Here is a 288,358-nt window from a genome sequence, read left to right as displayed (position 1 = left end):
AAAAAAAAAAAACCTGAGATACTTTCAAATTCATTACATGCAATCTAACTACTGGGATCATTCAAGGTAGTCATTTTCATTATCATAGAAATCATTTTTTGTTTCATTTGGTTTGGTGAGATATTCAGAGATATCAAAAGGTTCAAAACGTTTAGATTGATCACTATTAATCTGTCCAGTGAAACTTGTTTCAATTTCTTTTCCCTTTTCCTTGTTAGATGACTGGTAAAGTTCCACCAAATGCCTTGATGTACAATAGGTACGTGACCAATGCCCTTTTACTCCACATCTGTAGCAAGAGTCATCATAATCTTTGCGAGGCTTATTTTTCAAGCTCTTCCCCTTTTCTTTAGACACTCTTGGTCTAATCCACTTATTCCACTTCTGGGGAAAATATGGTTTCTTGCTTAATTTTTGAATATATCCTCCACGGACTTGGTGATTATGGCTACCACGCACACACCCATGTCCATGACTACGGTCTCGTCCCTGACTTGAAAAGTGGGCTCTATTCACTTCTGGGAATGGTGGACGAGACTTGTGATTTCTCATTACTATTCTGTTCAGGAACCAGCATACAGAAAATTAAATATGAGTAGATATGAATGCTCTTTCTATTACTGTTGAAGGAACATATTTGAGGCGTGAAAACTTTAAGGAAATAAGATAATAATTTCAAAATAAGCTAACTTTTGTTCGTAAAAGAAACATAAAAGTCAAGTTCAAGCCATAAATATTTCTGAGGAAATTGAATCCTTATTAGTAAATTATTTGTCCTCACCAACTGGTAGAATTTAATCTTCTTTGATAAAAATAAATAACAATAGTAGTATTTAATACAATCTAGTCAATATTCTAATGTGAAGTAACAAACGGTAGAAATAAATAGTGTTGAACAGTATTTTCCAAATTGATTGCTTTGGTAATTGGAAATTAAATAAGTCTAAAGCTATTTTTCTATTTAACTATTAAATGGACCAACCTTACTAAATGAATGTCGACAATCATGGAACAAGTTACATGAACTGATTTCTATCTATACATGCATGACGTCATTCTTTTGAGTATGCACAAAAAATAAGCTGAACATAAAAAGGTCTTAGGATGTGAGTTAGTTCTAATTCTTTGTGTATTGACATATAAACATCTATAAATATTTCATATCTTTAACTAACTGGAAAAAATAAAATTATAAAGGAGATGCTATAAATGTAAAAATATGTAATCATATATCTAACCACTGGGTTAGCTCAGTGGCCAAACTCGTGATTTTCCCTCAAGGAGGTTTATGGGTTCGAAGCGGTGTGGCGGATTCAATATTGAAGACCCACCCACTTTGTTGCAAAAAATACTTCGGATCTTCTCAATTTTTTTTCATACCGTGTAAAATACTTGAGGTATTCTCCCCCCCTTTTTTTCCCATATATATAAGTATTTACAAGTAGAATACTTTAGGTATTCCTTTTCTTTTATTGTAAATAGAATTCTTTAGGATTCATAATTGGTAAGTAATTCATTTACCCCTTTTTTTTAGCATATACTACTTACGTATATTATGCAGGAGAAAGATATAGTAAGCAAAGCATATGAACAAGTGAGTTACAGGAAATGTAAACCATTTACCTTTCTCAGAAGGGTAGAGACTCGTGTTGATAACGTGTTATAAAATTAGAGCAAAATAAATAAGATTGCAAATATATATATATATATATATATATATATATATATATATATATATATATATATATATAAAAGGATAGTTTCTCTAGGAACTATCAAGAGCAAAGTAGATCTTCAGGACCTATTATATTATACTCGGTGTGTAGGGAGGTAATCCCGAACAGGTCCAAAGAGGGTCCGAACACGTTGTGAAGGAAAGTCATCGTGCTATGGACCAGTGACATGGGAAGTCATTGGTCCGGAAAAGTTGTATGAGTCTTGGTTCAGTAAACATGAGAAGTTACTGGACCAAATAAAAGGAAAGTGACATGTGAAGCCACTATTCAAGTAATTTGTTCGGCAATGAGAAAGCCGAACAGGAGGAGAGCTCCTAAGAAGGCAATGGTCCAAATAATTGATAAAGGACCAGTTACATGTGAAGTGACTGATCCAAGCCGTCTGTTCGGCCATGAGATGGCCGAACAAGGAGAGGAGTCCAATCAGATGTTGAAGTAGAGGGAACACTGTGGAAGGGTCCAGAAACAGTGGTATTCCGTTAAAGAGTGAGATCCCAAGAAAGTAGGATTTGGAAAAGATACCCAACGGGAATGGAAAGTTTGGCTTGTTATGAAAAAGAGTCCTACAAGGATTAAGGTAGTGAACTGATAAGGGAACGAGAATCCAAGATATCCTAGATTTCCTATACGAGGTAGGAAACCTAGGGCAACATGGATACTTGGGCAGCAAGCATCCATGAATCTATAAATATAAGGTAAGACCTAGAGTTGAAAGGTACGCAATACATTGCACTCATACGTGACTTCCTATTGATATTTAGGGTTTATTACCAGTACGTGATATTAACTAAGGCATCGGAGGGCCTTTGCCACGAGAGGCAAAGGTGCACTCACTCCTTGTCTGCTTTGCAGATCAGGGGTTCCGACGACGAATTAGGGTTCCGATCAAGAGGCACGAGAAGCCGTTACAATCTAGTGCTGATCAAAGCTCTATTTGAATTTGTCCACCTACACGGTGTTTCTCTTTTCTGCTCTCTGCCTTTTCCTTCTCATTGATATTCATACTCTTCATATCTCTCCAATTACATCTACATTTATAGGAAAATGGGGGAGAGGATGATTAAGGAGAGAGACCCTATAGAATTAACTTTGTTCCCTAATTAACAACATGTACTACTATTCCACCCATTTCCTTTAATGTGATCAGCCAACTTAGCAAGACTTTTCTAACAAATACATATATTATTCTTACTACTTTTTGATTGGGTATCTGCTGAGTGAACTCGTGACTTCAGCGAGTCACATGTGCAAAAAAATTCTAGTCATAATGAGATTAGAACAGATTTTAATGCCCTCTTATTGAAGGAGGGATGGTCTATCTGTTGCCTTTTGAGTCTAACGGTTATGACCATGACGTAATCTTAGGAAACCCATGGGCCCAATTAAGATCTCTGTGATGGAGATCTAAGTGGGCCCTTCTTTGTCCATCAATGTAGTCAAGGTTTTAATTAGCGTTAATGGTTTGGGTAACCGTAACAGTGTAGCGATAGTGCGGCTATTGAAAGATACGTAGCAAAAATCAAGTGTAGTAATCATGTCCTTTTTTTTTTCATATAAAAAACATTGAGGCTTGAGCACGTGTAGTAGCCGTAGCCGTCACGTGACGGCCATGAAGGGATAAAAATATTGAACTCAAAGCGGTTTATATCGGGAATCAATCGTACGGGCGTGAATTTTGAATAGCAACAACACTATACCGAAGTGTAACACCATCAAAGGGCTTAAAAACCGCTACGTAGTGGCCGATATTGAAATCTATTGGATGGAGGTTATCATTTCTCTGGGGCTTCTACTCAATTGCATGATATCCAAGCTAGTTTCCCAAGTTCTAGAGGGTTGGTTGTATTACGTGGTATGCAAGTACTGTTGGGTCGAGACCCCGACCCCCAAATTTGCACCCCAAGCACAAGCATGCAACCAAACTAAGCACAAAATGAGAGATATTCGAGGAAAATTTTTGTAATTGTATTATTCACAAAACAAATACAATTAATTTACATGAAAAAACCCCTCCGGCATGCCACAACCCGGCTGCCATCACTCCTTTCTCTCACCCTCACTCTGGTGGCTCTCTGACAGTCTCTCCGGGCATCTCCGAGGAGCCCCGCTCCCCCCGTTGGGAGAGCCTCAACCAACTCACAATCTCCCTCACCCTCTCTCTGTCTCAGCCCAGACCACACACTGTGCACACACAGCACATACGTATCAAGGGGAATAATCCCCTACAACACATCCACTCCACTTGGGTGTACCCAACAAGTACTAGCTAATCAAATTAAGTAACTGTAGGCATGTAAAATTTCTAACCTATCACAAATTGCCACGTGTTGCTAAGGCATACAAATTGGCCAATCAAATGTCGCCAAGTGCCTTTAAGTCAAAGTCAAAGTTTCAAGGACGAGCCAATCAAGTGATGCCAAGTGCCCGTGGTCAAAAGTCAGAGACATGTAAATGGACCAATCAAATGGAGCCACGTGTCAAAATGACACAGATATTATTTTATCAAGTCCGACCAATCAAATTAGGCTAATTGGTGAATAATTATTATTATTTCTTTTAAATTCAATAAAGGAAATAATTAAAGAGATCAATATGGAAGGTTAGGGTTGGAATTTCCACCCAAATCCTTATAAATAGAGGTGTTCCCTCTCATATTTTTTCCATCTGCACATTGAAGCATACAAGCTCCAGAGCTCTGGAGATCAAAGCCCTCTAGCCCTTCAGAATTCTTCAAGTCTGCATCCACCAAGAAGTTCTTCGAATCGAAGCTTCAAAGCCTTGAAGAACATTCAACCCAAGTCATCCACTTCTTTGCAAATCATAAAGAAGATTCCGCTGTTCAATTTGAGATCAAGCACCAAGCCCTCGTTTCAACAACCGAAGAGAAGAATCAGAAGACTTATTTTCTTTGATTAGAAAATACATCAGAGATTGTAAACCCTAATTTCATACATCAATAAAATTGACCATTGTTCAACATTTTTTTGTCTTTTTCGCAGACTCAAAATTTGTGTTCAACAGATTTTGGCACGCTCGGTGGGACCATCTCTGTTTCTCATCTCATCTCTTCTCTTCAACAAATCAAGCAAACTCTCAATGGCCGCTAAGAAGAATAGTTCAATGGCTTCAAAGGCTCCTAAGAACAACAGTTCAAAGGCTCTTCAAGCTAAGGTTGCATGCTTCAAGTCTTCAACCATTGTAAATCCTGGCTCTGGATCTCATGCTAGAAGTGGTGGTCCAATAACTCGAAGCAAGTCAAAGGCTGCAGCTCAAGCATATGCATAAGCCTCGCTTCTGCCTAAACCAAACCCCGCTTTTGGTGTTGATCTACTGAAAGTATTGCCAAACTTCACAAGCTCACCAAAAGGGAAAGAAGGTGTCTCTACCATAGAGGCAGCAAAAGACATGGCAACCATCATTGAGAATCCCTTTATTTATCCTCCCATGCTTCATGAGTCTACTTCAGAAATTCAGAAGAACACGGAAGAAGGCTATTCAAGCAGTTCTGATTCTACCACTTCTCGAAGCACTCTTCTGTCAAACCTCAATGCCTTCACCAAGCCTGGCAATTCTTCAGTCATAGATGTTATGATGATAAATGCGGTCAGTCTAGAAGAGCAAATTTCTTCCTTGGCAAAAACAATTGAAGGATTGTCAAAAACCGTAGAAGAGCGCAACTTTGAAATTGCCTCCCTCAAGAACAAAATAGAAACTAGGGGGGATTCAAGTCAAGTTAGGTCTTCAAACAAACGAAAAGAGGTACCGAAAGAGTTTTCACTTTCTGGTGATGGTTCGATTCCCATGGACCCGCTGAAGGATTTCATTCTAGGCACTATCAAGCAAAAGTATGAGGAGGCACTAAAGTCTTCTTCTACTTATGCTAAGCCTTATACTCGAAGGATCGACCTTTTAAGGATGCCTATTGGTTACCAGCCACCAAAGTTTCAAAAATTCGAGGGCAAAGGCAATCCGAAGCAGCACATTGCTCACTTTGTGGAAACATGTAGCGATGCAGGAACTGAAGGTGATCTTGTTGTCACGCAGTTTATTCGAACGCTCAAAGGCAATGCTTTCGACTGGTATTGCGACCTTGAGCCTAGCACGATTGATAATTGGGAGCAGCTGGAACAAGAATTTCTTAACCGTTTCTGCAGCACTCGCTGTATTGTTAGTATGTTCGAGCTTGCGAATGCTCGCCAATGGAAGGATGAACCTGTCATTGATTACATCAATAGATGGCGGCATTTAAGTCTAAACTACAAGGATAGGCTGTCTGAAACTTCTGAAATCGAGAAGTGCATCAAAGGCATGCAATTGGACCTACAATACATTCTTCAAGGAATCCAACCTAAAACCTTCGAAGAATTGGCTACTCGAGCTCATGACATGGAGCTCACCATTACAGCAAATGGAATGCAAGGTCTACCGATGCAAGACTATCGCAAAGTGCAAGATTATCGCACCATAGGAAGCAAGCCAGATATTAGAAAAGGGGGCAAATTTCTAGGCAAAGAAGGAAAGAAGGAATCCATGGCTGTGAATGTTGCACCATTCAACAAAAACAAGTAGAGAGGTCCACTCTGCCACAAATGAAGGAGCAGAAAAGACTCACGTTGAAGGAGATGTAAGAAAAGGTGTATCTTTTCCCCGATTCAGAGGTCCCTTCAATGTTTGATCAACTGTTAGATCTGAAACTCATTGAGCTCCCGGAGATGAAGCGACCCGAGGAAGCTAACAAAGTTAATGATCCAAACTACTGCAAATACCATCGTTTGGTTAGTCACCCAACCCAACGATTCTTCGTCTTCAAAGAGAAGATAGTAAAGCTCGTTAGCCAAGGAAAGATCGTCTTGGAGGAAGAAAAAGAAACCGTACCTACAAATCAAATTGTGGCTACTCTACAAGATGAAACTCAACAGCCTGAAGCGCCACAAAGTGTGAAGATTCAATTTGGGTCGTTCGATCCAATTGAAGTAGTGCGATGTCATTCTGTTCAACAGCATAGGGGCAGCATCTGTGTCAAGGCAAAAGTAGATGACTTGGATGATGAAGGATGGACCCTTGTTACTCGTAGAAAGAAGAAGCGCGAGCCAAGTGTAAAGCATCCTCAATCTGTGGCCCAAAGCCTAGTCCTAGAAAGAGGCATACAAGAAGGCAACAAAGAAGGAAGAAGTTGAAGAAAATAGCTTCAAACTTGCCAAAAGGCATCCCTGTCCGAAGACTACGCACTCTAATTACTTTATGGGACTTCTTATCCGAGTCAATTCACAACACTGGTCTTTTTGAAGCTTCAAGCAATACTGTGAGTTATGAAGAAACTGAAGAGACGAAACTAGAGTCGCCTCCTGCATATAAACACTTTCCAATCCATCTTGACTCTATCATTTGTGTCAAAGATTGCTCTGCTTGCGTTGGAGCCATTACGCTCTCCGATGAAGATTTATTGATTGGTGCAACTCCACATTATTGTCCACTTTTTGTTTCTGGATACATGTGTGAACAAAGAGTCAATAGGATGCTCCTGGATGGCAGATCTATGGTCAACATCTTGCCTCTCGTACCCTAAAGGAACTCGGTATCTCTATGGAAGAACTAGCACTTAGCCGTCTCATAATTCAAGGATTTAATCAAGGGGGCAAAGAGCTGTTGGCATCATTCATTTGGACTTACTCATCGATGATATGACTTCAAGCGCACTGCTCCATGTCATTGATGCCAACACTTCTTATAATGTATTGCTAGGGCGGCCATGGCTCCATAAGAATGGTGTTGTCCCATCAACCCTCCATCAATGCTTCAAGTACTGCAAAGATGGTGTGACAAAGAAGGTGGTAGCCGATGACAAACCCTTTAGCGAAGCTGAATCCTATTTTGCTGATGCTAAATTATACTTGGCAAACATGGTGTTAATAGAATTAGTGCCAACTGCCTCTTCGTCATGTTATAAACCCTCCGAGGCCAACAACCTTCAAATTGGTAAAACCAACATCCTTACTAAGGCGAAGAAGGAAAATGGTCAAGGTGGCAAGCATCACATGGATGATCCATCAAAGAAGAAAGGCACGCCAATACTTCATTATGTACCAAAGTTGCAAAAAAATGAAGAGTCGGCCTTGAAAGGATTAACACTCCCAGTCATTGACCTTAATGAAGCAAAGGTTTTTCCACCCTTGAAAGGATTCGTTCGAGCCACACATGGCCCTTAAGTGGAGGATGAATACCTGCCTTCACAATGGACAAATGGCTTCGATCCCAATGTCTACAAGCTGTTAGCAAAGGCTGGGCATAATTCAAAAGGTTCAACCACTCTAGGGAGACTCTTGCCTGAAGTGACTGGCGAAAAGATACACGGCTTGAACCAGACTCAGAAAATGCTCAAGCAAAAGGGATATTCTATCAAGGAGTCCCAATCAGGCCTTGGATACACCGCATCTGCTCTTGCTGGCATCTTCATAAAGAAGTCAAGCAACAACCACATTACGGTAGAAGAATGTACTTCATCACCCAAGGCATCGGTCTTCGATCGCTTGAGTGCTCCAAAATCTAAAAGGTCAGTCTTTGACAGATTGACTTCTCAAGAAGAAGTTGTCTCACTAACCTCCACGAGAGGACCCATTCAAGACAGGTTAGGGCCACAAAGCAAGAGCTCCACACATTTTGTCTCGTGCAAGCTTATCCAAAGTAGATTGAGTCTACAAATGAGATATCTTTAACAAACGCTCCACGAAAGTCTATCCAAAGTCGATTGGGTGTTTCAAGCAGTGCCATCGAGAAGGCTTCAAAATAGAGGACTGCTCTTTTGTCAAAAGATGACAAGAAATTGAAGAGTAAAATACTTTCTCGCATGAAGCGCCAAACTGCTCTCATTGTGGCAACTGATGATGCATTACTAAGAGTAAGGTGACAAATTGTGGTGCTGACCAAAGTGCCTTCTAAGGAATTGGATCATTGTCTCGATGAAGAGTCTGCCACTTCCTCTTTCCATCTCACGGCAACTTGTAATGAAATTCAAGTAGAAGAAGATGCTCTACCAGAGTTAGAAGAAGGAGTGAGGTCCACTATCGACGATCTAAAGGAGATCAATTTAGGGACTGAAGATGACTCGCGACCAACTTACATCAGCACTTTGCTCACCCTTGAAGAAGAAATTGCCTACACCAAACTTGTACGCGAGTATAGGGATGTCTTCGCTTGGAGTTATAAGGAGATGCCTGGTTTAGACCCAAGAGTCGCAGTCCATCATCTAGCGGTAAAGCATGGTGTCCGACCTATCAAGTAATCTCAAAGACGCTTCCGACTAGACTTGGTTCCCAAAATCGAAGCAGAGATCAATAAACTCATTAAAGCTGGTTTCATTCGAGAAGTCAAATACCCCACTTGGATTTCAAGCATCGTCCTAGTGAAGAAGAAAAATGGGCAAATCCGAGTGTGTGATGACTTTCGTGATTTGAACAACGCATGTCCGAAAGATGACTTTACACTCCCTATACCCGAGCTCATGGTTGATGCCACTGCTAGACATGAGGTCTTATCATTCATGGATGGTTCATTTGGATACAATCAAATCCACGTGGCTCTACAAGCTTCAGCTTATAGCTTTTCGTGCACCAAAAGGCATCTACTGTTACAAAGTTATGCCTTTTGGCTTGAAGAACACAGGTGCCACATACCAAAGGGCAATGCAAAAGATCTTCGATGACGTGCTTCACAAAAATGTGGAGTGTTATGTTAATGACTTAGTCGTGAAGACCAAGAAACGAGCCGACCATCTTCATGATCTGAGGCAAGTGTTTGAGCGGCTGCGAAGGTACCAACTTAGGATGAATCCCTTGAAGTGCGCTTTTGGGGTTATGCCTAGAAAGTTTCTTGGGTTCATTGTGCGCCACCGCGGCATAGAGTTTGAACAAGCTAAAATTGACGCTATCTTGAAAATGCCTGAACCTCAGAATATTCGCGAGTTGAAGAGTCTTCAAGGACGATTGGCTTACCTTCGTCGCTTTATATCAAATTTGGCTGGGCGATGTCAACCATTTAGCCGCCTCATGAAGAAAGGGACTCCTTTTGAGTGGGATAAAGCATGCAAAAATGCCTTCAAGAGCATTAAATCATATTTGACGAGACCTCTCGTTCTCATCGCCCCTAAACATGGACGACCTTTAATCTTGTATGTTGCAGCCCAAGAGCATTCAGTGGGGGCCTTCCTTGCCCAAGAGAATGATGAAGGGAAAGAAGGCGCCTTGTACTACTTAAGTAGAATGATGCTGCCTGATGAATTGAACTATTCTACAATTGAGAAGATGTGCCTGTAGGGGGATGAAAACAATTGATGCTTCGAATCACCTTGGATTGCAACGGCTTATTCGTGCCTTTTCACCGGAACCCTAATTCATCGTCGGAACCCTAATCTGCAAAATAGACAGGGGGTGAGTGCACCTTTGTCTCTCGTGGCAAAGGCCCTCCGATGGCAAAGTTAGTATCACGTACTTGTCAATAAACCCTAATTATCAGTAGGAGAATATAAGAATGCAACATATTGCGTACCTTTCACCTCTAGGTTTACCTCATATTTATAGATTTGCGTATGCTTATTGCCCAAGCATTCCTGTCGCCCTAGGATTCCTATTTCGTATAGGAAACCCTGGATATCAAGGATTCTCGTTTTCCTTATCAATTCATTATCAAAGAGTCCTTTTAGGATTCTTTTCCATTAAAAGCTGAACATCCCATTCTCATTGTGTATCTTTCTCAGATCCTATATTCTTGGGATCTCATCCATGACTACTCTAGAATCTTCCAGAGTATTTCCTCTGCTCTTGCTCTTGATTAGAGCTCTTTCCTTGTTTGGCTGTATCGTAGCCGAACAGTCTTCCTGGACCAGCTACTTCACATGTAACTTGGTCCAAATGTAATTAGAATGTCTCTATCTGCCGAACAGTTAGTTTACACCAATGACTTCTCATGTTACTGGCCTTTATCGCCATTCAACGCACTGATCGGTGATCAGTCCTGTTCAATGTTTCACGTGTTCTTATACATCACGTGTTCGGCAACTAGATGTATCTATTCGGGAATACCTCCCTACAATTGCTCCCCAGCTTTACCTATTTTCCACTGTTCGGGGGTAATGGGTGAAGCTTTTAGAGACAAACGTTTAGACCTGAATTTCCTCTGATACCGAGCAATCATAGTATTTAATACTTATTGATGCTCTTTGGCGCCTTTGTCATTAAACCATTTCGGGGTAGTGACTCCACGTGGCATGTTTCGTATGCATTTCATTAATTTTGAACTGACGTTTTATCAAACGTCATCAGAACGGCACCTGCTTTCCGTTACTTTAATTTGTAACGGTGTAAGACGAGACGCTTCATCTTCGTTTCTTTCACTTAAATCCCTAAGAGGGATTTTCTTTTGATTTTTATCCAAAACTCAGAGCCTTGTCTTGTCTTCTTCAAAAGTCAGGCGAAAAACTCCCTTTCTACCGCCATAGCTGCCGCCTGCAACTCGCTCGTGTCACAGGGACCTTTTCATTTAAACTCGTAAGATCTCTATTTCTTCTGCTTAAGTTTCCCACTAAGATTTCTCACTTGTTCCATTAGTTTCCATCTGAGATCTCATTCTCAGATTTTGGGTCATTTCTAGGGTTTCAGTCGCACCCATTTCCAGTTTTACTTTTTCTTCGAGTATATTCATGGCGGATGAACATAATCCAAAACCTGGTAAATTTAGGAAGCTCTGCGACACCCCTGCTGCCATGGCGGCATTTAGAACAGAGTATAACATTCCTGATAATGTAGGACTCGAACTCGCCCCTCTAGGAGCAGATAGGGATGGTGGCTCACGGGATAGAATGTGTATCCCTATTGTGGCCATTGTCGAAGGTGGAGTCCTATTTTCCCTTCACCCATTACTCCGCCAGATCCTAAACTGGTACCGTCTCACCCCCATGCAAGTATCAACAAATGTTTTTAGGCTGATAATGGGAGTAGTAGCTTTGAATAGGATTCTGGGGACCCAGCTAGGAATTTGGGACATTCAGTGGTGGTACAGCATTGTACTAAACCCTCAATACAATACTTACTATTTCAAAGTTAGAAGGGCAGAAAAGCGTCTCGTGCTAAACCTGCCAGACTCTGCTCGGGATCATGAAATCAATTTCCTCTACGTCACTGGAGGCTTTGAGCCACTAGGAGAGGATGGTCAGGTGGTGGGCCTCCATTGCCCCCACATATGGGGATACCCACGTATGCTCCTCATTTTCCATTTACGCAATTTGCATTTTCCCTTGTTTTTGTACTTCTGCTTATTTTAACCTCTGTTTATGCTTTGACTTGCAGCGGAGAATGCTAACAGGCGTCCAAGACGTGAACCAAGCTACGTCCAAACAGCTGAGATTAACAGGGTTTTGAAGTATTCAGGTGAACCCGGCACCTCAACAGCTGGTCGGGGCCGAAACGCTGACGTGCTTTTGGGATACGATCCCTCTTACAGAGGTGTTATAGACAAAAGACTTGCCCACCCCAGCATCAGTGCTGCCTCCACATCAATTGCTCCCCAGCCGAGGAGCACAAGAGCTAACGCTCGAGTGACAGTAGCCGGGCAGTTGGGTGAAGTCCCTATTTCAGAAGGCGTTCCGTTACCTCGGGTGAGAGTTTGAAGACCCTTATTGAGACAGGCTGCCTCTCAACCATAGTCCGAACAGCCAGCTCCCAGCCGTGTAACCAGCCAATCCTCCTCTTCAGGGTATTCTCCATCTCCTCCAAAACTCTAGTACTATGACTCGTCAACCACTAAATCTCAGCACCCTTCTCACCGTCTCTTCTCGGGGACGTGGGACTGGTCGGGTGGCCTCTACTTGGAACGCTCCTCCTGCACCCCGTCGCAACAGAGGAGGTTCTACCCTCTCCCCTTCAACTTCTTGAGGAGCGGATTCTGCTTTCAATGCTGGTGACGCCCATCGAGATAAACGGCCTAGATCTGAAGACCCAGCTGGCATTACTTCTCAGGCTGATACAGAAACCCATCACCCTACGTCGCCAACTACTCAAATACTTCCCCAGACATGGACTCCTCCATTCACTAGGGGAGACCGTCCCGTTCACGTTGGGGACAGTGCTAGTTCATCAGAAACAGCACTTGCCCTGGCTCAAGGGTTGCTGCTCCCAGTTGATATGCAGAAAGAATCCGGATCCCCACCTGATCGTCTCGTAGCCACTGGTCTTGTTAGTGGTATTAAGGTAATAACAAAAACTTTTCCTTAAACAAGTTTCAAACCTGGTATTATACTTGATTATTAACTCTTTCGGTATTCCATAGTTCATTCAAAAAATGGTTGTATTGGGTCAAAAACTTCAAGAGATCGAACAAGAGCACAACAGGCTTTTGAGAGATAACACAAGGCAGCTTCAAACAATGACAAGGCTGGAGAGAGAGAGAGAGAGACAAGGCAAAACTGAAAGCAACAGGAACCAAGGAAAAGCTTGAAACTGCCGAGGAGAGTCTCAGCCAAGCACTGTCCGAAATTGATAGTACAAAAAAGGCAGCCTATGAAGATGGATACCAGAAGGGCTTTGATGCTGCCACTTCCAGTTATGTCGATCAAATGCCTGTGATTCAAGATCAAATATGGGCTGCGAGTTGGGAAGCGTGCTTGACAAAAATGGGGGTTGCAGAAGATTCTCCCCTCTAGGAAGATAACGACTTGCCGAGCACCCGTGCCCAGGGCATTCAGGAACCAGCGGAGCATTCAGAGGATGACATTGAACAACAGATCGAAGAATTTGCTAATGCTGAGGAAGACACGCTTACCGATGTGCATCCTGTTCAATCACCTGCTCGGGATTCAACCCTTGAGCCTATTAACTTGGAGGAGAATGCAACCGAAGGTGATACCACTGTGGAGGTACCAGACAGAACACATTTAGATGTCCAGAACCTGGATTAACTTTGGTAAGGTGGCTTGAAAACTCCTTTAAAACAATTTGGCTGGTCCTACGTGACCATGATATTCGAGCCCTGTGTGGCATCAGTACTTTCTCTATTTTGGTAATACAGGTATTCGGCCCTTTGTGGCATAAACTATACAATTTTCTCGGCTTCTCTCGTGTTTTGCATGTATTCGGATGCAAATAGTTTTACCTAAGTATTCATACTTTGATCCGTTAATCACATGTTTGCTTGTGCATAAGTGTTCAGTACTTCTAGCAAATCCTGTACTTGTAAACCTCTTTCTGAGTTTCACGTACTTAAATATTTTCTAAGTCTCTCGTACTTACAAACCATACAAGTATTTCATACTTGTGTTTGTTAACTTTTAAGTTTCACGTACTTAAAAAACATACAAGTGTTTTCATACTTATTAAGTTTCACGTACTTAAAAAAACATACAAGTGCATTCATACTTGTTAAGTTTCACGTACTTTAAAAAACATACAAGTGTATTCATACTTGTTAAGTTTCACGTACTTAAAAAACATACAAGAGTATTCACACTTGTTAAGTTTCACGTACTTTAAAAAACATACAAGTGTATTCATACTTGTTAAGTTTCACATACTTAAAAAAAACATACAAGTGTTTTCATACTTGTTAAGTTTCACGTACTTACATGTATAAGTGCCTGTTCCCTGCTCCCCAATACGAATGAGGGAAACCAAGCCCGTAGTTCGTATTTTTAGGACAAATACCAAGAACGCAATATGTATACTTGCGAAAAGTGATTTTATTCATAATCTATGAAACTCAAGAGGGCGTTTATTCGTACCCCTTGCAACTAAAATAATAAAACTAGAACAAGGGAATTATATTCGTAATTCTCACACAATCACGTAGTGCAATCTAAAACAGAACTCAATGCTTCTAAACAAAGAATTTTCGTAGATTATGGACATTCCAAGGCCTCGGAATTGGATTACCATCCAGATCTGCCAATCTATAGGCCCCTATGCCTACAATCTCGGTTACTCGATACGAGCCTTCCCAGTTGGCCCCCAGCTTGCCTTCGTTGGCCACCTTGGTGTTGCCGAGCACCTTCCGTAATACGAGGTCTCCAACACCAAATTCTCGAGGATGAACGTGCCTATTATAGCTCTTCATCAACTGTTCCTGGTAAGAAGCCTGATGGATCAAGGCTCTTTCCCGCCTCTCCTCGGTGAGATCAAGCTCAATTTCAAGGGCCCTGTCATTGCCCCCACTTTCGACTAGTGCGGTCCTATTGGTCGGAAGACCAACTTCCAGTGGTATGACAGCTTCTGTTCCATATGCCAATGAATAGGGGGTCTCTCCCGTAGACCTCCTAGGCATTGTTCGGTGAGCCCATAGCACTAATGGTAACTCGTCAGGCCACTTCCCTTTGGCTTTGTCCAGCCTTTTCTTGATCCCGTCAAGGATAGTTTTATTAGATGCTTCTGCCTGCCCATTACTTTGAGGGTAGGCTGGGGTTGAACAATAATTTTGTATTCCATACTGGACACAAAAAGCCTTGAACTTCTTCTGAAATTGGGATCCATTGTCTATTGTCAATGAGTAAGGGACCCCAAAGCGAGTGATGATGCTCTTCCAAACGAACCTTTCTATCATAGGCTCAGTGATTTTGGCCAACGGTTCTGCCTCAATCCACTTAGTGAAGTAGTCTGTTGCAACGAGCAGGAATTTTCGATTCCCAGTTGCTTTGTGTAGTGGACCCACGATGTCCATTCCCCATTGAGCAAACGGCAAAGGACTCGTCAAAGGCACCAGATCCTCGGCTGGTGTTCGAATCATTGGTGAGAATTTTTGACATTTCTCACAAATCTTTACATACACCTTTGCATCTTCCTGCATGTGTGGCCACCAGTAGCCTTGGGTAATTGCTTGGTGGGCAATGGATCTGCCTCCAGCATGGCTCCCACATGTTCCCTTGTGGATTTCATGAAGAAATTTCTGCACCATCTCAGGATGTACGCATAGTAAATACGGGCCTGTGAAGGATTTTCTATATAACTTACCCTCTGGGGACAGCCAAAACCTAGCAGATTTGATCCTTATCTTATGAGCCTCCTTTTTGTCGGAAGGGAGTATCTCGTCTCGTAAGAACTCCACGATTGGGTCCATCCAACTTGGTCCTTGGTTCACGTCCAAGACCAAGTCCACACTTCTCCCAATGCTCGGCTCACTCAGATATTCTACTGCCACCTTCCTTTTGAACTCAGTTGGTACAGCTGCAGCCAACCAAGCTAATGAATCTGCATGAGCATTCTGTCCAAAATTTATCTGTTCAATATATACCCTTTCGAAGGTATCAAGCAGGTCTTTGGTTGCCTGTACGTAGGCTACCATCTTTTCGCTTCGGGTTTCATATTCCCCGGACAGTTGATTGACCACAAGTTGTGAATCACAATACACCCTAACCCGTTCTGCTTTTAGGGTTTTTGCACTTCTTAATCTAGCCAAGAGTGCCTCATACTCAGCCACGTTATTCGATGCACTAAAACCCAACCGAACAGATAGTTCGATGAGTACTCCTTCAGGAGGAAAAAGGACAACCCCAATTCCTGAACCAGTATTACATGCTGATCCATCAACGAATAACTTCCATTCTATAGGGTCCTGTTCGGCTGAGGATTAATTCTTCATGGGTGATGTCTTAGTCGCCTGTTCCTTTCTCGTAGGAGGTAGGGGAGCCACCGTAGGAGAAAACTCTGCCAATACTTGGCCTTTGATTGCCGTGCGTGGCTGATAATCGAGATCGTACTGACTTAACTCGATGGACCACGTCGAGATCCTTCCTGAGAAGTCTGTTTTTCGTAGCAGTGATTTCAATGGAAACTCAGTATAACCCACAACCTTGTGGCTTTGGAAGTAGTGTGGCAGTTTCCTTGTGGCTGTCCTAAGTGCCAGGACAAGTTTTTCTAAGGGCAGATATCTCATCTCTGCATCCAGTAGCCTCTTGCTAACATAATAAATAGGGATTTGTTCGATTCCCAAATCCCTCAACAGGACTGCACTTACTGCATGCTTAGAAACAGCTAAGTACAAAACTAAAGACTCACCTGGCTGTGGAGTTAACAAAAGTGGGGGCTCGGCCAGATACTTCTTTAGGTCCTGGAAGGCCTGTTCGCACTTTGCTCCCCATTCGAACCCCTCTCTCTTTTTCAATAATTGAAAGAAGGGTCTGCACTTGTCACTTGACCTGCTAATAAATCTATTAAGTGCTGCAGCCATTCCAGTCAACCTCTGGACCTCCTTAGTGGTTTTGGGACTTTGAAGCCTTTGTAGGGCTGCAATTTGATCGGGGTAAGCCTCAATCCCTCTCATGGTCACCAAATGGCCAGGAACTTTCCTGAACCAACTCCAAACGCACATTTTGAGGCGTTGAGTTTCAGTTTGTACTCCCTCAGGATTTCGAAAGCTTCTTTTAAATCAGCTATATGCCCCTGTTTATCTTGACTTTTCACCACCATATCATCTATGTAAACTTCCATAGTCTTTCCAATGAGCTTTTTGAACATGATGGTTGCAAGTCTTTGGTATGTTGCCCCAGCATCCTTTAGCCCAAACGGCATAACACTATAGCAGTACAACCCTCGTGGCGTGATAAATGAAGTCTTCTCTTGATCAGGCCCAAACATAGCAATCTGATGATATCCTCGATATGCATCGAGAAAACTCATTCGCTTATAACCAGCGGTTGCGTCAACCAACTGGTCAATCCTTGGAAGAGGAAAACTATCTTTTAGACATGCCTTGTTTAGGTCTGTGAAGTCTACGCGGACACGCCACTTCCCATTCTTTTTCTTCACCATAACGGTGTTGGATAACCACTCTGGGTAGTAGACTTCACGTATTGCTTTGGCCTCCAGTAAACGATCGACCTCTTCAATTACTGCATCCACATGCTGCACGGTTGCCCTCCGTTTTTTCTGAATGATCGGCTTATGCTGAGGATCAACGTTTAAATGATGACAAATCACACCTGCATCTACTCCGGGCATTTCCTCTGGTACCCATGCAAATACATCAACATATTCCTTCAGAAATCTTATTGATTCAGCCTTTTCGTCCGCTGGTAATGATTCTCCGATTAAGAAATATCTTTCAGGGTCAGTCTCGTTGATCTGAATTTTCTCCAAGCCTTCAACCACCTTTTCAGCCGGACTTCTTCCAACATCCTTGATAGTTGGTTGATCTGGTACTTCTAATGTATGAACGTGGGGGGCCTTTGGGGCTCTTTTAATGATGGAAATCAAACATTGTTGTGCCACTTTCTGCTTTACTCATCTTGTGCAACCATGTCCTCCCTATAATCGCGTTATAGGAAGAAGGAACGTCGACAACTAAAAAATCTGTCCCCAATACCACTGATCCAGCCCGAACAGGTAGTGTTACCTTTCCAAGAGGCCAGACTGCTCCTGCACCGAACCCAATCAGAGGTGTTGTAGATTTCTCTAAGTTTGTTTGGGCTAGCCCCAGCTTTTTGAACGCATCGTAATACATCACCTCTGTACAACTTCCTGAGTCCACTAGAATCCTCTCAATGTCATATTCCCCAACTCGTAGGGTTATGACCAAAGCATCGTTGTGGGGTCTTTGGACTTCTCCTAGGTCATCATCTGTGAATGCTATGCTTTCATTGCACACATCATTCTCTCGCCCTCTCTTGTTTCCCAGTCGCATTACATGTTGGTCGTGCTTGACTTGCCTTTGTAACAGCCTAACCTCATTTCTCGTATAAGGTGTGGCCAACCCATGTATCATGTGGATTACTCCTTTAGGATTTTGCTCGTAACCCAGTTCCATGGCTTTCCCTTTATCCTTTGGATCCTCTTGGATAAATTCCTTGAGATAGCCCCGAGAGACCAAATCATCAAGGTGTCTCTTGTACATCTCACAATCCTCAGTCATATGGCCCAAATCTTTATGGTAACTGCAGTGCTGATTCGTAGCACGTTTTGCATCCTTGTCTCCGCCTAGACTCGGGAGCTATTTAAAATATGGCTGATTCTTTATTCGATAAAGAATCCTATAAATTGGTTCCTTCCAAACCGTAGTGATAGAAAAGAAAGATTTGGGGTCAGGAGCTTGCTTATCCTTGTACGGCTCTTTCTTAGCCTACCCATACTCCCTTCTTTCTCTAAAAGTTTTGGGCTCTGGCTTATCCACCTTTTTGACAGGTGCCTTCGGCTGTTCGGCAACAGTCCTGCCATCCTCACAGAGTATGTCATCCTCCATTCTGGCGTGTTGCTCTATCTGTTCCATCAATTTAGCCAATGTGGCTACCGGATGTTTATTCAATGAGCGACGTAGCTCTCCCCGAACAGGCAAACCAGTCTTGAAGGTGGCAATTGCATACTCCTCACTGCAGCTTTCAATCTCGTTGAAAGTTTCCTAGTACTTCTTTGCATAATCCCTGATTTGTTCGTTTTCCTCCTGTTTCATGGTGGAAAGACTTTCAAAAGTCTTTGGGGCTTTTCTGCTTGTCAAAAACCGAGCAGTGAATTCCTCAGCCAACTACCTCCATCCTCGTATGGATCGTGGGGCCAGTTTATGAAACCAAGCTAAAGCCACCTTGCCAAGACTGGAGGGGAACATTTTGCATAAGATGGCATCATCCCCCTCGTGCATGAACATAGCCTGTTGATAGTGTTGTATGTGAGCTACGGGATCCGTATTTGTCTCGTAAAGTACGAACGTACCGTGCTTCACTATGCTCGGCAACCTAGCCTCTTGTAGCCTCTTTGCAAAGGGGGAGGCTGCAATATTACTTAGGGCCTTGCGTGCTGCTTCTCGTGCAGTCACTGTCCCATCCTCGAGCTCCTTCGATTTGTGAGCCGTAGCCTTGACCCAATCAGCATCAGGCCTCTCGTACCTGTCTCGATGATGCTTCCTTGTTTCCTCCTCTTCTGGGGTGGAACTTCGGTCTCTGCTCCTCCTTTTTCCTGAAGAGGCCCTTCTTTCCAGTGTTCGGCTTTTACTTCTGCTTCTCCTCTTTCATGGAGAAGCTTCGTATTGTCCAATGATAGGACTCCTGCTCTTTCTCCCTCGTGAATGAGCCTGCTTATGGACTACCAGAGTCTGTCTGTCCTTCTGGGAATTCCTTCGAGAAAGTCCAAAATCTTTTGGGTACTCTCGTACCTGCTGCAACTCTTGTATCTCGTACTTTCGTTTTCTAATCAAACGAGCGTACTCCTCGATTTCCCTTCTCTTTTTATCAAGGACATCGTTATCATTGTGTATGCTTCTTGAATGGGTGACTGATTCTTCTCTTCGATGAGACTTACTCCTTCTCATGGAGCCAGTGGCAGTTTTGTTTCCTTTTTCTTTGGAGTTATCTCTGTCATGTCTACTAGTGGGCTTTCTCGGAGCACCTGGTGAGGATTTATCTTTTCCCCCACCCAACTGGTCCTTTGGACTAAACGGCGTAACTGGATCTTCTTCCATCATGATTATTTTTCAGAAAAATTTGGTTCCCTTTCCCACAGACGGCGCCAATTGTAGGGGGATGAAAACAATTGATGCTTCGAATCACCTTGGATTGCAACGGCTTATTCGTGCCTTTTCACCGGAACCCTAATTCGTCGTCGGAACCCTAATCTGCAAAATAGACAAGGGGTGAGTGCACATTTGCCTCTCGTGGCAAAGGCCCTCCAATGGCAAAGTTAGTATCACGTGCTTGTCAATAAACCCTAATTATCAGTAGGAGAATATAAGAATGCAACATATTGCGTACCTTTCACCTCTAGGTTTACCTCATATTTATAGATTTGCTTATGCTTGTTGCCCAAGCATTCCTGTCACCCTAGGATTCCTATTTCGTATAGGAAACCCTGGATATCAAGGATTCTCGTTTTCCTTATCAATTCATTATCAAAGAGTCCTTTTAGGATTCTTTTCCATTAAAAGCCGAACATCCCATTCTCATTGGATATCTTTCTCAGATCCTATATTCTTGGGATCTCATCCATGACTACTCTAGAATCTTCCAGAGTATTTCCTCTGCTTTTGCTCTTGATTAGAGCTCTTTCCTTGTTTGGCTGTATCGTAGCCGAATAGTCTTCCTGGACCAGCTACTTCACATGTAACTTGGTCCAAATGTAATCAGAATGTCTCTATCTGCCGAACAGTTAGTTTACACCAATGACTTCTCATGTTACTGGCCTTTATCGCCATTCAACGCACTGATCGGCGATCAGTCCTGTTCAATCTTTCACGTGTTCTTATACACCACGTGTTCGGCAACTAGATGTATCTATTCAGGAATACCTCCCTACAGTGCCTAGCTCTAGTGTTCGCGATTGAAAAGATGCAACATTATTTTCAAGCTCACACTGTGCATCTCATCTCCAAGGCTAACCCAATCAAATACGTCATGACAAAGCCGGTCCTCACTGATCGATTGGCAAGATGGTCGCTTCTCTTTCAACAATACGAGATCATCTATATACCTCAAAAGGCCATTAAGGGGCAAGCTCTAGCTAACTTCTTGGCAGATCATCCTATACCAGCCGAGTGGGAATTATCTGAGGAATTGCCAGATGAAGACGTCATGGTGGTAGAAGTTCGTCCCCCGTGGACAATGTACTTCGATGGGCGTCACATCGAATTGGCGCAGGCGCAAGCGTAGTGTTTGTTTCCCCAGAAGGAGATGTCTTACCTTATGCTTTCACCCTCACACAAAACTGTTCAAACAATGAGGCTGAGTATCAAGCTCTCATTCTCGAACTAGTGATGGCAGTTGAAGTAAAGCATTTGCAACTCAAGGTATATGGAGATTCAATGTTGATCATCAACCAACTCCTCGACATCTATAAAGTGAGGAAGCCTGAACTCATGCCTTTCAACAACTATGTGTGTCGCTTGATCGTGTCGCTTGGTGATGTCACTTTGGAGCATGTACCACAAGGCAAAAATAGGTAGGCAGACGCACTTGCAAAGCTTGCTTCTACGCTTGTTTTTCCTGGCCAAGAGACGCATGTTCAAATATGTCGAAGTTGGGTCATACCTCCAATCTTTGATGATGAAGGCAATAGTGAAAAGGAAATGAATATTGTCTCAGTGCTTGAAATTGAAATAAAAGATTGGCGCCAACCCCTTATTGATTATCTGCAACATGGAAAACTGTCTGATGATCCACATAAGAGAGCAGACGTGAAGCGTCGAGCCCCTCGATTCATTTACTATAAAGACACGCTCTACTGCTAATCTTTTGAATGGTTATTCCTCCGTTGCCTTGAAGAAAATGAGGCCAAGAAAGCTCTGGAAGAAGCTCATTCAGGAATATGCAGCGCTCATCAATCTGGCCCCAACCTTAATTTTCGAATCAAAAGAATAGGACTATTGGCTAACCATGGTCAAGGATTGCATGGAGTACACCAAGAGATGTCATGCTTGCCAAGTCCACGCCAATTTTATACATCAACCGCCAGAACTGCTCCATCTAACGGTCACCTCTTAGCCTTTTGATGCATGGGGGATGGATGTCGTGGGGCCCTTGCCGAAGTCTTCTGATGGTCACTTGTACATCTTGGCTGCAACTGACTACTTCTCCAAATGGGCAGAGGTAATCGCACTGAAAGAGGTAAAGAAGGAAAATGACATCAACTTCATCCGTACTCACCTCATCTTTAGATATGGCGTACCGCGTTGCATCATCACAGACAACGGAAAGAATTTCTACAATAGTGCCATGACCAGACTTTGCCAAAAATTTGGCTTTAAGCAACATACCTCCACTATGTACAACCTGCCTGCAAATGGTCTTGCGGAAGCATTCAATAAGACTCTTGGGAACTTATTGAAGAAAGTGGTTGCCAAATCAAATAGGGATTGGCCTGAGAGAATTGAAGAAGCTCTTTGGGCATATCGAACAACATATCGAACACCTACTCAAGCCACTCCATATGCGCTAGTGTATGGTGTGGAAGCTGTTTTGCCGCTCGAACGTCAAATTCCATCTTTAAGGATGTCTATTCAAGAAGGTCTCACTCATGAAGACAATTCTCATTTGCGACTTGAAGAACTAGAAGCACTTGATGAAAAAAGACTTGAGGCACAGCAACATCATGAATGTTATCAAGCTCGCATGTCGAAATCATTCAACAAAAAGGTTCGTCTTCGTTCTTTTCAGAAAGGAGACTTGGTTCTTGCTGTGAGAAGGCCCATTAATACCACCCATAAAATCGGTGGCAAATTCATCTTCAAGTGGGATGGACCATATGTGGTACAAGAAGTTTACTTAAGTGGCACCTACAAATTGGTTGCTGAAGATGGCTTAAGAGTTGGCCCCATAAACGGCAAATTCTTGAAGCGTTGATAGGTGGATGGCCGGGTATAACGAGGCGATGCTCGATCCCTTGGATGGAATCTCTTTATACATGCTCTTCCTGCAGCCCGAGCCTTTAGCCCCAGAAGAGGAATACTATTGGGACCCTGAGCCAACTTGGCAAGTTGCCATGGATTTGAATCTTAATATTCTCCAAAGCTATCACGAACAGGATTATTTGGCATATTGCACGAAGGAAGACCTTGTTCAAAAGGATCCCCGTGTTCTGGGAGATTCCATTTCTACTTTCAACTCGATTCTCAATTCAGTCTGTGATACTGAGCACAACCCATGTTCTTACATTATCAATGAGGACCTTCCGCGCCCTGATGCTCCTTATCCTAATAATAGGGATTGCAGTGTCATGGTCATGGACCTCATTCAGCCTTCCAATATTTGGGGAGTTGATGTTAAAGTTGCAGCCGAGGTTTGGGCTGTTAACCGTTCTTTGTTGGATAATGGACTTTGGGATGTTCCTATCATTGCGAATCTGGCCCCTGTTATAGAAAAAGCTACAATCGAGGATCTCAGCTTCTGGGACTCGCTACTCATGCAAGACCTAGCCAAAGATTTGGGTTTGGATGGAGAAGTGCCTGTTGCAGCTTCGATCAATGATAAAGGAAAGTGCAAACTGGGGTAAGTTCCAGCCAACCTCTGCGATGTGTGCGAAGAACCTTAGGTGGTGCCTACCTCTGGGAATGTTCATAACGTTACGAGGAGTGGACGAATCTTCCAACCTGCTAATCTGCAAGCTGGAGGCTTGTCCAACCCTTATAACCAAAAGAGTGAACCTCTTGTTTTCCCAAGGAATGCACCGCTTGAGGCATCAATTGGTCCTCCTGACGCAGATCTGATTTAGAAGAAACTTCAGCGGATCCCCGTTGCTCTATCTATTTGGGGACTAATTTGTTCTTCTCGTGAGCATCGCCAAAAGTTATGCCACACACTCTCTCGCTTGGAGGTGCCAACTGATGTCACTCCCAAAGGCCATTGTGTCGCTTATTCTGCCTCCTACTTCAAAGCATAGAGTTGTCTTCATTGACAAGGACTTGGCAGTTGAAGGTTTTGATCACAACCGTCCATTGCATATCACTGTCAAATGTCGAGGACTTTGGGTTCCGACTGTTCTTATCGACAATGGCTCAGCAATCAAAGTATGCCCTCTTAGGGTGGCTTATCGCTTGGGACTTACCAAAAAAGACCTTGTGCCTTCAAACCTAGCGGTCAAGGCGTACGATAGCACTCGTCGTATTGTCAAGGGGACTTTGTTCCTCAAGCTAGATGCTGAGGGGTTCAAGATGGACGTTGATTTCCATGTTGTTGACATCCTTGCTACATTCAATTTGCTGCTAGGCAGGCTATGGCTCCATAGGTCGGACATCATAGCAATACCTTCTACTCTCCATCAGAAGGTCATGCTGGGACTTCCTACTGACACTCTTACTATTTGCGGGGACTTTGGCATTCGCCCGCACAAGGAGGATAGGTCTCCTGTTTTGGGGATCAACCACGGTGACAAAGACGTCGACCTCGGAGGTTTCTTTTTTGATACATCTGGCTCAGTATTTGCCATCAACGTGGATGACCACTTCATTATAAGCTTTGCTGCTTTGGACATAATGAAAAGGATGTCATACATGCCTGGTTTGGGACTGGGAATCAATCAACAAGGGATCCCTGAGTTCCCTACTTTTCCCTTCAATAATGGCACTTTTGGCTTGGGGTATGTTACCCCTACCAAGAATACCAAAAAGAGGAAAAGTATGGGAAAACCTCGAACCCTTTATGGTGATCCTGATAGCTACTTCGTGCATGGAGGAGGAAAAACTGCTTACAAGGGATAGGCTAAACCTTTTGTGGATCCAGAAACCGGGGAAGTGCTTCCTAGTTATGAGGTTTTCGCTGCTGACACCTGGTCAAATAGTGATGAAGAGCCAGCAAGGGCAGAATTCGAAAGGAAGCTTAGCCAGGCTAATGTTAAGACTGACTGGCTAGGATCATTTGATCAAGGGGGTTTGGAGCTGCTATTCTAGGAGTTCTCCCAAGTGGATTTTTCCAAAGGAGCTGAAGAGGTCGAAGTGCTCATGCTCGTGCCCTCGAGGAACCTACCTCTCGTATTGTGGAAGCCAAGGGTAGCCTTAAAAACTATATTTTCAAATCACGTTTAACTTGCATTGACGACACATCTAAGTCTAAGTCTGACACAGAGTCTGTTGAGTCATCTGAGACCTAAGTCTAGCTCTGAGTAGAAGTTTGTGCCTCCTAGCCCTCCATGTCATAGCTTTTATTTCAAGTTTGAGTCTGCTGTACTTGGTGACCTTGCAGGGTCTTATGAAATGAAGGAATCCTCTTCTAACTACTTAGCTGATCTATACATAAACTGTGTCGACCCCGACGATGAAGGGATAGATTTTGATGGGGATATTCCCAAGGAAATCCATGCCCTCATCGAGAGGGAAGATGAAAGACATCCTCAGCCATTAAAAGAAGAAGTAATTTCTATTAACTTGAAAGATGAGGGCAATCCCCAAATGGTTCAAGTGGGCTCCACGTTATCCCCTGAGGAGCATCGAGACTTTAAAGAATTGCTTACGAAATTCAATGACATATTCGCATGGTCTCATCAAGACATGCCCGAGATCAACCCTGAAATAGTGGAGCATCGAATCCCCCTGCTGCTGGATGCCAAACCTGTGAAACAGAAGCTGAGGCGGATGAGGCCGGATTGGGTGCAGAAAATCAAAGATGAGGTGACCAAGTAGATCGACGCAGGTTTTCTCATGGTTTCTCAATATCCTACTTGGGTTGCCAATATCGTTCCTGTTCCTAAAAAGAACGGACAAATCCGAATGTGTGTCGACTTCAAGGATTTGAACAAAGTAAGCCCCAAAGATGATTTTCCCTTGCCTCACATTGACGTCCTTGTGGATAATACGGCGGGACATGCAATGCTCTCATTCATGGATGGTTTCTCGGGTTCCAATCAGATTCTCATGGCACCAGAGGACCGTGAGAAGACAACTTTCATCACCAAGTGAGGGACTTATTGTTATTTGGTCATGCTGTATGGGTTAAAGAATGCCGGTCCTACTTATCAGCGGGCTGTCACAACCATCTTGCATGATATGATCCACAAGGAAGTTGAGGTCTACGTGGATGATAAGATTGCCAAGTCAAAAACTCGAGAAGGCCACATTCCTGTTCTTAGGAAGTTCTTCGAGAGGCTCCGTAAGTTTCGCATGCGTCTCAATCCACAGAAATGCACATTCGGGGTCACGACAGGCAAATGATTGGCTTCATGATCACTTCTAGAGGAATAGAAGTTGACCTGTCAAATATCAAGGCAGGTCTTGAGATGAAGCCACTTGAGTCTGAAAAGGGAGTGCGGAGCTTTTTGGGGAAGGTCCAGTTCATCAGCAGATTCATCGCCAAGTTAACTTTAACTTGCGAACCGATGTTTCGCTTACTCAGAAGGATGTCCCATTCACATGGACGGATAAGTGTTAGGCTGCATTCCTTTCTATTCAGACTTACTTGCAGAACCCGCTGGTTTTGATGCCGCCTATGCCTAGGAAGCCCTTGATTCTCTACCTGTCTGTTGTAGGGGGATGAAATCAATTGATGCTTCAGATCACCTTGGATTGCAACGGCTAATTCGTGCCTTTTCATCGGAACCCTAATTTGTCGTCGGAACCTTAATATGCAAAATAGACAGGGGGTGAGAGCACCTTTGCCCCTCGTGGCAAAGGCCCTCTGATGGCAAAGTTAGTATCACGTACTAAAGAAAACCTAATTATTAGTAGGAAAATATCGAATAATGTAATGTATTGCGTACCTTTTTCCTCTAGGTTTACTTCATATTTATAGATTTACGTATGCTTGCTGGCCAAGCATCCCTGTTGCCCTAGGATTCCTTTCTCGTATAGGAAACCCTGGATATCAAGGATTCTCGTTTTCCTTATCAATTCATTAGAAAAGAGTCCTTTTAGGATTCTTTTCCATTAAAAGCCGAACATCCCATTCTCGTTGGATATCTTTCTCAGATCCTATATTCTTGGGATCTCATTCCTTTACGGAACATGTCTTCTCTGGAATCTTCTCGAGTATTCCCTCTGCTCTCACTCTTTAATTGGAGCTCTTTCTTTGTTCGGCTATCTCGTTGCTGAACAGTCTGGCTGGACCAGCTACTTCACATGTAACTTGGCCCAATGTAATCAGAATGTCTCTATCTGCCAAACAGTTAGTTTTACACCCAAACAGTTAGTTTTACACCAATGTCTTCTTATGTTACTGGGCTTTGTCGCCTTTCAACATACTGATCGACGGTCAATCCTGTTCAATCTTTCACGTGTTTTTATACACCATCTGTTCGGCAACTAGATGTATCTGTTCGGGAATACCTCCCTACAATTGCTCCCCAGCTTTACCTGTTTTCCACTATTCGGGTGTAATGGGTGAAGCTTTTAGAGACAAACGTTTAGACCTGAACTTCCTCTGATACCGAGCAGTCATAGTTTTTAATACTTATTGATGCTCTTTGGCGCCTTTGTCATTATACCATTTCGAGGTATAAACTCCACGTGGCATGTTTCGTATGCCTATCATTAATTTCGAACTAACGTTCTATGAAACGGCGTCAGAACGGTATTTGCTTTCCGTTACTTTAACTTGTAACGGCGTGAGACGAGACGTTTCGTCTCCGTCTCTTTCATTTAAATCCCAAAGAGGGATTTTCTTTGGAATTTCTTATTCCAAAACACTGTGTCCCGTCTTTATCTTCCTCAAAAGTTAGGCGAGAAAAAACTCCCTTTCTACCGCCATAGCCGCCACCTGCAACTTGCTTGTGGCACAGGGACCTTTTTATTAAACTCGTAAGATCTCTATTTCTTCTGTTTAGGTTTCCCATTAAGATTTCTCTCCTATTCCATTTGTTTCCATCTGAGATCTCATTTCTCAGATTTTGGATCACTTCTAGGGTTTCGATTCGTACCCATTTCCAGTTTTTCTTTTTCTTTGAATATACTCATGGCCGATGCACATGATCCCAAGCCCAGCAAATTTAGGAAACTCTATGACTCCCCTGCTGCCATGGCGGCATTTAGAGCAAATTATAACATTCCTGAAAATGTAGGAATTGAACTTGCTCCATTAGGAGCGGATAGAGATGCTGGCTTTTGGGACAGGATGTGTATCCCAATTGTAGCTATCGTTGAGGGCGGAGTCCATTTCCCCCTACATCCATTACTCCGCCAGATTCTGAACTGGTATCGTCTTACTCCCATGCAAGTTTTAACCAATGTTTTCAGGCTGATAATGGGGATTATAGCCCTAAATGGGGTTCTAGGGACCCAATTAGGAATCTAGGATATTCAATGGTGGTATAGTATAGTACTAAACCCCGAGTACAATACTTACTACTTCAAGGTTAGGAGGGCAGACAAACGCCTCGTACTTAATCTGCCAGATTCTGCTCGTGACCACGAGATCGACTTCCTCTATGTAACTGGAGCATTCGAGCCTCTAGGGGAAGATGGCCAAGTGGTGGGGCTCCATTGCCCCCACATATGGGGCTACCCACGTATGCTCTTGCTTTTAACTTTTGCAATTCTTCGTTTCCTGCTTTCTCGTAGCTTTTCTAAGTGTCTAATTTTGGTTGTTCAATTTCGATCTTGCAGCTGAAAACGCTAACAGGCATCCTAGACGTATACCGAGCTACGTCTGAATAGAGGACATCAACAAGATTTTAAAGTATACAGGCGAGCCTGGTACCCGAACAGCAGGTCGGGGCCGGAACGCTGATGTGCTTTTGGGATATGACCCCTCTTACAGAGGTGTTATAGACAGAAGACTTGCTCATCCCAGCACCAGTGCTGCCTCCACATCAACTACTCCCCAACCACGTAATTCAAGACTGTAAGCTGGTGTTACCCTTGCCGGACAGCCGGGTGAAGTTGCTATCCCTGAAGGCGTTCCTCAAACACGTGTGGTACTCAGAAGATCTGAACGCAAGCAAGTCGTCCCCGTACAACAACCCGTTCTTCTTTGCATTACCAGTCAGTCATCCTCCTTCGGCTACTCACGCTCTCCCCCAACACCAGGTACGATGACTCGTCAACCAGTTGATCTTAGCACTCTTCTCACTGTGTGGTGCTGCCAACCGGGCGGCATCAACTGCCCCACCCCACCCCCCGCCCCCCCCCCCCCCCACGATCACGTCGCAATAGGGGGGGATCTGCACGATCATCATCTTCTCCTCGGGACCACGATAGTTCCCTTGAGGCTGCCGATGCTCATCGGGATAAACGCCCTAGGAATCAAGAAGGTGGGAATCTTGATGCTCAAGCTGCTGCATCAGTCTCAGAAACTCCCCCTTCAACTATCCAAACATCTCATGAAACCTGGACTCATCAACTCATAAGGGGCGACCGTCCAGTCAATGTTGGAGATAGTGCTAGTTCCTCGGAGACTGCACTGGCCCTAGCACAGGGCTTACTATTGCCCGTTGACATGCAAAAAGAGTCCACAACTCCTTCTGATCGGCTAGTGTCCACTGGTCTCGTCAGTGGAATTAAGGTGAGTTAGTGTTATTTTCACGAATTTTAGGCTTTGACCCCCTTTCCTATGGAATTTGTGGATCTAAACTATAATTAATATTTCTCAATTCATTCAAAAGATGGTCACACTGGGCCAAAAATGTCAAGAGGCTGATACTGAAAGAATCAAGCTGATGAATGACAACACTCGGTTGCCTCGGACAATCTCTAGGCTGGAAAGGGAAAGAGACAAAGCCAAGTCTGACTTCGATGAAGCTAAAGGCAAACTTGAAATTGCCGAAGAGAGCCTTAATCAGGCTTTGTCAGAAATTGATAGCACCAAAAAAGCTTCCTATGAAGAGGGCTATCAGAAAGGCTTTGACGCCACAACGGCAAGTTATGTTGAACAAATGCCGGCTATTCAAGATCAAATCTGGATCGCCAGCTGGGAGGCCTGCTGACCAAACTAGGGGTTGCCGAGGACTCACCTTTCTGGGTTGACAATGATCTGCCAAGCACTCGTGCTCAAAGCATTCAGGATCCAGCGGAGTGTTTTCATACTTGTTAAGTGTCACGTACTTAAAAAACAAGCATACAAGTGTTTGTTAAGTTTCACGTACTTAAGAACAAACATACAAGTGTTTTCATACTTGTTAAGTGTCACGTACTTACATGTATAAGTGCTCGTTCCCTGCTCCCCAATACGAATGAGGGAAACCAAGCCCATAATTCGTATTCTTAAGACAAATACCAAGAACGCAATAGTTATACTGCTAAAAGTGATTGTATTCATAATCTGTGAAACTCAAGAGGGCGTTATTTGTACCCCTTGCAACTAAAATAACAAAACTAGAACAAGGGAATTACATTCGTAATTCCCACATAAGTACGTAGTGCCATCTAAAACAGAATTTTAACGCTTCTAAACAAAGAATTTTCGTAGATTATGGACATTCCAAGGCCTCGGAACTGGATTACCATCCAAATCTGCCAATTTATAGGCCCCTATGCCTACAATCTCGGTTACTCGATACGGGCCTTCCCAATTGGCCCCCAGCTTGCCTTCTTTGGCCACCTTGGTATTGCCGAGCACCTTCCGTAGCACTAGGTCCCCCACACCAAATTCTCAAGGATGAACATGCTTATTATAGCTCTTCATCAACTGTTCCTGGTAGGAAGCCAGATGGATTAAGGCCCTTTCTCTCCTCTCCTCGGCGAGATCAAGCTCAATTTCAAGGGCCCTATCATTGCCCCCACTTTCGACTAGTGCAGTCCTATTGGTCGGAAGACCAACTTTAAGAGGTATAACAGCCTCTGTTCCATAGGCCAATGAATAGGGGGTCTCTCCCGTAGACCTCCTAGGCGTTGTTCGGTGAACCTACAGCACTAATGGTAACTCGTCAGGCCACTTCCCTTTAGCTTTATCCAGCTTTTTTTTGATCCCGTCAAGGATAGTTTTATTAGACGCCTCTGCCTGCCCATTACTCTGAGGGTAGGCTGGGGTGGAATAATAATTTCGTATTCCATACTGGACACAAAAAGCCTTGAATTTCTTCTTAAATTGGGACCCATTGTCTGTTACCAATGAGTAAGGGACCCCAAAGCGAGTGATAATGCTTTTCCATACGAACCTTTCTATCATAGGTTCGGTGATTTTGGCCAATGGTTCTACCTCAATCCACTTAGTGAAATAGTCTGTTGCAACTAGCAGGAATTTTCGATTCCCAGTTGCTTTGTGTAGTGGACCCACGATGTCCATTCCCCATTGAGCAAACGGCCAGGGACTCGTCAAAGGCACCAGTTCCTCGGCGGGTGTTCGAATCATTGGTGAGAATTTTTGACACTTCTCACAAATCTTCACATACACCTTTGCATCTTCCTGCATGTGTGGCCACCAGTAGCCTTGGGTGATTTCTCGGTGGGCAATGGATCTGCCTCCAGCATGGCTCCCACATGTTCCCTCATGGATTTCATGAAGAAACTTCTGCACCATCTCAGGATGTACGCATAGTAAATACGGTCCTGTGAAGGATTTTCTGTATAACTTACCATTTGGGGACAGCCAAAACCTAGCAGATTTAATCCTTATCTTATGAGCCTCCTTTTTGTCAGAAGGGAGTTTCTCGTCTTGTAAGAACTCCATGATTGGGTCCATCCAACTTGGTCTTTGGTTCACGTCCAAGACCAAGTCTATACTCCTCCCAATGCTCGGCTCATTCAAATATTCTACTGCCACCTTCCTTTTGAACTCAGTTGGTACAGCTGCAGCCAACCAAGCTAATGAATCTGCATGAGCATTCTGTCCAGAACTTATTTGTTCAATATATACTCTTTCGAAGGTATCAAGCAGGTCCTTGGCTGCCTGTACGTAGGCCACCATCTTTTCACTTTGAGTTTCATATTCCCCGAACAGTTGATTGACCACAAGCTATGAATCACAGTACACCCTAACCCGTTCTGCTTTTAGGGTCTTTGCACTCTTTAATCCAGCCAAGAGTGCCTCATACTCAGCCACATTATTTGATGCACTAAATCTGAGCCGAACAGATAGTTCAATCAGTACTCCATCAGGAGGAAAAAGGACAACCCCAATTCCTGAACCAGTATTACATGCTGATCCATCGATGAATAACTTCCATTCTATAGGATCCTGTTCGACTGAGGACTGAATCTTCTCAGGTGATGTCTTAGTCACCTGTTCCTTTCTCGTAGGAGGTAGGGGAGCCACTGTAGGAGAAAACTCTGCCACAAAATTTGCCAATACTTGGCCTTTGATTGCCGTGCGTGGCTGATAATCGAGTTCGTACTGACTTAACTCGACGGACCACGTCGAGATCCTTCCCGAGAAGTCTGCTTTTCGTAGCAGTGATTTCAATGGAAACTCTATGTAAACCACAACCCTATGGCTTTGGAAGTAGTGTGGCAGTTTCCTTGTGGCTGTCCTAAGTGCCAGGACAAGTTTTTCCAAGGGCAGATATCTCGTCTCTGCATCCAGTAGCGTCTTGCTAACATAATAAATAGGGATTTGTTCGATCCCCAAATCCCTCAACAGGACTGCACTTACTGCATGCTCGAAAATAGCTAAGTACAAAATTAAAGACTCACCTGGCTGTGGGGTTGACAAAAGTTGGGGCTCGGCCAGATACTTCTTCAGGTCCTGGAAGCTTGTTCACACTCTGCTCCCCATTCGAATCCCTCCCTCTTTTTCAATAATTGAAATAAGGGTCTGCACTTGTCACTTGACCTGCTAATAAATCTATTAAGTGTTGCAGCCATTCCAATCAACCTTTGGACTTCCTTAGTGGTTTTGGGACTCTGAAGCCTTTGAAGGGCAGCAATTTGATCGGGGTTAGCCTCAATCCCTCTCATGGTTACCAAATGGCCCAGGAACTTTCTTGAACCAACTCCAAACACACATTTTGAGGCGTTGAGTTTTAGTTTGTACTCCCTCAGGATTTCGAAAGCTTCTTTTAAATCAGCTATATGCCCCCGTTTATCTTGGCTTTTCACCACCATATCATCTATGTAAACTTCCATAGTCTTTCCAAGGAGCTTTTTGAACATGATGGTTGTAAGTCTTTGGTATGTTGCCCCAGCATTCTTTAGCCCAAACGGCATAACACTATAGCAGTACAACCCTCGTGGTGTGATAAACGAAGTCTTCTTTTGATCAGGCCCAAACATAGCAATCTAATGATATCCTGGATATGCGTCGAGAAAACTCATTCGCTCGTAACCAGCGGTTGCGTCAACCAACTGGTCAATCCTTGGAAGAGAAAAACTATCTTTTGGACACGCTTTGTTTAGGTCGGTGAAGTCTACGCAGACACGCCACTTCCCATTCTTTTTCTTCACCACAACGGTGTTGGATAACCACTCGGGGTAGTAGACTTCACGTATTGCTTTGGCCTCCAGTAAATGATCAACCTCTTCAATTATTACATCCACATGCTGCACGGCTGCCCTTCGTTTTTTCTGAATGATCGGCTTATGCTGAGGATCATCGTTTAAATGATGACAGTTCCCACCTGCATCCACTCCGGGCATTTCCTCTGGCACCCATGCAAATACATCAACATATTCCTTCAGAAGTCTTATCGATTCAGCCTTTTCGTTTGCTGGTAATGATTCCCCGATTAAGAAATATCTTTCAGGATCAGTCTCGTTGATCTGAATTTTCTCCAAGCCTTCAACCACCTTTTCAGCCGGACTTCTTCCAACATCCTCGATAATTGGTTGATCTGGTACTTCTAATATATGAACGTGGTGGGCCTTTGGGGCTCTTTTAATGATAGAAATCAGACATTGTTGTGCCACTTTCTGATTGCCTCTAAGTACCTCAACCCTATTCGATCCTGGGAACATCACCATCTGGTGATAAGTCGAGGAGACTGCTCTCATCTTGTGCAGCCATGTCCTCCCTATAATGGCGTTATAGGAAGAAGGAACATCGACAACCAAAAAATCTGTCCTCAACACCACTGATCTAGCCCGAACAGGTAGTGTTACCTTTCCAAGAGGCCAGACTACTCTTGCTCCGAACCCAATCAGAGGTGTTGTAGATTGCTGTAAGTCTGTTTGGGCCAGCCCCAGCTTCTTGAACGCATCGTAGTACATCACCTCTGTACAACTTCCAGAGTCCACTAAAATCCTCTCAATGTCATATTCCCCAACTCGTAGGGTTATGACCAAAGCATCGTTGTGAGGTATTTGGACATCTCCCAAGTCATCATCTGTGAATGTTATGCGTTCATCGCTCACATCATTCTCTCGCCCTCTCTTGTTTCCCAATCGCATTACATGCTGATCGTGCTTGACTTGTCTTTGTAACAGCCTGACCTCATTTCTCATATAAGGTGTGGCCAACCCATGTATCATATGGATTACTCCATTAGGGTTTTGCTCGTAACCCAGTTCCATGGCTTTCCCTTTCTCCTTTGGATCCTCCTGGAGAAATTCCTTGAGATAGCCCCGAGAGACCAAATCATCAAGGTGTCTCTTGTACATCTCACAATCCTCAGTCATATAACCCCAATCTTTATGGTAACTGTAGTGCTGATTCGTAGCACGTTTTGCGTCCTTGTCTCCGCCTAGACTTGGGGGCCATTTAAAATATGACTGATTCTTTATTCGATAAAGAATCCTATAGATTGGTTCCTTCCATACTGTAGTGATAGAAAAGAAAGATTTGGGATCAGGAGCTTGCTTATCTTTATACGGCTCTTTCTTACCCTGCCCATACTCCCTTCTTTCTCTATAAGTTTTGGGCTCTGGCTTATCCACCTTTTTGACAGGTGCCTTCGGCTGCTCGGCAATAGTCCTGCCATCCTCACGGAGTATGTCATCCTCCATTCTGGCGTGTTGCTCTATCCGTTCCATCAGTTTGGCCAACGTGGCTACTGGATGTTTATTCAATGAGCGACGCAGCTCTCCCCGAACTGGCAAACCAGTCTTGAAGGTGGCAATTGTGTACTCCTCACTGCAGTTTTCAATCTCGTTGAAAGTTTCCCAGTACTTCTTTGCATAATCCCTGATCTGCTCGTTCTCCTCCTATTTCATGGTGGAAAGACTTTCAAACGTCTTTGGAGCTTTTCTGCTTGTCAAGAACCGAGCAGTGAATTCCTCGGCCAACTGCCTCCATCCTCGTATGGATCGTGGGGCCAGTTTATGAAACCAAGCCAAAGCCACTTTGCCAAGACTGGAGGGGAACATCTTGCATAAGATGGCATCATCCCCCTCGTGCATAAACATAGCCTGTTGATAATGCTGTATGTGAGCCATGGGATCCGTATTTGTCTCGTAAAGTACGAACGTATCGTGCTTCACTCTGCTCGGCAACCTAGCCTCTTGTAGCCTCTTTGCAAAGGGGGAGGCTGTAATATTACTTAGGGCCTTGCATGCTGCTTCTCGTGCAGTCACTGTTCCATCCTCGATCTCCTTAGATTTGTGAGCCGTAGCTTTGGCCCAATCAGCATCTGGTCTTTCGTACCTATCTCGATGATGTTTCCTTGTCTCCTCCTCCTCTGGGGTGGAACTTCGGTCTCTGCTCCTCCTTTTTCGTGAAGAAGCCCTTCTCTCCGGTGTTCGGCTTTTACTTCTACTTCTCCTTTTTCATGGAGAAGCTTCGTATCGCCCTTTATTAGGACTCCTGCTCCTTCTACCATGTGAATGAGCCTGCTTATGGACTACCAGAGTCCGTCTGTCCTTCTGGGAATTCCTTCGAGAAAGTCCAGAATCTTCTGGGTGCTCTCGTACCCGCTGCAATTCCTGTATCTCGTACTCTCATTTTCTAATCAAACGAGCATACTCCTCGATTTCCCTTCTCTTTTTATCGAGGACATCGTTATCATTGTGTATACTTCTTGAATGGGTGACTGACTCTTCTCTTCGATGAGACTTACTCCTTCTCGTGGAGCCAGTAGCTGTTTTGTCTCCTTTTTCTCTGGAGTTATCTCCGTTATGTCTACCAGTGGGCTTTCTCGGAGCACCTGGTGGGGATTTATCTCTTCCCCTACCTAACTGGTCCTTCGGACTAAACGGAGCAATTGGATCTTCTTCCATCATGATTATTATTCTGAAAAATTGTTCAATTCCCACAGACGGCGCCAATTGTAGAGGGATGAAATCAATTGATGGTTCAGATCACCTTGGATTGCAATGGCTAATTTGTGCCTTTTCACTGGAACCCTAATTTGTCGTCGGAACCCTAATCTGCAAAATAGACAAGGGGTGAGAGCACCTTTGCCCCTCGTGGCAAAGGCCCTCCGATGGCAAAGTTAGTATCATGTACTAAAGAAACCCTAATTATCTGTAGGAAAATATCGAATAATGCAATGTATTGCGTACCTTTTTCCTCTATGTTTACCTCATATTTATAGATTTGCGTATGCTTGCTGGCCAAGCATCCCTGTTGCCCTAGGATTCCTTTCTCATATAAGAAACCCTGGATATCAAGGATTCTCGTTTTTCTTATCAATTCATTAGAAAAGAGTCCTTTTAGGATTCTTTTCCATTAAAAGCCGAACATCCCATTCTCGTTGGATATCTTTCTCAGATCCTTTATTCTTGGGATCTCATTCCTTTACGGAACATGTCTTCTCTGGAATCTTCTCGAGTATTCCTTCTGCTCTCACTCTTTAATTGGAGCTCTTTCTTTGTTCGGCTATCTCGTTGCCGAACAGTCTGGCTGGACCAGCTACTTCACATGTAACTTGGCCCAATGTAATCAGAATGTCTCTATCTGTCGAACAGTTAGTTTTACACCAATGTCTTCTTATGTTACTGGGCTTTGTCGCCTTTCAACATACTAATCGGCGGTCAATCCTGTTCAATCTTTCACGTGTTTTTATACACCATCTGTTCGGCAACTAGATGTATCTATTCGGGAATACCTCCCTACATCTGTAACCTCATCATCCATGGGATGTTTCTTAGCCCATGGGATGTTTCTTAGCTCAAGAGGGCGACAAAGGAATCGAGAAAGCTATCTATTACTTGAGCAAGAAGATGGTCGGATGTGAAGAGCGCTACACTCCTTTGGAAATGACGTGTTGGGCTCTTGTATGGGCCTCCAAAAAGCTTAGACACTATATGTTGGCTTATCTAGTGAAGCTGATTTGTAGAATGGATCTTCTCAAGTATCTATTTGAGAAGCCTGTGCTCACTCGTAAGTTAGCACGCTGGTTGCTTTTACTGGTGGAGTTCAATCTTGAGTACGTCGCAAGGAAATCACTCAAAGGGCATGCAGTTGCAGAGTTTTTGGCTGATCACCCAGTTGATGGACTAGAGGATGCTGACTTTGTGTTTCCAGGTGAAGAGGTTCTGACAGTTGTTGAAGACGTGTGGACGCTCTACTTTGATGGGGCAGCCAACTAGAAAGGATTTGGGATCGAGGTATTACTGATTACACCTAATGGTTCTCATATTCTGCTTGCGTTCAAACTCAATTTTGATGTCACAAACAACCAAGCTGAGTATGAGGCCTGTATTGTTGGCATGGAAGCCGCTCTTACGCTTGGTGTCGAAAAGCTCGAGGTCATCGGAGATTCCAATCTTGTAGTCTCTCAAGCTAACGAGGACTGGAAAGTTCATGAGGAGAAGTTGAAAACTTATCATCAAGTCTTGGAAGAGTGTAGACACCCCAATTTGGAAATCCCGGGCACCTTTTTAAGTCCCCAATGATGATAAACAAAGAATGATTTAAACTTTTGGATTGATATAAACCTTTTGGAGCGCTACCTTTCGAAAACCATAGACAAGTGGCCGATAAACTTCCCAATGATGAAAACGTGCCTTGAAAAGGTTTAAACAATGCTCTTTGTACTCAAAAGAGTGAGGAAACACCTTAGAACTTGGTATGAGAGTGCCAAGTAACACTTAGAATGAGTGAGTACGTGTTTTGGCCATCACGGCACTATCGGTCTTCGGTTTAGTTTGCTTTCAGCCCATTTTTCATAAGTCAAACTTCCTTATTTTTATGTTTGAAGTCCACTAACTTTTAGTAAACTCAAAACCCTTTTTATCGATGTATAATTAGCCTTAATCCGATTTGAAATGAGGGAGATACAAGGATTTTGACTAAACGACTTCTTTTTCGACCACCTGAGGGTAAAATCATCATATCTTTTGATGTACAAAATACTTTTGATCCAAATTACTTGGGTTAGAAAGTAGACTTAACGAGCTTTCCAACGGTCCAAAGAACACCCAAAACCAAGTTCGAAAGTGTCCGGGGCAGCCTTGCGAAGTTCAGCCTGTTGAGTAGTCACCTGTACCTTACGGCGGTCAACTATGCCGTACGGTGGACATATTTCTACTGTACGGTAGAGTTTTTAACCACCTTAACTTAAGTCGGTTGGGATGTGCCGTATGGTGGAACTCTAGTGCCATACGGTAGAGTTTAAGTGCCGTACGGTGGACACAATGTCGGTTAAAAATGTGTGCAGACCACGTTTGCTTGATTCCTAAGCCATTTTCACCCTATAAATACCTCCCCCATATCATTAGACAAGATACACAATTTTTTGGAAGAAAAAGAAAGAGTGAGATATACAACATTTTTGAAGAGAGAGAGAGAGAGAGAGGGAGGGGGGGGGGGGGCATTTTTCTTTGGAGAAGAAGAGAAAAAAAAAATCAATTTTATCAATCAAAAACAGTTCCAAAATGCTTTGAAAAATTCATACTCCTTTTCATACCTCTTTCAAACACCAAAAGCATCATCCTCTTTCAAAAGCTAAGTAAAAAACCCGTTCTTCGAAGGTAACTCACGGTTTAGGTCTCACACCTTGTCATCACAACATACTAAAGTCCACAAATTTGTTCAAGCGAGTGCCATAAGACTTTGCAATTGTCACAATTTTCCAAAGGAAGGTTTCACTCCAAGAGGTATAAATCTTTTATCCACTATTTGTCTTTGTAATCTGAGGGGAAGCCACTAAACTCAAACTGATTTCTCATACCAATTCTGGGTTCAAATGGCTTAAACATTTTCAAAGAAATCAAAACTAATGCCTCACAATCTCTACCGTGCAGCACATGCCATTGTCGTACACAGAGGTTCTCTAGGGGACATGTTTTGTTAAAACCTCTTTTTCCTGCTTTTGTTTCGTTGAAATCACATGCGTAGAGTACCTATTTTTGTTACATAAATCAAAACTGTTTTATGCCATGCTAGATTATTCTGTTAAAATTGATGAAGCATATCAGTCTCGCATTATGTTGTTCATATAACATGTAAGCATGCATACCATCTTCAGATTGTCATATGATGGGTAAACATGGTGCAAAACTGCTAACCACGAAAAACAGTGCCGTATGGGACAAACATCTACCGTACGGTAGTGTTTGCATGTAACAAATTAAGTGTTTATTATTTTCTGTCGATATTCAAGCATGCCTATTGTAGGGGGATGAAAACAATTGATGCTTCGGATCAACTGGATTGCAACGGCTTACTCGTGCCTCTTCACCGGAACCCTAATTCGTCGTTTGAACCCTAATCTGCAAAATAGATAGGGGGTGAGCGCACCTCTGCCTCTCGTGGCAAAGGCCCTCCGATGCCAAAGTTAGTATCACGTACTAGCAATCAAACCCTAATTATCAGTAGGAAAGCAATCTAAAAGCAATGTATTGCGTACCTCTTGCGTCAAGGTTTACCTCATATTTATAGATTTTTCGTATGCTTGTTGCCCAAGCATCTCTGTTGCCATAGGATTCCTATCTCGTATAGGAAAACCAGGATATCAAGGATTCTTGTTTCCTTTATCAGTTTATGGAAAAGAGTCCTTTTAGGATTCTTTTCCATTACGAGCCGAACATCCCATTCTCATTGGGTATCTTAACCTGATCCTATATTCCCGGGATCTTATTCCTTTACGGGATATGACCATTCTGGAATCTTCCAGAGTATTCCTTCTGCTCGTACACTTGATAGGAGTTCTTTCCTCGTTCGGCCATCTCGTTGCCGAACAGACTGCCTGGTTCAATGACTTCTCATGTCACTGGTCCATATCGCCGGACACCGACTTGCACGATGATTGTCTTGTCTATGTTCAAACTATGGTCCCACGTACCATTTGTTCGGATATCAATTGCATTGCTTTCAACCCGTCAACCCTCATATCACGTACTCGGTTCTTACTTTATCTGTTTGGCTGTATCATAACCGAACAGTTCTGTTTGGACCAGCTACTTCACATGCAACTTGGTCCGAGGTTATCGGAATGTCTCTAACTGCCGATCAGTCAGTTTATAGCCATGATTTCTCATATCATTGGCCCTTATTCTGCCGAACAGACTGCATGGATCAATGACTTCTCATATCATTGGTTCATATTGCTGTTCACCGAACTACCCGGCGATAAGTCCTGTCGTACTTACCACATGCTCCCGAACATCACGTGTTCGACAACTAAATGTATGTGCTTGGGAATACCTCCCTACAATTGCTCCCCAGCTTCATCTTGTTACCACTGTTCGGGGGAAATATATGAAGCTTTTTTAGAAACAAAATTTTATTTAGACCAGACTCTTCTGATCCCGTGCAGTCATAATTTCAACATTTCATTAATGCCTTTTGGCGCCTCTGTCATTATACCATTTCGGGGTAAATGACTCCACGTGGCATGTTTCGTATGCCTATCATTAATTTCGAACTGACGTTCTACGAAACGGCGTCAGAACGATTTTTGCTTTCCGTTACTTTAACTCGTAACGGCGTAACAAGAGACATTTCGTCTCTGTCTCTTGCCTTTTAAACCCCTAAAAGCGCTTCTTTTTGGGTTTCTTACCCAAAAAACTTCAAGCTTTTAGTCGTTCCTCTCTCTAAGCTTTCCGTCATCGCCACCGTCTGCAAACTTGATTGCATTTCAGGGAATCGTCACAGTATTCTTGTAAGATCCTCATTCTTACTTCATTTCTTCTTCTTAGATCTTCATCTGAGATAATTATTCTCGATTTTGTGGGTCGTTTCTAGGGTTCCAGTCGCACCTATTTCCAGGTTTACTTTCTTCTCGAATATATCCATGGCAGATGATAACCCTCCTAGACCCAGTAAGTTTAGGAAGCTTTGTGATACCCTACTGCTATGGCGGCATGTAGGACTAAGTATAACGTCCCTGAGAATGTAGGTTTTGAACTCGCCCCTTTAGGTGCAGACAGGGATGGCGGTTCATAGGATAGGATGTGTATCCCAATTGTAGCCATTGTCGAAGGCGGGGTTCGTTTTCCCCTTCACCCACTACTCCGCCAGATCTTAAGCTGGTACCGTCTTACACCCATGCAAGTTTCAACCAACGTTTTCAGACTGATAATGGGGACTATAGCCCTAAACGGGATTCTAGAGACCCAATTAGGAATCTGGGACATCCAGTGGTGGTACATTATAGTACTAAACCCCGAGTACAATACTTACTACTTCAAAGTTAGGAGGGCAGAGAAACGCTTCGTGCTCAATCCGCCAGATTCTGCTCGTGACCACGAGATCGACTTCCTCTATGTGACTGGAGCATTCGAGCCTTTAGGGGAAGATGGCCAAGTGCTGGGGCTCCATTGCCCCCACATATGGGGCTATCCACGTATGCTCTTGTTTTTATCTTTTGTAATTTCTTCATTTACTGCTTTCTCATAGCCTTTATATATGTCTAACTTTGGTTTTTCAATTTGGATCTCGCAGCTGAAAATGCTAACCATCGTCCCAGACGTATACCGAGCAACATCCGAACAGAGGACATTAACAGAGTCCTAAAATATACAGGCGTGCCTAGTACCCAAACAGCAGGTCGGGGTCGTGACGCTGACGTACTTCTGGGATACGATCCTGCGTACAGAGGTGTCATCGACAGGAGGCTTGCCCACCCCAGCATAAGTGCTGCTTCAACCTCCACATCCACTGCTTCCCAACCACGTATTTCAAGACTTCAAGCTGGTGTTACCGTTGCTGGTCAACTTGGAGAAATTCCTATTTCAGAAGGAGTGCCGCTTCCTCGTTTGAGACTTCGATGACCATCTCAAAGACAGGTCATTCCTCTTCAACCCGAACAGCCAGTATTGAATCTTGATACCAGCCAATCGTCCTCTTCAGGTTATTCTCAATCTCCTCCAAATTCAAGCACTATGACACGTCAGCCTTTAAACCTCAGCTCCCTCCTCACCGTCTCTTCTCGGGGACGGGGATCTGGCCAGGTAGCTTCCACAGGGAACGCTCCTCCTGTACCCCGTCGTAACAGAGGAGGTTCTACTCGCTCCACTTCATCTTGTGAAGTGGAGACTACCGTAGAGGCCGATGATGCCCATAGAGACAAATGGCCTAGATTAGAAGACCCAACTGGTACTGCTTCTCAAGCAGATACTGAAACACATCACCCCGTTTCACCAATTGCCCAAGTACTTCCTCAAACATGGACTCCTCCATTCACTAGAGGAGACCGTCCCGTTCACGTCGGGGACAGTGCTAGTTCATCAGAAACAGCACTTGCTTTGGCTCAAGGGTTGCTGCTCCCTGTTGACTTACAGAAGGAGTCTTCGTCTCCCCCTGATCGACTTGTGTCCACTGGTCTCGTCAGTGGGATCAAGGTAACAAAAACTTCTCTTTTGGTTTTAAAGCCCCATCTTTGTAATATTTTAAGAGAAATGTTACTTACGTTTGGTATTGCTATAGTTTATCCAAAAAATGGTCGTATTGGGCCAAAAATTCCAAGAAGCTGAAGCCGAGAGGATCAGGCTTTTAAATGACAATACTAGGCTGATCCGAACAGTCACAAGATTAGAGAGGGAGAGAGATAAAGCTAAAGCTGATCTCTCCGAGACAAAAGGCAAGCTTGAGACCACGGAGGAAAGCCTTCATCAAGTTTTGGCCGAGATGGACAGCACCAAAAAGGCATCCTTTGAAGATGGTTATCAGAAGGGTTTTGACGCCATAACGGCTAGCTATGTAAAGCAGATGCCGATCATTCAGGATGAGATCTGGGTTGCTTGCTGGGAGGCTTGCCTTACAAAGGTAGGAGTTGCTGAGGATTCTCCCCTATGGGTTGAGAATGATCTACCAAGTCGCCAAGTTACAGCTCCAACAGATGATGTTGATCAACAGATTGACGACTTTACAGACGTTGATGAAGAAATACAGGTAGAATCACAAGATGATGTTGATCAATCATCTGTTCGGGAAGTGACCACTGAGATTGTTATCCCAGAGGTACAAACTGCTGCTGCTGTTGTTGCTGGGGCTGATGTCCCTTCAGAGATTCAGAACCTGGATTGAAAAAGTAGCAGGTATTTGTTTGTTTGATTTAAATTACCTGGCTGGTCCTGCATGACCATAGCTTCTTTACCCTGCGTGGTACCAGTACTGTCTCTATTTTGATAACACAGGTATTCGGCCTTTCGTGGCATAACTATACTTTTGCTCGGCTTCCCTCGCTTTGTTTGCATTTTTGGATGCAAATCAGTTTTGTAGGGGGATGAAAACAATTGGTACTTCGGATCAACTGGATCGCAACGGCTTATTCGTGCCTCTTCACCGGAACCCTAACTCGTCGTCTGAACCCTAATCTGCAAAATAGACAGGGGGTGAGTGCACCTTTGCCTCTCGTGGCAAAGGCCCTCCGATGCCTTTGTTAGTATCACGTACTAGAAGTCGAACCCTAATTCTCAGTAGGAAAGCAATAAGAATACAGTATATTGCGTACCTTTTACCTTTAGGTTTACCTCTTATTTATAGATTTGCGTATGCTTGCTGGCCAAGCATCCGTGTTGCCCTAGGATTCCTAATTCGTATAGGAATCTTAAGATATCAAGGATTCTCGTTTCCTTTATCAGTTCATTACCTTAATCCTTGTAGGACTCTTTTCCATAACAAGCCGAACATCCCATACTCATTGGGTATCTTTATTAGATCCTATATTCTCGGGATCTTATTCCTTAACGGAATACTATTGTTTCTGGACTCTTCCAGAATGTTCCTTATGCTCCAATACTTGACTGAAGGTCTTTCTTTTGTTCGGCCATCTCGTTGCCGAACAGACTTCCTGGACCAGTTACTTCACATGTAACTTGGTCCTAACATAATCAGAATGTCTCTTATCTGCCGAACAGATAGTTTACACCAGTGAGTTGTCATGTCATTCGCCTTTATTTAGCCGAACAGATTGCATGGACCAAGGACTTCCCATATCGTTGATCCATATCGCTGTTCTTCATACTGCCCGGCGATAAGTCCGGTCGAATTCACCACGTGCTCCCAAACATCACGTATTCGGCAACTAAATGTATGTGCTCGGGAATACCTCCCTACAATTGCTCCCCAGCTTCATCTATTTACCACTGTTCGGGGGCAATATATGATGCTTTAGAAACAGAATTTTATTTAGACCAGACTCCTCCGATCCCGTGTAGTCATAATTTCAATATGTCATTGATGCCTTTTGGGGCCTCTGTTATTATACCATTTCGAGGTAATGACTCCACATGGCACGTATCGTATGCCTATCATTAATTTCGAACTGACGTTCTATGAAACGGCGTCAGAACGAACTCTGCTTTCCGTTACTTTATCCTGTAATGGTGTAAGAGGAGACGTTTCGTCTCCGTTTCTCACCCTTAAACCCCAAAAAAGGGCTTATTTTGGGTTTCTCACCCAAAACTTCATACTCGTTCCTTCTCTCTCTAGAAACCAGGTAAAAACATCCCGCCATCCGCCATCGCCGCCGTCTGCAAATTCGATTGCATTCCAGGGAATCGTCACAGTATTCTCGTAAGATTCTCGTTCTCACTCCCTTTCTTCTTCTTGGGTTTCCATCTGAGATCTCATTCTCAGATTTTGTGGGTCGTTTCTAGGGTTTCAATTCGTACCCATTTCCAGCTTTTCTTCTTTTCTGAATATACTCATGGCGGATGACAACCCTCCTAGACCCAGTAAGTTTAGGAAGCTTTGTGATACCCCTGCTGCCATGGCGGCATTTAGAGAAAAATACAATATTCCTGAAAACGTAGGGCTTGAACTCGCCCCATTAGGAGCGGATAGGGATGCTGGATCGTGGGATAGAATGTGTATCCCAATCGTGTCCATTGTCGAAGGCGGGGTCTGTTTCCCCCTTCATCCATTACTTCGCCAGATTTTAAGCTGGTACCGTCTTACACCCATGCAAGTTTCTACGAACGTTTTCAGACTGATAATGGGGACTATAGCCCTAAATGGGATTCTAGAGACCAATTTAGGAATCTGGGACATCCAGTGGTGGTATAGTGTAGTACTAAACTTTAAGTACAATACTTACTACTTCAAAGTTAGGAGGGCAGAGAAGCGCTTCGTGCTCAATCTGCCAGATTCTGCTCGTGACCACGAGATCGACTTCCTCTATGTGACTGGAGCATTCGAGCCTTTAGGGGAAGATGGCCAAGTGCTGGGGCTCCATTGCCCCCACATATGGGGCTATCCACGTATGCTCTTGATTTTACCCTTTTACAATTCTTCATTTACTGCTTTCTCGTAGCTTTTTCATGTACTAAATTTGGTTTTTCGATTTGAATTTTGCAGCCGAAAACGTTAATCATCGTCCCAGACGTACACCAAGCAACATCCGAACAGAGGACATTAACAAAGTCCTAAAATATACAGGCGTGCCTGGTACCCGAACAGCTGGTCGGGGTCGTGACGTTGACGTGCTTCTGGGATACGATCCTGCGTACAGAGGTGTCATCGACAGGAGGCTTGCTCACCCCAGCACCAGTGCTGCCTCTACATCAACTGCTCCTCAGCCTAGGAGCACAAGAGCTAACGCAGGAGTAACTGTAGCTGGTCAACTGGGTGAAATCCCTATTTCCGAAGGAGTTCCGTTACCTCGAGTTAGAGTTCGAAGATCCAGACAGGTTATTCCTCTTCAACCCGAACAGCCAGTATTGAATCTTGACACCAGTCAATCATCCTCTTCAGGTTACTCTCAATCTCCTCCTAACTCAAGCACCATGACACGCCAGCCTTTAAACCTCAGCTCTCTCCTCACCGTCTCTTCTCGGGGACGGGGATCTGGTCGGGTAGCTTCCACAGGGAACGCCCCTCCTGCACCCCGTCGTAACAGAGGAGGTTCAAACCGCTCCACTTCATCTCGTGAAGTGGATACTACCATAGAGGCCAGTGATGCTCACAGAGACAAGCGGCCTAGATCAGAAGACCCAGCTGGTACTGCTTCTCAAGCAGATACCGAAACACATCACCCTGTTTCACCAACTACCCAAGTACTTCCTCAAACATGGACTCCTCTATTCACTAGAGGAGACCGTCCCGTTCACGTCGGGGACAGTGCTAGTTCGTCGGAAACAGCACTTGCTCTGGCCCAAGGGTTGCTACTCCCTGTTGACTTACAGAAAGAGTCTTCGTCTCTCCCTGATCGGCTTGTGTCCACTGGTCTCGTCGGTGGAATCAAGGTAACAAAAACTTCTCTTTTTAAAGCTCCATCTTTGTAATATTTAAGAGAAAAGTTACTCACGTTTTGGTATTTGCTATAGTTTATCCAAAAAATGGTCGTACTGGGCCAAAAATTCCAGGAAGCTGAAGCCGAGAGGATCAGGCTTTTAAATGACAACACCAGGCTGATCCGAACAGTCACGAGATTAGAGAGGGAGAGAGATAAAGCTAAAGCTGATTTGTTTGAGACAAAGGGCAAGCTTGAGACCACGGAGGAGAGCCTTCATCAAGTTTTGGCCAAGATGGACGGCACCAAAAAGGCATCCTTTGAAGATGGTTATCAGAAGGGTTTTGACGCCACAACATCAAGTTATGTCGAACAGATGCCTGATATTCAAGATCAAATCTGGATCGCATGCTGGGAGGCATGCCTTACAAAGGCAGGAGTTGCTGAGGATTCTCCCCTATGGGTTGAGAATGATCTACCTAGTCGCCAAGTTGCAGCTCCAGCAGATGATGTTGATCAACAGATTGACGACTTTGCAGATGTTGATGAAGAAATACAAGTTGAATCACAAAATGAAGTTGTGCAATCATTTGTTCTGGAAGTGACCAATGAGATTGTTATCCCAAAGGTACAAACTGCTGCTGCTGTTGCTGAGGCTGATGTCCCTCCTGAGGTTCAGAACCTGGATTAAGATAGTAAACAGGTAGTTTTTTTTAAAAATCATCCGGCTGGTCTTGCATGACCATAGCTTTCTTTGCCCTGCGTGGTACCAGTACTATCAATACTTTATTTTAAAATAGGTATTTGGCCCTTCGTGGCATAACTTTTATGTTTTGTTCGGCTTCCATGTTTGCTGCATCTGTTCGTATGCAATTTCAATCTAAGTATTTCGTACTGTTAATCATCATTTGTTTGCATAAGTATTGCGTACTTTAGCAAATCTTTCACGCATGATTTCCTGTTCTGAATTTTAAGTTTCACGTACTTAAAAGCGTTCCACCTTAAATGGTTCTCATACTTGAATGTTCCTAAGTTTCTCGTACTCAACTGTTGTAAGTTTCACGTACTTTAAACAAAACAAGACATGTTTTAAGTTTCACATACTTAAACAAATTCTAAGTGTTTCGTACTTTAAAGAATAGTTGCAACAAACTGTTTTCAAACAATCATATAGGCGTTAAGTTTCACGTACTTGAATTAGTGTGGCTTAACATATATTCGTTTATGCTTTAAGCAAGTTAATAAACTTTGTACAAGTGTCTCGTATTTTAAAGTCCATACAAGTGTTTTCATACTTGTATTCGTTAAGTTTCACGTACTTAAAGAATCATACACTTGTTTAAGTTTCACGTACTTTAAACAAGGCATACAAGTGTGCTCATACTTAATCACACAAGTGTTTCATACTTGTGTTTAAGTGTCACGTACTTAACTGTTTGAAAATCACACAAGTGTTTCATACTTGTGTTTAAGTGTCACGTACTTAACTGTTTGAAAATCACACAAGTGTTTCATACTTGTGTTTAAGTGTCACGTACTTAACTGTATACCCTGCTCCCCAATACGAATGAGGGAAACCAAACTCGTAGTTCGTATTTTAAAACAAATACCAACAGTTATACTAGAACAGGACTTTATTCAGAATCTATAAAACTCAAGAGGGTTGTATTCGTACCCCTTGTGATGAGAATAATCAAAACTAGAACAAAGGAATTATATTCGTAATTCCCACACAATCACGTAGTGCAAATCTAAGACAGATTTTAATACTTCTAAACAAAGAACTTTCGTAGATTATGAACATTCCAAGGCCTTGGGATTGGGTCACCATCCAAATTTGCCAATCGATAGGCTCATATGCCTACAATCTCAGTTACTCTATACGGGCCTTCCCAGTTGGCCCCCAATTTCCCTTCGTTAGCCACCTTGGTGTTGCCGAGCACTTTTCGTAGCACGAGATCCCCAACACCAAATTCTCGAGGATGGACATGCTTATTGTAGCTTTTCATCAGCTGCTCCTGATAAGAAGCAAGATGCGCCAAGGCTTTTTCTCTCCTCTCCTCGGCGAGGTCAAGCTCGATTTGAAGGGCCCTGTCATTGCCTCCACTTTCAACCAAAACGATCCTGTTGGTCGGCAAACCCACCTCCAAAGGTATGACAGCCTCTGTTCCATAGGCCAATGAATAGGGGGTCTCTCCCGTAGACCTCCTAGGCGTTGTTCGGTGAGCCCACAGAACTAATGGTAACTCGTCAGGCCACTTACCCTTTGCTTTGTCCAGTCTTTTCTTGATTCCATCAAGGATAGTTTTATTAGACGTCTCTGCTTGCCCATTACTCTGAGGGTAGGCTGGGGTGGAATAATAGTTTCTTATTCCATACTGGGCAAAAAAAGCCTTAAATTTCTTCTGAAATTGGGATCCATTGTCTGTGATCAATGAATAAGGGACCCCAAAGCGAGTGATGATGCTTTTCCACACGAACCTTTCTATCATAGGTTCAGTGATTTTGGCCAGTGGTTCTGCCTCAATCCACTTTGTAAAATAGTCAATTGCTACAAGCAGGAATTTTCGATTCCCAGTTGCTTTATGTAGTGGACCCACGATATCCATCCCCCATTGGGCAAACGGCCAGGGACTTGTCAAAGGCACGAGATCCTCGGCGGGTGTTCGAATCACTGGTGAGAATTTTTGACACTTCTCACAAATCTTCACATACACCTTTGCATCTTCTTGCATGTGTGGCCACCAGTAGCCTTGAGTAATTGCTCGGTGGGCAATGGATCTGCCTCCAGCATGGCTCCCACATGTTCCCTCGTGGATTTCATGAAGGAACTTTTGTACCATCTCAGGATGTACACATAGTAAATATGGGCCTGTAAAGGATTTTCTGTATAACTTACCCTCTGGGGATAGCCAAAACCTAGCAGATTTGACCCTTATTTTGTGGGCCTCTTTTTTGTCAGATGGTAGTATCTCATCTCGTAAGAACTCCATGATTGGGTCCATCCAACTTGGTCCTTAGTTCACGTCCAAGACCAAGTCTACATTCCTCCCAATGCTCGGCTCATTCAGATATTCGACTGCTACCTTCCTTTTGAACTCAGTAGGAACAGCCGCAGCCAACCAAGCTAATGAATCTACATGAGCATTCTATCCAGAACTTATTTGTTCAATATATACCCTCTCGAAGGTATCAAGTAAGTCCTTGGCTGCCTGCACATAGGTCACCATCTTTTCATTTCGAGTTTCATACTCGCCGGACAGCTGATTCACCACAAGCTGGGAATCACAATATACCCTAACCCGTTCTGCTTTAAGGGTTTTTGCACTCCTCAATCCAGCTAGGAGTGCCTCATATTCAGCTACATTATTCGTTGCACTGAATCCAAGCCGAACAGATAGTTCAATCAGAACTCCTTGAGGAGGAAACAGGACTACCCCAATTCCTGAACCAGTATTACATGCTGATCCGTCAACGAATAGCTTCCACTCCGTGGGATCCTGTTCGGCTGAAGGTTGATCCTTCATGGATGATGTCTCAGTCACCTGTTCCTTTCTCGTAGGAGGTAGGGGAGCCACAGTGGGTGAAAATTCTGCCACAAAATCAGCCAACACTTGGCCTTTGATTGCTGTGCGTGGCTGATATTCGAGATCGTACTGGCTTAACTCCACGGACCATGTCGAGATCCTTCCCGAAAAGTCTGCCTTTCGTAGCAACGATTTTAATGGAAACTCAGTATAAACCACAACCTTATGGCTTTGGAAGTAGTGTGGCAATTTCCTTGTGGCTGTCCTAAGTGCCAGGACAAGTTTTTCTAAAGGCAGATATCTCGTTTCTGCATCCAACAATGTCTTGCTAACATAATAAATTGGGATTTGTTCGATCCCCAAATCCCTCAACAGGACTGCACTTACTGCATGCTCGGAAATAGCTAAGTACAGAATTAAAGACTCACCTAGCTGTGGAGTTGACAATAGTGGGGGTTCGGCCAGGTACTTCTTCAGGTCCTGGAAAGCTTGCTCACATTCTGCTCCCCATTCAAATCCCTCCCTCTTTTTCAGCAATTGAAAAAAGGGTCTACACTTATCACTTGACCTGCTGATGAATCTGTTAAGTGCTGCAGCCATTCCAGTCAGCCTCTGGACTTCCTTGGTAGTTTTGGGACTCTGTAGTCTCTGCAAGGCATCAATCTGATCGGGATTTGCCTTTATCCCTCTCATGGTTACCAAATGGCCCAGGAACTTTCCTGAACCAACTCCAAACGCACACTTCGAGGCGTTGAGTTTTAGTTTATACTTCCTTAAGATTTCGAATACTTCTTTTAAGTCAGTAATATGCCCTCCTTTTTCTCGACTCTTTACCACCATATCATCTATGTAAACTTCCAAAGTCTTCCCAATGAGCTTCTTGAACATAATGGTTGCAAGTCTTTGGTATGTAGCCCCAGCATTCTTCAGCCCAAACGGCATGACACTGTAGCAGTATAACCCTCGTTGTGTGATGAACGAAGTCTTCTCTTGATCAGGTTCAAACATAGCAATCTGGTGATATCCTCGATATGCATCGAGAAAACTCATTCGCTCGTAACCAGAGGTTGCATCAACCAATTGGTCAATCCTGGGCAAAGGAAAACTGTCCTTAGGACACGCTTTGTTTAGGTCTGTGAAGTCCACACAGACACGCCACTTCCCATTCTTCTTCTTTACCACAACAGTGTTGGATAACCACTCTGGGTAATAGACTTCACGTATTGCCTTGGCCTCCAGTAAACGATCGACCTCCTCAATCACTGCATCTACATGCTGCACGGCTGCCCTTCGTTTTTTCTGAATGATCGGCTTGTGCTGAGGGTCAATGTTTAAATGGTGACAGATCACATCTGCATCCACTCCGGGCATTTCCTTTGGCACCCATGCAAAAACATCAATATACTCCTTTAGAAATCTTATCGACTCAGCCTTTTCGTTTGCTGGTAGTGATTCCCCAATTAAAAAATATCTTTCAGGATCAGTCTCGTTGATCTGAATCTTCTCCAATCCTTCAACCACTTTTTCAGCCGGGCTTCTTCCAACATCCTCGATGGTTGGTTGATCTGGTACTTCTAATGTATGAACATGGAGGGCCTTTGGAGCTGTTTTGATGATGGAAATCAAACATTGTTGTGCCACCTTCTGGTTGCCTTTAAGGACTTCAATCCCATTTGAACCTGGGAATTTCACCATCTGGTGATAAGTCGAGGAGACTGCTCTCATCTTGTGCAACCACGTCCTCCCTATAATCGCGTTATAGGAAGATGGGACATCGACCACCAGAAAGTCTGTTCTCAACACCACTGATCCAGTCCGAACAGGTAACGTTACCTTTCCAAGGGGCCAGACTGCTCCTGCACCGAACCCAATAAGAGGTGTTGTTGACTGTTCTAGGTCTGTTTGGGTCAGGCCCAGCTTCTTGAATGCATCATAGTACAATACCTCTGTACAACTCCCCGAGTCCACTAGAATTCTTTCGATGTCATATTCCCCAACTCGTAGGGTTACGACCAATGCATCGTTGTGGGGTATTTGGACCTCCCCCAAGTCATCATCACTGAATGCCAAGCTCTCGTTGCATACATTAGTCTCTCGCCCTCTCTTGTTTCCCAATCGCATCACGTGCTGATCGTGTTTGACCTGTCTTTGCAACAGCCTCACCTCACTCCTCGTATAAGGTGCAGCCAACCCATGTATCATATGGATCACGCCTTTAGGGTTTTGCTCGTAACCCAGCTCCATAGCCTTCCCTTTCTCTTTAGGGTCCTCCTGGATAAACTCCTTGAGATAGCCCCGAGAGACCAAATCATCAAGGTGCCTCTTGTATATCTCACAGTCCTCGGTCATGTGGCCCCAATCTTTGTGGTAACTGCAGTGCTGATTCGTAGCACGTTTTGCATCCTTGTCTCCGCCTAGACTCGGGGGCCACTTGAAATATGGCTGATTCTTTATTCGATAAAGAATCCTGTATATTGGTTCCTTCCAAACCGTAGTGATAGAAAAGAAAGCTTTTGGATCAGGAGCTTGATTATCTTTGTACGGCTCTTTCTTAGCCTGCCCATATTCCCTTCTCTCTTTATAAGTCTTGGGCTCTGACTTATCTACTTTTTTGGCAAGTGCCTTTGGCTGTTCGGCAACCGTCCTGCCATCTTCACGGAGCATGTCATCCTCCATTCTGGCGTGTTGCTCTATCCGTTCCATCAATTTAGCCAGTGTGGCTACCGGATGTTTATTCAATGAACGACGCAACTCTCCCTGAACAGGCAGACCAGTCTTGAAAGTAGCAATTGCGTACTCCTCACTTCAACTTTCAATCTCGTTGAAAGTCTCCCAGTACTTCTTTGCATAATCCCTGATCTGCTCGTTCTCCTCCTGTTTCATGGTGGAAAGACTCTCAAAAGTCTTTGGGGCTTTTCTGCTTGTCAAGAACCGAGCAGTGAATTCCTCGGCCAACTGCCTCCATCCTCGTATGGATCGTGGGGCCAGTTTATGAAACCAGGATAGCGCCACCTTGCCAAGACTGGAGGGAAACATCTTGCACAAGATGGAATCATCCCCTTCATGCATAAACATGGCCTGTTGATAATGCTGTATGTGAGCCACGGGATCCGTATTTGTCTCGTAAAGTACGAACGCACCGTGCTTCACTCTGCTCGGCAATCTCGCTTCTTGTAGCCTCTTTGTAAAGGGGGAGGCTGCAATATTACTCAGGGCCTTGCGTGCTGCTTCTCATGCAGTCACTGTCCCATCCTCTTGCTCCTTTGACTTGTGGGACGAAGCCTTAACCCAATCAGCATCAGGTCTCTCGTACCTGTCTCGATGATGCTTTCTCGTGTCCTCTCCCTCGGGGGTAGAACTTCGGTCTCTGCTCCTCATTTTTCGTGAAGAAGTCCTTCTTTCTGGTGTTCGGCTTCTACTTCTTCTTCCCCTTTTTCGTGGAGAAGCCTCATGACGCCCTATAACAGGACTTCTGCTCCCCCTTCTACGTGAATGAGTCTGTTTATGAACCACCAGAGCCCGTCTGTCTCTTTGGGAATTCCTTCGTGAGAGTCCAGAATCTTCTGGGTGCTTTCGTACCCTCTGCAGCTCCCGTATCTCGTACTCTCATTTTCTTATTAAACGAGCATACTCCTCGATTTCTTTTCTTTTTTTATCAAGGACGTCATCATCATTGTGTATACTCTTTGAACGAGTAACTGACTCCTCTCTTCGATGAAACTTACTCCTTCTTGTGGAACCAGTAGCAGTCTTGTCTCCTTTTTCTTTGGAGTTATCTCTGTCATGTCTACCAGTGGGCTTTCTCGGAGCGCCTGGTGGGGATTTATCCCTTCCCCCACCCAACTGGCCCTTTGGACTGAACGGAGTGACTGGATTTTCTTCTGTCATGATTACTTTCTCGGAAAAATTTGTTCGTTTCCCACAGACAGCGCCAATTGTAGGGGGATGAAAACAATTGGTACTTCGGATCAACTGGATCGCAACGGCTTATTCGCGCCTCTTCACCAGAACCCTAACTCGTCGTCTGAACCCTAATCTGCAAAATAGACAGGGGGCGAGTGCACCTTTGCCTCTCGTGGCAAAGGCCCTCCGATGCCTTTGTTAGTATCACGTACTAGAAGTCGAACCCTAATTCTCAGTAGGAAAGCAATAAGAATATAGTATATTGCGTACCTTTTACCTCTAGGTTTACCTTTTATTTATAGATTTGTGTATGCTTGCTGGCCAAGCATCCGTGTTGCCCTAGGATTCCTAATTCGTATAGGAATCTTAGGATATCAAGGATTCTCGTTTCCTTTATCAGTTCATTACCTTAATCCTTGTAGGACTCTTTTCCATAACAAGCCGAACATCCCATACTCATTGGGTATCTTTATTAGATCCTATATTCTCGGGATCTTATTCCTTAACGGAATACTATTGTTTCTGGACTCTTCCAGAATGTTTCTTATGCTCTAATACTTGACTGAAGTTCTTTCTTTTGTTCGGCCATCTCGTTGCCGAACAGACTTCCTGGACCAGTTACTTCACATGTAACTTGGTCCTAACATAATCAGAATGTCTCTTATCTGCCGAACAGATAGTTTACACCAGTGAGTTGTCATGTCATTGGCCTTTATTTAGCCGAACAGATTGCATGGACCAAGGACTTCCCATATCGTTGATCCATATCGCTGTTCTTCATACTGCCCGGCGATAAGTCCGGTCGAATTCACCACGTGCTCCTAAACATCACGTATTCGGCAACTAAATGTATGTGCTCGGGAATACCTCCCTACAAGTTTTATCTGAGTAGTTCGTACTGTTGATCATTTTAAGCATATATGTTTTGTTTGCATAAGTATTTCGTACTTTAGCAAATCCTACAAACATGATTACTTGTTCTGATTCTAAATCTCTCGTACTTAAACTTATTTGTGTCGCAGTTCTTCGTACTGTTAACAAGTTTTATTTCATACTTGTATTTTTCACATAAACACATACAAGTGTATTCAGACTTGTTAAGTGTCTCATACTAAAAATTGTTGCAACAGATTGTTAAGTTTCACGTACTCAACAAAATTTAAGTTTCACGTACTTGAATTAGTGTGGCTTAACATATATTCGTTATGCTTTAAGCCACACCAATAAAAATTTTACAAGTGTCTCGTACTGTAAATTCCATACAAGTGTTTTCATACTCGTATTCGGTAAGATTCCCGTACTTAAAGAATCATATGTGCGTTTAAGTTTCACGTACTTAAACAAGGCATACAAGTGGGCTCACACAAGTGTTTCATACTTGTGTTTAAGTTTCACGTACTTAACCAAATTTAAGTTTCACGTACTTAAATATATAAATATATACCCTGCTCCCCAATACGAATGAGGGAAACTAATCTCGTAGGTCGTCTTTAAAACAAATACCAATAGAACACAACAGTTATACTAAAAAGTGATTTTATTCATAATCGGTAAAACTCAAGAGGGCGTTATTCGTACCCCTTGTAAATAGAATAATCAAAACTAGAACAAAGGAATTATATTCGTAATTCCCACACAATCACGTAGTGCAAATTTTAAAACAAAACCTAAGGCTTCTTTTAAACAAAGAATTTTCGTAGATTATGGACATTCCAAGGCCTCGAAAGTGGATTACCGTCCAAATCTGTCAATCTGTAGGCCCCTATACCCACAACCTCAGTTATTCGATACGGGCCTTCCTAATTGGCCCCCAGCTTGCCCTCGTTGGCCACCTTGGTGTTGCCGAGCACTTTTCGTAGTACGAAGTCCCCAACACAAAACTCTCGTGGGTGAACGTGTTTGTTATAACTCTTCATTAGCTGCTCCTGGTAGGAAGCCAGATGGACCAATGCCCTTTCTCTCCTCTCCTCGGCGAGATCAAGCTCGATTTCAAGAGCCCTGTCATTACCTCCACTTTCAACCAACACAGTTCTGTTGGTCGGCAGACCAACTTCCAGAGGTATAACAGCCTCTGTTCCATAGGCCAATGAATAGGGGGTCTCTCCCGTAGACCTCCTAGGCGTTGTTCGGTGAGCCCACAACAGTAAGGGTAACTCGTCTGGCCACTTCCCCTTGGCTTTGTCCAACCTCTTCTTGATCCCATCAAGGATAGTTTTATTAGACGCCTCTGCTTGCCCATTACTTTGAGGGTAGGCAGGGGTGGAATAATAATTTCGTATTCCATACTGAGCACAAAAAGCCTTGAATTTCTTCTGAAATTGTGATCCATTGTCTATGATCAAAGAGTAAGGGACCCCAAAGCAAGTGATAATGTTTTTCCACACGAACCTTTCTATCATAGGTTCAGTGATTTTGGCCAGTGGTTCTGCCTCAATCCACTTAGTAAAATAGTCAGTTGCCACAAGCAGGAATTTTCGATTCCCAGTCGCTTTGTGTAGTGGACCCACGATGTCCATCCCCCATTGGGCAAACGGCCAGGGACTTGTCAAAGGCACCAGATCCTCGGCGGGTGTTCGAATCATTGGTGAGAATTTTTGACACTTCTCACAAATCTTCACATACACCTTTGTATCTTCCTACATGTGTGGCCACCAGTAGCCTTGGGTAATTACTCGGTGGGCAATGGATCTGCCTTCAGCATGGCTCCCACACGTTCCCTCGTGGATTTCATGAAAATTTTTTTGCACCATCTCAGGATGCACACATAGCAAATATGGGCCTGTAAAGGATTTTCTGTATAACTTATCCTCTGGGGACAGCCAGAACCGAGCAGATTTGATTCTTATCTTGTGAGCCTCCTTTTTGTCAGAAGGGAGTATCTCGTCTCGTAAGAACTCCATGATTGGGTCCATCCAACTTGGTCCTTGGTTCACGTCCAAGACCAAGTCTACGTTCCTCCCAATGCTCGGCACATTCAGATATTCTACTGCCACCTTCCTTTTGAACTCAGTTGGGACAGTTGCAGCCAACCAAGCTAATGAATCTGCATGAGCATTCTGTCCAGAGCTTATCTGTTCAATATACACCCTCTCGAAGGTATCAAGCAAGTCCTTGGCTGCCTGCACGTAGGCCACCATCTTTTCATTTCGAGTTTCATACTCCCCGGACAGCTGTTCACCACAAGCTGTGAATCACAATACACCCTTACCCGTCTTGCTTTTAGGGTTTTTGCACTCCTCAAGCCAGCTAAGAGTGCCTCGTACTCTGCCACATTATTTGACGCACTAAAGCCTAGCCGAACAGATAGCTCCAACATCACTCCATCAGGGGGAAAAAGCACAATCCCAATCCCTGACCCTGTGTTACATGCTGATCCGTCAACATACAGTTTCCATTCCAGGGGATCCTGTTCGGCTGGGGGCTGATTCTTTATGGGCGATGTCTCTATTGCCTGCTCCTTTCTCGTAGGAGGTTGGGGAGCCACCGTGGGAGAAAACTCTGCCACAAAATCAGCCAATACTTGGCCCTTGATTGCCGTTTGTGGCTGATAATCGATATCATACTGGCTCAATTCGACAGACCATGTCGAGATTCTTCCCGAGAAGTCTGCTTTCCGTAGCAGTGATTTTAATGGAAACTCTGTGTAAATCACAACTTTGTGACTTTGGAAGTAGTGTGGCAGTTTCCTTGTAGCTGTCTTAAGTGCCAGGACAAGATTTTCTAACGGCAGATATCTCGTTTCTGCATCTAGCAATGTCTTGCTAACATAATAAATATGGATTTGTTCCATCCCTAAGACCCTCAACAGAACTGCACTTACTGCATGCTCGGAAACAGCTAAATACAGAATTAAAGACTCACCTTGTTGCGGTGTTGACTAAAGTGGGGGCTCTGCCAGATACTTCTTCAGGTTCTGAAAGGCTTGTTCACACTCTGCTCCCTATTCAAATACCTCCCTCTTTTTCAGCAATTGAAAAAAGGGTCTGCACTTATCACTTGACCTGCTGATGAATCTGTTAAGTGCTGCTGCCATTCCAGTCAGTCTCTGGACTTCCTTTGTGGTTTTAGGACTTTGTAGCCTCTGTAGGGCAGCAATTTGATCGAGATTAGCCTCTATCCCTCTCATGGTTACCAAATGACCCAGGAACTTTCCTGAACCAACTCCAAACGCACATTTCGAGGCGTTGAGTTTTAGTTTGTACTTCCTCAATATTTCGAAAGCTTCTTTTAAATCAGCTATATGCCCCTCTTTATCTTGACTCTTCACCACCATATCATCTATGTAAACTTCCATAGTCTTTCCAAGCAATTTCTTGAACATGATGGTTGCAAGTCTTTGGTATGTTGCCCCAGCATTTTTTAGCCCAAACGGCATAACACTATAGCAGTACAACCCTCGTGGTGTAATAAACGAAGTCTTTTCTTGATCAGGGCCGAACATAGCAATTTGATGATACCCAGCGGTTGCATCTACCAACTGATCAATTCTTGGAAGAGGAAAACTATCCTTTGGGCACGCTTTGTTTAGGTCTGTGAAGTCTACGCAGACACGCCACTTCCCATTCTTTTTCTTCACCACAACGGTGTTGGATAACCATTATGGGTAGTAGACCTCGCATATCGCTTTAGCCTCCAGTAAACGATCGACCTCTTCTATTACTGCATCTACATGCTGCACGGCTGCCCTCCTCTTTTTCTGAATGACTGGCTTATGTTGAGGATCAATGTTTAAATGGTGACAGATCACATCCGCATCCACCCCGGGCATCTCCTCTGGTATCCATGCAAATACATCAATATATTCCTTCAGAAATCTTATTAATTCAGCCTTTTCCTCTGCTGGTAATGATTCCCCAATTAAAAAATATTTCTCAGGATCAGTCTCGTTGATCTGAATCTTCGATAGTTGGCTGATCCGGTACTTCTAACGTATGAACATGGTGGACCTTTGGGGCTGTTTTAATGATGGAGATCAAACACTGTTGAGCCACTTTCTGATTGCCTCTGAGCACTTCAACCCCATTCGATCCTGGGAATTTTACCATCTGGTGATAAGTCGAGGAAACTGCCCTCATCTTGTGCAACCATGTCCTTCCTATAATCGCGTTATAGGAAGAGGGAACATCGACTACTAAGAAATCCGTCCTCAACACCACTGTCCCAGCCCGAACAGGTAGTGTTACTTTTCCAAGTGGCCAAACTACTCCTGCACCGAAGCTGATCAGGGGTGTTGTAGATTGCTCTAAATCTGTTTGGGCCAATCCCAGCTTCTTGAACGCATCGTAGTACAACACCTCTATACAACTTCCTGAGTCCACTAGAATTCTCTCAATGTCATATTCCCCAACTCGTAGGGTTACAACCAAAGCATCGTTGTGGGGTATTTGGACCTCTCCCAGGTCATCATCACAGAATGCCAAGCTCTCATTGCATACATCAGTCTCTCGCCCTCTCTTGTTTCCCAATCGCATCACGTGCTGATTGTGCTTAACTTGCCTTTGTAACAGCCTAACCTCATTTCTCATATAAGGTGTGGCCAACCCATGTATCATATGGATTATTCCTTTAGGGTTTTGCTCGTAACCCAGCTCCATAGCCTTCCCTTTCTCCTTAGGATCCTCCTGGATAAATTCCTTGAGATAGTCCCGAGAGACCAAATCATCAAGGTGCTTCTTGTACATCTCACAATCCTCGGTCATGTGGCCCCAATCTTTGTGGCAACTGTAGTGCTGATTTGTAGTACGTTTTGCATCCTTGTCTCCGCCTAGACTCGGGGGCCACTTGAAATATGGCTGATTCTTTATTCGATAAAGAATCCTGTAAATTGGTTCCTTCCACACCGTAGTGATAGAAAAGAAAGCTTTTGGGTCAGGAGCTTGCTTATCTTTGTACGGCTCTTTCTTAGCCTGCCCATATTCCCTTCTCTCTCTATAAGTCTTGGGTTCTGGCTTATCCACCTTTTTGGCAGATGCTTTCGGCTGTTCGGCAACTGTCCTGCTATCCTCACGGAGTATGTCATCCTCCATTCTAGCATGTTGCTCTATTCGTTCCATCAATTTAGCCAAAGTGGCTGCTGGATGTTTATTCAATGACCGGCGTAGCTCCCCCCGAACAGGCAAACCAGTCTTGAAGGTGGCTATTGCGTATTCCTCACTGCAACTTTCAATCTCGTTGAAAGTTTCCCAGTACTTCTTTGCGTAATCCCTGATTTGCTCGTTCTCCTCCTGTTTCATAGTGGAAAGACTCTCAAAGGTCTTTAGGGCTTTTCGGCTTGTCAAGAACCGAGCAGTGAATTCCTCGGCCAACTGCCTCCATCCTCGTATGGATCGTGGGGCCAGTTTATGAAACCAGGATAAAGCCACTTTGCCAAGACTGGAGGGAAACATCTTGCACAAGATGGAATCATCCCCTTCATGCATAAACATAGCCTGTTGATAATGTTGTATGTGAGCCACGGGATCCGTATTTGTTTCGTAAAGTACGAACGCACCGTGCTTCACTCTGCTCGGCAACCTCGCCTCTTGTAGCCTCTTTGTAAATGGGGAGGCCACAATATTACTTAATGCCTTTCGTGTTGCTTCTCGTGCAGTCACTGTCCCATCCTCGAACTCCTTGGATTTGTGAGCCGCGGCTTTGGCCCAATCAGCATCAGGTTTCTCGTACCTGTCTCGATGGTGTTTCCTTGTTCCCTCCTCTTCGGGGGTGGAACTTCTGTCTCTGCTCCTCCCTTTTCGTGAAGAAACCCTTCTCTCTGGTGTTCGGGTCTTGCTCATCTCTTTACATGGAGAAGCCGTACGTCGCTTTGGGGTTGGACTTCTGCTTCTGCTCCTTCTTCTTCGTGAAGGAGCTTTTCTGTATTGTACCACAGCATACCCACTGCCTCTAGAATTTCTTCTAGATAGTTCGGAATCCGCCGGATGCTCCCTAATTCTTTCCAATTCTCTGATCTCATGCTCTCATTTTTTAATCAGTCGAGCATACTCCTCGACTTCTTGCCTCTTTTTATCAAGAACGTCGTCGCTACGGTGCACACTCCTGGAGTGCGCGATCGATTCATCCCTTCGATGGGATTTACTCCTTCTCGTGGATCTCGAAGCCGTCTCTCCATCTCCTCTATTTTTGGAGTTATGATGGACGGTAAGGGGGCGGTCCTTACTCGTGGTCCTCCTGTGCCCACCCTGGGGCTTTCTCGGAGCCCCAGGTGGTGATTTGTCCCTTCCTTCATCTAACACATCTTTTGGGTCATGCGGTGTTGCTGGAGTTACTTCCACCATGGTCGTATTTCAAAAGGGAACTCTTTCGTTTCCCACAGACGGCGCCAATTGTAGGGGGATGAAAACAATTGATGCTTCGGATCAACTGGATTGCAACGGCTTACTCGTGCCTCTTCACCGGAATCCTAATTCGTCGTCTGAACCCTAATCTGCAAAATAGACAGGGGGTGAGCACACCTCTGCCTCTCGTGGCAAAGGCCCTCCGATGCCAAAGTTAGTATCACATACTAGCAATCAAACCCTAATTATCAGTAGAAAAGCAATCTGAAAGCAATGTATTGCGTACCTCTTGCCTCAAGGTTTACCTCATATTTATAGATTTTTTGTATGCTTGTTGCCCAAGCATCTCTGTTGCCATAGGATTCCTATCTCGTATAGGAAAACCAGGATATTAAGGATTCTCGTTTCCTTTATCAGTTTATGGAAAAGTGTCATTTTAGGATTCTTTTCCATTACGGGCCGAACATCCCATTCTCATTGGGTATCTTAACCTGATCCTATATTCCCGGGATCTTATTCCTTTACGGGATATGACCATTCTGGAATCTTCCAGAGTATTCCCTCTGCTCTTACACTTGATTGGAGTTCTTTCCTCGTTCGGCCATCTCGTTGCCGAACAGACTGCTTGGTTCAATGACTTCTCATGTCACTGGTCCATATCGCCGGACACCGACTTACACGACGATTGTCCTATCTATGTTCAAACTATGGTCCCACGTACCATTTGTTCGGATATCAATTGCATTGCTTTCAACCCGTCAACCCTCATATCACGTACTCGGTTCTTACTTTATCTGTTTGGCTGTATCATAACCGAACAGTTCTGTTTGGACCAGCTACTTCACATGCAACTTGGTCCGAGGTTATCGGAATGTCTAACTGCCGATCAGTCAGTTTATAGCCATGATTTCTCATATCATTGGCCCTTATTCTGCCGAACAGACTGCATGGATCAATGACTTCTCATATCATTGGTTCATATTGCTGTTCACCGAACTGCCCGGCGATAAGTCCTGTCATACTTACCACATGCTCCCGAACATCACGTGTTCGACAACTAAATGTATGTGCTCGGGAATACCTTCCTACACCTATATCTTCTGCAATTAAATGTTTACGTGCTATAAATTGTTTATGTGACATAAAAGCTAAGTAATAAAATAATTTTCAAAATCCCACAAATATTAATAGAGATCAATTTTATCGGGCGAGGGGGGTGCTTTTCCAAACAAAACCTTCCCCTCTTGTAACCTGGCTCCCGAACTCAAAACTCTCTGTTTACAATAGATCAAAACCTTTTTAAAAGGGCAAAAGAGTAACAATTTTCAAATAAACGGTTTCTCAGGGTTAATCCTTTTCAAAACCTGGGTGGCAACTCTCAAACGAACCAACCATTTCCCCTTTTTGTGACACTAAAAATACAAAAAGAGAGATGGGGAATTTTTTCGGGCATATAACCCACAAAGAGCTAATTCCTCGTTTTAACAAGGTTACCTTCACACATATTCGCCGCTTAAAAAATTAGTTTGCCGATGCCTTGGCAACTTTGGCTTCCATGGTCGAGCTTCCTCTTGGTGTCAAGCTATACCCTATCTTGATTAAACAGAAGGATTTTCCTACTTATTAGTACGTCAATGCCATCGATGATGTTGATGATGGCCTGCCCTGGTACCATGACATATGGAATTTTGTTGAGAGTGGTGTGTATCCGGCTGAGGCCACTAAGAAGGATCAAACTACATTGCGAAGGTTGGCTGCCCAATACATCATTTATGGAGGGAAGTTGTACAGGAGATCACAGTGTGGAATGCACAAGCTCTGTGTCAATGGAGCTGAGGCCACAAGGGTAATAGAGGAAGTTCATGAGGGAATCTGCGGTCCTCACATGAGTGGTGTCATGCTCGCTAGGAAGATTTTACGGCAGGGGTACTTTTGGTCCACTATGGAAGCACAGTGTGTGGATTATATGCGTCGTTGTTACAAGTGCCAGATCCATGCTAATCTTATGCATGTCCCTCCATCTAATTTGTTTGGCATGACTTCACCTTGGCCTTTCTCTGTGTGGGGCATCGATGTTATTGGCATGATCAGACCATCTACTTCAAATGGCCACAGGTTCATTTTGGTGGTGATAGATTACTTTACCAAGTGGATGGAAGTTGAGTCTTACAAGACTCTGACTGCGGTTCAAGTTGCTCATTTTATCAGAAAGAACGTTATCTATCGATACAGTGTCCCACAAGCATTTGTGTCAGATAATGGGACTCATTTCAAAGGTAGGGTTTTGGAACTCTTCAATGAATTCAAGATTCAGATCCATCATTCAACAGTCTATCGTCCACAAACGAATGGAGCCGTCGAAGCAGCAAACAAGAATGTCGAGACAATTATCAAAAAGTCTGCTGAATCTACCAGGGATTGGCACGAGCAACCACCGCTAGCGCTTTGGGGTATCGAATGTCAATTCGAACATTAACAGGGGCAACTCCTTTCTCCCTAGTTTATGGGATGGAAGCAGTACTCCCAATCAAGCTCGAGGTACCGCCATTGAGGGTCATGGCAGAATGTGGACTCACAGAATCCGAATGGCTCAGCGAGAGATTTGTCAAACTCATGCTCTTTGATGAGAGGAGACTCCGTGCCTTGTATCATGTTCAGGGGTATCAGCGAAGGATCGCCCGCGCGTTCAACAAGAAGGTGAAGGCAAGGGACTTGGCTGAGGGGGATATGGTTACGAAGGAGATCCGGGCACCTGTGTTCGATCCTCGTGGCAAGTTCCGACCAAAGCGTTTTGCGCCTTACATTATCAAGACTATCCTGTCTGGGGGAGCGGCTCAGCTCATTGACCTCGATGGCAATGAATTCACCACCCTGGTTAATCTGGATAAACTCAAGTGTTATTATACCTGAGAAAAGCTCTTTGGACCGAAAACCACAAGGGTGGGCGATTCCAAGCAAAAATTAGAGCAAGCCTGCTAGATCGAAAACCTAAGGTGGCAGTCTAGGCAAAAATAAATAGGCAATAATCAAAAGCTCGTTAGACCGAAAACCCGACTGGGCGGTGCTAGGCAAAATTTAGAGTGTAAAAGGTGAGGTAAAATACTCGAGTGAACCTTGGCTTGAACTACGTGCGACCTGATTCCTTGAAAAGAGATTCGTAGGCAATCTCTCCGTGAGATTCGGTCACAATCAATCAACTTGATCCATGGTTTCCTATTCTGGGGTGAATCTCAACAATCGAAGTGGCGCGGCATTCAACATTTGAATCAAAAAGGGAAAACCCTTTATCTTTCAATTTTATTGAAAAACTACTACTTCTATTACACAGCTGAGCAAGGTCTTAAAAACAGTTCAGCATAACATCAGAATAAAATGCTAGTGGCCTTAACAGGCTCACAGTTTATTCTAGGTCAGCAGGGCATTGTCGGGAGTCAGTCTATATTTTGTCTTCTTGCAATTTCTTTCCTTAGCCATGCTTTGTTGCAATGCTTAAGCTATATGCTGAAATCTGGATCCGCTCCACCGAGTTGCCTCAGGCCCCAATTATGTTCGTACTCGGTCAAATTTTGGGCAGTAAACGCAGGAATGTGAAAGGTTTCTGCCCCAGCTCAGTGTAACCCTTGGCTCATGCCTAGTTTTCAGAGAATATGGCCTGGAATGTAGAATGTGAAACTGGACAGCCCAGTAATCACCATTCTCTTGAAGCCTGCAGAGTTGGTAGCCATGTCCGGGATATTCAGCGCTTCGTACCTCCAGATGATTTCATTCGGTGATCTCTTTCATGAATGTGCGAAGCCTCACGTTTCGGAGAAAACAAAAGGCGGCCAGCCCGTGGGACCGGAAGGATAGCCAATCTCCAGCGACAAAGGCTGTTGGCCATGGGCCAATCAATGTTGGAAGGTTGTTTGCCATTGTGAGTGCTGTGAGGATTTTTGCTTTTGGAGGTATGTTTTGCCCTTGCAAGGGCCTTTCCTTTTATAGTCAAGCACATGGGAAATATCCTTTCAAAGCAAAATATCCAAGCCAAAGGTGGCACGGGCACTTCAATACAAGGGTACACCTATGAAATTGTCCCAGAGGTGTTCTGAACAGCCAAAGGCTATGACAAGGCATGTAGCACTTCAATTGCAAGATGGGTCAAAGTTGGCAACTGTAACAGGGTTGATCCGCACATGCCAGTATGGCATAGGCGCACGCCGGTATGCTACACGCACGTCTGTTTCACTTCAACGCGCGCCGATCCAATCTGAATCTACCAGGAAGACAACCTATTGCCTTTTTTGGGGTGGTTTTTCACTTTTTATTCTGGGCTTGATTTCAAACTTTTAACACTTCTAGCAGGTCATTATGGGTATATATGACTGTGTCGAAGTGTTGGTTCTGTGGTTTAGTCCTTATTGAAGAATTCGGGCCCTCAGTGGGTATTTTCAGAGTCTTTTGTGCTATACGAGTCGTTCATTTATTGGACATGCCAGGCTTAAAGGCCATACAGCAGAACAAAACAAGTACAAAAAGCAAAAATGCTTGAGTAGCCCAACGGCTCTCAGCTTATTCTTATACAACCCGAGTATTGAGATATCAGTATTGTTCTCCTGATCTTGCCATGACTTCTCCCTAAAGCCATTTGACGTAATGACTGTCCAACTAGTCCATAAAATTTGGGTTGGGGCCCTCAAGCACCCTGTTGTCCTAGCTGCTCTGGTAGTTGCTCAATGTCTAAATGTCAAAGTCAGGTAGTTGGAAATTCTCAATTCCCGACTTCTGTAGGCCTTGGCTCATACCCAGTTGACGAAGGATACGGCCCGGGATGTAAAAGTTAAAGCTGGACAGCCCAGCAATCACCATCCTTTCGAAGCCGGCGGAGTCGACAGACATCTCAGGCATGTTCAACTAGGGACACCTCCAAACAATATCGTCAAACTGCATATCATGCAGGAAAACATACCACTCCAGCATTTCCCTTTAAGGATACAGCATGGATCTTTCAAGCATCTGCCTTGGAGAGTGGTTCCAGCCCGCCTGAGGTGCCTCGAGCAAGCCCACCTTGTCAGAAAGCCATATCTGTATGAGTGAAAAAACAAGTCAAAAACCAGATAAAGCCTGAGCGAAAAAAAAGAAAAGAGCGAAAAAAGAAAAGAAAAAATAAGGTTCTAAAGTGATCCTTACCAGAGCGTCGAGGTAAAATGAGAAAGTGTGCAAATCAGTAAAAGGTGAGCTGAGTGAGTGTTTACCTGAAGCAAGCGCGGGCTGCCACTGAATGTGTTACTCTGACCGCTTTTGAACAGATCTAATCCCATTATTGTTTTAGCTAGGACTGTGGGAATGATGTTCTTTTGGGCCCCCATCTGTGAAGCCATGCTTACCAAGCTAAGGCTGGCTTTTTCGTCAGCAAGAGCCAACATGTAAGCTGCCAGCGCGCAAATTGAAAAGGCAAAACATCGGTGTGCCTGCTCGACATAGTCCTCCAAAATCTCGTCAAGGCCATACAGCTCAATCAGGCGCGGAATGTCCAGTTCACCGTCATGGATTGTGCTTGCCATTAGTTCTTCGGAAATGTTCAGTATCATCCGCAGCAGATGATTCATGTTTTCTTGAACAGGTGAGACAACGAGTATGTGGGAGTTCTTGAAGCCATGGAGATAGGTCTGAAATTCCTCTACTGTGGGACACAGCTCATTGTTGTAGTACCAGAACACATGCATAATTGGATCCCAATGAACAAGTGCAGCTTCAAGTAGCTCGGGGCATGGCCCTACATATCGGAATCACAGATCGAGGCCAAGCCTCGTGACCGAGGGCTCGCCTTATTGGTTTCAAACCTTGTTAGCCAAGGATCGAGCAATGCGGGCAAAGGGCTTGCCATTGTTAATAATGGAGGTGTTTTATGCTTAAAGGGGGGGGGAAGTGTGCTTACAATGTGCTAGCACTCTTCTTTTACAAACAAAATTCTTGAAAATAACAACCTCGGTTCCTGTGTCGAGGGATAAGCTCCATGCATAGGTGTCCTAACACCTTGCATGCAAGGACACCCCTTTCTAGCTTCAAAACTGTCTACAGAACGTTTGGAGGTATAGAAGGTTAAAAGTTTGGTCTAGTCAAACAAAGGCACCTATGCAGAACCTAACCTTCGCGCGCCTATCCTGGTCCCGCGTGTGTGAGTTGCTCTAATGCGCGCTTGACCCAGTTTGACGCGCGTGTATGCAATAAACCATTTGACAGATTTCAGCAGCTATTGTCTTCCTTTGGTCATTTTTGATTCTCGAGGTCTTTTTGCACTTTTGATGGCTCAAGCAAGTTTCAATGGGTATATATGACTGTATCCAAATATTGGATTCAAAATATCGTGCCTAACAAAAATTTTGGACCCTCGACGGCCCATTTCAAGTTCAAATTAAGGTTTCAAAGGGTCTAAATCCGAGGGCTTTGTCAAGTTCTATCATACTGTACAGGTCATATGGACATAATGTGACTGTGCGGGAGTGTCAGTTTCAATTTGGGACATATTCGAGTCATCTTTTGCATCTTATGTCCATTTTTGTGACATTTTTAGCATTATTAGGTCTATTTCTTTTACCGGGGTGTTTTTCTCGGTTTTTTCAATTTGTATAGGTCATTATACATCCTTTTGGCTTACGGAAGTGTCGATTTCACCTGAAATGGTATATTTTGAGTTTTTGGCCCATTAATGCCCAAAATTTCACTATTTATCAGGTATCTGTGTCCCCATCGTATCCGAGGACACATTTCCCTTTTTCTTAAAGCTAGTCAAGTCTGTATATACATGTGAGTCTATGTGTTGATTCAGTATGCATTGTCAATGCAAGCGAGGTATTAGTGGTTGGTTTACACTCTCTCTTATCAATTTTCCTTAGCGAGAATTAATAAACCAGAAAATGCAGATTTGATAACTACCAAGCAAATATCCATAGCAAGTTGTGGAATATCAAGTCAAAAGAAGCACGTCGGCCAATCAAAAGTATCATATCTACCAGGGCATATCTGCTCGCAGGTCAAAAGGGGCACGTAGGCCCAATACTACTCATGATGATGTCAGTTAGAGCACGTCGGCCCGCTGAAAAACTATCTACGTGGGCACGCAGGCCCAAAACAAAAACCAAGTGTAGAAAGTAAAATGAGGCTCAATAGTAGCCCTCAGTTTTCTCCGAGCCAGTCGGTGTCTTGGTCTTCCTCTTCGTCATCGTCGTCCTCTTCTTCTCTTGGGTCCCCCTTATACGCAGGATCGTCTGTAGAGTCGCTATTGGCGAACGAGCGCTCCTCGTCCTCTTCCTCCTCTCCCTCTTCTTCTTTTTCCTCTTCCTCTTCCTCAGAGGTCTCAGTATCTATTCTCTTTCTTTTCTTCGCCTACTCTTGCTGAGTTGGCCTCTCTCACATCTGCATCCTGTATCTTTCCTCTACATGGGCTACACCCTCTTGAGGTGTCCGAAAGTCTGCCACTGTAAGGCGCCGGCCGCTCACCTGTCTTTAAGTAGTAGCTGTAGCACTAGAACCTGCTCATGCCGCCACTTTCTTCTGTGGTGGAGGCCGTGTGCTCTTTCTCCTGGGAGCCGCTCTACCCAGTGCCTGCATTGTAAATTCAAGTAAGCATCAGTATACATTGTGCGTTGTATATATCAATGCTGAAAGTAGGTACAATCTATCAACTATTCCAAAACAAGGGCTATCAAGCGTATTATGTATCAGAAGTAAGTGCATATATCAAGTATTGAAAGCAAAAGTGTATCATTTTCTGGCATGCCGCTTGATGCTCTTCTGATTATGTTCTCCATCGCAAGTCTGCGACAAACAACCTCATTCACCCACTCAACTACCACATGTACGGACGCCTTTGGAGTGAAAATCACTATGCTTTATCACACATCAATTCAAGAAATCCGAGTAAACATGTATACGTGCTCATAACCATCTAAAAATCAAAATACAAATACTTTTGATCAAGTTTATACTTTCAAAATCTGTTCTTTCTTCCTCTTAGAGAAGCTCAAAACAACATATATATTTTCAAAAAATAAAGTCGATTTATTGAACGTCATCGCATTTCCTTTCAAGCCTTTAACAAAACCCTTTTCAAACTTCATGCAATTCAGACAATACAAGCAATAAACATTTTTACTTTTATACTTAGAGACAGGGGATAAGAATATTCTACCATTCTTCGTGGCGGTAGGGCGGCTACGGAAAAAGTAAGTACGTTGGACAGTGTGACTTCCTACGGTGAGCTTCCGGTAGTTTCGAAAGATAAAGGTTTCTCTCGAAACTAGTTCTTGGCTAAACTACTAAACTTTTTGGATCGAGAGGGTGGTCGAGTGGTGGTTTGGTGGCAGCCTAGGATGAGTTTCTTGAAGAACTTAGGAGGAACTCAAGAACAAGAAGAACAAAGTACGAACACTATGATTTCTTTGAAAGATGGAAGGTGTGAGTTGAATGGTAAGAATGGGGTGCTATTCATAGCAAAGTTGTGGGCTCTCCCTCTCTCTCTCTCTCTAGCCGACTTCTCTCTCTCTCTCTTTCCCATGGATTTGCTCCATTGTGTAGTCAAATCACATCTTTAGGCATGCCATGACTTGTCATCCAATTTTGGTTCAAAATCTAGGTGATTATGAAGGGTTTTTGGCTTGTCTTGTCCTAGGAAAGCTTGCTTGCAAGAAAGAACATAATATTTGGCTAGGATTGTGTTTAAAGAAGCCTAAGAATGGGTTGTCAAATCGTACTTAGGTTGAGTGTGAGGTTGGCTAAAAGATGTAGCTTGATTGAGTGTACAAAATCACATGCACACACACACCACTCTTTCCCTCTCTCCTCTCTCTCTCTTGGGCTTTCTCCTTCCCCTCTCTCTCTCTCTCTCTTGGGCTTTCTCCCTCTCTCTCTCTCTTGGGCTTTCTCCCTCTCTCTCTCTAGTAGTAAGTATATATACATATATATATATGCCTATGTATATAAGTATACTAAAGTACTAAGTAGTCCTATTAGGTCTATGGAAAAGGAGATGGTGAGTGGTAATGCTTCCAATGACAAGAACATTGTCCTTTGGGTAATATTTTCCTAGAAAGTGCATATATGTATATATAGACATATATAGGCATGCTTAAAATAGCCTAGAGGTACATATGTACCTATATTCATGTATATATAAGTACATAGGAAATCTAGGAAAGTGACTTTGGTGAGTAACTTAGATTTAGGCCTATTAGTCATAGGGTGGTGTGCATGACAAGGCTAAGTTTGCTTCTTTTGGAAGCAAACTTACCGAACACGTGATGTATAAGAACACGTGAAAACTTGAATGTAACTGATCGCCGGTCAGTGCTTTGAACAGCGATAAGGGCCAATGACATGAGAAGTCATGAGTATAAACTGATTGCTCGGCGGATAGAGATATTCCAACTACATTGGACCAAGTTACATGTGAAGTAGCTGGTCCAAGCAGACTGTTCGGTTATGATACAACCGAACAGATGAAGTAAGAACCAAGCACGTGATATGAGGGATCACGGGTTAGAAGTAATGCAAATGGTACGTGGGACCATAGTTTGAATATTGACAGGACAATCATCGTGCTAAACAATGTTCGGCAATATGGACCAGTGACATGAGAAGTCAATAGTCCAGGAAGGTTGTACGGGCTCAAGAACCAGTTACATGTGAAGTAACTGGTCCAAGCCGTCTGTTCGGCCATGAGACGGCCGAACAAAGAAAGAGCTCCAATCAAGAGTAGGAGCAGAGGGAATACTCTGGAAGGGTCTAGAAATAGTGGTATTCCGTTAAGGGATGAGATCCCAAGAACATAGGATCTGAGAAAGATATCCAACGAGTATGGGATGTTCGGCTCTTTATGGAAAAGAATCCGAAGAGGACTCTTTTCTAATAAACTGATAAAGGAAACGAGAATCCTTGATATCCTAGGTTTCCTATACGAGATGGGAATCCTATGGCAACAGAGATGCTTGGGCAACAAGCATACACAAATCTATAAATATGAGGTAAACCTAGAGGCAAAAGGTACGCAATACATTGCATTCTAATTGCTTTCCTACTGAGAATTAGGGTAGAATTTCTAGTACGTGATACTAACAAAGGCATCGGAGGGCCTTTGCCACGAGAGGCAAAGGTGCACTCACCCCCTGTCTATTTTGCAGATTAGGGTTCAAACGTCGAGTTAGGTTCCGGTGAAGAGGCACGAATAAGCCGTTGCAATCCAGTTGATCAGAAGAACCAATTGTTTTCATCCCCCTACAGCAAGGTGATGGGATTTGGTTTTGACTTGTCTAGTCATATTTAGGTACTCATTGGATAAAGGCTAACCTTACTTCTATTACTCAAAGGATAAAGATTTCCCTACGAAATATTACCCAATAGGTAAGGAGGAAATGATGAGAAAAGATACACTTGAAAGAAGTAATGATGAGTAATAAAGTCTTGAAGTGACTAGACATGAAAGTGAAATGATTACTTCCTTTGGTTTAAAAGGTTCAAGTAGGGTTGAAAAGGTTCATAAGGTTAGGAGAATGTAACTAGGTTGAATTGGTAATTAGGTTTCTCTAACCAATTGGTTGGATGCTAATTCCACTTGCCATGTAGGATTTCTAGCCAAGAAATATAATTTTAAGACCTTATTTCATTTATTAGGAAAATATACAAGTGTTTTTATAAGCATACTTGTCTTTAGAAAATGACTAAATTGTCCGGTGTGAAAAGATATAATTTTATGAGTCTCAAATCTAATTATGACGGATTAATAGAAATTAAAAAGAATTTTTAAAAGCAATCTACGTAATTAAAATAAAATTCAAATATTTAACAAAAAAATTTTTTACCAAAAATCAGGGTCATTACAGACTATCCCCCTTAAAATAATTCCGTCCCCGAAATTAGCGTGTGACTACGAATTAGACCTAGTCTCTATACTGGTCTTTGAATCATCGTTTATCCCCCTTAAAATAGAAGTAGGTCACCATCAATTACTAGCGATCTAAACAAGATTCAATACTTAGCAACTTACAAAATGATTTGGTACCACACGACCATAGTCTAAAGGCTCCGGCAGGTCTAGAAGCATTTCGACAACGTTTCAGGCATCTCCCACAATCGAATTAAGCCTCATCACTTGCTTAACAAGATGGGGTTTAAAGTTGCTTCAGCCGTTGAGCAATTTGCCTCATTGTACGCCTTTGATAGAGTTTCCCCCATAAACGCCACCGTCAAATGCGAAACTTCTTCCAAATCATCATGCAGACTCGTATCCCACAAACGTTTCCTTAGCTGATGATAGCCTGATCAAAAATCGATCTTAGAGTAGCAAATTGCTCCTTTAATTCCATAGGGGCCATTCGGTATGGCGCCATAGAGATTGGTGTCGTTACCGGTTGGAGTTCCATAAAGAAGTTTATCTCTCTTTGGGGTGGTAAGCTAGGAAGTTCTTATTGGAAAACATCGGCATACTTGCAAACGATGTGTGGTAATCCCACTTCCATTCTATTGGCTTCTTCCAATTGGAGGCTAGTTAGCCATCCAAACAGTTGTTTCTGCCACTTTGATCTTTTTTGTTGTCGAACTTGCCGTTTGTCTATCCCCCTTAAAATGGAAACGAGTCCCTTCTGGGGCATAAGCTGTCACTATCTTCTAATGGCAGTTGATGACCGCTCGATGTGCTGATAGCCAGTCCATCCCTGGGATTATGTCAAAATTCGCCATGTCGCTCACTCTAAGGTCACAGGTTATGCGCAGGTTGGCTACTTCCAACTCGCACCCTTTACACACTAGACTAACAGCTATACTCCCCCCCAACGGTGATGTTACTTTCATACTCGTACCTAGGGGTTCTGTTTCTAGTGCTAGTGCAGTTATGTTGGCAGTAGATACAAATGAGTGAGATGCTCCAGATTCAAACAAGGCTTTGTACGCAGCTACTATAGTAGCGTGCCTTAGATCATAGCAAGATCCTGCTATTGTTCCTCAGTCTGCAGCCCAAAGATACGCCCTTCAGTGCCTTGTTGGGTTCCCATGGGCTGCTTTCCCTTGTTTTGCTGCTATGATGGGCCTCTAGAGTTTTGTTTCACAAAACTTGTCTGTCCAAAGCTCCCATGCCCCTCCCTCTGAGGTTGCGGGCATTGGTGCCTGTAGTGGCCCATAGCCTGACAGTTGTAGCACTGAATTGTCGTTATGTCTCGACCACCTCTCTGTGGTTCGCCACGTCCTGGTGCAGAAGTTTTCCAGGGTTGGTTGCCTTGAGACGGGTTAGAGGGTTTGGTGGGGTAGGGTCCACAGTTGTTGCCGAGTGGTTGGGTTCGGATTCGTCCACCGATACTATTATTTGCCTTCTTCCATCGAGTTTTGAAGTCAGTTTTCTCTCTCTAGTCGGAGAGCACACTTCACAACTTCGGCATAGATGGTAAAGGCTTGAGCCACCACGGCTCTTTGAGCAGTTGTTAGCTCCCACTTAAATCTCCTTGCCTTCTTGTCTTTGGTTATGCAGGTTAGGGCATAACGGGACAGTTCCTCGTATTTGGCCCCGTATTGGGTAACGGTCAGCGTTCCTTGCTTCAGATTCAGGAACTCCTGTTCCTTGGCTAGGCGAAGGGGCGTGGGAAAGTACTTGTCGAGAAACAGAATTTCGAATTGGACAAATGCCATGGTGGCTATGGCATGGGTTGCCTCCATTAGGTCCCACCAATAGCGGGCCTCTCCTTTCAACTAGTAAGTGGCCAGTGCCACTCGGTCTTCATCCAGGTTAATTCCTAAGGTTCCAAGAGTCACCTTGACTTCCTTCAGCCATGTCTCGGCCATGATGGGCTTGGTATCTCCGTGAAAGGTCGGGGGTCAACGTTTGTAGAATTCGTTCATCGCTCGAGTTCAAGTCATTGGTCCGTCGTTGTGGTTTTGGTTTTGGCAGCTAGCGTTCAAGGCAGTTATGAACGCTTGCATGATTTGGGTTAGGTCGGGGTTGGTGTTAGAGGATTCTCCAGTTTCGCGGCACGTATTTACCATCTATGAGGGGAAATCGAAAGGGGGAAATTTTAGCCTACTTAAACAATTTTCCTTTTGCAAATGGTGTTTTCCTTCTAAAGTCAAAAGCAGTTTATAAAGTAGTATGCAACAGTACTCTTTTAAATAAAGAAAGCTTTCATAGATAAAATAGAAATACAATCATAAGCATAGAGTTCTACTACAAGACAAGTAGGGATAAAAGATAGATTTTCTAGTACAAGTTGAAACGATCCTACATACTACTAGTACAATGTTCCTTTTTGTCTAGTGTTACAAGGACAAATATGGCTCGGGATCTTATCCTAAGACGACTACTATTCTATTGGCGGGTTGGGAATTGCATACGAATAGGTACAAGGATTAAGATGCAAGTACGCACGTGAATAGTGATCAAGTACTAAAAGCAGCATATAAGGACGAGTGATAAACGAAATAAGGTCTTTATTATCAAACATAGGAAGAGTACAACTTAGGGAATTCTTAAATAGACAGCGGTGATCCTAATTTCCAACATCCTACATCCCGAATGGTTACAATTGTTACTAAATTTATCTAAGATACGCCTAATTGGCATCCTCCGCCTTTGGGGTCTCGCCCTCCTTGAAATTCTCTTCACTTAACAGGTTTTCCTCCTTGGTCGCCTCATTGGCATCCCCTTCATCACCGTTTTCTTCCTCATCATCACCAACCTCAAAGTTTTCCATTGGGGGTAGGACACCGAAGAACCCATAGAAGGCATACGGGATTGGAAACATTTCAGGGAACCAAGGGTCCTCTTCAACGGGGATAGGGGTATTCTGCTCTACTCTCGTGAAATCTCATTTTTCTGCAAGTACAGCAACAACGAAGTCGGGATTTTCCACTAGTTGAGTTGTCATAGTTTCTATGGCGAATTTGAGTTGACGAGCTTCCGCCAATAGGTCGACTTGGTGATCAAGGTGGTTCATCTACAATGAAAGAGTTTTAAATCTCAATTAGTAATGTTTTAAGACAGAGTTTTATCATTACCTAAACTTCCAAATTCCACATTCGACTCTTGATTTAAGTCATCATCCAATTGTTCGGGAATTCCCAGCTTGGTGGTACTGCCAATTTCCACACCTTGTTTCAATCCGGAGATTGTTCTGCCAGAATTCCACCCAATTTGGGATGGTAAACTTAAACTCATTTCACGTTTGTGCAACGGTTGAACTATCTTATGGTCTACCCATTCTACCCATGGCCGAGGTTTTGAACCTAAAGCTTTGATACCATGTTGTAATGCCCCTAATTTTGGGAACATTAAATTGACAATTATATTAAAAACTAAATGGCGTCTGGCTTATTATTACATCATAACTCCCATGAGAGTACTTTTTATTAGAACACGGAAGGAAAAACTAGGGTTCCTATCTACTACTCCACCTGCTCCTCCATCCTAGCTAGCTCCTCGGCTCTGAAAGCTTCCAAGGTGTAGAATTCACCCTGTTCATCTACAAGGTCTGACACATTATACCAACGTCGTCACCAATATAATATGTCAGGGTCACCAAAGGTAACACCATGAGCCACAAAAGCTCAATAGAATAACCTATACCCACTAACCCTTAACTTACAAAAAGAAGATCATAGAAATTAACGATTTCCGCATAGTACGTGCATATTTAACAAAATAGTTAACAATTACACATTCACATTCACTATTCAACTAATGTTGGTGTCCATGATTTTTTGTATTTCTCCTACACGACTCGTCGTAGACCGTGTCACCATTTTAATTTACCAAATTAACATTTCCAAAATCATCATTTTACACACCCAACCTCGATTCCGCCGCGCCGGTCTCCCGAGTATCCTCACAATGGTTCCGCCGAGCCGGGTTCCCATTGGCACACAAAACTTTGCTTGGCTCCTCTCCGCAGATAACCAAGCCATATTACCAATGAGGCTACCACGTCCGGCCACATTGGCAATCTTCACAATGGGCTACCAAGTCCGGCCACATTGCGGTTTTCTCAATCCACACAATGGGCTACCAAGTCTGGCCACATTGTCAGTTTTTATTCACACAACGAGCTACTAAGTTCGGCCACGTTTCAGTTTTTGCAAATCCACACAATGGACTACCAAGTCCGGCCACATTGTGGGTTTCATACACACGATGGCCTACCACTTTCGGCCACATCACGGTTTCAAAACACATCTTTTCACTATCCACACCCTAGGTGTCATGTTTCTAACTTTTTCAATCTCCGTGTTACGTTTCATGCATAGACTCCGCGATACTTTTCACAATAGTACACATAAATCATTCAGTGAAATCTTGAAACTAAACTAGCAAGATCATCCAACTCTATATTATCTAATCATGCTCAAATCACCACTTAAAGCATAACGCCACATGTATGGACGCCTTTGGAGTGAAAATCATTTATGCTTTATAACACATCAAATCAAGAAATCCGAGTAAACATGTATACGTGCTCATAACCATCTAAAGATCAAAATACAAATACTTTCGATCAAGTTTATACTTTTGAAATCTATTCTTGCTTCCTCTTAAAGAAGTTCAAAACAACATACGTTTTTCTGGAAAATAAAGTCGATTTATTCAACGTCATCGCATTTCTTTTCAAGCCTTTAACAAAACCCTTTTCAAACTTCATGTAATTCAGACAATACAAGCAATAAACATTTTTACTTTTATACTTAGAGATAGGGGATAAGAATATTCTACCGTTCTTCTTGGCAGTAGGGCGGCTACGGAAAAAGTAAGTACGTCGGACGGTGTGACTTCCTACGGTGAGCTTCCGATAGTTTCGAAAGAGAAATGTTTCCCTTGAAACTAGTTCTTGGCTAAACTACTAAACTTTTTGGATCGAGAGGGTGGTCGAGTGGTGGTTTGGTGGCGGCCTAGGATGAGTTTCTTGAAGAACTTAGGAGGAACTCAAGAACAACTCAACAACAAGAAGAACAAAGTAAGAACACTAGGATTTCTTCGAAAGATGGAAGGTGTGAGTTGAATGGTAAGAATGGGGTGCTATTTATAGCAAAATTGTGGGCTCTCTCCCTCTCTCTCTCTCTCTCTTTAGCCGAATTCTCTCTCTCTCTCTCTCTTTCCCATGAATTTGCTCCATTGTGTAGTCATATCACATCTTTAGCCATGCCATGACTTGTCATCCAATTTTTGGTTCAAAATCTAGGTGATTATGAAGGGTTTTTGGCTTGTCTTGTCCTAGGAAAGCTTGCTTGCAAGAAAGAACATAATATTTGGCTAGGATTGTGTTTAAAGAAGCCGAAGAATGGGTTGCCAAATCGTACTTAGGTTGACTGTGAGGTTGGCTAAAAGATGTAGCTTGATTGAGTGTACAAAATCTCATGCACACACACACCACTCTTTCCCTCTCTCCTCTCTCTCTCTCGGCTTCCCTCCTCTCTCTCTCTCTCTCAGCCTCTCTCTCCCTCCCTCCCTCTCTCTCTCTCTCTCTAGTACTAAGCATATATACATATATATATATGCCTATGTATATAAGTATACTAAAGTACTAAGTAGTCCTATTAGGTCTATGGAAATGAAGATGGTGAGCGGTAATTGTAGGGGGATGAAAACAATTGGTGTTTAGAACTGGACCAGATTGCAACGGCTACTCTTGCCTCTGCACTGGAATCCTATTTCATCGTCGAAACCCTAATCTGCAAAACAGACAATGGGTGAGCGCACCTTTGCCTCTCATGACAAAGGCCCTCCGACGCCTAAGTTAGTATCACGTACTAGCAATAGAACCCTAATTATCAGTAGGAAAATAATATGAATGCGACGTATTGCGTACCTTTTACCTCTAGGTTTACCTCATATTTATAGATTCTTGGATACTTGTTGCTCAATTATCCGTATTGCCCTAGGTTTCCTACCTCGTATAGGAAATCGGAATAACTTGGATTCTCGTTCCCTTATCAGTTCATTACCTTAGTCCATTTAGGACTCTTTTCCATAGCTGGCCGAACCTCCCACTCTCATTGGGTATCTATTCTAGATCCTATATTCTCGAGATCCCATTTCTTAACAGAATACCACTGTTTCTGGACCTTTTCAGAGTGTTCCCTTCACTCCAACATTTGATTGGATTTCTTTCCATGTTCGGCTATCTCATCGCCGAACAGACTATTTTGGACCAGTCACTTCGCATGCAACTGGTCCTTTATCAATTACTTGGACCAAAGTCTTCTTAGGAGCTCTCCTTCTGTTCGGCCTTCTCATTGCCGAACAAGCTACTTGGACTAGTGAGTTCTCATGTCACTATTCCTTTATTAGTCTCTTGGTCCAATAACTTCTTCTCATGTTAACTAGACCTAGACCCCGTACAAGCTTCTTGGACCAATGACCTCTCATGTCACTGGTCCATTTTTGCCGAACACCGTCATGCACGGCGACCGTCCCTATTATTCTTATACCATGATCCTTCTTACCGTGTGTCTAATTCTATCTATTCGGGAATACCTCCCTACAATTGCTCCCCAGTTTTGCCTATTGTCGCTGTTCGGGGGCGATTGGTAAAACTTAGAAACAGACTTTTTGAGCCGAGCTTCGACTTTTTAGATCCCACAGAGCTGTGTCATTAATGCTCTTGGCGCCTAAATCATTATGCCATCTCGAGGCAAGAACTCCACGTGGCGTATTTCGTACGCTTGCATTTAATTTCAACTGACGTTATGGCGAAACGGCGTCTAAACAGTACTACCTTCCGTTTTTTTTCACGTAACGGTGTGAGAGGAGACGTTTCATCTCTGTCTCTCACCTTAAAACCCCAAAAAAGGACGCTTTGGGCTTTTCACCCCAAACTCATATCCATCCTTCTCTCTTTATACCCAGGCGAGAACTTCCCTCCCTTTCTACTGCCATCGCCGCCGTCTGCAACTCGATTGCGTTTTAGGCAACTGCTGCAACAACTTTGTAAGACTCTTATTCTCACTCCCTCTTTTGTCTTATTCCGAGATTCGTTCCAGATTTTACCATTTTTAGGGTTTCGATCGCACCTAGTTTCTGACTTCGTCCCCGTTCATTCCTTCTGTATCCATGGCGGACGATAGTGTAAATCTTCCAAAACCCAATAAGTTTAGGAAACTCTGTGAAACACCTGTTGCCATGGCGACATTTAGGGCTGAATACAGCATCCCTGATAATGTGGGGCTCGAACTCGCCCCTTTAGGTGCAGACAGGGATGGTGGTTCATGGGATAGAATGTGTATCCCCATTGTCGCCATTGTCGAGGGTGGAGTTCGTTTCCCCCTCCATCCATTACTTCGCCAGGTCCTGAACTGGTATCGTCTTACCCCTATGCAAGTCTCGACCAATGTCTTTAGGCTGGTAATGGGAGTTGTAGCCCTGAATAGAATTCTAGGGACCCAACTGGGAATTCGGGACATTTAGTGGTGGTATAGCATCGTGCTAAACCCTAACTACAACACCTATTACTTCAAGGTAAGGAAAGCAGAAAAGCGTCTCATGCTTAACTTGCCAGATTCTCCTCGTGATCACGAGATTGACTTTCTCTATATTACCGGAGCATTCGAGCCAATGGGGGAAGATGGCCAAGTGGTGGGCCTCCATTGCCCCCATGTTTGGGGCTACCCACGTATGCTCCTGATTTTCTTTGCTTTTTTGGTAATTTCCCTCCACTGCTTTCCTTTGCATTTGCTAACCTTTACTTGTTTTATTGTTTTGCAGCGGATAACGCCAACAAGCGCCCCAGGTGAGAGCCAAGTTACGTTCGAACAGTAGAGATTAATAGGATCCTGAGATATACAGGTGAGCCTGGTACCTCAACAGCTGGTCGGGGTCGTAACGCAGACGTACTTCTGGGATACGATCCTGCTTACAGAGGCATTATTGACAGAAGGCTTGCCAACCCTAGTACCAGTGCTGCCTCAACTTCAACTGCTCCTCAACCACGGAATTTGAGATCTTGTGCTGGAGTTATTGTTGCCGGGCAACCAGGTGAAATACCCATCTCTGAGGGCGTCCCACTACCTCGTTTAATTCTTAGAAGGACATTCCAACGACAAGCCGAACAGACAGCTTCCGAGCGTGACGCCAGCCAGTCCTCCTCATCTGGATATTCACCTTCACCTCCTCCACCAGGTACGATGACTCACCAACCCATGAACTTGAGTTCTCTCCTTACGGTCTGCATCAATAGGGCACGCCCCGCCACCACCCTGCCGTAACAGGCGTGGTGCTATCCGCTCTTCCTCATCCCCTCGAGGGTCCAACTTATTAGGGGTGATAGGCCCGTTCACGTCGGGGATAGCGCTAGCTCTTCAGAAATGGCACTCGCACTTGCTCAAGGTTTGCTGCTTCCCGTTGATATGCAGAAAGAGTCCGAGACTCCACCTGATCGGCTCATTTCCACTGGTCTTGTCAGTGGGATCAAGGTATAGTATTCTCATTACTTTAAGCACGCTCCAGGTTTCTTTTGTTCTCTAGTGTAATATTGCCACTATTCTTGGACATTTCTTAGTTCATTCAAAAGATGATTACACTGGGCCAAAAGTTCCAAGACACAGACACTAAAAGGATCACGTTGTTGAACAATAACACTAGGCTGCATCGTACAATCTCAAGACTGGAGAGAGAAAGAGACAAAGCCAAGGCTGATTTTGAAGAGATAAAGGACAAGCTTGGGACAGCAGAAGACAGCCTTAGTCAAGCTTTGTCAGAAATGGAAAGGACCAAAAAAGCTGTTTATGAAGAAGGCTACCAGAAGGGGTTTGATGCTGCTACAGCCAGCTATGTGAAGCAGATGCCAGCCATACAAGACCAGATCTGGGTTGCTAGCTGGGAGGCATGTTTGACAAAAATTGGTACTGCTGAAGACTCAGTCCTCTGGGTGGAAAATGACCTACCGAGCAGGCATTCTGCAGCCTCTTAGGAACATGAGGAGTCCCCAAAGGATGATGTCGAGTAACAGATTGAAGATTTTGCTAATGTAGGAGAGGATACGCCAACTGATACTCACCTTGTGCAATCACCTGTTCGAGATTCAACCCTTGAACCCATTAACCTGGAGGAGAATGCAACTGAAGGTGATACTACCGCGGGAGTCAATGGAGAGGTCCCAAATGAAACTCCTTCAGATGTCCAGGACTTGGATTGATTTGGTAAGGTTGCATAAAACACTTTTAAAACATTTTGGCCGGTCCTTTGTGACCGCGATATTCGAGCCCTGCGTGGCACCAGTACTTTCTATACCTTGGTAATATTTTGGTAACACAGGTATTCGGCCCCTTGCGGCATGATAATAAATTTTTGCTCAGCCCCGTTTGGCCAAAAACTTCTTGTCTCGAAATGTTTGGATGCAAACAGGCTTTTCTAAGTATTTCAAACTTAGTTGAATATATGTTTGACTCAAGCTTTTCATACTTGTGTAATACATAATGCATGTTCTCGTATGCTCCCCAAATTCCTCATATTTGGACACTACTTCTAAGTGTATTCATACTTAGCAATTTCATACTTAGATTACTTTAAGTTTCTCGTACTTATATGTACTGCAAATGTTCAAGCACGCTCTCGTATGCAAACCAAGTTTTTTCGTACTTGTATATATTAAGTTTCACGTACTTAAATATTTCTAAGTTTCTCGTACTTAGATATTTTTAAGTTCCTCATACTTGAAATGAATTGCAAACCATACAAGTGTTTCATACTTGTACTCGTTAAGTTTCACATACTCAAACAGTTTTAAGTTTCTCATACTTAGTGTATAGGTGCCTGTTCCCTGCTCCCCAATACGAATGGGGGAAACCAAGCCCGTAGTTCGTATCTTTAAAGAAAAAACCAAGAATGTAACAAACTACAAAAAGGGATTTTATTCATAATCTTTGGAAACCCAAGGGGGCGTTGGTCATACCCTTTGCAACTAACAAGTAAAAAACAAAAGAGTTTTATTCGTAACTCCCACATAATTACGATGTGCAGCTTTAAATAAACTGAAACAAAAGCTGGAGTCTTCTTAAACTAAAAACTTCCTCAAACTATGGACATTCCAAGGCCTTGGCACCAGGTTCCCATCTAGGTCTGCCAAACGATAAGCTCCAATGCCCACAATCTCAGTTACTCGATATGGGCCTTCCCAGTTGGCTCCAAGCTTACCCTCGTTGGCCACCTTGGTGTTGCCGAGCACTTTTCGAAGCACAAGGTCTCCAACACCAAATGCTTGTGGGTGGACATTCTTATTGTAGCCCTTTATCAGGTGCTCTTGGTAAGAAGCTAGATGCACCAGGGCCCTTTCCCTCCTTTCCTCGGCAACGTCAAGTTCAATCTCAAGTGCCTGCGGGCAGCGTGCCCTTCGGAATTTCTGGATTCCAAAACGCAAGGGGCCCGGATCGGGGGAGCGCGCGAGCGGGGAGGCAAGCGCTCGCAAAAATACAGAGTCGCCACTCGGGTTTGAAGGTCCGACACCCAAGGAACCGTATTTCGAAGCACTTGTCGCGCTATTTGATTTGAAAAAGTTAAGGAACCAGTCCGTCATAACCATATCTGGGTTCGGGAGCCAGGTTACGAGAGGGGAAGGGTTTTATTGCACCCCTCTCGCCCAATCCGGAGATCGGTCTCTACTTAGGCATTTGCGAAAGATGTTTGTTTGCGATTCTGTTTGATTAATCAATTTTTTAGCCAATTAGGGTGGGGGAACAGTTAATCGGGGATTAATACTGTAACATGTTTGCAGGATGTGATAGATAGCATGGATGAGCAGTTAGTATAGGATGAGAACAGACTGCTGTGGGAGTTTAAACAAACTGGGAGGCCCCTCTTTTGGAGTGACGTGCGTAGGAAGAAACCAGCATGCACTGAATGCATGCTGTTTACTCATGCGCGCACAAATCCAAGACACGCGCGCGCCGGTGAGCTCAAACCCACAGCTCTTATTCTCAAACCATCTGGGCTCTGGAAGGACCAGTGCACACCCAGGGCAAACCACGCAGTTTATAGGCAGCATAATATACAGTTTAAAGGCTGTAAAGCCTTACAAATTAATAAAACACCCCATAAACAGTGTGGGGACAAAATAATGACCTAAAACTAAGCTACCCGTGCAAGGCCACTCATTGGTCAGAGGCATACTATTGCGCGACGGAGTCAGTCTGGCGCCCGAGGATGCGCCCTGGTGCTCTGTCGCGCGACGGAGCGAGTCTGGCGCGCGATGGTGCGCCCTGGCGCGGACCAGTGTTTGGTTTAAACATTTTTGGGTTCTGGGATAGGTCCAGAATGATCCCAAGGGTACTCCAAAACAACAGATAAGCATATTGAACTACCGCTAACAATTTCTAACAAAGGAAAGCAGTAAACTGGTTTTTAACATGCTTAACAGTGATCTATATACAAAATAAAGCATGAAACAACAGGACACCAATCCCCACGCGGTCCATCGCATGCAGAACCGAAGTGTCGCGCGAGAGAGTGGGACCATCGCGCGCTGGTTCCTACCATGACGATTTTGAAACCTTGCCAGCTTTAGGACCAGAACTGGTATTGATTACCAGCCTTGGCCCTGCCAGCCCCCCTCAGGATCAGAACAGAAAACAGAACAAAGGTAAGCTATACCTTCGGTTTTGAGTTTGAAAGGTGTTTGAACTTTGATGTTTGAAGGCTTGATTGAGGAGTTTGAGTGGTAGAAGCAAAGAACAAGCTTTGTTCTTGGATGGTTGAAGTGTGAAAATGGAGGGTTGTGAGTTTGGAAGAAAAGCACTAGAGCTTGTGCTTAGCCTTTCAATTTTTGGAACCCAAGGTGTATGGATCTTCTAGCCCTTCATGTATCAACTTTTTTTGAACCCTTTTAATGGAAGAAGAATGGGAGTATTTATAGGGATAGATGGTGATAAATCTGGTTGGTGCAAGGAGAGGAGCTCAGCCAGTCCACGAGGCTGGCTGAGGTTTGCTTGGTGGCTAAGCATCCTAGCTGATAAATGTGATGGGGACAACTTTGACCATCGCGCGATGGAGTCAGTCTGGCGCGCGATGGTCAACGATCAAGCTTTGACTGTTGACCACCACCTGGTAGTTTGACCATCGCGCGATGGTTTCAGTCCGTCGCGCAATGGTGCACTCCGGCGCGCGATGGTTGCGCCCTGGCGCGCATCAATAGAGTTTTTGGTTTTTTTTGAAGTGGCTTAGGCTAGGTTAGGTTCAAGGGTTTTGCAAACACTTAAAGCTCAAACACTCGACATTCCCGGGGTGTTCTTGATCCGTTTCATCATCGGGAAATCAAATACCGTAAGTAAACTAATCTGGAAGCCCAGATTGGGGTGTCTACAGTAGCCTCCCTTTGACGGCACTTGAAGCACCATTGACTTGGTACAAGTAACGTCAAAGGTTTCTAGACACCCCTCAAGGCAATCCAGAGCAGAACATACTAGCAAAGTGGACAAGCATACTTACAGAACCTGATCGGTGGAATGGACTGGCTGTCCATTGCCGGGGATGGAAGTAGAAGTGGACGAGCGAATCGCCGCTTGTTGATCGAATTTGGACAGGACAGGCTGTTGTTGCAGATTTGGACGGGACAGGCCGTCGTTGCTGGGGATCAAGCTATCCTCGGCACAAAGTATTCCAACAAACACGGGTAGGTCGTGTCAGGCAGGTTGAATTCCATCTGTTAGGGAATCAGAGCCAATCTCCTTATCAAAGACCATCCGAGACCGAGCAATAAGCCTGCTGGAAGATGCACTTGCGGCTAGACTGAGGGTGATTGTCGTTCGGGACAGGCCAAGACGGACTCTCCTGGGGAACAATCAGTTGCGGATGAACGGACCATCGAATGATGTTCTGGTCGTTGTTTATGGATTTGACAGGACCGGCTGTCGTGAAGGTGAACGGGGAGATCAATGTGCCGAATGATCAAACCGTTGGGGAATTGTGACAAGAGATGGGCTGATCAGTGTACCGAAAGATCAAGCCGTTGGGGGATTTGACAAGAAGGATCATCAGTATAAATGATCGAACCGTTGAAGTCTGGATGGGAGGATCATCAGTATAAATGATCGAACCGTTGAAGTCTGGATGGGAGGATCATCAGTATAAATGATCAAACCGTTGAAGTCCAGATGGGAGGATCATCAGTATAAATGATCAAACCGTTGCAGACATGACAAGAGACAGGCTGATCAGTGTGCAGAATGATCAAGCCGTTGATTTGGTGGAGATAGACGATATGGCTGACCGTCATGGATGATATGGCTGACCATCGTTGAATGACTGATATGGCCGACCGTCATGGATGATATGGCTTACCATCGTTGAATGACTGATATGGCTGACCGTCATGGATGATATGGTTTACCATCGTTGAATGACTGATATGGCTGACCGTCATTGATGATATGGCTGACCATCGTTGAATGACTGATATGGCTGACCGTCATTGATGATATGGCTGACCATCGTTGAATGACTGATATGGCTGACCGTCATGGATGATATGGCTGACCATCGGGTTGATTGAGTCGGACGTTATGGCTGACCGCCGTTGATGATATGGCTGACCATCAGGTTGATTGAGTCGGACGATATGGCTGACCATCGTTGATTTGGATGGGCGGGAAGATCACTGTGCAGAATGATTAAGCCATTGGAAATTGGACAAGACTGGCTGTTGTTGATTTGAACTGGGCAGATCTGTGTGCTGAAAGATCAAGCCGTTGAGAAATTTGACAGAACCGGCTGTCATTGGATTGTTCTGCAGAAGATCGCATCGCAACCCTTGGCAAACAAATGATATGACGGCAACCATGCTGGCCATCTTCCTGCTCTCAACATTTAATACACACAATATGCAAGGGTATGTATAATATACTGAAAATGTAGATGCAAGCTAAGGGCGGCTCCTAGGAGGACAATGACACCTAAGGACTACCACTGAGCCCCATTACTATACTGTCTGTTACTTCTGAGATGCGCACCCAGATTGATAGACGCTGAACGAGCTGGCGTGCCCCAGTTGACGGAATTGGGCTTGCGTGCCTTTTCTTCGATGCTTGGGCAGATGTGCCCCAGAGATGCTTTGCTTGGCATTGGGCTGACGCGCCCTTGCTGCTTCAAGAGATTCTGTTGCTTGCGGATTACTGATACTAGGGTAGCAATGTAACAATTGCGTTTTCCAGTTTATTGAGAATGCAAAAACTAACCACTAATATCTAATTTGCATTAACAAGTGATTTGAATCGACACACAGACGTGCGCACATAAACAGACTCGCCTAGCTCGAATGAAAAGGGAAAAAGAGCCCCAGGGTATAATGCAAACCCTTAGACACACGGAACATAATGAAATTTTTGGGTATTAATAAGCCAAAAACTCACAACATTCCTTAGACAGGTGAAACTGACACTTGCGAAAGACGCAAAAAGGCACAAAGACCTGTACAAACAAAATCGAGAAAAGCATCTCAAAACGATAATTGATTGAAAAGCTTGAAAAATGTCGCAAAAACGGACATAAGACGCAGATAATGACTCGTATAGGCCCGGACTGAAATCGACACCCCCGTGCAGTCACATTAAGTCCATATGACTTGCATGGTATGACAAGACTTGGCAAAAGCCCCTGGAATAACATTCGAGGGTAGTAGCTAACTGCTACTGTCTGTTGCAAGAAGCGTGCGCAAGTTTGAGAGCAACGCGCATCACTTCGAACAAACGCGCTGTGGTTGCTTATACCAGACTTCACTGAACTTAGAATAAATTGTGAGCAGGTTAAGGCCTCTAGCATTTTGTTCTGTTTTTGATGCTTCAAATATTTTAAGACTTATGCTCAGCCTATAAATTGAAGAAGCAGTTTGCAATAAAATTGAAAGACAAAGGTTTTCCCCTTTCTGATTCCTCCAATGCAGCTTGATCTGATCTTCGATCCTCTTCGACCTTTGATATGTACCAAAATGTCAACCATGGATCCAATTGATAGAATGTGACCGAGTCTCAAAAAGAGACTGCCTACGTATCCCAAGCTAGGGAATCAGGTCAGAACGTAGTTCAGGCCAAGGTTCACTCGAGTATTTTACCGTACCTTTTACGCTCTAACTTTTGCCTAGAACTGCCCATTCGGGTTTTCGGTCTAGCGAGCTTTCAAATGTTGCCTCTACTTTTGCCTAGACCTCCTTCATAGGTTCTTGGTCTAGCAGGCTGCTCTAACTTTTGCTTGGAACTGCCCACCCTTGGGGTTTTCAGCCCAACGAGCTTCTCTCAGGGAAAAGACTTTTGAATTGATCCATGTTGACCAAGGTATTTGAAATTGATTGCCATCGAGGTCGTCAAGATCGATGATCTCTGGCCACAGCCTCAGATAAAACGGCTTTGATAGCGCAGAGTCCAGTGTGCTTCGGTTGACATGTCTCGTTCCAGGCCAATTTTGAACTTGCTAACTTGTACTTGGTGGAACGCTGTTCCTACAAACTTGAACATGTATGAGGCGCTGGACCTTTTGAGCTTCTGCTTTTTGGCTTGGCATCCGGTAGCAAAGGGATTCGATGTTTCTTTATCTCAAGATCAATACCAGGCGTGTCTTTGTGAGACCATGCCAAGTCGTTGCTGAATTCTTCGAGCCTGTTTGACCGGGCGCAATGCTCCTTTGGGGGCAGTGCTTGGACCAACCTTGAACCTTTCGGGAGGTTATACTTGTCTTTCAAGTTTATTTGAAACTACTTCTCCTTTTAATAGGCTGAGCATGCCTTTTGTCTTCCCTTTCGGCGAGGGAACACATTTCCTTGGGGATTATCCCATCGAAATCTATCCCTTCGTCGTCAGAGTCGACACAGTTTATATAAAAGCCAGCGAAATGCTTAGAAGCAAGATAAAGCATATCATAAAAACCCCCGGGGTTTGCCAAGTACAGCAGACTCGAAACCTGAAACAAAAGCTACAACGTGGAGGGCCAAGAGGCACAACCTCCGACTCAGAGCTAGACTAGACAAATGCAAAAGACTCCGTGTCAGACTCAGACAAAACGCTAATGCAAACTAGACATGGTTTTGAAAACGCAATATTTAAAAAGCTACCCATAGCTTCCACAAAAAGAGGTAGGATCCAGCGGGTGTCAGGCCCAAGCAACAGCACTTCGGCTTCCTCAGCTTCTTGGACCAAACCTACTCGGTGCTCCTTTGATCAACGAACTTCAACCGGCCAGTCTGCTCCTTTGTAAGCTCCTCATTACTGTCAATCCAGGTGTCGGCAGTGAAGACCTCAATTGCCCAACCTACAGCCATCATGTTAATCTCCGATTCGAACGGGATGGATACGATTGGTTTGGGTTGGCTCTCTGGGACGATATAGTGGCTAGGGTTGAATATGGTGGGGCTCGGGTTGATTTGAGTAGAGGTGATAGATATCTGACCAACCAGAGGGTCAGAGTTGTATTGAAGCAAGGAGTTGGAAATGACGTTAGGCTTTGGTGGAACTTGAACCGTGCCATTGTCAATGAGATCTTGAATCTCATGTCGAAGACGATAGCATGCGTCAGTGGGATGGCCAAGCATTTGGTGGAAGGCACAGAAGAGGTGAGGTTTGTAACCAGAAGGTAGAACTTTTGGCGGGGAAGTTAGGGTCAAGGGTTTGAGATGCCCAGACTTGACGAGTTTTTCCATCACTATGGACAGAGATGCCTCGAAGACAGAGAAATTCCGAGGCTGGGTTCGGGCTCGGTAGCTTTGGGCATTTTGAGCCTGGTTGACATCGGCAGCGCGATTAGAGTCGAAAGCCGGAGCATCGCTCCCACTTGTATCAGTATTAGAGTAGTTGTCGTTACCGAACAACGTGCTACTATTTTCAGAGTAGGGCCGCGGCTTAGCTTTCTGTGGGGAGGACTCTCCCCTAGGCAGAATTCCACTCTGTAGTGCATCCTCAATGGCCAAACCAGACTCAAAGAAAGTCTCAAAGTTTGCAGATGCTTGAACCAACACGAGGTGCTTGGCATAGTCAGGCTGGAGATTGCGAGAGATGATGCGAAGTTGATCCCTCTCGCTCGAGCGATCAGTCATTAGTGCAGCTTTGGCTCTCTACCTCTTAACAAAATCCGCAAAGGACTCATTTGCTTCCATTTTGGTGGACTCCAACTCACGAGTAGTCATCTTGAGCTGTGAGTTGTAATTGTACTGCGAGACAAAGGCAGCCCCTATGTCTTCCCAAGTTCTTCTTTTGGAGATGTCAAGCGACAGAAACCAATGGAAGGCAGGCCCAGAGAGAGTCTGTGGGAAAAGCTGAGACATGGCCTCACTTTCCACACCCAACAGCTTCATGACAGCATGGTAGCCAAAGAGATGAGTCTTGGGATCACCGCTCTCGTCAAACTTAACCAAGTCAGGCATCTTGAATTTGTCAGGAAGCCTAGCATTAGGGTACAGGCAGGACGATCCAGGTCAATTCCTCCTATGCTGATCTTCTCAGATTTTGAAATAGCTTCTTCCAACTTAGCCATCTTGGCCATAAGAGTAGCTATGTCAGGGTCTTGAACAGGCCTAACAACAGCGGGATTTGGAGCAAGCACACGAGCCTCTCTAGAAGTGGGCTGAACGATAAGCCGGCCTTCACAGTTTGGATCCTCAACAAAGACGGGTTCCGCATGAACATCCTCATCGTCCTCGCCTTCCTCTTCGGCCACTGGTGGAAGACGAGTGTTGATAAGGTCATTTAGGCGAGTGATGTTAGCATCTGTCTGAGTAGCCCTCTGTTGCATAGCAGTGATACTGTTCTGGAGGTTCATGAGCATGGTTTCCAGAGTGAGCGGTTGATCTGTCATCGCAGGTTTTTCAATGGAGCTTGATGAAGAAGCTGAAGATGGGGAAGCCGGCAGTGTGGCTTTTTGCAAAATCGATGGCGAACCCGACTGTAGGGCGGCCAACAGTGATCCTGAAGAAGCCTCCGTTGTGACTAACTGGGAATCTAGCCTAACAAGCCTTTGAATCGGATTCTGATGCAAACGTTCCCAAGTAGGTTTGGCTCTTCCTTTCGGTACTCTCTTGTTCGGTGCAATGACCTTAAGCTTCGGACAGCAAAGTAAGACAAAAGCTCAGTGGTGTTCCTACAGCAAAATGCAATGTACACGTCATTGTCGGTGTCAACCCTAGACTCTAGAACTAGAGACAAGTCTGTCTCATGATGTTCGGAGGCTGCCAGAATCCTCGGAATTCTTTTTGAGGGTGTATCCTTTGAATAGATCAAACTGATCCTAAGAGATGTCAAAACAGACTAAGTCTTCGACTAGTCCCATTTGAATATTCGACTTTGAATTAGAAACAACTCGATATTGACGGCGTGACACCTTAACCGGAGTGCCGTGAGCAACGCTGTGCTTTAGCCGGGGTGGTTGTAAGTGACAAGGCACTTGTAACCTGAATGATATCAATGTCACGACATCAATACTTTGTGGTTCCTTATTGTCGGTCGAATCCTTAATCGGGCATGAGCCAAGGACTTAATAAGGTTTGATTTCTTAAAGTCTCGCTGATCTAAGGACTTTGAAAAAAAAAATTAACAACGTGCACCATCGAGATGCACGACTCTTCATCGGGTCTAGCAGCGTCCTAATAAGCATAAGACAGACTCAAAAGAGAGACAACCTAGAAGCCGCCCTAATCATGCTCCTACGCAAAACAGAATGTATGTATGTACAAAAATAGAGACGAGTTTGCCTCACGAATTTCAGACGTTGCCAGAATCCTCAGAATTCTTTTCGGCGATGTGTCCTTGAGTAGATTGACAGATCCTAAAAGATGTCAAAATAGACTAAATCTTCGACTAGTCCCATTTAAAGGTTCAACTTTGAATTTGGAACAACTCGGTAGTGATGACATGGCACCTTAACCTTGAACACGGCGGTGTATAGTGACTTCGCACTTCAACCTGGGTAGTACCGGTGACACGACATCCATACTTTGTGGTTCCTTATTGTTGGTTGAATCCTTAATCAGGCATGAGCCAAGGATGTAGTAAATTTTGATTTCCCAAAGTCTCATTGAACTAAGGACTTTGCGATTGATAACGAACATTCGACAGAATGAACGACTCCTCATCGGGTCCAACAACGTCTTAGACAGCGCATGACAAACTTGAAAGACAAGACAACCTTAAGCATGCTCCTATGCAAAACAGTGTATGTACAGTACATGCGATAGGGAAAGCAGTAACACATAGACAGTATATGGGGGTTAGATGCAAGTAGATCTTACCCTGCAGGTACCTGTCCTATTTTGGAGAGTTCTAATGCTTTGTATATGCAAAGGCTGGTTTTGGCTTATAACGGGTTCCTCGGACTAGAGCCAAGATATACCTCCCGCTGCCCGCGTAATCGCAGAGCAACAGTCAAGCGGTAGAATGACTCATCATCGTCGAAGGTTGTTGGTCATTCGGGGTCCCCGAGCTCCGGTAAACCGTGCCGGATTGCCAAAACGATCCAACGCGGCTTATCCCACATCGATGCAAATGAAGAATGCTAAAGAATTTGATTAATCGAACAGAATCGCAAATTGGCAAATGCCTTTTCAAATTTGGCTCTCTTTATTGATCAATACTTAGAAGAAACTACACGAGAGAACAATCGAAAAAGCCCCAGATTGGATGGCCGGACACGAGGTCCTGTTAAATCACCAATCCTTTCTTTAGCAGCGCGAAGCTCACTATTTTGACAGACTTTTGTGGGATTGTTCTCGAGCGTATTAAAATCTAAGTATAGACCAATATTTGGTTCTATCCCCAGCAGAGTCGCCACTGTGGGCAGCGTGCCCTTCGGAATTTCCGGATTCCAAAACGCAAGGGGCCCGGATCGGGGGAGCGCGCGAGCGGGGAGGCAAGCGCTCGCAAAAATACAGAGTCGCCACTCGGGTTTGAAGGTCCGACACCCAAGGAACCGTATTTCGAAGCACTTGTCGCGCTATTTGATTTGAAAAAGTTAAGGAACCAGTCCGTCATAACCATATCTGGGTTCGAGAGCCAGGTTACGAGAGGGGAAGGGTTTTATGGCACCCCTCTCGCCCAATCCGGAGATCGGTCTCTACTTAGGCATTTGCGAAAGATGTTTGTTTGCGATTCTGTTTGATTAATCAATTTTTTAGCCAATTAGGGCGAGGGAACAGTTAATCGGGGATTAATACTGTAACATGTTTGCAGGATGTGATAGATAGCATGGATGAGCAGTTAGTATAGGATGAGAACAGACTGCTGTGGGAGTTTAAACAAACTGGGAGGCCCCTCTTTTGGAGTGACGTGCGTAGGAAGAAACCAACATGCACTGAACGAGTCACTGCATGCTGTTTACTCATGCGCGCACAAATCCAAGACACGCGCGCGCCGGTGAGCTCAAACCCACAGCTCTTATTCTCAAACCATCTGGGCTCTGGAAGGACCAGTGCACACCCAGGGCAAACCACGCAGTTTATAGGCAGCATAATATACAGTTTAAAGGCTGTAAAGCCTTACAAATTAATAAAACACCCCATAAACAGTGTGGGGACAAAATAATGACCTAAAACTAAGCTACCCGTGCAAGGCCACTCACTGGTCAGAGGCATACTATCGCGCGACGGAGTCAGTCTGGCGCGCGAGGATGCACCCTGGCGCGCGATGGTGTGCCCTGGCGCACTGTCGCGCGATGGTGCGCCCTGGCGCGGACCAGTGTTTGATTTACACATTTCTGGGTTCTGGGATAGGTCCAGAATGATCCCAAGGGTACTCCAAAACAACAGATAAGCATATTGAACTACCGCTAACAATTTCTAACAAAGGAAAGCAGTAAACTGGTTTTTAACATTCTTAACAGTGATCTATATACAAAATAAAGCATGAAACAGCAGGACACCAATCCCCACGCGGTCCATCGCATGCAGCACCGGAGTGTCGCGCGAGAGAGTGGGACCATCGCGCGCTGGTTCCTACCATGACGATTTTGAAACCTTGCCAGCTTTAGGACCAGAACTGGTATTGATTACCAGCCTTGGCCCTGCCAGCCCCCCTCAGGGATCAGAACAGAAAACAGAACAAAGGTAAGCTATACCTTCGGTTTTGAGTTTGAAAGGTGTTTGAACTTTGATGTTTGAAGGCTTGATTGAGGAGTTTGAGTGGTAGAAGCAAAGAACAAGCTTTGTTCTTGGATGGTTGAAGTGTGAAAATGGAGGGTTGTGAGTTTGGAAGAAAAGCACTAGAGCTTGTGCTTAGCCTTTCAATTTTTGGAACCTAAGGTGTATGGATCTTCTAGCCCTTCATGTATCAACTTTTTTTGAACCCTTTTAATGGAAGAAGAATGGGAGTATTTATAGGGATAGATGGTGATAAATCTGGTTGGTGCAAGGAGAGGAGCTCAGCCAGTCCACGAGGCTGGCTGAGGTTTGCTTGGTGGCTAAGCATCCTAGCTGATAAAGGTGATGGGGACAGCTTTGACCATCGCGCGATGGAGTCAGTCTGCCGCGCGATGGTCAACGATCAAGCTTTGACTGTTGACCACCACCTGGTAGTTTGACCATCGCGCGATGGTTTCAGTCCGTCGCGCGATGGTGCGCTCCGGCGCGCGATGATTGCGCCCTGGCGCGCATCAGTAGAGTTTTTGGTTTTTTTTGAAGTGGCTTAGGCTAGGTTAGGTTCAAGGGTTTTGCAAACACTTAAAGCTCAAACACTCGACATTCTCGGGGTGTGCTTGATCCGTTTCATCATCGGGGAATCAAATACCGTAAGTAAACTAATTTGGAAGCCCAGATTGGGGTGTCTACAGTGCCCTGTCATTGCCCCCACTCTCAACCAATGTAGTTCTATTGGTTGGAAGGCCAACTTTTAGGGGTATAACTGCCTCTGTACCATATGCTAATGAATAGGGGGTCTCTTCCATAGACCTCCTAGGCGACGTTCGGTGCGCCCACAAGGCCAGGGGCAGCTCATCGGGCCATTTTCCCTTTGCCTTATCCAACCACTTCTTGATCCCATCAAGAATGGTCTTATTGGATGCCTCCGCCTGCCCATTACTCTGAGGGTAGGCTGGGGTTGAATAATAATTTCTTATGCCATATTAGGCACAGAAAGCCTTAAACTTCTTCTGAAATTGGGACCCATTGTCCGTAATCAATGAATAAAGGACCCTAAATTGAGTAATAATGCTTTTCGACACGAACCTTTCTATCATAGGTTCAGTGATCTTAGCCAAAGGTTCTGCTTCAATCCAGTTGGTGAAATAATCCGTTGCTACTAACAAAAATTTCCTATTTCCCGTTGCCTTGTGGAGTGGACCCACGATGTCCATACCCCATTGGGCAAATGGCCAAGGACTTGTAAATGGCATCAAGTCTTCTGCTAGTGTTCGAATCATTGGTGAGAATTCCTGACACTTCTCACAGATTTTCACATAAACCTTGGCATCTTCTTGCATGTGTGACCACCAATAACCTTGGGTGATTGCTCGGTGGGCTATGGATCTGCCCCCAGCATGGCTTCCACAAGTACCCTCATGAATTTCGTGTAGGAATTTTTGCACCATCTCAGGGTGCACACAAAGCAAATAGAGACTTGTAAAAGACTTCCTAGGAATTTTTGCACCATCTCAGGGTGCACACAAAGCAAATAGAGACTTGTAAAAGACTTCCTGTACAATTTTCCTTCTGGGGACAGCCAAAACCTAGTAGATTTGGTCCTTATCTTATGAGCCTCCTTTTTGTCAGAAGGGAGTATTTCGTCTCGTAAAAACTCCACAATTGGGTCCATCCAACTTGGTCCTTGGTTCACGTCCAAGATCAACTCCACACTTCTCCCAATGCTCGGCTCACTCAGATACTCCACTGCTACCTTCCTTTTAAACTCAGTTGGTACAGCTGCAGCCAACCAGGCTAATGAATCTGCATGAGCATTCTGTCCAGAACTTATCTGCTCAATATACAACCTTTCGAAGGTATCAAGCAGATCTTTGGCTGTCTGCATATAGGCCGCCATCTTCTCACTCCGGGTCTCGTATTCCTCGGACAGTTGATTGACGACGAGCTGTGAATCATAATATACCTTAACATGTTTTACTTTTAATGTTCGTGCACTTCTCAATCCAGCTAATAGTGCCTCGTACTCTGCTACGTTATTTGATGCACTGAACCCTAGCCAAACAGATAGCTCCAACATTACTCCACCAGGGGGAAAAAGCACAATCCCTATCCCAATCCCTGATCCTGTGTTACATGCTGAACCATCGACAAATAGTTTCCACTCAAGCGGATCCTGTTCGACGAATTTGTTAACTTTCTTGGCTGGTGGCCCAGTTATCTGCTCCTTTCTCGTAGGCGGCAGGGTGCCACTACAGGTGAGAATTCTGCCACAAAATCAGCCAACATTTGGCCTTTAATCGCCGTTTGCAGCCGATAGTTAATGTCATATTGGCTTAACTCAACGGACCAAGTTGAGATTCATCCCGAAAAATCTGCCTTTCGTAGCAGTGATTTCAATGGGAACTCGGTGTAAACCACAACCTTATGACTTTGAAAATAATGTGGCAATTTTCTTGTTGTTGTCCTTAATGCTAGGACCTGTTTCTCAAAGGGCAGATATCTCGTTTCTGCGTCTAGCAATGTTTTGCTCACGTAATAGACAAGTATTTATTTGGATCCCATATCCCTTAACAGGACTGCACTAACAGCATGTTCAGAAACAACCAAATACAAAATTAAAGACTCACCAGGCAGTGGAGTTGACAAAAGTAGGGCTTCGGCCAAATATTCCTTTAAATCCTGGAAGGCTTGCTCTCACTCTGCTCCCCATTCGAATCCTTCCCTCTTTTTCAACAACTGAAAAAAGGGTCTGCACTTATCACTTGACCTGCTGATAAATCTGTTGAGTGCTGCAGCCATTCCAGACAATCTTTGGACCTCTTTTGTTGTTTTGGGACTTTGTAGCCTTTGCAAAGCTGTTATTTGATCGGGGTTAGCTTCAATTCCTCTTATGGTCACCAAGTGGCCTAGGAACTTCCCAGAATCGACTCCAAACGCACACTTGGAGGCGTTCAGCTTCAGTTTGTACTTCCTCAGGATTTCAAAAGCCTCTTTCAAGTCTGCTATATGGCCTTGTCTAGTTTTACTTTTCACCACCATGTCGTCTATGTAAACCTCCATAGTTTTGCCGAGCAGTTTTCTGAACATGATGGTTGCCAATCTTTGATATGTTGCCCCTGCATTCCTCAATCCAAAGGGCATGACACTATAGCAGTACAATCCTCGTGGTGTAATAAAAGAAGTTTTTTCTTGATCAGGCCCAAACGTGGCAATTTGATGATATCCTCAATATGCGTCGAGAAAACTCATCCGTTCATATCCAGCAGTCGCATCAACCAACTGGTCTATCCTTGGAAGAGGGAAGCTATCCTTTGGGCATGCTTTATTTAAATGTGTGAAGTCCACACAGACACGCCATTTTCCATTCTTCTTCTTCACAACCACAGTATTGGATAGCCACTCCGGATAGTAAACTTCCCTTATTGCTTTGGCTTCCAACAAACGATCTACCTCCTCAACTACAGCGTCAACATGCTGTACGGCTGCCCTTTTTTCTTTTGAATGACTGGCTTGTGTTGTAGATCAACATTCAAGTGGTGGCAGATGACATCTGCATCCACCCCGGGCATTTCCTCTCGTATCCAGGCAAATACGTCAATGTATGTCTTTAGGAAACTCACCAATTCAGCCTCTTCCTCAGCTAGTAGTGATTCCCTAATAAGAAAATACCTTTTAGGATCAGTCTCATTGATTTGTATTTTCTTTAGGCCTTCAACCACTTTCTCTATCGGATTTCTCCCAACATCCTCAATAGTGGGTTGATCTGGTACTTCTACCGTGTGAACTTGGTGAGTCTTTTGGATTTTCTTTACGATGGACACTAAGCACTGTTGAGCCACGTTTTGGTTGCCCCTGATCTTTTCAATCCCATTGGATCCTGGGAATTTTACCATCTGATGATAGATGGAAGGCCGTATAAGTGATCAGGGAATAGTAACCCATATCACAGGAGGAAACTTTGCGCAGAGTTCCATTACTATTAATGGGTGGCTGCGTGGTTTCTTATGGGCACAGGCATCTTAGGTAATTCAGTCTTATGGTTCTTCATTATCTGCATATGGCCTTTTTTTCCTAGGTGCTCATTTTGTATGGGCGTTTAGTTTAATGTTTCTATTCAGCGGACGTGGTTATTGGCAAGAACTTATTGAATCCATCGTTTGGGCTCATATGATCGCATGCATAGATCAGCAGAGTACGAGACACTTGGGTTGCATACATGGCCATGCGAGGTCACCTAGGTATGAATAAACTTAGACATTTTCTCAGGAATGTGCAATCCTGGGGAGCATACGAGAATATGCAAGGGTAAAAACACTCCGGAAATTTGTCCAAGTGCGAAGCAATTGGAATGCATACGATGACATACATATTTTTGCGCCTAACTAAGTATGGGAAACTTAGAAGCAAAATTCCCTAAGTACAAAATACTTAGGTGCATACGATAACATACACAAAACAGCTAGGTATAAGCAACCTTAGCTAGTTATCCAAAAGTTTGAATAAACTTGGAGAGCATGAAGGCATATAAAATGAGCAAGTTAAGTACGAAACACTTAACACATACGCGAAGCGAACTAAGTGTGACAAACTTAGCATTTGGGCAAATGATGAAAGTTGCACCAATTTTGTGAAATAAGGTGCAAGAGCAGAATGAATTTGCTCCATTCTTGGGAGCTTTGCTCGTCAATTTAGTAAAATTAATGAGTAAAGCTAGGGAGCAATTGTAGGGAGGTTTTTTTGAACAAGCCCAAATAGGGGCCGAACACGTGGTACGTGGGACCATGGTATAAATATGACAAGGACAGTCGCCGTGCAATACGGTGATTGGCGATATGGACCAGTGACATGAGAAGTCATTGGTCCAGGAAGGTTATACAAGGTTTTGGTCCAGTAAACATGAGAAGTTTATGGTTCAAAAGGTTTGTACCAATGACATGTGAAGTCACTGGTCCAAATGGTCTGTTCAGCAATGAGAAGGCCGAATAGGAGGAGAGCTCCTAATATGACATTGGTCCAAGTAGTTGATAAAGGACCAGTTGCATGTGAAGTCACTGGTCCAAGCGGTCTGTTCGGCGATGAGATAGCCGGACAAGGAAAGAACTCCACTCAAGTACTAGAGCAAAGGGAATACTCTAGAAGGTTCCAGGACAGTGGTGTTCCGTAAAGGAATGGGATCCCGAGAATACAGGATCCAGGAAAGATACCCAATGGGAATGGGATGTTCGGCCAACTATGGAAAAGAGTCCTAAAAGGACTAAGGTAATGAACTGATAAGGGAACGAGAATCCGAGATATCTTGGGTTTCCTATACGAGATAGGAGTACTAGGGCAACAGGGATGCTTGGGCAACAAGCATTTATGAATCTATATATACGAGGTAAGCTTAGAGGTAAAAGGTATGCAATACGCAGTTTGCTGCAATCGAGTTATTTACCTACTGATAATTAGGGTTTTATACTAGTACGTGATACTAACTTAGGAATTGGAAGGCCTTTGCCACAAGAGGCAAAGGTGCGCTCACCCTTTGTCTGTTTTACAAATTCAGGTTCCGGCGAGGAGGCATGAGTAGCTGTTACACTCTTGTGCTGTTGAAAGCATTGTTTGTTTTTGTGCACTTACAGTTAAGAAGTTGTGTAGACACCCCAATTTGGACTTGTCGAATTTCCTCAATTTGTGGCCCTGAGGCCCCCCGGTGATAAATATAGGGCAGAACAAGCCTTGAACCAATTGAGACGTTGCTCCTTGGAAGAAATGACCAAAATCAATCCCAAGCGCTCTGAATCACTCCCAAGCGCTCAAAACTGTTTTCCAAAAACCACTGGCATGGCTCACTCTCGAGTGCTCGAGAATAAAGTCCCAAGCGCTCGAGACTGCTCCCCAGCGCTCGAGACCTCTCCCAGTGCCCAATGGATGAAGGAGATTCCCACTATCCATGCAAGTCATCATTGCTCTGACTGAGGTGAGTCAACACTCAACCTCAGTTAGAGAGGAAATCATCTGAAAGATTTCTTTCAAAAACCACTTGATTTTTCAAAACCATAGGATCTATCCCCTATATATATCCCATGTTTTGCAGCTGAAAAAGGGGGCTCCCTCCCTCTCTCTAGAAACTCTATCTCTGGTCTCTCTTCTGCTCAAAGAGAAAATATCTTTCAAAAATTTTCTTCCCAACCTCAAAGGTGTTCTCCAAAATCATCAAAGAAAAGGGCAAGAAACCCAGTGTGTTTGCAGTTTTTGTTCTTTCACCACCATCCAAGGAGCAGGGTGTCCAGTAAAGGTAGAACCACTTCTATCTTTAGTCCACGTCAAGAGGCTGTCCTTCATTCTGAGGGAGGGTCTCTCAGCCGGTCCCAGTCCTTAATACTGGTGTATGGTTGGGAGACCCTAGTGAAGAAAGAAAAAATAAAGGGTCCACAAAGAACGTTTTCCCAAAACCCCTTATTGGAAACACTCCAGAGCGCTCCAGAGTACTCTAAAGCGCTCGGGACTGTTTCCAGTCCCATGCATGGCATTTTGTTAAGCAGGCTGGGATGAGATACATTCTTAAACAAAATGGTTTTGTTGTGGCATGCAGACACAGAATATCATTTTTTTTCTAAAGCATAAATGTTCCTTAAAAATTTAAAGTCAAAATAAAAGTTTTCCTAGGTTAAAAATAAGACCTTCTCTTGTCAAAAATTTAGATAAGAGTGTTTGCATGGTGAAACAACGCCATTTCTGTCTAAGAGTAAGCTGGTATGTAGTTCACTCCCAAGCGCTCGAATCCATTCCAAAGCGCTTGGGAGTGCATGCAGGCCATTGCATTTCGTTTTCCCATTCTTCTTTGCTTTATGAACTTCTGCATGCATAGGCGTGTACTCTTTCTCTTTTAAAAATCGTGGATCTATTTGTTCAATGGCTAGGATACACGACTTGAAAATTTGAGATCCTATCTCGGTCTTTCAAGTCCTCTGCTGAGCCAGTGATCTGTGTAAATAGCATTTCGCTTTGTAATCTTCACATTACATTCTGTCAGTACTAACAGAAGGTGCAGGTGTGGGTCCAGACACTCCCAAGCGCTTAAGAGTGCTCTTGAGCTCTTGAGAGTGAAGCCAGCAAGCATTGTTTCATTCCTTGCTATCTTACTGTCTTTCATCGTGTGACCACCTTCACCCTTCCATGCACAGGCATCAGTATACACCGTTATTTGGCATCCTATTTGTGACTAATGAACTCTGCAGGATTCGGTCAGTAACATTCCCAAGCGCTCGAGAGCATTCTCAAGCGCTCGAGAGTTGATTCAGTGGCAGTTTATACTACTTTGCCATTATGCATGTGTCCATCATCATTTTATCATTCCTTGTACACAAACACCAGCATACACCTTCTACCTGCTATACCTGCGGATACCTGCTACGTGTTTAATGAAACAAAATCCATTTGAAAAATCCCACAAACGTTTAGTAGAGACCGACATCGCGTCGGGCGAGGGGGGGTGCCGTGAAACCCTTCCCCCCTCACGTGGCTTCCGAACCCTCGGATGATCTCTGGTTTTCAATCAATCAATTTTCAAATCAAAACGGTTTCTCGGGTGGCGAACCACAAATCCGGGTGGCGACTCTTCAAAATTTTTCGAACCCCGATTCGACGAAGCGGTGTTTGTTTTTCGGGCCGCCCCGATCTCACCCGGGGCTGTGGTAGCCCACAGTGGCGACTCTGCTGGGGACCCAAAGTCTTAATTAAACTGTGAGCCAAGCTTGAAAAACGTTTGTGGGATTCTCGAATTGATTTTGCTTCATTGTCTATTTCTTGTGCATATATATCTGGTGCAGCCCCGCTGTTGTGTTTCGGCAATCCTACCTGGCTTGCCGGTGATGGAGAATCCCGGAACGCTTAGCAACCCTCGACCGTGATAAGTCATCTCTGCCGTTTGTACCATTATTGGGTGTACGCTCAATAGTGGGAGGTATACTTTGACTCTAGTCCGGGGAACCCGTTTCAAGCCAAAACCAGCCTTTGTACATGCTTAGCAAGCCTTAGAACATTCCAAATTAGGACAAGGGCCTGCAGGGTAGGATTACGTGCTATATACTGTCTACGTGCTGCATTTCATCTCACGTCATCATGCTGTCAGCCACGGTTCTCGAGACTCGCTCGCGCGGTCTTTGGGAAGTTACCGAGACCCAATGAAGAGTCACGCATCCTTGTGCGTGTTGCTAAACGAAAACCTAAGGGAAACTGGGATTTCGTTGAGTCCTTGACTAGCGTTCGGTCAGGGAATTAACCGAAGGGAGGAATAACATGGAAACAGAACATCGTGATACCAACACCGCCCAGGCTAAAAGCAAATGTGCTGCTTATACCGCTTCGGTTATCGTATCACGTTGTTCACCCCATGTCATTCCAAACCGATGATCAATTCCTTGATGAGATAACTAGCCGAATACTTAACTTATCTTAGCATCTTTCGGGGAACGACGCCCCCTAAATGAGGATACACCTTAAAAATCCGAGGATCAAGGCAACCTCTCAAATGTTCAAATCATTTTTCAAAAAAACCAAAGTCGATGATGGCGAGGGTGACGCGCGCATTTTCTGAAGAATTATGCATAAATTTCATAAAATGTAAGCAGAGACCACATCTGAGCACGGTTTTTGCTTTGCTATCAGTTCCGAGCGATTGGGCCAAGGAAGAAGAACATCATACCCTCCTGGACCAAACCCTTGGGACAGAGATTGGAATGGCTCCTACTTCAGGCAGACCCCGCCAGTGTATCGGACTCGGGGGTGGAAATGGACCTGCTGATCGGGAACCTCAATCCGAATGGAGACAATCCAAACCCAAATCCAATCCCAAACCTCAACCTTAACGGAGGCAATCCAAATCCTAATGGAGACAATCCAAACCCAAATCCAAATCCGGAACCGAACCAAGAAATCCCGAATGGAGAAATGAGGCAGATCACGCAAGCCATTCAGCGTCTAGGCGAACGTACCGACAATCAGATCGCCCAACTCATGATGATGATAACCGGGGTTGCCCGACGACTTCCAAACCCAAATCCAAGCCCTAACCCAAATCGAAGCCCTAACCCTAATCCAAATCCGAACCTTAATCCAAACTCAAGCCCTAATCCAAATCCGAATCTAATCCCCATGCCAAACCCAAACCCTAACTTAAACCTGAATCCAAATCCGAACGCCAATCTGAATCCCAACCCGGAACAGCCGATCCTCGAAGCAGAAGCCCCGCAGAATGCCGAGATGGCAGCAGTCTTGGCAAAGATCACCCAGTTGGAACAATCTGTTGCGAGAAGCGAAAAGATTGCCTCGACAGGTTTTGACATCAACAAGCTTTGCCTTTTTCCCAATTCAAAGCTCCCAGAGAAATTCAGACCGATCGACTTTGCTAAATTCGACGGTATCGGGGATCCGAAAGCACATTTAACATGGTACATCGGAGCACTATCTATGTGGGGAGTAGAGAGAGATGCCATGGCCCAGATGTTCTCCCAGACTTTGGTGGGACATGCTCTTTACTGGTTCACTTCGTTGGATGAAAGGAAGAAACGCTCGTGGGAAGACATATGCACGGCTTTCGTGGCGCAATATGATTATAACATCCAACTGGAGGTTACCACTCGGGAACTCGAATCTACAAAGATGGAAGCTAAGGAAACCTTCGCAGACTTTGTGAAAAGGTGGAGATCTAAAACAGCACAGATGAAGGATAGGCCTACCGATAGAGATCAAATTCGGATGATTGTTCGGAATCTTCAGCCCAACCTTGCAAGGCACATGGTAATGGCTCAGGCCTGTTCTGATTTCAAGACATTCTTCGACACAGGCTTGGCCGTCGAAGAAGCAGTTCAACTTGGAATTCTTGACAAACCTGAACCCCCTCCCAAAGCTAAAAAGGTCTACTCCGGTAACAGCAGCACCCTGTTCGGGAACTCTAATTACACCCAACTCCCAAACACCTCTTCAAACACGACCCAAGCTGAACCAGTCAACCAGATTGTAGCCCAAACCAGTCAACCTCGGTCTCAACCCCGTGTGTTCGCTCAATTTTCAGCACCTCTCTCTGCGGTGTTCGAAAAGTTGGTCGAAAGTGATCTCCTTAAACCGCTTGCTCCTACCCCACTGCCACAGAAACTCCCTGCCTCTCACATTCCCAACGCCTTCTGCGCCTATCACCAAAATCCTGGCCACCTAACCGATAACTGCTTCCGCCTTCGCCATGCCATTCAAGACCTCATAGACAACAAGACCATTCCTATGCCTCACCAGAAGCCCAATACCGTCTCCAACCCACTCCCGAAACATGCAAACGCTCGCACAAACCACATTTCCCTGAGCCACCCCTTCGACCCAAGCCTTCACATCATCCCTGTCACTGAATCCAAGCCAATTGTCGAGATTCCGGCCGAGGATACCATTTGTGCACTTGAAACGGTAGAGTGGGATTTCCAAAGAAGGTGGGAGGACCTAGCGAATGATTTCCTAGTTGTGGAACAACGAGCCGTTCTCAGCGGAGTGTGGCCTGTGTCAGTTAATGCTCAGCAAACCGAAGAATTGGAACATGGCGAGTGGAGACGAGCTTGGGATGAGATGATGGCAGATCCATTCGATGGATATTCCCTGTTTGCTCTATTCTTGGAGCCTGAACCAGTCGAGGAGTTTGACGAATGGGACCCAGAACTCGGTGGGTGGCTCTGGCAAGATGATTCGGACCCTCTTGATGAAACATCTTTGGTGTGCTTGTTCTGGGAGCAGGAAGAGGAACAAGGCCCTGATCTGATGAACCCCCGCTTAATCTTCGGGCTTTCCGCTTCAACTATAATCAATATCGATAGGGATTCTGACGCCCTCGCCCGTACCTTGGATCGTGTCTTCTACCCGCAAGAGTACATCATTGATGAATTTGTCCCACAACCAGTCGTTGAGATCCCTGACGAACCCCATGTCTGTGTAAATGATCCTGAAGACCTTTGGGGTAAGGCTGAAATGGTGAACGTATGGGTCGATGGTGAAGAACTAACCGTCAACAAGGCTATGTTGGACGAAGGCTCTCTACAGGTCAACAACAGCGACAACGTCGACTTCTGGAACTCTTTTGAAGAAGAGAACATATGGAATACCCTGGAGATGGAACTCTTAAGTGACACCCTGAAGAAGACAAAGCTCGATAAAGGAAAACGCAAAGCCAATATCGATCTCTCCGATTTCTGGGAGGGCCTTCGATGGGAATCTACTCCCATGGCAGTCAGTAACCTCACCAGGAGCGGTAGGGTATACCAGCCCGCCAACCTCCAGCAAGGAAGCTCGTCCCGAGCACCCCCCTCCGCCCCCCCCCACCCAACAGAGTAACCCTCGCATCCCCGAAAATCCCGCCAACTTCACCCCTGTCTCACCAGCTCCACAAAATAACCCCTCAAACTCCAATGACCTTCCACATCAACCTGACCCGCCCACCCACCTTAATCCATTTGTCAGCTCAAACCAGAGCGCCTCTCACCACCAAAACCCAAATACCGATGATGACCCCATCATCCAGCAACTTCATGAAACCCCTGCCCGCATGTCCATGTGGGGAGTATTGGCAGCATCTCGCGTGCATCGCCGAAGGCTTGTCAACTCTCTCTCCAAGTTTGAGGTCCCTTCCGACGTAGCCCCAGAAGCCCTCATCGCCCTTATAACCCCAAACCTCACCTAACACACCTTGTCCTTCACCGAAAAAGACCTTCCACCTGAAGGAACCGATCACAATAAGCCTCTCCATGTGACCATGAAATGCCTGGGAAAGTGGGTCCCCGCGATACTCATAGATAATGGTTCGGCCATCAATGTGTGCCCTCTCCGCACTACTTACTGCCTGGGCCTCAAAAACAAGGACTTTGCGCCATCGACTCTGGGTGTCCGTGCTTATGATAACACCCGACGTGATGTCCTGGGAACAATCAACCTGGAACTGGCAACTGGGAAGTTTAAGACGGCCGTGGAATTCTGTGTACTAGATATACCTGCTTCGTTCAACCTCTTACTGGGGAGGCCATGGCTGCACCGTTCTGATGTTATGGGAGTACCTTCTACGCTACATCAGAAGCTTATCCTAGGATTGAATTCTGGGACCCTTATCATCCACGGGGATTCTGGTATTCGTCCACACTCCGAAGATAATTCCCCGCTACTTGAAATCATGCACAGAGAAGAAGACGTGGCCATGGGAGGATTTGCTGTCGTAACCTCGAAGGTTTGCACCATTCGGGCCGAAGATGGTTTCTTGGTGAGTTCCGCGGCATTGGAAATCATGAAGCGAATGAATTACCTGCCAGGTATGGGCTTGGGGCTCCATGAGCAAGGAGTCTCCGAGTTTCCTCATTTCCCCGGGAGCAATGAACGCTTTGGCCTGGGTTACGAATTCAAGAAGAGTGATCCAGAGAAAAGATGGCGCAATCGTGCCCGAGCTCATACAGTCGGAAAGGATCAGAAGGAAGAAGAAGCACCGTATCGAGGAGAACCCGAGCCCTTCATCGATCTCGAAACAAAAGTGAAACACCCTGGATTTGAAATCTTCGCCAATGACACTTGGAAGGATGAGGAAGAGGTAGCTAAGATGGAAGAATTGTCCGAAGCACTGGATTGGCTTGAAGCCTTTGGTTTGGGTAGTCTCCAGTCTCTGTTCGAAGGTGAGGAACCAGAAGGAATGATAGAAGACGCGGCTGTGCTCATGCTGGGAGGAGAAGATGAATTGGAAGACCCTTCTAAGCTCATTGTGGACGCTGTGGGCGCTTATGAAAACTACACTTTCATTCCTTTTGTAACGCGCACTCACGACACTAGCACCAAGTCCGAGTCCGAGTCTGAGTCTGATACTAACTCTTCGTCTAGTAGTGAGTCGGAGTTTGTGCCTATCGGCCCTCCTCGTCGTAGCTTTCACTTCGAGTTTGAGTCAACTACTGTATTCCCTCCCTCCGAGGAGCCTATCAATGAAATGAACGACGCCTTTGCTTACTTCCCGGATTTTGAAATAAATTGCTTGGATCCCGACGATGAAAGAATAGATTTCGATGGGGACATCCAGGGAAATCCGTTCCCTCATCGAGAGTGAAAATGAAAGGCATGCTCAGCCTCTAAAAGAAGAAATAATCTCGATAAACTTGGGTGATGAGGAGAACCCTCGATTGGTTCAGGTCGGTTCCGGGCTGTCCTCAGATGAGCTTCAAGAACTCACCGATTCACTAAAAGAATTTAAAGAAGTCTTTGCTTGGTCCCATGCAGACATGCCCGGAATCGACCCAGAAATCGTCAAGCACAGGATCCCCCTCTATCCCGATGCAAAACCCGTTAAACAAAAGCTGAGAAGAATGCGGCCCGATTGGGTGTTAAAAATAAAAGAGGAACTAACGAAACAGATCGACGCTGGTTTTCTAATCGTAACTGAATACCCCACTTGGGTTGCAAACATTGTGCCTGTTCCCAAAAAGGATGGAAGAATCAGAGTGTGCGTCGATTTTAGAGATCTAAACAAAGCAAGCCCTAAAGATGACTTCCCATTGCCGCACATAGACATACTCGTTGATAACATTGCGGGGCACGCTTTACTGTCCTTCATGGACGGTTTCTCGGGGTACAATCAGATTCTCTTGGCTCCAGAAGACAGGGAAAAGACTACGTTCATCACCGAGAGGGGAACCTATTGCTATCGGGTTATGCCGTTTGGGTTGAAAAATGCCGGTCCTACGTATCAGAGGGGTGCTACGACACTGCTGCATGACATGATCCATAAGGAAGTTGAGGTGTATGTCGATGATATGATAGTGAAGGGGAAGGAGCGGAAAGATCATCTCCCAGCGCTGAAAAAGTTCCATGAGAGAGTCCAGAAATACAAGATGCGCCTTAATCCACAGAAGTGCACATTCGGAGTCACTGCTGGGAAAATGCTCGGGTTCATGATCACAACCCGAGGGATTGAGGTAGACCCTTCTAAAATCAAAGCCGTTCTTGAGATGGAACCACCCCGATCAAAGAAGGAGGTCCGATGCTTCTTGGGAAAAATTCAATTCATCAGTCGATTTATCGCCAAGCTGACCTTGACTTGTGAACCATTATTTCGATTGCTCAAAAAGGATGTAAAGTTCGAGTGGAACGAGAAGTGTCAGAAAGCTTTCGAAGCGGTGCAAACTTATCTCCAGAACCCTCCGATCCTGATGCCGCCTACACCAGGAAAACCTTTGATCCTATACTTGTCCGTCACGCCCTCATCAATGGGGTGCATGCTGGCACAAGAAGGAGAAGATGGGGTTGAAAGGGCGATTTATTACTTGAGCAAGAAGATGGTAGGATGCGAGGAGCGATACACTTCGCTGGAAAAGACATGTTGGGCGCTTGTATGGGCCACAAAGAAGTTGAGACACTACATGCTCGCTTACTAAGTGATGCTGATCTTTTGGATGGACCCTCTCAAATATCTATTCGAGAAGCCAGCACTCACTGGTAAGCTAGCACGTTGGTTGCTCTTGTTGGCGGAATTCGAAATCAAGTATGTCACTCGTAAGTCAGTGAAAGGGAGAGCAGTGGCGGAGTTCTTGGCAGATCGCCCGATCGAAGGGCCAGAGCACACAGAATTTCAGTTTCCGGATGAAGATGTAATGTCGATGGTTAATGAGACGTGGATGTTGTACTTCGATGGGGCCGCAAATCAGAAAGGGTACGGGATTGGCATACTGTTGGTCTCGCCTGAGGGGTCGCATATTCCCCTCGCATTCAAGTTGAACTTCGAAGTTACGAACAACGAAGCTGAGTACGAAGCATGTATTGTAGGAATGGAAGCCGCATTGGAGATTGGTGTCAAGGTGCTAGAAGTTGTCGGAGATTCCAACCTGGTCGTATCGCAAGCAAACGGAGAATGGAAGGTCAGAGACGAGAAAATGAAGCCGTATCATCAACAGCTTGACGAACTCCTCCTGAATTTTCAAAAAGTGACTTTCACGCATGTACCGAGGATGAAGAACCGCTTTGCAGACGCCCTGGCCACTCTGGCATCCATGCTGGAACTTCCAATTGGGGTAAAGCTGAGGCCTGTCATGATTGAACAGAAGGGAAAACGTGTGTACGACTATATCATGAACATCGACGAACCGGACGATGGGCTCCCTTGGTTCTACGACATTCGGAATCTCGTTGAAAAGGGGGAGTTCCCTGCGGATTCAACTAGGAAAGATCGGATCGCACTGCAGCTACTCGCGTCTCAATACATCGCCTGTGGAGGACAATTGTACCGGCGATCTCCTTGCGGAGTTCACAAGTTGTGTATTCACAGAGATGACATCAGAGCGGTAATGGAAGAAGTTCATGAAGGGGTTTGTGGACCTCATATGAATGGGATGATGCTAGCTAAGAAGGTGTTAAGGCTAGGCTACTATTGGTCAACCATGGAGACAGATTGCATCGAGTACGTACGACGGTGCCACAAGTGCCAGACTCATGCCAACCTCATCCATGTCCCGCCCTCGGAGTTACACTCGATGGCAACACCATGGCCGTTCTCTGCCTGGGGCATCGATGTCATCAGGAAGATCACGCCCGCAGCTTCTAATGGTCACATGTTCATTTTGGTGGCGGTCGATTACTTCACTAAATGGGTCGAAGCAACTTCGTACAAAACTTTGACGACGGTTCAAGTGGCTCACTTCATCAGGCAAAATATCGTTTATCGGTATGGGGTCCCTCAAGCATTCGTATCTGATAACGGTGTTCATTTTAAAGGAAAAGTTCTGGAACTCTTCGAGGAATTCAAGATCCAAATACATCATTCGACCACCTATCGGCCACAAACAAACGGAGCAGTCGAAGCGGCAAACAAGACTATTAAGGCGATTCTGGAAAAGACTACGCAGTCAGCAAGAAATTGGCACGAGCAGCTACCACTAGCTTTGTGGGGGTACCGGACGTCTATCCGTACACCGACAGGGGCAACACCCTACTCTTTGGTGTACGGTATGGAAGCCGTTCTCCCTATCGAGCTAGAAGTGCCATCTTTGAGGGTCATGGCGGAATGTGGAGTGGACGAAGCTGAATGGATCAGCGAAAGATTCGAAGAACTCATGTTGTTTGATGAAAGAAGGTTGCGCGCGCTGTACCACATTCAGGGCTATCAGCGAAGAATCGCCCGGGCATTCAACAAAAGGGTGAAGTCGAGGGACCTACGGGAAGGGGACATGGTAGTTAAGGAAATCCGTGCGCCGATTTTTGACTTACGAGGGAAGTTCCGACCTAAATGGGTAGGGCCCTACATCATCAAAACTATTCTCTCTGGAGGAGCAGCTTCAATCGTCGACCTCGATGGCAACGAATTTGCGAATCTTGTCAATTTGGATCAACTCAAACGTTATTATCCCTGAGAGAGCTCGCTGGGCCGAAAATCGCAAGGGCGGGCGGTTCCAGCCAAAAATTAGAGCAAGCCAGCTAGGTTGAAAACCCGAGAGGGCGGCCTGGGCAAAAATTAAGGCAAATAATCAAAGAAGAGCTCGCTAGACCGAAAATCCGAAAGGGCGGTACTAGGCAAAATTTAGAGCGCAAAAGGAGAGTGTCAATACCCGAGTGAACCCGTAACCTGAACTACGTACGGGCCTGATTCTCTTTTACGAGGGATACGTAGGCAATCTCATCCCGAGATTCGGTCCTAATTCTTAAATATCAAAATTCGATCCCAAATCAAGTCTAAATTGACAAATCCAAAACACTTTTCAGAGCTGCACGTGATCAAATGAACCGAAAGGGGGAAACCCTTAATCAGTCAATTTTATTCAGATTACTTCTTTATTACAAGCCGAGCATGAAAATGAAAAAGCACGAAATCAAAACACGCTTCTTATTTCAAAATCTGGCAAAGTAAGCAGTCAATCCATCCTTGCTTTCACATCTCTCCTTAGCCATTTTTGGTACCTTCCGGTCGAAGCAATAGAAAACAGCGGATCACTTGGCTCGGTCCTACGAGTCCCCCACGACCGGGTGTAACTCCGAAGGCCCGAAATGCTGAAAAGAGGGAGACGAAGCACTTCAGAGCCCGGCTGCGGCACCTCCTGGCTAAGTCCAAGCTGACGGAAAACACGGAAGGGTGAATAGAAAGAGAAGCCTGTCAAGCCAGCCACAAACACATGCGTCGAGCCCATATTGCCAACAGTCATAGCAGGAAGCCTCAGCCAATGGCACCGCCAAGCAATGTCATCTTCCTCCGCAGAAGCAAGGAAATCAGCCCATTCGTCTTCGCTACCATACATCACTTGAAAGGGACGGTTCCATCCACTCGCACGATACCACCAATCGTTGGCCGAGGGTGTCAACAGGCTTAATTTGTCACAAAGCCACATCTGTCAAAAAGAGAGAAAACAAGTAAGGAGCCAGATGAAGCTTGAACCGAGCGTCGAGGTAAAATGAATGAGGGAAATAGAAAAAGGAGAGCTGAGTGAGGTCCCTCACCTGCAGCAACAGCGGGCTACCACCAAAAACTCTTGTTCAACCAGCATGAACAGCGTCTAACCCCATTAAGGTTTCAGCAAGAACCAATGGTGCAACGTCCTTACGAGCCTCAATCTGAGCAGCAACCCCCACCAGTAAGGAATTGGGTTGACCTACGAACGGAACCAACAAGAAAGCTGCCAGAAGGCAAATGCAACAAGCCATCATCCTACGACCTTGGTGCTCGAAATCTGTCAAGTCCCCAGGTGGGCTGAACCTCTCGTACAACTGCACGACGTTAATGGCATTGCCCCGAGTAAAAAACTCAGCGGCATTACCACTAACACCCAGCTTTGCCTTCAGGATGTTCTTCATGCTCTCCCTGATCATAGGAACAACCGGCTCAGCTGAATCATGGCATCCGAGGTAAGCATGAAACTCCTCGACGGTGGGGCACAGTTCTTGAGAGCCAAAGCGAAAGACATGCACCTCTGGATCCCAGAAGCGCGCCGCCGCATGCAGCAAGACAGGATGAATTGCAACCTCTCGAAGATATCTTAGGGCATGAAGCCGATGCCCTCGGAAGTTCAACCAATCGATACTCTTAAGGCTGTCCAACCAAGGGCGAAGTAAGGCTTGGTTTAGCATGGTGATGGAAAGAATGGATTTTTGGAGGGAAATGGTGAAATGAAGTGTGAATGGCTTACCAAGGGAGAGCCTGGTATTTATAGAAGCTTAAAGTGAACAACACCACTTCCTCACCAACTTTGAAACTCATCAAATTCATCATTTTCAAAACCTTTTCAAAATTCAAACTTTGGAAACTTGGAAAATGTTGGAAAAACCACAAGTCAGGCCTTGGGAAGCCATTCTGTTCTGGGGAAGCAGCTAATACAAAGCCATTTAAGTACATTGAAAACGTGCAAACAGAGGAAAGCAACAAGGGACAACCAACAAGTGGCATTGGGAAACAGCAAGGGACAGGCCATGACAGCAGTCCCGAGCGCTCGGGAGTAAAGTCCCAAGCGCTCGAGACCACTCTCGAGCGCTCGAGAGTTCTGCTGTTTTGCAGCAGACTCTAACTTCCCCATTTTGGTTTCCACGCAAACGTTGAAAGTTTGATGATTCCCAGCAGTTATATAAGGAGTACAGCAGTTCTACCCATGTGTTTCATCGTGTATTCAAGTGTGTTATGTGAAAAATCACAAGTTCGCCAAAATCTCCGCTCCTTAGACACGTCGGGATCTATATTTAAGGCATTCGGTCGAATCAAGCGACGCACTCAAGCCATGACGGGTCCCAATGACTGTTTGATGCACCCCAAAAACGGGCCGACACTATTAATTCAAAGCTTTCGTCATTCGGTCGTACCAAAAATCATCATTTTAAATGCAAGCGTCGAATGTCAAAAATTTTGGGTCCCCTCGAGTCGCGACACACATTGTCGACCGCACAGCGCGCTTGGTTATGATCAAATGTCCTTAAGCCTAAGTTTCATGATCAATCATTCGAGAGTTAGTCATTTGGTGTCAATGTCAAGTTTTATCCCTCACTTTGAGAGTATCGGTCGAAATTCGCGTACTCTTTACGTTCTTTCAAAGCTAGACGAACATATTTCATAAAATACAATTCTGTGACGGCAGTGCGAAAGAATAAAAGAATAAAGTGTGAATTTTCATAAATGAACATGGTGTTTACAGTGAGTGAAGAAAGAAGTACAAAAACTCAGGGCAAACACACGCCCAAATCCTGACTATCGGGGCACGCAGGCCCGAACAAAAACTAGGGCACGCAGGCCCGAAATCTACAACTACGACGGCACGCAGGCCCACGTACAAGGTAAAGCTAGCAAAGCAAAAACACGAGGCTCAGACCCGTCGAATCCTCTTCTGTCGTGGTCTTGCGGACTCAGAACTCTCGGGCTCGTCATCACCATCATCGTCAGGAGAACCAGAAGCAGTACTCGAGTCCGATGTCCCTAAGACACGTGACTCAGAGGACTCCTCTGTCCCCTCCTCTGTCTCCTCCTCCGACTCCTCCGGCTCCACGCGAGCTGGCCTCCGCTGGGACGCCTCCCGAGGCAAAACCTCGAACCGTCCTGCACCTGCAGCAGCCCGTGGCGCACGTCCTGCACCCCGACCTCGCGTGCTGGCAGGAACAGGAAGGCTCGTGGTACCGCGCGGACGCGTCCTAGCCGAACGCCGTGGCTGCACCTGTATATCACAAACATTTTCTCATCTTATGCATGTTCGAAAGTAACGTTGCTCAAACCAAAATATGGAATATGTATGCATGTTATACCTGGGTAGCAGCAGGAGGAGAAGCCGCAGGGGCGGGTCTCGTCTGGAGGACCCTCCCCTTAGCGCAATCCTTCAGCAGGTGGCACATCCCCACCATCAGCATCACGGCCTGCTCAGCCCACTCTCGCGGTACCTGTGGAATAATCCAAGACTCATGACATGCAAACAAGGATTGATCAATGTGCAAAACAAGCAGAAATATTGTTTGTACCTGAGCAGGAAACCGCATCGGCGGCTGTGGGAGAGGGGCACATCAATCACCTCCCGTGCGCCCGACGGACTCGTCACGCCTATGGTCCACTTCAGCGTCGGCAACCCCGGTGGTGCTGAAGTATCCGCGGTCTCGGGGACCCTCGTGCTCCCCTCTCCCCTACCTCCAGCACCTGTACCTCTCCCACCAGCAGGGACCCTAGCACCTCGTCCTCGGCCCCGTGCAGAGCGGCCACCGCGGCTCGGCACTCCACTCTCGTCTCTCCAAGCCCCCACACCGGCCACCCGTCTCTCAAACTCCTCCTCCACCCCCAGGCTCCTCGCCAAGTATCGGTCCGCATAAGCAGCGTAGTCCAGGGAGCGTCGCAGGTGCCTCTCCAGATCCGTGTCCGGCACGGTGAACAGCTCGAGCTTGGCGCGAGTGTAGGACTCGGTCCTCTGCACGCGTGGGGGGAGCAGCCCGGGAACCGCGAACGCTGGGAGGCCAAGTGACTGTCGAGTCACTCGATCCCCCAGGTACCACTGCCAGCCCAGAGGGCACTCCAGCAGGACCCTGCTCCGTGTCACCTCCCGACTCCTCGGGAGGAAGTCAGCCTCCATCCCCGCCCACCGGTCCCAGTGAACCTGCAATTCAAATTTTGGGATCCATTCATAAGTCGACTCGGTAAAAATTCTTTTGATAAAAGAAAAGCAAGAGATGTCGATCGTACCACAACCCCTGTCAGGTTATCCAGCCAGCGCCGGAAAGTCATCACCTCCCCTCGTCGCTCCTTCGCCCGCCGGTACGCCTTACCCCAGGCTAAGCCGCGTGGAAGCAGGTTCGGGTCCGTACAAGTATTCTCGGGCGTGAACATCCCGAGAACCTCGTAAGCCCAAAGCTGCAAAATTTCATAATTCAGGGTGAGTCGATCTCAAATGCATAATTCAAGTTGAAAAGCAGTCGAAAGCAATTCATAAGCAAATAATTCGAAATCGTACCTCAAACACCCGCCAGTATCCTCCAACTGTATCTCCGACCCCGCGAGAAGCAGCCCCAAGGAGACAGTAGAGCGTGCACAGAGCAGCACCTCCCCAGTCGAAGCGCCCCGCCTGTCCCAGGTCCACTAAACCCGCTAGATAGCACAGGTGCACCCGACTACGCCTGTTCGGGAACAGAGAAGCCCCGAACATGTATAGCAGGTACGCCCGGGCCATCTGGGCTGCCTCCTCGTCAGTTGCGGGCTCGTGGTCCCAGTACTCCACGAACTGCCCGTAGGCTGCCATCCCTCCGCTGTGGCGTGGCACTCGCCCCAGGAACCACCTCAGAGCTGCGTCATCCAGCACCAGGCTCGAGTCGTAAGGAATCGGGTCTCCGCCAACCCTGAGCCCCGTGATCGCCGCGAAGTCGAGGGGCGTCACCGTCATCTCCTCGAACTGGAAGTGGAAGGTGTTGGTGGTGTCCCACCACCTCTCCGCCAGCGCCGTAAGCACGGCCCAATCTACCCTCACCACCGTCAGCAGCTGTACGAAGGGTCCGAACCCTGCCGCCTCCACCAACACTCGCACCCTCTCAGGCAAGGCCTTGAAGTGCGCCAGCGAGCTGGCCGAGCCCCCGTGGTCGTACACGTCTGTCGTACGCTGTTTCAACAAAGCAAGAAATGGCGTTAGATCTCAAACATGAAATAAAATTTGGAAATGAATTGCGTAATTCGAGAAAAGATAATGATCGGAAGCTCACCGTAGTCCACCCAGACGAAATATGTGAAGCTCGATCCCGCAGGAGCATCTCCTCGGGATAGTCAGTGCGGCCGGGGACATAGCTGTCATCCCCACAGGCTCGAAGAAGTGCAATCGAGGAGCATAGGTAGCCGGAATGAATTCGGGCCGCTCCCTCGCCAGGTAGGCCCGCCGCTCCTCCAGATAGACTTTCGCCTCGTCTACCGCGGTAACACGCGCCTCAGCAGCCGCCTCGGCATCCCCTCCCAACTCCTCCGCCTCCGGTACAACCGCCTCCCGAGCGTCCGAGCCCGCTCCGCTCAGCAGAACCCCCAAAAGCGACGCCGAGGCCCGGTCCTCAGGCGTGCTAGCGTCCCTCAGCACCGCAGCGACCACGGAGTCGAGGCCGAGTGCGTCCAGGACGCCCCAAGGCTCCACGCCCTCCAAGAAGTCCCCGTCCACGAAGGGAACAGGGCGTGAAGACCCAATCCCGCTATCCCCACTCCTCGGCTCCAACGCCGTCGCCGTCCTCAGCACCGGCGTCGCGCTGAACTGCCCGACAACTACCTCCTCACCGCCGAGATCGGCTGGTCCCTCGTCGCTCACCCGCTCGGCAGCCACTAGCAACTCTTCCACGGTAGGGGTGGGAGGCCTACCCGAACCTCCGTCCCCGCTACCGGATCCCCCTGCTACTGTCGCCTCTGTACTACTGCCGACAGCAACCACCACTCTCTGGTCACCGGCAGCTGTCACCACTGTGGCGTCGACCAAGGCACCCCCACTGCCCGGCTTCGCCCTTGTACCGCCATCTCCTCCTTCGGCTGCCACCGCCGTGGCGCCAACCTCGACCTCCTGACCAGCGAGATCCGTCCCAGCTCTGCTCCCGACCACCATGTCTTCGTTCTCCCGCGCCATTGCAAGATCGAGAGAGAGAGAGGGTCGTGGGTGAGAACTGTGAGAGAGAAGGCCGAGAGTGAGAGAGCTGAGAGAGTGAGAGAGCTAAGAGAGCCAAGACAATGAGACGATGAGAGAATGAAGGCAGTCGAGAAAATAGGAGCAGACGGCGGTCTGGTTCTCGAGCGCTCGAGAACCAGAAGTTTTAACCCCCGATTTAAAGAAGAAGATGAAGGGTCGGTGGTCCCCAGTGGCGGTCCTGAGCGCTCGAGACCACTTCCAAGCGCTCGGGAGTGGGTCCCCCAGTGCCTACCTCTTTTTGTTACCCTTCGTAAGCTCATGCATAGCACCTTGATTAAGGATCATTGTCCTTCAAGAATTTTTTTTAAAAAATCAATCTCAGTCCTGTTTAAATCTAAGTCAAGACAGAGTAATCGAGAGCGGATTTCGTTTCGTAATCTATTCTGGATCATCCTCATTTCCCCAGAGGTTCTGCTTAGATGTCGAAAAAAAAAAAAAAAAAAAAAGGTTTCCAAATTCCACGTTTGTCGATGTATTCACAAAAAGTTTTACCCAGGGCGTGGTACTTCTTTTATCATTTTGTCCACCGAACAGAGCAATGGGTGGGCCTCAGTTCTTGTCTCTATCATCATCGAAGCATTCGTCGATCTCCTTCCAATGCATACATTACACGTGTTTGCATTTGCCCCAAAAGAACTACGCTGGTCTGATCCCTACAAACGGGGTACGTAGGCAGTCTGAAAAGACACGACCTCATGCATTTGAGTGCTTATATGCTTTTCACTTGCATTTGATTCGTAAATTGAGGATTCGGTTTGGCTCGAATTGGGTTGTCTCGATCTTTGGGCGACACTCGCATCCAAACATGATGCCGAGCGCCATCCAAAGAGGGGCAACTGTAGACACCCCAATTTGGACTTGTCGAATTTCCTCAATTTGTGGCCCTGAGGCCCCCCAGTGATGAATATAGGGCAGAACAAGCCTTGAACCAATTGAGACGTTGCTCCTTGGAAGAAATGACCAAAATCAATCCCAAACGCTCTGAATCACTCCCAAGCGCTCAAAACTGTTTTCCAAAAACCACTGGCATGGCTCACTCTCGAGCGCTCGAGAATAAAGTCTCAAGCGCTCGAGACTGCTCCCCAGCGCTTGAGACCTCTCCCAGTGCCCAATGGATGAAGGAGATTCCCACTATCCATGCAAGTCATCATTGCTCCGACTGAGGTGAGTCAACACTCAACCTCAGTCAGAGAGGAAATCATCTGAAAGATTTCTTTCAAAAACCACTTGATTTTTCAAAACCATAGGATATATCCCCTATATATATCCCATGTTTTGCAGCTAAAAAAGGGGGCTCCCTCCCTCTCTCTAGAAACTCTATCTCTGGTCTCTCTTCTGCTCAAAGAGAAAATATCTTTCAAAAATTTTCTTCCCAACCTCAAAGGTGTTCTCCAAAATCATCAAAGAAAAGGGCAAGAAACCCAGTGTGTTTGCAATTTTTGTTCTTTCACCACCATCCAAGGAGCAGGGTGTCCAGTAAAGGTAGAACCATTTCTCTCTTTAGTCCACGTCAAGAGGCTGTCCTTCATTCTGAGGGAGGGTCTCTCAGCCGGTCCCAGTCCTTAATACTGGTGTATGGTTGGGAGACCCTAGTGAAGAAAGAAAAAATAAAGGGTCCACAAAGAACGTTTTCCCAAAACCCCTTACTGGAAACACTCCAGAGCGCTCCAGAGTACTCTAAAGCGCTCGGGACTGTTTCCAGTCCCATGCATGGCATTTTGTTAAGCAAGCTGGGATGAGATACATTCTTAAACAAAATGGTTTTATTGTGGCATGCAGACACAGAATATCATTTTTTTTCTAAAGCATAAATGTTCTTTAAAAATTTAAAGTCATAATAAAAGTTTTCCTAGGTTAAAAATAAGACCTTCTCTTGTCAAAAATTTAGATAAGAGTGTTTGCATGGTGAAACAACGCCATTTCTGTCTAAGAGTAAGCTGGTATGTAGTTCACTCCCAAGCGCTCGAATCCATTCCAAAGCACTTGGGAGTGCATGCAGGCCATTGCATTTCATTTTCCCATTCTTCTTTGCTTTATGAACTTCTGCATGCATAGGCGTGTACTCTTTCTCTTTTAAAAATCGTGGATCTGTTTGTTCAATGGCTAGGATACACGACTTGAAAATTTGAGATCCTATCTCGGTCTTTCAAGTCCTCTGCTGAGCCAGTGATCTGTGTAAATAGCATTTCGCTTTGTAATCTTCACATTACATTCTGTCAGTACTAACAGAAGGTGCAGGTGTGGGTCCAGACACTCCCAAGCACTTAAGAGTGCTCTTGAGCGCTTGAGAGTGAAGCCAGCGAGCATTGTTTCATTCCTTGCTATCTTACTGTCTTTCATCATGTGACCACCTTCACCCTTCCATGCACATGCATCAGTATACACCGTTATTTGGCATCCTATTTGTGACTAATGAATTCTGCAGGATTCGGTCAGTAACATTCCCAAGCGCTCGAGAGCATTCTCAAGCGCTCGAGAGTTGATTCAGTGGCAGTTTATACTACTTTGCCATTATGCATGTGTCCATCATCATTTTATCATTCCTTGTACACAAACACCAGCATACACCTTCTACGTGCTATACCTGCGAATACCTGCTACGTGTTTAATGAAACAAAATCCATTTGAAAAATCCCACAAACGTTTAGTAGAGACCGACATCGCGTCGGGCGAGGGGGGTGCCGTAAAACCCTTCCCCCCTCGTAACGTGGCTTCCGAACCCTCGGATGATCTCTGGTTTTCAATCAATCAATTTTCAAATCAAAACGGTTTCTCGGGTGGCGAACCACAAATCTGGGTGGCGACTCTTCAAAAATTTTCGAACCGATTCGACGGAGCGGTGTTTGTTTTTCGGGCCGCCCCGATCTCACCCGGGGCTGTGGTAGCCCACAAGTTGTTTAGTAAAAGAAGAATTGCAATATTTTCACAAAATGTCTAACTAGAGACCGATCTTCGGATTGGGCGAGAGGGATGCCTTAAAACCCTTCCCCTCTCGTAACATGGCTCCTGAACCCAGATATGGTTATGACGGACTGGTGCCTTCACTTTTTCAAATCAAAATAGCGCGGCAGGTGCTTTGAATACGGTTCCTTGGGTGATGGACCTTCAAACTCGAGTGGCGACTCTGTATTCCGAGTGCTTGCTCCCCGCTTGCGCTCCCTCGATCCGGGCCCTTGCTTTTGGAAACCAGAATTTCCAAAGGGCATGCTGCCCACAGAAACCTCAATCCACTTCCCATATTCAGAAATCATTGGCATTCTCGATGGAAAACCCGCTCCCGACCTTGATCAAGCCTTGGCTAGTAAAAGTCTTGTCCATTGATTGGTTGAACTTTCAATCACATGGCCTTGCTTCCTTTCGATATCTCTGACATGTGCCGCTTCGCCCTGGGCTCCTAAGAGCTGCTCTTAGGTTCTGGGATCCTGATGTTCACGTCTTCCTCTTTGGCAAGGATGAAATGTGCCCCACTGTTGAGGAGTTCCAGGCCTACCTCCGGAGCTTCGCCTCCTATACACTTGTCGTTCCGCCTTACCAAGTGACCATGCCAAGATTGCTAGCAACCTCACTCAACATTCTTTAAGGTTTGGTCAATACCTGCTTAAAGGTGGCCAAATCAACATCATACGCTTAATCGAAAGCTTCAGCCCAAATGGCAACTTGGAAAATGACATTGTTCAGGCCCGACGTCGTATTGCCCTAGTGATCTGTCTACTAGCTGCTTATTTGCTGGTCCCTGTTGATGGACGGGTTAGTCCCTACCGGTGAGCGTAGCTACTCAAATGGGCGCTCGAAAGAATGTGGTGCCTTTGGTTCTCGCGGAGACACTTTTGGGCCTAGATTTGATAAGCACCAGTCAAACGGACACTTTCAGCGGCAGTCCACTTCTGCTCCAGGTAAACTCACTCAGCTCACCTTTTTTCGGCTTTCACACTTTTTTGTTTTACCTTGACGCTCTGTTTAGGCTGCTCTTAGCTTCTTACTTGTTTTTCTGCTCAAGTCTTTTCTGGTTTCTTACTTGTCTTTTTCACTCATGCAGTTATGGCTGTCGGACAAGATTGGGCTGCTCCATCCTCCAGAGGAAGGCTGGAACCTCTTTCCATAAAGAATTCATCAAAGACAGATGAGGTTTCCCAAGATGGACTTGAAAGAATGGTTTGAATTTCTAAATCACGTGCAACTTGATGAAATCGCTTGGAGGCGCACTTGGATTTTCCTGACATTGCCACACACTCTGATGGATTCGACAGGATGGTAATTGCTGGTTTGACAAAGTTCACATTCTACATCCCCGGTCGCATCCACCGTCAGCTAGGCATTTCTTTAGAGAACAACCATGTGAGCATCGGGAACTTCTGTCTGCCCAACTTCAATGCACAGACACTCGGTGGATACCAAAGGCGCTGGGGCCTTAGGGATATTCAAGTAGAAGACCCCAACTTTTCCCCAAGGTTAAGGAAACGTTATAGGAATTGGCTACGAGCAGAAGTAAAAGCAAGACAAAACACCGACTGACTTTTGAACTGACTTTGTTATACTTAGAATAAGCTATGAGCCACTAGGCTTCTCAAGCATTTTGTTCTGGTTTTCATGATTCAAATGTTTTAAGGCTTTTACGCTCAGCTTGTATATTAGAAATAGTAGTTTGCAATAAAGTTGAAAGATGAAGGGTTTCCCCCTTCTAATTCTCCAATGAAACTTGACTTGTTCTCGACCTTTGTTGTGTACCGAATCGTCAACCATGGATCAAATTGATAGATCGCAATCGAACCTCAAGGAGAGATTGCCTACGTATCCTTTTTTAAGAAATCAGGTCAGAATGTTGTTCATGCTAAGGTTCACTCGTGTGTTTTACCTCTCCTTTTACGCTCTAACTTTTGCCTAGAACCGCCTTTTCAGGTTTCCTATCTAGCAAGCTTTCGACTTTTGCCTAGACTACCTCCTTAGGTTTTCGGTCTAGCAGGGTGCTCTAACTTTTGCTTGGAACCACCCACCCTTGTGGTTTTCAGCCCAACGAGTATCTCTTAGGGATAATAACACTTGAGTTGATCCAAGTTGACCAAGGTATTGAATTCGTTGCCGTCGAGATTGATGAGCTTAACAGCACCCCCAAACAGAATGGCCTTGATGATGTAAGGCCCAAAACACTTCGGCCGAAACTTCCAACGAGGATCAAACACCGAAGCACAAATCTCCTTTGTAACCATATCCCTTTCGACTAAGTCCCTGGACTTTACTTTTTTGTTGAAAGCGCGAGCGATTCGCCGTTGATACCCCTGAACATGATACAAGGCACGGAGCCTTCTCTCATCGAAGAGCATAAACTCAACAAACCTTCCACTTAACCACTCTGATTCCTCGAGTCCACTCTCTGCCATAATCCTTAAAGATGGAATCTCAAGCTCGATGGGAAGCATTGCGTCCATCCCATAGACTAAGGAAAAAGGAGTTGCACCAGTTGAAGTGCGGATCGATGTTCGGTACCCCCAAAGCGCTAGAGGCAGTTGCTCATGCCAATCCCTTGCAGACTCAGTAGTCTTTTTAATGATCACCTCGACATTCTTATTTGCTGCCTCGACTGCTCCATTTGTTTGTGGATGATAAACTATTGAGCGATGTATTTCAATTTTGAATTCCTCAAAGAGCTCCAAAACCCTGCCTTTAAAGTGAGAACCGTTATCAGATACAAATGCCTGTGGGACACCGTATCGATAGATTATGTTCTTTCGAATGAATTGAGCAACTTGAAAAGTCGTTAGAGTTTTGTAAGACTCAGTTTTGACCCATTTGGTGAAATAATCAATCGCCACCAATATAAACTTGTGAGCATTTGAAGTGAAAGGTCGAATCATGCCAATGACATCAATGCCCCAAACGGAGAAAGGCCAATGTGACGTCATGCCGTACAAATTAGACGGAGGAAGATGCTGCAGATTAGCATGAATCTGGCACTTGTAACACCGTTGCACGTAGTCGTGCACTGAGACTCCATAGTAGACCAGTAGTAGCCCTGCCTTCTGATTTTCCTAGCAAGCATGACACCACTCATGTGAGGACCGCAAACTCCTTCGTGAATCTCCTCCATTATTCTCGTTGCCATGGCTCCGTTGACGCAGAGTTTGTGCATTCCACAATGTGACCTCCGATACAGTTTCCCTCCACAAATGATGTATTGGGCAGCTAACCTTTGCAAAGCAACTCGATCCTTTATGGTGGCCTTGGCGAGAAACTCACCATGCTCCACAAAGTTACATATGTCATGGTACCAGGGTAGGCCATCATCGATGGCATTGACGTATTCATATGCGGGCAAGTCCATCTGTTCAATTACAATCGGCCATAGCTTAACACCTGTCGGAAGTTCGATCATTGAAGCCAAGGTCGCCAAAGCATCGGCGAACTAATTCTTCAAGCGTGGAATATGGGTGAAAGTCACCTTATTGACGCGAGGAATCAGTTCTTCCAAATCTTGGTGGTAAGGCTTCAGCTTCTCCTCACGAACCTTCTAATCTCCATTGGCTTGAGAAATCACCAGGTTTGAATCTCCAACTGCTTTTAGCTTCTTGACTCCAAAAGCAACAGCAGCCTCCATTCCAACGATGCAGGCCTCATACTCAGCCTGATTATTCGTGACATCAAAATTTAACTTGAAAGCAAGCGGAATATGAGCACCAGCGGGCATGATCAGCAACACCCCAATCCCAAATCCTTTCTGGTTAGCTGCCCCGTCGAAGTAGAGTGTCCAAACTTCCTCGGCCACTATTAGTACGTCCTTATTAGAGGAAGTGAAATCCATATCCTCAGGTCCATCAACCGGGTGATCAGCCAAGAACTCCACCACGGCACGTCCCTTCACAGATTTTTTTGTGACATATTGAAGATCAAATTCTGCTAGCAGAAGCAACCAATGTGCTAGCTTATGTGTGAGTGTAGGTTTCTTGAACAGATACTTGATAGGATCCATCCGAGAAATCAGTCTCACCGAATAAGCCAGCATGTAGTGCCTCAACTTTTTAGAGGCCCAAATTAGTGCCCAACACGTTTTCTCCAAAGGAGTATAGCGCTCCTCACATCCCACCATCTTCTTGCTCAGATAATAGATAGCTTTCTCGACTTCGGCGTCTCCTCCTTGTGCTAGCAAACATCCCATAGCTGCCGGGGTGATAGATAAGTACAAGATCAAAGGTTGTCCCAGTGTAGCAGGCATTAGCACTGGTGGGTTCCGCAGGTACCCCTAAAGAGACTCGAAAGCAGCTTGACACCTGTTTGTCCATTCGAATGGGACATCCTTTTTAAGTAAACGAAACAAAGGCTTGCAAGTCAAAGTCAACTTGGCGATGAACCTACTTATGAACTGAACCTTTCCTAGAAAGCTCTGCACTCCCTTTTCGGACTGTGGTGGTTCCATTTCGAGAATGGCCTTGATTTTGGACGGGTCTACTTCAATCCCTCTTGCAGTGATGAGGAATCCCAACATCTAGCCTGCCATGACCCTAAATGTGCACTTCTGCTAGTTGAGATGCATTTAGTACTTGCGGAGCCTTTCTAGAAACTACCTAAGTGCTGGAATGAAATCCTCTTGCTCGTTTGCTTTGACAATCATGTCGTCGACATAGACCTCGACTGTCTTGTGGATAAAGTCATGTAACAGGGTTGTTTGGGCCCGTTGAAAAGTGCAACTGGCATTCTTCAGTCCAAACGGCATCATCACGTAGCAGTAAGTCCCCCATTCAGTAATGAATGTTGTCTTCTCCTGGTCCTCCGGTGCCAAAAAGATCTGGTTGTACCTAGAGAATCCGTCAACGAACGAAAGCAAAGCATGCCCCGCCGTATTGTCCACAAGCACATCGATGTGTGGCAGGGGAAAATTGTCTTTAGGGCTTGCTTTGTTTAAGTCCCTAAAATCGACGCAGACTCGGATTCTTCCATCCTTCTTAGGAACGGCCACAATGTTGGTGACCCACGTAGGGTACTTCGCAACCCTCAAGAAACCTTCATTAATCTGCTCAGTGACTTCTTCCTTGATTTTCTGAACCCAGTCCGGCCTCATTCTGCGAAGCTTCTGCTTGACAGGTATAACATCGGGCATCAAAGGAATCCGGTGTTGTACTATCTTGGGATCAATTCCTGGCATATCCTTGTGAGACCATGTAAAAACCTCAAAGAACTCTTTGAGTAGGTCGACCAATGTAGTGCGATCCTCCGGGGACAGCCATGAACCAATTTGCATCATACGGGGGTCATCCTCATCTTTCAAATTTACAGAAGCTGAGCATGCCTTTTGTCTTCCCTTTTGATAACATAACGCAATTCAATGGGGATGTTCCCCTCGAAATCTGTTCCTTCATCGTCAGGGTTGACACAGGTTATATTGAAGTTTGCAAAGTAGTCAGAAGTAGGATCATGAATTTCATAAAACCCTTCAGGGTTGCCAAGTACAGTCGACTCAAACTCAAAGTAAAAAGCTACAACATGGAGGGCCAAGAGGCATAAACTCTGACTCTGTGTTAGATTCAAACGTGTCATCAATGCAAGTTAGACGCGGCTTGAAGATGCAATTTTTAATACTACCTTTAGCCTCAACAATGAGAGAGGTAAGATCTTCAAGAGAATCGGGCAGGGCCGGCCTAACCCCAAGGCCCAAGAGGCCTTGGCCTTGGGCATCCCAAAAAGGCCAAATTTTAGGGGCACTCTACTAATTTTTGTATTTGGGCTTGACTAGAAGTCTTTTTGGGCCCTATAGAAGGAAAAAAAGTCCCATTCCAATTAAAATCAGGTTGTGGCCCACGGATCCAATCAAAGCCCAAAAATTGCTCCGTGGCATTTTTATATATAAGAGATCTAAATGATCTTTAATTGAAACCCTTCTCTAACAGTTCACCGTCTCACAATTTTGCCCAAAACAAAAAAAAAATATTAACGAAGAAAAAACGAAGGGGGAGTTAAAATTCAAACCCTTCTGGAACGGACGATCGATTCCAACCCTTCTCTGTGTTCAAGACTTTCACCAAACAAAGGGGGAGCTGTCGAACTGGGATATTGGGAAGGGCACTGCCACACTGTGTCTATGTTCGAGACTTTGAGCTCGAGGTAATTTTTTTTTTCAATCAGTGCTTTCAAGTTTCAATAGTAGTCAATAGGTCTCTCTTTGAAGTTTGTAATTTAATATTAATCAATACTAATCAACTGAACTTGGAAGGGCCGAAGGGCACTGCCGCATTGTGTTGAAGTTTGTAATTTAATATTGCTTATGAGAACATTGAGAAGTGAGACTCTCTTTAATTAAGTTCAGTTGATTACTGATAGTGATATTATGACTTTTTTTAATCTCCACTTGATTTGTGTTTAAGCTTATTGAAAATTGAAATGTAGGACCAGTATGTACTAGTATAATACACACTGCGGAGTCTTAGAGTCCCATTCGCTTGCGACTTGCGAGGCTTCAAATCAATAAGTATTCTCTTCTTATACAGAGCCCTGGCTGGTGGTGCTTAAATTTGTACTTATGTTGTTAAATGCAAAGCCCTGGCTGGTAGTGCTTAGATTTGTGCTGATTTAGTTGACATTAGTTGGTGTGCTTAAATTTAAAAATATCTTATTTATCTGATTATCGATCAGTTAGTGCATTATTAATAATAATGTTATAAGCCTCTTTTTTTAATTCTTACTTAGGTGCATCATGCCTAAATGTCAACTATCTGGTCATCAGACAAGAATAAAGAAGCAAAAGACAGAAGCATTAATAAATTCTCAAAAAGAGGCTATTAAAAAGTTCTTTTCAAGCAATGAAAATATACAAAATTCAGTCGAAGAACATGAAAATTTGGTGATTGATGTCGCTGAAAACTTGGTGAATGAAGAAAATTGTGAGGATTTGGGGGGTGAGGAAGCCTATCAATGTGTCAATGAGAGAAGTAATGAAAGTTCGACGGATGTCAATCAAAATGAAGACTTGAATGTTAAATGTGTTCTTGTGAACATTGATGATCCATGTAATTGGGATAACATAGATCAAAAATTAAGGGACTTATTGGTTGAAAGAGGTCCCGTAAGAAGAAATTGTGATGCTACCTTTCCTAAGGATGACAATGAGAATAGTAGACATTCCTTTTCTATGCACTATATTCGCCATTTACCCAATGGAGAGAAACATGATAGAAAATGGCTAGTATACTCGGAGGCTTTGAATAAAGTATTTTGCTTTTGTTACAAATTATTCAAGAATGAAGGAAACAAGACTTAATTGGCCAATGATGGATTTCAAGACTGAAAAAATATTAGTGATAGGCTTAAAAGTCATGAAACTAATTGGGAGCACCTCACGCGCATGAACAAATGGATTGAGTTGGAGAGAAGATTTCAGAAGAATCAAACAATTCACAAATCTTGTCGGACCGCTTTTCCACCATCTCTCCTAAAATCAATTGGTGTTAGGACGGGTTTCAATTAAGTCTTTTATGGAATTCGACATCACACCCGCAAGTCTGTTTTTAGAGCAGTCGCAGGGAGTGACATTGTGTAACCAAATCCATGGGGGCACTCTGGGCCCAACAAAAGTGTTCAAGAACGAGTCATTAAAGAGAGGGAACATTAGAGAGGGGTATTACTGAGAAAAATTGCTCTTGTGGAAGCACTTGAGGCGAATTGAAAAGGGTGAGATTCATAACCATTATCTCAGTCACAAAATCCAGAACGAGTTGATACAGATGTTAGCGGCAGAAGTGAAGAGTAAAATTGTTGCAACAATCAAAGAAGCTAAATATTATTTAGTTATACTTGATTGTACCCTGGATGTAAGTCATGAAGAACAAATGTCCCTTGTCGTACGATGTGTGGTATTTCAACAAGTCCAATAGAGGTGAGGCTGAGTGAGTTCTTTTTAGAATGTTTGAGGGTGGATGACACGACGAGATTGGGACTATTTTGTGCACTTCAAGAAGTATTAGTTAGCCTTCAACTTGATATTGGTGACTTAAGGGGACAAGGTTATGATAATGGCTCTAACATGAAAGGGAAAAATAAGGGTGTGCAAACAAAGGTACTTGAAGTAAATCCAAGAGCATTTTATACCCCATGTGGTTGCCATAGTCTCAATCTTGTTCTTTGTGATACAGCCAACTCTTGTTCTAAAGAAAAATATTTTTCGAAGTCATACAATGTCTATATGTGTTGTTTTCCTCTTCAATCCAACGGTGGGCAATTTTAAAAGACAATTTGAAAGATGTGAAGGGTCTCACGCATAAGACATTGTCACAAACACGTTGGGAAAGTCGCATTGAAAGCATCAAGCCGATAAGATACCATCCCTCAAAACTAAGAGATGCTTTGGTAGACTTGGCAAACGACACGAAGACAGAGTCGATAGCACAAAGTGAAGCTAAATCTCTTGCAAACAACGAACTTGAGAATTTTGAGTTCTTGTTTGCCATGGCTATTTGGTACAAGTTGTTGTTTGCTGTTAACATTGTGAGCACGTTTCTTTAAAGTGAAGACATGCGCACAGACCTTGCTATCGAGAAGTTAAAAGGCCTAATTGATTATTTTGAGAACTACAGAAAAGTTGGTTTTGCGGAGGCAATGGTTGATGCTACCAAAATAGCGAATGAAATGGAGATTGAACCTAAGTTTGTTGAAAAGTGCATCATTCAAAGAAAGAAGCAATTTGATGAAGATGTTACGGACGAGGTGACACACTCTGCTGAAGAATCAATGAAAGTGAATTACTTGTTGGTAATTGTGGATAAAGCTCTTTCTTCCTTGAGAAAAATTTTGGTTTCATGTTTGATTTGGAAAAGGGGAGTTCGAGTGATGAATGCTTGAAAAATCATTGTACCAACCTTGAAGAAGTTTTAAAGCATGGCGGGGTTTCCAATATTAATGGGAGAGATTTGTTTGTGGAGTAGAAATGCTTGAAACAAGTATTGCCAAGAGGAGTGCAAAAACCAATTGAAGTGCTCAATTTTATCAAACTTATGGCGGACTCTCTCCCAAATGCATGGAATGCATATAGAGTGCTTTTGACTATACCGGTTAGTATTGCCTTGGGAGAAAGAAGCTTGTCAAAGTTCAAGTTGATCAAAAATTACCTTCGATCAACCATGTCACAAGAAAGACTAAATGGGTTAGCCATGTTATCAATTGAACATGACTTCGTGAAAGAGGTGGATTATACAAATTTAATTCATAGTTTTGCTTCTAGAAATGCAAGACGAGTAATATTCAAGTGGCACTCATGCGTTCTTGAGATAATATGTATTTGCCTATTTGAAGACTTTGTATTTTGTGTTCGTATGTGATGATTAGTAGAATTTTATATTGGTTTGGCTTTCTTGTATATTGTTGCTGTAAAAATTGTTAAGTATTAATTCTTTAATGGCACACTTTTTTTATTGGCCTTGGGCACTAAAAACCCTTGAGCTGGCCCTGGAATCGAGCCCAAGCATCAGCACTTCAGCCTCTTCAGCTTCGCCAACCAAACCTACTTGGGAGAACAGCACTTCCAAGCTCCCCTGATCAAATGTCTTCAGCCAGTCAGCCTTTTCCTTGATTTGAGCCAACTGCTTCTTGAATTCCTCCCTAGCCAACTCCTCCTCGGCCAAATCCTCCTCACTGTCGGACCAGGTGTCAGCAGCGAAGACCTCGAAACCAGGAAGCCAAGTGCGAGTTTTCGGATCCCAAAACGGTTCAACGTGTCCCAAGTAAGCAGTGCCACCTCTTTGAGGAAAAAAGTAGCTGTCAGAGTTACCATAAAGGGTTCGAGGCTTTCGCGTACCTTTCCTCCTTTTGGCACCGTTGGTAGAGGGAGAATACCCTAAACCAACACCGCCCTCGCTAAAAGGAAAGGTAGGGAATTCAACGATCCCTTGTTGGTTGATTCTGAGTCCCAAACCGGGCATATAAGACATCTTTCTCATTATCTCGAGGGCAGCTGAGGTAATGATGAAATCGTCGTCCATGGTGATAGAACTGAACCGAACATGTTGAAAGAGAAACCTCCAAAGTCGGCAACCTCCTCTCCGTGCATGATTCCCAAGATCGGAATTCCATCTTCTGTGTGCAGACAGATGCCAGAATCCCCACAAATTGTCAATGTCCCAGAGGGGAGCCCAAGCATGACTTTCTGGTGAAGGGTAGAGGGCACAGCGATGATGTCTGCCCTATGAAGCCACGGCCTACCCAATAGCAGGTTGAAAGTAACAGGGATGTTGACGACATAAAACTCAACATCCATTTCAAAGCCCTCAACATCGAGCTTAAGCATTAGTGTCCCCTCGACCACACAGTGAGTGCTATCATAGGCCTTGACTGCCCAATTAGATGGTGCGAAGTTCTTCTTGGTAAGACCCAAGCGGTAAGCAACTGTCATATGGCAAACGTTAATTGCGGAGCCGTTATCAATGAGCATCGTCGGCACCCAATGTGCCCTACATTTGACAGTGATATGCAGCGGGCGGTTATGCACAATCCCTTCAACAGGGAGATCTCTTTCGGTAAAAGTGACAGAGTGCTTAGAGAGCAGTGGCAGTATGAGGGAGATCATAGCCTCGGGGGTTATGCCGATTGGCACCTTGAGATGAGTGAGAGCCGAAGACAGCTTTTCACGATGCTCCTTTGAAAAAGATATCAAACCCCAAATAGAAACTGCCGCGGGGATTCACTCGAGCTACTTTTGAATGGCATTGGTCTCCGAAACACCACTTGGAACTATTGGAATATCCCTTTGAGCAGTGGGAACATGGGGCTTTAGAACTGGAGGATAGGACGAGCTTCCTGCTTGAAGATTAGCTGGTTGAAAGCTCAGCCGCTCCTTGTCACATTGGCGACATCCCATATAGAAGACAAATCATTGATACCCTCGGCTCCATCCCAAAGGTCCGCAGGAACTTCACCTAACTTGCGCTTTCCCTTGTCGGCCGAAGCAACCATTGCTGATGCATCTTGCCCCGGAGCTGAGTTCCTTTCCAAATCTTCCATGACCAAACCCTCCTAAAAAGCAGGATCCTGAGCAACAGCTTCCTCGAAAGGCAAACCCGGATTAATAACGAACAAAACGTCCCAGAGACCTCCATCGACCAAAGCAGAGCTAACCGTCCAAACTTCGTCGCCCACGGCAACATCGACAATTGTGTCCACATCCCAAAGGTTAGCAGGTGGTAAGGCCCTACCAACGTTGACAATCTTATCGACCTCCCAAAGATCATCAGGCAGTGCACCCTGTAAAACCATGATGCTACAGTTATCACCGGGAACGGTAAAATAGGGTTCGGCTCATCCGCAGAAATAATGTTGATAAAAGGATCGAACTCATGGATACGACCATTGACCATGTTTGAGATTGATCTTACAAGAGGAAGCATGGCGCCGAGTGGACGACGCAAATTGGGAACAACCTCCCCTTCCTAATAGTAACTCCAGTACTGTTCATTGACATCGCTCTGATCCAAATCAGCTTTAAGATTCAATGCGATCTGTCCGGCGTCAGGCTGTGAGTCCCACATGTATTCCTCGACCTCTTCCTCGGGATGGGCCAGTTCAAGCTGATGGAAGAGCTTGAATAATGAAAGGTCATCCAAAGGGTCTGTTTGTGCCGCATTCCACTCACCTTCCCATTGGTCTAACCATATCTGGTTAACATGAGGGTACGCCGGGAAACCCATATTGTATTGCTCGATCTAATCCTCGGAGAGCTCTTTCCATTCTTCGGCCTTGTCTTCCATGTTCCAACCTACTGACATCATGTTGACGTCAAGATCGGACGGGAAGGCTATGATCGGTTTAGGGTGATTTTCTGGGACAATATGGTTGGTAGGGTTGAATATGGTGGAGCTAAGGTCATTTTGAATGGGGCTTAGGTTGATTTGAGTGGAGCTGAGGTATATGTGGTTGATTTGTAGGTTAGTGTTGTGGTTAGGCATGAAGTTGGAGATGACATTGGGTTTAGAAGGTGAGGTGGCTAGAGTGCCGTCATCAATAAGTCTTGAATCGTGTGATGAAGGTGATAACAAGAATCTGTGTGATGACCGGGCATCTGGTGATAGGCACAGAACACATTAGGGTTATGGCTAGGAGGTGGATTTTGAGGTAGAAGAGTTGGAGTCAAGGGCCTGAGATGGCCGGTCTTGACTAGCTTCTCCATTACTGAGGAAGGGATGCCTCGAAATTGGCAAAGCTTCGGGGATGGCTTCGGTTTTGGCTTTTTGGTGGGGCTTGTACCTGGTTGACATTCACGACATGGTTAGCATTCTATGTGGTGGCATTGTTCCCACCGAAGGTTGCATTGGCATAGTTGTTGTCGCCAAACAGAGCAGTGTTGTTCCCGGTGTAAGCACATGGCTTAGCTTTTTGAGTTGAGGTAGAAGAGGAGGATTCACTCCTTGGTAGAACTCCTGTTTGGAGAGCTTCTTCGATAGCCAAACTAGACTCAAAGAAAGCCTCAAAGTTAGACCCTTGAACCAGCACAAGGTTCTTAACATAGTCGGGCTGCAGGTTACGGGAGACAATGCGAATCTGATCCCTCTCACTCAGGCAATCAGTCATAAAGACGGCTTTGCTCTTCCACCTTTTGATAAAATCTACAAAGGACTCATTTGCATTCATCTTCGTCGATTCCAATTCTCTGGTGGTCATTTTGAGCTGAGAGTTGTAGCTGTACTGAGCATTAAAGGCTGTTCCGATATCCTCCCATGTTCTTCTTTTGGAATCGTCGAGAGACAAGAACCACTGGAAGGCTGGACTAGAGAGGGTTTGCGGGAACATTTACACCATTGCATCATCTTCAACCGCAAGCAGTTTCATTGCACCATGATAACCTAATAGGTGAGTCTTGGAATCTCTAGTTCCATTGAACTTAGTAAAGTCCGGCATTTTGAATCTTTCAGGCAGCCTGGCATTCGGAAAGAGGCAAAGTCAGTCCATGTCCAAACCTCCAGCACCAACCTTTTCAGATTTGGAGACAGTTGTTTCAAGTTTACCCATCTTAGCAATTAGAGTAGCCATTTCTAGATTTGGGATAGCAATTTCGATATGAGGGATTTCAGGCTCCGGTTCGGGATTGGGTCTTTCTTCCTCAATTCTTCCACCTCTTGCCGAGAGTCGTTCCTCTATTAAGGCACGCAAGTTGGCCATAGAAGCCTCGGCCTAATCGGCCCTTTGTTATATGATGGCCATGTTATGCTGGAAATCTGTTAGAATGGTAGCCTAATCTTGAGGAGGAACATCAACCATGATGAGCGCTTTGATGGATTTCGATGATGATGTTGAAGAAGGGGAGGATGGAGGCGTCTCGTGCGAAGTGGTCGGTCGTGAATCCTCCATCGATGGTGAACCTACCAGAGCTTCTATTGTAACTAACTGAGGATCCAGCCTAATAAGTCTTCTTCTGTATGGACCCGGCGGACGTTCCTAAGTAGGTTTGGCTCTTGTTTTCGAAATCTTCTTTGATGGTGCAATGGCTCACGGCTAGACAGTAAAGTAAATGAAACTCAGTGGTGAACTTGCAGCAATTTTATTGAAAGAATTGAAAGAACAAAAATGCTCAAGTCAACGTCGTCAGTGTCCTCCTAGACTCTATGTAACGCCCCGAATTTTGGGTACGTTAAAAGGATATTTTATTGAAAACCTCAAAATAGAGTCTGGCTCTTATTACAACAAAACTCCTACAAGAGTTCAATATTTACAAAAATGAAGGGGGTTCTACGGTTCCTAACTACAGCTCCTCAGCTCCTCCATTCTTGCCAGCTCCTCAGCTCCAAAAGCCTCCACGATGAACTGCTTACCCTGATCATCTACAAAATCTGACACATTATACCGGCGTCGCCACCCATATAATATGTCAGGGTCACCAAAAAGGTAACACCGTGAGCTACAACAGCTCAGCAGGAAAATTCCGTACCCGCTAACCCATAACTTACAAACTAAGCTATAATACAACATCAATTTCCACATGATACGTATATACATAGTTAATCAATGACACATCCACATTCATTAATCATCTATCGTTGGTGTCTAAGATTTTCGGGTTTCTCCTACGCGACTCATCGTAGACTGTGTCAACAATTTCATTTACAAATCAACCTTTCAAAAACCATTTGTTTAACACAAAAAACATTTGCATTGGCTCCGTACTGCGAATGACCAAGCTACACACCCAACCTTTTTTTAAAATCATTTGCATTGGTTCCGTACCGCGGATAACCAAGCTACACACCCAACCTTTTGAAATCATTTGCATTGGCTCCGTACCGCGGATAACCAAGCTACACACCTAACCTTGGTTCCGCCGCGCCGGGTTCCCAAGTATCCTCACAATGGTTCCGCCGCGCCGGGTTCCCATTAGCGCACAAAAATATTTGCATTGGCTTCGTACCGCGGATAACCAAGCTACACACCCAACCTTGGTTCCGCCGCGCCGGGTTCCCAAGTATCCTCACAATGGTTCCGCCGCGCCGGGTTCCCATTGGCACACAAAAATATTTGCATTGGCTCCGTACCGCGGATAACCAAGCTACACACCCAACCTTGGTTCCGCCGCGCCGGGTTCCCAAGTATCCTCACAATGGTTCCGCCGCGCCGGGTTCCCATTGGCACACAAAAAATATTTGCATTGGCTCCGTACCGCGGATAACCAAGCTATACCTCACCATGGTTCCGCCGCTCCGGGTTCCCATGGGAACGCACACAATTTAAAACCCTCGGTTCCGCCGCTCCGGTTTCCCGAGTATCCACAATGATTCCGCCGCTCCGTGTTCTCATTGGGTTTTTCAACACACACCACACAATGGGCTACCACGTTCGGCCACATTGCGGTTTTCCAAAACATTTCAACCTTTTCAAATGTTTCTTTTACGTACGCACACAACTCACATAATGCCACCCAAAACCGGTCACTATGTTGTTTCAAAATATTTCCTTCCTCGGAAAACATTTCCTTTCATTACTCACACCCTAGGTGTCATGTTTCTACTTTCTCGATTCTTATGTCTCGTTTACATACAAAGACTCCGCAGTAGGACAAACATAAGCAATAATCATCCTAACAAGATCATCCAATTCTATATTTAACACGCTCAATCACTACTTATAGCATAACGCCACATATACGGACGCCTTTGGAGTGTATCACTTATGCTTATTCAAAGCACAACGCCACATGTACGGACGTCTTTGGAGTGAAATCACTTATGCTTAATCACACCACAAGTAATACAAGCAATTCATATATGCATTAATCATCTTAAAGATCAAAATACAAATACTTATAAACAAACGATAAGTTCTATCTTAGTAATTCAAAACGACAACGTAAGTAAGTAATTAGGAAGTAAGTAAGGATTTCCTTACATATACTTAGAGATAGTGGACAAGGGATTCTACTTATACTTAGGGAAGTGAGTAGAGGTATTCTACTTTATACGTAGGGAAGTGAGTAGAGGTATTCTACCTTACTTCTTGGCGGTAGTCGGCTACGGAAAGTACGTCGGCTATCGGACGGAGTAACTTCCTACGGAATGCTCCCGGTAGCTTCGAAAGAGAAAGATTTCTCTCGAAACTTCTACTTGACTAATACTACACTACTTTATGGATCGAAGGGTGGCCGAGTGGCGGTTTAGTGGCGGCTTAGGTTGAGTTTCTTGAAGAACTCAAGAACTACTCAAGAACATGAAGAACAAAAGAAAGAACAAAGAAAGAACATAATTTTTCTAGAGAGAGAAGTTGCTAGGTGAATGTGTGAGTTCAATGCTTGGAATGGGGTCCTATTTATAGGAAAAATCTTGGCTCCCTCTCCCTCTCTAATGGCCGGCCCCCCTCTCTCTATCATTCCTCAAATGTTGACACTTGTCAAGAAATCATGGAAGATCAAAGGCTACTTGGTAGGCTTGCATGGCTAGGTTAGGCTAAAAGGTAGGCTTGCATGGCTAGTTTGTACCAAGGATGGGATTTATGGAAGATTTGTTTGGAAAGAAGGAGACAATGGTACAAGATTTGATTTTAAACAAGGCATGGAGGTACAAATGGGGAGTTAAGTTTGGTTAGGGGAAAGATTCACCCATGGACTTGAAAGGATGAGGAAGATATGGAAGGTCAAGCAAAGTACAACAAAATCTCTCCCGCTCTCTCTCCTATCTCTCTCTCTCTCGGCTCCCTCTCTCCTCTCCCTCTCTCTCGGCCTCTCTCTCCTCTCTCCCTCTCTCGGCCTCTCTCTCCTCTCTCTCTCTCTCTCTCTCTCTCTCTTGCAAAGGTACACTACACACACACACACACACACACACACACATATATATATATATATATATATATATATATATATATATATAAATGCAAGAAAGAATAAGAAACGTACAAAGTACAAGATTTACAAAATCAAATACCCAATAAAGAAATCCAATTAGGCACATGATAAATAAACTAGTGTACTAATGTACTCTAGGAAAATCAACTCCCCAATAATTTAATCCAATTGGGTACAAAACCCCAATACAAAATAATAAAAAGGTACTTAGGAGAATATTAGGCTTTAAAGGCTACAAGTACTTACATAATAAAATATGGGTACTTCATCACATGGGTTTTTAAGAAAAAAGACTAGTTAAAAGAATAACTCTTTTACCCAATGGATAATAAATCCCCTAACTTTTATTATCTAATGGACAATAGCTACTAGGAAACTTTTATAGTAAAATAATCAATGAGTACTTTTAAGCATGTGACAAAAGCCCTATATTAAATATAGGTGTGGTACCAAGTACCCCAATTAAATAAAAATGCTAGGATTCTCCCCATTTAAATAATAATAAAGTACAAGTCAAATCAACTTTATTGGAAGATTTTCTAGTCACATCGGTACTTTATTTGGTCAAAAGACTCTATTATCCAAGGGTCACTAACTTCCTTAGCAGTTATTACCCAATGGATAATAATTCCCTTGCAGTTAATAACCAATAGATAAAAGGAGTACAAGTACCTTTTATTAAAATAAAATTTTTGAAAAGACTACATGTACTTTTATAATAAAAAGTTTATTATCCAATGGACAAAAATTACCCTTGTGGTTATTAACCAATGGATAATGGAGGGGTGGGAGAATCCCCAATAAACAAAGAATAAATGTACTTTGCACATGTGAACATACACCATTAAAATACTATATCTTGTACTTACCAAAATATTTAAATGGGGGACCTATTGTCCAATGGACAAAGATTACCCTAACTATTATGGACCAATGGGTAAAAGCAAAAGGTTCAAAAGGTTCATCTAGTAGCTAGGTGAGTCGGTTGCTTGGTTCCTCCAAGTAGTCGGTTGGAAACTAACTAAATTGGTCAAGTAGGGTTTCTAGTCAAGACCAAAATCTAACTATGACGATAATTAACAAGAAATCATATAGCCACTCAAGAGAAAATAAGTAATTCAAATAAAATTCAAATATTTAACGAAATTTTTATAGACCAAAATTCAGGGGCGTTACACTCTACAACTAAAGGGAGTCTGACTCGTGACATTCGGACGATGCTAAAATCCTCGAAATTCTTTTCGACAATGTATCCTTGTTTGAATCGACTAACACTAAGAGATGTCAAAATAATTTAAACCTTTGACTATTTCGTTCTTCAAGTTTCAACTTTGGAGTCGGAACAACTCGGTGTAGATAACGTGATACCGGAGCCGAGGTGGCGTAAGCAGCACTATGCCGGAGCTTGAGCGGTAAGTGTTTAGCACTTAAACCTGGGTGGCATAAGTATCACGGCATTCTCTCCGTTGTTCCTTGTTTTCTTTTTGAAACCTCGATCGGGCACTAGACAAGGACTTAGAAAGTCTTGATTTCCCAAAGTCTCATTGATTCAAGGACTTTGAAATTGATAACATGCACCATCGAGACGCATGATTCTTCATTGGGTCAAGGCAACGTCCTAATAGCCATAAGATAGACTCGACAAGAGACAACCTAAAGCCGCCCTATCATGCTCCTACGCAAAACGATATAGATGTACAGTGCATACGACAGGGAAAGCAGTAACACGTAGACAGTATATGGGGGTTAGATGCAAGTAAACCTTACCCTGCGGGTACCTGTCCTAGTTTGGAAAGTTCTAGTGTTTTATACATGTAGAGGCCGGTTTTGGTTTGAAGGGGTTCCTCAGACTAGAGCCATGATATACCTCCCGCTACAACACGTATTACAGAGCAACGGTCGAACGGTAGTACAACTCATCATCGTCCAAGGCTATTGGGCGTTCGAGAACCCCAGGCTCCAGTAAACTGTGCCGGTTATCCAAAACACCCCAAAGGGGCTAGCCAACATCAATGCATATAAAGAATGCCAGAATGATTGATGAGAGAGAGAAACACAACGTTTTTTTTTTTTTAAATGCCTTTTAAAGTTTGGCTCACTTTTATTAATCGACACTTGGAGAAAACTACACAAATGAATAATCGGAAAAGTCCCAGTTCGGATTGGTTGGATACGGGATCCTGTTAAGTCACCATTCCGTTCTTCAACAGTGTGGAGCGTACTATTTTGACAGGCTTTGAAGGATTGTTCTCAAGTGTATTAATTTCCATTTATAGACCAATGCAATTGATCCCCAGCAGAGTCACCAATGTGGGAACACGCCCCAAAAAAAATGAAATCGGGTGCGGCCCTTTTTGGAAAAGCGCGGCGAAACGCTTCGATTCAGAGTCGCCACTCAGGTTTTAGCAGTAAACCACCCAAGGAACCGAACTTGAAACGTTCGCTACGTTTTGATTGGAAAAGGTTTTGTAGACTGGTCCGTCGTCACCTTTGATATCTGAGGTTCGGGAGCCAGGTTATGAGAGGGGAAGGGTTTTAAGGCACCCCTCTCACCCAATTCGGAGATCGGTCCCTACTCGGGCATTTTGTAAAACATTTGTTATTCTCTCTCATTAATCATTTTTAGACAGTTAGGGCGGTGAAACAGTTAATGGGGATTAAGACTGTAACATGTTGGCAGGATATGATAAAATGGCATGCTTGGATTATTAAAACAATTAATATAGATTGAGAACAGACTCCTGTGGGAGTTTAAACAGATTAGAAGACGCTATTCCGGAGTGACGTGCACTGGAAGAAACCAGCATGCACCGACCAAGTCACTGCATTCTAACTCCACATGCATACGCCATTCTTTAATTGTTGTGCGCCAATGAGCCTAAACCTACAGCTCTTATTCTCAAACCTTTGGGCTCTAGAAATGACCAGTGCATACCCGAACAACCAAGTAGTCTATATAGCAGTTTATTTACAAATAGAAGCAGTATAAAATGGGCTATAAAGCCACAAAAGAATAAAACACCCCTTAAACATGAGGGGACAAAAAAAAGAGGCCAAGGCAGTTGCCATGCAATGGCCAGCCACTGGAATGGGACAAACTGGCGCACACAAGTCGTAGACTACCGTACGCCTGTTACTACATCCTTTTCTAGTGCTTGGCTTTGCATTTTCTAGGTTCTGGAATATGGCCAGAAGGCTCCCAGAAGCACTCCAAAGCAGCAGAAATGAATATTGAATAACAAACTAGCATATCTAACTATGGAACGCAGTAGACTGGTTATTAGGCATGCTTATAGTGATATATATGAAATATAATACAGAAAACAGCTAGACACTGATCCCCACGCTATTACTGCACATACAACCAAACTGGCATATGCATACTTGTGACTGGCGTGCGCCAGTTCCAGCCACTCCAGCTTTGAAGCCTTGCTAGCTTTAGGGCTAGGGCTGGTATTGATTACCAGTCTTGGCCCTGCCAGCCCCCCTTAGGGACTAGAACAGAGTACTGTCAAAGGTGGTATACCTTTGGTTTTGGGTTTGTTAGAGTGATTGGGCTTTGACCTTGTGGTTTTGATGGATGGATGGATGAAATGTATGCAAGTAACAAGGGTGTGTGAGGCTTATTTGTCACCTCCCTTAGCAAGGAAAATAATGAACAAGAGGTTAGAATGCAACTAATGCTTTTCAAGTTGGTAACCCCTTGCACATAAATGCAAGGGGGGGTATTTATAGAGGGAGTGGGGAGAGTTAACTAGCTGAAAGAGGGCTGGTATGGGGTGGAGTGTAAGTCTCCATGCATTAAATGCATGAGACAAGGTGATGGGGAGCTTGTGTGAGAAAGGGGAACATCCTCTGCCCCCGAGGTTGTTCACCAGACGGCTGCACAGTGTACTGGGGTGCCCTAAAAGTTTTGTGAACGTGGCTGAATAAAGGTGATGGGACTACCTTTGATTGGCGTACGTCAGTTATAGACTTGCATGCGCAGGTCCAAGCCTGGTCAACGGTCAAAGCTGATCGATGACTGACACGTGGCAAAGGACCAGCACATGCTGGTGTGGGACTAGCGTACTCAAGTAGGTTTTTGCTGTGGCTTTCTGGCTCTAGCTAAAAGGGTTTGAAAGGGATCTGAAAGGGGTTAAGAATTCTTAAAGCTCAAACACACTACCAATCTCGAGGTGTTCTTGATCTTATTCATCATCGGGGAATCAAAGACCATAAGTAAACTAATCTGGACAGTCCAGAATAGGGTGTCGACAACATCACTTTGAACAAGCGCACGTGAACCTCAAACTAGCTCGCATGACTTCAAGTCCGCTGCAGCTGCTCACACCAGGCCCCGCTGACTTAGAATAAACTGTGAGCCCGTTAGGGCTTTGTAAGCATTTTGTTATATTTTTTATGCTTCAAATTATTTGAAGGCTTTGTGCTTAGCTTTCAAATTGAATTAGTAGTTTGCATTAAACTTGAAAGACGAAAGATTTCCCCCTTCTATTTTCCAACGAAGCTTGTCCTATTCTTGACCATTCTTGACCTTTGATTTGTACCAAAACGTCAATTATGGACCCAATTGATAGATTATGACCGAGTCTCGAAAAGAGACTGCCTACGTACCCCTTCTGGGGAATCAGGTCAAAACGTAGTTCAGGCTAAGGTTCACTCGTGTGTTTTACCTCTCCTTTTACGCTCTAACTTTTGCCTAGTACAGCCCATTCGGGTTTTCGGTCTAGCGAGCTTTTGACTATTGCAAATTCATTTTTGCCTAGATCGCCTTCATAGGTTTTCGATCTAGCAGGTTGCTTTAACTTTGCTTGGAACTGCCCACACTTAGGGTTTTTAGCCCAATGAGCCTCTCTCAAGGAAAAATAACACTTGTGTTGATCCAGGTTAACCATGGTATTGAATTTGTTGCCGTTGAGGTCGGTGATCTTTGGCCGCAGCCCTTAAATGGCTTTGATAACGTTGGGTCCAGAGTGCTTCGGCTGGAAATGCCTCGCTCCAGGCCAGTTTTACACTTTCTAATTTGTACTTGGTAGAACACCGCCTTGCTGTTTTGAACATGCTATGAGGCCCAAAACCTTCTGAGCTTTTGCTTTCTAGCTTGGCATCCGGTAGCAAAAGATTTAATGCTTCATTATCTTAGGAGCGGCGTCAGACATGTCTTTTGCGATACCATGCCAAGTTGCTGATGAACTCTTCGAGCCTGTCTGACCGGGCACAATGACCCTCTGAGGATAGTGTTAAGCCAATTTGAACCATTCGGGGGTCACCTCATCTTTCAAGTTTATTGAAACTACTTCTTCTATTAACAGGCTGAGCATGCTTTTCGTTTTCCCTTTCGAAGAGGGAACACATTTTCTTGGGGATGTTCCCATAGAAATCTATCCCTTCGTCGTCAGGGCTGACACAGTTTATATAAAAGCTAGCAAAGTACTTAGATGCAAGATAGTGCATATCATAAAGAAAGCCCCTCGGGGTTGCCAAGTACAACAAAAGACTCAAATTGAGAATAGAAGCTATGACATGGAAGGCAAAGAGGCACGAACTCTGACTCAGAGCTAGACTTAGACGACTCGATAGACACTGGGTCAAACTCAGACTCAAAAGTGTCAATGCAAAATAGACACGATTTGGAAAATGCAACTGTTATAGTTACCCTTGGCTTCCTCATAGAGAGGTAAAATCTAGAGAATGTTAGGCCTAAGCAACAGCACTTCGGCTTCCTCAGCTTCTTCGACCAAACCTACCGGCGCTTCCTTGATCAAAGGACATCAGCCCATCAGTCCCTTTGATTGATTAAGCTTCTCATCATTATCAGTCCAGGTGCCAGCAGTGAAGACCTCAATTGTCCAGCTTACGACCGTCGTGTTAATTAGGGGTGTGCAGAATACCCGCGGACCCGACCCGACCCGAAGGGTTTCGAGCGGTTTCAAACCACTGCTGCGGTCGGGTATGGGTTAGTTTTTGAAAAAAATTGATTCTCGGTTCAGTTCTCAGGTCTCTATGTTTCCAACCCGTCGGGTCCAACCCGACTTGACTCTATATATATATATATATAGATATATACACTCCCACACATACACTTACTTACTCCTCTGACTGAGTCCAAGGAGAACCAAGCGCCGCACAGTTCTCCAGGAGGACTACTCCTCTACACCTCTCTCTCTCTCTCTCTCTCTCTCTCTCTCATACTCTGGGCTGGGAAATCGAGACCTTCCACCTCTCACCATGTCGACCCACCAGCCAACCGCCACAGTGCCATCGTCATCGTCTTCGCCTTGCCCTCTATTTCTCGTTCTCTCTCTCATGTAACTATGTAAGTTAATTTATGATCTATAAATTTCTGATATTTTCCTGAGATTATAGCGCTTAAATCCTTCTTTCAGCTTGATCTACTTCTTCTTCTCGATCTGATTCACTGAATCTCTTACAAAATCTCTTTTCTTGATCTACTTCTACCGGGCCCAATGAACGCAACCGTAAATCCGATCGATCAGTTTCCCTTGTTCATTCGGACGGGTCGGTTCCAAAAATTCCAACCCGATCAGATCGGGTCGGGTGGTGGGTTAGGGTAAAACCTGACCCGACCCGTGCACACCCCTAATGTTAACATCGGGTTCAGATAGGATTGATACAACTGGTTTGGGTTGGCTTGCTGGGACAATGTAATGGCTAAGGTTGAATATGGCGGAGCTTGGGTTGATTTGAGTGGAGTTGATGGATATCTGGCTAACACATGGGTTGGAATTGTGTTGAGACATGAAGTTGGAGATGTTATTGGGCTCTGATAGGGGTGGGGCTTGAATGGTGCCTTTATCGATGAGATCTTGAATCTCATGTCGAATGCTGTAGCAAGCATCGATGTGATGGCCAGGCATTTGATTGAAAACACAGTAGACATTTGGATTGTAGGACGCCAGGAACATTCGAGGTGGAGGAGTTGGAAGGAGTGGCTTGTGAAAGCCAACCTCGAGGAGTTTCTCACAAACCGAGGACAAAGGTGCAGAGAAGCGGGAGAAGGTCCTTGGTTGGCCTGTGCGGGTTTTGCAATTGGGGTGAGGGTCGATGGAACTTTTACTTGCTTCACCATTGTATAACATTGTGCTATCAAGGGAGTGCACTCTTTTGGCACTAGGTTAGACCTCGTCAATGTGCGTGTCTTTCAATTTAACACCTGTTTCGAATAGGGAACCAACATCCTCCTTTAAGTGAACTCTGGCCTCGTGGAATTCAACTAGGTTTTTGAACATATTTGCTGAGCACAGCTTGATTCCGACGGCTGAAGGGTGGCAGGCTTGAGGAGGTTCTTTGATGAGCCACATTCCCAGTTGCGGGGCTATGGAGGTAAAGAGTTCAACTAGTGTTTGCAACAGATTTAACTACTGAGCCATTTGCTTGTCCATTTTGTGACCCATTTCCTCTACAGCCCTTTTCAGCCCAGCCAGCTCTATTTGTGCTGCCATTTTGGATTGATGATCGAGGCAGATGATATGGCCTTGGAAGTGACGAAATGGCCTCTGCAGGCGTTCCCAAGCAGGTTTGGTTCTTCCCTTCGAAGAAATGGCCTAGAGCTTTAGACAACAAAGTAAAGGAGAACTCAGTGGCGTTCCTTCAACAAGATTTTGAAAGAATTTGACGGAATGCAATGCGCACATCATCATCGTCAGTGTCCTCCTAGACTCTAAAACCAAAAGACAAGTCTGCCTCAAGATGTTCGGACGCTACCAGAATCCTCGAAATTCTTTTTGAGGGTGTATCCTTTGTTTGAATCGACTAACACTAAGAGATGCCAAAATAGTCTAAGCCTTTGACTAGTTCGTTCTTGAAGTTTCAACTTTGGAGTCAGAACAACTCGGTGTAGATGACGTGATACCGGAGCCGGGGCGGCGTAAGCAGCACTGTACCGAAGCCTGAGCGGTAAGTGTTTAGCACTTAAACCTGGGTGGCGTAAGCATCACGACATTCTCTCCGATGTTCCTTGTTTTCTGTTTGAAATCTCGATTGGGCTTTAAACAAGGATTTAGAAAGTCTTGATTTCCCAAAGTCTCATTGATCTAAGGACTTTGAAATTGATAACGTGCACCATCGTAATGCACAACTCTTCATCGGGCCCTAGCGGTGTCCTAATGATTATAAGACAAGCTCGAAAGAGAGAGAACCTAAAAGCCACCCTAGCATGCTCCTACGCAAAACGATGTGTATGAACAGTGCATGCGATAGGGAAAACAGTAACACGTAGACAGTATATGGGGTTAGATGCAAGTAATCTTACCCTACGGGTACTTGTCCTAATTTGGAAAGTTCTAATGCTCTGTGCATGTAAAGGCCGGTTTTTGTTTGAAAGCGTTCCTCAGACTAGAGCCATGATATACCTCTCGCTACAACGCATATTGCAGAGCAACAGTCGAACAGTAGTACGACTCATCATTGTCCAAGACTGTTGGGCATTCGAGGACCCCGCGCTCTAGTAAATTGTGTCGGTTACCCAAAACACCTAAACAGGGCTAGCCAACATCGATGCACATGAAGAATGCTAAAAGAATAATGAATGAGAGAGAATTGCAATGATTGAAAAATGTCTCTTTAAAGCATGGCTCACTTTTATTAATCAATACTTAGAGAAAACTACACAAGTGAACAATCGAAAAAGTTCCAGTTCGGATTGGTCGGATACAAGATCCTATTAAGCCACCATTCCATTCTTCAGCAGCATGGAGCGTACTGTTTTGACAGAGTTTTGAAGGATTGTTCATAAGTGTACTGATTTCCAAGTATAGACCAATGTAATAAGTCCCCAGCAGAGTCGCCACTATGGGCACACGCCCCTAAAATTTGTATAAAATCGAGTGCACCCTTTTTGGAAAAGCGTGGCGAAATGCTTCGATTCAATAGTCGCCACTCAGGTTTTTGTGGTAAACCACCCAAGGAACCGCACTTGAAATGCCTGCTACATTTTGATTGGAAAAAGTTTTATAGACTGATTCGTTGTCATCTTTGATATCTAAGATTCAAGAGCCAGGTTACGAGAGGGAAAGGGTTTTAAGGCACCCCTCTCGCCCAATCCGGAGATCAGTCTCTACTCAGGCATTTGCAAAACATTTGCGCTTTTCTCTTATTAATCATTTTTTAAGCTAGTTAGGGTGGGGGAACAATTTAAAGGGGATTAAAATTGTAACATGTTGGCAGTATGTGATAAAATGGCATGCTCGCTTATTGAAACAATTAATATAGACTGAAAATAGACTCATGTGGGAGCTTTAAACAGACTAGGAGACACTGTTTCAGAGCGACGTGAGTAGGAAGAAACCAGCATGCACTAACCAAGTCACTACATGCTGACCTCACATACGTACACCACTACTGAACTCGCGTACGCCAGTAAGCCAAAGCCCACAGTTCTTATTCCCAACCCTTTGGGCTCTGGAAATGACAAGCACACACCCAGGACAAACCAGGCAGTTTATATGGCAAATAATATACAGATACATGCAGTTTAAAAAGGCTATAAAGCCACAAAAAAAAAAAAGAACAGAACACACCCTAAACAATGTGGGGACAGAAACAGAACAGAGGCCGAGGCCTAGTTGCCATGCAAGGGCCAGCCACTGGACTGGGTTTGACTAGCGTACGCGGGTAGACTACTACCGTAAGTCAATTGTAGCCATTTATCTAGTGCTTGGCTTTGCACTTTCTGGGTTCTGAGACATGTTCAAAAAGACCCCAAAGGCATTTCATAGCAGCAAAAATGAATATTGAAGCCTAGAACTAGCAGTTTTAACAATAGAAAGCAATAAACTAGTTTTTAGCATGCTCACAGTGTTATATGGAAAGTAAGACAGAAAAGAGCTAGACACTGATCCCCACGCCAGTACTGCACGTACGGCCACGACCGACGTACGCGTAATTAAGACCGGCGTGCACCAGTTCTACCCTCAAACAGCTTTGAAACTTTGTTAGCTTTAGGGCCAGGACAGGTATTGATTACCAGCCTTGACCCTGTCAGCCCCCCTCAGGGATCTAAACAGAGAGTTTATCAAAAGGTGGTACACCTTTGGTTTTGAGTTTGAAAGGATGAATGAGCTTGAGCTTGCAAGGTTGGGTGACGAATGTGGATGTATGAGAATGTAGGGATGTGTGGTAGTGTTACTTGTCTTCCTTATACAAGGAAAAGATGTATAAGAAACTTTGTGCTTGGACTTGTAACTAGAGAGTTAGAGTTTTTGTAACTTGGTGAACCCTTTGCCAATGGAGAGATATGGGGTATATATAAGGGATATATGGAGTGTTAAGGGGTGTATCCAGCTGATAATGGGGCTAGTTGGCTTGGCCAAGAAGTCTTCCTTCATTTAATGAAGGAAGAAAGGTGATGGGGGGTTGTGAGAGGGAGTAGGGAACATCCCCTGCCCTGAGATTGCTTCTCAAACGAATAAACAGAGTCCTAGGGTGCCCCAAAAGTCCTGTGATCATGGCTGCATAAAGGTGATTGGACTACCTTTGACCGGCGTACGTAGGTGGATGACTTGCGTACGTGAGTCCAATCTACCCTGCCCCAGTCAACGGTCAAAGCTGACTGATGATTAACATGTGGCAATTGGACCAGCGTACGCCAGTTGTTCACCAGCGTATACAGGTAGGGTTTTGCTGAGGCTTTCTGGTTTCGGTTTAAAGGGTTTTAACCGCTCAAAACTCAAACACCCTAACATTCTTCTTGATCTGTTTCATCATCGAGAAATCAAATACCGTAAATAAACTAATCTGGAAAAATCCAAAATAGGGTGTCTACAATGATCCACTGTACTGTAACTAGTCAATGCCCAAACTTATACGACCACTAATAATTAATTCCTAAACCTCAAACCAAGTGCACCAACCAACTACACTCCAACATGCAAGCCACCAAAAACTTAATTTGCCAATTAAATACCACCATTACCTCTCACCTTCACACACAGCACCACATGCACGCACACCTCTCTCTCTTCACCCCACCGATTCACTTCTCAAACAACAAAACCCATATTCCATTATATGATCATAAACGCCTAAAGGGTAAGTTACATAATATAATATCTAAGAGAAATTAATTACAAGAATTACCTAAGAATCACAACTCCGGTGAAAACCTTCCCACGGCGCCGCACTATCTACTGCTCTCACAATTCTCTAGAGAAACTAAAATAACCTAGGTCTCTCAACAATTATATATGAAAATAATGGCCCACTCTCCCATAACCCTCATGGATAAGTAGGTACGTATATATATATCTCATACAGTGACATCTATATAATATGACAGGGAAGTGTTTGAATCTAAAAGACAACCAACGCTTAAAATTTGTCCCCTCATTCTGCATAAATCTCCGCCCTCCATTCTATATTCCTTTTTTAGTCTTAAATGTTTCCCTGATATAGAATTAGAGGAATAAGTAAAAAACGGAATTATTAAAGGAATGAAAATCTAAACCCATCTATCTCGTGCAAAAAACAGAATTAGAGGAATCTATATATAGAAGGAAATGCAAATTGCACAAGAGATTTTAAAATCCCTTCAAATCTGCATAGTACAAAACGGAATTAGAGGAATAAGTATATAAAAGGAAATGTAAATTGCACATATGTCCTTTCTAATTTCCGAATTTTATGGTAAACCTACACATATCCTTTCAAAAGTTAAAAGAATACTATTATTCTTGTATAATCTATCCCTCTCTCCTCCCTCAATTCAATACCACCACCCCACCGAAAATCACCTAACTCTGTCTTCGAGACTACCAGATGGTATCCCTATTGAAGTGTGGAAAAGCCTAGGTGACTTGGGGATGACTTGGTTGACGAAGTTGTTCAACAAGATTATTATGACTAGAAAGATGCCCGACGAATGGAGAAGGAGCACCTTAGTACCTATCTATAAGAATAAATGGGATATTCAAAGCTGCAACAACTATAGAGGTATTAAATTGATGAGTCATACGATGAAGTTGTGGGAAAGAGTTATTGAGCATCGCTTGAGGATGGTGACCACGGTGTCAGAGAAACAGTTTGGGGTCATGCCAAGAAGAGCAACCATGGAAGCTATCTACCTATTAAGGAGATTGGTAGAAAAACACAGAGCAAAGAAAAAGGATCTCCATATGGTTTTCATAGACTTAGAAAAGGCTTATGATAGGGTGCCTAGGGACATCATATGGTGGGTTTTGGAGAGAAAAAGAGTGACCAAAGGGTATATCGAGGTGATTAGAGACATGTATGAAGGTGCCGTCACTACCATTAGATCACCAGTAGGGGAAACGAGTGAATTTTCAATCACCGTAGGATTGCATCAAGGGTCAGCCCTGAGCCCACACCTCTTTGTCTTAGTTATGGATGAATTGACTAGACAATTTCAAGAGGATATTCCATGGTGTATGATGTTTGCAGATGACATTGTCCTTGTAGATGAAACCGCTAGAGGTGTTAATACGAAACTAGAAATTTGGAGGGAAGCATTAGAGTCAAAGGATTTTCGGATAAGTAGGAGTAAAACTGAGTATATGGTGTGCAAGTTTAGTGGTGCTAGTAGTGCGCATGAAGAAAGAGTGATGATCCAAGACCAAGAGATACTAAAGAGTGATCATTTTAGGTATTTAGGCTCAATTATTAGTAGAGATGGAGAGATTGCTGATGATGTGACCCATAGGATCCAAGTGGGGTAGCTCAAGTGGAGAAGCGCTACTAGTATACTATGTGACAAGAGGGTACCCACAAAATTGAAGGAAAAATTCTATGGAACTGCCATAAGACCAGCAATGCTTTATGGGACAGAATGTTGGCCTATTAAGAAACAACATGTGAGCAAAATGAGTGTAGCAAAAATAAGAATATTGAGGTGGATGCGTGGTAAGACTAGACGAGACAAGATTAGAAATGAAATAGTTCATGAGATGGTAGGTGCAGCACCTATAGAGGAGAAGTTGAGGGAAAATAGGCTAAGGTAGTTTGGGCATATCTACCGTAGACCAGAAGATGCAGTAGTTAATAGAGCGGATAGGATAGCTCTAGGTAGCAATGTTACAGGGAGGGGTGACCTAAATTGACATTAGATGTTGTAGTGCGCAAAGATATAAGTATAATGGGTCTGTGTGAACAAGTGGCTCTTGATAGAGCTCAATGGAGAAAACAGATTCATGTAGCCGACCCCAAGTGATGGGGACATAAGGCTCGGTTTGGTTTACCCCCAACACACGGTTCTCTCTCGATCTCCTCTTTTGTTTATGTTTACTTTTGCTCCCCCTTTCCTTTTTTTTTCTTTTGCGAATAGAATTGAGTTGTCGAGGAGATGCTCAATAGTGTACCACCAATAATATTATCCAGCACACGCAAAAGGCAAGAGAAAAGATAAGGCAACTGATTTCAACGGAAAAGAGAGATGATATGCACTAAAATAGAATTAGAGGAATAAGTATAAAATGGAATTATTCAATTGAAAATCCGAACCTATAATATCTGTAACGCCCCAAGCAGACCACTGACCCAGTACCCTGATTTTGATCCACAAGCCACACCACATGGCCCAAAAGCTTAAGCACAAGGTACTAGTAGTAGCCCACAAGGTTTGTTATATGCCCAAGATCATCCATGTAGACTTCCAATGTGGGACGGGGTGTTACAATCTCCCCAACTTTATAGCCTCGCGCCCTCGCGAGGAGTTGAGCATTACAATCACCAATACAACTCAAACCAACAACCAAATCAAACCAAACTCCAAGGCCCACATGGTCGTGCACATGGATGGCTCTGATACCACTTGTAACGCCCCAAGCAGACCACTGGCCCAGTATCTTAATTTTGATCCACAAGCCACATCACATGGCTCAAAAGCTTATATGCAGCAAAAGACACCTTTTGGGCCTCAGAACAACCTAACACATCAAAGATCTTTTCCATTTGCAATAGCCAGGCCTCAGCATCCGATGGCTTATCAGTCCCCATAAAATACGGTGGATTAGTCTTCAGAAATCTATCAAAAGTATTGCCTTTGTCCAATGTTAGAGAACTTGATGCAGTTGCTGGTGCCACTTGGGCCTGATGCCCTGCAAATAATCCCATAAAAGTCTGAAAGGCCTGTACAGCAGCTACCGGGTCAACAGAACCTGTGGGTGTACCAGAATTTGCAATAATTTCTGTAATTGGATCAGTTGGATCTGCAGTGGGGTCGGCAAGATTAGCATCATTTACTGTTTCAACTGCATCATCAAAAATTTCAGCCTCAGCACTACCTCAGCCACGACCTATTGGGTTGGCACGGCCACGACCACGTGCTGAAGGAGTGCCCGGTCAAGCTCCCGGATTTGGGGCGTGACAATATCTGCCCGATAAATATCGTAATTAGAGGAAACAGTGCAAACCGTTTTGGTAAAAAACGGATGGTTTTGTGAGTAAGTGCATCATTTATAAATGGAAATGTAAATTGCCTTGGAGATTTTGGAAGGATACAAAACAGATGATCCGACGGTTGAAAAATGCGGAAGAGATTGGTTTGATCTGATTGTTGAAAAATGTTACTATAACTGGGTCGGTGGTCTACACATGGATGGTTACTGAGAGCAATTCGTGTTTTCTTTAAGAGCATCTTTAACCCATCTCTAAAACTCCAAAATCGAGAATGAATGTGATATAAAGAGGGCAGATTTTGTAATTATTCCCTCTTTTCTTCTTCTTTTTGTACTTTATAGAAAAATCTTGAAGGGAACTCATCGTCTTTTTTAGATATTTGGTCTCCAATATTTTTTTAGGTCTCCGACTGGCCCATAATAGTATAAGAAGTCATTACATTTTGGCACATATACATTTAAAGTCATGGTATTGATGTGCATATCTTATCTTTGCATTGATTCCATGAGGTTGCTTTTTCCTTGAAGTCGTGGTACTGATGTGTTTTGCTCCTCACTCATTGTTTCATTTGTGTAATGTTAAGTTTACATGATGTTTCGTATTTCTATTAAAACTATCGTAACAATATTTTCTTAATCTTATGTTAATTTGCAGATTGAGTATGTAGAAGGTTGGTAGCAGAAGATGATGTATGCTTTTCTTTGAAGATTTTTTTTTGGATGAAGCTTGGAGTCTTCTTTTTTTCGATGATGCTACGAGAACTCTTCTTTTTTGATGATTCGTAGGATAAGAACTATGATGAACAATATATATGATCTAGTTTGACTCTTTTTTTTTACATTCGTACATGGATGCATTAAATCCTAAGTGTGGATGATTATTTTGGTGTGGATGAATGTTGGGTTATGACGATGTGTTGGATATTATGGTAAAATAGAATGGGCTTACTATTTAGTGCAATTCAGATGTTGTATTATAGTTCTCGTTTGAGATCTATTGGATTCTAAAATGCACAGGATATGGCATTTAGAAGAGTGTGAGACAATTGTTTTGTCACCTATATTTCTAATATATAAAAAATAGGTGACAATTTTTTTTATCACTAAAGAGGATTTTCTAGGAAGCATTTCAAAGACCAAATTTTTTGTCTTTAATCGGCTTTAATTTTACAATTATAGGAGACAAAATTATTTGTCACCTTTACTATTTTATAATATTTAAATTAAATTCTTCGGAAACGAAATTTTTTGTCACCTATGTAGTTTTCCTGGTCAATATTCATTCACTATTAGCGACAAAACTGGACATGGGTGACGAATAATCTATAAATTGGTGACGATAAATTTCATCTCCAAAAATTACTATAGGTGACGAAACATGATTTTCGACACCACATGACTTTCTGGGACAACCTATAGGTGACAAAAAAAAATCGTCTCTAAACTTTCAGCGACAAAAAAAGTGCATTTTGTGACGATTTAATTCGTCTCCAAACACAAAATTTCTTGTAGTGGGTGCATTTGGGCATGTCTACTGTAGACCAGGAGATGCAGTAGTTAAGAGAGCGGATATGATAACTTTGGGTAGCAATGCTACGGGGAAAGGTAGACCTAAATTGACATTAGATGCTGTGGTGCACAAAGATACGAGTATAGTAGGTTTGTATATGTGAACAAGTGGCCCTTGACAGAGTTCAATGGAGAAAAATGATTCATGTAGCCGACCCCAAGTGATTGGGACATAAGGCTCGGTTTGGTTAAGAATTGTATAGAAAGTTAGGGTAATTAGTCTTGGTAGTGAAGGAATTATAGGAATATGAATGGAATTGATTTTCATGTATAGAAATTTAGGAATTGGACAGTGGATTTGGTGTTCCAATTTGCTTTTTGTGTATAATAAATTAATAACTGTAGGAAATTCGGAATGAGTTGTAATATATAGAAGCTTAGTCTAAATTAACTTGGCAGGGAAGGAAAACTAAATATTCTGGTAGATTTAATAGGATCAATAAATTTCGTCGGCACGTGACTTTCTGAGACAACCTATAGGTGACAAAAAAAAAAAAATTGTCTCTAAACTTTCGGCGACAAAAAAAAGCGCCTTTTTTGACGATTTAATTCGTCTCCAAACACAAAAATTCTTGTAGTGGGTGATTTGGGCATATCTACCGTAGACCACGAGATGCAGTAGTTAAGAGAGCGGATAGAATAGCTTTGGGTAGCAATGTTACGGGGAGGGGTACACCTAAATTGACATTAGATGCTGTGGTGCGCAGAGATATGAGTATAGCAGGTTTGTGTGAACAAGTGACCCTTGACAAAGCTCAATATAGGAAAAAGATTTATGTAGCTGACCCCAAATGATTGGGACATAAGGCTCGGTTTGGTTTGGTTAAGAACTGTATAGAAAGTTAGGGTAATTAGTCTTGGTAGTGAAGGAATTATAGGAATATGAATGAAATTGATTTTCATGTATAGAAATTTAGGAATTGGACAGTGGATTTGGTGATCCCATTTGCTTATTGTGTATAATAAATTAATAACTGTAGGAAATTCGGAATGAGTTGTAATATATAGAAGCTTAGTCTAAATTAACTTGGCAGGAAAGGAAAACTAAATATTGTGGTAGATTTAATAGGATCAATAAATTATGAAAGTAGTTGATCACTAAGGCTCCCATATTTATTGGGTGAATAATAATTAAATTACATATACATATATATAACTCTATATATAATGATTACACGGTTCAGATCAGTTTGGAATAATAACCGTGAACGTGAATCCACAAATCAAATCATATAATGCAGTTTCTAATTTTTTTAAACCATAACCAAACCATACTACTAAAAAACCAAACCAAACCGTTTGGACTGGATTCGTGGTTTGACGGATTTTTTGCTCACCCCTAATTCCGAGTATACTGCATGTCCAGTGCAATGCAAGGCCATCCTCATCGTTTCCTAAATTTAACATTTACGGTGAGTTTGGACCAACTTTTTAGGGGCATTTTGCTTATTTTAGATTAATTGGCTTTGGGTAAAAGATAACTTGCTTAAGCTAACTTAATTGTGAAGTAGTTGACAAAAGCCCCAGTGGTGACAGGTAAAATAACCAGAAAATGTCTTTGCATTTAACCCAAACTTTGAACTTATAGTAATTCTGTTTGCTCACGAAGTCTTAAAAAGTTCTATAAGTAGTTTGTCCAAACTTGGCCTTACTGAATGTTACTATTTGTACAGTTGAGAGAGAGAGAGAGAGAGAGTGTGTGTGTGTTGAGTTAAAAAATGTGGTTGCAAATGCCAGGGAGTTATTTCATGGCGATCTCCTCTGTTCCATCCGGCTGTGATTGGATCTTACATTTGTAATGAGAGTTGTGGGTGGGAAAATGAGATATATTGAACCCCACTTGTCCGGACACAAAAATGGACGGCAAGGCAGATGAACCCGGGCGAATGGGAGACCATCTTACCTACTATTCGCTTTTTCACTAGATTACAGCATTTTTTTCCTCAAAATCTTTAAAATTATATAAGTCCGTCCACCCCACATTGATTAAATAATCAAACACTTGTCCAACCAAGAATTTTGACAAACAAAATGTTATTCTTATCAATACTTTAAGTTTTTGGAATACTAGTTGCTATTTAATATAAACGGAGAATACCAGATTATATGCATTTATAATTGCGAATGATTATATCTTAGTAATTAAATAGGTTGATCAAAATCTGTGTCGTAATTTTTTTTTGGTCTTATAATTTAAAATTTTAAATACATGCAAAACTAATATCGCTTTTCCTATGCTATGTTAGTTCATGCATCCTTAAAATCATGAGTTCATCCATCTCCAAGCAAAGATCTAGACACATACATGTCCACAGCTTTCTGATGCATGTGGGTCTAAGGCGTATCGTCTAGGATCCACATGTATCGAATAGCTCAAGACATATCTTTGTTCTGATGCATGTGGGTCTAAGGCGTATCGTCTAGGATCCACGTGTATCGAATAGCTCAAGACATATCTTTGTTTCGATATATGTCCGAAGTCCGAACATACCAGTGTTAAACAAATAATAAAAAAGGAAAGGAAAGGAAAGAAAAGACAAAAAAATGTATTATAGTTTATCCAATTTCTTTTCTTTTTTGAGTGGCATGTGGTGTAGGAGCCCACAATTCAAATGAGTTGACATCACTTGTAAACTGATCATGTTTTTCTGGGTACTAGTGTTTAAGCACGTGCTTCGCACATGGATTTATACGTGCAAGGAGTTCATAGAAAAGGTACATGGTAATGAATATGCAAGTGTCCTTGGTGGCAAAACTTAGAAGCTCTAGGTTTCAGACAAAATGAGCTATGAGCTAATGTGTATAAATTTATTAATCACATACATTAAGGCCAATCCCAAACACAATTTTTTGTGTACATAGAAAGGAAATTTTCCCACACTATTAGAGAAAAAGATTGATCATGATTAAAAAAGTGTTCAAATTTAACAGACAACAAGATACTTATTGACTTCATTGCAACAGCTATCTAAAGAGATGTAACTTCAAGTAGTTTACTTTAGTACCGACTATTGAAACACATCAAGAAGCACACTCAAAACATTTGCCAACCCACAAATCATAGCTGACATGGATTTCTAGTTGGATTCATCCGGCATAGAAATACAATTCATTGATTTTGAACGTGATGGCTTCATATTAGATGTGTGCTAAGTGTAAAGAAAAGAGATAATGAAAGCACCGCACGGTGAGTCCACTATAAAAGTTTCGTATAACCAGCAACACATATTGGAAACATCACACGAGGCAATAATTTAAAGCATAATAAAAATCGGCTTTGACTTCTTTCATGCTTTCCCATATCAAGTGTAATTAAATAGCTACTATTAGAATTAGAAAAAGCAGAGACAAATCAAACAGTACCCATGCCACAAAGTATGGCCGTAGGGGGAATAATATCACAGGAGAAAGGTTGTATGGCGTTTATAAATTTTTGGGGAGGATAAGAAGAAGAATTTTATTAAGTAGATATGACAACAAGCTAATAAGGAAAGTGACAATTAGCATCAATATCGAAAAAAAATATTCCAACTAAGTTAGTACAAACCTTTCGACCAATCAGGTGCTTGCCAAAACCTACAGAAAGTTGGTAACACACCAACCGAAAGATGATCCCCCATACAAACTAAGACATAAGCATACGACATCTTGACCCATAGTTCCAGCACCGAATTCATTAGCCATGATAGAGTAGCCTTCAGTTGCAATCACCCAAAGACCTGGATTTTATTCTCGGTTATTTAAAAGCTTTTACCCCTTCAAGAACATAGATGAAATATTGGATGGATACTCTTTATATGCACTCCTTACATTTCGTAGCTCCGCAAAAGCATCCCAACCCAGATTGTCCCATTGCAAGCAATGTCATTCCTACCCAACCAAAAACTCCTAAGACCGCCAAATCTTTCCAAATTGCTCTTTAGCTCAGTCCTTTAAAACTTGAAAAAATGAACCACCACCTAAGGCCTATATATGCATGCCCCAAATGTAGCTTGAACTTTTGACAAACCCACTGCCTTTTTCTCTTGTCGCTAATCCCTTACTAAATCTCCCAGAAATCGTGGACCAAATCAAGCATGAACTACAACAAAGTCCCTAGCTTTTATTCCTGCAAATCTGTTTATGTGACTATCTTCATTCCCTTTTTAAACAATTCCCATGATCTTTTTTTTTCCTTTTTTTGATCGGCAACAATACCCATGATCTTGCCAACCTCTACGACCGTGTCAAAGTTCCTAATTATAATTTGAGTTCTATACAAATATCCGAAGAAGAAGTAGACGTAGCACTTACCTGTTTAGATGAGGCTGAACTTTAGGATCCTTAGAATTGCACTTGCTCATCAATTTCCTGTATCATATACTCTTCAATGGGCCAGTTACCATTTATTTCGAAGGCTGCCTTTTTCATTTTCTTCGATGTTCTTACTGTATAACTTTGGAAAACAAAAGTTTGTTCATTTCTTGGCAACTATGGTAGCATTATATTGTTGGATGAAATTATAATTGTTGGCAAATTCATTTTTTATTAGAAACTGAAGTCCGGAAGTACATGAAACGAAAAGGCCTAAAACTTTGGATCTATTTGGACTTGGCCGTGAGAAGTAATATATTGATAGCATAATCTTTTTGTTTTCCCCCTCAAAATGCATATGCATATAGTTGGTTTGCCGTGCAACTTTTGTCATCATGCATACAATTATTCTTGAATTTTCTCCGATGGAGCTTGAATTGTCGTTTGTATGTAATGAAGATCAATTGATGACTTGATAACAATAGGTCATAACCACAATACAAAATACGCACAGTGAAATCAAGTCTACTAATAACATACAAAAATTTCATGGAAAACAAGATGAGAGAGCTCGGCGAAGAACAATCTCACATGTTTTTATTTTCAAACTGGAGAAGTAAATCACCTATTGGATTCATTAAAACAAAGAAAATTTAACATAGAAGGAGACTTCAAACAATACCAGTAGGGAGTCTAGGGACTACGGCATTTAAGAAGTAAGTTCCAATAGGTCTGCACTCTGCACTATTAATTTATCCAGGGGATCGTCCACCGCACAAGGGGGTACTCGTGCTCAATTCACTTATTTGCGGGGCTAGCATGCGCAGGGTGTTTTAACCTGGGAGCGGCAATATGTCAAACTTCTGTGGCACAAGAATATGTTTATTGTTCAAGAAAAACCACTCAATCCCAATACACACACACAAAGAGATGAACCTGCATTCAGTCAGATCTTTTGTCGCTCGCTATCAAGGAAGATTTTGTTTGAGTGCGAGATTTATTACTCTTTCGATTGAAAGGTTGTAAGGCACGAAGATACAAACTGATGTCCGTTGGGGGCGCCTATACTCTTCGGCGTGAATTAAGCAAGCAGCTCTTTTTAATAGGTGCGAACTCCCAACCTTCCGAACCGTCATGTAACGAACCAGTTGGTTTTGCTTCCAAAAACGTCAAAGGGTACCGGTGGTTAAGGGTATTTTGGAAAGAGACGTAGGACGGGGCAGGTATTAATTGCAAGTGATTGGGGCATTTATGAAAAATCAAAAGTAGGAAACAGCTTCGTACATTTAAAAGAAGTAGTATAGATCAAAGGCTGCTAAGATGTTTCCCTTCTATAATATAGCAATTCCGTGTGCCTAGTGCCTACTTTCTCAAATCCCTTTCACTCTCCTTTTATCATTTCAGTGCTACAAAGTTTTTCATCTTTTGTCCTTAAAGCATATTGGTATGCTAGCTGAGGAAAAGTTTAATATATGGCCTTTTATTGACTAATAATGCATCTAGTATTTTTTGATCGGCAATAATTCACATATTATTACTAGTTTGACCAATCATGCATATGTCTTGCATATCATGGAAATATATTCCAGTTACATGACCTTGCATAACTCAAGGTCTGTATCCACCTGTTTGTTCTCATATTCTTTGTGAGTTCTTGATCTAACTTTGAAGGAACAACAAATCTATATAATAAAACAGAGCTGCTTTTGAATCCCAAACAGAACCAACGCTCCAGATTTATCCCCTCCTTCTGCATAAATCTCCACCCTCCATTCTACAAAATGGCATTTTGGTATATACTTTGTTTTTTTTTTTGACAAAAAAAAGAGAGCACATTTGTGGTGGAACTGAAATCTCGGACTCTGTTTTTGAATTTTCATTATTTTCAAACGGGTATGATTCGAAACTGAAATGGAACATTACTTTACCAAAACTTCATCTTCTTTGATTAAGGTAATGTTAGTCAATACATAAATCACATCCCTCCTAATCTAATGGAATTTTCAATCTATTATCTCATTCAAATTCAAATTCAAATTTTGTCATAAATTATGGAAAGCAAGATAATTTTGTGATTGATTCCATAATCTCCATATGCATATAGGTATCCACTGATCAAAAATTTGTTTAACTGATAGGCTCACTTATAAGAAATCTTTAAAAAACAAGATTTATAGCTAATCATTTCATCCTTAATTTATGGGATTTCTAATATTAGTTTTCAAAATAAATAGAGTTAAGAATGGGGGAGAGAGAGAGAGAGAGAGAGAGAGAGAGAGAGAGAGAGAGAGAGAGAGAGAGATGGTTAGTTTGTTCTTAGAGGCATTCAACGGGGAGATCATGTGCAACCAAAGTGAGTGTGATTTTATGATTTTACTTTCTCATGTATCCAACAAAAATTCATGGATTTCTGTGGTTTTAGACATCGTTTACAGATTTGCTGAGGTTCTTCTAAGCACACCAAACATCAACCAAGGTAATAGCATGAATTTAATCTATTGTAATGTTTGCTCACGCAATGTGTGATTTTTCCCTAATCTTAATTTGATTTTTGCCTAATCTTAATTTGGTACAAGCTTTTGTTAATTGGGAATGGGCTTTCTCTATTATCTATTGACAGATATCAATGTTTGGATTGCCCTCTTCGTAAACGCTTTCTGGGGACACATCGTAGGCAAGAAAAATGGTATACAACCATATATTTTGTCATTTTATTATTATTGATTTTTTCCCTACCCAAAATCAATATTGTTAGTTATAGTTAACTAGAGGCCGGGGCAGACGCGATGCGTGTGCAAGTCAAATTTTTACAACATTTGTGAAAATTTGATCAAACAATAAGTGGAAAACATTTTTACAAAAACGTTGTGAAAATCCGACTTGCACACGCATCGCGTGCGGCCCGGCCTCTAGTATTTATTATTAGCAAATACGCACGATAGGTAGAAGGCATCATTCCAAAGTAAGAACAGGTTCAGCGATTTAAAGATTGTACACTGATGTTTTGCCTTCATTAAACTGCGATTTTGCCTTAATTATCATATCTTGTAATTAGCTTTTCTTATTATGCACGGGCAAAATTAACATAATCTATCAACATAACTAAAAGAAAACATACATAATGGTAGCAATAAATATGGAAAAAAAATATCCAAACTGAATGGTAACAAAAAAAAGAAACAACTCTTGGTACGATAATGCTAAATTTTGAAAATGAGTTATGATGACAGTCTCATACTCATATCTAAACTATTAAAGCACGATGAACTCCTAAAACAAAATAAATTGACAAATTCAAATAATTGGATAGCATGCAACTCCAAATGTTGTAGAGCTATAGTTCATCAAATTCCAATCTTCGCTTCACTACCTGCAAAAGGAACACATAAGAACATTTAATCGTTTGTTAGTGTATGATTTGTATTGAATTAAAAATTAACTGAATGGGTAACAAACAATTTTTTCTAAAAAAATATATATTATTACCTTCTGCAGAGGTTTTTTTCCCTGCTTCTCCTGTTGTTCTGTAAATTGTTGCTCCACTTCATCCAAAGCTTCCGAACATATGATATCAGACTCGATCTCCTCAAGCATAGCTCCCAATGCTCTCATATCCATGAAATTTAGTTTCAAGTTTTTAAAGATTGTTGCTTTAGGCCATGTGGGCAGGAGGTTATTAACTATAACCTGAACCAAATTCTCAATGTTTGGCTTGCTGCCTTTTTTCCTTAGACTATGAAATTGGTTTTCTTTATTTAGAATGTGTGCTCTCACAGTTGAGTTTGGCATCATTGGCCCTTGCTTAAACTCCATCCACAAATAGTGGACAGTATGCTCATCTTCTATCAAAGCATTCATCAAATGTGTAGCATTTTCTATAACATGTCTTTGAAATATTGTTCGCTTCACATGCATCCAGTTTGGTGATAAAAGGTCTACTATTTTTCCTATAAGGTATTGTTCACTTATATTTTCTCCAACATTTTGCAAGGCTCGACATGCCTCTATTTTTCGTTGAACAAAATTTTCAACTGGTAAGCCCTCCCTCTGACGTCTAGATTCAAAATCGTATACTGCATACAACATATCTAAGTGATCATTATGGCACAAACATGGAGGTGGCCTCATGAAAACATGCATAAAATGTTATATATACAATCATTTGAACCTAAAAGTTCTCAAGCGAAATAATTTACGACCTGTGTAAGTTTAAAAACTTATTTAGAATCTCTGTAGGGATAAAAAAGGTGTTCATAATCACGTACCGGTTTAACCTCTCCATAAATCGTATCTTTCATTTGAAGAATTTTTTTTAAAAAAAGAACAACACCAACTTGCATCGACTGTCAACATTTTATTTTTCTCACCCTCTATTCCCCCATCTTCATCGACTGTCAACATTTACATCAACTATAGATATATGTGCTTTTCAACATCAAATTGATATCCCGTAAAAAAAATTGAATTGTTGATGTTATGCACACCAATTGTTCAAAGGAATTACTCAACATTCCTGGGTGTTGGATTATGGTTTTCTTTTCCCTTGGTGCGAAGTGACCACAAATTAGACAGTTTTAGTTACTTGTGGTCTTTTGGTCTTTTGGTTTTGGGTTAGTGCTGAGCAAGCCGGACTCCATTGCCCCAAATTCATAAAAGTACCATGTATTCATAATTTTTTTGGGCCGAGTACCAAGTATTCATGTTAGTTTTACCTTTTAATTGACTGAACCTACCATGTTTTCCCCCACCATTTCTGTCTTAAGAGTGGATTTTTGTTTCATGATAAGTGAGTAGCCAACGTTGGGTAACGCATGCCGCTATTTAAATCGGGTGGTAGACTGCTGGTAGAGAATATACGTAATTCGCTGGGGTGCGTAATGAATTGTGCACACACAGATCGATCAAGGCATCATACAAGGAACGACAAGTAGTAAGAACTTGAGTTTACCATCCAACAGTAAAGATCATCCATTTATGGACGGACAATTGTACATAAGAAACATATACTACACTACTATCTCCGGGCCTGCTGGGTTATTTCTCAAACTACTTCCAACCCTTCAATCAATTTTGTTTTTGCGCCTCATGCTCGGGGATTGTCTATGTCTATCTTAGTTTTATAGGATAGGATGATATCTATTGTTGTTTCCCTTCATTTCCATGCTTTTCTGAAACTGATTAGTTGGTGTTCTATCGCACTATGTTGATTCTATGGGCCAAGCTTCTAACTTAGACGTGAGCAAGTAAAGCCAATTATAATTGTATTACCTCCATCAATGTCTTTCCATAATCTGATTCCTTCCTTTCACTTTGTTGAATTTGTTTAGACCAACTTTCAAACCAGGCATTAGAAATTTATTCTTCATTCAAGGGGCCCAAAAAAAAAATCTAAAGAAGGTAAGAATTTGGCAAGACGACTAAAACTCTTGCTAGAAGCCCGGAAACCTGTGATATTCACTTTTGATATTTAATGGTCTACAATTTGTGAATTCAATTATTGCTCCTACTATTACTTCAGTTCATAGTTTTAAATCGCGGTATCGGTCGCCGTCGCGGTATCGGTCGCGGTATATCGGTATCGGGACATATCGGTGATACGTCGTGGGAATCGGGTGTCGCGGTCGTGAATTTTTAAAAATCATCAGCAACATGTATAAAACTTGAAAAATATACTTTTGCCCCAAACATTGGCTTAAATTATCACATTTTAATTAATTTAAGACATGTAATAGCCCATTCTCTTCATGTGAAATATCCGATAATTTATCAAAACTCGCAAGTCAATAAGATTTTACAAATATGAGAAAAATGCAACATTATAAGTTTCGATATAATTGACATAAATAGCAAAAATAAGATGAAGACATTAAAATAAACACACCATAGAGGTTTTACATTACATAATCGCTAGGCATAACTAGTTTCAAGCTCATAGCTTTTAAGTCAAACATAATTTTGCTAATACAACTTCAATGCCAGAATGAATGACGTGGGGGTACCAATACGTACAAGAATGACGTGGAAGCAAATATATACATATGTGTGGAAGGAGCTCTGTTTTTTGATTTTTTCTGTTTTTTTTTTTTAGCTCTGTTTTTTGGTTTTTTCTGTTTTTTTTTTTTTTCCAGAACCGATACGCACCGGCCGTACCGGTCCAAAAATCGGTTACAGACCGATACGTATCGGGAACCGGCCGATACGCCTGTGAATTTCAATCTCACCGATATATCGGCCTATATCCGAACCGGGAATTGAAAATTCCGGTACGAACCGGCCGATACGTACCGTATCGGCCGATATTTAAAACTATGCTCCAGTTATCTTTACTTTTTTGAGTTATGTACAGATAAAATCATGACCTGTTAACAGATGTATGGGAGGGATCGGTACACTTGATTGATTGCTAAAGAAAAAAGAAAATACATTCAAAATGTCTTCCATAAAAGAAGATTGAAAACCACCAGCGAAGATTGAAAACCACCAGCCTAGACTGTAAATTAGATGGTAATGGACAATGTCCAGAGCTTGGTAAATATTTATGAAACCAAACCGAGTCTTATGTCCCAATCAATTGGGGTCGACTATATGAATTCTTTTTCTCCATTGAGCTTTGTCAAGGGCTACTTGTTCACTCAAACCCATTAGACTCATATCTTTGTGCACAATAACGTCTAAATATTTATAATTTATCAATATTTATAACTTTTTGTTGGGTTTTGTTTTCACCTCTAGATTTCTGTAGCTCTCAATTTCATGAGATGTAGTATACCTTGCTCCTTCTGGGGTGCAAAGAAATTCCACTATGAAACTCCAAATTTGTGTTGCTATGGTCGTAAAGTAGTATTCGGAAGTCCTTGCCTCCCAGAGTCTTTACACAAATTATAGATGTCCTAATGCGAACAAGGAAAAGAATTTCGTAGAAACATCCGAGCATATAATTGTGTCTTCTCTTTTACATCATTTTGGGTGAGATTGGATAAGGGGCTGACGTCTTCACAACAAGGTGTTTACATATTCTGTACACAAAGTTTGATAAGCAGACTCAATTCTTTATGCCATCAAAAAAGGCTTTAGTTTATGCAATTTCCTATCATTTATTTTTTTGGTCCCTTAAAACTTTTGGTGCATGTTTTGTAGTCTTTTTATGCTTTGTATATGAATTTGCGACTTTTTGGTTTCTTGATTGAGGTTTGAACAAAGAAAACCGAAGGTGAACATGAAATTAGGAAGTCAGGATTCATTGAACTGTTGGTGTGTGTTTTCCCCGGGAAAAATGTTGCTATGGTTTTTTGTAGAGACCCGTATTCTTTCTTTCTCTTATTATAAATGTCCGGTTTGTGGAGATGTACGGTGTGGATAAACGATGGGGCGTATGTACGGTAGGATATAAACGTGATTATGTGAGAGGTGCGCGTGTGAGTATGTGGTGCGAGAAGCGTGGGATTACTCCCCAACTCTATAATACTCTCCAGGAGAATTATTTCTCCCACTTTCCTCTCTCATTTCTCTCGGCAGTCTCTTTCTTTTCTCCTCTCGTCCGAATTCTTCTCTCTCACTCTCTCAACCAATAATTCACCAAAGCCACTTGAAATCTATACAAACCCACCGCCAATTTACCTACAAACCCACCGCCAATTTACCTTCCATCTTTGTAATTGAGCTTGAATTTCGTGGGTCTTGCTTGAAGGAGGAGTATTTGGTTGAATTTGAAGATTTGGCCATCAAGGGCTTGATTAATCTTGGGGTTTTGCTCTCCAAACTTGAGGTAGGGATTTCTTACACTTGTTATGCTTTTATATGATGTTTATGTACTTAGATTGTGCGTTATGATGTCGTTTGTGGCTGAAATTTTGAATTTGGGAAGTCTACTATTCGAATCTTCTGATTCCAGGAACAAAGTGCCGCACGGCACTTCTGAACCGCCGCACGGCATATCGTTAAACTGTACTGTTCACCAGGATTTTCAAATAGCCGTATGGCATCTTCCGTTCCGTCGTACGGCATATTATATTATCGTACGGCAAATCCCCTTTTCAAACAGCCGTAGGGCATTTTCGTTCCGCCGTACGGCATATTAATTAATCGTACAACGTATTGTTTAATCGAATGGCATATTATTTAATCGCACGGCTTTTCAATATGCCACACGGCCTTTCGAGCCCTTTTGGCACAACTTGGTTTATTCTGCTTCCGCTATTATTGTTTGAACCTCGTTCGCTTCCGGTACTTCCGTAACACAGCCTATAATAGTTATTTGAGTCACTAAGATTCTTGATCACTTGACTGTTCACATTCCAATGATTCACTGAACGTTTCCACTCATTGAACAATCGTTAAGCATCATCTTAGTTTCGTTGTCAATGGAAAACGTACCGTAAAGTTGGTTAGGATTACTGTAGACTATATGGGGCGTTGTAGTGAGTATTATGGGTACATGTGAGCATGTCTAGCAGGATCTCGTCCTCTTGGTTCGTTGAACTATTAGTTTCCAATGGCGTTCGTCATCTGAGGTTTAAGTGTCGATACTAGTGGGTGAAAAGCTGTTGAGTTACTTACGGATTAGAACATCGTGTAGGACATGGTGATATACTTGGGGAAATTGAGTGTATTTATTTATTAGTTGGTGTTATGATATGATTGATTGTTTGGAATGCTTTAGATTGTGATTGATTAATCGACTTGTGGATATAATGAGATTGGACACTATGGGTATCACCACTCGGTGGTGAGATGACCGGGCTAGACACTACGGGTATCACCATTCGGTAAAATGACCTAAATGGTGAGATGGCCGGGCTGAAAATGAATGGGTATCACCATGGACATTCGGTGAGATGACCAGAAACGAGCGAGACATGCGAAAACCTTGATTAATGTAATATGTGATTAATGGAAAAAGAAAAGAAATGTTGATTTTTATCAAATATACCTGTTTTAAAAGGAAAAGGTTTTTTTATTAAAAATCCTCCAGCTATTCTTGAGTAAATCAACGGTTTCCAGTATTTATGCACAGAATCAACGGACTCCGGCTATTCAAGCTCGAATCAACGGAGCTTAACCAATATAGGTCTTGTATTTCTCTACATTACATCTATTTGGAAACAAAGGATTTTTGGAAGAAGGATTATGACGACGGATGAAACAGATTTTGGTAACAAATGATATGAAAAGGAGAAGGATTGTGGAATCATACGCGAAATGTGGTGAAACGGTTGTTGGAAACCGAATATTGGTTTATTGTGATTGATGTGGGAAAGTTAATGGTTCTAGTTAGACATATGAGTTGATGGGTATTGCACATAGGATATCTAGAGTCCTTTGGCCATAGCGTGTTGTTCTTTGATTGTCATACGTACCTTGGGCATATCTGTTGTAGTTCACTCACTCTAGATGCATAACTCATTATATTTTCTTATAACTTGCATATAGATTTCTCTACTGGGCGCGTGTTTGCTCAAACCTACTATCATTTCAGGTACAACACAGGGGCAGTGACATGACGTGCATGGAGTGCATGACTGGCGTCTTTGTTTTAAAAGCTATTTTCAGGAGCTATCTATATGTTTGTAAAATAAATTGTATTGTATCGTACTATAATGCCTAATTTGGAACGTTGTATTTGTGGACAAGTTTGTGGAATTGGGTACCGTATTGTATTTTGGGGTATTGTATGTACTATTGTGAGGATTTTGTATTTCAAATGGTATTGTTATTTATGTTGAAAATCAAGGGCGTGACATTTCTTTTTTCCCTTGAACAACAATAGATTTTTGTTTACTAAATTGCATTTCTGCATTTATGCCATGGAATGTTGTGGGTATCATTTTCAATTATGGAACTGCTGCGATATATATTTTCAGTTATGAAACTGTTGTGGTTTTTTTCTCCTTCATTGTTCATTCACATGATTGCGCACATTTTTTATTACATTTTATGTTTATATATCTATTGCAGCTTGTGTTAGCTTTTTCCTTGAGACTTGTGATCATATGAAAGGAAGTTCTGGAGCAATCTTTTACATGATTTTGCTGATTTTAGGCATTCTGATTTGAAGTTTATCACACGTGTATAGAGATCTTTTTCATGAGATGAAGAGCAAGCGAGAAAAGGAAAAAGAAGAGCGTTGATTTGAAAACTGCATCTAATCTCTGACTTGAGTTGTCGGATAGTTGTCTCTCCATTTTGTAAAAACCATATCATGGTTATATGGAAATATTAATGGAGCAAATGAAAGCCACGACAACAAGTACAAGCGAAGATGCTAAAGTGTAGATCATTCAACTGTCCTAGGTAGGTTGTCAAAATGGAATTGAAAGTTAGTTATTCTTAGGTGAATTTCTATTGTCTGGTTTGGAAGACATGGTCATATATATTTGCTATGAGGTATTTTTTTAGGTGTCTAATTAGTTGTCTCCGAAACCGCTCTATATATATACACTAGTGAATGCTCGTGCCTGAAGGCACGGCGCAACACATTTTGAAGATAACTGAAGCTACAGGTCGAAAAATGAGTAAAGGGAGGACATGTTGAAAAAAATGGGTAGGAACAAAGTAAAATACGGTATATGTGCATGTCAAATCGAGGTGCAAAAAATATTCAAACACGTCAAAAATATCCCTAATCCGTAAATCACTCGGCACATGTAATAAAACCGAATATATATTTGTAAAACTTAACCTAACAAATAAAAATTCCTTATGAAATTCCCAATCTATTAACAAAGCTCTCATCATGACGACCCCATTGTTCCTTTGCCAGTCCTCGACATTTCTACATAAATAAGATTAAGAATTATTAAATCCATCACAGAATATGGACTGGTTTATGTGTAATCTAGATATGACAATGAAGAAAAAAGGACAACTTGTCACCCCGACAATCTTTGTAATCGTTTATTACCTTTGGAAAGATGCAAACGCTCTTCTGACCAATCAACTTTTAAAACAAAAGTCACCACAAAGGCACCATGGTCAAGACTCCCAGTTGGTGGAGCAGGAACAATGAACACGTATGAGCTCCCATAATATTGAGAAATATAGTCATTGAGTATTTGCAAGCCATTATTGTAGGGAGGTATTCCCGAGCAGATACATTTAGTTACCGAACACATGATGTTTGGGAACACGTGGTAAATACGACTAGACTTATCACCAGGCAGTATGAAGAACAGCGATATGGAACAATGACATGTGAAGTCCTTGGTCCACGCAATCTGTTCGGCTGAATAAAGGTCAATGACACGACAAGTCACTGGAGTAAACTATCTGTTCGGCAGATAGGAGACATTCTGATTACATTTGAACCAAGTTACATGTGAAGTCCTTGGTCCAGGTAGTCTGTTCGGCTATGAGACAGCCGAACAATGAAGGAGCTCTAATCGAGAGTAGGAGCAGAGGGAATACTCTGGAAGATTCCAGAGTAGTCATGTCCCATAAAGGGATAAAGACCCCAAGAATATAGGATCTGAGAAAGATACCCAACGAATATGGGATGTTCGGCTCTTAAAGAAAAAGAATCCTAAAAGGACTCTTTTCCATAAACTGATAAAGGAAACGAGACTCCTTGATATCATGGGTTTCCTATACGAGTTAGGAATCCTATGGCAACATGGATGCTTGAACAGCAAGCATCCATAAATCTATAAATATGAGATAAACCTAGAGGTAAAAGGTACGCAATACATTGCATTATTATTGCTTTCCTACTGATAATTAGGGTGGAGTTTTCTAGTACGTGATACTAACAAAAGCATCGGAGGGCCTTTGCCACGAGAGGCAAAGGTGCACTCACCCCCTGTCTATTTTGCAGATTAGGGTTCAGACGACGAGTTAGGGTTCCGGTGAAGAGGCACGAATAAGCCGTTGCGATCCAGTTGATTCGAAGTACCAATTGTTTTCATCCCCCTACAATTGGCGCCGTCTGTGGGAAACGAAAGAATTCCCTTTTGAAATACGACCATGGTGGAAGTAACTCCAGCAACACCGCATGAACCAAAAGATGTGTTAGATGGAGGAAGGGACAAATCACCACCTGGGGCTCCGAGAAAGCCCCAGGGTGGGCACAGGAGGAACACGAGTAAGGACCGCCCCCTTACCGTGCATCATAACTCCAAAAATAGAGAAGATGGAGAGACGGCTTCGAGATCCACGAGAAGGAGTAAATCCCATCAAAGGGATGAATCGATTGCACACTCCAGGAGTGTGCACCATAGCGACGACGTTCTTGACAGAAAGAGGCAAGAAGTCGAGGAGTATGCTCGTCTGATTAAAAAACGAGAGCATGAGATCAGAGAATTGGAAAGAATTAGGGAGCATCCGGAGGATTCTGGACTGTCTCGAAGAAATTCTAGAGGCAGTAGGTATGCTGTGGTACAATACAGAAAAACTCCTTCACAAGGAAGAAAGGGCAGAAGCAGGAGCAGAAGTCCTGTTATAGGGCGTCATGAGGCTTCTCCACGAAAAAGGAGAAGAAAAAGTAGAAGCCGAACACCAGAGAGAAGGACTTCTTCACGAAAAAGGAGGAGCAGAGACCGAGGTTCTACCCCCGAGGAAGAGGACACGAGAAAGCATCATCGAGACAGGTACGAGAGACCTGATGCTGATTGGGTCAAGGCTTCGGCCCACAAGTCAAAGGAGCAAGAGGATGGGACAGTAACTGCACGAGAAGCAGCGCGCAAGGCCCTGAGTAATATTGCAGCCTCCCCCTTTACAAAAAGGCTACAAGAAGCAAGATTGCCGAGCAGAGTGAAGCACGGAGCGTTCGTACTTTATGAGACAAATACGGATCCCGTAGCTCACATACAGCATTATCAACAGGCCATGTTTATGCATGAAGGGGATGATTCCATCTTGTGTAAGATGTTTCCCTCCAGTCTAGGCAAGGTGGCTTTATCCTGGTTTCATAAATTGGCCCCACGATCCATACAAGGATGGAGACAGTTGGCCGAGGAATTCACTGCTCGTTTCTTGACAAGCAGAAAGGCCCCAAAGACATTTGAGAGTCTTTCCACCATGAAACAGGAGGAGAACGAGCAAATTAGAGATTATGCAAAGAAATACTGGGAAACTTTCAACGAGATTGAAAGTTGCAGTGAAAAGTATGCAATTGCTACGTTCAAAACTGGTTTGCCTGTTCGGGGAGAGCTGCGCCGTTCATTGAATAAACATCCAGTAGCCACCTTGGCTAAATTGATGGAACGGATAGAGCAACACGCCAGAATGGAGGATGACATACTCCGTGAAGATGGCAGGGCGGTTGCCGAACAGCCGAAGGCACCTGCCAAAAAAGTGGATAAGCCAGAACCCAAGTCTTACAAAGACAGAAGGGAGTACGGGCAGGCTAAGAAAGAGCCATACAAGGACAAGCAAGCTCCTGACCCCAAGTCCTTCTTTTCTATCACTACGGTTTGGAAGGAGCCAATATACAGGATTCTTTATCGAATAAAGAATCAGCCATATTTTAAATGGCCCCCAAGTCTAGGTGGAGACAAAGATGCAAAACGTGCTACGAATCAGCACTGCAGTTATCACAAAGATTGGGGCCATATGACCGAGGATTGTGAGGTATACAAGAGGCACCTTGATGATTTGGTCTCTCGGGGCTATCTCAAGGAGTTTATCCAGGAGGACCCTAAAGAGAAAGGGAAGGCTATGGAGTTGGGTTACGAGCAACACCCTAAAGGCGTGATCCATATGATACATGGGTTGGCTGCACCTTATACGAGGAGTGAGGTGAGGCTGTTGCAAAGACAAGTCAAACACGATCAGCACGTGATGCGATTGGGAAACAAGAGAGGGCGAGAGACTAATGTATGCAATGAGAGCATGGCATTCAGTGATGATGATTTGGCGGAGGTCCAAATACCCCACAATGATGCATTGGTCGTAACCCTACGAGTTGGGGAATACGACATCGAAAGAATTCTAGTAGACTCGGGAAGTTGTACAGAGGTATTGTACTATGACGCATTCAAAAAGATGGGGCTGGCCCAATCAGACTTAGAACAGTCTACAACGCCTCTTATTGGGTTCGGTGCAGGAGCTGTCTGGCCCCTTGGAAAGGTGACGTTACCTGTTCGGGCCGGATCAGTAGTGTTGAGAACGGACTTTTTAGTGGTCGATGTCCCTTCTTCCTATAACGCAATTATAGGGAGGACATGGTTGCACAAGATGAGAGCAGTCTCCTCGACTTATCACCAGATGGTGAAATTCCCAAGGTCAAATGGGATTGAAGTCCTTAAAGGAAACCAGAAGGTGGCACAGCAATGCTTGATTTCCATCATCAAAACAGCCCCGAATGCCCACCATGTTCACACATTAGAAGTACCAGATCAACCAACCATCGAGGATGTTGGAAGAAGCCCGGCTGAAAAAGTGGTTGAGGGCCTGGAAAAGATTCAGATCAACGAGATTGATCCTGAAAGATATTTTTTAATTGGAGAATCACTACCAGCAAACGAAAAGGCTGAGTCGATAAGATTTCTAAAGGAGTATATTGATGTTTTTGCATGGGTGCCAGAGGAAATGCCCGGAGTGGATGCAGATGTGATCTGTCATCATTTAAACATTGACCCTCAGTACAAGCCGATCATTCAGAAAAAACGGAGGGCAGCCGTGCAGCATGTAGATGCTGTGATTGAAGAGGTCGATCGTTTATTGGAGGCCAAGGCAATACGTGAAGTCTATTACCCAGAATGGTTATCCAACACTGTTGTGGTAAAGAAGAAGAATGGAAAGTGGCGTGTCTGCGTGGACTTCACAGACCTGAACAAAGCATGTCCTAAGGACAGTTTTCCTTTGCCTAGGATTGACCAATTGGTTGATGCAACCTCTGGTTACGAGCGAATGAGTTTTCTCGATGCATATCGAGGATATCATCAGATTGCTATGTTTGAACCTGATTAAGAGAAGACTTCGTTCATCACACCACGAGGGTTATACTGTTACAGTGCATGCCGTTTGGGCTGAGAAATGCTGGGGCTACATACCAAAGACTTGCAACCATTATGTTCAAAAAGCTCATCGGGAAGACTTTGGAAGTTTACATAGATGATATGGTGGTAAAGAGTCGAGGAAAAGGAGGGCATATTTCTAATCTAAAGGAAGTATTCGAAATCCTGAGGAAGTATAAACTAAAACTCAACGCCTCGAAGTGTGCGTTTGGAGTTGGTTCAGGAAAATTCCTGGGCCATTTGGTAACTTTGAGAGGGATAGAGGCAAATCCCAATCAGATTGATGCCTTACAGAGACTACAAAGTCCCAAAACTACCAAGGAAGTCCAGAGGCTGACTGGAATGGCAGCAGCACTTAACAGATTCATCAGCAGGTCAAGTGACAAATGCGGACCCTTTTTTCAGCTACTGAAAAAGAGGGAGGGATTTAAATGGGGAGCAGAATGTGAGCAAGCTTTTCAGGATCTGAAGAAATACCTGGCCGAAGCCCCACTATTGTCAACTCCACAGCCAGGTGAGTCTTTAATTCTGTACTTGGCTGTTTCCGAGCGCGCAGTAAATGCAGTCTTGTTGAGGGATTTGGGGATCGAGCAAATCCCCATTTATTATGTTAGCAAGACATTGTTGGATGCAGAGACGAGATATCTGCCTCTAGAAAAACTTGTCCTGGCACTTAGGACAGCAACCAGGAAATTGCCACACTACTTCCAAAGCCATAAGGTTGTGGTTTATACTGAGTATCCATTAAAATCACTGCTTCGAAAGGCAGATTTCTCGGGAAGGATCTCGACGTGGTCAGTAGAGTTAAGTCAGTATGATCTCGAGTATCAGCCACGCACAGCAATTAAAGGCCAGGTGTTGGCTGATTTTGTGGCAGAGTTTTCCCCCTCTGTTGCTCCCTTGCCTCCTACGAGAAAGGAACAGGCAGCTAAGACATCATCCTTGAAGGATCAACCCGTAGCCGAACAGGATCCCAAAGAATGGAAGTTATTCGTTGATGGATCAGCGTGTAATACTGGTTCTGGAATTGGAATTGTCCTCTTTCCTCCTCAAGGAGTTCTGATTGAACTCTCTGTTCGGCTTGGATTCAGTGCGTCGAATAATGTGGCTGAATATGAAGCACTCTTGGCTAGATTAAGAAGTGCAAAGACCCTTAAAGCAGAACGGGTCAGGGTGTATTGTGATTCACAGCTCGTTGTGAATCAACTGTCCGGCGAGTACGAGACTCGGAATGAAAGGATGGCAGCCTACGTGCAGGCAGCAAAAGACTTGCTTGATACCTTCGAGAGGGTATATATTGAGCAAATAAGTTCTGGACAGAATGCTCATGCAGATTCTTTAGCTTGGTTGGCTGCAGCAGTACCAACAGAGTTCAAAAGAAGGGTGGCAGTAGAATATCTAAATGAGCCGAGCATTGGGAGGAGTGTAGACCTGGTCTTGGACGTGAACCAAGGACCAAGTTGGATGGACCCAATAATGGAGTTCTTACGAGACGAGATACTCCCTTCTGATAAAAAGGAGGCCCACAAAATAAGAGTCAAATCTGCTAGGTTTTGGCTGTCCCCAGAGGGTAAGTTGTATAAGAAATCCTTTACAGGTCCCTATTTGCTATGCGTACATCCTGAGATGGTACAGAAGTTCCTTCATGAGATCCACGAGGGAACATGTGGGAGCCATGCTGGAGGAAGATCCATTGCCCACCGAGCAATTACTCAAGGCTACTGGTGGCCACACATGCAAGAAGATGCAAAGGTTTATGTAAAGATTTGTGAGAAGTGCCAAAAATTCTCACCAATGATTCGAACACCTGCCGAGGATCTGGTGCCTTTGACGAGTCCCTGGCCTTTTGCCCAATGGGGAATGGATATCGTGGGCCCATTGCATAAAGCAACTGGGAATCGAAAATTCCTGCTTGTAGCAACTGATTATTTTACGAAGTGGATTGAGGCAGAACCATTGGCCAAAATCACTGAACCTATGATAGAAAGGTTCGTGTGGAAAAGCATCATCACTCGCTTTGGGGTCCCTTATTCATTGATTACAGACAATGGATCCCAATTTCAGAAGAAATTCAAGGCTTTTTGTGCCCAGTATGGAATACGAAATTATTACTCGACTTCGGCCTACCCTCAGAGTAATGGGCAAGCAGAGGCATCCAATAAAACTATCCTAGATGGGATAAAGAAGAGATTGGACAAAGCAAAGGGAAAATGGCCTGATGAGTTACCGTTAGTTTTGTGGGCTCACCGAACAACGCCCAGGAGGTCTACGGGAGAGACCCCCTATTCGTTGGCATTTGGAACAGAGGCTGTCATACCTCTGGAAGTGGGTCTGCCGACCAACAGGACAGCTTTGGTTGAAAGTGGAGGCAATGACAGGGCCCTTGAAATCGAGCTTGATCTTGCCGAGGAGAAGAGAGAAAAGGCCTTGGTACATCTTGCTTCTTACCAAGAACAGCTGATGAAAAGCTACAACAAACATGTTCATCCTAGAGAATTTGGTGTTGGGGACCTTGTGCTACGAAAAGTGCTCGGCAACACCAAGGTGGCAAATGAAGGCAAGCTGGGGGCCAACTGGGAAGGCCCGTATAGAGTAACTGAGATTGTGGGCATAGGAGCCTATAAATTGGCAGATCTGGATGGTGATCCAATTCCGAGGCTTTGGAATGTTCATAATTTACGAAAGTTCTTTGTTTAGAAGTATTAAATTCTGTTTTGGATTTACACTACGTAATTGTGTGGGAATTACGAATATAATTCCTTTGTTCTAGTTTTGATTATTTTTGCAAAGGGTACGAGTAACGCCCTCTTGCGTTTTACAGATTATGAATAAAATCACTTCTTTCGAATAACTGTTGTGGTATTTAAATACGAACTACGAGTTTGGTTCTCCTTATTCGTATTGGGGAGCAGGGTATACCTTTTGAGTATGTGAAACTTAAAAGTTTTATACATTTTTAAGTACGTGACACTTAACGAATACAAGTACGAAACACTTGTATAGAATCCCAAGTATGTGAAACCTGGGTATACATTTGAACGCAAGTATGAAGACACTTGTATATATTTTCTTAAAGTACGTGATACTTAGCAAGTATGAAAATACTTGTATGTTTTCTTTTAAAAATACAAGTACGAAATACTTGTATGGAAGTTCAAAAGTACGAGATACTTATATGGTATTTTAAGTACGTGATACTTGAGAAACTATATTGGCTTGACTTAAATGTAAGCCACATTTAGTTTAAGTACGTGAAACTTATGTTTCTAAGTATGTGAAACTTGATGAAAACCTTCTATGATCAAGTGTTTGTATGACAACACTTGAAAGACTTTTAAAACATTTATTTACGAGAAACTTAAAAATAACTAAGTACGTGAAACTTAGAAGAATTACATAGTACGAAAAACACTTGTATGTTCTGTTGCAAATTATATGTTTGCTCTTAAGTACGTGAGACTTAAGGAACAAATTGTATGTTTGTTCTGGCCCTTAAAGTATGTGAAACTTGCATAAAGACAATCAACAGTACGAAATACTTGAGATTAAAACAGTGCATCCGAACAGATGCACAAAACAAAGGCGAGCCGAGCAAGTGCCACGAAGGGCCGAATACCTGTATTATCCAGAGTATTACCAAAAGAAAGTACTGGTACCACGCAGGGTTTGAAAGCTACGGTCACGCAGGACCAGCTCAACTGTTCTAAAGAAAGTCTTTTTTCAAAACCTACCAAAGGTTTAGTCCAGGTTTTGGACATCTGAGTTTGCCCTGTCAGGTTCTTCAGTCGTGACATCTCCTACAGTCACATTTTCCTCCAAGTTGATAGGTTCAGGATTTGAATCTCGAACAGGAGACTGGACAGTCTGAGATCCAGAGGGAATATCTTCTTCCATGCCAGTAAAGTCTTCAATTTGTTGTTCAAAGTCATCTTCCAGAGGAACTTCTTGCTCTTGGGAAGCTGCGGCACGGCTGCTAGGTAGTTCATTGTCAGTCCAGAGAGGAGAGTCCTCAGCAACGCCAACTTTAGTTAAACAAGTTTCCCAGCAAGCAATCCAAATCTGATCTTGGATAGCAGGAATCTGTTCAACATAGTTAGCAGTTGTGGTGTCGAATCCCTTCTGGTACCCTTCTTCATATGCAGCTTTCTTGGCATTGTCAATCTCTGATAGAGCCTGGTTGAGACTCTCTTCGGCAACTTCAAGTTTTTCTTTAGTTTGGTTGAAATCAGACTTGGCTTTGTCTCTTTCTCTTTCCAACCTGGCGATTGTTCTGAGCATTTGGGTGTTGTCATTCATCAGCCTGACTCTTTCAGCATCAGCTTCTTCGTATTTCTTACCCAGAGTAACCATCTTTTGAATAAACTGACAAAAGAATCAAATAGTCAGAAACAGTTGTAGCAATACAAGTTCGATAGCAAATACACGTATCGACCTTACAAAGAAAAAACAAATACCAAATACCTTGATGCCGCTGACAAGTCCAGTAGAAACGAGCCGATCGGGTGCAGATGCATTTTCTTTTTGCATATCTACTGGGAGCAGCAATCCTTGAGCTAAGGCAAGTGCGGTTTCAAATGAACCAGCACTATCCCCGACGTGAACGGGACGGTCCCCCCTAGTGAAAGGAGGAGTCCACGTCTGAGGGAGGACTTGAGTGGTTGGTGAGATGGGATGATGAGTTTCGGTATTTACTTGTGTGGTAGTACCATCTTGATTATCTACCCTTGGGCGTTTGTCTCTATGGAGGTCAGCAGTCTCTGTAGTAGCGTCCACTTCTCGAGGAGAAGATGACGACCGTGCGGACCCCCCCTATTACGACGAGATCGTGGGGGAGGGGCCCCAGTTGAGGCCACCCGCCCAGTCCCACGTCCCCGAGAAGAGACGGTGACGAGGGAGCTGAGATTTAGGGGTTGGCGTGTCATAATGCTAGAAATAGGAGGAGATGCAGAATAACCTGAAGACGAGGATTGGCTAGTCACACAGATCGGAGCTGGCTGTTCGGGTAATGGTAGAAAGGAGGCCTGACTCCGTGAGGATCTTCGAACTCTTACTCGTGGTAACGGAATTCCTTCGGAAATTGGGACTTCACCCAGTTGGCCGGCTACTGTCACTCCAACGTTAGCTCTGGTACTCCTAAGCTGGGAAGCAGTGGAGGTGGAAGCAGTACTGGTGCTGGGGTGAGCGAGCCTTCTGTCTATAACCCCTCTATATGAAGGGTCGTATCCCAGAAGTACTTCTGCGTTACGACCCCGACCAGCTGTAGAAGTGCCAGGTTCGCCTGTATATTTTAGAACCTTGTTGATGTCCTCTGTTCAGATTTAGCTCGGAACGCGTTTGGGACGATAGTTAGCGTTTTCAGCTGTCAGATCAAAATTGTAACAGCAAGATTAGACACATGTAAAGGCTATGAGAAAGCGGTAAACGAAAAAATTACAAATTTATTGAAAGAGGAGTATTACGTGGGTATCCCCATATGTGGGGGCAGTGGAGTCCCACCACTTGACCATCCTCTCCTAATGGCTCGAAAGCTCCAGTAACGTATAAGAAGTCAATCTCATGATCCCGAGCAGAATCCGGTAGGTTGAGCACGAGACGCTTTTCTGCCCTTCTTACTTTGAAATAGAAGGTGTTATATTCAGGGTTTAGTACAATACTGTACCACCACTGAATGTCCCAGATCCCTAGCTGGGTCCCTAGAATCCAATTTAAAGCAATTACTCCATTTATCAGCCTAAAAACATTTGTTGATACTTGCATAGGAGTAAGGCGGTACCAATTTAGGATCTGACGAAGGAGTGGATGAAGGGGAAAACGGACTCCTCCTTCAACAATTGCTACGATAGGGATACACATTCTGTCCCATGAGCCACTATCCCTATCTACTCCTAGAGGGGCAAGTTCGAGACCTACGTTATCAGGAACATTGTAATCCGTCCTAAACGTCGCCATTGCGGCGGGGGTATCACAGAATTTCCTAAACTTACTGGGTCTAGGAGGGGTGTCATGTTCATCCGCCATGGATATACTCGAAGAAAACGTAAATGTAAGAATGGGCGTGATTGAAACCCTAGAAATGACCACAATCTGAGAATGAAATCTCAGATGAAAACCTAAGCAGAAGAAATGGAGTTAGAACGAGAGTCTTACAACGATACCGTGACGATTTCTTGGAATACAATCGAATTTGCAGATGGCGGCGATGGCGGAAAGCTTAGGACTGAAAGTTCGAATGTTTTGGATAAAAAACCAAAAAAAGCCCTTTCAGTGGTTTAAAGGTGAGAGACGGAGACGAAACGTCTCCTCTCACGCCGTTACAGGTAAAAGTAACGGAAAGCAGAAACCGTTCTGACGCCGTTTCATAGAACGTCAGTTCGAAATTAATGCTAGGCATACGAAACGTGCCACGTAAAGTCATTACCTCGAGATGGTATAATGACAGAGGCGCCAAAAGGCATCAATGAGATATTGAAATTATGACTGCACGGGATCAAAAGGGTTTGGTCTAGATAGAATTCTGTTTCTAAGCATCATATATTGCCCCCGAACAGTGGTAAATACATGAAGCTGGGGAGCAATTGTAGGGAGGTATTCCCGAGCAGATACATTTAGTTACCGAACACGTGATGTTTGGGAACACGTGGTAAATACGACTAGACTTATCACCAGGCAGTATGAAGAACAGCGATATGGAACAATGACATGTGAAGTCCTTGGTCCACGCAATCTGTTCGGCTGAATAAAGGTCAATGACACGACAAGTCACTGGAGTAAACTATCTGTTCGGCAGATATGAGACATTCTGATTACATTTGAACCAAGTTACATGTGAAGTCCTTGGTCCAGGTAGTCTGTTCGGCTATGAGACAGCCGAACAAGGAAGGAGCTCTAATCGAGAGTAGGAGCAGAGGGAATACTCTGGAAGATTCCAGAGTAGTCATGTCCCATAAAGGGATAAAGACCCCAAGAATATAGGATCTGAGAAAGATACCCAACGAATATGGGATGTTCGGCTCTAAAAGGAAAAGAATCCTAAAAGGACTCTTTTCCATAAACTGATAAAGGAAACGAGACTCCTTGATATCCTGGGTTTCCTATACGAGTTAGGAATCCTATGGCAACATGGATGCTTGGACAGCAAGCATCCATAAATCTATAAATATGAGATAAACCTAGAGGTAAAAGGTACGCAATACATTGCATTATTATTGCTTTCCTACTGATAATTAGGGTGGAGTTTTCTAGTACGTGATACTAACAAAAGCATCGGAGGGCCTTTGCCACGAGAGGCAAAGGTGCACTCACCCCCTGTCTATTTTGCAGATTAGGGTTCAGACGACGAGTTAGGGTTCCGGTGAAGAGGCACGAATAAGCCGTTGCGATCCAGTTGATTCGAAGTACCAATTGTTTTCATCCCCTTACAATTATCCTGGCAAAACAATAAGCAAATAAAGGTACTGCAATATTATTTCAATTCTATACAATGTAATTTATATCAAACTTTTAAGTATTTACCTTTAACATGAAGATAAATATTGCCTTCGTATCCTCTTGCAAGAGTTCTATTGAGCCAGTGGAGTCTTTCACGACCACTTGACATTATACCTAAAATGCATGCGAATATTTCAATCGTTTTGGTTGTGTTACATCTAAGTTATAGTAAAAAATGAATACCTGGTTACGGTTTCGACATCTTCTCGTCCGCATTGATTACACACAAACCAGCCGTACTGATCTTGAACTTGCCTAAAGCATGTTTTGCATAAATCTTGTTTTCCCGAAATAGCCATTGCCCACATGTGCACGCTCATACCCGTGAATATTCTTCTCCATTGGCCACATGTGTTGGATTCCGTTTGCTAGCCATTGTCTCTAATTCGTCGTACCCTGTTAAGAATCAAAAAACATGATCGCTTCAAACAAAAGCACCCTCACTCTGCCCCTTTGAAATCATAATTGATGAGTGTTTTCTTAAATGAGCCTAAGGACATAGGTTACTGGTTTGAGAATATGCAAGACTCTTACTATAGCTTTTGAGTAGAAATCCATTTAAGCTCATTATAGCACTTGATTTGAAAAAGTGAATACACATTAGAGGGTTAGTGAAGGCAAAAATCACTAACTTTCATTCCATCTTTTCAAGCAGCTTCCTTAGGCCTACAAATTAGAGCAAAATATCTATTTTTGTAAAAAAACAGGGCAACGGTTGAAAAGCGAATATAAATTGTAAACTGCTACCTTGGATGGGCTCCCAAGAAATTCCAGTTAACATATGCAATTAGGAATCCATCTGGTCACCGAATGATACCTGCAAAAAGCAGGGGGAAATCAAACATAATGAGACCTGATAACGTACCTGTTACCCAAAAATGGCAACCTAGAGGGAGGTGAATCGCGTTGCTTAATAATCTCTAATAAATATATCCAAGATAATATAAGCAAGTAAAAGAGAGAGAGTTAGAGAGATAAAACCCGATTATAGTGGTTCGGCCCAAATTTGTCCACGGTCCGGCCTAGTCCACTTCTCCTCAAGCAACTACTTGAAGGTTCCTTTAATCTTTAAAAAGATTACAAGCAGTAAGTCTTGCGGGTGCTTACAATGACCTTATCCCCTAGCTTTCCCGAGGAGCTAGTGCAACCACAAGAGTTTTCTCTGAAAACCTCTCAAAAATAATAACACCCAAATTCAAACCCGAATTTGGTCTTCTAAGCTTTCAAGTGTTTGACTCAAACACTCGCTTAGGAATTACAAGTATGTGGAGAAATTTGAAGCTCTCAAATAACAATAACCTCACAAGGTAGATATGAAAGTGGAAGCTCTCAACTTATACAAAATTTCTCTCAAGATAGATATGAAAGTGTTGGCTTGATTTTTGGAGAATTTGCTTGGGGTGATATGAAAGTTGTAGCTTGAATCCCCACTCATCAATGAGTTCTTGAACCCTTATATAGCCTTTCAATCTCCTACTAGCCGTTTATAAAGTGATGGAACCGTTGGAGAGTTGAGTGGAGGAATTAGCCGTTGGAGGCCATTTTACACTGGCCGATTGACAGAATGGTCGTCCGGGTGGTCGACCGGCCGATCATCCGGTGGGTCATCCGACGGTCTCCAGTTGTCACAGCTCTGTGTTCAGACAACCGGCCTGTCAGTCGATTCGTCAACCTGTGGCTCAAAATTTCATCTAAATAAATCCGTTAAAGCATGTATCAAGCTCATTAAGTCTTTGTAAGATTTGAACTTTGAATCCAAGAGACTTTATACAATGTTCCAAGGCCTACAATATTTAGTCCAAAAAAGACTTTTCGAAAGATTAGCATTTGCCGAAACATCATAATATCATTTTTTTCAACATTCATCAAAATAAATATATAAATGTAATACATATAATTTTTCTCAAATTATTATGCATACATTTTTCAACAATCTCCCCATTTTTGATGAAGACACAAAAATGATAAATTTTAAGCGGAAGCAAAGATTATGCCAATAAATTTTCCCCTTAGTACATGTTCCCCCTAAATGAGATTTTTTTAGGAATGTGAGAAGTATGATCATAAGATACGCATCTCGTGGTTGCCATGGATCTTAACTCTTGGATGGTTAAATCTAAAAACAAGAGCTGAGGCTCTGATACCAATTGTTACTGATCATAAGCCACGCTTATGTCACCTAACAATGGTACCTACTAGACCAGCCGGCCACCGTCTCCACCGGTGCGCCGTCACCCATGGTCGGAGAGTCTTGCTTCGGTGACACAGTCACAAGCGAGAGTTCCCATGGATGATATGCCTGTATTAACAGCACAGGACAACTAGCTCTGATACCAATTGTTACCCAAAAATGGCAACCTAGAGGGAGGTGAATCGCGTTGCTTAATAATCTCTAACAAATATATCCAAGATAATATGAGCAAGTAAAATAGAGAGAGTTAGAGAGATAAAACCCGATTATAGTGGTTCGGCCCAATTTGTCCACGGTCCGGCCTAGTCCACTTCTCCTCAAGCAACTACTTGAAGGTTCCTTTAATTTTTAAAAAGATTACAAGCAGTAAGTCTTGCGGGTGCTTACAACGACCTTATCCCCTAGCTTTCCCGAGGAGCTAGTGCAACCACAAGAGTTTTCTCCGAAAACCTCTCAAAAATAATAACACCCAAATTCAAACCCGAATTTGGTCTTCTAAGCTTTCAAGTGTTTGACTCAAACACTCACTTAGGAATTACAAGTATGTGGAAAAATTCGAAGCTCTCAAATAACAATAACCTCACAAGGTAGATATGAAAGTGGAAGCTCTCAACTTATACAAAATTTCTCTCAAGATAGATATGAAAGTGTTGGCTTGATTTTTGGAGAATTTGCTTGGGGTGATATGAAAGTTGTAGCTTGAATCCCCACTCATCAATGAGTTCTTGAACCCTTATATAGCCTTTCAATCTCCTACTAGCCGTTTGTAAAGTGATGGAACCGTTGGAGAGTTGAGTGGAGGAATTAGCCGTTGGAGGCCATTTTACACTGGCCGGTTGACAGAGTGGTCGTCCAGGTGGTCGACCGGCCGATCATCCGGTGGGTCATCCGACGGTCTCCAGTTGTCACAGCTCTGTGTTCAGACAACCGGCCTGTCAGTCGATTCGTCAACCTGTAGCTCAAAATTTCATCTAAATAAATCCGTTAAAGCATGTATCAAGCTCATTAAGTCTTTGTAAGATTTGAACTTTGAATCCAAGAGACTTTATGCAATGTTCCAAGGCCTACAATATTTAGTCCAAAAAAGACTTTTCGAAAGATTAGCATTTGCCGAAACATCATAATATCATTTTTTTCAACATTCATCAAAATAAATATATAAGTGTAATACATATAATTTTTCTCAAATTATTATGCATACATTTTTCAACAACCAATTAAGAACCCTAATAGGAAAAAAATGAAACAACTAAATATAAAGTGTAATCAAATCCACAGTCAAATTTGGGTTAGCCACTAACAATAGAATAAATCTCCGTTCGAAGAAGAAACGACTAACAATAGGACCCTTTTTTCTTTTCTTTTTTCTTTACTGCCCGTTTTTTTTTTTTTTTTTTGCTTCCTTTCCCGTCAAATTTGGGTTGGCCATTAACAATAGAATAAATCTCCTATCATGACCACCATTCTCCTATCTCAAACATGACAACACGTGGCAGTTTCAACTTCCCAATTGCGGTTAAGACAGGAACTCCAATTCATTTTCTCCAATATATATCATGAAAGGAACACGACAACACGTCATGATTTCAACTTCCCAAATGAGGTTAAGACAGGAACTCCATTACAAAGGAAGGTTCAATTGGTTTGCATGTGAATGACAAACAAAAGTCTTGGCTGCATGATGCATCTACGCCACTGATAATGCTAACACTAATTGCATGCATACTTCAATACACAAACATACTAATTCATGCATTGCAATCACAACCAAGACTGAAACATATCACCCATAAATGCATGCAGACATTCATGCATGTATGCATACGTAAATGCCTCAACTACAGCTAAGTCCATGACAGAAAAATCTAAACTCTGAAACCTAGCTGAGGCATTTTATCGAATAGTTTGAAGGCAGACGGATTACTGCTTGGTTGGAGCAAATTATACCAGTAACTCAGCCAATATAAGACCATGAAAAGCATAAGGCTAATTGGTAGTTGAAGTACACATTTTCTCAAACACGCGGCAATCACTTATCGTAAACAGTGAGGCTAATTGGTTTACTGAAGGAAACTCATTTGAGACTGTGGAGAAGCACATGAAAAGCATAAGGCTATTGTAGTGAAGTCAAGATGTTAAGAAAATGGTAGAAAGCTGAGAAAACTCGACACAGCAGTGAAGTTTTTCTCTTTGGTCATCTATCACAGGGTTTGTTAGAAGAACATGACATAAATTGGTACATTATCATTGCTGTAAGTTAAGTATTGAAAAACAACAACTTAAGTATGCAATTTCAAAAGAAATGTAGACACAAAGATTCTAGTAGACAATTGTCTCATATCATCAGTAGGCAAAAAGTGTGGATCAAACTTATTCTATTTATTGAACTTGGAGAGGAAACTACAAAAATACACAGAGAAAGAGACCATGAGCAAACCTTAGCTTAAGGCTAATCAAAACTGTTCAATCCAGAAGCTATGTTGGGCAACCCAACTTTTTTGGAATTTTTTTTCCGCAATGCATACAACCTAAAGAAAAATGATGACGAACGTTCCAAGTCAGTTCCAACAATGCACTTCTTGGACCTAAAAAGCGGAACTGCTTGACGTTGCATATTTGAACTCTGGTAATCTTTCAGTTAGAGGAATTGGAAACGACATTTATACAAACACCTGATAGTCAATAAAATGCTCACAGCAATTGAGTATTTGGGAACGGCATTTATACAAACACCTAGTCAATTACGGTCTTCGAAAGTGTATGCGGGCCGGTTAGTGTGTCGTTTAAGCTCTCTTTTTTTTCCCTAACCTAATTATGGTCCTGTACAATTTCGTGAGGTGTTGGAGGAAAATACCCTAGAAGTAGCACTGAATGAATCTAGTTACTAAGGGATATGAAAAAAAAAGACATTCTCATAAACTTTGTGTTCTAACAGGAGTCATAATAAAGTACATCCCTACCAAATTTTGTGATTATTCCCGATTCAGATTCAGATTAAAGCATAATAAAGTATGAAAATACAACTTCTGGAATCGAGAGCTTACTTAAAAGAAAGTGATAAGGGCTAGAGGAAGTAGTAGGCGGAGATTGGCAGAGGAAGAAGTGTTTGGAGGAAGGCGGAGATTGCCGGCGCGGGGAGAGCGGCGGCGGCGCCGTCTGTCTGTGGTTGAGCAAGAGAGGGAGGCGGTGGCTAAACTGTGTGAGGGGAGGAGGCAGAGGCGTTAGGTGAGGGGGAGGCCGTATTCGCAGGGAGAGAGAGAGAGAGAGAGAGAGAGGGTTTGGAAATCATGTTTCCAAATTAGACGGGGAGGCGTTATTAAAAAAAAAAAATAGTACGGCTTGGTTTGATTGGGAAATGGTCAAGAAAAGTTAATTATTTACAAAAATGCTCTTTGGAGAATGAGGGTGAGGATTTATGTAGAAGGAGTGATAAATCTTAAGCGTTGGTTGTCTTTTAGATTCAAACACGACTCTGTTTTATTTTATATATATATATATATATATATATATATATATATATAGCGTTTTCTCTTTTATATTATTTCAGAATGAAAGTTCTAATCTACATATAATGTTTAAGCAAGTGAAGAAAGATAGATTGACCGATCTTAAAAATGGGGAAAATGGGACAAATAAAATACGCAACAATGATATTATATGACGAGGCAAAGAAGATCATGCCTACTAACCCAAAAAAAAAAAATATTGGTCTTGGCCGCTCATTTATATACCCACAATGTTTTTTATTTTTTGGCTAAGCCCCACAATGTTATATGCTGAGGTAAATGGTAGAAATGTTTTCTCAATTAACCTAATGTGTGCATATTTAAGAATGTAAGTCTAACATGAGAGAGAGAGAGAGAGAGAGAGAGAGAGTGTGTGTGTGTGTTCAACTGACAAAGACCCATTTTATCCCATTTTCTTTATCTACTTCATTTCCATTCAAAAGATACAAGAAAACGGACATAATAACAGTAAACAATAACACAAAAAAACACGTGCACTTCCACTAGTTAATCAAAAAGCTTGAGCACTACCATCACATGATAGTGCAACCAGAAGTGTTTCCTTCATTAAAGTACTCATCGCAACGACTTACTTCATAACAAGCCCCATTCCCACCATACCCATACCCATCATAGGATGCTACTGGCCTCTCATACCCCTCATAACATGGGGCCCCAGGGATACCCTCGTAACATTGCCCATAACATACCGGAGCCGGGTAAATCGGTACATAAACAAGGGGGGTCGGAGCCTGCGGACGAGTTTTGAGCTTCTCAGTTCCCGTCGTCTGGACTTGGTCGTGGGGCCCGGAAGAATCTGGAGATTTTGGGGGTCCCTTACTCTTTTGGGGTATCTTGGGCCTTTCCGGTGCCTTGTCGGGTGCCTTGGGCTTTTCGGGTGCCTTGGGTTCTGGAGGTGGTTTGGCTTTTGGAGGCGGTTTGATCTCAATGCTCTTGATTGTTTTCCCACCTTTGCAACACAACTTGTCACGAATCTTCTCCGGGCTGCAGCATACTACAGTGATCGTCACCGTATTCTGCTTCTCATCATAAGCCTCGTTTCGAATTTCTATAATTTGTCCCCAAAAGTTTCACATCGCACAAAAGTCAGTTTCTTATACGAAAAGTTTAGAAAATATCGAAAAGCAAATAGTAGTTGTTATACTTACTCCCTCCGTCCCGATTTGTTTATCTATTTTCACTATTTGAAACCTCTTACAAAATTGTCTATATATTTCAATTTATAATGTTTTTCATATGTAATATGGATCTTGTTTGATAGATCTCAATTAGATCTAAAATATGATATTTTCGAAATTATGTAAACATTATAAATTGTGAGATATAAATAATTTTTGAAAAGGCACATATGTCGAAATTGAACAAACAAACTAGAACGGAGGAAATATTTCTTATCTTGTTGTACTCTTCTTCTTATCTTTATTCACGTAAATGCATCAAATTCTTCTTTCCTCTTTATTTGATTTTTATGTACAGATAACAATTTTGTACTATTTGTTGTTTCTCATGAATGAAAGCAAGAAAAGAAATGCAAAAATCATTCTCCCTTCGATAAATATACCGGTGGGTATGAATAAAGACAAGTGATAATGCCAAAATCAAAAATGTTGCTGTCAAAACTCTTTCATGTGAATTTACTTCTTTGCCCTCCTCCCAATCTCACCTAGTTTACACTCTCTCTCAAAACCCAGTTCTTGGGTATATACTCCAAATCGACCAGCCCTGTCTCCACACGATGCCCACCTCGCCGCAGCTGTTCCCCGCCGCTTTCTCCGGAGGCCACGGGGATATGGATTTTCGAGCAAGTTCCTGGAGTTGGATCCCGAGCTTGTTCGTACTGGAAGCTCTCGGGCTACCTAAAAACGACGGCGGCGACGGAAACTCCGGCTACCAAGATCTCGAAAATCTGTCAAAAACTAAGAAAGCTAGCCACCAAATGGTTTGAGGTGCCCAACAGCCAAGACAATTGGGCTATGCGAAGAGAACACATCCCAAAACCCAATCTCCGAAATCGGAAAACCCATTGATCAAAACTCTTCTCATTTCTCCGACCAAGATGACATATTAGATTTACATCGATTCCGACCTAAGCGACAAAACCCATAAATCAGAAATTAGAATCAAAACCCACAAACTAAGAACTTCGATTCTAACCGACCAAATCAAAATCCCACAAACAGAAATCGGAAGACCCACAAATTGAACTCAACCACAAACTGCAAACTGAAATCGAAAGTCGGAAAACCCACTAATTGACTCAAACACAAACTGAATACCATAAATCAAATCTCAAACCCACAGCTCGCCGGAGCCAACGACGGCGATAACGACGAAGCCCACAACTCCAGAGCCAACGCACTGAAGGAGAGAGAGAGAGAGAGAGAATCGAGTGAACCATACCCAGAACTGGGTTTTGTGAGAGAGAAAAGTAGATGAGATTGGGAGGAGGGCAAGAAAGTAAATTCACATGGGGGAGTTTTGGCAGCAACACTTTTGATTTTGGCATTATCACTCGCCATAAAGAAATATACAGTAGTTAATAATAATTGGTGCGGGTCTCACGGAGAAATTTGGCAAGAACTTTCTTGATCTTCCTGTAGCAACTAGGACACTGAAGGTCCACCTTCAGCACCATTGTTGTGACCTGTTACATGATTGAAAAGAAAAATACAAGAGTTACATATGAACAGCACTGCTCGGAAGCAGGGGATATTAACTCAGTGGTCTATCATAGGAGATGTATAATTGAGAAGAAATAGAATCAGGATTGGTGGAGTAGACAATGAACAAAATAAAGCAATATATATATATATATATATATGGCTAAAGAAAGCAATTAATCCACGACCACAGAAAAGCTGAACTATATATCTCCTGTGGTTTTTATGTATATAGAGATAGAGGGAAATAGTGTTTACAAACCTTCTTCTCAGCCATAGTGAATTGTTGATGACCTAGGGAGAGAGAGAGAGAGAGAGAGAGAGAGAGAGAGGGGAGGGGGGGATGAGAGAGATCGAGAAGGCCTTGCTTTAAGAATGGAAAAAACGCTGCTGTCGTACGTAATGGAAATTAGCTCAAGAATGGAAAAGGGTAGAATTGAAAATTAGGCTGGAACCAACAAGGCGGTGACACGTGTTAAGGGCGATGGAAGTCCATGCGATCATCAAAATTGTCTCCTTCAATTTTCCCATAGAGGTAGAGGTGCCTTTGATTGCTGACTCTTTACTCTCCTCCACTCCACATTAGCATAGCGTGTGCTGGCCTTTGATTGACAGAACCATTTCACCTTCCAATTCTTCAATCACTTTTTTTGTGGACAAGACCCATATCCTCGAACAATCTATCTATCTATATACTGGAGTATATATTTTAGGATGATCTATAAGAATCCAATTACCACATTATTTAAAACGAAATTCTCTCATTGACTCGATCTCTTTCCTACGTGATAGTATTCTAGAAGAATTGTACATAGTAATTATGTAAATTAAAACGAAGTTCTCTCCTTAACTCTCTTTTCTACTGGGTGGAATAAGTGTGAGCTAGCTTGTGTTAATTGGATACTTTTGAACACATTTTGTGTCCAACATTTGTGTCTAGAATCTCTCTCTTTTTATCAAATGAGTATATGTGTCTTTATATTTTTGAGGAGTACTAGAGACAAAGAAAATAGGTAAAAAAAATACTCTTAAAATGTACATAAACAGCTCAGATTCACTGTATCGTGTATCTGAATTGTTTATATACACTTTAAGGGTCTTTTCTTTGTCAATTTTTTTTTCACGTAACATTTCTCTATATTTTTGGTGGTAGGATAACTCAAATTTAAGTCGGTAGGACCGTACGGGTACAATAGTACTGGTTCATGCACCCCACATGGCTGGCCGTACACGTGTCCCTGGATTGATTGGCACACATCCTTCAAAAAAGTGCCCAATAGTTTGGGGTCTTTATTATTTTCCTACCCCTCATTTAAGAACTTTTCCAACCACTATAATTTACAACTGTCCTTTTTTTTTTTTTATTATTGGCAAAAAGACAATAACTTCAATATGAAGAAATACTCCAGTTTATAAATAACAGGACATAATATAGGGCGTTCCGCTTTTTTTTAAAATCTTTTTTTTTTAAAAAGAAGATTATTGCAAGCTCAAATGTAATAAAAATAAAAAATAATTTTTTAATTTTTGTAACACCGTTTAAAAAATCTCAATGAGATCTATCAAACAAGATCCATATTAGTAGAAAAATTATTTGCGTAAACAAATATTTTTGAGTTTGAACTTACCTTCTTTTTTTAAAAGTTTCTTTTTTAAAAAACAGGAACGGCCTAAGCCCAGTATTAGAACACAAACATGAGTGTGGTGATTGTTGTGACCACTCTCCTATCTTGAAGACTATTAAAAAGATGCCGGTCTCCAGTATCTACAAGTGGATTGAAATCTACCAGAAATTTGACTTTTGGTGATTTTTGGTGACGAAACGATTATCAGATTTTGTCGCCAAAAATATTAGCGAGGAAATATTTTTTCTGCCAGTTACCGGCCTATATGTCGTCATAAAAAGTGTATATATATATATATATATATATATATATATGTGTGTGTGTGTGTGTATGTATGTATGTCAATAAATTCCCTTTCCAACTTGAACTTGGTGACAAAATTGTTTTTGCCGCTAAAAGCGACCCAACCTCAAAAATGAATTTTAACTTCTCGGGTGCTTATATTCGAACTCACAAGTTATGGTTCTCAAACTACCACTCTTGTTGACCCACTTAACATTTCGATGATAACATTGTTAAATTTAATATACATCAAAATCTTATCAATAATTTTTCAAAATCTATGTATAATATATGTGACACACACACACACACACACACACACACACACACACACATATATATATATAGTCCGTTTCAAATGAAGACGTCCTCATTTTAGTTAAAATGCAGACCTCCTCATTTCTCTCTGTTCTCAATCGAATTTCAATGATCCGAGCCGCTTAATGTGATCAAAACATGATTTTAAGAGTATTCGCTAGAAATCAAGAAAAAAAATGACCGAGAAGGGCTTCATCATAACCGTTTTTAATTGAACAGTTCAATAAAAGACTGCTCCAATCAAGCCCTTCCCGATTAATTTTTTTGCCGATTTCAAGCAGGTGTCCGTAGAGTCGGGTTCTGAACACATTAAGCGGCTCAGATCATTGAAATTCGATCAGGAAATGGGGGTCCACATTTTATGAGGTCCTCATTTGAAACTTTCCGCATATAATATATTATTTATCTTGGATAATATGATTTTTTTTTTAAATGTGAAACATAAACTAGTTTAGATTTGGCTACGAAAACCTATTTGTAAACCAAAAGGTACCATTTGGAGAGAAAAACATACAAAATTCATTGCTAATAAAAGTTTTGTCGTCAAAAGTCATGTATGATCATGTACTGTAGCGCCCGTATTTCGATAGTATATTTCATTAATAAAGCCACAGTACAAGGTGGAAAAAGTGATATTTGACATTGCCTCTAGAGGTTCTCAGTACCCAAAAAAATTAATTTAGCCCTATTTTTTTTGTGCATTTTCAGTCCTCTGGTTAAAATAAGACAGAACGTAAATACACCATCATAAATTAGGAAAATTAGCCATAAGTAAGATAAAATAGTTTTCATATAGGGAAATAATGTTATCAAATAGTTTTCAGTAGAGGTCCTTCAAAATTTTGAATTATTTAGCCATAAGGACAAAACGTATTTTCACGAACACTACCTTAGGGTAGGGTATCCTAGGGTTTAGACACTTTTATAGGATTTTAAGGTGTACTTTTCTATTATAGAATTTTAGTAGTTTAGACATTATTATAGAATTTTGAGTTTTAGGCACTTTCATAAGGTACCTTAGGATTTTAGTCATAAAGTACACTGGGGTTTTAGGCACTTTCAATTATTAGTGAACTTTTACTAATTTTCAAGAAAGTGTATTTTAGTAATCGTGCAACAAACCTTATTTTTTTGGTCAAACGGAAATTCACACATTGTCCTTACGTTTAATTGCAAAGGTGCTTATTCTTATGTTTGATTGCAAAATGTTGTCTTTGAGCTCAAAAAATATAAATATAAGATATTATTAGCTAAGTCTCCCTATAAATTATAAAGAACAAGAAAAACCAAATGAGTTGGCCCAGTAGATTTGGGAATTAGATATTTGTTCTCTCTTAAGATTTCAAGTTCAAAATCTCCCATGTGATATTATCTCTTATGGGGGACAGTCCATTCAGGGATTTGTCCCAACTTTACTCAAGTTTCCCGCTAGTGGACTGTGGAATCGTGTCTGTAAGGATCAATCGAGGTACACGTAAGCTGTTTCGGACAACTTGAATAATCAACACATATAGTATTAAAAACAAGAGATGCAACATTTTGGGGTTCGAAGAAGGACCTGATCCCCTAGCTCTAGCAGCCACTCACTCACTTTACAACATTTTTCTACAACATGGTGACGTGGCCAGGGGATCCACTCACTTTACCCAGCCAAAAAAAAAAATGAGTGGATCCCCTGGCCACGTCACCATGTTGTAAACATGTTGTAGAAAAATGTTGTAAGTGCAGCATTTCTGTGGTGGTTGCTCTACCCAAAAATGTAGGAGCCTCACATGATTGTGAGTCTTAGGCTATATTCATTTATCAAGAATGTGATGGAAGAAAATTACTTTCAGTAACGTAAAGAAAAATGAAAAATGAAAAATCAAATTTTCGATCGATAAAACACAATTTCAAAATGAAACAATCTCGTATTTTTTATCGGAAAAATTACTCCTTATAATTAGAATGTTCTGAATGTGCACGTCCAAAGTTTCTGCTAACTAAACGAATACGAATAGAAACATGAAAAACAAGAGTTCAAAAATTTTGTGTTGGGAAACATGCGATACAACCGGCAAATTCCAGAGTACAAATTCCATTACGATAGATAGACAGAGAACATATTACAAATTGCAAGTACATAATATGAAAAATACAGAAATATGAACACCAAATAGGGCTGCAAACGATCCGAGCCGCTCGCGAGCGGCTCGGAGCTCGGCTCGATAACGGCTCGGCTCGGCTCGGCTCGGTTCAAGACAAAAACGAACGAGCTCGAGCTCGAGCTAGTCGAAACTCGGCTCGAATTGGCTCGCGAGCTCGATTATATTATATATATATAGTTTTACATATTTATATTTATTTATATATATTTATATATATTAGTTTCATAAACGAGCCGAACGAGCCGAGCTCGAGCTCCGTAAATACATATCGAGCCGAGCTCGAGCTCGAGTCCTGCAGCTCGTCACGAGCTCGAGCCGAGCTCGAGCCAACTAAATTTTTGCCGAGCCGAGCTCGAACACTCTAAAACTCGGCTTGGCTCGGCTCGTTTGCAGCCCTAACACCAAACCGAGCCCTGAATCAGTCTCCTTAAACCAGATTCACCGCCTCACCGTTGGGTGTTGGAGGTTGACCGGCGTTTGTCTCCCATGATAGAACGGTTAGACCACGGCTAGCGGAACACCACCGGAAAGCCGCCTTGGCGAACTGAAACCTACGTCTGCCTTTCTCTCTCACACAAGAACTATTTTAGAGTGGATTTGTGACTTGTGAATTCGTGTCTCTTCTGAAAATGGGATGCTGTTTATATAGCCACAAATGACTATGTGTACCAGCTAGACTATGAATTCTGCCTTGATTACTCAGCCATGAATTGGAGATAATGCACGAAACTGCCAAGAAATGAATTGGAGGTGTGAATTCTGTCATAATCTCTCTTCATGGGGCATTTACCAGCTATAAACGGCTGGGATTTGTAAGGCCTTGTCCAGATACCATGAACTTACGGGAGGCTTTTCGGTTGTCTCGGGAGACCCTCCGAAAGCCCCAATTTTCATTCACAAATTTGGAAAATTTCCAAGAGTTTATATTCTCTCCAAGTAACGAACGGCTGGGAATTTACACAATATGCAGTACGACAGGGGCACCACACACACACACACACACACACACATATATATATATATTTCCCCTGCTAGGCCAGGTCAACGTTTTTTGTTTTTTGTTTTTGTATCAGTGGTTAAACTGACTATTTTATTGAATATATGGTTTTGTCATACATACAGTGGAGCCGGCCGGACCCATTTTGGAAATTATTATTCTCTCTTTATATCGCGTGTGTATAGGAAAATCGCTATCTGATGTTGATGTTGAAATTAGTAACCAATCAATTAGTTGCAACTAACTCATTCACTTTGAGCAAAAATTTGACTTTGAAATGGATTTCTATCCAACAAATTGGTTTCTTAATTACTCGATCATATGAGTTGATGACAGTGAATTATTTGAACTTATGCATTTAATTACTAAAAAGGATAATTCATTCGAGGGCTTCTTGCAGTCGACAAAATCTGACCAACCGCTAGTTAATTAATTTAAATATATTTATCATGACCAGGAACAATAACTAACTGTATATGGCAATTAATATATCTACAACTCCTAGGGTGTGTTTGGTTAAGAAGAATTGATAATTTTCTTGGATTATAATTTTCAAATTGTAGCTTCCGGATTCTACATTTCGAAAAACTCATACTTGGGATCTGTGAAAGTGCTCACTTGATGTATGAAAAATAAATTATAGTCCTTGAATTACTAGATTGTGGATGAGCATTGGACCTCTTTGTCTGATTATGAACATAACTTTATAGACATTTAAAAGAAATTATTCAAATCTGACACGCCATGGACCTCTTTGTCTGATTATGAACATAATTTACTTCTTTGCCCTCCTCCCAATCTCACCTAGTCTACACTCTCTCAAACCCTTCTCTGGGTATATACTCCAAATCGACCAGCCCTGTCTCCACACGGTGCCCACCTCGCCGCAGCTATTCCACGCCGCTTTCTCCGGAGGCCACGGGGATATGGATTTTCGAGCAAGTTCCTGGAGTTGGATTCCGAGCTTGTTCGTACTGGAAGCTCTCGGGCTACCTAAAAACGACGGCGGCGACGGAAACTCCGGCAACCAAGATCTCGAAAATCTGTCAAAAACTAAGAAAGCTAGCCACCAAATGGTTTGAGGTGCCCAACAGCCAAGACAATTGGGCTATGCGAAGAGAACACATCCCAAAACCCAATCTCCGAAATCGGAAAACTCATTCCACTCATCGGAAAACCCATTGATCAAAACTCTTCTCATTTCTCCGACCAAGATGACATATTAGATTTACGTCGATTCCGACCTAAGCGACAAAACCCATAAATCAGAAATTAGAAATCAAAACCCACAAACTAAGAACTTCGATTCTAACCGACCAAATCAAAATCCCACAAACAGAAATCGGAAGACCCACAAATTGAACTCAACCACAAACTGCAAACTGAAATCGAAAGTCGGAAAACCCACAAATTGACTCAAACACAAACTGAATACCATAAATCAAATCTCAAACCCACAGCTCGCCGAAGCCAACGACGGCGATAGCGACGAAGCCCACAACTCCAAAGCCAACGCACTGAAGGGGGGAGAGAGAGAGAGAGAGAGAGAGAGAGAGAGAGAGAGAGAGAGAATCGAGTGAACTATACCCAGAACTGGGTTTGAGAGAGAGTAAAGTAGGTGAGATTGGGAGGAGGGCAAGAAAGTAAATTCACATGAGGAGTTTTGGCAGCAACACTTTTGATTTTGGCATTATCACTCGCCATAAAGAAATATACAGTAGTTAATAATAATCGGTGCGGGTCTCACGGGGAAATTTGGCAAGAACTTTCTTGATCTTCCTGTAGCAAGTAGGACACTGAAGGTCCACCTTCAGCACCATTGTTGTAACCTGTTACATGATTGAAAAAGAAAAATAAAAGAGTTACATATGAACAGCACTGTTCGGAAGCAGGAGATATTAACACAGTGGTCTATCATAGGAGATGTATAATTGAGAAGAAATAGAATCACGATTGGTGGGGTAGACAATGAACAAATTAAAGCAAAAAATAAAAAAAAATATGGCTAAAGAAAGCAATTAATCCACGACCACAGAAAAGATGAACTATATATCTCGTGTGGTATTTATGTATATAGAGGTAGAGGGAAATGGTGTTTACAAACCTTCTTCTCAGCCATAGTGAATTGTTGATGACCGATTGAGTGAGAGAGAGAGAGAGCAAAGTAGAGCCGGCTTAGGCTCCGTTTCGGAAACCTTCTTAAAAAATAAATATTTATTTTGCCACTTCTCATTCAAAAATAAGAAGGGTCTTCCACAAAATCCAAATAAAAAGTTTCTTTCACATTTTTAAACTCAAAAATAATGTAAATGAAAAAAAAAATTTAATTTTTTTTGCACCGTATTAAAGATCTCAATGAGATCTATCAAACAAGATACATAGTGGTAGGAAAATTATTTGCGTAAACACATGATTTTTGAGCTTTAAGTTGTCTTATACAAAAAATAAGACTGTTGCTATGATAATGGGCGACGGCGGAGGGAAATCGTACCGGCGGCCGGGCCGGGCCATCTTCGGCCACCGAATGGCCGATCCAAGCCGTCCAAAAATTTTAAAAAAAACAAACAAGGGGGCTTGCGCGGGAATCAACGGCATCCGAGGTGTATAGGGTGCTTGATCCGAGCACCCCTTTTCCGTGTATATTTGATCAAGCACCCTACACGGAAAAGGGGTGCTCGGATCAAGCACCCTATACACCTCGGATGTCGTTGATTCCCGCGTTGGCCCCCTCGGTTTTTTTTTTTATGGAATTTTTGAACGGCTCGGATCGGCCGTCCGATGGCTGGAGACGGCCTGGCACGGCCGTCAGTACGATTTCCCTCCTCGGCGCCCATTGGTACCTATGTAAATTCTGAAAAAATAAGTACCACCTCCTTATTTTTTTGGAACAACCCTTATTATTGGACAAAAAATAAGTTCTTATTTGTTTTCTAGAACGGGCTCTTAATAGGCAAGGCCGGGGAAGTCAACGCTTCCGCCTCCTGAAAAAAATAAAAAACGAGGGTCCCCAAATTTTTAAGATTCCTATATATATATATATATATATATGGTCCAAAATTGCACTAGTCTCATTTACACAAAATAGACCCAATTGAAATTTAGGAATCACAATTAAAATAGGCACAAATTGTGAAATTACTCATTAGAAACACTGAGGGATTAAAAAAAATAATAATAAGGCGTATTCCAAAGCAAATACATATTCTTTATTTATTTCGAATTTGCTATTTTGATTTCTTTTAATACTACTCCCTCCGTGTCAATTTGTTTGTCCAATTTGAAAAATAAAAATTTTTAAAGGAACACAATTATTGCACAAATAAATGATCAACTTTTCAAAAGTTGCCCTCCAAACTTTTTGAAAAAAATCACTTTAGTTTAAATGGTAAGAGACAAAAAGGGAAAGAGTGGACAAACATTTTGGGACAAGTAAAAATCAAAAATTGGACAAACAAATTGGGACGGAAAGAGTAGAAAAATGTATAAAGGTCTCATTTTTGAAACGCGCTTTCGGCCCCCGAAAGTCTTAGCGGGCCCTGAGAGAGAGAGAGAGAATGGGGTGGGGTGTCAAAAACGTTGTCATCGTACGCAATGGAAGCTAGCTTAAGAATGGAAAAGAGTAGAATTTAGTATTAGGCTGGATCCAACAAGGTGCTGACACGTGTCACCGACGATGCGACTCCATGCGATCATCAAAACAGAAATGCGATGGATAAAGAAAATTTATCCCGAAAACAGCAATCAATGGTTGAGATTCACTTTGATGTGTGTGACCCAATCATCAAAGTAATTCTCAACTATTGATTACTGTTTTCGAAATACTTTTGGAGTAAGTTTTTTTTGTACGTAGCATTCCCCTCATCAAAATTGTCTCCTTCAATTTCCCAGAGGTAGAGGTGGCCGCCTATGATTGTTGACTCTTTACTCTCCTCCACTCAGACTTTAGCATAGCACGTGCTGGCCTTTGATTGTCAGATCCATTTCACCTTCCTCCACTCAATCACTTGGTGCCTGGTTGTATAGTTTTTCTTTTCTTCTTGGTGGCTCCTTGAAGGGAGTTGGTTGAGATAGTTTTTTGTGTCTTGTTTGGACCATAATGTTTTCTTGTTTGGGACTTTTATATGGAAGAGTACATTTACAGGAAAAAAAAGACCCATATCCTCAAATAACAATCTATCTATCTATCTATATACTCGAGTATATATTCTATAAGAATAACAATCTATCTATATAATATGATAGGAAATGTTTGAATCTAAAAGACAACCAATGCTTAAGATTTATCCCTTCTTTCTGCATAAATCTTCGCCCTCCATTCTATATTTTTTTTTAGTCTTAAATGTTTCCCTGATATAGAAGTAGAGGAATAAGTAACAATCGAAATTATTAAAGAAATAAAAGGAATGAAAATCTGAACCCATGTATCCCGTGCAAACCATGTTGGTAAAAAACGGAATTAGAAGAATCTATATATAGAAGGAAATGCAAATTGCATAAGAGATTTTAAAATCCCTTAAAATCTGCATGGTACAAAACGAAATAAGAGGAATAAGTATATGAAAGGAAATGTAAATTGCACATATATCCTTTCTAATTTTTGAATTTTATGGTAAACCTACACATATCCTTTCAAAAGTTAAAAGGATACTATTATTCTTCTTTACTCTCTCTCCCTCTCCCTCTCTCCTCCCTCAATTCAATACCACCACCCCATCGAAAATCACCTAACTTTGCCTCTGAGACTACAAGAATTGAGGTGTAGGGAGGTATTCCTGAACGGGCAAAATTACTGACCGAACATATTATATATAGGAACACGTGGTAGATGAGACAGGTCATACTTCCGATGAGTGCGGTGTTCGGCATTGAGGACCAAAGACACGAAAAGTCAATGGTCCAAGTAATTGATAAAGTCCAGTAACATGTGAAGTCACTGGTCCAGACAATCTGTTCGGCATAGAGACGACCGAACAGATGAAGAACTCTAAAGAAAGATAGCCTTAAGTGATGAGGCGGTAGGAGTGTTCTAGAAGAGGAGAAAAGTAACGAAACAGTCCTAGTGTGGAGGAAGTTCCATAGGGGGAAGAGTCCCTACGAGTATGGGATCTCAGACGATTGGGAAAGAGAATCCTCGGAAGCCAAGGTTTCCTATATGAGATGGGAAACCTAGAGCAATTTGGATGCTTGGGCAGCAAGTATACATAAATCTATAAATACAAGGTAAAACGAGAGGAAAAAGGTATGCAATACGTTGCACAAATACTTTCCTATAGATAATTAGGGTTTCTCTCGAGTACGTGAGACTAACTTAGGCATCGAAGGGCCTTTGCCACGAGAGGCAAAGGTGCGCTTACCCCTTGTCTATTTTGTAGATTAGGGTTCTGACGACATTGCTAGGGTTCTGATCAGATAACACGAGGAGCCGTTGTGTTCTCTGCACTGCTATAATCGCTATCAGATTTTTTCACTTACAATTGGCGCCGTCTGTGGGAAACAATAGAGTTCTCTTTGAAAAACGACCATGGTGGAAGGAAATCCAAAGACACCACTCGACCCAAAGAACTTGCTAGGTGGGGGAAGAGATATATCCCCACTAGGTGCTCCGAGAAAGCCCAAAGGCGGACATGGGAAGAAGACGATAAGCAAGGGCAACTCCTTGACCATCCTGGATGGCTCCAAAAATAGGGAGGGAAGGACGGCTACAGTGTCCACATGAAGGAGTAGATCTCACCGTGGAGAGTCAGCTACACACTCAAGAAGCATGCACCACAAAAAAGATATCCTCGATAAAAAGAGGCAGGAAATCGAGGAATTCGCTCGTTTGATCAAGAGACGAGAGCACAAGATCCGAGAGTTACAACGGATTCGAGAACTTCCTAAGGACTCTAGACTTTCACGAAGATATTTTGGGGGAGGTAGACAGGCCTTAGTGGAGCACAAGAAGGCTCCTTCACGAAGAAGAAGGAGCAGGAGCAGGAGTCCTACTCCAGGGCGGAGAAGAGCCTCTTCACGAAAAAGAAGAAGCAGAAGTCCAAGCCAAACTCCAGAGCGGCGAAGGGCTACTTCACAAACAAGGAGGAGCAGAAGCAGAAGCCCCACCACCGAAGAAGAGGGGACCAGGAAGCACCATAAAGACAAGTACGAAAGACCTGACACTGATTGGGCCAAGTCCGTGGCTAAAAAAACTAAAGAGAATGAGGACTGAACCATGATTGCACGAGAAGCAGCACGCAAGGCCTTAAATAACACAGCAGTTTCCCCCTTTGCAAGGAGGCTACAAGAAGCACGGTTATCGAGTAGAGTGAAGCACGATACGTTCGTCCTTTACGAGACAAACGCGGACCCCGTGGCTCACATACAACATTACCAGAAGGCTATGTTCATGCATGATGGAGATGATGCCATTATGTGCAAGATGTTTCCATCAAGTCTAGGGAAAGTGGCTCTATCTTGGTTCCATAAATTGGGACCGTGTTCCATATGAGGATGGAGGCAGTTGGCCAAGGAATTCATCGCTCGGTTCTTAACAAGTAGGAGAGCCCCAAAGACATTTGAAAGCCTATCCACAATGAAGCAGGGAGAGACTGAGCCGATCAGGGACTATGCAAAGAAATATTGGGAAACTTTCAATGAGATTGAGAGTTGTAGCGAGGAATATGCGATAGCTACTTTCAAAACGGGGTTGTTTGTTCGGGGAAAGTTGCGCTGATCACTGAACATGAATTCGGTAGCAACATTGGCAAAATTGATGGAGCGGATCGAACAACATGCTAGGATGGAGGACGATATACTCCAAGAGGATGGCAAAGTCGTAGCTGAACAACCAAAGGGGCCTGCGAAGAAAGTGGATAAACCAGAGCCCAAGACCTATTGAGAAAGGAAAGAGTATAGGCAGGCTAAGAAAGAGCCATACAAGGAAAGACAAGCGCCTGATCCCAAGTCTTTCTTTTCAATAACCACGGTCTGGAAAGAACCAATCTATAGGATTCTTTATCGAATAAAGAATCGGCCCTATTTCAAGTGGCCCCCGAGATTGGAGGGAGATAAAGATGCAAAACGAGCTATGAGTCAGCATTGTAGTTACCAAGGATTAGGGCCACATGACTGAAAACTATGAGATGTTTAAGAGGCACCTTGATGATTTGGTCTCTCGGGGTTACCTCAAAGAATTTATCCAAGAGGAACCCAAAGATAATGGGAAAGCGATGGAGATGGATTACGAACAAAATCTGAAAGGTGTGATCCATATGATACATGGATTGGCCACACCCGATACGAGAAATGAGGTGAGACTGCTTCAGAGGCAAGTCAAACACGAACAGCATGTTATGCGGTTGGGGAACAAAAGAGGAAGAGAAAATGGCATATGCAGCAAGGGCATAGTCTTTACAGATGAAGATTTAGGAGAAGTCCAGGTACCTCATAATGATGCTTTGGTCATAACCCTACGAATTGGGGAGTATGACATTGAGAGAAACTTGGTGGGCTCAGGGAGTTGCACAGAGGTGCTGTACTATGATGCATTTAAAAAGTTGGGGTTGGCTCAGGAAGACCTGGGGCAATCAACGACTCCCTTGGTTGGATTCGGAGCCGGAGCAGTTTGGCCCTTTGGGAAAGTTACGCTACCTATTCGGGCAGGATCAGTAGTATTACGAACTTATTTTTTGGTGGTCGATGTATTGTCCTCCTACAATGCAATTATAGGGAGGACATGATTGCACAAGATGAAAGCAGTGTCCTCTACCTATCATCAGATGGTAAAGTTCCCAGGATCCAATGGGGTTGAAAAAATCAGGGGTAACTAGAAGGTAGCACAATAGAGCTTGATCTCCATTATCAAGAAGGCCCAGAAGGCCCATCATGTTCATACAGTTGAGGTTCCAGATCAACCGACCATCGAAGATGTTGGAGGAAACCCGGCTGAGAAGGTAGTAGAAGGCCTAAAGAAAGTACAGATCAATGAAACAGATCCAGAGAGGTATTTTCTAATTGGAGAGTCACTACCAAAGGAAGAAGAAGCTGAATTGATGGGGTTCTTAAAGGAACATGTTGAAGTCTTCGCGTGGGTGCCAGAGGAGATGCCAGAAGTGGACGCAGATATAATCTGCCACCATTTAAATGTGGATCCATAACACAAACCCATGATACAAAAGAAAAAAAGGACAGCCGTACAACATGTGGATGCTGTTATTGAAGAGGTGGACCGTTTATTAGAAGCCAAGGCAATACGAAAAGTTTACTATCCAGAATGGCTGTCCAATACCATAGTTGTAAAGAAGAAGAATGGGAAGTGGCGTGTTTGTGTGGATTTCACAGACTTGAACAAGGCATGTCCTAAGGATAGCTTCCCACTTCCAAGGATAGACCAGCTAGTCGATGCAACTGTTGGATATGAACGGATGAGTTTCCTCGATGCATATCGGGAATATCATCAGATTGCCATGTTCGGGCCAGATCAAGAGAAGACTTCCTTCATTACACCACAAGGATTGTACTGTTATAGTGTCATGCCCTTCAGATTAAGGAATGTAGGAGCAACGTACCAAAAGCTGGCAACAATTATGTTCAAAAGGTTGCTTGGCAAAACAATGGAAGTTTACATAGACGATATGGTAGTAAAGAGCAGAGATAAGCGAGGACACATAGCAGATTTGAAAGAAGCCTTCGAGATCTTAAGAAAGTACAAATTAAAACTCAACGCTTTGAAGTGTGCGTTTGGAGTTAGCTCTAGAAAGTTCTTGGGCCCCCTAGTGACTATAGGGGGGATTGAGGCAAATCCTGATCTGATAGTGGCCTTGCAGAAGTTATAGAGTCCCAAGACAACGAAAGAGGTCCAAAGATTAACTAGAATGGCCGCGGCCCTCAATAGATTCATCAGTCGGTCGAGTGACAAGTGTAGGACTTTCTTCCAGCTGCTAAAGAAGAGAGAAAGATATGAATGGAGAGCAGAATGCGAATAGGCTTTCCAAAACCTGAAGAAGTATTTGGCAGAAGCCCCATTCTTGTCAACTCCAGAACCAGGTGAGTCTTTGGTTTTTTATTTAGCAGTTTCTGAACATGCTGTGAGTGCGGTTCTTTTGAGGAATAAGAGGTCCGAGCAAATCTTTGTGTATTATGTGAGCAAAATATTTTTGGATGCAGAAACGAGATATCTGCCCCTCGAGAAACTGGTCTTGGCATTAAGGACAGCGACAAGGAAATTGCCACATTATTTCCAGAGTCATAAGATTGTGGTTTATACCGAGTTCCCATTGAAATCACTGCTACGAAAATCAGACTTCTCAGGACAAATCTCAACTTGGTCTGTCGAGCTAAACCAATATGACATCGATTATTAGCCCCGTACCGCAATCAAGGGCCAAGTGTTGGCTGACTTTATGGCGGCATTCTCACCCGCAGTGGCACCACAGCCCCTATGAGAAAGGAAGAGGCATCTGAGCTTCCCCTCAAGAAAGGCAAGTCTCCAACCGAATAAGACCCTATAGAATGGAAGCTATTCGTTGATGGTTCAGCGCGTAATACCGGTTTAGGGATTGGGGTAGTACTTTTTCCCTCAGATGGAGTGATGATAGAGCTATCCGTTCGGTTGGGATTCAGTGTAACAAATAACATGACAGAGTACGAGGCACTCTTAGCAGGCTTGAGGAGTGCAAAGACCCTGAAGGTGCGAAGGATAAGGGTGTACTGTGATTCACAGCTTGTTGTCAATCAATTGTCCAGGGAATACGAGGCCTGGAGTGAAAAGATTGCAGCCTACATGGAGGCCACTAAGGATCTGCTTGATACTTTCAAAAAAGTTTACATCGAGCAAATAAGTTTTGGACAAAATGCACACGCAGATTCTCTAGCATGGTTGGCTGCGGCCGTTCCAACTGAGTTTAAAAGAAAAGTAGCAGTGGACTATCTTAGTGAGCCAAGCGTTGGAAGAAGTGTAGAATTGATCTTGGACATGAACCAATGACCAAGTTTGATGGATCCAGTTGTGGAGTTTCTACGAGATGTGATACTCCCCACTGACAAAAAAGAGGCTCATAAAATAAAAACCAAATCTGCACGGTTTTGGCCGTCCCTAGAGGGAAAGTTGTATAGAAAGTCCTTTACAGGGCCATATTTGCTTTATGTGCATCCCGAGACGATGCAAAAATTCCTTCACGAAATTCATGAAAGGACTTGTGGGAGTCATGCAGGAGGCAGATCTATAGCCCATTAAGCAATAACTCAGGGATATTGGTGGCCACATATGCAGGAGGATGCCAAAGTTACGTGAAAATTTGTGAGAGATGTCAAAAGTTTTCCCCAATGATTAGAACACTAACTGAGGATCTGGTGCCATTAATAAGCCCATGGCCGTTTGCACAATGGGGGTTGGACATCGTGGGTCCACTCCACAAGGCAACTAGAAATAGGAAGTTACTGTTGGTAGCAACAGATTACTTCACGAAATGGATTGAGGCTGAACCCTTGTCCAAAATCACTGAGCCTGTGATAGAAAGGTTCGTCTGGAAGAGTATTATTACTCAGTTTGGGGTCCCCTACTCTTTGATTACAGACAATGGGGCACAATTCCAAAAGAAATTTAAAACTTTTTGTTCCCAATATGGGATAAAGAACTATCACTTAACCCCAGCTTATCCTCAGAGTAATGGGCAAGCAGAAGCATCTAAGAAAACCATTCTTGATGGAATCAAGAAGAGGTTGGATAAAGCAAAGGAAAAGTGGCCCGATGAGCTACCATTGGTCCTATGGGTGCACCGAACAACACCTAGGAGGTCTAAGGGAGAGACCCCCTATTCATTGGCATATGGAACAGAGGTAGTCATACCATTAGAAGTTGGTCTGCCGACCAACATGACAGCTTTGGTTGAAAGTGGGGGCAATGACAAAGCCCTAGAAATTGAGTTGGACCTTGCCGAGGAAAGGAGAGAGAGGGCTTTAGTGCATCTGGCCTCTTATCAGGAGCAGCTCATGAAGAGCTATAAACAAACATGTGCACCTAGGAGAATTTGGTGTTGGGGACCTAGTACTACGTACGAAAGGTGTTCGGTAACACCAAGGTGGCACACGAGGGCAAGTTGTTGTAAATTTTGAGCCCTAAAACATTTTATGAGAATCAACTAACATAAAATAAAGAGAAAACAAAAAAGCATTAGAAAGCAATCAAATAGCTCACAGAATGCTTCAACGGGAAATTGGTAAGCTTTGCGCTTAACCCTGATGGCTTATCGTTTTCTCAAGCTTCAATATCTCTAACAACAATTCAAAGTTTTATAGAAATTATTCATCAGAATAATACATCAAAACTTAGTTTCCGCAATTGTTTGTCCTCGTAAATCAGCATTCATAGACATCTACAATCATTAGAAGTGATCAAGTCAGCAAGTTCATAACTCCATTTGGGAATTAGATGCCGTTAAGTACCATCCAATACCCAAGACAAGTATGCATCTCACAATAATAATACCCAAGGACAATCCTTTTAATCAATGGGCAATCCAGCAAAATCTAGAATAGTGAGCCTCTAAGATAAAAACTTGCATACCTTTAGCAATGACTGAAAATCTTTAATACTTGACCAATGCTTCAAAGGAATACAAAAGAGCATTGGTCGACATTAAAAAAGTAAATGAAAAAAATGCCAAAGAATTCAACGTGGTTAGTTTCCTTACAACAAAGACCCAAACATATTTCCAACTCCAAACAATGAAAAAGAACGCCGAATCAAGCTATGGTAGTATTTACACTATCATCTAATTTGGAACTAACCTACACACCAACCCAACGGGATCCTACACCCACAAATTCAGACAATTCAAACAATAACTCCCACAACTGCAGACTTCAAAGAATTGGGAATTAACTCCATATAACTAAGGCCACAAACCTAAGCACGTATGCAAAGTTGCATAAAAAACTTCAACGAAAAAACAAAGTTGCAAGGTTCTCTACATTTTGATTATATCAAAACCCTAAATAGGTGATCAACTGCAGGAAAAGAAAATCAGATATGAGAGGATAACTCAACTAGTTAGAAATGAGATGAAAAATTAGACGGCATGAAGATAGGAAATGGGAGTATAAGTAATTGAGGAAACAGGGGAAATATGAGCCACGAATAATCATACAAATCTCTAAACCAAAACTCATGTCTAGGAATATATATTCAAACACATCAACTAGGGTTTAGTCTATCATTAGATTACTCTTAACCAAAACTCAAAATAAAGGCACACCAACACATATACACACCCATAATTAAACATTTAGCAAAAATCCTACCTCAATGACCAAAACCCCCAAATTACTAGAAAACCTAGGTGCTCCAAACTTGATTTTGTTGTCGCCCACCAAGAACTATCTCCCTCCTAGCCTTGCCACAAGATTCCCAAAGTCTTGATTGTTGGAATGGAAAATATGGTACGGAGAGAGAGAACTAACCAAGAGAGAGAGAGAGAGAGAGAGAGAGAGAGAGTAATGGGAAAGGAAAAAAGAAATATACAGAAAACTCAACATGAGTTCCTACCATATAAGTGCAAAATTGCACTAGGCCCCCTCCAAGAATTTAGTTATAGCTCCACCAATTAGTATGCTACAAGTAACCACACAATAGTATCCGGAATTAGTAATTAATTGAACTATAAACTAAAAAGATTTGTACCAGTCCCATAATGTTGGTCCCAACACACTAATTCGGTCCCAAAACTAAACACATACATGGGTTCCAAACCGCATCTCAGACTACGAAAATGGGTTCCTATCTTAATCAACATCAATGTGGATTCGAATTAAATTCACTCCAACAAGTCAAAAACCCATAAAATGCAGGCACATTAAAAACACTTAAAACAACATTTTAAAAAAAAATTACAAACCACCACATTACATGCATAAAGATTAAAATTAAAAAAAACCACAACTAAGTCTATGAAAATGGGTTCCTATCTTCATCTACATGAACATGAATTTCCATTAAATTAACTCCAACTTGTCAAAAACCCATAAAAAGCAACACATTAAAATCACTCAAAATTTCTTAAAAAATACAAATTACATGCAAAAGGGAAAAATGCACGAAGTCAACATTTCAGCCAAATAAGTTTTCTACCACCAGTCACAAACCCTAGTAACCTACTAAAATAAGTCCCTTCTTCCCAGAGGAAAAAAGGTGAAACCATGTAAACCCTAATATGCCGTCAAAAACCCGAGTAACCAACTAGAATGAAGAGGCAAAAGAGAAGACAATAATACTATCTTCCTCATCTTTGTCTCGCTGACAGCGACACAGTCAACTGGTTCTCTCTCATCCTCTTCAGCATCGAGCATTGAGTTCATCTGCACGAAACGAGCGAAGAGAAAAAAAAGTGAGCGCCACAGATTTCGTAGCGAAAGTTTCGGAAATCCATTTTTTTCGTGGAGTGAGAGTGGGGTTTTTACCTTCGCCGTCTAAGATTCAGTTGTTTCCGGCCAATTTCTGGAGAGAAATTAGGGCATGAAGAACCCTAGGATTTGTGGGCAGGTGTGCTTCAAGCGAAAACCCTAAGAGATCACAGATGCTTCTGAACAAAAACCTATAATGTCGCGAGAGAGAGAGAGAGAAGGGGGGGGGCGGGTGTTGTGAAAGGGATTGAGGGAATTGGTTTGGGGCGGTGCAGTCCCACTGCTCTCTCACCACGTCCTCCACCCTATGTATAAATGGAGAACATGTACAATGCTTTTCGTCCCTGCAACAAAAATAAATAAACAGCAACACATTAAAATCACTCAAATTTAAAAAAATCTATATACGAACCACCACATTACATACATAAAAGATAAAATGCACAAAATCAACATATCACCTAATAAGTTTTCCACCACAAGTCACAAACCCTAGTAACCAACTAGAATGAAGAGACGGCACAAAGAAGAGTATACAATGGGAAAAACAAAACAAAAAAGCAGAAGAGAAGGCCATAATACCGTCTTCCTCATCTTCATTGTCGTTGATGGGGTCACCGTTGACGGGTTCTCTCTCATCCTCTTCAGCATCGAGTTCATCTGCACAAAAAGAGAAAAGAAAAAAAAAAGTGAGCACCACAGATTTCGTAGCACTACAAGAAATTTAGGATCTCCCAACGGTTTTTTTCGCAACGGTTGAAAAAACCGTCGGTATAGATGGTGTATAGTAACGGTTTACAAAACGTTACTAGAAACAGGACTATAGCAACGGTTTTCATGTGACCGTTAGTAGATTATTACACTATAGCAACGGTTTTCATTAACCGTTACTAAAAATTGGACTATAGCAACGGTTTTCATTAACCGTTGCTAAAAACTGGACTATAGCAACAGTTTTCAATAACCGTTACTATAAACTGGTCTATAGCATCAGTTTTCATTAACCGTTAGTAGAAACCGGATTTAAAAAAAAAATTTAAAAAAAACCGGTTAGTATAGTATAAATATTAAAAGGTGTATGATTTTTCACAAGTTATATGCTAGCACAGTTGGTTCGCGCACGCGCGCGCACACACGAGGTCGGAGGTTCGATTCTCAGGAGGAGCAAGAATATTTCGCTCGCCACGTGGGCTCGGGCGCCATGTAGGCTGCCACGCGGGTGCCACGTCAGCGCCACGCGGGCGTCATGTGGCTGCCACGTCAGTGCCACGTGGAGGCTTACGTCACACAGTGGTTGGTTTTTAAAAAAATGAAAATTGCCTTTAGCAACAGTTATAACTGTTGCTAATGAAACCGTTGGTAAAAAAAAATCTGTACCAACGCTCATCAAAACCATTGCTATACCTCTATAGCAACGGATATATTGCAACGGTTTGGCCGAACCGTTGGTATAGCCTAAACGGGTCTCTACCAACGGTTTTTGGGTTTTTTGGCAACGCTTTCGACCGTTGCTATAGAACGATTTTCTTGTAGTGTAGGGAATGTTTCAGAAATCCAAATTTTCGTGTAGTGAGAGTGGGGTTTTCACCTTCGTCGTCTGAGGTTCCGATGTTTCCTGACATTTTCTAAAGAGAAAATTAGGGCACGAAGAACCCTAGGATTTGTGGGTAGGTGTGCTTTTGAACAAGAAGAATCTGTAATGTCGCAATTTGAGAGAGAGAGAGAGAGAGAGGGGGCAGTGGAGTGGAGTGGAGTGGAGTGGAGGAGCGGGGCTAGCAGGGGTGAGCAAAATAACCGTCAAACTGCGAATCCAGTCCAAACCAACAAATTTGGTTTGGTTTTTTAGTGATGTGGTTTGGTTCTGGTTTTAAAAATCTAGAAACCGTGTTAAATGGTTTGGTCTGTGAATTTACATTAACGGTTTTGGTTCGAAACAGATCCGAACCATATAACACACACGTATAGTATAATACTGTATGTTTAATTAGATACATTAAATAACATTATTCTTCTAATCTAATTCTCTATTCCGCCACCCTATTATTTTACTTCCAAATTAATTCCCTAAACTTCTATATGTGATAACCTATTCCTACAATTTCAATACACTAAACATAGGTTCGACTAAGTCAATTAATTTCTCACTCTTTTCGCTCAGTTACTAATTTTCTAATCTAATACCATGGCTCTATTCCTTTGCTAATTACTTGTATTCTACTCTTACTTAGTTATTTGATTTTAGTGAGTTTTGGTAATTTTTATATAACTAGCTAGTTTTAATATAAGTTTTGGTATTCAATTTTAAGTACTTCAAATAGCTATGGGGATGATATCTCAATTTCGAGCGAACCGTGGTTTAAAACCGAAACCAAACTGTAACGACCCTGGTTTTTGGTAAATAAAAATTTCGTTAAATATTTGAATTTTATTACTTGGAGTTGCTTTAAAAATTCCTTTTTAACCGTAATAATCCGTCATAATTAGATTTGAGATTTATAAAATTAAATCTCTTCACACCAGACCACTTGGACCAACAGATTCACATGTCACTGGCCTACGACCCCGTACAGACTTCCTGGACCAACAACTTCACAGACCACTTGGACCAACAAATTTACATGTCACTGGCCTACGACCCCGTACAGACTTCTTGGACCAACAACTTCACAGCCTTCTTGGACCAACAACTTCACAGACCACTTGGACCAACAGATTCACATTCACTGGCCTATGACCCGTACAGACTTCCTGGACCAACAACTTCACATGTCACTAGTCCATATCGCTGACCACTATATTGCACGGTGACTGTCTCCATCATATCTAAACCATGGTTCCCCGTACCACTTGTTCGGGCCCCATTTGTGCCTACTCGGGAATATCTCCCTACACATACTTAGCTATATATAATACTTTCTAGGGAATGTTTTAACCATTGGATAATGTTTTGACATTGAAAGCCTTGCACTCATCATCACCTCTTCCATAGGCCTAATGAGACTACTTAGTACTTAAGTATGCATATATATAGGTACATATACATATATATATATATATACACACACACACACACACATGGTACTAGAAAGAGAGAGAGAGAGAGAGAGAGAGAGAGAGAGAGAGAGAGGCCAAGAGAGAGAGAGAGAGAGAGTCAGGTGTGTGCATGTGTTTGGTTCATTCCCACAAGCTACCTCTTAGCCTAGAACTACTTGACAATCCTTCTTTAGGCCACTTGAATCCTAAAATCAAGCCCTTAATCATCCTAGATTTTACTTTCAAACTAGACCTAGGATGGACTAAACATGGGAAGACTACTCTTTAGCCTAGCTATCATTACCTTCTTACTTGCAAGACTTACCAACCTATGTTATAATCACCTAGGATTGCCTTCAAGTCTTAGAAAATCTCCATAATTACCTATTCTTACACCTAGATTGGATTGACATGGCTTTGGCATGTTTAAAGGTGTGATTGGATAAGACCATTGAAAAGGAGAGAGAGAGGGCCGGCCATGAGGGGAGAGGGAGCAAAATTTTGCTATAAATAGCACCTCATTCTTGCCATTCAAACACACACCTTCCATCATTCAACTTCTCTCTCTAGAATTCTTATGTTCTTGCTTTGTTCTTGAAGTTCTTCCTTTGTTTTTGAGTTCTTCAAGAAACTCATCCATGCCCGCCACTAAACCACCACTCGACCACCTTTTGATCCAAAAAGTTTAGTAGTTTAGTTAAGAACTAGTTTCGAGAGAAAAAGAAAGTATTATCTTTTCTCTTTCGAAGCTACCGTAAGCTTACCGTAGGAAGTCACTCCGTCCGATAACCGATATACTTACTTTTTGTGCAGCCGCCCTACCGCCAAAAAGAATGGTAGATTATCCTTACTCACTATCTCTAAGAATAAAAGAAAATTTTGTATTTTGCTTGTACCAATTGAAATGCATGATAACTAGTAAAGTGATTTGCTAAAAGTTTGAAAAGGAACATGTTGAATATCTCGACTTTATTTCTGGAAAAACATATGTTGTTTTGAACTTTCTTAAAAGAAGAAAGAACGGATTTTCGAAATATAAACTTGATTGAAAGTATTCGTATTTTGATCTTAAGGATGGTTATGAGCATATGATTACTTGGATTACTTGGTTGATGTGTGATGAAGCATAAGTGGTATCCACTCCAAAAGTGTTCGTCCATGTGACACTATGCTTCAAGTTGTGTGATAAATGTTTGAGTATGACGCGTGAACTTAGCATGATAAAGGAATACAGAGTTGGATAATCTTGCTAGTTTAGTTTCAAAATTACAATGAATGATTTTATAATTACATATGTGAAAAGTCCTACCGCGGAGTCTTTGCATGAAAATCAGACACAGAAATCGAGAAAGTAGAAACATGACACCTAGGGTGTGGTTAATGAAAAAATGTGTTTTGAAAAAGAGAAATGGTTTAAAAACCACAATGTGGCCAGCCTTGGTAGCCCATTGTGTGGTGTGTGTGTGTATACGTGTGCCAATGAAAACCCGGAACAGCAAAACCATTGTGAGGATACTCGGGAGACCGGAATGACGGAACCGAGGTTGGGTGTGTAGCTTGGTTATCCGCGGAGAGGAGCCAATGCAAAATTTTGTGTGCCTATGGGAATCCGGAATGACGGAACCATTGTGAGGATACTCGGGAGACCGAAAGGGCGGAACCGAGGTAGGGTGTGTTAAAAACGATTTTGAAAATGTTGATTTGGTAAATGCAAGGTGAAAATGGTGACACGGTCTACGATGAGTCGCGTAGGAGAAACTCAAATTTTGGACACTAACGTTAGTTGAATAGTGAATGTGGATGTGTCATTATACTATGTGGAAATCGCTAAATTTTACGACCTATTGTTTGTAAGTTAAGGGTTAGTGGGTATGGATTATTCTATTGAGCTTCTGTAGCTCATGGTGTTATCTTTGGTGATCCTAACATATTATACTAGGGGCGACGCTGGTATAATATGTCAGACTTCGTAGATGATTAGGATAAGCTGTACACCTTGGAGGCTTTCGAAGCCAAAGAGCTGGCAAGGATGGAGGAGCAAGCGGAGCTGTAGCTAGGAACCTTAGTTTTCCTTCCCTTGTGTAATAAAAGTATTTTCATGCGAGTTATGATGTAATAACGTGTCAGACTCTATTTAGATTTTCAATAAAATTGTCAATTTAACGTTCTCAAAATTAGGGGTGTTACACGAACCGTCTTTTAATGGTCTGGATTGGTTTGGTTATATGAATTTTATGGGTTAGTTTGGTTCTCCAAATTCTTAATCCGTATGTGGTGGTTTGGTTATTGATTTATTATAAAATCGGACCAATCCGGTCCATGCTCACCCCCTAGGGGCCGATGTTGTGAAAGGGATTAAGGGAATTGGGAGAGAGAGAGAGAGAGGAGCGGGGTGCGTTGAAAGGGATTGAGGGAATTTGTTTTGAGTGGTGCAGTCCATGTATAAACAGCAAATTACACGCTCATCTATTCTAATATATAAAGGGAGAGCACCACTTTGGTGTCTCCCTTTTTTGTCATGCTTTTTCATTTCCAAAAATACCCATCAAATGTGTGAACAAAATATTTAAAAATTCATGGACAAATATGTAAATTGACATAACAATATTTACTTTTCTTGGAGTTTTCCACGTACTAACTACCTAGGGTAGGATGGTAAATTTAAGCCACACGAAATTCACTCCACGTTCAATAACTGTTCCACATCCACAATCCACTTACATAAAACGGTTTTCTTCTCATCTGACTATTGCCAAGTGCCAACACCCGAGAAAACCAAAATGAAAAACCTGCTGATTCTCATGGATTGTTTCGAGGATAGGCATTGTTCTACTTAGAAAAGGTATTCTCTCTCTCTCTCTCTCACAAATTGCAATAGATTTTTGTACCCAACTTGAGTGGGCTGTTTGGGACACTATTCGGGGTCTCTCTTTGTAACCTTCTCCATCATGAATGGAACAAATGGAATATGTCAGATTCAATGCATTTTGGGCCTTTCTTCTGAAATTGGGTTTTTAACAGTTTGATTGTTTTGTTAGGACAATCTTTGGAATGGTGTGATGATAAATTTTACTCCATCATTGTCTTTCTTTATATATTGCACACAAATAATTTGATAGCACAATGTCTAATACATTTTTTTCTCCTATCTATCTGTACTTTCTCTTAGGCATGTTTGGCTAAAAATAGGAAATTCATCTTCAAAAATTGAGGTACGTTTCTGTAAACATAATCATAGAAAAAATGATATAGCGTACATATAGTGTTGAAATTACTATGGAAAAAACACTTACAATATACACGTAGTATTGTCGCAATTTTAGTTCAACCAATACGATATTTAGTAAAAACATATAATTACCAAAAAATAAAAAGATATCAACAGATACTTTATGTATTTAATAAAAATTCAATTGCTCTATAAGGGGAGCAAATGTTTGGTGTATAAAGGGTAGGGCTGCAAACGATCCGAGCCGCTCGCGAGCGGCTCGGAGCTCGGCTCGATAACGGCTCGGCTCGACTCGGTTCAAGACAAAAACGAACGAGCTCGAGCTCGAGTCCTGGGCTCGTTTCATAAACGAGCCGAGCTCGAGCTAGTCGAAACTCGGCTCGAATTGGCTCGCGAGCTCGATTATATTATATATATTTATATATATATTTATATATATTTGTTTCATAAACGAGCCGAACGAGCCGAGCTCGAGCTCGAGTCCTGCAGCTCGTCACGAGCTCGAGCCGAGCTCGAGCCAACTAAATTTTTGCCGAGCCGAGCTCGAACACTCTAAAACTCGGCTCGGCTCGGCTCGTTTGCGGCCCTAATAAAGGGGGAGCACATGTTTATTGTAGATGAAAATGTGTCATTGTGTCAAACTTGTATTTTCCTAATTACCATGAAATGACTTAATTTCACTTTAACTAGAGGACGGGGCACACGTGATGCGTGTGCAAGCCAGATTTTAACAAAATTTCTTCATATTTATTGTTGATCGAATTTTTACAAATTTATTGTCAAACTTCTTCATGTTTGTTGTCAAACTTTTGTTGACCAATATTTCGTTGATATCCTATTTGGTGCTTTGGTACAGGTTAATGATATTCACCAAGCAGATGCATGCAAAGTAACTCCGGCTAAATTCTGTGGTTCTAAAGAAGTTGTGCCACTTCATTTTCGGAAGGTTATGAGCCCATTTTTCGGTTTATATTCATCAACGAATTTCCTTTTTTCTTTCATTTGTTCGTGCGTATTTGCTAATAATAAATACTAGAGGCTGGGGCACACGCTCAGACCCACACTCAGCAAGTCATTCAATTCCTTGCCATGGCCAACAGCCTCATGCACCGTCCCACCACCGACGGAAAGGCAGAGGACCGGCCTAGTTTGGAGCATTCGGTTGGCAGCGAGAAGTGAGAGAGGTTATTGGATTTGAGCCAATGTTTAGCGTTCTTAACTTGGGGTAAATTTTTGTGCAGTTTACTACTCCCTACTTTTGATTGGGCCCCTTTAATTCGGATAAAAAAAATGATTTGGTAAAATATGCTTCTTTTGTCATATAACATACTTTGGTGATACATCATATGATATCTAAAATATAGAGTAATATTCAAAGATGATCACCATAGCATTGCACTAATTTTTGCCTATTTTCGTACGTTATAGTGCAATATTTTTTTTTTGGTTGTTGTCTTTATTAGTTACTTTGCTTTTAAGATGTAAATTTCCAGTAGTGTTGTCATCGATAAAGATGAATTTCATGATTCGCTCATTGAAAAACACGTAGGGAGCGATAGGAGAGAACACATTATAACAACTAGAGGCCGGACACACGTGATGCAAGTGCACGTCAAATTTTGACCAAATTTACAAATAATCGATCAAACAATAAACGGGAAGCTAAATCTGACATGCACATGCATCGCGTGTGCCCGGCCTCTAGTTTACTTAACGAGCAAGGATTACAAGCACGCCCCTCCTGCCCTTTTCCCGTGTGCCGTATTTAATGATGCGTTCTCTCTCTCTCTCTCTCTCTCTCTCTCTCTCTCTCTCTCTCTCTATTAAATTTACAATTTACAATGGTAATTTTTGTCTAAATTCACAAGAAAGTATTAAATTAACAATAAAAGTTTAGTGAAATTCACTACTCCTAATTTACACAAGATGACAATAATCACCAACTAGTTAATTTCATTAATTTCGAGCTGTGGATTTTATTAGTTTGAACTAGTGATTTTCACTGGATTTCAAAACACAACCTCTCATTTGGTGAATTTCATTAACTTTGAGCTCGTGGATTTCATGACCTTCGAGCTCCTAAAATTTACCGAGTTTCAAAATACAATAAAACAATTTTTCTAAAAATTTACTATATTCGAGCTCATGAATTTCACAAGCTACACGCTCATGATTTTTTCATGCTTCGAGATCATGATTTTACTAGCTCATGCATTATTTTTAGAAGTATTATTTTTAAAAGCACAGACCTCGTGAATTTGCAAATCAAAAAAGAAAAAGACCTCGTGAATTTCCCTAGCTCAGTAGCTGGTTGAGAATAACATAAGCACCACGCATCTCGTGAAATTCACGAGCTTAGACCTTGTGAATTTCATGAGCTACACGCTCATATATGATTTTTACTAGATTCAAGCTCATGAATTTCACGGGCTACATGCTGGTAATTTTTACAAGCTTCGAGGTCATGATTTTTTCTAAATCATGTATTATTTTTAGAAGTATTACTTTCAGAAGCACATACCTCGTGAATTTCACCAACTAAGTAGCTGGTTGAGAATAACATAAGCACCACGAATCTCGTGAAATTCACAAGCTTAGACCTTTTGAATTTCTCGAGTTACACGCTCATGATTTTTACTAGATTCGAGCTCATGAATTTCAAGGGTTACATGCTCGTGATTTTTGCAAGCTTGACATCAAATCAATTGGAAAAAAAAATATCATCATCTACTTTGGACATTATATCAACTCCTGCAACTTCCTCTCGCCTCTCCGACCTCAACCACCTGATTTCACATAGGATTCAAAAACAGCAAATTAAAAAAATTAAAGCACAAATTATAAACCTTGAATAACAGTTCAACTGAAACCTGGAAAACAATCAATTCCAAAAATACAAATGGGTGTTACAAATGCAAATGATACCAATTATCCTTGGATGAACTCCACAAAAATCTATTATGTGACGAAATCTAAATTTTTTGGCCATGGCACAAGTCATTTCAAGTCTACCCACGATTTGTCAGAGACGTCTGATGAGGGTATGTCCCCCATACATCTGGGTGCATCTCAGTGGGAGTAAGCTCTACAATTTTATTCCTGAAAAATGGGGTCGCCGGAAAATAGGGTCACCGGAGATTAAGTGACCTGAGAGGGGAGGGTTAGTCGGCTGGTGGGTTGTGATGGTAGGTAGGGGGAGAGAGAGATTAGGTGAGGTGGTGTCTATGAGCCCATTTAATTGTTTTAATCTCAGCCTTTGATTTGTGTGGTTGAGATGGAGTGTTAAAAATTGTGTGGATGGAACCGGCCTTTACATATATTAGAGGCCGGGCACACGCGATATGTGTGCATGTCAGATTTAGCTTCCCGTTTATTGTTTGATCGATTATTTGTAAATTTGGTCAAATTTGACGTGCACTTGCATCACGTGTGTCCGGCCTCTAGTTCTTATAATGTGTTCTCTCCTATCTCTCCCTATGTGTTTTTCAATGAGCGAATCATGAAATTCATCTTTATCGATGACAACACTACTGGAAATTTACATCTTAAAAGCAAAGTAACTAATAAAGACAACCAAAAAAAAAATATTGCACTATAACGTACGAAAACAGGCAAAAATTAGTGCAATGCTATGGTGATCATCTTTGAATATTACTCTATACTTTAGGTGTATCACCAAAGTATGTTATATGACAAAAGAAGCATATTTTACCAAATCATTTTTTTTTATCCGAATTAAAGGGGCCCAATCAAAAGTAGGGAGTAGTAAACTGCACAAAAATTTACCCCAAGTTAAGAACGCTAAACATTGGCTCAAATCCAATAACCTCTCTCACTCCTCGCTGCCAACCGAATGCTCCAAACTGGGCTGGTCCTCTGCCTTTCCGTCGGTGGTGGCACGGTGCATGAGGCTGTTGGCCATGGCAAGGAATTGAATGACTTGCTGAGTGTGGGTCTGAGCGTGTGCCCCAGTCTCTAGTATTTATTATTAGCAAATACGCACGAACAAATGAAAGAAAAAAGGAAATTCGTTGATGAATATAAACCGAAAAATGGACTCATAACCTTCCGAAAATGAAGTGGCACAACTTCTTTAGAACCACAGAATTTAGCCGGAATTACTTTGCATGCATCTGCTTGGTGAATATCATTAACCTGTACCAAAGCACCAAATAGGATATCAACGAAATATTGGTCAACAAAAGTTTGACAATAAACATGAAGAAGTTTGACAATAAATTTGTAAAAATTCGATCAACAATAAATATGAAGAAATTTTGTTAAAATCTGGCTAGCACGCGCATCACTTGTGCCCCGTCCTGTAGTTAAAGTGAAATTAAGTCATTTCATGGTAATTAGGAAAATAAAAGTTTGACACAATGACACATTTTCATCTACAATAAACATGTGCTCCCCCTTTATACACCAAACATTTGCTCCCCTTATAGAGCAATTGAATTTTTATTAAATACATAAAGTATCTGTTGATATCTTTTTATTTTTTGGTAATTATATGTTTTTACTAAATATTGTATTGGTTGAACTAAAATTGCGACAATACTACGTGTATATTGTAAGTGTTTTTTCCATAGTAATTTCAACACTATATGTACGCTATATCATTTTTTCTATGATTATGTTTACAGAAACGTACCTCAATTTTAGAAGATGAATTCTCTATTTTTAGCCAAACATGCCTAAGAGAAAGTACAGATAGATAGGAGAAAAAAATGCATTAGACATTGTGCTATCAAATTATTTGTGTGCAATATATAAAGAAAGACAATGATGGAGTAAAATTTATCATCACACCATTCCAAAGATTGTCCTAACAAAACAATCAAACTGTTAAAAACCCAATTTCAGAAGAAAGGCCCAAAATGCATTGAATCTGACGTATTCCATTTGTTCCATTCATGATGGAGAAGGTTACAAAGAGAGATCCCGAATAGTGTCCCAAACAGCCCACTCAAGTTGGGTACAAAAATCTATTGCAATTTGTGAGAGAGAGAAAGAGAGATAGAGAATACCTTTTCTAAGTGGAACAATGCCTATCCTCGAAACAATCCATGAGAATCAGCAGGTTTTTCATTTTGGTTTTCTCGGGTGTTGGCACTTGGCAATAGTCAGATGAGAAGAAAACCGTTTTATGTAAGTGGAACAGTTATTGAACGTGGAGTGAATTTCGTGTGGCTTAAATTTACCATCCTACCCTAGGTAGTTAGTACGTGGAAAACTCCAAGAAAAGTAAATATTGTTATGTCAATTTACATATTTGTCCATGAATTTTTAAATATTTTGTTCACACATTTGATGGGTATTTTTGGAAATGAAAAAACATGACAAAAAAGGGAGACACCAAAGTGGTGCTCTTAGAATAGACTAGAGGCCGGGGCACACGCAATGCGTGTGCAAGTCAGATTTTCACAACATTTGTAAAAATTTGATCAAACAATAAGTGGGTAGTATTTTTACAAAAACGTTGTGAAAATCAGACTTGTACACGCATCGCGTGTGCCCCGGCCTCTAGTATTTGTTATTAGCAAATACTACACGCACGAACAAATGAAAGAAAAAAGGAAATTCATTGATGAATACAAACTGAAAAATGAACTCATAACCTTCCGAAAATGAAATGGCACAACTTCTTTAAAACCACAGAATTTAGCCGGAGTTACTTTGCATGCATCTGCTTGGTGAATATCATTAACCTGTACCAAAGCACCAAATAGGATATCAACGAAATATTGGTCAACAAAAGTTTGACAATAAACATGAAGAAGTTTGACAATAAATTTGTAAAAATTTGATAAACAACAAATATGAAGAAATTTTGTTAAAATCTGGCTTGCACACGCATCACGTATGCCCCGTCCTCTAGTTAAAGTGAAATTAAGTTATTTCATGGTAATTTGGAAAACAAAAGTTTGACACAATGACACATTTTCATCTACAATAAACATGTGCTCCCCCTTTATACACCAAACATTTGCTCCTCTTATAGAGCAATTGATTTTTTATTAAATACATAAAGTATCTGTTGATATCTTTTTATTTTTTGGTAATTATATGTTTTTACTAATTATCGTATCGGTTGAACTATTTGAGAATTGCGACAATACTACGTGTATATTGTAAGTGTTTTTTTCATAGTAATTTCAACACTACATGTACGCTATATCGTTTTTTCTATGAATATGTTTAGAGAAACATACCTCAATTTGTGAAGATGAATTCCCTATTTTTAGCCAAACATGCCTAAGAGAAAGTACAGATAGATAGGAGAAAAAAATGTATTAGACATTGTGCTATCAAATTATTTGTGTGCAATATACGTACCTATAAAGAAAGACAATGATGGAGTAAAATTTATCATCACACCATTCCAAAGATTGTCCCAACAAAACAATCAAACTGTTAAAAACCCCTCTCAGACAGCCCAGTCAAGTTGGCTACAAAAATCTATTGCAATTTGAGAGAGAGAGAGAGAGAGAGAGAGAGAGATAGATAGATAGAGAGAGAGAATACCTTTTTTAAGTAGAACAATGCCTATCCTCGAAACAATCCATGAGAATCAACAGGTTTTTCATTTTGGTTTTCTCGGGTGTTGGCACTTGGCAATAGTCAGATGAGAAGAAAACAGTTTTATGTAAGTGGATTGTGGATGTGGAACAGTTATTGAACGTGGAGTGAATTTTGTGTGGCTTAAATTTACCATCCTACCCTAGGCAGTTAGTCCGTGGAAAGCTCTAAGAAAAGTAAATATTGTTATGTCAATTTACATATTTGCCCATGAATTTTTAAACATTTTGTTCACACATTTGATGGGTATTTTTAGAAATAAAAAAGCATGACAAAAAAGGGGGACACCAAAGTGGTGCTCTCCCTTTATATATTAGAATAGATACTAGCGCATGCTCGTGCCTGAAGGCTCGGATTGAACAATAAGCAAAGGGAGCCAGGGAGGACATGTTGTAAGGGGCAAATAAAGCCAATGTTGTACGGCTGAATATCCCAACCCCAAAAAATCAAAACAAAATTGGAGTGCAAGTAGAGTGGAGTGCAGTTGGCTCCCTTATACTCCCATGCATACCGTTTGATTCCCGTAAACACCTATTCCCTTTCCCAAGTCCCCTAGGATAGAACAGATTAGGTTTAACAAATAACAAAAACCAAAAGAAGTGGAACAATCTCTCAGGACTCGTGCTATGCACGGATTTGATGATGTCAACTAACTTTAAGGTCATAGAATTTCATAACAAAATGTATAGAAACAAAGTAAAATACGGTATATGCGCATAACAAAATGAGGTGCACAAAATATTCAAACAGGTTAAAAATTTTCAAAATCCATAAATCACCCGACACACATACTAAAAATTAAATAAAGTTAAACCAAATATATATATATATATATATATATATATATATATATATATTTGTAAAACTTAACCTAACAATTAAAATGTCATTATGAAATTTCTAATGTCTTAACAAAGCTGTTTCACATTACACAAAACTTTTTTTTTTTTTTTTATCAGCACATTACACAAACATGCTACCTCAGACAAAGCAGTGGTACTGCATTAGGATTTCAAGGGACAGTGGAGACCTCATAAAACGATTTCACCACAGAAGGCCCCAATGAAGCAACTGTAGGGATGGCCATCTCAGCCGATCCGTCCGTATCCGATCCGTTATCCGTCCTGAACGGATCGAATTTTTCAGAGATTTTTTTAATATTGGGGCGGATTCGGATTTATTTAAAATAAAAAAAAAATGGAGATCGGATCGGATTCGGAGGTAAGTTTGCCTCCAATCCGCCCCGAATCCGATCCATCCCGATCCGCCTCCGAATACCCGACCATATAAATACCTCTTATTTTGATTTTTGAGGGTTAGTCAATAGTCAATCTCCTACCCAGCCGGCTTCACTTCACACGAGTCTCTCTCCTACCATTTTCGCTCCACTGTCTCCGTACAGAAGCTACGCCGTTTCAACACCCTGATCCTCATCTTCCGATTCGCTACATTCTGGTCCTCCGCCGCTGCTTTCGATTTCATGCTCGTTAACCCTAGGGGACCCGATTCCCCTTGTTGGTACGACTTTGATGCTATCAGGTATGCATACATACACATATTAGTTTTATCTGTGTTTTTTTTTTCAATCAGTTAGCTTCTTTTTTTTTATCGGATTCCAATCTGTATTTTTTTTCAAATTCGGATTCGAATATCCAATCAGATCTCCGTTCTCCGTTCGGAGCGGATTCGGAGGCAGGTGGAAGGTTCGGATTCGGATATTACAATATCCGCCTCCGATCCGCCCCATTGTCATCCCTAGAAGCAAGTTTCCAGCACGATGAATCATACCACCGTGTTTTCATAAAAAGTAAAAAGTAAAAAATAAAAAATCATGCACCTCACGATATTTATTGCTGCGTCACAACAAGAATTATGACTTTGTTCAGGCCCCGATCAGACATCGTTAGCAGCACACACGAAATCAGTCTGGAGCATCACGGTACCGTGCGCAGTCACCATAGCAGTGGACCATCGGCAAGCGACAGAGGCCGGCTCGCGGCCCATGCACCTTGCCGCATCTTCCTGCGTCAATGTTAAAAGTGATTTGAATATTTAGTTATTGAATTGAGAAGGGAACTGAAAATTTGAAGTTAGTAGGCGGTGCATGGGTTGATCATTTTTGTTACAAGTAGCATGAGGAGTTTCAATTATTGGCAACAATTTCAAATTGTGACCGTAAGGGAAGATGGAGAATTATTTACATTGCATTCTTTACATAGGCATCAGCTATATAATTTCAAATTTTCATTCATAGAAAAGCGATCGGCATTCTGAAGCCTCGGAATGGCCGGCCATTAGATATCACACATGTATTCTCTCAATCACTCTCCTTTCTCCCCCAATCTCGCGAATAGATCTGAACTCCGTTTTCATGTCATTCTTCAATTTTCTGGGTAAGATATTTTACAATACGTGTGTATATATGTATGTATATGTACACACATGGGGAAAGATGAAAAATAAAAACATTCCTGTTCATACAAAAGAAATACACGTACATATTTTGAAAACTTCATTATTTGAGAATACAACCCATTTCGTCTATATACGTAGCCAAATAACCATTTAGTCATTGATTTTTCTTGAATCCCACTGCTGAAAAAGCTCTTTTCACAGTTCTAACAGAAAAGCAAATGTAAATAAACGTACATATGAGATCGTTCTTTCTCCAAGACTTTCCAGCAAGGTCGTCAATTTCTTTCTGAGTTCGCAGAACTCATTGCTGAAGCACCTGTTAATACAGTTAATATAGCACTGAAGTTGATTGCTAACTTCCCCAAAAGTCTATTCCAGCAAAATCAGGTAGATTTAGCATGACAAATAATACTTTTTATAATGACATTTCGATCAGAAAAACTTCTTCTCGCGTATTGGGGTTCAAATCATTCCAGAGTTTAGTTAATATACAGGAACAGTCATTGTGGTTACACATAGATAGAAGCTAAATACAACTAAAAAACTGTTTCAGAGATGTAAATGATAAGCCACTAGAGTCATCCTCCTATACAGCAAAAGCTAGCATCAAAAAATCCTCTGCACAAGATAGGTAAGCAGGACACACACAATCAGCTTCCGCAAAACCTGAACAAAATAGCCAAAATGAAAAAAAGAAAAAAAAAACATCATTCAGCAGCCCCAACCAATCAGATTCTTGAACAAAATCCATGCTGACCCAAATTTCCAAGCAGCAAATGGCCATACTAGTTGACAGTTGACACCAGACACTATCCACGCCCTGATACATATAAGTTAGGGTTTCACTTATATTTTCTAATTCCCTTCTCCTCACAGCCGCACCCCACTTACCTCTCTCTCTCTCTGATTGTACTTGGGCTGCCGCATGCAGTTCTGCGAATGAGCCTAATCACTAGAGAGCTTCTTCCTTCCACAGTTCCCAGATCTGTTACAGCTTTTTCCTTGTGCGGTTTGATACTATAGCGTTATTTTGTGCTTAGATGTAAATTTTATTAACTGTTTTTCGTTGGTTATTTCATTGTGTTTCACCTCTTTTATTGTTCCAGGCTTCACACTTCAACTGTTCTCTCTGAGTCCAAACTGTTTGCTGTTATGGAGAAAACAGTTGAATCCGAACACTCTGAATCCGAGCTGTTTCGCCATTCTCCCTGAATTCAGCAATTGAACTGTTTGCTGTTCAGTACGGATTCCCAATTCCCCGCGGGGATCCCCCTATTCCTTGTTTGGGGCAGGGATGGAAGGTAAAAATAATTCCTCAGTGGAGATCGGGGCAGGGACGGGTGGATTTGGGTTCGGGGATCGGATATGGGGAGGAAAGTGCCACCTCTAATATTATGCATCGATACCCTTGTTTTTTCAACACTTTTATATGCCTACTCTACAGTTGGCCGTCAGAATCTTTGGTTGGACACAGAATTTCATTGATAGATAATAGCGAGTAGGCATCGTGCGACGCACGATAATGACGTGCCCATTGAATTTTCATGGTCCATTTTTTGTTGGCAAGTAGAGATGCGATGAGTTATATTAATTTATGTGTTAAGCTTTACGGTGGTTGTGTAGATGTGTGATGAATTATGTTAATGTATGTGTTAAAGTAGGTTTAGGCAAATTATAGAGTCCAAAAGATTTGCCTTTTTGCTTTGTAGTGCTTGGTTCCCTCATTCAGCAATGGCGTAGAGTAAAAAATGGCGAAATCAATGTCGTAAAATACCACAAATGAGCGAAGCTTCACTCAAACAGAATGCTGCATAAATATAACCAACCGTTGAACTCTTTACCTCTTCTACAAGTTTTTCATTTGTCTCTTTGAATTGTTGGGATTCAGCTCGCAGCAAGTCACAAGACTCGCAACTTGGATGGCGTCCCCAAGTATGGCCAACTTGTCATTTTTGGGAGGTCTCCCGGGTTCCAATAAAGAGCTCAATTCTAAAAACCTGCACAACAGACATCATTCATCATTTTAAAATCCCCAGAGAGAGCTACAATGCAAGAACTTTGTATAAGAGGGCATGAAAACACATGGCTAACATAAATAGCACAATGAATATGAGTCCTGACAGCCAAAGTCAACAAGGAAGCTTGAGGACATGCGAACACTCAAGAGTTGAGCACAACAAATAGGTCTGAGCACAACAAATAGGTCATACATAACGGCAAACCTACGTGCACAAAATATAACTTCCATAATACAATCAAAGCATCTGGCTGAAGTTTCAACATGAAATAGGAACTCTGCAAAAGCAAATAAGTGAAACTCCATGTTTGTTATGAGACAAACAAACTAAAGATGCAAATGTAACATTTGCCCAAAAAATTAAATCCAATTAATAATCAGACAAAACTTAGATGATAAATTCTCTTAAATCTTACCACAAGATATTCACCAGCTGTCAAATTGGTCATGAACTGATCCCATGCCACCAATCACAACAAAAAAACATAACTACTAATTAAGTAAATATCATGATTGGAATGAATCTAAGAAAAAAACCCTACATCACAATGGTGTAGTCGTCTTGTACAATAAAATCCCTTGGAAGAGGCTTCCATGTATGTAGGTTCTTTGTGGGCAATCTGATACTAACTTCATGCCCACCTAAAGCCTACAGAATATTGTATGTCCATATTTACAGCAGAAACACACCTTAAGAGCACTGCCAAGAATCAGGATATTTGAGTCTAAAAATTTCCATCACATTCCCTTCAAAGGACATCATATCCGAATTTATTGAAAATACTTGGTGTTCTAACAACCTGTTTTCTCTTTGTTTCCTTTCCACATACTCATGAACCAAGAACACTGGAATAACTCCAAAAACTTCACCTATGGACAGATAAAACATCACCTTGGTGTTCTCCAATATGAAACATTCCAATAAGGCAATCACTACTTCAGAAAACACAATGGCCACGTTTCGTTGTCGTTTTCAAGAATTCGAAAGTATCTCATCAACGCTTCGATAAAAATTGGTCCTTTTTTCAGAATCTCACCGAAAAACAAGCTTTGAGAACAGTCACCAGAACCGGTTTTGGAAATACCTACAAAGTAGAGCCAAGTATCAGTGCCATACTACTGAAGAAAAAAACAGGGCTACACAAGACCAAGTGTAATCCCCTCCTTGAATAAGATCTCTTGGAAGAAGCTTCCATGTATGTAGTATCTTGATGGGCAATCTCATGCTAACTTCATGCCCACCTACAGCCCACAAAAATGATGTCTAACCATATTTACAGCAGATACACGCTATAAACGCACTGCCAAGAATTAGGACATTAATGTTTACAGATCTCCATCTAATTCACTTTCAAAGGACATGATGTCCAAACTTGTTTTAAAATACATAGTCTTCTCCTACCAAGAAGTATTATCTTTATCTCCTTTCCGCACACTCATTAACCAAGAATAATGCAACAACTCCAGCAGACATCACCAATGGCAAGATGTCCTATATGGAACATATCAACACCTTCTTGAGAAAACACAATGCCCTTGTTTTGGTTGCCGCTTCCAGTACCAATAATTCACAAACATATCTTAAATGCTTTCATAAAGATTGATCCTTTTTCAGAATCTCATAGGTAAGCAAGTATTTTAGAACAGCCATCAGAACCAGTTTCAGAAATAGCAACAAAACAGTGCTCATACTAAGTTCAAAGTATCAGGTCAATACTTTTGAAGCGATGCCAAATATTACTCGAGCAACTATCCATGTTAAACCACATATCTACTACCTGTTTGTAGTTATCCTGCAAAATCACAATCCATATGTTCCTTTGGACGGCAATGGATTCATACAAGTCAAACCCAACTTAACAACACCAAGTTACACGAGCCCATAACCAAAACCTAAAAATATCACAGATTAACATCCAAAGCACATCAAACCAATAAACCAAAACATAAAATCGAGACCCGAGCACGAGAGGAAATTTAGGGTAAAAAGGCATCAGAAAACCCTATATCCAGGGGAGGAGAGAGAAAGAATCAACCTTGAGAGAGAGAGAGAGAGAGAGAGAGAGAGAGAGGAGGTAGGAGCACCGGCACCGCCATGGGGACGAAGGAGGGGAAGATCTGAAGAAGAGGAATTGAAACGGGGTCCCTCGATTGCCACCTCCACCAGGTCTCAAGCTCAGCACCTTATGATCAGCCTGCATAATAGTATCTCTATCGCTACTGTCTGATTACGGTTCCTTGGTTGCTAGCGATGATTTCGATGCGGTCTTGCTCCCAAACTCCGACGCACAAGTATGTCGTTCCGAGATCTATTCCAATCGATCGTCCTTTCCCTTATCGGCCATAGCTTCTACTTTTTCTCGGTTGCATCGGCGGCTGGAAAGAGGAGAGAGAGAGAGAGAGAGAGAGAGAGAGTACGTGATGGAGAGAGACGTGAAGGAGCAGGCAAGCATGTTCACTGTAGGGATAATAGTGAGAACAGGCTCTCTCTCTCTCTCTCCCTGATCACCGACCTCCACCTCTGTTGTCTCTCACTTTCTCTCTCACCTATGTCTAGGGCTTTCAATGGGGAAGACAAAGAACCAAGAGAGATGAGAGAGGGACGTGACCAGATATGACGAGAGATGAGAAAGGGAAGTGAGGTTTCTGACCTGATCCACTCGCTACTCTCTCTCTCTCTCTTTCTCCCCCATCACCAACCTCCTCCTCTGTCCTCTTTCGCGCTCTCTCCCTCTCTCTGAAAGTGATGTGAGAGGAAGAGGGTAAGACGTACATACATCTTTCTGTACGAACTTGTAAAGCCCAAAAAATACCCCGGCTCAAATTTAAAATACCATGCACAAAAAACAAAAAAAGGTTTTTTTTGTAGGACACAAACGGAATTGTAAAGAAGTCAGAAAACCTAGTAAAGTAATTTGAAAATAAACTAAACAGTGCGTGAACAGTACCTGGTCCCCACCATTAAAACTGACGAGAAGACTGAACTACCCCCCACCCTATAACCTCATTCTACCCAGCCAAAGGACTTAATTGGAAAAATCAACCTAAATCGTCCAATTCAGTTTAAGCATCAACATCTCCATTTATGCTCAGGGGGGGGATAAAGATGACATAAATGAGTTCCACACAAAGACTAAAAACAACACGTACTAAACTCCACAACTAAAGAGGAACCTAGACAACTAAATAACAAAGAAATACGCAGTACCAGTAACACGAGAGCAGCAGAAATTGACAAGCTGTTAATACAATCAAAACCTTTGTGGCCTATTCAGAGAGAGAACTGATCACCAAAAATAACACAGACAAATAGGGTCACTATGCTACATTGCTACTAGTTCGACATTTCCTTATACATGCCAAAATTTAAAATTTAAACTAGTCATCCTCATACTGCAAAACCCAGCACCAAAGTTCTTTATAGCGACAGCTAGCACCAAACGGTTGACACAAGATTCAATTCAGGGCACTCACAATAAGCTTCAACAAAACCTGAAGAGAGAGAGAGAGAGAGAGAGAGAGAGAGAGAGAGAGAGAGAGAGAGAGAGAGAGAGATCAGCTCTTGGCTCTAACCAAAAAGCCAAAACAAAACAGCAAAAACAGAAAAAGTAAAAAAAAAAAAAAAGAGTGATCCAGTAATGTCTCCCCACCAATCAGGTTCTTTAACAAAAATCATGTTGACCCAAATCTAAAACAAACAAAAACCCATCTTCGTTGACACTGACACCAAACACTATCCAGAACCAATGATACAAATTCGACAATGCACTTCATTCTACTTAAATAGTGCATGTTCAGAAATAATCAGCAGTTTCATCCAATTGAACAATCTGAAAAAAGTTGGTACTTGGTAATGCTATAACAATATTTATCCAGCAAGAAGAGGTTCATTAAAAATACCATGTAGGAAGCATAGACAAGCACTGACTTGACAAATAATTCATGAGCACATACTTCAAACTTGGTCTAAAGATTCATGAGTACACTACCAAACAAATACAACACCAAATTGTAACTCCTCTAGCAAAAGAAACGGAGCTCCACAAAGTTGTTGAAGGTGCACCACAGGTGAAAATGGTAATGCAGTAGTCTCATGCCTCACTTTGGTTAAAGACCCACTCCACAGTAAAACATAACATCAATGCACCAATAAACAAGATAACATTATCGTGATTGACCAAAGAGATGCTAAACAAAAAAGTAACCACAATCTTAATCTCTTCTAGTTTGCCTGCTACCTTATGCCACACGTATATCAAAATGAGATTCAATTATGAAACAACCAACTATAATACGGTGGACCAGTTCTTGTCTCTTAATAATACCCGACAAACAAGGTAATGGAGAAAGCAGAGGCGCTTCCACCTGCATGGTAATGGGATAATCAGCGACAGGATCACAAGGTTGGTATGAACACTTCCCATGCGGCCATGCTTATGCTCCACATGATACTATAAAACGACATACCTTTTTGCTATGTTGGTAAAAATTATGATCAATCTCTTCATCAGAACATTGTTTTGCATCTTACAGAATGCAACTCATGCACTCAAATGTTTTGAGACATTTATAAACTGAAAACATCATGCTTGTTGCAATATGTCCTGCTTGTTTTGCATTCAGTAATAGGTAGTAACTGTTACGTACATGGGCTTTTAATTTAACTAATTCACAGGGTTATGTTGCATACTTTTCATCACCTTTTAATCAACAATTGAGAGAAAAAATATAGAATCGATTTAACATGTTTAAGTGTTACATGTCCTCCATTTTATTTGGAAAACAGACGAGTCCACATGTATGTTTTACTCAGCTACGGACCCAAAAAGTGAAGCTTCTACCTCGTATATATGCATGTAAACAGTTGTTCTCTCCTATGAGACCAGTACAGGGTAAAAAATTTAATATCCTCTCTTTCAAACTTAGCTAAGAAAGGTTATAGTGAAAGGTGACAGCATGAGACCAGATCAGTACAGAGGTTATTGCTTCGTTTGTTCTCAATTTCACTATCTACTTTAGATGATGTCAGCAAAATTTGGCATCAACCCTAAAGGTTAATTGAGGGAAGCTAGCTAGTTTTATGGATATTTCTGAGGGCTCCTGACCTGTAAAATAACTTGGGTTCCTCTTATATCTACCAGACTGAATGCCTTTGATCGTGAAGTTCCAAAGACAGAATTTAAAGGAAGATTTAGCAATGAACAAACAAATTGTTGTATTATGAAGGTAAGGCACGATCGTTTCAATTACATTGGAGTTCTAGGATTCATTCTCCTCATAAGATCCTTCATGAGACTGCAAGCTTTCCTCTGGTCTAGGGTGGAATTGAAACACTCATTTGCTAAAATTAGCTGGGAAAGTCTATGTTGCTAAAAAGGAAGCCCAGATGGGTTTTAGATTATTGAAAAACTGGAATCAGGCTACCATTTTGTGACATCTTTAGGATTTGAGTGAGTAACCTCATTCCTTATGGGTCGAACGGGTCCGCATGTATGTAATTAAGGACCAAAGCTTCTGGGGCATGCACCTTCCTTCTAATCTACCATCTATCATGGTCCCTGAGGAAAACTTTCAATCTTAAAAAACTTTACGATAGTCGCTCATCAAGTATAACTATGGGGATGGCTGCTCTACTTTTCTATGGACTGGCAACTGGCATCCTTCGGGTCCCCCTTTTAAAAGGTTTGGTCAATGGTGACAAACTTGTTTACAACCTTGTTACATCCTTGGATGCAAAGGTGGCATCTACTATCCAAAATATCCCATGGCATTTGAAGGTTTCATTGGAGTAGAAACAGACCTTTGAAACATAGCGCACAAAAAAATTGTGCATTTGTAAGCATATATGCACTCATTGTTTTTACCCTTCAGCTCGCTTTTGTATCTCAAATTATACATGAATTGTACTTGCATTTGAGAAGAATTTGTAGGAAAGAAAGAAAAAAAAAAAGTAGGTAAAGCAGTCAATTTGTAAGTTGTTTTAATCAGGCACGAGAAAGGTAGCACAGGGATACATTCAGGGATCGGGTTCCAACAGACGCTGCCAACACATTAATGACTGAATCAAACGGCTATGAGACAGCCATGAATGCCAACCCATGAGATTTATGAGAACGATGTCGCTCCATAACATTCTCTCTCTCTCTCTCTCTCTCTCTCTCTCTCTCTCTCTCTCCACCAAACTATTTACCAATTACTAGGAAAAAAGATCTGACTTTATGGTTTGTGGAGAAATTGCTTTGAATGTGCCATATATGTAAAGAACTCTAACATATGTAATTCAAGAACAGTTCAGAAATGCTCAAAGCCCTATCCTTTCTTCTTTTTTTCTTTTTTTTGAGACAACCTTTTTATTTTTTTTGATAATCAAAAAGGATGGAAGGGGGCAACCAGCGTAGCAACTCCCCTTGGGCGTGACCATAGGGGCTCCCCACCCTCCAGTGGAATGTCCGGTTCGAGCCATAGCTAATGTCCGTGAGGACAGGCCAACACCACCTAGGTACAAGATGGCTTAGACTCCACCCCCATCATCGGTGAGACTCGAACCCGAGTCTCCGCTAGGGGGTGTGGTGAGTTGAGCCATCCAGGCTACCACCTTCGGTGGTTTTTGAGACACCTTAGAACCCAATTTTTAAGTGATATCTTGAACTTCTGTGATTTTGGGTGGTGGTAGATGATTTGATGGTAGGAGATGTTTGATGCCGGCGGTAGCGGTGCTCTTTGACAGTGGAGGAGGTTGGGTATTGGGGAAGATGGGACAGGCAATTGAGAGAAGAGAATAGAATCGAGAGGGGCAATAAGGTAACTTACTCTTATCAACTAACCGCAAGAAACGGGTTATTTAGAGGGGAACATGGTTATACCATTAGACAATGCCATCACACTGAATGTCATCAATTGGGCATGGCTGGGTGTATCATAACCGTTCAATTCAGTCATTAATGTATTGGCAGCCATTTGTTGAAACCTCCAGGCCATATGGAGAGAGGATCCTGATCCTACATTCACTACTTGGAAGCATACACAGAAATAATGACTGCCACTGGCATATAAATGAGAATGAGCTCACCCTAGTAGCCCCACTGTTTTGAAACAGTGGTATGAGGTAATTTCCAATATTTTGAGCCATTACCTGATAGAAAATACTCAAGAGAATATTGGAATTGTTACTAAAATAATTTGACTACTAACATATAAAATTAGACTAAAAAGTTACATAGAAAATAAACCATTTCTAGCATATTGACTTCTGGTACACAGATTCACAACATTAAAGACAACAATGATGAACACTAAATGGTTTATGTTGAACACAAATGAGGAAACCAACTGAAACCGTTAAGACGGAATGAATTTTTTTGCACAAATGCATCTCTAGCACCAGTTACCGACATACCGTTAGCTCAAAAAAAAAGGTATCAATTTGATCCACTCATAGACATTAGCGCTCCTTTCTCTTCTTTCGATATGTCACTCATAAGCATGTAACTCACCCAAGCCACATGCACAAAACAGCCAAAAGTATTCGGACTGCAATTCAATTCCAGAAAATAAAAGTGGTGATATGCTTAAACAAACTTTTCATCAAAATGGAAGGTCTCTATGGCAAAAGCACATGAGAACCATTAACAGTTTGCATAATTTCAACGAAATTAACATGATAGAAACAAATGCGACCTCTCCTTCCTATTAGCCAACCCTTTCTTACAACTCAATATAAATGGGTTGTCGGTTATACCTATTATAATGCCTCCCATATTTTAATGACATGGGGTTGGCTCCTCCTTAAGTAGCATTACAAGGTCTTCCCTGGAGAGAGATAGAGATGGGATTGAAAACGAGAGTCTAATGTTCCATAATCTGATAAGTGATCACAGTTAGACAAAGTTCACTCTATCCGAAACATTCTCTTGGAAGACTTCATCTTCGCCATTGACAACTTTACCAGTCCATAAAACATCATGGCACACGTCTCAAGTAGCACCTCAAAAATTTCCCTTCAATGGCGAGAAATGTCATCCACTTAAGAGTATGCGAGAATAAGTGATGAATTTGACAATTGTAAGTTAATGTATCAACAAGTTACATACCATAGCCTGATAGTGAGCCCTTGCATTCCTTTGAAAATCAAAAAATCCATAGTCATTGTGATAGCTATGTGTAGATTATTCCGTAGCGGTCATTTTGAAACTCCACTCTATGAAGTTTTGAGATTTGTCATATTCTTTGTCACCAACCGATTATGTTCAGGGTTGCTTGTTAAACTTCAACATCCTAGTAAATCTTTTCTCATTAGCACTCATCCTCAAGTTCCATCCTAACTCCAAAAAGGGGTCTGTCTACATTGCCCCAAAACAACTGATTGGTCAAGATATAGAATGCAAACTCCCTGCATGCATATGAATATAGCCGGAGTTTTAAAATTCTTGACAAAAGAAAATCAAGTAAAGTGTCTTATATACTTATTATCTTACTCCAACCAATGAAGCCGCCTGAGAAAACTTATTCAACAAGTTATACAACTCGTACAATAAATCGAGTGCCTTGGGAGTGTTTGTGGTACACGGATTTTGTTTAACAATATCAACCAATATTTGCTTGGAATCTAACAAATCTTTCAGAATCTCAGTCTTTAAATCATTTGCCGGTAACAAGAGACGAAAAATGTGTAAATCAACAAAAAAAACTCGATGAATGATTTAAACTCACTAAGTCAACATGAATTGTCTTATCAAACTAGTGGAAGTGCCATATTACTTGTTATTGTAAGTTTATTATCCTATGTGTAATTGACAATCTTGTCATCATCTTGACAAGAACCTTGTCGAGATTGTCAATTCTACATATGATGGTAAGCTTAAAATAACAAGTAATGACACTTACACTAGTTTGATAATACAATTAAGTTGACTTAGTGTGTGTAAATCATAAACAAGTGAGTTTATCGGGTTCTTTTCTTGATTTACATATGCTTCGTCTCTTGTTACCAACAAAAAATTTAAAGACTGGAATTCTGAAAGACTTGTTAGATTTCAAGCAAATAGTGGTTGATATTGTTAAACAAAACCAGTGTACCACAAACACTCCAAAGGCACTCGATTTATTATACTAGTCGTATAACTTGTTGAATAAGTTTTCTCAGGCAACTTCATTGGATGTAGTAAGGTAATAAGTATTTAAGACACTTTACTTTGTTTTCTTTTGTCAATAATTTTAAAACTTCGGCTATATTCATTCATATGCATCCAGGGAATTTGCATTCTTCATCTTCAGCAATCCGTTATTTTGGAGCAATGTAGATTGACACCCCTTTTTGGAGTTAGGATGGAACTTGAAAAGGAGTGCTAACGAGAAAAGATTTAATAGGATGTTGAAGCTTAACAAGCAACCCCTGAACATGAACGGTTGGTGACAAAAATACAACAAAACTAAAAACTTCATAGAGTGGGGAATTTCAAAATGACCGCTACGAAAAATTCTACATGTAGCTATCACTATGACTATGAATTTTTTGATTTTCACAGAAATGCAAGGGCTCACTATCAGAATATCATTAACTTACAATTATCAAATTCATCACTTATTCTATTCATCACTTATTCTCGCATACTCACAATTATATAACTCTTACAGGTAGTGATCACCTTGCTCACCATTGAAAGGGAAATTTTTGAGGTGCTACCTGAGACATGTGCCATGATGTCCTACGGGCTTGTGAAGTTGTCAATGACGAAGAGGAGGTCTTTCAAGAGAATGTTTGGGAGAGAGTGAACTCTGTCTAACTGTGATCACTTAATCAAATTATGGAACACTATACCCCGTTTTCAACAATTATTTCTCTCTAGGAAAGACCTGGTAACACTACTTAAGCAGGAGCCAACCCCATGTCATTAAAGTATGGGAAGCATTATTAGAGGTATAACCGACAACCCATTTATATTTAGTCGTTAGAACAGGTTGGCTAATAGGAAGGAGAGGTCACATTTGTTTCCATCATGTTAATTTCGTTGAACTTATGCATACATCAAAAAGGATTTGCTTATATTCAGCATAGATATATCTGCAAAATGTGAAAGTTCCAAAATATAGGGGATATAAACTTGAAAATGTTAAAACTAGGTAAGAACTTACAGCATCAAGAATCATTTGCGGCATTTACTGCATCAAGAATCATTTGCGGCATTTGAATAAAATAAGCCTAGGAAGTCTCAACAGAAGGATCGAACCGAACCTTACCGCCTCGGACCTTAGTAGCACGAAGCAGGTGCGGGGGCGCGGAGGCACCTAGAAGCTCTAAGGTTGGGAGCACCTGAGGAATGTATATAGATTATATAAAAATATGTATATAAAATATCTTTAAATACTTAACCATTAAAGGAAAAGTGATACTTATTGAAAATTTTCCCGATCTCAAAAATGTAATCATTGGAAGTTATATATTCTCAATTTGTATTCTTATTTCCACCCTTAAAAGTAAGAGAATAACTATCTTAACGGCCCGATAAGCTCTCATCTTAGTTAGGAGCGAGCTCCCCTCAAGCTCCCATCTTGGGAGCGCCGAATCGAGCTCCCATCTAGGGAGCACACCCATTTTGGAAGGATCCTGCTACTAAGCCTCGGACAACGAAGTCGGAAACACAAAACTTGATGAAATGCAGCAAATCCAAAAGCCTTTTCATATTCACATACTCAAGGCAAAGCAAACAGAAACTGTTTCCAGCAATATGAAGCAACACTGGCTGGTCCCCACTATCAGTCTCGAGTGGTACAACAATATCTAGGCCCCTTATAGATGTTGAGAAATTCCATTTCTTGAACAAATCATAGGTGCAAAGGATGCCATACTGAAACCACAATAATATAGTGCCTATTACCACCAGGCTCTCGTGCTAGGGACAAAAACCCATGCCAAGATGTAATTTTTCCCAATGATTAGACTGTGGATGATACAAGTAAAGGAAATCATCCTAGCATGATCCTAATAGGAGCTTATCATAGGAAGGCAAAGCCGCAGAAAACTAACTGCTAGATGTAGGCTTCAGAGAAGGTGGGTTGAGGGAAACCCACTTACCCGATTGGGGGTCAAAGACTTTAGCCCACAGTTCCGGGTCACCTTCATCATTGTTATCACCACCCATCACATAAATCTTCCCATTTAGGCCCACAGCCTCAGCAAGGCATCGAGCAACCTTCATCGGGGTACTTCCGACCCATGATTGTGATTGTTCTCCAGGAGAGGCAGAGTTGGTATCCCAACAACGGACCTTCCGGTAATACAGCTGAGAAGCATAAAGGTCAGAGGATGTACCTCCAATACAGTAGATAGTAGAATCCACCGCTGCACAGCTGTTGGAAGTCAAAAGCCTTTTTGTATAAATCAGAACGACAACCGGTATACCATCATCATCCAAGCCCGTAGCCCGTAGGACCTCTTTCTTCGCTCATAGGGCTTTTCAGTGCCGTTAATGGCGAACAAATTCCACTCCGTTAGGTTGTATTTGTTAAGTACTCCAATGCAGGTAGCAAATCTCTGATGAGCAAGGACCAGGAGGATAGGGAGAGGAGGGCATTTGAAAGCCTATCTGCTCTGGTCTAGGGTTTGATTGATTGAAATCCGATATTTGGGAAAGACAGAGTTGGTAACCCAGCTAATTATCTCCCTAGTCTCACAAGCTTTTTTTTTTTTATAGTATCTCCCTAGTCTCACATGCTATCAAGTTCAACCGCAACTTCATAAGTAACTGTCCGTAGATGATATCTTAATCCAGTTAAACATAAAGCCCTTTAGAATTCTAAAATACCTTGCCAAAAAATCAGTTTAGAGTTGACTAATCTTGATTTGTGGATTACAAATTAGAAGCAAAAATCAAATATATCAAGGGATGTTCTCATGAATGTTCCAAGGAAATTTGCTTGTAACTAATAATTTAGAGATCCCTAAACAAACCTAAGTATTACAAAAACCATACCTTAGTATAATTAGTTCTCATATCCAAACATAAACCTGAATAACGTTCTAAATCACATAAATTCAATGTTAAAATAAATAGGATACTGATACTTTACAAGAAGAAAATACATACTCTTCAAGATCCTCCACAAGCAAGACAATCCCCATGGATGGAACTCCTCCGTCCCTGCAAAATGAACACCCATTCAAATCTATGGAGTTGATTTACCAGAACTTAGGTATGCACAGGATGTAAGCTCTTTTGCCTATTGACAATAGAGTGTAAGCTCTTCTGCCTATTGACAATAGAGTAGGAAACTCACTACATGTGCTTCAGAATTGACATTCAAACAATTAAATCAACCCCTTAAAGCCAAAAGTAATCGCTAAATCAAACCATAACTCCAAATGACCAAACCGACGGCATGTTCTTGGCATGCCGTTCACAACACCAACAAAAACCCAAACATCTTCCCCTCAACCTTTTGTCCCCAAACCCATAATCTGACAACCGCCTAGATCATCAAGTTTCCAGGAAAACGAGCAAGTTAAAAAGTTTAGTATGCTTGTTCTCCATGTACAAACACCAGAAACACTTATCTTTCATAGAACATTTAACTAACTTGTTATGTTGTCAGTATTACTAACACTCCTACCACACCAACATCGTACATCAAAAAGGTCTTGCTTATACTAGCATAGACATATCTAGGGCTATTAGCTGAGACCGGAAAACTGGTCTGAACCGGAAAATCCGGACCGGGCCAAAATTTTCAAATCGGTCGAATAATACTGATCCGGTTCTGGTTTTAAAAAAAAAATTTTGAAAACCGGTCTGGTTCCCGGTTCATGTGTTTTAAAGACCGGTCGAAACCGGACCAGTTATATATATATATAAAATCGTAGAGGAGGGGAATCGTATGAACTGGAACTCTAGAAGGCTCTCTTTACCACTGGGTTACCCACCCTTTTGGTGTATATTGGTCTAATAAATATATTTATTATATACAATTAATCAATATATATATATATATATATATATATATATATCAATACGTACCAATTGCTGCCCTAATTTCATTTCACACTCGCGACTCAGCCGCACTCCAGCCTCCACTCTCCATGGCGATTTGAATCTCTCTCTCTCTAATCTCTTCTGTCAACAACGAGGAACAACCGGCACAGATTCTCTTCGACCCACCACTCATAGACACAGGTCTCTCTCTCTCTCTCTCTCTCTCTCTCTCTCTCTCTCTCTCTCTCTCAGTTTTTGATATGTTGTTGAATGGTGGTCTATACTACATACCCATGGGGGTTTTGAAGGTGAGGGGTGGCCATGCCCCCTTGCCCCCAGTTTAACCTCATCTTTGCCACTAACCCAGATTTTTTCACGTGTTTCTTCGGTACTAACCGGAGGAAATGCATAATCTGCTTATCGCAAAGACAGTATTGAATTCATAAATCATTCTAACTTTTCCACCAAAAAAAAATTTAGATGGATGATTCTGTTGTTTTGGCTTTTGATATGTTGTTGTTTCTGCTGTTATTATTATTTTTTAGATGGATGATTTTGGGGTTACTATTATTGGATCTAATAATGTTGATAATGAACCCATCATAGTGGATGAACGGAGTCCGAAACCAGTGTTCTAAAACTCAGTATTCCTTGCCGAGTACTCACTCCAAGGTGCCTGGCAAAGTGAGTAGTGAGTTTTAGAATACTGTCCAAAACGTAGGGCTAATCAGTCTGAGATCATTTTGATAAATTGAAGAAGGTTCTAGGGCAAAAGCAAAAGGATATTTGTAAACATTGTCGCCAACAATATACTTGTGATTCAAATGCTAAAGGGACATCATCAAATGAAAACACATATTAAGTTGTTGTGTAGACAATATGAGTTAAGCCAGTTCAATTTGAAGAACCTAGATAAGAAGCAAAAAACCCTAGGGTTTGAACCCGTAAATGGAGGTACGGTTCCAAAACTTACCGTCGTTAGCTTTAGTGTGGAGTCATGTCGAAAGGCCTTGGCTGAAATGATTATCCTTGATAAATTGCCCTTTCGTTTTGTTGAGGGTCAAGGTTTTAAACGGTACTTATACGTGGTGCAACCAAAGTGGGACAATCCCCAAGGTAGATTAGTGGTTGCAAAAGATTGTATGAAAATATACCAAGATGGGAAAAAATCTTTCAAAAAAGCACTTAAGGACCAACGAATTTGCCTTACCACGGACACTTGGACTTCTCTTCAAAATCTTAACTATATGTGTCTTACGGCCCATTTCATTGATTGTGATTGGAAGCTTCACAAAAAAATTCTTAACTTTTGTTTAGTTCCAAATCACAAGGGTGAGACACTTGGTAAGGTGGTGGAAGAATGTTTGGTGGAATGGGGGATTGACAAATTCTTGACAATCACAATCAATAATGCAAAATCCAATGATGGCATAATTGATTTTTTGAAGAAGAAAACCACGAAAAGAGACTCCACTATTTTAGACCACGAGTATTTACATGTTAGGTGTTGTGCTCATGTATTGAATTTGGCTGTCCATGAGGGGTTGAAAGATGTTGATGTGTAATTGCAAGGGTGCGCAACATTGTGAGGTATGTGAAATCCTCACCGCAAAGGTATGCCAAGTTTAGATCATGTTGTGAGAAAGAAAAAATTGTTTCTAGACTTGTGCCATGTTTAAATGTTGCTACTCGTTGGAACGCAACATACTTTATGTTGGAAAGAGCTTCCATGTTTCAAAAAGCTTTTGAGAGATTGGAAGAAGAAGATAATCTCTCACTTAATGTTCGTGTTAGAGAGGATGAGATTGGTGTAGATAATCAATTGGAAGGGGAAGTAGATGGTGGGTCAAGGGACATTATGAATTTCGAGAAACAACATGAGAGGGGGCAAGGGAAAGAGAGAGGGAAACATGTAACACATGGTACTCCCAGTAGTGATGATTGGAATGTTGTGGAAATGTATGTTGAAGTTCTTAAGGTGTTTTACATTCTAACCGAGAAATTTTCGGGTTCTTTGTATGTGACAAGCGATACATTTTTCAAAGAGATCATGACCATAAAAACTGCAATTGCTAAGTTGGAAAATAGTGATGATCCTAAGTTGAAGGTTTTGGCTAGTGGGATGAACAAAAAGTATGACAAGTATTGGAGTAAGTTTGAAAAAATAAACTTTTTATTGTTGTATGCTAATGTTCTTGATCCCCATTACAAATTTGTTTATATGAGACAGAGCTTGAACAATCACAATGAAAAAGTGTTGTTGAAAATAAGGTTATTGAGATGAAGGAGGGGATGCTAAAGCTTTTTAATTGGTATGAGAAGAGAAGTATTGAACATGGGAAAGCACAAAATGTTAGTGAGTCCTCTAGAATTGAGAAGAATACAAAGGAGTATATGAATTTTTGTGAGGAAATGGACGATAAACTTGAGCGACACATGGAAGAGGAGAGTAATATGGTGAGCAAATCGGAGTTAGAGAGGTATTGGTTGAAGAGTAAGGAAGACTCTAAACTCCATGGTGATAAGTTTGACGCATTGGCTTGGTGGAAAGTTAATTCTCCTAGGTATCCCATTCTCTCTCAAATGGCATGGGACATTCTAGCTATTCCGGTATCTATTGTTGCATCCAAATCTGCTTTTAGCACGGGAGGACGTATTCTAGATCCATACCAGACCTCTCTTTCTCCCAAAGTGGCGGAGGCCCTTATTTGTGCACAAAATTGGTTGAGGAGTCCTACACAAATATCTCTTCGAGAGGCACTTGATGAGGTGGAGGCACTTGAATCCGGTAATACTCTTTAACTATAGCTTAACTATATGAGTTTTGTTTTTTTAGTTCATGGTTTAACTTGTTTTGCATTATAAATTTTTTTGTCATCTTTCAAGATTTTGGAAGCATTGAAGGAGGATGAATCATGTGTCACTCATTTGTGATTAAAAAAAAAAAGGAGTGAAGAAGAGATAGGTAAAGCTAAATAACTAGTACATTTAAATGCCTTATTCAGTTATTCTTTTAAAGTTTTTAGCATTTTATTATCTAGCATTTGTTTATGCAATTCTAAGTTTGCACTTTTTCATTTACATAAATAGAGATGTGTTGCTGTGTTGCTGGAAATAGAGAAGCTTGCTGTGGTTTTTTTTTTGATCCGCAGCTTGTTGTGGTGTTGTTGAATGCTGCTAATTAACTAAGTGTTGAACATCCATTTTATTTTTCTTGTTGGACGTGGCCCATGGTTTGTAATTTAAAAGCCTATAAACAGTGTAATGGGCTTAATTATGTTTTTATGGGATTTTTTTGTGGTATTGGGCTCAAAATTGATCATTTTTTGTTGGTCCCAAAAAAAGGAGTTGAATTGTGGGTTTTTGGTTGATATTTTATGGGTTGAATTGTGGATTTTTTGGTGTGTTGGGCCCAAAATGTGGCCCATGAATGAAAACCGTATAAGCCGGTCGAAATCGGACCCTATTATCTCAACCGGTCCCGGTTTCTAAAAACCCCAAACCGGAACGGGTCGAAACCCGACTGGTATCACCCCTAGCTATATCTGCAAAATGCGAAAGTTCCAAAATATAGGGGAATATACACTTGAAAATGTTAAAACTAGGTAAGCAATAAGTAGGAAAGATGTGAACTTACAACACAACTGCATCAAGAATCATTTGTGGCATTTGAATAAAATAAGCCTGGGAAGTCTCAACAGAAGCATCGAACCGAATTTTACTGCCTCGGACAACGAAGTCAGAGACACAAAACTTGATGAAATGCAGCAAAACCAGACGCCTTTTTGTGTTCACGTACTCGAGGCATAGCAAACAGTAATTGTTTTCGGCAATATGAAGCAACACTGGCTGGTCCCCACTATCGGGATCAAATGTCTCGAGTGGTACAACCCTCTCTAGGCCCCTTATAGATGTTGAGAAATTCCATTTGTCGAACAAATCATAGGCGTAAAGGTTGCCATATGGAAACCATAATAATCAAGTACCTACTACCACGGGGTACTCGTGCCACGGTGCCAGGGACGAAAATCCATCTCATGATGCAATTTTTCCCAATGATTAGACAGTGTATGATACAGGTAAAGGAAATCATCGTGGCATGATCCTAATAGGAGCTTATCATAGGCAGGCAAAGTCGCAGAAAACAAACCGCTAGATGTAGGCTTCGGAGAAGGTGGGTCGAGGGAAACCCACTTACCTAATTGGGGGTCAAAGACTTCAGCCCACGGTTCCGGGCCACCTTCATCATTGTTAACACCACCCATCACATAAATCTTCCCATTCAGGGCCACAGCCTCCGCAAGGCATCGAGCAACCTTCATCGGGGTGCTTCTGACCCATGATTGTGATTGTTCTCCGGGAGAGACAGAGTTGGTAACCCAACGATGGACCTTCCGGTAGTATGGCCGAGAAGCATAAAGGTCAGTGGATGTACCTCCAATACAGTAGATAGTAGAATCCACCGCTGCACAGCTGCTGGAATTCGAAAGCCTTTTTGTATTAATCCTTTTTGTATTAATCGGAGAGACAACCGGTATACCATCATCATCCAAGCCCGTACGACCTCTGTTTCGCTCATAGGGCTTTTCAGCGCCGTTAATGGCGAACGAATACCATTCCGTTAGGTCGTCTTTGTTAAGTACTCAAACGTAGACAGCAGATCACTGATGAGCAGAGGAAGAAGGACCAGGAGGATAGGGAGAGGACGACATAGTGAAAGCCTGGCCTGGTCTAGGGTTTGATTGATTTGGCGATTCGACAGGGAGAGTGGATTTGGCAAGACCGAGAGTGATTTTGGCAAGACCGGGTATGAATGTATGATTGATTGCGTTTTTCGATATAAAAAGTGGAGAAAAACTCAGCACACACCAAAATAACCCAAAAGGGCCGTCGTTTAAGCAGGGAAAGGCATTGCTCCTGCAACTTCCAGCACTACGCACCTCGGTTGAAATTGTTCATGCTTATGACACTTGCTAACTAGTAGCTTAAAATTAGTGTTTAATATGTGATCCTCTTCTTAATGGTACGAAAGAGAATTACCCGTGCTTACGATATCCTCTCGACTAAACTTTTAAGCTAACTACAAATAACTATCAATCTGCTTATGAAATTTCAATAAATACCAAGTAAAAAAGTTAAAATAGCATTACTATGGATTCCCACCCCATACATTAAACCCATCTGCTGAAATGAAAGAACATATTAGAACTCAGAAATCAAAAATCTCAATGTAATTTCAATTACTAATCATTATCAAACGCCATAAACTAACTATATAAAGATTAAAAAAAATTAGTTCGGACCATGAGAAAAAAACAGGCTATCGAAAAAAGCTACAAGGAACTCAGGCTTAGGATTTGGTTGAAATACCTCAGTGTAAGCAATCACCGGAGGTATAGTGTTTGTCCATGCCTATGGCACTACCTATCCCAATTAGAATTGGCTCAATTTGTTGAAAATTATATACCCATGAAGTTACTATTTTGAAATTCAATTTCTACCAAGACTTGCATCAATTTCTACCCATGTAGGCACAGGCAACCTGATGATAACAGAGAAAGGAAAGGAGAAAAAAGAAGAAGAAGGGTTTGAAAATACATCGACCTGGGCGCGGACTACACTATTAAACTATCATGCAAAATGGAATGTTAAAAGGAGTCAAAATAACAAAACTCGATTATGTGTAATATTTAACAACACACCCACCCACACCAAAAAAATCACCCAAACTTTTTGAACACTCGGAACAGGCACAAATTCCACCTGAAACAGCAGCTAGATTGAAATTTAAACACTACTTGCATCCTAAAAAGAAATAAATACCAAAAAAATCACAAATGAATGTTTCACACGACTTTCAAAAAATGGTTTCTTTGTTAGATCCATTACCTTTGCTTTCACAAAGCTTTCTTGGCCTAGCCTTCTTCAACCAGCTTCCTCGGAATGAATCAAAAATCCCAAAGGAATGTTTCTCGGCCTAACTTCCGACGGGATTTGTAGATCTCGGTGGGGATTCGAAAAATGACAGTAGAGAGAAAGAGAGAGAGGGGGGAGACCCAAACAACAGGAGCTAGAAAAAAGAAGAGATACCATTTTTGTGAAATATTTGAAAAATTGTGGGCACTTTCTTAAGAGAGCTGGAGAGCCCACATCAACCATTGGATCAAACAAATCTGAGTCGTTACAACAACTTGTCCCACACCTTTCTGTTTTATAATAGAGATATTATAAAATAATATAAAATATCGTTAAAAAATTAAGTGCTCCGATTTTCAATCCGTTTGAATTGATGCAAAAATCTTATTATTTTGATCATTTTATTTAAAAAGGGTCATAATTAATTTTTGACTTTAGAATTCTCATACGAAAGCTTTAGTTCTAGAGCTTTCTTAGGACCTAAGAAAGCTTTAGAACTAAATGAATAACAAATACTTTAGAGTTTTCATATGAGAATCCTAAAGCCAAAAATTAATTATGACTCTTTAGGATAAAATGATTAGAAAAATAAAATTTTCGCACCGAATCAAATGGATTAAAGATTGAAACACTTAATTTTTTAACCATATTTTATAATATAATATATAAGTTGGGGAACTGTGTCTTTCTCTGCTCAAATGACGGTGTTTTGGGGGTATTTTGACCTGTGTTGCAAAGTACTTATTTCCGGTAGAGTCGGAAATAAGTTTTTCTCTAAAAATTGATTCAATCATTTTATAATCACAAATATTTACAAAAACTCATTCACATGGGAAGTTCATGTATTTTCATTTTCCTAAATATTGAAACAATACCATGTTATCTAGTACTCAAGAGTTGAAAAGTTTAGTTGAGCTATTTTTCCCATTTTGATTTGTGATTTGTTCCAAGTATATAAATAATTAATTAATATTGACGCTATGCTTTTTAACAATAATTAATAATAATATTTCTGAATGAACCCATACTTACAAACTTCTGGAATCACCACTACTTCCAAACTCCATTCCGAATTTCTTAGATTTTTCATTTTTTTTACTTTTTAAAATTGGGAGAGGGAGGGAGGACATGAGAGAGAGTGTGTGAGAGAGAGAGAGAACATGTGGCCCTGTGGGTGAGGGAGAGATACATATACACACATATATATATATATATATATATTTTAGGAGAATATGGGTCAAGAACGTGTGACCGCGTGGCTGAGAGGGAGAGAAAGAGATACTTTAAGAGAATATATAGGTCAATACTTTTTTTATTTGCTTCGTTTATCTTATATGTTTTATATTTGCATATTAGTAATTTGAACACCACAAGGCTCCTAATATGAAACTTCATTTCTTATTCTATGTTTTTTTTGTTAAATTATATTTTTCTATCAACTAGAGTCCTATTCGTTTGATACATGGGATCAAAAAAGTTCACATTAATTTTTTCTTCTTAAGCTATATTTTCTATCAATTAACGATGTACCCATTCGATACACGAGAACGGAAAAACACTAATGTAATTTTTTTGTCCCATGTATCGAACGGCACTAGTCTCTATATAATAAGGAGCAACAGTTTTTGAATCGTTACATAAATTCAAGAGCTCAAATCTATTTGGTGTTTAATTGATGGTTAAACTTAGCTTTAAGTATTTCTCTCAAGGGCTCAGATTGAGATTAACTTAAATGATGGCCAAGATTGTTTTAGATTAGCCAAGTTTGGCTGCTCAGAAACCCATTGGTAATCACCCACGTCTACCACTTCGTCCTGTTTGCAAACCACGTCCCCCCACCCACTCGTTCAAGGGCAAGAGTCTTAACCAGTTAGACTCCCAATCAGTTCGGTTCGACACAATTATCCAAAGATAAATGCATTTCGATATCATATCAAACGATATCCGATTAACTTGATTTTTGGCGTGGCCAATATTCTCGACGAGCTCTAAAAAATGAACAGTTTCGATCATTGTTGCGGGCTCGAGAAGGGCTTACAAAAGGTCCAAACTGGACCGAACTGGTTGGGAGTCTAACTGGTTAGGACCCTTGCTCACCGTTCACACCAACACCATATCTCCCAAGGAAAATTTTTCAGTGCCGGGTGGGTATCATGTGATGCCCGCTCGACGCATCCGATCTGTCCATTGTGTTTTTGGACAGCTTGGATTTGGAGAGAGAGAAAGTGTTAGGATGAGAGGAGAGAGAGGGTCTCAATCTGAGCAATCCAAAAGTGTATTGGACGGTCCGAATATGCCAAGCGGGTACCACGTGGGATATACGCATCTGACACCAAGCCTCTCTCTCAACAGCACCCCACACACCTAGCTAACCAACTCAAACAACGGGGGATTAAACCTAATACAAGAACCTATACAAGGTAGAAAATTCCTAACAATAGATACCTCAATACAACTAAGACCCAAGAGCTCTGTTTGAGATATTTCAATGACTACATAGCCTTTGGTTCTCAAGAGAGTTGGGGAGGTGCTTCCACTTGCAAACTCTAAGGCGAACATTACCATCAATGCAAGCTAAAACTTCTATCTTGCATTGTCGGTCGGCTTGAAGTTTATGTTATAATTTGCTCCAGCCAAGCTGTATTCCATTTGCCTTCAAACTGTTTGATAAAATGCCCTTATAAAATGCCTGCACTAGGTTTTACCATTTTTGGTGTACTGTCTCACTATTTTTTCCTCAGGCTACCCCTTTAACTACCTAAAGGAATTGCCATAAAAGAGGATCAAAACTGCCACCCTGAAATATCTGCCCCCATTTCTCCATTTACATCCCAGATTTTATCATAGATTAACCTCAATACAAGATTTTCTTCTCGTCTTTTGCCTTTTGCATAACACAAGTTGCGCACGCACCATGTGTGCTTGGCTTTTATAGTATGTATAAGTGTGTGTGTGTGTGTGTGAGTGAATGGTACTAATGGAAAAGTTTTGGCTTCAATTATACATTTTAGCTTTATCTGCAGCAATGCTGTGGTTTTGAAAGGAGAATTGGTTAAGGGACTATTGCCATTCACAATGTTTAAGGCCTTCTTCGTTGCTATAATTATACTTTGCCATTCACAAGTTCTTGTTCTACGCAATGCTTCCCCCAATTTTGATAATAATTTGTGTACTAAACTCACACGTGCAAACCAATTTTCATAATTTCGACATTAATTACACACTTTGCAGATTGCATTGATTCTTCATTTTCATCTAAATCCCGAATCATAGTTCAATAGAGTATAAACCTTGATTTTCGGACTTTTGCAAATTATTTTTTTGATTTTGAAAGAAGAATATGAAGTGGGGATCCGCAGTGGGCCAACGATCAAACCGAAAGACAATGATCTTCTAATGGTACTGTTTGTTTATTTCCGTCTTTCGGTAAAATTACTTTCTTTGTTATGGTTTTTTGATGGTGGAAGCAGTAGCGCTTAAAACTTCCTCCTTCCTTCAATAGTTTTAGGCTTACACTAATTAGTTGGAGCAATTCCAGCTGAGGAAAAAAAGTAGTTGTCTCGGAAAGAAATGTGATCTTGGAAAGAAATGTGATTAAGGTAAAGTGTAAACTCTCAACTTATCTTGCGATTCCTTGAATTGAAATGTGATTCTTTTTACTTCCCAATAGTTTTGTTAATTACAAAGCCACAACTTGGATGTAGTATCCCACTACATCTCTTGTGGTGTCAATACTCATGATTGGTTGTTTAATAGTAAAAACTCTAATGACACCACAACCAACCCTCGGATGTGTGCTATAAATCCCAATTCAAATTTGATTTTTCCTTGGTAGGTTTTCCGATTTCAAGTTTTCTTTTGAGTTTAGGAATTCATTTTTCAGGTGTGATTCAATATTGAGCTTTTGTTGTAATTTTGCATTATCGATTAGTTGTATTCTTTTCCCTCTTTGGTTACATTTGAGATTAATTTCTAAGTTGTGGTTCTTGAATCTCTAAGTTGGGCTTCTGATTACTAAGATTGTTCTCTGAATGTTGAAATGGTATTCCAATACATAGGAACTACCCATGCCATAGAGTTACTGAGGTTTGAGGTGAAGCTACATATCCTTTGTAGTATAAGGCCTATGTATTGCAGTAGTTACTTGAAAGCTAGCACCTAAGCTGTATTTGGTAGTCCAGGTTGCATCAATTTTATTAGAGTCGCCATTAATTTTTGTCATTTGTTAATTTTTTTTGTATCTTTGGGTTGTGGAAGGCTGCAACTTTTTAGTAATTGGTTTCAACTATTGGTGGTGGATACAAAAAGCCATAAACTGGAAATCTAAGATTTCTTCATGTATTGGGTCCGTCATCACGCACATGGTGTGGGACAATTTTAGCACAGTTTTACGCCACATTTTTGGATTATGTATACTGAATTTTCAATTATGGGGGTTTGCCTCATGGGCAGAATATTCATTTTGCTGAGATTCATTCTTCCTTTCGACCTCCAATTTCTACTTTGATATTTCTGCATGTTTCTAATTCAAAGACCTTTCGTTATGGATGGTGAGGATGTTCTGTTCTGATATCCGTTATTCATCTTTGTGTCATCAAGAATAGTTTGTTGCTACGACGTCTACTTGGATGGCAATAGACAGGCGATGCTGCACCTTTTTTGTCACTGTCAATTTTGAGCGAGTATGCTTCATCGATTGACTTGCTTTTTCTAACAATGTTACCTAAGGTAATCCCTTTTAACCATCCATGTTTCATGTGTGTGAATCGTCTTAGTTGTTGAATATTTTTTTGGGGGGGCCTAATTGGTTGGTTCTTTTTCATTATTAGTAACTAGCTAAACCCAAGCAATAAGCATGGATTTGGCTTCCTTTTCTTTTTTTCTTTTTTTTGATAAGCCAATTTTTTTTATTAATCATTGAATTTGAAAATTATAGAGATTAAATGGACAAGGGCACAAGAAAATTAAAATTACTAAATCTCCATAGGTACCCGAGACCTAACCGCTGGTCAAGGCTTCCTTTTCTTTCCTTGAGCAAAAAAAAATAGGTTGAGCTCTATGAGAGAGACAGTTGTTGTCAATATCGTTGTATGTTCTTTTTGTTTTTGTCCAATTTCTAAGAGGTAAATAGAAAAGCTTTGCTTTGATTTGATTTGCTTTCTTCTTCTTCTTCTTTTTTTTGTCAAGGTTTGTTGTTACGGTGGTACCATAGGCAAGGTTCAGTAACTATAGTCGTTGGGAGAAACCAACCATGAGGTTGAGCCCAAGCAAGAAAATTATTTGAAATTGTTATATGCAAGGCAGCAAGGGTTAGTCATGTAAAGCTAATTGATAAAATTGATTTATAGTGGCCCAAGCCCCAAGCTATTCAACTGTATGCTGCCATTGTTTTCCTTCTCTTTTGTTTCCTACTTTTGTAGAGTTAGAAACTCAACATACCCTGTAAAGTCTAATTCTTCTACAGGTGTGAGATCGTTGATTTCTTCAGGCGTTTCGTTGGTACTTTATAGGTATTGGACATTGATCTTTTTGGACATTTCCTATAGTTTTCCAGTGCAATGCAATCGGTAGTGGTGTAAAGTGGTTCATGGTTGACCTACTAAAAACCAAGTTTTGTATATCCGTGGGGTTTGGCTTAGTGGAATTGGTTGTGGGGAGTTACCAGATTTACTGGTGTAGGTGTTTGATTTGGTTTGGTGAAACTCTATAAAAGCACTAACACTCCTAGAGATCATCATATCCATGTCAGACCCTTCAAAGACACATAGCATGTTGGGAACATATACGTGTCCAATAGATTTTAATAATGTTATTAACAAAGAAACTATCATGCAACATTTCAAAATACGGAACCCGTCGAATTCAACTGTAAAAGTTCTTGAGTTTTTTTCTTGGGGTGAAATTGAAAAGAAGATTATTAGTACATACCTTTTGATATCATTTATTGTTTTACTCCATTGAAATGCTTATTGAGCTTTTGATGTGTTTTTTTGTCGAAATTAGATTATTAGTTGTCATTACTATTGATTTTTTTTATTTATAATAATTGGTAAAAAAATTTATGCTTTTAAATGATCCTATAGTTCCAAAATCCTTGAGTTGGACACCGATCGCAGGCACGCCGGCTATCTATATAGCCAAAGCTGGCATATGCAACATCAACATCAAAGGTTAATAGTCCAGCAAGCAAGCCAACTGGGTAGCAACGTACATTCAGGGGTGTCGAAGTACTGTGCCTTGAAGCCATACCTACCGAAGATTAATTAACCTTGTCAGAGTGAGACACTGACCACTAGAATCCACAAGGAGATGCCAAAAAATAGTACAAAAGAGAGGACTGGGAGAAGTGAGGAAAATGCGAGATTAACACAAGAATTTTCTTCTTCGTACGTATACCTAACACGACATACAGGGACAAGCAAGAAAGAAATTGTGCAAGGTGCCATTTTTTTCCCAATAGTTGCGACAAATTCATTCCTTGGTATATCTTGTATAATTCAATTCAACGCTCACATAATTTTTTTATTTGATAACTCTGTGATGATGTCCAAATATGGGTTCTGCTGCTCGTGCCAGGGTGTTCCCTGAACGTTATTGGCAGCAACAACTTAAACTCGTCGTTCGAAATCATGTTTTCTAAAGTGTGATTTGTAATCACGCCTTCAATTGAATGGGCATTTTGTTTGCACATGTGTGTTTTTTAGCTTTCATTAAAAGCGTGATTTATGGCTAACTTAATTTTTTTGCTTAATACGGCTTGACCAACCACCGAAGCGTGTTTATAAGATATAATAAGATTAGTTTTTCCAAAAAAAGTGATTAGCAAATGCGATTTTACTTACTTTTGAAATAAGGTTAAAAAAAGAAGAAGAGAGTTTTGATAAACAAAAGAGTTTTTTTTTTAGTGTTGAAAGTGTGTGTATTTTCTTTGCTAAAAGACAAAAAAATAATATTTGAATATAAAAATGAGGAGTGTGAAAATTATTTTCCTAAAAAAACAAAGAAAGTCCCGAACAGTTAATGAGCCCTTTGCACAAAAGGACGTAGCCTCACTGCACTACAGTCCTGTAGAGAGCGTGCTACAGCATCCCCGCTTCCATGTGTTTTTTCTTAGGTAAATACCCCGCTTCCATGTGGTTTGATATAAGAGAGCTTCGGCCAGAGGTCCATAGTATAGGGACTAATACTGTAATAAGGACATGAATAATTTTGGTACTGCCACCAGGACAATTGGACCCGGTTTCCAAATATAACCTTGTTTTGAAACAAAAGCGGGCACACTTTTCCCCACTCTATTCGATCAAAAACGTTTCCAGAAGAAAAGAGAGAGAGAGAGAGAGAGAAAGAGAGAGAGAGAACGGTTCACGATCATCGTCGTTGCCGTTGTCATCGTCGCCATCCTTCGTCGCCTGCCACAGTCGTCGTTGCCATTGTCGTCGTCGTCGTCGTCGTCCCCTTCAACGTCGTTATCAGCATCTTCCTTCGACTGGTTCGTTCTGCAAATTTACGTTTTGTAATGGTTCTTTGTTCTGCACATTTACGTTTTGTTTCTCTGTTTCTACACATTTAGGGACTACGAACTGCTTTCTTCCAAAAAATTTAGTTTTTGTTCCACATGTTGTTATGGTTTATTTAGGGTTTCTTTGCTACTGATTATGTTTTATTTACGGTTTGTAGTCCATTGGTTAGAGCTTCTTTATAATTTTGCAAGATCAGTACTCTGCATTTTATTTGTTCTTACAAATCACTTGACAAATGTTGTTATTTGTTGCATACTCTGCGTTTGTAGTCCATTGGTTAGGGTTTCTTTGCTACTGATTATGGTTTATTTAGGGTTTGTAGTCCATTGGTTAGAGATTCTTTGTAATTTTGCAAGATCAGTACTCTGCATTTTTTTTGTTCTTACAAATCACATGACAAATGTTGTCATCTGTTGCATACTCTGCGTTTGTAGTCCATTGGTTAGGGTTTCTTTACTACTGGTTATGGTTTATTTAGGGTTTGTAGCCATTGGTTAGAGCTTCTTTGTAATTTTGCAAGATCAGTACTCTGCATTTTGTTTGTTCTTACAAATCACTTGACAAATGTTGTTATCTGTTGCATACTCTGCATTTGTTGTCCATTCTTAGTGTATTGGTACTCATAGCACTGAATCCAGAATGATAACGACATTTGTCTGTTTTATTGAGGAACATCCATAAAACACAAGTTGACTGATGTCTCTCTTGTCTGTTTTATTGAGGAACATCCATAGAACACAAGTTGGCAGATGTCATTATTTGTTCATCTCTGTGCTATACCATATTTGAAGATTCTTACATATAACAACATCATCCGGTGATTTTTGTTCAAATTTTCTGCTGTTTTGTTACAGGAAATGGTGAAAACAAAGAACTCTAATAAAGAATTGGTACTTATAGTAGATACTATGAAACCATTGCAAGTTATTTTGCCTCCAGATAGGATGAGAATGAAGAAGACACCACGGAAAAAAACAGCAGTACAGAGTCCAAAAAAGATAGCAGAAAAAGATGAAGTTAAACAGCCTGCCTCTCAAAAGAGAACAAGAACAATAGAAGATGAAGAAGAAGATGAGCAGAAAAAGATGAAGTTAAACAGCCTGCCTCTCGAAAGAAAACAAGAACAATAGAAGATGAAGAAGATGAAGTTAAACAGAGTCCAACAAAGCGAATGACAAGATCTGTCACACAACAAGAGAGAGATTCTCATAAAATGGACAAGAAAGAGAAGAAGAATGACAAGAAAAAGGGACTTAGCCCTGTTAAACAGAAGAAAAACGATAATAAAGAGAAGGACAAAAAGAAGAATATACAAGAAGAAGAAGTAGAGGATGAGGACGAGGAAAAGGAAGAAGAAGAAGAAGAACAAGTTCACAAGCTAACGAAAAAGGAAGCCAATCAAAAATCTAGGTATGGTTTATGACTAGAATACTACAGATGATGAAATCTGTCATACTACAACATATGGTTACTTTGTGATAATCTGCATATATGTATTCATTCATATACTGACCAAAAACTTTGAAACTCATGCAGGTCTAGTCCAAAGACGAAGCGACTTAGCCCTATTAAACGGAAGAAGAATGACAAGAAAGAGAAGGACAATGTGAAGAAGAACGACAACAAGAAGAAGAAGATACAAGAAGAAGAAGAGGAAGAAGAAGAAGAACAAGAACAAGAAGAAGAAGAAGATACTGATGATGATGATGAAGAAGAAGAAGATTACAAAGAAGAAGAAGAAGAAGAAGAAGACGAAGAAGAAGAAGAAGAAGAAGAAGATCTTCACAAGTCAAAGAAAAAGGCTGCCCATCACAAATCTAGGTATGGTTTATGACTAGAATACTACAACATATGGTTACTGAATCCATTCAAATACTGAATAAAATTTGCAAATTACTTTGTGATAATTTGCATATATGTATCCATTCATATACTGAATTAAAATTTGAAACTTATGTAGGTGTAGTCCAAAGACGCGCGGTAAGAAACAGAAGCAACAGAGGCAAGTGGCAAAAAGGACAGCAGTGAAGACGCAAAAGAAAAAGGGGAAGAAAAAGGTCAAGAAAGAGGTCAAGGAAGAGGTTAAACCTAAGCCTAAACAAATTCAGTACAGGTAATCTAAAAATTTCGACATTTGTCTGTTTTGTTGGCAACATTCATATAAAATAACGACATCTGTCCTATACCAACATCTTCCTGTTATTTTGTTCAAATTTCACACAGGTCGAGTTTTCAAAGTTTTGTGAAACTCTTGAAGGACATAAAGTTCACAACTCTCCAGAAAGAGAAGATAAGAAAAACGTCATTTGCTAATCTTATATTTGCTCTGGTTGATGAGAGCTTGACTGAGGCGTACCTGAGGAAAAGCGACCTGCATGCTCTTTCGCTAATAAGACGATATGAGGGATCAGGAGGGAGGTTCAACCTAGGAACTAAATCAGTCAAGATAACAGCACAAGAGTTTGCACTTGTATTCGGCATCCCGTATGGGCCCAACCGAATTAAACCAACAACAAAACCGAGGATGCCAGAAACAAGGTTTGCTAATGAAATCTGTGTTCGAGGAGGTAGGATAATGACGAATTCAAGTCTGAAAGAATACTTCCAAAAAGCTGTGAAGAAAAAGGATGAAGAAAGTGCAAACGACGTAGCACGTGTGCTAACACTGTATCTTATCTCGACAGTGTTTCTCCCAAGCACAGCTTCAAGGGTGAGCTGGAATTTAATCGAGTTCACTGAAGACTTGGATAAGATCAGCTCCTATGACTGGGCAACATTCTTTACGGATGAGCTCATAAGGCAACTGAACGACAATATGGAAACACCGGCATCAACCGGGGGCTGCATATCAGGGCTCCTGGTAAAATTCTACCCTCTTATGATATCAACTTTTTATCTGTGATAAACTGCCTATATATATACTGGAAGATGTGGTTATCTTTCATAATCTGCCTACATGTATACTAGAAGATGTGGATATCATTGGTCTTCTGCCTATTTTGTGTATTTAAACTAATTTGTATTTTTCATGAAATACAGTATTGGTTCTGTGAGCACGTGAAATTGGTAAGCCAAGGAGATCCAACAAACTTCCCGAGGTTCGTCAAGTGGAGGCTTACCGACCTTAGTGTTGGTTTGGCAAATAACCAGTTGGATGTTCTTGATCCGTTAATCGTGAACGACTCAAAGTTGGAGGCAACGGAATTGGAGAAAGAGATGCTCGGATTTGTTGAGGTGCCGGAAGATGATCATGTGAAGCCAGAAGATGGTGATGACCCAGACCATGATGATGCAAATACAGAGCTTCAAAAAGAAAATGAAATCCTCCGAGAAAAAATCAAAAGGTTGACCGAGGAGAATGAGCAAATCAAAAGGTTGACCGAGGAGAATGAGCAAAAAGATGCTACAATTGCTCAGCTTCAGAAAAGAATTTCGGAGCTTCAAGACGAGACATATGAGGAAACAGTTGCTGAACTCAATTTTGAAGTGGAGACTGCTCATGTTGAGAGGGATTTTTTTGTGAAAGAGGTTGAGCATAAGGAAGTTGAGATCTGCAGCGTGCTCGTAGAGAACGACATTATAGCTGAAAAGCTAGAAAGAGCAGAGGGAACCATTGACGACATAGAGACACATATTATTACCCAACAATTCAAGGTAATATAACCTAATCTTATTTCTAAAACACATCTTAGGTTATATGCTTCCTGGTTTTTTTTTCCCTTTATCTTTCCACAGAACCACACAGATAACCTAATCTTATTTCTTTATTTTGGAAAATAGACAAGTGAAAGTGTGGAAGAAGAAGAAGAAGAAGAAGAAAAAGAAGAAGAATGTGGTCCTGAGCATCAAATGGTACCGGATGAAGAAGTGGAAAGGACAACTATTGAAGCTTTCACGGGTGTACTAGCTGAAAACAGTCCAAAACCAACCAAGAAAAAGAGGAAACAGGTGGACCCTTCATCTCTTGTACAAAACGTGAAAAATGAGACAAGAATAGAGAAGAGGGAGGATGGTTTCGTCTATGAAGACCTAAAGAAGGTAAAGAAGAATAAACAGGAGGAGATGGATGATGTGATACCAAAATGGAAAGTTGAAAAAACAAAATTGGGTAAATGGCTGGAAGAAGAAGACAAAGCGTTGCTGAATCTGTTTTATGACCTAAACCAGGGGCAAGTGAAGTAAGTAAAGATACACTTATTTCATTAATTCCCGATTCCATTCTCTTTGTATAATTCTTTCCTTTTGACATCACAGTGAAGAAGTCTGGACAGACAACGAAACAACTTATACCATAACTTTCAAATCAATAATAAAGCTTTTGGATGAACTAGACATGGGGAACGAGGTAATAGACGGGTACACATCAATGCTGAAAAGGGAGCAGGAAGTTAAACAACTGATGCAAGGAAACAGTGCGTTCTTCACATCCACCTGCTGGGTAAGTACATTGCCCTTTGCCCACAACAAAACACTGTTATGTTCACACTGTTTTGATGTCATTATTTGTTCATGTCTGTGCTATACCAGAAATGCAGATTTTCACATATGTTTGTGTTTATCTAACTAACATACTTTATTCCCACAGACACTTATCACAATGGCAAACCAGTCCCCCAAAAAGTTTCTCATTGATAGCAAACTTGAACAACTCTACAACGAATTACATGACAGGAGCTTAGATTACTTTCGGTACCTTGTTTTCCCGATGAACTCTTCAGGAAATAAGACGAACAAAAACAGTCCATATCATTGGACTCTGCTTGTTTATGATATGCAAGAGCAGGAATGGAAGCATTATAATTCATTGAAACCAAGAAAGAAGGAGAAATCAGGCGACCCTTACCTTAAAGATGCTGCAAAAGTGGTAAAAAACCTTCACCTCTCTCTTATTTGCTTATTTAATCGCTTATAATCAATGACTGCAACTAACATAAAAAATTTACTTTGAAAAAATAGAAAGATGCTGTTGAGAAATTCATGAAGCAATTGGAAGAAAGAAGGAGTAGTCAGCCACAATTCAACTTGCTAACTCCCATAGAGTCAATCTTTAAAGATGGTGCTCAACTAAGAACAGTGCAAGAAGCACCACAACAGAATATTGCTTCGTAAGCTTCAATCAAACTTTCCATAGTTAAGCATATGACGACATCTATTGCAATTTACTAAACTCTATCTCTTGAATATATGCAGGGTTGATTGTGGACCTGTTGTTTGTTATGTCATCAAAAAGATTGCAGAGCTTGAAGAAATACCACAAAAGATTGAAAAAGAAGATGTTTCAGCTTTTAGAGTGCATTTGGTCCACAAGATTTTACATGATGAGCCAAGATCATGGACGAAAGAAACGTGGCAAGACAAAAAACTAGCTCACGATTTTACTTCTGATCAGTAGAGAAATCTGGATTCAGCACTGGTTTAGGAGCAAATTCTCCTCTTTTGTTTAGGAACACAAAATGTGTTAGTGGTTAGTTTAACACTTTGTAGATGGCAGAACAGTGTGTAGGTTATTGGTTTGACAGTTTGTAAGTGATTCGTTTGACAAATGTGTTAGTGGTTGGTTTAACACTTTGTAGATGGCAGAACAGTGTATATCTTGTTGGTTTGACAGTTTGTAAGTGATTCGTTTGACAGTTTGTAATTGGTGACAATCTGGATTTTGATAGTTACATAAAACTTTCATTTTGGCTATGATTGTTGATTGTGGTTGTTGGCTATGATTGTTAACTGTGATGACAAAAAGGCCCGGTGTGGGTTTATTTGTGAATTTCTATTGTGAATGGTAATTTAGGATGAGAAATGCCCGGAGTAGGCTGATATACACTGTTGTTTGTTGCTGTTTTTATTAGTTTAAGACGCAAGGCGTCAGGCTAGGCCATAAAGCAAGAAAACCCTGTCAATTTTTTCCCTTGTTTGCTGCACATTTTCTGGGCTTGGCTTCTTGAGTTGCCATGCTTTCCAAAAATGACATTAATATTGGTACATTTGCTGGATACCTAAGCTGCTGCTGATTTGGAAACTGAAATATGTACATTTGTGTTCATAACACTGATGTGAATGTGCAAACAGATGATGAAATCTTTCATATTCTGTTCGGCTAGGCCATAAAGCAAGGAAATCATGTCAATTTTTTTTCTTGTTTGCTGCACATTTTCTGGGCTTGACTTCTTGAGTTGCCATGCTTTCCAAAAATGACATTAATATTGATACATTTGTGTTCATAACATTAATGTGAATGTGCAAACAGATGATGAAATCTGTCATATTCTGTTCTCTGTATTTTAGCAACAAAACATACAAGACTGAAAAACTGTGAAAATTAGTACGCTTTATTACACCAACAAAATCTTATCTATCATGCTAACAATCAATATCCTAAGAACAAGTTCAAATCGAACGAATCAAATAATACTCAGCAATATCCTAAGAACAAGTTCACTCAATTGGCTCTTTACATCTCTTCCTATTGTGGTTTCCCAACTTTCCACACCTCCCACACCTTATTTGTCTCACCTTCTCCCCCTTTGATCGAATTCTTTGAACCTTAGGTCTACCCCGCGGCCTTCTTGTCTTAGGAGGAAGAACTACACGGTTCTCTTTTGTCACTTCTGGAGCTCCGAGAGTGGGAATAGGATTTATCATACTCTCATACGACAATCGGAAAGCTTCAACGGTGTAAAAAGGATCTATGTAGTTTGAAACTTGGAGGCCAACCTTTTGAATAGCCGTCACTGCATGCACACAAGGAAAACCGTTCAACTGCCATCGACAACATGTGCACGTCCGTCTCTGAACATCAACTACAACTGTCGGAAGGGAGAACACTTCAAAAACATCTTCACTTGCCTTTGCCACAGTCCACGACCGACCTTTGTTGAAACTTGTGACCAACTTCTTATCCATTTCAGGACACACGATGCCATTCCACTTCCATGACTGTTGCCTCCTATCACACATTTGCTCCATCAGTTTAACCCTTATCGTGTCAATTGCATTCAAAATTGGCAAATGACGGGCTTCCAAAATCCATTTGTTGAAAGACTCAGCTGGATTTGAACACATGTCCCCATATCTTCTACCTTCAAAATATGCATTTGCCCACTTGTCAAGTGGCAACGATTCAACAAAATCCTTAGCTTTTGGACCACCAACATTGCACAGTTCTTTAAAAGCTTCCTCATAATCAGAAATCGATGGTGCATATGCACAATAAGAAAACAACTCGACTACTCTGTCCCTAAAACCATTAGACAATCTGCCCTTAAACTTGTCCCTCAAATTACACTTCAGATGCTGCAAACAATACGCATGATATCCATTAGGAAAAACCTCTGGAATACCTTTCAAAAGCCCAGAATGACGATCTGTTATGAATGTTATTGGACGAAATGACAGAATTGTTGACAACTTTCTCAAAAACCAAAGCCAATTCTCGTCAGTTTCAGAATCAGCAATGCCAAAAGCCACTGGAAACAGTCCTAATCCAAAAAAAAAGAAACAAGCAACATTAATCTACATTAATATATTCATGGTATAACATAATCAATGCAAATTAGTCCTTTGTATCTTAGAATCTAAGGAAAAATATAACGTTATCTGTATTTATTTATTAATCTGCTATGACTGCATATCAACAGAAAACAATAGATGTTGTTATCTATATTAAACTTGTCTCCCAATCTTCCAAATAACATAACATAAACAGAAAACCAATATTGAATAGACAAGAAGACGAATAAAAATAACTAACCTTGATCGCCATCTTTTCCTATAGCTCCGAAAAGGGTTCCAATGTACCTCCCCTTCAAAAAAGTCCCATCAAGCGCTAACAAAGGACGGCAGTAATTGAAGCCTTTGATACACGCATCAAATGCTACAAAAATCCTTCTAAAACAATTAGTTTTGTCACAATACTCAACATCAATAACACTTCCTGGGTTTTTCTCCTTCGCTACCTCAGCATACCACCTTAGTAGGTCAAAAGACAATGCATAATCTCCATACAGCTCATCACCTGCCTTCTCAACCCCAAACCAAGCATGGTGATAACTGATTTTACTCCCATAATACTTCTCAAAAAATTTCACTGCTTCTATTGGTGCATAGTTTGTCTTAGTTCGAACTTCCTCCCTAATCTGTTTAGCAACCAACTTTGAACTCATCCGAGGATTCTTCGAACTAGCAAAAACACCAACACAACTGTGATTCTTCTCAAACTCCCTAATACAAAAGAAACTGTTAGATCTCTCAATGGTTGCATGAATAAACCATTGACAACCAGATTCTGTATGTTTTTTTGAACATTCCGCCGTTACTCTAGTCTTGTCATTCTTCAAAAACTTATATACAAATCCGACTTCAATAGCATACATTGCCAGACAATCCCTAAATTCTTTTACTCCGCCTCTAAACTCTTGGCCAACATGAGTAATCAACTTAGCCCAACCAGCAGAAAGACGGACAGTCTCGTGGTGCTGACAAAACCTCTCAAGTGGATCTTCTTCTACTTCATGCATAGTACTACTTTGACCAACTTCAAAACTTCTTCGACATTCAACACTTTCAACAACAATACTCCGATTATTATGATCAGCACAAGAAGAAAGCACTTCAACAACTACATCAATGCAACTAACCCCATACGCACCAGCCAATGCGAACATATTTACAAAATCAGCATCATTATCTAGAACGCAATTGTCATGTCCACCTACAGCATACAAAAGTTGAAAACTAGAGGTTTCCAAATTTGGCCACTTCTTAACCAGACTACGGACAACATCGTCAAAGCAGAAATCTCTTCTAACTGATACGACAAGAGTTTTTGAACCATATTTGCACAGAAGAACAATAGAAGATTCCATACTGGAAATTTAACACCCTCTGCAAGCAAAAAATGCAAAACAAATATCATTATCTGTCCTATTAATCTGCTCCAAAACTTTGAAAAACAAAATATCATTGTCGACATAGATCTGTTCTATCCATTCAGTCCACAAACCGCACAAATGCACACACACTCAAAAGCTGACTTGTAAATTGGATTATCTAATAAACGAGAGAGAGAGAGAGAGAGAGAGAGAGAGAGAGAGAGAGAGAGACCTTCGTCAGATCACAGTGAGAAACCTTCGGCTACAATTCAAACCTTCCAATCGCAGTGGGAAATCTTTGTCAGATCACAGTGAGAAACCTTCGATAGCAATTCAAACCTAAATCTCCAAACCAAACCAAACGAGAGAGAGAGAGAGAGAGAGAGAGAGAGAGAGAGAGAGAGAGAGAGAGAGAGCTCAACAATTGAAACCATGAGAGCGAGACAGAGGAAGCATTGATCGTGAATTTGGTGGATCGTGAATTTGGTCGTCCCCAAATTCACGACAGTGACGACAGCGAGAACTCTTCTCTCTTCTCAGAGTTTAAATCTGGCCTTTATATACTAAGGGTAGTTTGGTCCGTTAATGGACCTAAGGCTGCATACAAGTGACTATAATGGATCCGCAGCCTGTTAAAAGAATTACCCGGACTAGAAGGCCCAATAAGTCTAGACTGTGGACTCTAGCCCAATTTTCTGTTGATATAATAGCTTTCATCACTGTTGCATATATAGGATACACATTAGACTCTGGTAGAATCTAGTTTGTTAGAATTATTTTAGATAGATCTTTCAATGACATTCACCTTAATTGGTGAACGTTATTCCTTTTATGATATTCATTCACTATGATCACTCATTTCTGATGGATTTTTTTTTCCTCGACAAAAGAAATTTTATTAATCTCTGACAAAAATTTTGGACTTTTGCTATTGTAAAAAATGAGAATTTTAAGGAATAACTATTATATTCGGGCCTTTGCTCTAGGCAACGAAATACTCCCTCAGTCTTTTTCTAGGTAAGCAAATTTTAAAAATCAATGAGGCTTTTTAGGAGTGTTTTGTCCGGTTCTTTATAAAGGGTTCGAACCAACTTATGTGGTTACGTACGCTTTGACTAATTTTTTGGTGACTAATCCCACACCATTCTCTAGGAGTGTGTGTAAGGTGCAATTGATAATCGTTTTGTTAGGAACTGCTAGAATTTACCCTCGTGGGTTAGGATAGTGTTTGGACATAATTAATTTTTTCTAAAGACAGGTTGGATATTGTTGATGGTTAGGTTTTTTTTTTTTTACTATTTTTTTCATGATTTATGAGATTAGTTATTCGTCTCGATGTGAGGAATCATAAAAGTATAATATATGGATTGAAATTGAAAAAAGTCTAGATAAACAACCCTAAAGACATTAAACTCAACGAAAAACCATACTTTTTTTTTTTTAAGTTAGTGAACTTTGAGAGTTTTTGGCATAATTTTTACATTTCATATTTCGTTCGTCAATAGGAGCGAGAATTTCAAAAAAAAAAAAAAAATTAACTCGTATCTAACGAAATATAGAAAACGACCAAAATAGCAGGGACAATGATACCAAATATTTATGTTAGAAGATCCACAATGCCAGGCATTTTTGACAAAATGTCATTTTTCAAAAATGGCACAAAAATTGAAATTTCGGTGCCACACCCACAATGCCAAAGCTAGACCTGGGTATTCACGTTGATTAGATACAACTACAAATGTACATATATATCATGTGCAGTGATTTTTTAGACTCCTTTTTTACCATCCGTACTTTGCCTCTTTTGTCTTTATTCATGTATTACCCTTTCATAAGTTCACTTTCCCACACATGAAGGGGCAATAGAGTAAATTCACTCCAAATAAAGACAAAAAAAATAGTGTAGATGGTAAAAATGGGGGTGCTAAAATCGAAACCCAATATCATAATATATGCACCAGTAGAATAACAAACGCACCCTTTGTTTACCGTTCATTTTCCACTACTAGTACTAGCTAGTCCTTCGAAGTTCGAAATTCCAAACTAATACTCCAAACCACATTGTAGAGTGGGGGTGGTGCGGTATGAGTGCTGCATAAAAAAGAAGCATCCTATATCCATTAACACTAAGCATATGCAGCTTTCATACCTGCATGCCATTCCCTTCCAAATGCTCCAAGACAAAAAAAAAATATGGAGAGAGAGAGAAGGGGGGAGAGAAAGAGAGAGAGAGAGATGGAGGGGGGAATGTCGGAACACTTTTTGATACATAGAAGAGAGAGAATGAAAAGAGAATGTTTGAATGTTTTTTATTTATGATTGGGCATATTATTGTTCCAAACAAAGCATCATGACCTACTATACATATGTGAGATTATTCCCACTTCTTACTCCTTGTCCGTTTCTGCTCGGGCCTCTTCCTTTCTCATTCCCCCGAGAAATAAAAAGAGATAATTTGGGGACAACAAAAGTTTGAATGAAAGGATTTCAAGCATATTACGGGTGTAGTTTTTTCAGGCCAACTTTTTTTTCTTTCAACCCTTCTTTTCAAAATTTGTGCGGTTTTGTTTGGCTTGGAATTTCCTTCCTGTTTATGAGGCGAAAACAATTGAAAAAGCTTGAAAATTTTCCAATAATAAGGAGAGTGTTATCTTAATAATTAATTTTGCCTTTTAATTTTAGCGGATAGTCGAGTAGGAACATGATGGCAAATAAAATTTTATATCCTTCCGAACTAGCAGGTTTGATTCTCACCGCAACAAATAACTATTGGATCCACGAGATATTTGCACATCGTTCTAACCTAACTATTGCCCTATCGGCCTCTAGTGTCCAAGTCATTTCCACTATCCATAAACCTGACCTCTTTCAAGACCTCGATTTAGTCGAGATGCATGTGGAATAACCCAAAACACTTGATTATAAAAAATTGACTTTAAATTTAAACAAAATCAGAATTTACCATATATTTTGTAAGCTGCAATAAATTACTAAAAATGTTGATATCAATTAGAGAGCCCACCCAAAAAAGTGGCACCCATAATGTAGATTCGTCTCCAAAATCCAAAAGGGGCTTTAGTTTTGGGGACAAGCTGGACAGAGCATATCAGTACCCCAATTCCATTATTCCTGCAAACACACCCTTCCATGTGCTAGTTGCTAATCAACTTTTGTCCTCTCTCTCCCACCCTTTTCTTCTTTATCTCCACTTTGGCCTCCCTCCTTTCACACACATTCAACCAAAGTACTCATTAGATTGACCACCCTGTCTTTTCCTCTTGGACTATTCATCTTAGCTCCTGATTCCCCGATCAGCCTCTTGGAATGAATTTAGTATCAATTAAAACAAACAGGACTCCCCAAAATTGACTAAAATACCCTTATCGTACTCATGCTGTATATATAAGCATGCAGGTTATATTGGTGGTTGAATGAGCAAAAACAGCTCAAATGGGTATGGAAAGTAGTGATCAAGTAGTCATTCACTCCTCCATTGCGCTGTTGCAGGAGCGGTTCAAGAGATTGAGGAGGGTGAAGGAGATGAGACAGAGGAAGGAAATGCTGAGAAAGTTATGGGAATCTGAAAATTATAGCAACCATTCCAGTAATAATCCTACTGAAACTACCCATTTTAAGCCATCAACCAAGTGTTTTTTTGAAAAAGATCAAACAGTACTAAACCCTCCACCGAGGCATTCGGTTTCTCTGTCCCTCTGGCCTAGCTCAGAAATCAAACACAACAGCTTCAGGGGAGTTGATATCAAACCAGAATTGGTGAAATCGTGGCTCACTGATAAGCCCTCGTTGCGCGCCCCGCCGAGCAGATTCAAGGGCTCGGATTCTGAAGTTGATACCTCTCTTCATCTTTAGCCTACTTATATCTATACTCCTTTTTTCTTTGGTAATGTACTGATGTTTTAGTAATGGATGATCTTTGGCAATGGTTTCTGTGCTAATGGATGATCTTTGGCAGATTATATATATATATTCAGAACTTTTATGCATTATATCTTGCACTATCATTGCTGTGGAAAGAATTTATTTGTGCAGAAGAGATATTTTAACTGGTGTGTTTTGCGCACGAAAACGCGATAATATGAATTTTCTTTCATGCCTCAGTTGAGACTTTCAAAAAATAGGGCTTCGTTGTAGGAAATTTGCAAGGGTGGAGTAGGTTTCGTCAACTTAATTGTATTAATACGGTTAATCGAGGACAACTAGTTTAGGGATTTTGTGGCTGCAACTAGTTGTAGTAAGGCTGTGGGTTCAACTCTTGTGGATACCAAGTCGGATTGGGCTTAGGATATATTGAGTAGATTCTCCATAACACACGACTAAAGAAAACTATTGCATTAGTACATTAGAACCATTGATGCAAGGACAAGAAATGGAATTCAAATAAAGCTGAATCCATTCATTGTTTTGGGCCAATGCCGTTTTCTATTTCGCTCTCAACAGTTCATCCAGTTCATTCAAATCTCACTCTGTGTTTATTATTTAGGAGTGGTGGTGGTGGCGGCATCGGCGGTGGTGTTGGAGTGGTGGTTGTGTAATGTAATCAGGGATGAAACCAGGAGAGGTCTAGTGGCGGCGGCCACCATGACAAGAATTTTTGAAAATGCAATTATTATATGTGAAAAAATAATTTTATCCTCAACTTATATAGTCTTACCACTGCTAGGTTTTTTCTTTACTTTTTATTCTATACTAATCATAAATCTTCTACTTTTTTTTTTCAAGAAAGGATATACCCAAAAAACTATTCCAAAACTAAATTCAGTGGGCCAAAGTGAAATAATATAAATGATGATGTGTAATTAAAAAAAAAACTCCACACTCTAACCCTAAAACAGTTTAACCTAAAAAATTAAGGAAATTTAATTATAATGTCACTCCCCAAATTTATAAGTCACTCCCAAAAAGGGAATGCAGTTATCAATTTGGAAAATTCATATTGGGGTCTTTCATATAGGGATCTGGGGAGTGACATTATCGATGCCAAAAATTAAAGGCTTTGTTCAGTTAACCGTTTAGTTTTAGTTTTGCTTTCAACCATTATCCTATTTCTTTCTCCAATCGTTACCTTATTTTTTCAATTATTACTTTCTCATCTCTCTCTATCTCTCTCCAATCATTACTCATATCTTCAATCATTAGTCTTTTTTTGTACTCCATATGCAAAAACATTTTACTATAGTTTTTGTTATGTTATTTTATTTTTTTGTGGAGCTGATAACTATTAATATTGTAATGCATCTTTTTATTTTTTTAGTGTATATTTCGCCACCGATAGGGTAAAATCCTTGTTCCATCCCTGGACTAATGTTGGTGGTGGTGGCGGAGTGATAGTGGCGTGATGGTGGGAGATGGTGGTGGAGTGATGGTGATGGTCGTGAAGTGATGGTCGTGAAGTGATAGTGGAGTAGGGGTGGTGGTGAGAGTGGTTGTGGTGGTTGAATGCAAGCACACAAAAATTCAGTCAGAATTAAGTAGCTCGAAGCTACTTAATTTTTTCAAACTTTTTAGCCTATATTTTAAGTGATACTTAATTTGTTAAGTAATGTAAAATATGGTTATTAGACATACTTAATCAGTTATTAATTCTTTTAGCCTATATTTTAAGTGATACTTAATTTGTTAAGTAATGTAAAATATGATTATTAGACATACTTAATCAGTTATTAATTCCAGGGAAAAAATTAATTATTAATTAATTGATTCAATTTTAAGTACTAAATTTAAGTTATCAAACAACTCCTAAAAAATCACTCATAGCCTGAATTTAAAAAATTGCGAGCATGATATTGAGTTATTCTCTACAAGTCAATAAGGAACATATAGACTGGAAAAACCCGGCCCACTGAAAGGTGTCACCCAGGTAAACTGATTTTTTGTTGTCACTATTCACTCTGCTTGTTCATAGGCTTTGAGCGATAATAGTACAATGACTGCATTTGACTAGTACATTGTGGTGAGCTCAAATCCTACATACCAGTTTCTCATATATGCAATAATGGACTACATTCTAGTAGCCGGTGCTCCAACGGCCGGACATGCATGTTCGGAGCCTTAGTGACATAATCTTTTAAAATGCTTTGCGCTCGAGCTCTTAATTTTCACTCTCACGAATTTTAATACTCCTATATAATTTGGTGTTTCAAACTCGCGCACACCACGTGAAAATTGAGAACAGAATTTAAAGGTCTCATAAATTGGATAGCATCGCATATGGAAGTTGGTTGAATGAGCCCGACATTTTAAAACTCTACTCAACATTCATTCCACGTATGGTGGTAGTGGCCTAGTGGGCGCAGGTTATTGAGCAATTATTTGAACATCTACCAACTTGGGTCTCAATGGGGTGAAATCGGTTCGGTTTAGTTCTTTTTTGGACAAACTTGCCAACTCAACCGGTTCATTCGGTTTGGAAATTTCAAACCTCAAACCGGACCAAACAAGTTCGGTTTGGTTAATTCTAACTCATTTGGAGTGCAATAATCGAGTTGTTTGGGCAGGTGTTTGTTCAGGTGTGGTAGCAGTGGAGACAGGTGGCATTTCGGATTTGGGGGTATTTTTAGGGTTTTGTTGGTCTTCGACCAGAGTTTGGGTCTCGGACTATGAAAATTAAGTAGTTTTAATTTTCCTGAGCCCTTGTCCTTTTAATCTCTGTAATTTTTGAATTCGGTGATTAATAGTAAATTTTTTCTGATAAAAAAAAATGATCAGTCCTTATATGATAAAAAAAGAGTACAATGATAAATCCTTGGGAAAATTTCTGTTATATCCCTTCGACTTTGATCGAAAATTCAATTTGGTCCTTCACCTTTTAATTTCATCAAATAAATACTTCTATTTTCGAATTGATATCAATGTAAACCCTTAGTTGGATGTCGTTACTTTTTGGACGGCAAATCAATATGTGCACAACACATGATTGTTTTTGAGGGGTAGAATTGCCCATTCCCATCCTCCCTCAAAACCCAAAGTGTCTCTCTCTCCCCAACCCATACCTTCGTCCCTCCTTCCTGGCCCTCTTCCTCCACAGCCCTCCTCCTCCACTTCCCTTCAATCCTTCCTCTCAGCCTCCATCTCCTCCGACCACTTCCATGTCGCCTACCAACCACCACCCCTCTTCCTCGATGTTGCTCTCACATCCCCTTCTGTTTCCTCAATTTGTTCTAACCCAAGAAGTAGGTGGCCAGATTTGTTTAGGAGTCGTGGACTTAATTGGTTTGAAATCGGTGAATAATCGGGTTAATTTTGAGTTCTCGATGTTCAGCGCTGGATGTTAAGGCTTGGAACATGGTGAAATTGTATTCAAGGGGTAGAAGGGTTTAAAAATTTTCTGAAATTGGAACCGAATCTAGGGCTAGGATTGCCGCTGGTTTATGTTCTTCCTTCGGAATCATTTCATTCTCGATCTTTGGCCGGGAAATCGATGTACAAAATAATCTCCTCCATCTTAGAACCATTTCTTCCCTGTAACAAATCCCTAATACCCAATTTCTATTCTAAAATCTCTCTCTGTTATATATGTTCAGTTGTTCACAAGTGTGTCGTATCCATAAAGATTGACGCAATTGATTGGAGCTAGTTCCTCATTTTCTTCAATTTATGTGTTTCGTCTTATTTGGATTAGACCCAAAAGGAACAATGGAAAAAAAAACACAGTTTCTCTTTGAAAAATGCGAAAAGGGCTCCAAAATTATGTACTCATTTGTTAGAGAGAGAGAGAGAGAACATGGGAATGTGTGGAAACAAGAGAATAGAGGGAAATGGAGACAAAAAGAAATGTGATGGTGGTAAAGCTGGGGATGGAAGCGGGAGGAAGGAGAATGGGCAATTTTACCCCTAAAAAATTGAGCACATGACCTTTTTCCATCCAAATATCAAATGGCGTCCAAGTTAGGGATGACATTGGAATCAATTCGAAAGTAGAAGTATTTATTTGTTCAAATTAAAAGGTGAAAGATCAAATTGAATTTTTGGTCAAAGTCGAAGGAATATAATAGAAATTTTCCCTAAATCCTTTTTTGTTTTGATTAATCAATCAATAGTTTTACTATTAATTATAGCAACAACGGAGAGTGAGAGTCCAAACAAACTTCACGTTGTAACCAGGTTGGAAAATCTCTACTCCAGGACATAATGATCAAGAGATAAGACATATTTGGCTGTGACGTGAGCCGCCCTATTAAAATTACGGGAAACAAAATGAAAAGAACAAAACGATAAAAGTTGAGCTAAAGAAACAGTATCTCTAATGAGGATATCCAAGCTGGATTCTTCTTCTTTCAACATCTTGACAATCCCTTGAGCGTCCCCTTCCACCAGAAACTTCAGCCCATCCTCTGCATTCATAGCTTCCAGTGCATCACTACGAAATCCCATAGCCGCCACCATCTCACCTGACGCCGCATGTAGGAAAGGAATTGCCCTCATACTTCTAATCTACCGTTGGTCATTCCGAATCACAATCCCGCAGACACCCCCTCGTCCTGAAACAGCATCAAATGTCCCACCAACATTAACCTTGAAGAACCCTGGATTTGGCGGTACCCATCGCTGATCATGCGCCCCGTTGTGCTCTCTAGGCATCGTCTCCGTACTCCTTGTAGCTTGGCAATATTCCCAATAGCAGTACTCCAAACCAACCTCCCCTAATTGAGCAGCCTCCATTGCTTCAGGTCTAAAGCGAAAGGGAGAGAGTAACCATACCCTTTTAGCTCTATCTCACAATTAAGCAATACTCCACATATGCGAAACTGTTTCGGGTTACAATCCACAAAAAATAGGACACAATTAAGCAATATTCCGCTGGGACTTTCTTTTTGACAAGAGATTAGCATTAACAGACACCGTGGGTACGGTACCTTCCTGGGTGCTCTGCTTTCATACGCCAAATCCGCTTCCATTTTCCTTCATCTTGGCTGCCACCTCTTGTCTCGGCTCCTCCTCCCACTCTGCTCTGATGCCTATATATTCGATATCTCCTTTGCAATTAATGCATGTGTTATTGTCTTTTAAGATGCAAATCATAATACACTCGAATATGATACCTAAATTGACCACTAAGGCCATCCACAGTGGTATAATCAAAAGCTAATTGTTTGTAAAGTTAACAATGTTGGTGCAAAAGATGACTCACAATGGTATAATCAAACTTAGCAACATCCTTAGAAATAATCAAATTTTGGGCTTTGGATAATCAAAACTAGCAACCTTTTTCAATAATCAAAATTTATGGACTCTATACCACATAAGTTAACTAGTTTTGAAATTTGTATACACACGTGTTTCAATTGGTATTTTTTTCTTATCTTCTTCATCTACTCTATATCTTTTTTACTTCACCCATAAACTATTTCTTTTTCTTTCTCTCAAAAAGTGAAGCTCATATCTCTCGATCATCTACAATTCAACCCATCATCGCCAGATTAAGGTATTTCACTCTTCTTTCTCGTTTTTATAATAGGAGGGAAGAAAGACATTGATTTTTCCCCAAAATTAAGAGAGGGAATCGATCAATATATTTTTGCCAAAAAAAAAAAACATAAATGAAGGGAAATGAATGATAGGAAATAGAGGGGGAGAGAGAGTAAAATTGTAGTGGACCCTTATTTTGGTTATGGATTAAAAGCAACCATTCTGAAGCTCAACATTGTTAAGCTTAGCAACTTCTTAAGTGAATAATCAAAAGCTGATGTGTCAACTTTTGGTTATCCTTTTTTATTATACCACTGTGGATGGCCTAATGAATGACTTTTAGGGATAGTTTGTTAGCTAAACTAAATGTTCAAATTTACTACAATTCATTGAGATTTTAGATTTCGATGATTTCAATAAGTCTAGCTACACTACTTCCATCCACTACACCATCCATTATATTTTTTATAAGGCCCACTTCGGGTCCCAAAAAAATACAGAAAAATGTCTATAAATTTTAGAATAATATTTTATGGGGCTCTGTAAAAAATCAGCTCCAATGGATATCGGTAAGTATTATTTCTTGATTTGTAGGGGCGAAACTGCTCAACTGTTCAGTTTCGTTTCGCCCCTACGAATCAAGAAATAATACTTATCGATATTTGTTGGAGCTGATTTTTTACAGGACCCCATAATATATTATTCTAAAATTTATGAACATTTTTATGTATTTTTTTTAGACCCAAAATGAGCCTCACAAAGATGTAGTGGATGAATGATAGTGGATGTAACATCTCTCTTTGGATTTACCTTAGTCCGATGTTTGTCTGGCATTTGAGACCTAGACTATTATATCCACCTCACACGTATAAATTTTTGCCGCTCCAACCCATTATTAATTAATTGCGGCTTTTTATTTATGAAAAGTTAATATTAACTACGGTAAATAACATTATTCATTTATATTCCCGTCTACCATATCTCCTCCATATCGCTCTACCCTCAAAATTAGAGGTGGCAAATGGACGGGTTGAAACAAATCACGAGTCAAATATAGGTAAAATAGTAAACGGATTGGGTCGAATATGGGTCAAATCAAACCCAAACCGTCCGACCCGATCCGGTTTTTTTTCCCTCCTCCCCCTTCCTTCATTTCTGATGGTAGCAAGGGGATAGGTGCTACATTTATAGCATTTACAAATGCATTCAAAAAATATTTTTCTGTTTTTAGAGGAAACGGATTTTTGAGAACTTGGGAACATCTCCTTTGGAAAAAAAATGCAAAAAACAAGTTTCAATATCTGTCTAAAATTGCAATCTTGTCATTGAAGAATACGATCGCACTGAAAATCATTCAGATTTCAAATTACACGCGAATGAAGAAATCTAGAGAGAGAGAATATGTTCTGGACGAAGAGGTAGTTGGCGACGACGATCTCGACAACAAGGGAGGTGGAGAGGATCATGCCTGTTGCGAAGCACTTGATCTACTGGTCTAGACTCTGAACTCAAGTTGCTCTTGGTGATCCATAAAAAGAAGTTTTTTTTTTATCGGCAAAAAAAATTACTTTTGGCATTCTAGTGAATTGTTTTCATGTTCAGGTAATTTTGCGCGTATTTCAATTAATTTTGGGGCATCACGGTTAATAATCGGACAAACCTTATAGTGACATTGGAATGTTTGGCCTTCATAAGATTCGAACATGTGATCTCATAGAAGGACAAACACTTATCACTTCCTTATGCACACACCGCCATGTTTGGATAATTCTGATCTCAGTAACGAAAGTTAGGAATAGAAGTTTTTATTTTTATTTTTAGAGAGAGAAAAGATTTTAGAGTGTATTCCTAGTTGTAGAAGACTTTCCGTTCTCCTGAGTGGTGAGTGACTTGTCCTTTTGTTTCGTGGTAGGAGTAGTAACAAAAGCAAAAGACACGATCAATCCATTTTAATTCAAGCTCATATTGAACCCATTTTCAACTAACCAGGGGAGTGTGCTGCGCAACTACGTGCTGCGCAGCGTGCTGCGCGGCTGTCGGCACCGCCTTGCCGGCATCGGTCCGACAATCGGAGACGTTCACTGCGTGGAGCTCGTCGAGTACTACAAGTGTACCAAAAATCAACCCGATCAAATATCGTTAAGTGCCTCATCGGAACACATATAATTCGAAAAGAATGGATTCAGTGGTTTTGATCTAGTGTTTCGTATCCATTAGGATTCATTTTTTTTCAAGTTATATGTATTCCGATGAAGTACTTAGCGATATTTGATCGAGTTGATTTTGGTACACTTGTAGTACTCGACGAGCTCTACGCAGTGGACGTTTTCGATCATCGGACCGATGTCGGCAAGGCAGCGCCGGCGGCCGCGCAGCACGGAGCTGCGCAACACACTCCCCCGATTCATTTTCAACCCATTTAAATCCATGTAAATATGATTTGATGTGGGTTCAACCCATTATAAAATATGGACGAGTTAGGTTAGATTACAAGTGGGCGAATTTGAACGGATTAAAAAATATGTGTTGAGATTGCCACCTCTACTCAAAACTTATCTCCTTAACAAACAAGTTTGCTGTCTGATTTTAAAATTATTTTCGGGACTATTTTTTGGAGTTCACTATTGTATTGATAATTGGAATGAAAATAAGATCTCTTATTACTTTTATATGTGTTGACTTGAGATAGTTGGCTTACAGGAGTTGGCCGGATTTATTTATGGATCAACACTATTCTCTCTTTTTGCTTCTTTTTTTGATAGTTCTCTTTTTGCTTCTCGAAACACAAAATTCTCGCTTTCCCCCTGCTCATTGCACTTGCTACCACTCTCATTACCCCATGAGTTTCATAAATTTTTCTAGTTTTTTCGCAAGCAAAAATTGAACGAATTGATCAAACTCTTACCTATATTTCAAGAAGCTAATTTTTCACAAAAATTCTTTAAAAAATATTTGAAACAAATTAAACAGTTCCTATCATTTTAAGGAACCTCGAGTGGCTTCCGACACAATTTAAGGTACACCGAATGGCGTATCCTTTTTTTTTGTTTTTTTCCTGTCTATCTCCAATCGGGGCAAATCATTTTCTACTATTTTCTTCAATCAATCCCTCCCAAATTACCCAAAAGCTCCGCAGGTCAACGAGAGAGAGGAGAAAATGAGGTTACGAGTATTGACTTCTGAGGCAGTGACTAACCGGTGACCGGCCAATCCAGTCGCCCTTGTTTGTCTTGTCCCTTTTTGACATTTTATTTTATTTAATTACTCTTCAGCGTGTTCTTCACCAACGGCTTGTGAGAAAAGGTAAAGTAGACCGAGAAGAGAAACCCTTGTTCGATCTATCGAAGAGCCAATGAGTCGGGTTGACTAGGGTTTCTTTTCTTCCGCAAACAAGGCAAAGACTTGTTCGTTGCTCTCTCGCTTGATTTCCTTCACCCGATACGCGGAGATCTGGTGAGTGATCCCTCCTCTAGCTAAACCTAGATCTCTCTTGTTCTGTTTTCCTTTCCTTTCCTTCTTGCTGTTGATTTCTGCTGTACCGATTGCTTTATTCGTGTTCTGTTTTTCCCTGTTCTGGTGTTTTAGTGCTAATTATGGACTAGGAAGTTTTGAATCTGAAAACTGGGAATTGGTAATGTGTACGCACAAGAAAATTAATGACGGTCGATCTTGTGACTGCTCTTTTTTGGTCTGTGCGATGATGTGTGTTTACGTCTGTGGTGGGGTCACTGTATTTGTCGATGAAACTAAACTGAAAGTCGAAGTACTTGACTTTTTTGTTTCGTATTTATTCACAAAAAAATTTGCATTTGTTGGTTTTGCGCCAAAATATTATGGATTATTGGTTTGTCTCGACGAGAGAAATCGGAGAAGTAAAAAAATTATGATATTTACCCAACATTTTTTGGAAATATTCAAGAAAAAATCGGAAAAGCAGCTTTTTTTGACTTTTGCTTGGATATGTTACAAATTGTTTGGGTAAATGTCATAATTGTTTACATTTTCGATTCCTCTCGTTGAGGCGAACCAATAATCCATAAAAGTCTAGCGCAAACCTACAAATGTGATTTTTAATTTTTTTTTTTTGAATAAAGACCACAAAAAAGTCAAGTACTACAACTTCTAGTTTGGTGGAAACAAGGGCAGATTTAGTTTATAGAGATGTTATGTTGGTGCTGTTTTTGCTGAATTTCGTAGAAGATTCGGGTTTCAAATGGATACTGTTAGTTTGCTTTTAATCTATTCTTTTTTTTTAGTCAATTTGCATTCACCAATCGATGGAAGGAAAAAGATTGGAACTTTGAAGCTAAACATTGAGTTGTCACTGCTAGGCTCGAATCATGTGTGTCTTGGTTTTGGTGAATGATTTAACTAAAAAAAATTCATGTGTTTCTACTGTTTTGAGAAAAGTATCCGGTGGTTCAAATGGGCGCGTAGTTTCCGGAAACGGAAAAAATGCATGGTACATGTCAAATTTTAGAAAATACACTGCCATCTGTTCTATTTTCTGAAAATCCTATGGAGTGGTTAATTTAGGGGGAGAGAACAGATACTCTGGGATCTGTTTTAGATGTTTAATTTCGCTAAGGGGAATCCTTGACTAGGGATATACGTTAGTCAATGCTGCTATTTACCATTTCCAGTTGGTGTCTATTTGTTTTCTTATCGAAACACACCGGTGATCTAGCAGGTGATCTTGCTGAGCATTTCTTAGTGAACAGTGTTTACTTTCTTTCAGATTTGAACTGCGTATTGTTGGATGGGAACTTCTTCTGGGTCTCATCTCCATCATCAACCTTCACCGAAAATGCTGCCTCCTCGTCAACAACCACGACCTGGAGGACTACAGACATCACTATCCCTGGTCCCACCCGATGCTTGTGGCTCTCCCAATCTTCAAGAGCGTGGCTCAAACTCTGATCAAATCCGCGAATCTCCATCAGAAAGTGCTAGCTCACGTGAAACCTGGCCCACCGCTGATGCCTTGATGGCGAAAAAACTGGAGAAGGAAAAGGAAGGGGAAAATGGTTTTGCTGAACATTCTGTTGTCCGCCATATCTCAAGCTCAGATAAGATGTCTCTGAGAGACGTGACCAGAGAAAGAGTGGAGGTAATATCCGAAAGAATGCAGCATCTTCCGGATGAGTTTTTGGAAAAGCTTAAGTGCGAACTTCGGATTGTTCTTGAAGGATCAGGTGGTTCTTTGCATAGGGATGAGTTCCTATTTATGCAAAAGTTAGTTCAGAGTAGGAGTGATTTGACAGATAAAACATTGAGTAGGGCACATAGGGTCCAACTAGAAATTCTCGTCGCGATCAAGACTGGGATTCAGGCGTTTTTGCATCCCAGTGTTAGTCTCTCTCAAGCTTCCCTCATTGAGGTTTTCCTTTACAAGAGGTGTAGAAACATTGCATGTGGGAGTCTGCTTCCAGCAGAGGAATGTACCTGCGAAACTTGCTCTATGAGAAATGGTTTTTGCAACCTTTGCATGTGTGTGATTTGTACCAAATTTGATTTTGAAGTGAACACATGCCGGTGGATAGGTTGTGATTTATGTTCTCATTGGACGCACACAGATTGTGCTATCCGTAATGGGCTGATTGGGATGGGCCCTGGTGTTAAGGCTGGTTCCGTTCCAGCAGATATGCTTTTCAGATGCCGAGCTTGCAGTAGAACATCTGAGTTGTTGGGTTGGGTCAAAGATGTGTTCCAACACTGTGCACCAAGTTGGGATCGTGAGTCACTGATTAGGGAACTCGATTATGCGAGTAGAATTTTCCGTGGGAGTGAAGATCCCAGAGGTAGGAAGCTCTTCTGGAAGTGTGAGGAACTCATAGACAAACTGAAAGGCGGGATGGCAGAACCTATGGCTTGTAAAGTAATTTTAATGTTCTTTCAAGGTATTCTGAGAATAGCATTTCATTAAATGCGCTTATTTTTTTGGTACTCCTACCAGGAACGGAAAAAATTATAGCTAAAAAGGCAGAAACTTTCTTCCACGGTTAAGTGTCAATGGCAATCCATTGAACTGACACAATTTAATTGGTAGCTGTTGTTGACGAGTTAATACTTGGTAGTGCCCATAAAGATTAACAAATTGCTTTGATTTAGGCAGTGTCTTGTTATTTGTTTTTATTGCACTTAGTTCCTATGTTTAAGTCCTATTAGCATGGTCCCATGATTGTCTATGAAATTATGAATGATCTTTGTAATTCCAATGAATAAACTTGTGACTCCATTTTGTGAGCTATGTAGGCAGCATAAAAGTGTACACCTATTACAGAGTAGGTATACAGAGTTACAATAAGAGTCAAAGATCTGTACGAGATTCGTGTGAAAAGTATTACTGACTTGGATAGAAGGCCAAAATATGTAGATATACAGATGGACTCATGGTTAAGTTGTGAAATGTGAATGGATCTTTCGGTGATCAGTGTGCTGTTATTCTTTTATGTTCATCTGACTTTGAATGGCAGTAGCTGTTAGGACTTGTGAGGAGAACCATCGAAAAGTTCCTTTCTTTGTGTTATTTCTTTGCTACTTCTTTATTTCTTCGTGTTTTTATGTACTGTTGTCTGGGTTCTACAAAAGTTATGTATTTGTCAGTTTCTGTTTTGCATTTCTTGATAGTATACAATGTTCTTAAGCCAGAGAGGATAAGTTAACTGCTGGAGCGCAGCTTTCCTGTTACTAGTTTATTGATTCCAATTTCTAAGAGCAACTTTATTTCGTGTAACAATGTCTCATCCAAAGTTGTCTTTCAATTTACTTTTTGTCTTATGATGATAATTATTTAAAAAAAAAAAAAAAGTAAAATAGTTTCTTGTCAACATTTTTTGGGGTTCTTTTTGTAAGCTGTTTTGTCCTTAAATCAGTGCCTTTTATAAGTTGATACCCGTGTGGCCTGGTTGTCTGAATTGTTGGACATGAAATTTGTTCAACTTTGTTGGAAGTTGATGTCAAGGGAAAAAGTAAGAGAATCTGTTTGTTGAATTGTTCTTTAAGAATGTCATACAAAAGCCTAGGAGAGATATGGATGAAACCCAACTCAGAATAGATCTGCTTCCGCTTGTTGGGTTTCTAACACACTATATTCCAGTCGCAACAAAAAATGATGTATATTTAAGAACCATGTTACTCTTTCTCCTGATCCTCTAAAGTTTTCTGTTTGTACAGAGCTTGAGTTGGACCCATCGAAAAATTCAGAAAGCGAGGAAAGTGGTCGGCTAATAGCTCCCCAAGAGGCATTCAACAGGATTGCCGATGTTGTGCAAGAAGCCATCAGGAAAATGGAAATGGTGGCAGATGAGAAGCTGCGTATGGTAAAGAAAGCCCGCCTTGCTGTTGAGGCTTGTGATCAGGAACTCACCGATAAAGCTAGAGAAGTGGCTTCTCTAAAGATGGAGAGGCAGAGGAAGAAACAACAAATCGATGAGCTTGAAAGCATCGTGAGGCTTAAACAAGCAGAAGCAGATATGTTTGATGTCAAAGCCAGTGAGGCTAGGCGAGAAGCAGAGAGGCTGCAAAGGATTGCACTTTCTAAATCAGACAAGTCAGAGGATGATTATGCCAGCAGATATCTGAAACAGCGTTTGAACGAGGCTGAGAAAGAGAAGCAGTACCTATTTGAGAAGTTAAAGCTTCAGGAGAGTTCAAGGACCTCACAGAGCAGCAGTGGTGGAGGAAGCGATGCATCCCAGATGCTAATGTATTGCAAGATGCAAGACATGCTCAAGAATATTTATAATGTACCCCCAAAGACAGAGGGCCAATCAAATGACCTCCACAACCTCGGTGCAATTCCTTGAGTAAGTCTTTTGATGGACTGTATTAAGTGTCGCCGCTGTGTGAAATTTCTATTGATTAGTTTGTACTTGCATTATTAGCGTAGAAAAGAGGGAAATCACATTTAAGAGCCTTTTAACTTTGTGAAGATTAGTATCTCAGTGTGATGTTCTGCGTGCTGCTATGTCCATCTGGGCAAGTATACTCTTTCTTGTATGATGTAAACCAATTCTCTGAAATGGGTGCCTGATCGATCAGCTCAACCTAGTGTATGCAATTGACTGTCTTTTGATTCTTGCATATGCATTTTGCTTTTTGCTCTAGTGATTCTATGGATGTGCTTTTGGGCATTAGTACAGCATTTCCAGAGTTGCTGGAATAGCTCGAGTATGTGATTTATACTGGTAAAGCTATCAGTGCGCCCATGTAGAAATAGGAGTTGCCCATTGCTCAAATGTTTACGAAACAATTCCCTAATGAATGCTTCGTAAGTAGCGTCATTGAGAAAACTAGGCGGGTGTAGGCTTCAATTGTTTAGTCCGTGATTTATGGATTTCAGTCAGGCACTCTCACTTGGAATGGTCACTCCAAACTATCTTATGTGCTTATTTGTGTTCTTATTTTTGCCATTGTTGACCTGCCAAATCAATGCGGCGATTAATTTCGCGGAACCTGAGTAAAGGATTGGAGCAACCAGGCGGTCCGGTGAATTTGAAATTTTGAACCTGATTAAAGAGTCTCTGGCTGTGGGTTGCTGTGTCAATTGGTAAAAGGAGTGTGACATCTTGGCTTAGAGAAATTAGAAGTCATGGTAAAATTTTCATCTCATCTTGGCTATTGCTGGTTGGTGGTTGCTGATCGTTTTCATTGATAGGAAGAGGTGTGTAGGTTGTCACTCTGTAAATCTAAAGTGTAGATTTATGATAAAATGAGAGATTGCCAGCATTGTTAATCGCCATCACTGGCCAAATCCATCCCAGATTACTGATGGTTAATCCAAAAAAATAAAAATAAAAAAAATAGTAGAAAATCTTCTCTCTCACTGAGAAATTACTGAGAGAGAGAGAGACTCAAGAACTGACTATGTGTTATCACTTATCACAGTGTTCAATGTCATGGATAGCATATCTTATACGACAGACCCAACACCTCTACATCTCTTAATCTTGCGTGCCAAATTAAAAGGCAATTGCAGCGCATGCTCAATTGCTGCCAGAATTGATATGTGAAGTTGACTACACTTCCCTATCCAACTTCATCAGCAGAACTCTGCTGAGGTCTTTCGTTCAATGTTAATTAGCGATGACCAAGAAGAAGATGATGATAATCAGATAATGATCCTTATCTTCCATAATTGCTCCATGCTCAACTTTCTCTCTCATTTTTTTCTCCCACATTTGTGGCCAGTGCCTATATGTTCCTATGTTCACATTGCAGATGGTCCCCAATTTGCACAAAGATTATACAAGAATGGAAACAGAGCCTTTGAAAAGGAAAAGAAAAGAAAGGATGTGGGTATGGACGGGGTCCGTACCCGAGCATACAAATTAGTTTGAGGTCCGTCCTGGGTCCCTTAAAGATGATTAAAGCTACTCATTTTGTTCAAAATATTTTGTTTAGTATCCCTGGAAAAAATCATCAAAGTTCGGATGTTTATTAAACATCCAACTTTTTTTCAAAATTTAGGCCCAAGTTCTAGGACAAAATTGAATGTTTCGTAAACGCTCTTAACGATATCCGATTGATCTAATTTTTCACAGGGATCAAAAACAAAATATTTTAAAAAAATAAATGAGCGACTCTAATCATTTTTATGGGACGCAAGATGGGACACAAAGTGATTTGTACACGAGGGTTACCCGTGTTAGTGCTGGAAAAAAAATATAAAAAATTGTTGGGAAGTCCACTATAGCATATTTGTAACCCACTAAATCCACTTCTAAATTTCATAACCCCTTTAGTCCACTAATTAGGTTTTGGTGAGGCCTTAAGTCCAATTCAATTAAAAAAGGAATTAGTTTAAGACTAAAATACCCTTACCTTTAAAAACTGTTAATCTGCTATATCTCACTCCTATAAAATCTCCCATATCCCACTCCTATAAAATCTCCTATATTCACGTTGTTCCCATATCCAGAAGGGAAACAGAGTCCAAACGAGAGAGAGAGAGAGAGAGAGAGAGAGAGAAGATTACCCTTTCTATTCAAATCCCATATTTTTAGCCCATTATATGTTCTACGTTTGAAATCCCAGCAGTTACGTTGGAATAAAGCGACAGAAGATTCTCCTTTTATGATACACTGTATATAACGTTATATATTCTCATTTTATGATACACTGTATATAACGTAATTGTACATATATAACGTTATATACTCGTTCATCAGTTCTCATTTAACGTGCGATACTTACATTTTACGTTATATACTCATTCATCGGCTCGCATTTAACGTTATATGAGTTTTTGAAATCTTTTTACTGCACAAATAATAAGTCAGTAAGGCCGCTGCGCGGTCCAATTCAATAAAGTAGAACATATAATGACTAGAGTTTGATATAACCTTATATAATGTCAATATAACGTCATTGTACATATATAACGTTATATAAGGTTATATAATTTATTGAATTAGTCCGCGCAGCGGCCTCAATAGAGCGACAGAAGATTCTCCTTTTCTGATACACTGTATATAACGTTATATACTCGTTCATCGGTTCACATTTAATGTGAAATACTTACATTTTACGTTATATACTCATTTATCAGCTCGCATTTAACGTTATATACTCATTCACTCATGACAGAAGACCACATATAACGATATTAAGGATGCAAACCTAAAATGATTTTGGTTGTTTAGGTTTAACCTTATATAATGTCAATATAACGTCATTGTACATGTATAACGTTATATAACGTTAAATACTTTATTGAATTGGTCCGCGCAGCGGCCTCATTGACTTGCTTCTGATAACCGTATATGTATGAGCTTCTGAAATCTTTTTTATTACAATGCAAGAACATATAAATAATCTTATATATGTTTACAATGAAAAAACAAACAAATAACCTTATATGTGTTTCGATTACTTTGCCACATAAATAAATACACAAAAAAAAATTTAATACGTGTGACAAAAAATAAACATATAACCTTATAACTTTATACTTGAGATTCTGTCCTTTCTAACTCAAAAAAAAAAAAAAAAGAGAGGAGATCTCGTAACTTCTTTCCCTTCGATTGCGATGTAGGATCTGACGAAGGCAATGGAGAAACGAAGGTGAAGAACGGCAACGGCGACGGCTTCCGACTGAAGCGAGGGCGAATCAAAGGCGATGGAGACGAACGTGGGTGAACGGAGACGTACGTGGGAGAAGGCCGACGACGAAGAAGGGCTGACGCCGAAGAAGCCCGACGAGGACGAAGATTGCCGACTACCAAGAAGTGACGACAAAGAAGTTCGTTCGTCTGGTTTCTGCCGAGTTTTCTTCTTCTGGAAAAAAGGAGTTTCTGGAAAAAAGGGCGGGGGGGGAAGGGGGGTGTGTGTGTGGTAGGTAGGGGGGGAGGGAGGATGGGTTTTATAATGGATGAATCTGAGAGAAAAACGTAAATGGAGGAAAAAATGGAGAAAAAAACGGGAATGAAGGAAAAAAGGGAGGAAAAAACGGGAATGGAGGAAAAAAAGGAGAAAAAAATGGGAATGGAGGAAAAAATGGGATAAAAGATTTTTTGAAAGCAGGGGTATATTAGACTAACCAGGGTTATTATATCTTTACTAATAGGTTAGTGGACTTAGGGGGTTATAGAATTTAGAAATGGACTTAGTGGGTTTGGAAAGTGGTATAGTGGACCTGGGAAAAATTCTCCCAAAAAAATAGAACCCACTCAGGATACGATGAAAAAAGAACTCAAGGCTATGTTTTGATTCGAAACCCCTCTCTCTCTCTCTCTCTCGATCGATCGATCGATCTCGATGATAGCAGGTGTCCGGATTACAATAGTGGTAGAGACGTCATCTGACCCACGACTGGTGGTACTTGTGTAGACTTCCTATACCACTTACATTAATGGACTGATGGTATTCAACCGCGATGCTTTTTTTGTTTTTGTTTTTTTTTCTATAGTATAGTTTGTGTATTTTTCTTGTTTTGTTAGATGGTTTAATTTTTATTCCTCATCAAAAAGATTGCTTAAGTTTAAGTCATGAGAATCAATCTCTCGACAATAACTCTGAATTAAATCTGCATAAGTGCTATGTGTCTCAAATCCTGTAATAATCTGTTTTTTTTTTTTTTTGTGCACGGGACATAATTTTTGTTAGCTAACTTAAACATGCAACAAACTAATGAATGTATCGGTGTCAAATCTCTCTCATTTGCTTAAATGTTACTCTCTCCCTCCCTAAATAAATAGATGTCTGACCCACAACTTTAGGGCTTTATAAAGATATATTTTTTTAGTTAAAAAATTTAAACTTTTTTCACAACTTGAAAGAATTTATTGATATTTATTGATTTGTCAAAAAAAATTTGAATTTTTTAATGAAAAAAATATATCTTTTTGGAGGCATAGGTTTGTGATCCGGACATTCATTTAGACGCGGAGGAAGTAATATGTTAATCAGTGGCCTATTTGCAACCCATCTACCATTGCAGATGACCAAGACATTTTCTGTATTGTTGTTGTCACCATGATATGACCTTATAGAAGTGTCTAGTGACTACCAATTAATTGAGTCTATATTTCCTGTAGTTCAGGGTGTTTTCGTTGCCTTATTGAAGGCGAATTTAGACCAAAGAACAACCGTGGCAATCGGATCTTAAAGTGAATGAATTTAGAGCCCTAGAGCTTTAAGTTTCCAAAACCCACTTTTAAATTATGTCACCATAATAAATGATGTGTAGAGCAGTAGCTTAAATATCTACAATCGCTATAAAAATGAAGTTAAACTCATTCACAATGAGTTCATGCTATTGACTAAACATTATTTTCGGGATTTTCAGTATTAATTTAAAAAATATCAATTATTGAAGATGTAACGCCCCGAATTTTGGGAACGTTAAAAGGACATTTTTATTGAAACTTCAAAATAGAGTCTGGCTCATTATTACAACACAATCTCCATAAGAGTATTTTCATTACAAAAAGGAGGGAAACTAGGGTTCCTAACTACAGCTCCACCTGCTCCTCCATCCTAGCCAGCTCTTCAGTTCTAAAGGCCTCCAAGGTGTACAGCTTACCTTGATCATCTACAAAGTCTGACACATTATACCAGCATCACCACAGTATAATATGTCAGGATCACCAAAGGTAACACCATGAGCTACGAGAACTCAATAGAATAATCCATACCCACTAACCCTTAACTTACCAATAATAGATCACAATGGGCTGTCCATCAACCCGGCCCGCCCGACAACCCTATCCGATCCGATCCAAAATACAGCTATCGGACGGTTTTGATCGGGTGGTCGGTTCGGGTTCGGGTCCAAATCTGAGAAAAAATGTGTGTGTCAGTCGGGTGTCGGATGCAGGGATTATTTTCCATCTGACCCGAACACCGATATTTCTATTATAAAAGCAAAAAAAAACCCTAATACCCACCTCAGTACCTCCCCTTTCCACTTTTTCGGTTCCTGAGTTCCGCCTCTCTCTCTCTACATAAACAGTACAGTACACCCAGCCCCCACCCTAATCTCCCCTCCCCCTTCTCTCTCCCAAGCCCCAATCCAATCGACCCTCACCCTCTCGATCTCCACCTTGACTGAATCCCAGGGTTTTCAAATTCCCTCACCAAGATTCCTCCGTTCGCTTAAAAAATCGCAAGATCTGCGCATGGATTCCTGGGATTCGTTGGTCGCCATTCTCGTCTTCTTTGATCAACGGCGGCGGCACTCTGTTGACGACGATGGCGTTCTCAGTGCACTTGTTCGACCAGTTGTTTTTGAAGGTTGATGTTCTTGATTATTAGTGTATTTATATTTTGAAATAGCAAGTGATGTTACTGATATTGATGGGTTCCTCGATCTGTATGTATATGGGTTCCTCGATCTCTTACTGCTGATTTCTGCATGAACTATGAAGTTTGTTTGTTTTTTTTTTTTTTTTGGGTCCGACAACCCGACCGAACCCGACAGCTACAACCCGATCTCATTTCGGTTGGAGCCCGACCAGTGGTTCGGTCAGTTTCGGGTGCATATTTCATAATCCGACAAATAGTTGGGTCGGGTTCAACCTGACCCGAAACCGACCGATGGACAGCCCTAGATCACATAGTACATGCATAATTGACCAAACAGTTAACAATGATACATCCACATTCACTATCCACTAACATTGGTGTCCGTGATTTTCTGAGTTTCTCCTACGCGACATCTCGTAGACCGTGTCACTAGTTTCACCTTTCATTTACCAAATCAACATTTTCAAAATCGTCATTTTACAAACCCAATTTCAGTTCCGCCGCATCGGTCTCCCGAGTATCCTCACAATGGTTCCGCCGCGCCGGGTTTCTATTGGCACACAAAAACATGGAATTTAGTATTGACTCCTCTCCATGGATAACCAATCCACAATTCAAACCCTCGGTTCCGCCGCTCCGGGTTTCCGAGTATTCCCACAATGGTTCCGCCGCTTCGGGTTCCCATTTGGGTTTTCGAAAATCACAATTCATCCCTCGATTCCGCCGCTCCGGGTTCCCGAGTATACCACAATGGTTCCGCTGCTCTGGGTTCCCATTGGGTTTTCAAAATCATTCATTTACACACACATACCGCACAATGGGCAAGTCTGGCCACATTAGGGTTTCAAATCCACACCTTGCCTTTAACACACCCTAGGTGTCATGTCTCTAACTTTCTCGATTTTCGTGTCACGTTTTCATGCTTGGACTCCGCGGTAGGACTTTCCATATACGTAATCATAAATTATTCATTGTAATCTTGAAACTAAACTAGCAAGATTATCCAACTCTATATTACTACTCATGCTCAAATCACCACTTAAAGCATAACGCCACATGTACGGACGCCTTTGGAGTGAAAATCACTTCTGCTTTATCACAAGTAATACAAGCAATTCATGCATACATACTCATATCCATCCTAAAGATCAAAATCCGAATACTACTAATCAAGTGTTAAATTCTATCTTTCGAAAACCATTCTTTCATTCTTTGTGAGAAGTTCAAAACAACACATGTTTATTAGAGTAAAAGTCGTTCATTCAATATGCTCATACTTCCATTAGCAAGATAAACTTGTTAACAATCATGCATTCCGACTATTATAAATGATAAATAACCTTATCTACTTAAGGAAAACTAAACGATAGATAACCTTATCTACATAAGGAAAACTCAATGATAGATAACCTTATCTACTTAAGGAAAACTCAATGATAGATAACCTTATCTACTTAAGGAAAACGGTTAAGGATATTTATACTTTGAACTAAGGACATTCTACTTTCCAACATACGGTTCTATGCTATACGTAAAGTTAGTGGACTAGGGATTCTACATTTCTTCTTGGCGGAAGTGACGACTACGGAGACAATAAGTACATCGGGCGGAGTAACTTCCTACGGTAAGCTTCCGGGAGCTTCGAAAGAGAAATGTTTCTCTCGAAACTTGTTCTTGACTAAAACTACTAAGCTTTATGGATCGAAAGGGTGGTTTAGGATGAGTTTCTTGAAGAACACAAGAAAAACTTCAAGAACTAAGCAAGAGCAAGTAAGAACACAAGCTTTCTTAGAGAGAGAAGTTGAATGGGTGAAGGTGTGAGTTGAATGCTTGGACAAGGGTCCTATTTATAGCAAAATGTTGGGTTTTCCCTCTCCTCCCCCCTTGGCCGGTCTCCTCTCCCTCCCATTACCAATTGGATTTTGCTCCATTGACTTGTCATTTCAAGTCTTTCAAGCATGCCATGCCTTGTCACTTCCACTTTAGGCCATAACTTAGGTTATAATAAAGGGTTTTTGACTTGTCATGTCCTAGGATGGGCTAACTTGTGAGAAAGAACAAAATGATAAGGCTAGATTGTGTTTAAAGAAGCCTAGGATGGGTTGGCATGTCATAAATAGACTTAAGGCTATAAGGTAACTTGTGCAAGTGAACAAAAACACCATCACACACCCCACTCTCTCCCTCACTCTCTCAGCCCCCTCTCTCCCTCTCTCTCTCTCTCTCTCTCTCTCTCTCTCTCTCTCTCTCTCTCTCTCTCTCCCTTTGTACTATGTACAACATATACACACACACACACACACACACACACATCTAGGAAAGTAAAACCTAAACAATTAGGCTTACGACTATGACCTACATGCGCATGCATGACATGGTTAGTCTTGCTTCTTTTGGAAGCAAAATGATAGCTATGACTTGTCTAGTCAAGTTATACACACTTTGACAAGTCAAAGATTTATTATCCAAGGGATAATAATTCCCCTAGCATTTATTAACCAATGGACAAGGAAATAAAGAAGGTAGGCATGGGCTTGAATGACTAGTCATGGGTGAAATGATTATCTCTAATGGCCTAATGGTTCAATTAGGGTTTAGGAGGGTTCATAAGGTTCAAAGATGGTCAAAAAGGTCCAACTAGGGTTTGTTGAACACAAATTTCGAGTCTGCGAAAAAGACGGAAAAATGTTGAACAAGAGTCAATTTTATTGATGTATGAAATTAGGGTTTACAATCTCTGATGTATTTTATAATCAAAGAAAATAAAGTCTTCTGATTCTTCTTTTCAGATGTTGAAACGAGGGCTTGATAGCCTGATCTCGATTTGAACGGCGATATCTTCTGCGGTCTTTACGAAGATGACGGCGAATTTGACGGGTTTTGACTTGAGGGCTTTGAAGCTTCTTCTCAAGTTGAATTGCTTGATCTTCTCCAATTTAGGTGAAAAAGATGACGGAGACTTGAGGGCTTTGGAGCTTCTTTTCAAGTCGGTATTTGAGATCTTCTTCGATTTGGTTGAAGGAGATGCGGGTTTGCAGATGTTGATTTGAGGGCTTCAGAGCTTGGTCTCAAATCGGTATTTGAGATCTTCTTCTATTTGGTAGAAGGAGACTGATGATTGGTGGATTTAGCTTGAACGTTCTTCAGGGCTTGGATGCTTTGAACTGAAGAACGTCTGGCTTGATGTGGACTTGAAAGATTCTGAAGGGCCTTCGCAGCTTTGATCTTCAGAACTTCAAAAGCTTGCTTGGATGCTTGGATTTTGATGATGGAGATTTGACTTGAGCGTTCTTCAGGGCTTTGAAGATTTGATCTGAAGAACTGTCTTGTTTGATATGGACTTGACTTGAATGTTCTTCGGAGCTTTGAAGCTTTGATCTGAAGAACCTTCTTGTCGGATGCAGACTTGAAGACTTCTGAAGGGCTTGAAGGCTTTGATCTTCAGAGCTCTGGAGCTTGTGTGCTTCAATGTCAGATGGGAAAAATATGAGAGGGAGCACCTCTATTTATAAGGATGTGGGATGGAGACTCCAACCCTAACCTTCCATATTGATCTCTTTAATTATTTCCTTTATTGAATTTAAAAGGAATAATACTAATTTGATAATTACCTTTCCTTTTTAGAAAAAGGTAATTATATATTATTATTCACCAATTAGCCTAATTTGATTGGCCGGACTTGATAAAATAATAACTGTGTCATTTTGACATGTGGCACCATTTAATTGGTCCATTTACATGTCTCTGACTTTTGACCACGGACACTTGGCATCACTCGATTGGCTCGTCCATGAAACTTTGACTTTGACTTATAGGCACTTGGCAACATTTGATTGACCAATTTTTATGCCCTAGCAACACGTGGCAATTTGTGATAGGTTAGAATTTTTACATGCCTACAAGGTTAGGAAAAAGTAACTAGGTGGATTAGTACTTCGGTTTCTCCAACTAATCGGTTAGAAACTAACCCTACTAAGAAATATAAATTTTAAGGACTAAAATCTAATTATGACGGATTATTAAAAATTAAAAAGGAATTTTAAAAGTAATACCGAGTAATTAAAATAAAATTTAAATATTTAACGAAATTTTTATTCACCAAAAATCAGGATCGTTACAGGAGACAACTCATTTCCCATATCTGAATGGACTAAATGGAGTAGTATTTTTTGTGTTTTTAGCGGAAACAAGTGATATTTTAACATTAGCCTGGACCATGTTGCCAGATTGACACTGCTCGCTTATTTTGGGATGACTGCCACGTTCCTATTTGAGCCAAGACATAAAATATATAGCGTGAAATCATCCTCAATATCCACTTAGAATGGTGCAAGTCATACCTGAATAAAATTTATAAGGGCAAATTTCACTCAGACCCCCTGAGGTATCTGACAATGACACAAAGTACTCCTCAGTTTTCAAAAATAACAGAAACCTCCCCTATTTCATAGTTTGGGTTTCATTCCGTTAGTTCCGTTAGTGAAATGGACGGAAAACGTACGGAAAATGAAAATTTTATTTAGTTCGACAGCTATCTTAGGGCTCTTATTGAACGTCCTAGAGCAAAAAATTAATTATGACCCTTTTGGATAAAATGATCAGAAAAATAAGATCTTCGCACCGATTTAAACGGATTAAAAATTGGAGTACTTAAGTATCTTCTCTTCATTTGGTTCTATGACTCTCTCAGAGCTCTCATTGAAAGCCTTGGGGCCAAAAATTAACTATGACCATTTAGGATAAAATGATAAAAAAATAAAAATCTTTGCACCGATTCAAACGAATTAAAAATTGGAGCACTTAAGTATCTCCTCTTCATTTAGTTCTACGGCTATCTTAAGGCTCTCATTGAAAATCTTAAAACTAAAAATTAATTATTACACGTTAGGATAAAATAATCAAAAAAATAAGATTTTCGCACCGATTCAAATAGATTGAAAATTGGAGCACTTTAAGTATTTGCTCTTCATTGAAAGCCCTAAAATCAAATAAAGAGCAAAATTTTAAATGCTCCAAATTTTAATTCGTTTGAATCGGTATGAAGATTTTATTTTTTAATTATTTTATCCTAAATGGTCATGATTAATTTTTGACTCTAGGACTTTCAATGAGAGCCCTAAGATAGCGGTAGAACTAAATAAAATTGAAGATTTCATTTTCTGTACATTTTCGTACATTTTCCGTCCACTTTACTAACGGAACTAACGGAATGAAACCCAAACTGTGAAATAGGGGAGGTTTCTGTTATTTTTGAAAATTTAGAGATACTTTCTGTCATTGTCAGATACCTCAGGGGGTCTGAGTGAAATTTGCCCAATTTATAACTTGTTAACTTCCTATAAACTTGATTTAAGCTCGTCCCGTGGTTAGCTTAGTTGAGGTTTGCTCAAAATCAACTTGAATGATAGATAAACCAAATTTGATCATATGATTTGTGGGCGTTTCCACTAAGTAATAAGTTAATGACAACAACTTTTTGGTTTTGTCCTTATTCAATTTTTTTTTTTTGCATATATTAGTTTTGCACTAAACTTTTATGTACTAAGCGTTCATCTCGACGAGAGGAATCAGAAAAGTAAAAAATAATAATTTTTACACAAGTATTTTGTGAAATATTCAAGAAACCCCCCCCCCCTCCAAAAAAAAAAAAAAAAAAACAAAAGAAGCTTATTTGTCTGATTCCTCTCATCGAGACAAACCCATATTATATAACTGTTTGACGCAAAATTAACATACGTGAAAAGTTATTGGGTGTTTATACTAACAAAAAACACTAAAACTTTAACTCATTTTACAATCTCGTTTTCACTAACAAAAAAGTTTCAGCATTTTACCATTTTGTTTCCAACAAAAACTCTTTTTGCTGCAGTAACTATACTCACAAACCTATCAACAACTTATTTACTATTGGAAACAACTTGATATTTCTCAACAACTTATTCATTACCGAAAACACCTAACAACTTATCGATCACAAATAAAAATTCACAAAATTTTCACTGCTGAAAACACCCCTCGTGAAAACGCCAAACTGCATGGAAAAGTAAAATATCCCCTACCTCTACCTCTGTAGATATTGATGATTACCTAATTTTACCATAGCATTAACTTCAACCTGCTGGTATGGCTTCATAATCCTAGTGAGTGCCATTTGGGAAAGTAAAATATCCATTATCCATCATATTAATTCACACGTGAACTCAATGACACAACACCAACAGCAATTAAACCTACCCCACAAATACAATGGACCACCACTTCAAAATCAAGTAAATTAACCTATACTTTCTCTTTAATCATTCCATTGAATTCCTCTCCCTTCTTTTTGGCCATTTGGCTTCCAGTTTCCAACTCACATTCACACCTGGCAGTGAGGGATCATCATAAATCCCACCCCACCCTTCCTTCAATGAAAGACATAACTGCTCACCCCTTATCTCTCTCATTTCCTTGGGACATGAAACTATTAAATATATTGCCCATTCCCAGAAAATAAAAAATAGTAGCCCTTAATCTGAAAGCTTTCTTTCCCCAAATAGTCCTTAAATGCTGACCCCAGATGTCAGGTCACCTTCCATTTATTGCCCTTAATTTGTAGCGTAAGAAGGGTGCCTTACCCTTTCTCAATCCCATCCTAAAGTCTGATGCTTTAGTAACATCACATTAATAGGGATTATCTTAATTACCCACATAAAGTTTTTTGACAAATTGGTGTTGTGGGACCTTGGGGGTCTATATAAATGTAGTGGAACTTGGTAGTTAAAGTTTGTGTTTTGTGCTAGGTGGTGTATTTCAGTGAGTGGGTTTGGGGTTTAATTGCTGCTGCTTTTTCTTCTGTTCATTTCCTTTTACTACTAGTTTGGGGTTCTGGGTTTTTGCGGGTGTTGGTACAAGATGAGTTATCTTGGTGTTGGTGTGAGTCCTGGGAATGTTCCTGTGTACCATGGGAGCAATTTAAAGGCAGTTGATCGGAGGGTGAGGATTGCAGAGCTGGTTTTGAGGTGCTTAATCTGTGGTTTGGGTGTTCTTGCTGCTGTTCTTATAGGATCTGATACCCAGATCAAAGAGATCTTCTCAATTAAAAAGAAAGCTAAATTCACAGACATGAAAGCCCTAATGTGAGTCTCTCTCTCTCTCTCTCTCTCTCTCTCTCTCTCTCTCTCTCTCTCTCTCTCTCATACTATTTGTTGTTTCTGAGATGAGCTTTGATGAAATGTGTTTGTTGTAGCTTTTTGGTGGTGGCAAGTGGGTTAGCTGCAGCCTACTCACTGGTCCAAGGGTTAAGGTGTGTGGTGAGTATGGTTAGGGGAAGTGTGCTCTTCAACAAGCCCCTTGCTTGGGCTATTTTCTCTGGTGATCAGGTATGGACTCTACTCAGTTCATTTGAATAGTCTCTTATTTCATTTTTTTCCAAGTTTGTCCATTTCATCAATTTCATAATGATACTTCCTCATTTCATCGAAGTGGGCATGAGGGGAAATGTTATGGGTTTCAGCAGCACACAGTTTTCAATTGATCTAAACGACCTCATAGTGTGTAAATGGCAACCTAGCTAAAATAAAAAATAAAAAAATATATATTGCAAGTGGAGCAGTAGTATGTGGTAGGTACCATATATTCCCATGCTTTTGATTGTGGTTCAAACCTCACTAATGACAACTAACACTACTCACTTCCACCGATCAAAAAAAAAAAAAAACTAGGTAAAATTTGTAAGTCTTGAATTTGAACTT

The 288,358-nt window shown here is 41.6% G+C and overlaps 10 protein-coding genes, 2 long non-coding RNA genes and 2 other non-coding genes across 17 annotated transcripts in view; 7 read left to right on the top strand and 7 right to left on the bottom strand.

Annotated features, from left to right (window-relative positions):
- Window positions 1–62,982: 62,982 nt before the first annotated feature.
- Window positions 62,983–63,651, top strand: LOC131313976 (uncharacterized). The gene is made up of 2 exons (XM_058342471.1): window positions 62,983–63,101; window positions 63,291–63,651. Exons 1-2 carry the CDS (start codon window positions 62,983–62,985, stop codon window positions 63,649–63,651), a joined length of 480 nt encoding a protein of 159 aa, XP_058198454.1.
- A 60,487-nt stretch (window positions 63,652–124,138) lies between these two features.
- LOC131313975 (uncharacterized) lies at window positions 124,139–126,067 on the top strand. The gene is made up of 2 exons (XM_058342470.1): window positions 124,139–124,209; window positions 125,497–126,067. The coding sequence occupies exons 1-2, from the start codon at window positions 124,139–124,141 to the stop codon at window positions 126,065–126,067; spliced, it is 642 nt and encodes a 213-aa protein (XP_058198453.1).
- Window positions 126,068–158,454: 32,387 nt separating this feature from the next.
- LOC131312874 (uncharacterized) lies at window positions 158,455–159,680 on the bottom strand. Its single transcript, XM_058340878.1, has 2 exons — window positions 158,833–159,680; window positions 158,455–158,716 (listed from the first exon to the last, which is right to left on the bottom strand). Exons 1-2 carry the CDS (start codon window positions 159,484–159,486, stop codon window positions 158,681–158,683), a joined length of 690 nt encoding a protein of 229 aa, XP_058196861.1. The 5' UTR covers window positions 159,487–159,680; the 3' UTR covers window positions 158,455–158,680.
- A 3,021-nt stretch (window positions 159,681–162,701) lies between these two features.
- Window positions 162,702–165,128, top strand: LOC131312872 (uncharacterized). The gene is made up of 2 exons (XR_009196005.1): window positions 162,702–163,111; window positions 164,822–165,128. It is a non-coding gene; the product is annotated as an uncharacterized LOC131312872 (long non-coding RNA).
- Window positions 165,129–165,873: 745 nt separating this feature from the next.
- On the bottom strand, window positions 165,874–166,405 carry LOC131312873 (uncharacterized). The gene is made up of 2 exons (XR_009196006.1): window positions 166,247–166,405; window positions 165,874–166,117 (listed from the first exon to the last, which is right to left on the bottom strand). It is a non-coding gene; the product is annotated as an uncharacterized LOC131312873 (long non-coding RNA).
- A 17,478-nt stretch (window positions 166,406–183,883) lies between these two features.
- LOC131312870 (protein PYRICULARIA ORYZAE RESISTANCE 21-like) lies at window positions 183,884–282,821 on the bottom strand. Of its 4 annotated transcripts, none has more exons than XM_058340876.1 (3): window positions 282,815–282,821; window positions 193,280–193,361; window positions 183,884–184,551 (listed from the first exon to the last, which is right to left on the bottom strand). In XM_058340876.1, exons 2-3 carry the CDS (start codon window positions 193,350–193,352, stop codon window positions 184,016–184,018), a joined length of 609 nt encoding a protein of 202 aa, XP_058196859.1. In that variant the 5' UTR covers window positions 193,353–193,361; window positions 282,815–282,821; the 3' UTR covers window positions 183,884–184,015. The 4 variants fall into 4 exon arrangements, with proteins under 4 accessions (XP_058196859.1, XP_058196856.1, XP_058196858.1 ...); XM_058340873.1 differs by lacking the exon at window positions 282,815–282,821 and adding an exon at window positions 193,637–193,697; XM_058340875.1 differs by lacking the exon at window positions 282,815–282,821 and adding an exon at window positions 193,642–193,689 and having other exon boundaries at window positions 193,280–193,363.
- On the bottom strand, window positions 220,578–238,918 carry LOC131312871 (transcription factor bHLH34-like). The gene is made up of 3 exons (XM_058340877.1): window positions 238,785–238,918; window positions 234,266–234,319; window positions 220,578–222,162 (listed from the first exon to the last, which is right to left on the bottom strand). Exons 1-3 carry the CDS (start codon window positions 238,814–238,816, stop codon window positions 222,012–222,014), a joined length of 237 nt encoding a protein of 78 aa, XP_058196860.1. The 5' UTR covers window positions 238,817–238,918; the 3' UTR covers window positions 220,578–222,011.
- On the bottom strand, window positions 222,775–222,879 carry LOC131315446 (small nucleolar RNA snoR103). Its single transcript, XR_009196773.1, has one exon. It is a non-coding gene; the product is annotated as a small nucleolar RNA snoR103 (small nucleolar RNA).
- LOC131315447 (small nucleolar RNA snoR103) lies at window positions 223,375–223,480 on the bottom strand. The gene has a single exon (XR_009196774.1). It is a non-coding gene; the product is annotated as a small nucleolar RNA snoR103 (small nucleolar RNA).
- Window positions 249,797–254,026, top strand: LOC131313973 (uncharacterized). The gene is made up of 9 exons (XM_058342469.1): window positions 249,797–249,993; window positions 250,544–250,696; window positions 250,807–251,443; window positions 251,623–251,927; window positions 251,958–252,237; window positions 252,364–252,761; window positions 252,838–253,447; window positions 253,540–253,688; window positions 253,774–254,026. Exons 1-7 carry the CDS (start codon window positions 249,797–249,799, stop codon window positions 253,148–253,150), a joined length of 2,283 nt encoding a protein of 760 aa, XP_058198452.1. The 3' UTR covers window positions 253,151–253,447; window positions 253,540–253,688; window positions 253,774–254,026.
- On the bottom strand, window positions 254,967–257,471 carry LOC131312868 (uncharacterized). Its single transcript, XM_058340870.1, has 2 exons — window positions 256,331–257,471; window positions 254,967–256,058 (listed from the first exon to the last, which is right to left on the bottom strand). The coding sequence occupies exons 1-2, from the start codon at window positions 257,442–257,444 to the stop codon at window positions 255,016–255,018; spliced, it is 2,157 nt and encodes a 718-aa protein (XP_058196853.1). The 5' UTR covers window positions 257,445–257,471; the 3' UTR covers window positions 254,967–255,015.
- LOC131313972 (uncharacterized) lies at window positions 260,901–261,320 on the top strand. Its single transcript, XM_058342468.1, has one exon. It carries the CDS (start codon window positions 260,901–260,903, stop codon window positions 261,318–261,320), a length of 420 nt encoding a protein of 139 aa, XP_058198451.1.
- LOC131312869 (OBERON-like protein) lies at window positions 270,003–274,924 on the top strand. The gene is made up of 3 exons (XM_058340871.1): window positions 270,003–270,329; window positions 271,615–272,776; window positions 274,053–274,924. The coding sequence occupies exons 2-3, from the start codon at window positions 271,636–271,638 to the stop codon at window positions 274,682–274,684; spliced, it is 1,773 nt and encodes a 590-aa protein (XP_058196854.1). The 5' UTR covers window positions 270,003–270,329; window positions 271,615–271,635; the 3' UTR covers window positions 274,685–274,924.
- Window positions 282,822–286,942: 4,121 nt separating the features above from the next.
- LOC131312867 (CASP-like protein 2B1) overlaps window positions 286,943–288,358 on the top strand; it is a 4,051-nt gene continuing 2,635 nt past the window's right edge. The window contains exons 1-2 of the mRNA XM_058340869.1: window positions 286,943–287,743; window positions 287,854–287,986. Coding sequence (XP_058196852.1) covers window positions 287,520–287,743; window positions 287,854–287,986 — 357 coding nt within the window. The 5' untranslated portion in view covers window positions 286,943–287,519. The remainder of the gene's footprint in view (window positions 287,744–287,853; window positions 287,987–288,358) is intronic.

This window comes from Rhododendron vialii, chromosome 13a (genome assembly GCF_030253575.1).
Source record: "Rhododendron vialii isolate Sample 1 chromosome 13a, ASM3025357v1".
NCBI lineage: Eukaryota > Viridiplantae > Streptophyta > Magnoliopsida > Ericales > Ericaceae > Rhododendron > Rhododendron vialii.
The sequence above is the reverse complement of the archived record's forward strand: the minus strand, read 5'-3'. Positions and strand labels throughout refer to the sequence as shown.

Coding starts and splice junctions, on each gene's coding strand:
- LOC131313976 (XM_058342471.1), top strand. CDS start 62,983: ATGCACAAGCTCTGTGTCAATGGAGCTGAGGCCACAAGGGTAATAGAG. Junction 63,102..63,290: donor AGGAAGATTTTACGGCAGGG/GTACTTTTGGTC, acceptor AAATGGCCACAG/GTTCATTTTGGTGGTGATAG.
- LOC131313975 (XM_058342470.1), top strand. CDS start 124,139: ATGGGGATGTTCCCCTCGAAATCTGTTCCTTCATCGTCAGGGTTGACA. Junction 124,210..125,496: donor GTTATATTGAAGTTTGCAAA/GTAGTCAGAAGT, acceptor ATTCTTACTTAG/GTGCATCATGCCTAAATGTC.
- LOC131312874 (XM_058340878.1), bottom strand. CDS start 159,486: ATGCATGTTTTCATGAGGCCACCTCCATGTTTGTGCCATAATGATCAC. Junction 158,717..158,832: donor GAAAAAAACCTCTGCAGAAG/GTAATAATATAT, acceptor TTCCTTTTGCAG/GTAGTGAAGCGAAGATTGGA.
- LOC131312870 (XM_058340873.1), bottom strand. Junction 184,552..193,279: donor AGTTCTTGCCAAATTTCCCC/GTGAGACCCGCA, acceptor GACAAATTATAG/AAATTCGAAACGAGGCTTAT.
- LOC131312871 (XM_058340877.1), bottom strand. CDS start 238,816: ATGCCACAAATGATTCTTGATGCAGTTGTGTT. Junction 234,320..238,784: donor ATTCTTGATGCAGTTGTGTT/GTAAGTTCACAT, acceptor TTCATTTTGCAG/GGACGGAGGAGTTCCATCCA. Junction 222,163..234,265: donor CTTGTGGAGGATCTTGAAGA/GTATGTATTTTC, acceptor TCTGTTGTGCAG/GTTTTTAGAATTGAGCTCTT.
- LOC131313973 (XM_058342469.1), top strand. CDS start 249,797: ATGGACAAGAAAGAGAAGAAGAATGACAAGAAAAAGGGACTTAGCCCT. Junction 250,697..250,806: donor CCTAAACAAATTCAGTACAG/GTAATCTAAAAA, acceptor AATTTCACACAG/GTCGAGTTTTCAAAGTTTTG. Junction 251,444..251,622: donor GCTGCATATCAGGGCTCCTG/GTAAAATTCTAC, acceptor CATGAAATACAG/TATTGGTTCTGTGAGCACGT.
- LOC131312868 (XM_058340870.1), bottom strand. CDS start 257,444: ATGGAATCTTCTATTGTTCTTCTGTGCAAATATGGTTCAAAAACTCTT. Junction 256,059..256,330: donor AGGAAAAGATGGCGATCAAG/GTTAGTTATTTT, acceptor TTTTTGGATTAG/GACTGTTTCCAGTGGCTTTT.
- LOC131313972 (XM_058342468.1), top strand. CDS start 260,901: ATGGGTATGGAAAGTAGTGATCAAGTAGTCATTCACTCCTCCATTGCG.
- LOC131312869 (XM_058340871.1), top strand. CDS start 271,636: ATGGGAACTTCTTCTGGGTCTCATCTCCATCATCAACCTTCACCGAAA. Junction 272,777..274,052: donor AATTTTAATGTTCTTTCAAG/GTATTCTGAGAA, acceptor CTGTTTGTACAG/AGCTTGAGTTGGACCCATCG.